The sequence below is a fragment of the Hyla sarda genome (assembly GCF_029499605.1).
Source record: "Hyla sarda isolate aHylSar1 chromosome 1 unlocalized genomic scaffold, aHylSar1.hap1 SUPER_1_unloc_13, whole genome shotgun sequence".
NCBI lineage: Eukaryota > Metazoa > Chordata > Amphibia > Anura > Hylidae > Hyla > Hyla sarda.
The window spans coordinates 172,914-430,000 of record NW_026607574.1 but is presented as its reverse complement, the minus strand read 5'-3'; the positions used below and the strand labels follow the sequence as shown (position 1 = coordinate 430,000).

The 257,087-nt window shown below is 44.2% G+C and overlaps 7 protein-coding genes and 1 pseudogene across 9 annotated transcripts in view; 3 read left to right on the top strand and 5 right to left on the bottom strand.

The window, feature by feature from the left end:
- Positions 1-9,263, bottom strand: part of LOC130297981 (uncharacterized) — a 19,605-nt gene extending 10,342 nt beyond the window's left edge. Inside the window, 2 exon segments of the mRNA XM_056550855.1 lie at positions 8,276-9,127; positions 9,211-9,263. Of these exon segments, the coding sequence (XP_056406830.1) occupies positions 8,276-9,127; positions 9,211-9,244 (886 nt within the window). The 5' untranslated portion in view covers positions 9,245-9,263.
- Positions 9,264-15,212: 5,949 nt separating this feature from the next.
- On the top strand, positions 15,213-152,263 carry LOC130297979 (oocyte zinc finger protein XlCOF7.1-like). Its single transcript, XM_056550854.1, is given in 11 exon segments — positions 15,213-15,300; positions 15,994-16,120; positions 16,204-16,584; positions 80,909-81,844; positions 81,927-82,124; positions 132,255-133,066; positions 143,542-143,700; positions 145,853-145,979; positions 146,063-146,127; positions 146,294-146,573; positions 149,738-152,263. Coding segments are annotated over 11 exon segments (4,167 nt in total). The 5' UTR covers positions 15,213-15,225; the 3' UTR covers positions 150,745-152,263.
- LOC130297970 (oocyte zinc finger protein XlCOF8.4-like) lies at positions 37,518-50,287 on the bottom strand. 2 transcript variants are annotated; one of them, XM_056550843.1, is made up of 4 exons: positions 50,144-50,287; positions 49,396-49,575; positions 48,110-48,236; positions 37,518-38,123 (listed from the first exon to the last, which is right to left on the bottom strand). In XM_056550843.1, the coding sequence occupies exons 1-4, from the start codon at positions 50,219-50,221 to the stop codon at positions 37,537-37,539; spliced, it is 972 nt and encodes a 323-aa protein (XP_056406818.1). In that variant the 5' UTR covers positions 50,222-50,287; the 3' UTR covers positions 37,518-37,536. The 2 variants fall into 2 exon arrangements, with proteins under 2 accessions (XP_056406818.1, XP_056406819.1); XM_056550844.1 differs by lacking the exons at positions 49,396-49,575; positions 50,144-50,287 and adding an exon at positions 47,742-48,026 and having other exon boundaries at positions 48,110-48,168.
- On the bottom strand, positions 101,736-115,201 carry LOC130297969 (oocyte zinc finger protein XlCOF7.1-like). 2 transcript variants are annotated; one of them, XM_056550842.1, is made up of 7 exons: positions 114,726-115,201; positions 113,035-113,182; positions 112,227-112,385; positions 111,102-111,228; positions 110,954-111,018; positions 110,427-110,787; positions 101,736-102,700 (listed from the first exon to the last, which is right to left on the bottom strand). In XM_056550842.1, exons 2-7 carry the CDS (start codon positions 113,110-113,112, stop codon positions 101,847-101,849), a joined length of 1,644 nt encoding a protein of 547 aa, XP_056406817.1. In that variant the 5' UTR covers positions 113,113-113,182; positions 114,726-115,201; the 3' UTR covers positions 101,736-101,846. The 2 variants fall into 2 exon arrangements, with proteins under 2 accessions (XP_056406817.1, XP_056406816.1); XM_056550841.1 differs by having other exon boundaries at positions 110,415-110,787; positions 114,726-115,200.
- Positions 152,264-168,643: 16,380 nt separating the features above from the next.
- LOC130297978 (gastrula zinc finger protein XlCGF71.1-like) lies at positions 168,644-172,397 on the bottom strand. The gene is made up of 2 exons (XM_056550853.1): positions 172,388-172,397; positions 168,644-169,641 (listed from the first exon to the last, which is right to left on the bottom strand). The coding sequence occupies exons 1-2, from the start codon at positions 172,395-172,397 to the stop codon at positions 168,812-168,814; spliced, it is 840 nt and encodes a 279-aa protein (XP_056406828.1). The 3' UTR covers positions 168,644-168,811.
- Positions 172,398-188,908: 16,511 nt separating this feature from the next.
- Positions 188,909-195,964, top strand: LOC130297966 (gastrula zinc finger protein XlCGF57.1-like). Its single transcript, XM_056550839.1, has 3 exons — positions 188,909-189,375; positions 189,459-189,830; positions 194,184-195,964. The coding sequence occupies exons 1-3, from the start codon at positions 189,192-189,194 to the stop codon at positions 195,446-195,448; spliced, it is 1,821 nt and encodes a 606-aa protein (XP_056406814.1). The 5' UTR covers positions 188,909-189,191; the 3' UTR covers positions 195,449-195,964.
- A 14,201-nt stretch (positions 195,965-210,165) lies between these two features.
- On the bottom strand, positions 210,166-212,878 carry LOC130297977 (oocyte zinc finger protein XlCOF7.1-like; annotated as a pseudogene).
- A 13,498-nt stretch (positions 212,879-226,376) lies between these two features.
- On the top strand, positions 226,377-241,510 carry LOC130297965 (zinc finger protein 436-like). Its single transcript, XM_056550838.1, has 5 exons — positions 226,377-226,424; positions 227,548-227,695; positions 228,120-228,299; positions 234,036-234,609; positions 240,141-241,510. Exons 2-5 carry the CDS (start codon positions 227,618-227,620, stop codon positions 241,325-241,327), a joined length of 2,019 nt encoding a protein of 672 aa, XP_056406813.1. The 5' UTR covers positions 226,377-226,424; positions 227,548-227,617; the 3' UTR covers positions 241,328-241,510.
- Positions 241,511-257,087: the final 15,577 nt, after the last annotated feature.

The window sequence follows — 257,087 nt, the reverse complement described above, 5'->3', positions numbered from 1 at the left end:
GATATGTATGTATGTGTGTATGTATATATGTGTATTTATATATGTAGGTATGTATATATGTGTGTATATATGTATATGTGTATTTATATATGTAGGTATGTATATATGTGTGTATATATGTATATGTGTATTTATATATGTAGGTATGTATATATGTGTATGTATATATAGATATGTATGTGTGTATGTATATATGTAGGTATGTATATATAGATATGTATGTGTGTATTTATATATGTAGGTATGTATATATGTGTATGTATATATAGATATGTATGTATGTGTGTATGTATATATGTAGGTATGTATATATGTGTATGTATATATAGATATGTATGTATGTGTGTATGTATATATGTGTATTTATATATGTAGGTATGTATATATGTGTGTATATATGTATATGTGTATTTATATATGTAGGTATGTATATATGTGTGTATATATGTATATGTGTATTTATATATGTAGGTATGTATATATGTGTATGTATATATAGATATGTATGTGTGTATGTATATATGTAGGTATGTATATATAGATATGTATGTGTGTATTTATATATGTAGGTATGTATATATGTGTATGTATATATAGATATGTATGTATGTGTGTATGTATATATGTAGGTATGTATATATGTGTATGTATATATAGATATGTATGTATGTGTGTATGTATATATGTGTGTATATATGTATATGTGTATTTATATATGTAGGTATGTATATATGTGTATGTATATATAGATATGTATGTATGTGTGTATGTATATATGTGTGTATATATGTATATGTGTATTTATATATGTAGGTATGTATATATGTGTGTATATATGTATATGTGTATTTATATATGTAGGTATGTATATATGTGTATGTATATATAGATATGTATGTATGTGTGTATGTATATATGTAGGTATGTATATATGTGTATGTATATATAGATATGTATGTATGTGTGTATTTATATATGTAGGTATGTATATATGTGTGTATATATAGATATGTGTATGTATGTATATATATGTGTGTATGTGTGTGTGTATGTATGTATGTGTGTGTATGTATGTATATATGTGTGTATGTATGTATGTGTGTATATATGTATGTATGTATATATGTGTGTATGTATATATGTATGTGTATGTATGTATATATGTATGTGTGTATATATGTATCTATGTATATATATGTGTGTGTGTATGTATGTATATATGTAGGTATGTATATATGTGTGTGTGTATGTATGTATATATGTATGTGTGTATGTATGTATGTATATATGTATGTATATATGTGTGTATGTATATATGTGTATGTATGTATATATGTATATGTATATATGTATCTATGTATATATGTATGTGTGTATATATGTATGTGTGTGTATGTATGTATATATGTGTGTGTGTATGTATGTATATATGTAGGTATGTATATATGTGTATGTATGTATATATATGTGTGTATATGTGTATGTATGTATATATGTGTATGTATATATGTGTATGTATGTATATATATGTGTGTATGTATATATGTGTATGTATGTATATATGTGTATGTATATATATATATATGTGTGTATGTATGTATATATGTGTATGTATATATATATGTGTGTGTGTATGTATGTAGGTATGTATATATGTGTATGTATGTATATATATGTATGTATATATGTGTATGTATATATGTGTATGTATGTATATATATATGTGTGTGTATGTATATATGTGTATGTATATATGTGTGTGTATGTATGTATATATATATGTGTGTGTATGTATATATATATGTGTATGTATGTATATATGTGTATGTATATGTGTATGTATGTATATATGTGTATTTATATATGTAGGTATGTATATATATATGTGTATGTATGTGTGAATGTTTCAGCATCACTTCCAAATGGCTGGAGATATTTGAATGAAACTTAGTCACATGTTACTTTTATGTCAAATAAAAATATATGATATCTAAATTAACCCTTACCTACCCTCCTATGTGAAGGATGGGGTTTTTGTCATAAGTCCCATGCAAGTCTATAGGACTTTTGTTACCCTACTACAAGCTCTGCATCTCCTGGTGAGCGCGACAGCCTGGCCACACCCCTCCCACATGCCACGCCTCATCTCACAAAGCCACACCCCATTTATTTTTCTACGCTTTTTGTGAATCGGTCTGGCTTGCAAGCCCTGCCCACTTCCACAAAACCACGCCTCCTATTTTTGGCCTACAATCTCTTCATCATAACTCAGCCCCACCTAAGAGATATGAGGATGAGATATAAGATCGGGATATCAGTGAGGATGGGATATAAGGGCTGGATATAAGGTCAGGATATGAGGACGGGATATGAGGACTGTATATAAGGTCAGGATATAAGATCGGGATATCAGTGAGGATGGGATATAAGGGCTGGATATAAGGTCAGGATATGAGGACGGGATATGAGGACTGGATATAAGGTCAGGATATAAGATCGGGATATCAGTGAGGATGGGATATAAGGGCTGGATATAAGGTCAGGATATGAGGACGGGATATGAGGACTGGATATAAGGTCAGGATATGAGGACGGGATATGAGGTCGGGATATCAGTGAGGATGGGATATAAGGGCTGGATATAAGGTCAGTATATGAGGACGGGATATGAGGACGGGATATGAGTGAGGATGGGATATAAGGGCTGGATATAAGGTCAGGATATGAAAACGGGATATGAGGACTGGATATAAGGTCAGGATATGAGGACGGGATATGAGGACTGGATATAAGGTCAGGATATGAGGTCGGGATATGAGGTCGGGTGATGAGGACGGGATATGAGGACGGGATATGAGGTCGGGATATCAGTGAGGATGGGATATAAGGGCTGGATATAAGGTCAGGATATGAGGACGGGATATGAGGACTGGATATAAGGTCAGGATATAAGATCGGGATATCAGTGAGGATGGGATATAAGGGCTGGATATAAGGTCAGGATATGAGGACGGGATATGAGGACGGGATATAAGGTCAGGATATGAGGACGGGATATGAGGTCGGGATATCAGTGAGGATGGGATATAAGGGCTGGATATAAGGACAGGATATGAGGATGGGATATAAGGGCTGGATATGAGGATGAGATATAAGATCGGGATATCAGTGAGGATGGGATATAAGGGCTGGATATAAGGTCAGGATATGAGGATGGGATATGAGGACTGGATATAAGGTCAGGATATGAGGACGGGATATGAGGTCGGGATATCAGTGAGGATGGGATATAAGGGCTGGATATAAGGTCAGGATATGAGGACGGGATATGAGGACGGGATATGAGGACGGGATATGAGGACGGGATATGAGTGAGGATGGGATATAAGAGCTGGATATAAGGTCAGGATATGAAAACGGGATATGAGGACTGGATATAAGGTCAGGATATGAGGATGGGATATGAGGACTGGATATAAGGTCAGGATATGAGGTCGGGATATGAGGACGGGATATGAGGACGGGATATGAGGTCGGGATATCAGTGAGGATGGGATATAAGGGCTGGATATAAGGTCAGGATATGAGGACGGGATATGAGGACTGGATATAAGGTCAGGATATAAGATCGGGATATCTGTGAGGATGGGATATAAGGGCTGGATATAAGGTCAGGATATGAGGACGGGATATGAGGACTGGATATAAGGTCAGGATATGAGGACGGGATATGAGGTCGGGATATCAGTGAGGATGGGATATAAGGGCTGGATATAAGGGCAGGATATGAGGATGGGATAGGAGGACTGGATATAAGGTCAGGATATGAGGACGGGATATGAGGTCGGGATATGAGTGAGGATGGGATATAAGGGCTGGATATAAGGGCTGGATATGAGGACAGAATGAGGTCAGGATATGAGTGAGGATGGGATATGAGGACTGGATATAAGGTCAGGATATGAGGACGGGATGAGGACAGGATATGAGGAAGGGATATGAGGACGGGATATAAGGTCAAGATATGAGGACAGGATGAGGACAGGATATGAGGAAGGGATATGAGGACTGGATATAAGGTCAAGATATGAGGTTGAGATATGAGGACGGGATACGAGGAAGGGATATGAGTACAGGATATAAGGTCAAGATATGAGGTCGAGATATGAGGACAGGATACGAGGATGGGATATGAGGACAGGATATGAGGACAGGATATGAGGACAGGATATGAGATCGGGATATAAGGTCACGATATGAGGACGGGATATGAGGACGGGATATGAGGACAGGATATGAGGTGTGTGATCATCGTGATTCTGCTACTGGGACCCCCTGATCTCCGTGCAGCAACCGGCATTCTGAAAGTTTTTTTCAGAATGCTTGGTTTAGGCAGCAGTGGTTGTGACGTCACACCACACCCCCTCATGATGTCACCTCACGCCCCCTCCTATAGACATGAATGGAGGGGGCGTGACGTGACATTGCAAGGGGGCTTGGTGTGACGTCACATCTCCGGACGCCCAAATCCAGCGTTCTAAACATACTGTAGAATGCAGAGTGCTGCTCAGAGATTGCAGGGGGTCCCAGCGGCGGGAGCCCCTCGATCAGACATCTTATTCCCCCGCAATCACACATCTTATCCCCCCGCGATCACACATCTTATCCCCCGCGATCACACATCTTATCCCCCCGCAATCACACATCTTATCCCCCCGCGATCACACATCTTATCCCCGTGATCACACATCTTATCCCTCGCGATCACACATCTTATCCCCCCCGTGATCACACATCTTATCCCCCCCGTGATCACACATCTTATCCCCCTCGATCAGACATCTTATCCCCCGCGATCACACATCTTATCCCCCTCCCGCGATCACACATCTTATCCCCCTCCCGCGATCACACATCTTATCCCCCGCGATCACACATCTTATCCCCCTCCCGCGGTCACACATCTTATCCCCCTCCCGCGATCACACATCTTATCCCCCCCTGCGATCACACATCTTATCCCCCGCGATCACACATCTTATCCCCCCGCGATCACACATCTTATCCCTCCGCGATCACACATCTTATCCCTCCGCGATCACACATCTTATCCCCCGCGATCACACATCTTATCCCCCGCGATCACACATCTTATCCTCCTCGATCAGACATCTTATCCCCTGCGATCACACATCTTATCCCCCGTGATCACACATCTTATCCCCCGTGAGCACACATCTTATCCCTCCGTGATCACACATCTTATCCCCCTCCCGTGATCACACATCTTATCCCCCTCCCGTGATCACACATCTTATCCTCCTCGATCAGACATCTTATCCCCCGCGATCACACATCTTATCCTCCTCGATCAGACATCTTATCCCCCGCGATCACACATCTTATCCCCCGCGATCACACATCTTATCCCTCCGTGATCACACATCTTATCCCCCGCGATCACACATCTTATCCCATATCCTTTACATAGGGGATAAGATGTCTGCGGGCGGAGTAACACTTTAACCCCTTAAGGACAAAGGACACAATGCTGCTTCTTGGTCACATCTCATTCCCAAAAAAGTTAAAAAGCGACTTAAAAGTCATATACACACAAAAGTGGTACTAAAATATATACAATTCATAGCGCAAAAGAATTATACCTCATACAGCCCATATACGGAAAAATGAGAAAGTTATAGGTGGTCAAAATAGGGCGACTTAAAAAAAAAAGTTAGAGATTTTTTTAAGCAGTACAATAAGTCCGATAAGTAAATATTCATGGGGATCACTGTAATCATATTGTCCCATAGAATAAAGAAAATGTCATTTTACAGTAAAGTCTACAGCGCGAGAACAAAACCCTCCAAAATCTGCTAAATTTTGGTTTTCTTTTAAGTTTCCTGCCACAAATAATAATTTTTGGGGTTCGCCGCACGTTTTATGGTAAAATGAGTGATGTCATTAAAAAGTACAATTGGTCGCGCAAAAAACAAGTCCTCATACGGTCTGTGGATGGAAATATAGAAGAGTTATGGATTATAGAAGGCGAGGAGGAAAAAAGGAAAACGCAAAAATAAAATTGTCCTGGTCCTTAAGAGGTTAAACTTTAGCAGGTAACGCCTCCTGAGCCACCACGGATAGGGTAGGACACTAGACTTGGGCAGAAGGACCCCCCACACTACCCACCAGAAAAGGAAGAAAGGAAGGAGAAAGACAGAAGAGGAAAGGGTTAAAAGGAGGAGCCAAGAGTGCGGAGGACAGAAGAGAGGTGAAAGCCGAGGGAGAACCACACCGGGACCCCCCCCATACCTTATGGAACTTATCAGGGCACTTTCTTATTCAAGGTGAGTGTATTTTACATAAATATTCCCAAAATGTAACCTATATTCACAATTTTTTGTTGTTTTCTGAAGATTAGTTCACATGTTTCTATGGTTACATGTGTTTTCGGCAATTTGCACAACTATGGGAATAGCATGATTTTTTAAGCAATTTTGGAAAATCAAAAACAGCCTTACGAGATAGCGGCAGTATAAAGATAGAGCTGGAGGGGAGGAGTATAACTACTATATATCCTGATCCCACAGAGATAGCGGCAGTATAAAGATAGAGCTGGAGGGGAGGAGTATAACTACTATATATCCTGATCCCACAGAGATAGCGGCAGTATAAAGATAGAGCTGGAGGGGAGGAGTATAACTACTATATATCCTGATCCCACAGAGATAGCGGCAGCAGTATATAGATAGAGCTGGAAGGGAGGAGTATAACTACTACATATAATGATCCCACAGATATAGCAGCAGTATACAGATAGAGCTGGAGGGGAGGAGTATAACTACTACATATCCTGATCCCAGATATAGCAGCAGTATACATATAGAGCTGGGATAGGAAGTGTATAACTACTATATATCCTGATCCCATAGAGATAGCAGCAGTATACATATAGAGCTGGAGGGGAGGTGTATAACTACTATATATCCTGATCCCATAGAGATAGCAGCAGTATACAGATAGAGCTGGGATAGGAAGTGTATAACTACTATATATCCTGATCCCATAGAGATAGCAGCAGTATACATATAGAGCTGGAGGGGAGGTGTATAACTACTATATATCCTTATCCCATAGAGATAGCAGAAGCAGCATACAGATAGAGCTGGAGGGGAGGAGTATAACTACTATATATACTGATCCCATAGAGGCAGCAGCAGCAGTATACAGATAGAGCTGTAGGGGAGGTGTATAACTCTATATATACTGATCCCATAGAGATAGCAGCAGTATACAGATAGAGCTTAAAGGGGAGGTTTCTGGGAGCTGCCAGGATCATCTGATATGTGATGAGATTATATAATCACATAATAATAATTATTATAATTTTATTTATATAGCAGACAGATTCCGCAGCACTTTATATTTTTGGGGTACAAATAAAGACAAGACAGAAGGCATAAAGGGCTTTATTGATACAATGGTGCGGCCATATTTCATCAATAATCAGGTGACATACAGGAGAGTGAACCGGTCACCAGATAATCTCTGAAGGTCTAAAGTGCAGAGAGAAGAGGGGGAGACGGTCTAATATGAAGCTTCTGATGTCTCCAAGACACAGAGGTCTCAAAAAGGAGAAAAGTGGTAGTAATGGAGGCAACGAGGGAACGTTATAGGCTTGAAGAGAAGTGTCTGAAGGTCACGTTTAAAACTGTGGATGTTGTGGATATTTGAAGGTGAGGAGGAAAAAACAAAAAAGGAAAAATAAAATTGGCCTGGTCCTTAAGGGGTTAAAGACAAAACACATGCTCCCAATCATTAAGGGCCACACTTTGAGACCACAGATCTAAAACATAATCCTGTCCGGCTGCAGCATCATCTTTGTCCCAGCTGAAGCACAGACCTGGCAGGACTAGTACTCCTCTGTGCTCACTCCTGTCCTATCAGACTGCACCATGAAAGCAGAGAGGAGGGGGTTACAGAGCCGCCTGCAGTGATTGGATAAAGAGACCCGGCACAGCAGACCCAGGGAGGAAGTGAATGGTGAGTGAGGGTGGGCTCAGTGCTTGCCTCAGACACTCCCTTTCCTGAACAGTGGATGCCCGAATAAGTGAGCAGCAGAACAGAGGGATCTGTGAGCCAAATACAGAAGACAAATAAAACAGATCTGTATAGCATCTGGATGACCTAGTGAGTAACATATATGAACATTATTTTTTTCTGTGATTACTGCAGTCGGTGACCGAGTAGAATCTGTGACTCATCTGTGACTCACCTGGGTGGTTACCTGTAGAAATGTCCTCCTTATACTGCTCATCACTGTTCACATCTGTCTCTTCTTTCTTTATGGCTGTAGCATTAAGACAGATCAGATCTCTCCCTGTAAAAATGTCCTCCTTATACTGCTCATCACCGCTCACTTCTGTCTCTTCTTTCTTTATGTTTGTAGCATTAATAGATATCAGATCTCTCCCTGTAGAAAGGTCCTCCTTATACTGCTCATCACTGCTTACATCTGTCTCTTCTTCCTTTATGTCTGTAGCATTAATATAGATCAGATCTTTCCCTGTAGGAATGTCCTCCTTATACTGCTCATCACTGCTCACATCTGTCTCTTGTTCTTCCTTTATGTCTGTAGCATTAATATAGATCAGATCTTTCCCTGTAGGAATGTCCTCCTTATACTGCTCATCACTGCTCACATCTGTCTCTTGTTCTTCCTTTATGTCTGTAGCATTAATATAGATCAGATCTTTCCCTGTAGGAATGTCCTCCTTATACTGCTCATCACTGCTCACATCTGTCTCTTGTTCTTCCTTTATGTCTGTAGCATTAATATAGATCAGATCTTTCTCTGTAGAAATGCCCCCCTTATACTGCTCATCACTGCTCACATCTGTCTCTTCTTCTTCTTCCTTTATGTCTGTAGTATTAACATGGATGAGATCTTTCCCTGCAGGAATGTCCTCCTTATACTGTTCATCACTGCTCACATCTGTCTCTTCTTCTTCCTTTATGTCTGTAGCATTAATATAAATGAGATCTTTCCCTGTAGTATTATCCTCCATATTCTGTTCATCAAGAGGACGGGGACACCTCTCTGGTGCTGTTCTCTTACTGGATCTGACTGTAGGGAACACATACAGAGACTGAATTCATTCTTTACATACAAATAATGAGAGGACGTGTGTATATAGTCATGTCTATTACCTGGTGATGTGAGGGGCTGCTGATCCTCCATCATGACCTGATCCTTGTACTGATCCTTGTGTCCTTCTACATACTCCCACTCCTCCATGGAGAAATAGACCGCCACGTCCTGACACCTTATAGGAACCTGTATTGTGAATAAACATTTAATTCTATACAATTCCAGGATGTTATATGGAGACATTTGAGGGGATATTCCTGCACATGATTTATCTTCTTGCTCTCGGATGATGAGGTGAATACTTGTCGGGGCAGATCCTCTATATTATGGTCACATGTCCCGAACTGACCGCAAGTCTGATGATCCAGCTGTCAGTTCAGGTCATTATACCCAAAGCGCCCGTCCCATGGAGTGTAAGGAGTTAAGTGACATTTCATAGTATCACTGCTCCCCTCCCCCGGGACTATATAGATGGCTGCTTACTGTCTGGCCCCTAAGGATAGAATTGGCAGTGCTGTGCGCCACTTAACCCTAAATAGACTGGTTGTTCTTATCCCAGCGAGTAGAAGGGACAATACGCAGCTATCTGTATAGTGTGTGGCCCCAAAAAAGTTAAGTGGCAATGCATCACCACCATTTAACTCCTTCATGGCTGACTGGGCAGGAGGTATATAATGTATAGCCATGGGCCCCGCTCCGGAGCAGGAGACGCTTCAAATCTGGCATATCTTCTGCTCTTGTGCAGGAAACCCCTTTCAGAGCAGGGACTCCTGTCATTAAAGTGATAAGATTTGGAGGGGAGGGAGGCCGCTGCCAGTCTATGAAGCACAGTCAGGAGTTCAGCACGATTCATAGTCCCTAGGTCCTACCTGCTATCAGCATCTGGGACTCATTGCTAATGCCGGACATCACCAATGCCAAAAATCTATTTCCGGTAGCTCAGTGGAGCTGATAAGGACACCCACAGTGAAATAGCGGGGACCCGGTCAGCTGAGAGAACGTGTGGAGGTCCCTAACCTCGCTCCACGCTGTCTGAACGACGCTCCAATCCTGCAGGCAGCCTCAGCATCACAGCATTGATCAGTGTATGTAATCTATAGATTCCATGTAATAGTCTACTACAGGGACTAAAAAACTGGGAATAAGGTAAAAAGAACATTAACTTAATGTGAATAAGCCCCTCCCCTAATAAACGATTGAATGTTCCCCATTTACCAATTTGTTTAATTATAAAATAATGTAAACAAAAATAAACCTAAACATATGTGTAACCGCACAGTCAATGACGTAAACGTAATAAAATACAACTTCATGGACCAGAAAAAAATTCTTAAAAAGTGATCAAAGAGTCTCATCAAAACTAAAGTGTTTCCGATAAAAATTACAGATCACAGTGCAAAAAATGACTTTCATACATCCCCGTATACGGAATAATAAGAGAGTTATAGGGGACAAGGTAGGACAATCTGATACAGACTCATTATTGTACAAAAAGTTAGAATTGTTTTATATTTTAAAAATCATTTATCATTGTAATCGTTTGGACCTACAGAATAAAGAGAATTATTACCGTAATATGCACTGGGTCTAAACAGAAGAACCCAGATTGTAAAAATTGCTTATTTTTTTTCAATTTCACCCCACAATTAATATTTTTTTCACCATTGTTGCGGTAAAATGAGTGATGTCATTACAAAGTACAAATCGGTGGTGAAAAAACAACAAGAACAAGAAGCCTCATATGGGTTTATAAAGAGGAAATCGCAATCATTATGGCTTTTAGAAGGCGAGAAGGAAAACATTAAAAAGAGAAATCACTGTGTCCTTAAGGGGTTAAAACTCAAAACTGTCGAATCCTGAAGGGGTTAATAGTACAAATACATGACAGTACTCCAGATGTGACCACACACATACCTCCACCTGCAGACTGTACAGGAGCCGTGTGCTTACAGGACCTGCATGATGTCACCATCATGTGATCAGTCACATGGAGGAGGAGTCACATGATCAGGAGCTCATCTGCTCAGTGTATGCAGGACTCTGCTGTCACATGACCATTATCACAGGTCCTTCAATCACAATATCTTCTATCCTGCGCTGCGGAGCTCCGCCCATTCCAGTCACATGATCCTCCCCACAGGTCCTTCCGCCACAGTCGCATCTTTACTGCTAAACTTTGCCCCCCCCCCCCAAATGTACTGGTCACATGATTGTGACATCATCACAGGTCCTACACCTCCAGCATATAGCGGATACAGAGCAGGTCCTGGTGGGGCAGTCACTGCTGTTGTGTTGTGTGTGGAGATCTCTCAGAGCAGCAGCCCCTGATCATGTGACTCCTCCTCCTCCATGTGACTGATCACATGACGGTGACATCATCGCAGGTCCTGTAAGCACACGGCTCCTCTACAGATACAGGTATGTGTGTGCGGTCACCATCAGATCAGGATTATTGGGGATGTTTGTTATTAACCCTTAAAGGGGTACTACGGTGCTTAGACATCTTATCCCCTATCCAAAGGATAGGGGATAAGATGCCTGATTGTGGGAGTCCGGCCGCTGGGGACCCCCGTGATCTTGCACGCGGCACCCCGTTTGTAATCAGTCCCTGGAGCGTGTCTCCTCTGGATCTGATTATAGGCGACCACAGGGCCGACGGCATGTGACGTCACACTCCACCCCTCAATTCAAGCCTATGGGAGGGGGCATGACAGCTAGCCCTGTGGTCGCCTGTAATCAGACCCGGAGCGAACACGCTCCGGGGACTGATTACAAACGGGGTGCCCCGTGCATGATCCCGGGCGTCCCCAGCGGCGGACTCCCGCGATCAGGCATCTTATATAAGATATCTAAGCACTGGAGTACCCCTTTAAGGACACGATGTATATTTACATTCTGTGCCCCATATGGGACTTTGAGGTGAGCTCAGGAGCTATAAGCAGCCAGGACTCACCACTAATGACGCTCATTGCCATTAACCCTTTAGCTTCCATGATCAAAGTCGATTGCAGGATCTAATATTAGTAAAATGCAGTTGTTGGGGGGCGGAGTCTAGATCAGCTGAGATGACGGCCGGAGGGCCCCTTACCATGCTCTGTGCTCAGATCGGTGCTCTAAGTATACAGACACCTCCACAGCCTGTATAAGCCGAGCACCGATAACACTGATCACTATGGCAGAGCGTTATTCAGGGTTTGTAATAGAAGCCCCTCCCCTAATAAGTTTATATCCCATTTTTGTAATAAAATAATGTAGGTGGGCGTGGCTTAGACATGGCGCTGTGCGGTTGTTTCTCTAGGGAGCACCGTGCTGACCAGCGGTTGTTTCCTGATTTCCTGCCTATACTGCCCCCCAGGGGATGTCTGGATGGTGAAGGTATCAGGTCACTTACCCGCCCATCCTGTCACCTGGTCAGTCTCTTTTCTCCGGGTATCAGCCACTTCTTCCATACAGGACTATGTAAGCATCAGGTTTTTTAAGTTTCTCCCGCGCCCCTATTATTACATAAGACAGTGTTTCCAAACCAGCGTGCCTCCAGCTGTTGTAAAACTACAACTCCCAGCATGCCCTGACAGCCAAATGCTGTAACAGCTGGAGGCACCCTGCTTGGTAAACACTGACTCCGGTGGTGGCCCAGACCCTGCGTGTGTAACGGTATATGATGCTCGGCCTCTGCTGCAGGTAATAGCAGGTTCTTCCGGGGGGACATATCACAATTCACATAAAATCCTGATGTAATTGTGATGTATATTGTGCCCCCTAGTGGACACATTTCAGTATTCTTCATTGGACAATGTCATATTGAATCCCTCTATTCTTCTCCCTGCTCTGATGAAGACGTTCTGAATACACCGCAGCCTCAGAGATTAGGAGAAATGGATTCACAACGTCTTCAGCAGAGCAGGGAGAGCGACCTCAGAAGACCTGGAGGACCAGAGCGCCACCACTGGACGGGAGAGGGGAGTGCGCTCTAGTCTCTTATTTTACAGCCCTCGGACAATGGATTTTGTTTTATAGAGAAATCTGAAAACTCCTATAATGTCTCCTCAGATGTTTCCCCAGATTATCTCCAGGAAATGGATTTTATTTCTCCATAGAATCTGGTGCGGTTTATCATCGTCTCCTCTTCTTCCCTTCAGGTTTCTCCAATCCAGGATCCTCTGCTGATATCTTCTATATAAGAGAATTCTCCTGGATGACCCATCAACCATGGAGAGAGACAGGAACAAGATGGCCGACAGGATCATAAACCTCACCCTACAGATACTCTTCCGGCTTACTGGAGAGGTGAGGGATTCTGGGAGTGATGTCACATGACCTCATTCTTATCTATATAATAACAGATGGATATGACTGGAGAGGTGAGGGATTCTGGGAGTGATGTCACATGACCTCATTCTTATCTATGTAATAACAGATAGATATGACTGGAGAGGTGAGGGATTCTGGGAGTGATGTCACATGACCTCATTCTTATCTATGTAATAACAGATGGATATGGCTGGAGAGGTGAGGGATTCTGGGAGTGATGTCACATGACTTCATTCTTATCTATTTAATAACAGATGGATATGACTGGAGAGGTGAGGGATTCTGGGAGTGATGTCACATGACGTCATTCTTATCTATGTAATAACATATGGATATGACTGGAGAGGTGAGGGATTCTGGGAGTGATGTCACATGACTTCATTCTTATCTATTTAATAACAGATGGATATGACTGGAGAGGTGAGGGATTCTGGGAGTGATGTCACATGACCTCATTGTTATCTATGTAATAACAGATGGATATGACTGGAGAGGTGAGGGATTCTGTGAGTGATGTCACATAACCTTATTCTTATCTATGTAATAACAGATGAATATGAATGGAGAGGTGAGGGATTCTGGGAGTGATGTCACATGACCTCATTCTTATCTATATAATAACAGATGGATATGACTGGAGAGGTGAGGGATTCTGGGAGTGATGTCACATGACCTCATTCTTATCTATGTAATAACAGATGGATATGACTGGAGAGGTGAGGGATTCTGGGAGTGATGTCACATGACCTCATTCTTATCTATGTAATAACAGATGGATATGACTGGAGAGGTGAGGGATTCTGGGAGTGATGTCACATGACCTCATTCTTATCTATGTAATAACAGATGGATATGACTGGAGAGGTGAGCGATTCTGGGAGTGATGTCACATGACTTCATTCTTATCTATGTAATAACAGATGGATATGACTGGAGAGGTGAGGGATTCTGGGAGTGATGTCACATGACCTCATTCTTATCTATGTAATAACAGATGGATATGACTGGAGAGGTGAGGGATTCTGGGAGTGATGTCACATGACCTCATTCTTATCTGTGTAATAACAGATGGATATGACTGGAGAGGTGAGGGATTCTGGGAGTGATGTCACATGACCTCATTCTTATCTATGTAATAACAGATGGATATGACTGGAGAGGTGAGGGATTCTGGGAGTGATGTCACATGACCTCATTCTTATCTATGTAATAACAGATGGATATGACTGGAGAGGTGAGGGATTCTGGGAGTGATGTCACATGACCTCATTCTTATCTATGTAATAACAGATGGATATGACTGGAGAGGTGAGGGATTCTGGGAGTGAAGTCACATGACCTCATTCTTATCTATGTAATAACAGATGGATATGACTGGAGAGGTGAGGGATTCTGGGAGTGATGTCACATGACCTCATTCTTATCTATGTAATAACAGATGGATATGACTGGAGAGGTGAGCGATTCTGGGAGTGATGTCACATGACCTCATTCTTATCTATGTAATAACAGATGGATATGACTGGAGAGGTGAGGGATTCTGGGAGTGATGTCACATGACCTCATTCTTATCTATGTAATAACAGATGGATATGACTGGAGAGGTGAGGGATTCTGGGAATGTATGTAGTGATATTAATGTGTCTCTCCATACACAGGATTACACAGTAGTGAAGAAGTCCTCTAGTGGGCGCTGTCGGGCCCCTGTGTGTGAAGAATGGGGAAGAACCCTGAGCCCAATCCCGGGGCCCCCACCTCACTCCATGATACATGAGGAAATGGATGAACAAAAGATCCGAGAACTCATCAACAAGATGATGGAGCTGCTGACTGGAGAGGTGACCCTGCTGGGACATTATACAGTAATGGAGGGGTCTGGTGATGACTGGAGAGGTGACTCTGCTGGGACATTATACAGTAATGGAGGGGTCTGGTGATGACTGGAGAGGTGACACTGCTGGGAATGCTGGGACATTATACAGTAATGGAGGGGTCTGGTGATGACTGGAGAGGTGACACTGCTGGGACATTATACAGTAATGGGGGGGTCTGGTGATGACTGGAGAGGTGACACTGCTGGGACATTATACAGTAATGGAGGGGTCTGGTGATGACTGGAGAGGTGACACTGCTGGGACATTATACAGTAATGGAGGGGTCTGGTGATGACTGGAGAGGTGACACTGCTGGGACATTATACAGTAATGGAGGGGTCTGATGATGACTGGAAAGGTGACACTGCTGGGACATTATACAGTAATGGAGGGGTCTGGTGATGACTGGAGAGGTGATACTGCTGGGACATTATACAGTAATGGAGGGGTCTGGTGATGACTGGAGAGGTGACACTGCTGGGACATACAGTAATGGAGGGGTCTGGTGATGACTGAAGAGGTGACACTGCTGGGACATTATACAGTAATGGAGGGGTCTGGTGATGACTGGAGAGGTGACACTGCTGGGAATGCTGGGACATTATACAGTAACACCACTGGAGGGGTCGGGGTGATGAATGTATCATTATGTGTCAGGTTCCTATAAGGTGTCAGGACGTGGCGGTCTATTTCTCCATGGAGGAGTGGGAGTATGTAGAAGGACACAAGGATCAGTACAAGGATCAGGTCATGATGGAGGATCAGCAGCCCCTCACATCACCAGGTAATAGACATGACTATATACACACGTCCTCTCATTATTTGTATGTAAAGAATGAATTCAGTCTCTGTATGTGTTCCCTACAGTCAGATCCAGTAAGAGAACAGCACCAGAGAGGTGTCCCCGTCCTCTTGATGAGCAGAATATGGAGGTTATTACTACAGGGAAAGATCTGATCTATATTAATACTACAGACAAAAAGGAAGAAGAAGAAGAGACAGATGTGAGCGGTGATGAGCAGTATAAGGAGGACATTCCTACAGGGATTGATCTGATCTATATTAATGCTACAGACATAAAGAAAGAAGAAGAGACAGATGTGAGCAGTGATGAGCAGTATAAGGAGCACATTCCTACAGGAAAAGATCTGATCTATATTAATGCTACAGACATAAAGGAAGAAGGAGAGACAGATGTGAGCGGTGATGAGCAGTATAAGGAGGACATTTCTACAGGTAATCGCCCAGGTGAGTAGTAACCACTAAATATAGAGAAGAGTCACAGATTCTTCTGCTGTAATAATTGTGTAGAATTATTTAATCTCTCTGTTCTGTCTCTTGCTGTATATTCTTCTATTCAGCCAAAATGCAAACTAATGTGATACTACAGCTGGAATATGGACAAGAAATATACCAATGTGTACGAGGCCGATTTCTTAAATGGGCACTGTCAGATACAATAACTTTTGAGATGTTATACAGCATGCATAAACAATGGGGAAGATTTATCAAAACCTGTCCAGAGGAAAAGTTGATGAGTTGCCCATAGCAACCAATCAGATCACTTCTTTCAGTTTAGAAAGGGCCTTTGAACAATGAAAGAAGCGATCTGATTGGTTTCTATGGGCAATCCAGCAACTTTTCCACTGGACAGGTTTTGATAAATCTCCCCCAATATGTTTTGCAATTGCTTTCATCAAAACATTTTCAGTATTTCATACTTAAAAATCCATTTAAAAAACTGTCCACTAGGGGTCCCCCTGCCTCCTGGGACACATACCAGTCCTGCAGTGTCCAGTGGTCATCGACATGTCATGGACACCATGAGTGATTGACAGGGCTGCAGTCAGGTCCAGGGCCCTCTGTGAGTCAGAGGAGAGTGAGGGAGGGGGAGGAGTCATCACAGTGAGGAGAAGAGAGGACACACACCCTGCCTCTGTATGGACAGAAACTTTACCGAGCAATGATGGAGACCTATACAAGATAACACAATACACAACATGGAGACATATACCAGATAACACAATACACAACATGGAGACATATACCAGATAACACTATACACAACATGGAGACATATACCAGATAACACAATACACAACATGGAGACATATACCGGATAACACAATACACAACATGGGGACATATACCAGATAACACAATACACAACATGGAGACATATACCAGATAACATAATACACAACATGGAGACATATACCAGATAACACAATACACAACATGGGGACATATACCAGATAACACAATACACAACATGGAGACATATATCAGATAACACAATACACAACATGGAGACATATACCAGATAACACAATACACAACATGGAGACATATACCAGATAACACAATACACAACATGGAGACATATACCAGATAACACAATACACAATATGGAGACATGTACCAGATAACACAATACACAACATGGAGACATATACCAGATAACACAATACACAACATGGAGACATATACCAGATAACACAATACACAACATGGAGACATATACCAGATAACACAATACACAACATGGAGACATATATCAGATAACACAATACATAACATGGAGACATATACCAGATAACACAATACACAACATGGAGACATATACCAGATAACACAATACACAACATGGAGACATATACCAGATAACATAATACACAACATGGAGACATATACCAGATAACAGAATACACAACATGGAGACATATACCAGATAACACAATACACAACATGGAGACAGATACCAGATAATACAATACACAACATGGAGACATATATCAGATAACACAGTACACAACATGGAGACATATACCAGATAACACGATACACAACATGGAGACATATATACCAGATAACACAATACACAACATGGAGACATATACCAGATAACACAATACACAACATGGAGACATATACCAGATAACACAATACACAACATGGAGACATATACCAGATAACACAATACTCAACATGGAGATATATACCAGATAACATGATACACAACATGGAGACATATACCAGATAACACAACACACAACATGGAGACATATACCAGATAACACAATACACAACATGGGGACATATACCAGATAACACAATACACAACATGGAGACATATACCAGATAACACAATACACAACATGGGGACATATACCAGATAAATGGAGACATATACCAGATAACAGAAGAGTCTTTGGAGGATGGATGTAGTGACATTACTAGGATTCTCTCCCTTCCCCCACTCCATTACTTGTTTCTCAGCAGACAAGAACACCTCAGCTGTTATTAACAAGCAGCACCGCATTTCCCTGTTTACCATCTAATTAACCAGCCTCTTCCCTGCTGAGCCCTGGCTATTTAGTCTCTTTCAGTTCTGTGAGGCTCGGCCCTTGTGTGGTCTCTGATCTCCTGTATGATCCTGTTGTTCCTTATTGTGATGACTCTGGTCTGTCCTACATCCACTCTGGTTCCTGATCCTGGTCCTGACTTCTGACTACACTTCTTTCCATTCTCCTGACTTGGGCTTTTCCTTATCACCTACTTTAGCTCCTGATCCCTTTCTGTGTATCTGACCAGGTCCCTGGATTCTTCTGTTGTTTGTTATTTTTGTATTTTCCGTTAGTATAATAAAGGTGATTTGTTCTGATCATCTCCATCTGGTTTTGTGGTTCCTGACATTACACAAGGGCCATGAATCCGGATGATGCAGACAATCCACCAGCACCAAACATTTTCACTATAATGGATCTGCAGGATCAGAGGATTGAGCAATTGGCACTTGTAATGCAGACGCTTTAGAATCGTACGTCTCACCTAGAGCCTCCTGTGCCTCAACCGGCAGCCACCTACCCTCCTGCTCCGGCAACTATTTCTGCTGCCATAGAAGCCATTGCCTCCTGTGGGTTTACTGGATCTGCCCCGCTTCCCCAGCATTATGGGGGCGATCCTAATGAATGTAGAGGCTCCCTGAACCAAGTGGGCATTTATCTGGAAATGGTCCCGCAGTCCTGTCCTAATGATAGAAGTAAGGTAGGATTCCTGATCTCCCTCCTTACTGATAACGCTCTATCCCAAGGGAATCCTCTTTGGAGACTGATAAACGTATTATCTACGACTACAGAGACATTTCATCTCCCTGTCCGTTCTCCCTCTGCGGCAGAGCAGCTCATGTCCATGTAACAGGGGACAAGAACTGTGGCCAAGAATTCAATTGAGTCCTGTATTCTAGCAGCAGAAGTGTGCTGAGATAAGGAAGCGCTGGTGGTCACGTTCTCTCGTGGACTCTCCGATATAAGATTGTGGTCAGAGATCTCAAGGAGGTTTTGTCTTTCACCTTCTTAATTGACAGTAGGTTCAGAACCAATTTGGGGACCGCTTGTGGAGGCCTCCTGTCAGATCGTCACCTCAATATTCATGCCCTCCCATGTCTCCCTCACCTCCCATGCCTCCCTCACCTCCCATGCCTCCTGGTTCTAAAATGTTTGAAGGCATCGAACCAATGCAACTCAGGACCACCCCCCTTCTGGCAGCAGAGAGGGTTTATAGTAGGAGGGAGGGGATGTGTCTTTATTGTGGCAAGTTGGGACCTTTGCTCGGATCATGCCAAACCTATTCAGGAAACACTTGCACCTGAGGTCCTGCCAGATCTTGGGTGGGCAGAGCGGTAGGAATACAACGAAAGTAAAAGAAAGGCATAGCACATTTACAGCAAAACCTTGGCTGATATTAATGATAGCTCCATGTTTCCCTGGCTACCTGTAATCAGCCAGCCCCTTCCATGCTGGGTCCTGGCTATTTAAGTGCAACAGAGACCACGTAAGGGCAGAGGCAGTCTGATCTCAAAGCACGTTTCTGTTGTTCCTGATTGTAACATCCACTCTGGTTGATTCTTTGCGTCAGCACAATTACTACTATACCCAATTTACATGGTTGTTTGTTTTTTGTTTGTTTTTCAATGACTTACTCTGAACTACAGGATAACATCATCAGATATCAGATTCTGAAATGTAACCCCTTCCCGCAAATAGATGTATAAATTTACATCCACTGCAGACCCAGCTGTATGAAGCTGTCAGCAACCGGGACCCATGGCTAATGCCAGACATTATGTCTGGCAATAACTCTTAAGTAGTTGATCGCCGAGTCTGAAAGCGGTAAATCCTATTCCCAGCTAGCTCAGTGGGCTGATCACGGCTGCCGCGGTGAATCCAAGGAATCCCAATCAGCTGAGACGATGACGGGAGGTCTCTTACCTTGCTACCTGCCATACGATCAGTTCTCCAATCTTGCAGTTAGCTATGCTAGGCTGAAGCAATGGAACACCCATAACACTGATAAATGTTCTCCTATGGAGAAGCATTGATCAGTGTATGCAATCTAAAGCTTACATGTTATAGTCCCCTACACCCCCTCCCATAGACTTGCATTGAGGGGGTGTGGTGTGACATCACAAGGGCGTGGTCATGAAGTTACCACCCTCGTCGTCTGCTCCAAGCATTCGGAACAAAATGTTCCAAACGCTGGGGGCAGCGGAGAACCCTTTTAAGGGTGAATGGGAAGGTCTCGGGATTCGAGCCCCCTCTATACCTGGTGGCTCTTGGCTGCATTCAGTAACTGAGGGCCGCTGCTAATAGCTGACACAGAGCAATCTCTGATGCTGGCTATTAACCACTTAGATGCTGCTGTCAAAGCCTTCGTAAGCGTCATTGGGGGAGCAATGTTCCGGATTGGCTTTTTGTGAAGCGATCACAGGGATCTGATCCATTATTATGTCGGCCCGAAGCCTTTGTCACTGCCGGGACTCTGCTATTGATACAGTCTGTCTATGGTCGGATCTAATAGGTCAGTGCAGTACTTATGTGCTGCATTAATTTGTATGAGCAATCCAATGACTAAACCCTTTCCCCAATATTTTTTATTTTATTTTTTAAAATTTTTATACTGTTTGTTATTGTTATGAAAAAGCATTAAAGGGGTACTCCAGCCCTAAGATATCTTATGATGTCACGCCCCCTCCCATAGTCTTGCATAGCGGGGGTGACGTAACACATGGGTGGAGTCGTGACATCACGATACTCAGGCCCCGTGGTCGGCACCTGGCAGTTTGTGAGCTGGCAGCGCGGCGTGCAACTGAAAGAGGTGGGTGCCGAATGCAAGATTGCGGGACCCCCATGGTCAGACATCTTATCCCCTATCCATAAGATGTCTTAGGGCCGGAGTACCCCTTTAAAGCATAAAGAAAACTATGCAATTCGGATATCGTTGTGATTACATTGACCTGAAAAATAATTTTACCACACACTGAATGAAAGATGTCATAACAAAGAAAGATCGGTCCCGCAAATAAATAAATGGCTCCTAGGAGAGGAGTAAAATGAAAACGCAAAAGCTTAAATTATCTGGGTTGTTAGGGGTTAATACTCAAAAATAAAATCTGTTTTATTCTTGACAGATTCTTGTAGCAGGAGATCAGAGGAGAATCTTATATCTTCAGATTATAAAGCAGATGATGATATCACACAAGATACATATGAAGAACATTCCATTATCCCAGATACACCCTCAGCCCTTCACAGCCAAGATCTGTCATCTCATCCTTATATACAGGTCCTGTCTTCTCAGTCATCACAGGATGTTCAGCAAAATAAAGGTCACAGAAGGGGTGTTGGACATCAACGAGCTCATTCAGGAAAGAAACCATATTCATGCTCAGAATGTGGGAAATGTTTTACTAAGAACACACATCTTGTTAAACATAAAAGAACTCACACAGGGGAGAAGCCATTTTCATGTTCAGAATGTGGAAAATGTTTTACTAAAAAATCAAGTGTTCTTAGACATCAAAGAACTCACACAGGAGAGAAGCCATTTTTATGTTCAGAATGCGGGAAATGTTTTACTGAGAAATCAATTCTTGTTCAACATCAAAGAACTCACACAGGAGAGAAGCTGCTTTCATGCTCAGAATGCGGGAAATGTTTTACTAAGAAATCGCATCTTGTTCAACATAAAATAACTCACACAGGAGAGAAGCCGTTTTCATATTCAGAATGCTTGAAATGTTTTATTAAGAAATCACATCTTGTTAAACATAAAATAGCTCACTCAGGGGAGAAGCCATTTTCATGTTCAGAATGTGGGAAATGTTTTACTTGGAAATCAACTCTTCTTTAGCATCAAAGAACTCACACATAAGAGAAGCTGCTTTCATGCTCAAAAAGCGGGAAATCCCCATAGCAAACATATGCTGCTCTGCACATTTCCTAAAATACAGAAATGTCAGCAGAGAGCACTGTGTTCCAAAAAGTAAAGAATTTCCTCTGTAGTATTCAGCAGCTAATAAGTACTGGAAGGATTAAGATTTTTTAATTACATAGTTACATAGTTACATAGTTAGTATGGTTGAAAAAAGACATACGTCCATCAAGTCCAACCAGGGGATTGAAGGGAAGGATGTAAGGGGATAAGGGAAAGGGATGTAGTTTTATAATTCTGCATAAGCATTAATGTTATTTTGTTCCAGGAATGTATCTAATCCTGCTTTAGAGCTGTTAATTGTTCCTGCTGTGACCAGTTCCTGAGGTAGACCGTTCCATAAATTCACAGTCCTCACGGTAAAGAAGGCGTGCCGCCCCTTTAGACTAAACCTTTTCTTCTCCAGACGGAGGGAGTGCCCCCTCGTCCTTTGGGGGGGTTTAACCTGGAACAGTTTTTCTCCATATTTTTTGTATGGGCCATTTATATACTTATATACGTTTATCATATCCCCCCTTATACGTCTCTTCTCAAGACTAAACAATTGTAACTCCTTTAATCGCTCCTCATAGCTAAGATGTTCCATGCCCCATATTAGTTTAGTCGCGCGTCTCTGCACCCTTTCCAACTCCGCAGTGTCCCTTTTATGGACAGGTGACCAAAACTGAACAGCATATTCCAGGTGAGGCCGTACCAATGCTTTATAAAGGGGGAGTATTATGTCCCTGCCCCTTGAGTCCATGCCTCTTTTTATACATGACAATATCCTGCCGGCTTTGGAAGCAGCAGCCTGACATTGTGCTATTCTGTAGTCTGTGATCTACAAGTACACCCAGATCCTTCTCTACCAGTGACTCTGACAGTTTAATCCCCCCTAAGACATACGACGCATGCAGGTTATTAGTACCCAGATGCATAACTTTACATTTATCCACATTGAACCTCATTTGCCAAGTGGATGCCCAGACACTTAGTCTATCCAAGTCATCTTGTAACTTATGCACATCCTCTATAGACTGTACCCCCTCTCTATATACACAGCCCCCCCACTATATGCACATCCTCTATAGACTGTACCGTGCTACAAAGCTTGGTGTCATCTGCAAAGATAGAAACAGAGCTGTTAATACCATCCTCTATATCATTGATAAATAAATTAAACAGCAGCGGGCCCAGTACTGAACCTTGGGGTCACCACTAATAACCGGGGACCAATCAGAGTACGAATCATTGACCACCACTCTCTGGGTACGATCCATGAGCCAGTGTTCACTCCAGTTACAAACTAAAGTTTCCAAGCCCAAGGACCTTAACTTACCTGTCAGATGTCTGTGAGGGACAGTATCAAACGCTTTGGCAAAATCCAGAAACACTATATCCACAGCCATTCCTCTGTCAAGGCTTCTACTCACCTCTTCATAAAAGCAGATTAGATTGGTTTGACAACTTCTATCCTTAGTAAACCCATGCTGGCTATCACTTATAATACAATTATCCCCTATGTATTCCTGTATGTAATCCCTTATAAGTCCTTCAAACAATTTACCCACAATGCACGTTAGACTTACCGGTCTATAATTGCCTGGCGAAGACCTAGAGCCCTTCTTGAAGATTGGTACCACATTAGCCTTGCGCCAGTCCCTTGGCACAATACCAGACACCAGAGAATCTCTAAATATCATGAACAAGGGTACAGATATTACTGAACTTACCTCTCTAAGAACTCTTGGGTGTAGTCCATCCGGCCCTGGAGATTTGCTTACATTTACTTTACTTAACTTACCTTGTACCATCTCTACATTAAGCCAGTTCAATACATTATATGATGTGTTACAGCACTGACCTGTACATGATGTGTTACCAGCACTGACCTGGCCAATGTCAGCTCCTTTTTCCATAGTATATACAGAACTAAAGAACCCATTCAGTAGCTCCGCCTTCTCTTGATCGCCCGTGACAACCTCCCCATTATCATTATTAAGGGGTCCTACATGCTCTGTCCTTGGTTTTTTTGTATTTATATATCTAAAAAAATATTTAGGATTAGTTTTGCTTTCTTCGGCCACCTGTCTCTCATTTTGAATTTTTGCTGTTTTTATTACATTTTTACAGATTTTATTAAGCTCCTTGTACTGTTTAAATGTTATAGCTGACCCATCAGATTTGTATTTTTTGAAGGCTATTTTTTTGTTGTTTATTGCTCTTTTAACCTCATTTGTCAGCCATGTAGGATTTAGTTTTAATCGTTTATATTTGTTCCCCCTTTGGTATATATTTAGCTGTATAGTTATTTAGAGTTGATTTAAAGATGTCCCATTTACCTTCTGCATCAGCATTTGAGAACACCTCCCCCCAGTCTATGTCCTGTAGTGCAGCCCTCAGCCCAGGGAAGTTTGCCTTTTTAAAGTTATATGTTTTTGCCTTCCCCGTCTGTCTTTGTTTTCTACATTTTAAGTCAAAAGTAACTATATTGTGGTCGCTATTCCCAAGGTTTTCCCGCACAGTTACATTACCAACCAGCTCTGCGTTGTTGGAAATGATCAGATCCCACAAGGCATCACTTCTTGTTGGGTCCTCCACAAACTGGCCCATAAAATTATCCTGCAATAAATTTAGGAATTTTCTCCCCTTTGTAGTTTTAGCCAACCCCCGGCCCCAATCTATATCTGGATAGTTAAAATCTCCCATTATTACCACTGTACCTGCCCGGGCGGCCCTCTCTATTTGTTTATACAGCCGACCTTCTATCTCTTCAGTGATATTAGGGGGTCTGTAAATTACACCAAATATTATTTTTTCAGTATTTCCCTCCTTTTGTAATTCTACCCACAGTGATTCCACCTCCTCAGAATCACACACTATGGCATCGTTCACACTGACTTTCATACCACTTCTTACATACAGACAGACTCCACCACCTTTTCTGTTCATTCTATCCTTGCAAAGTAATTGAAGTAATTTAAATCTGTTTAAAGGGGTACCCTGCCCCTAGCATCTTATCTCCAATCCCAAGGATAGGGGATAAGATGTCAGATCGCGGGGGTCCCGCTGCTGGGGACCCCTGGGATCTCCCGCTGCTGGGGACCCCTGGGATCTCCGCTGCAGCACCCCGCTTTCATTACTGCACAGAGGAAACTCGATCTGTGCGTAATGACGGGCGATACAGGGGCCGGAGCATTGTGACATCACGGCTCGCCCCCTTCAAGTCTATGGGATAGACTTCTATTGAGGGGGCGGGCTGTGACATCACGAGGGGGCGGAGCCATGACGGCAAGATGCTCCGGCCCCTGTATCGACGGTTATTACGCACAGAGCGAGTTTGCTCTGTGCAGTAATGATAGCGGGGTGCTGCAGCGGAGATACCGGCGATCCGACATCTTATCCCCTATGCTTTGGATAGGGGATAAGATGCTAGGGGCGGAGTACCCCTTTCATCATTCTACTCTCTTACTACTCGGAGGGTCATGGGGGTGGGAAACACTTGTTTGGATACCCAGGGCTTCTGTTACCTGCATCATAATTCATCCAGTAAAGTGCGACCTCCATCACTATCAATAACTTCTGGACATCGGCATTTCTCCCCGGATAGGCCTTAGGCCAACCTGAAAAGAGATCCACACACACCAAAAAGTATTCATACCCTCTTCACAAGGAGAGCTTTCTGGCACCAGTTGATTTAAAAAAAAAAGTTTTCTACCAGAGTACCCCTTTAATAAAAGTTTTCTTTCTTATATGATTTATTATTCTTATATTCATCTCCGCACACTGGACTTATAATAAATGTAATATTGTCCCTGACGTTGTATATAGGGAATGTAACGCGTCAGTGTTGTCCCCGCCCCCTTCTCATTATGATTATAGAGACTTTAATTCAAGGCATCAGACAGGATCCGCGCGTCTCCCTTGAAGATCGTCTCTTCTGAACATAAGACGCTGCAGATACTTTTATTTATCACAAACCCTAGACCAGCGTTTCCCGTCTTGACGTCTATTTTCGGTCTCAGATCATAAAATCCATTTTTCTATATGAGAAGTCGTCAATATCTCAGCGTCCCCCGGGTTCAGTAAACATCGGTGTAATTCTTTTCCTTTTCTTTGTCCTCCCCGGGGTATAAAATCCCTAGAGATCTGATCACATCTGGTACAAGATCTCTTTACTTCACACTTTGCGCCATTATTACACGGATTGAAGACCCAGTTACACGCTCGTAAATTCCCATATATGTCGTGGATTGGAAGGAAAAAGGTTCTTAAATCTTATATTTACCAATAATATTTTATATTTTTACAGTCCGTCCCTATCATAGTACGGAATTGTTATTTTTCTTCTATCCGATGGTTATTTAGTAATTTTGTTATGATTCAGAAGAGACCACGTGTCCCGTATAGACGCTCACCCTGAAGACATTAGACGGCGGTTTTGTGTTTCCGGATTTACACACTTATTATAAAGCTTTTCCTTCGTCTGGATTATTAGAGCTCGTTCGCTCTTCTTTTTCTCATCCTCCCCTTTATATTCCTCCTCATGTGGATATGGAATTCTCCTCAGTCCCTCCTTCTATAGGGCCCATTTTGTGGCCCCCGCACTCCTCCTTGGCCTCTCTAGTTCTTTCCTCTTTTATATACAGGATAAACAGGAGCAAAAATACCAATGAGGCCCAATAAGATAAAACGTGACTTTTACTGCTACATTAGAATATTACAAAAATACACAATATAGAATTTACAGTAAATGGAAATACAGATACATCAAATGTCAACAAATGTAAAATAGTAGTAACAATGAATGAAATTATGCCATCAATAAAGAATCAATAGGGGTGAGGGCAGGGGTACAGGTGACCATCCCTAATCTCCGCCCACTAGAGGCTATCCCTACCTAACCGTTACTTACCTTACCTAATATAATGTGTGGAAGGGTATAGGAAAGTTAGTATTGAGTGGTTATATGGTCTCCGAGATAACTATATGGTTCACACAAAACCGTATCACTAAATCTCTGACTCCTTCTTCCAACGTGTTTCTCTCATAATACCATTTGAGTTAATCAGGGATGGAGGAGATATGCATAGAACTGTATACAATGTGAGTGGAGAACAGACACAAAAAACATACAATAGACTATTATACAAAAACATAGGAATATTGAAGATTATTAGTAAATAACCATCATGTTAATACATTTCGTGTAATTAGATACTAATGAGGACATAAGATCGGTAACAAATGATCATTGGTGAATATTCCATCCAGTATTCATAGTATGGTCCAGTATATAAGAATTAAGAGCCAGAACAAAAAGATAGAATATATTATTCCCAAATCCTTATTAATAGAACCTTAGGGTATAGAGAGAATAATACTAAGTAGTTCTCATATATCCCAAGTAGAGGAATATTCCACAATAGGAACAATCTGCAGCCACTATTCCTGCAATTCCTAATTATGGTTCCCACATAGTGATAGAGGCTCCGCACAAACTCACAGAAGTGATGGAGTATAGAGAGGTATATGGGAAGAAAGACGCCATTAATGAGGAGACAATATATATAGAGATCCTGAAGTCACACAGGATAGTGGGAATAGATAGATGGACAAATAGTAAGAAGAAAACAACAATATCAAGGACTCAGGGGATGTTAGGGACCAAACTGCTAAATATAAGATGTACAGGAATAGTGGATGGAATAGATAGAAATGATGGGAGCGACCTGAGAAATGGGAAGGACCATAGAAAATGTCCCAAAAATACATCATGATGGACCTGAGGACACATTACACATATACAGCTCTACTGTGTACACATACAGCTCAGCTACATGTACATTACACATATACAGCTCTACTGTGTACACATACAGCTCAGCTACATGCACATTACACATATACAGCTCTACTGTGTACACATACAGCTAAGCTACATGTACATTACACATATACAGCTCTACTGTGTACACATACAGCTCAGCTACATGTACATTACACATATACAGCTCTACTGTGTACACATACAGCTCAGCTACATGTACATTACACATATACAGCTCTACTGTGTACACATACAGCTAAGCTACATGTACATTACACATATACAGCTCTACTGTGTACACATACAGCTCAGCTACATGCACATTACACATATACAGCACTACTGTGTACACATACAGCTCAGCTACATGTACATTACACATATACAGCTCTACTGTGTACACATACAGCTCAGCTACATGCACATTACACATATACAGCTCAGCTACATGCACATTACACATATACAGCTCTACTGTGTACACATACAGCTCAGCTACATGCACATTACACATATACAGCTCTACTGTGTACACATACAGCTCAGCTACATGCACATTACACATATACAGCTCTACTGTGTACACATACAGCTCAGCTACATGTACATTACACATATACAGCTCTACTGTGTACACATACAGCTCAGTTACATGTACATTACACACATACAGCTCTACTGTGTACACATACAGCTCAGCTACATGTACATTACACATACAGCTCAGCTACATGTACATTACACATATACAGCTCTACTGTGTACACATACAGCTCAGCTACATGTACATTACACATATACAGCTCTACTGTGTACACATACAGCTCAGCTACATGTACATTACACATATACAGCTCTACTGTGTACACATACAGCTCAGCTACATGTACATTACACACATACAGCTCTACTGTGTACACATACAGCTCAGCTACATGTACATTACACATATACAGCTCTACTGTGTACACATACAGCTCAGGTACATGCACATTACACATATACAGCTCTTCTGTGTACACATACAGCTCAGCTACATGTACATTACACATATACAGCTCTACTGTGTACACATACAGCTCAGCTACATGTACATTACACATATACAACTCTACTGTGTACACATACAGCTCAGCTACATGTACATTACACATATACAGCTCTACTGTGTACACATACAGCTCAGCTACATGTACATTACACATATACAGCTCTACTGTGTACACATACAGCTCAGCAACATGCACATTACACATATACAGCTCTACTGTGTACACATACAGCTCAGCTACATGTGCATTACACATATACAGCTCTACTGTGTACACATACAGCTCAGCTACATGTACATTACACATATACAGCTCTACTGTGTACACATACAGCTCAGCTACATGTACATTACACATATACAGCTCTACTGTGTACACATACAGCCCAGCTACATGTACATTACACATATACAGCTCTACTGTATACATACAGCTCAGCTACATGCACATTACACATATACAGCTCTACTGTGTACACATACAGCTCAGCTACATGCACATTACACATATACAGCTCTACTGTGTACACATACAGCTCAGCTACATGTACATTACACACATACAGCTCTACTGTGTACACATACAGCTCAGCTACATGTACATTACACATATACAGCTCTACTGTGTACACATACAGCTCAGCTACATGCACATTACACATATACAGCACTACTGTGTACACATACAGCCCAGCTACATGTACATTACACATATACAGCTCTACTGTGTACACATACAGCTCAGCTACATGTACATTACACACATACAGCTCTACTGTGTACACATACAGCTCAGCTACATGTACATTACACATATACAGCTCTACTGTGTACACATACAGCTCAGCTACATGCACATTACACATATACAGCTCTACTGTGTACACATACAGCTCAGCTACATGTACATTACACATATACAGCTCTACTGTGTACACATACAGCTCAGCTATATGTACATTACACATTGTGAGAAGGTGAAAGGGATCATAGTGGATGGACGCTATGTGTCACCAAGGCTCCTGTCCTTGGTGAAGTAAAGCCGAGTTTTTCTCTAGTGTCTGCTGATGCAGCTGGACACTAGGGCTGTCGTGTGGCTGGAAGGCCAATATGGGACGGCTTTACTGGGAATGACCAAGTGTAGGGTGGGGGTCATTCCCCACAATCCAGGCCAGCTTTTTCCTGGCTTTAAAAGGTAGCCTACCTCACCAGGTGAGGGGGATTGTCTTTTGGCAGCTGACACTGCATGGAGAGGCTGTGTGTGGAGCTCTGCTCTGGAGGTCAGGAAAAGCCCTTGCTGTGTGCCACACCGCACAAACCCCAGGTGTGAACAAACACCAAAGAGAGTGAAGGTGAACTTTGTTATGCTGTTTTCCTTTATCCTACATTAAAGACTGTGTTTGCTGTTTATTGAAGTGTCAATAAAACACTGGACTTTGATTTAAAAACGCTGTCTCCTTACCTCAATACTGCAACCGCATCTATTTGCAAGAGCGAGTCTTCACATTTGGTGGAGGATGCGGGCAATGCAGTGAGGCCAGCGTTGAAGTTGCAGTACGCTGTTGACAGGAGCTGCTGATGGTGTTGCTAGGGCCAACTGCATGATAAAGACACTGCAATTTAATTCTGTGGACATTTAGAAGGCCAGAAGCGTATGTCCTGGGTGAAAGCTGCTGCTGCACTTCAGGGCCCATCCAACACCATGGAAGAGGCGATTAGACAGCTGATACAAGCACAACAGCAGTCCATGGCACTCCAGCAGGAGACCACCAGGCAACACCAGCAGACCATGGCACAACAACAGCAGGCCATGGCACACCTGCATGAGACCAACCAGCTACTGTTGCAGCAGATGATGGCGCTGCAGACCGCAGCAACGACAAGGACCTACTATGACGCCCGGAAGTCTGTACGGATGTCGATGCCAAAGATGACAGCGGCCAATGATGTAGAGGCTTATTTGGCGGTGTTCGAGAGAGTGGGCTGAGAGGGAGAAGCTACCCCATGACCAGTGGGCTGAGGTCATCACCCCCTTCCTGACTTCTCAGTCCCAGCAGGCCTACTTTGATTTGCCAGATGACCAAGTGGCAGACTACAGCACGGTGAAGGGTGAAATACTCGCAAGACTGGGGGTTACTGTGTAGGTCTGGGCCCAGCGTGTGAGGGAGTGGGAATATAATCTGGCTGAACCTGCCCGGCCGCAATACTATGACTTGTTGTAGCGGCTCCAGAAGTGGCTACAGCAAGAGGTCCTGCTGTCCCCCTCTGCTATGCTTGACCATTTCCTGGCCAACATGTTTTATAGGACTTTGCCCACTCCCCTCCGGAGTTGGGTTGGCCAGATATCCCCTAGCAATGCCCTGGGCATGGTGGACTTGGTGGAAAGGTACAAGGCCACCACCAGACTGTGGGAGGAGGCGGTTAAACCCCGGAGGACCCCATCCTTGCCCAAGATGTCACTAGTCCCTAGGGTTCCCCGGGAGGTATTACCTAAAAACCCTGCCCCGTTGCTGTGTTGGGGCTGTCACGAACCAGGACATGTCTAGGCCAATTGTCTTAACCTGGGAGAACCTATGGACGTTAACCTTGCTCACTGCCCCTCCATGTATGCCCAGAGACTATGTGCCGCAGGAATCCCCAAGGCAGGAGAGTCGGGACACCTGTGCAGGGTGAAGTTGGGAGGGCGTGAGGTGGAGGCACAACTGGACTCGGGCAGCATGGTGACTCTGGTGAGGTCGGAGTTGGTACTCCGCATAGACTATACAGGATGTGCATACACGGGGACTTGAGAGACTACCCCACCGCCCTGGTGACTGTAGCATCCCCATCCGGCCAGTGGACCCATGAAATGGCTGTGGCTACAAAACTCCCTCACAAACTGATCATTGGGAGAGACTTTCCAGGTTATGTGTTTTTTTTGGCCCCAGATAAAAGTCCCCCAAACCTGTGAGGCAGGTGCTGTCCCCAATAGATTGGCCTTATTCAGGGGTGACCCCAGAACCTTGGGAATCTGATCCTGATGTACCCACGGTAGGGGTGACCACTCACAGAGAAGAAGACACACAAGCGTCTCCCTTGCATGTAATGGTGGGAGATGTAGAGGAGCTGCCTCCAGGGCCCGAGTTGGCAGACCTCAACGTCTCTGGGGGCAATTTTGGTACTGCCCAACACCAAGACCCAACGTTGTCTCGGGCCTGGGAAAATGTCTTGGTGGTGGAAGATGCACCCCAACAACCGGGGGCCGAGACGGTATATCCCCATTTTGTGGTTCACCAAGGGATGTTGTACCGGGTAAATCAGGTACAGGGTGAGAATGTGGAAAAAATTGGTGGTAAAACAGCTACGGACCTCGGTGTATCACCCCCAGACAGATGGCCTGGTAGAAAGATTCAACCAAACATTAAAAAATATGTTAAAGTGAGTGGTGGCTAAAGATGGGAAGAATTGGGATCTTTTGCTGCCCTATCTCATGTTCGCAGTGCGAGAAGTGCCCCGGGCCTCTACTGGGTTCTCGCACTTTGAACTGTTATACGGGAGACATCCACGTGAACTATTAGACATAGCTAAAGAAGCATGGGAACAACAGCCTACCCCGCACAAAAGTGTAGTTGAGTATGTCACTCAGTTACGGGAACGAATGGAAACAGTGTTGCCCTTAGTCAGGGTTACATATGGAGGCCGCTCAGCGAGCTCAGAGCAGGGTTTATAATCATCAGGCTAGGGTATGGAATTTTAACCCAGGAGATCGGATTCTGGTTCTCGTACCAACGGTTGATAGTAAGTTCCTGGCTAGGTGGCAGGGTCCCTACGAGGTGGTTGAAAAGGTAGGGGAAGTAACCTACAAGGTACACCAGCATGGGTGAAGAAAGCCAGAGCAGGTATACCATGTAAATCTCCTAAAACCTTGGAAAAATAGGGAGACTGGTGAGAATGACAGCTGCCGGCCAGACTTATTAGGGGTAGAGGTTCCTGTCCCTCAGTCTTGTGCAAGGGAAGCGGCGGCCACAGTAAAGATGGCTGACAGCCTTTCCACTGCACAAACTCTGGAGGTCATGGAGTTCGTCAGTAGGAACACCGATGTGTTCTCAGATCTCCCGGGATGTACTTCTGTCATCGCCATGACATTGTCACTGAACCTCAGGTGAAAATACGGTTGAAACCGTACCGGGTACCTGAGGCGCGGTGACAAGCCATCGCGGAGGAAGTACAACAAATGTTGAAGTTGGACGTTATTGAGGAATCGAAAAGTGAGTGGGTTAGCCCGATAGTCTTAATACCCAAACCAGACGGTACGTTACGGTTCTGTAACGATTTCCGGAAACTGAATGAAGTTTCCAAGTTCAATTCGTATCCCATGCCCAGAGTGGATGAGCTTATTGAGAAGCTGGGACAAGCCCGGTAAATTTCTCTTTTGGACCTCACAAAAGGGTACTGGCAGGTACCCTTGATGGAGGCTGCCAAGGAGAAAACCACATTTGTTACACCAGAGGGCCTGTTCCAATACAAGGTGTTACCCTTTGGTCTACATGGTGCTCCCCCTACGTTCCAAAGGTTAATGAACATTGTGCTCCGACCACATCGTCGGTATGCTTCAGCCTACCTGGATGATATCGTCATTTACAGCGCAGATTGGGAAAGTCATCTTCCAAAAGTGCAGGCCGTGGTAGACTCCCTCAGGAAAGCTGGGTTAACGGCTAACCCAAAAAAATGTGCCATTGGTCTGGAAGAGACCAAATACCTGGGGTACATCATTGGGCGTGGGGTTGTTAAACCTCAGGTAAACAAAGTGGAGGCCATACGGAATTGGCCACGTCCTGTCACTACCCGACAAGTGAGTTCATCCCCATTTCGCTACAGTTGCTGCGCCCTTAACGGACCTCTTGAAAGGACGCAAGTCGGTAATGGTGAGGTGGAATGAACAAGCAGAGCAGGCTTTCTCCGCTTTAAAGCCGGCCCTATGCGGGTCTCCGATTCTGGTGACACCCGATTTCAAAAAGGAGTTTATAGTGCAGTCCGATGCCTCTGAGGTAGGTCTCTGTGCTGTACTCTCACATGAAGTCAATGGGAAGAACATCCCGTTGTCTTCCTCAGTCGCAAACTTGCCCCGGCCGAGACAGGTATAGTATAGTGGAGAGTGCCTGGCCATTAAGTGTCTGGCCACAAAATTTTAAATTCACAGTTGAGCACAGGACTCGGTTGCTTGGCAATGCCGATACCATGTCCCGGGTACACTGTTGCATGAGTGTTCACCCCCTCAGGCTTGAACAAAGGGGGGTATGTGAGAAGGTGAAAGGGATGGTGATTGATGGACGCTATGTGCCACCAGGGTTCCTGGCCTTGGTGAAGTAAAGCCACATTATTTATCTAGTGTCTACTGCGGTGCAGCTAGTCGATAGTTCTGTAGTGTGGCTGGAAGTGTGGCCAACCTGGGACGGCTTCACTGGGAATGAGTAGGGTGGGGGTCATTCCCCACAATCCTGGCTTTAAAGGGGCGGGGGATTGTCCAGTTCGGCAGCTGACAGAGCAAGGAGAGGCTGTGTGAGGAGCTCTGCTCTGGAGTCCAGGAAAAGCCTTCGCTGTATATACCACACGGCACAAACCCCGGGTGTGAACAAACACCAAAGAGAGACAAGGTGGACTTTGTTATGATTTCTCTCTTTTTTCCTGCTTTAAAGACTGTGTTTGCTGAGTACTAAAGTGTGAATAAAACACTGGACTTTATTTAAAATGCTGCCTCCTTACCTCAATACTGCAACCGCACCTCACTACAACACTGAGCTGTATGTGTACACAGCAGAGCTGTATATGTGTAATGTACATGTAGCTGAGCTGTATGTGTACATAGTAGAGCTGTATATGTGTAATGTACATGTAGCTGAGCTGTATGTGTACACAGTAGTGCTGTATATGTGTAATGTGCATGTAGCTGAGCTGTATGTGTACACAGTAGAGCTGTAAATGTGTAATGTACATGTAGCTGAGCTGTATTTGTACACAGTAGAGCTGTATATGTGTAATGTACATGTAGCTGAGCTGTATGTGTACACAGAGCTGTATATGTGTAATGTACATGTAGCTGAGCTGTATGTGTACACAGTAGAGCTGTGTGTAATGTACATGTAGCTGAGCTGTATGTGTACACAGTAGAGCTGTATATGTGTAATGTACATGTAGCTGAGCTGTATGTGTACACAGTAGAGCTGTATATGTGTAATGTACATGTAGCTGAGCTGTATGTGTACACAGCAGAGCTGTATATGTGTAATGTACATGTAGCTGAGCTGTATGTGTACACAGTAGAGCTGTATGTGTAATGTGCATGTAGCTGAGCTGTATGTGTACACAGTAGAGCTGTATATGTGTAATGTGCATGTAGCTGAGCTGTATGTGTACACAGTAGAGCTGTATATGTGTAATGTACATGTAGCTGAGCTGTATGTGTACACAGTAGAGCTGTATATGTGTAATGTGCATGTAGCTGAGCTGTATGTGTACACAGTAGTGCTGTATATGTGTAATGTACATGTAGCTGAGCTGTATGTGTACACAGTAGAGCTGTGTGTAATGTACATGTAGCTGAGCAGTGTGTACACAGTAGAGCTGTATATGTGTAATGTGCATGTAGCTGAGCTGTATGTGTACACAGTAGAGCTGTATATGTGTAATGTACATGTAGCTGAGCTGTATATGTACACAGTAGAGCTGTATATGTGTAATGTGCATGTAGCTGAGCTGTATGTGTACACAGTAGAGCTGTATATGTGTAATGTACATGTAGCTGAGCTGTATGTGTACACAGTAGAGCTGTATATGTGTAATGTACATGTAGCTGAGCTGTATGTGTACACAGTAGAGCTGTATATGTGTAATGTGCATGTAGCTGAGCTGTATGTGTACACAGTAGAGCTGTATATGTGTAATGTACATGTAGCTGAGCTGTATGTGTACACAGTAGAGCTGTATGTGTAATGTGCATGTAGCTGAGCTGTATGTGTACACAGTAGAGCTGTATATGTGTAATGTGCATGTAGCTGAGCTGTATGTGTAATGTGCATGTAGCTGAGCTGTATGTGTGTAATGTACATGTAGCTGAGCTGTATGTGTACACAGTAGAGCTGTATATGTGTAATGTACATGTAGCTGAGCTGTATGTGTACACAGTAGAGCTGTATATGTGTAATGTACATGTAGCTGAGCTGTATGTGTACACAGTAGAGCTGTATATGTGTAATGTACATGTAGCTGAGCTGTATGTATACACAGTAGAGCTGTATATGTGTAATGTACATGTAGCTGAGCTGTATGTGTACACAGTAGAGCTGTATATGTGTAATGTACATGTAGCTGAGCTGTATGACATGACATAGCTGCATAAGTTTCAAAAGAAAACTTTTATTAACAATTGGGAACAAGTTTGGAGATGCAGTATATGATATATGTATAAATGTCAGATATCCTATGTACATGGATAATATATAGATGTGATATCTGCATCATTTATTGCTCTGAATTGGCTTCTCTCCTATGTTAATTCTTTGATGCTGAAGAAGAGCTGATTTCCAAGTAAAACATTTTCCACATTCTGAGCATGAAAATGGTTTCTCTCTTGTGTGAGTTCTTTGATGACTAATAAGTTTGGTTTCCAAGTATAACATTTCCCACATTCTGAACATAAAGATGGCTTCTCCACTGTGTGAGATTTTTCATGTTCAACGAGACTTGATCTGTAAGTAAAACTTTTTCCACATGCTGAGCATGAAAATGGTTTCTCCCCTGTGTGAGTTCTATGATGTTGAACAAAACTTGATTTCCCACATTCTGAACATGAAAACAGAAGAGAAGCCATTTTTAAATCAAGTCATTTTGTACATCAAAGAACTCAGAAATCAGTAAAACATTTCCCACATTCTGAGCATGTATATTGTTTCTTTCTTGTGTGAGCTTCTCAATGTCCAACAGCCCTTCAGTGACCTTATTTTTCTTAACATCCTGTGATGAATAAGAAGACAGGACCAAGGTTTAATGTATAATATTCTAGTACCTGGTGACATATATACATACAGATGTGTTATTTGGATTCTATTTGCATTTTGCGTAACAGACATTTCTGTAGGTGTATAACAAGATGTGCTTTCCGAGTAAGACATTTCCCACATTCTGAACATGGAAAGGGCTTCTCACCTGAGTGAGTTATTTGATGTGCAACAAGATGTGCTTGCTGAGTAAAACATTTTCCACATTGTGAACATACAAATGGCTTCTCTCTTGTGTGACTTCTCTTATGTCTAACAAGATCTGATTTAGCAGTAAAACATTTCTCACATTCTGAACATGAAAATGGCTTCTCTCCTGTATGAGTTCTCTGATGTACTACAAGACTTGATTTCTGAGTAAAACATTTCCCACATTCTGAGCATGAATAGGTTTTCTTTCCTGTATGAGCTCGTTGATGTCCAACACCCCTTCTGTGACCTTTCTGTGATGACTGAGAAGACAGGACCTGTATATAAGGATGAGATGACAGATCTTGGCTGTGAAGGGCTGAGGGTGTATCTGGGATAATGGAATGTTCTTCATATGTATCTTGTGTGATATCATCATCTGCTTTATAATCTGAAGATAGAAGATTCTCCTCTGATCTCCTGCTACAAGAATCTGCAGAGAATAACAGATTTTATTATCAGTATTAACCCCTTAACAACCCAGTGCATTTTTGCATTTATAAGCAATAGTACTTTGTAAATCCATCCTTCATTTTTAAGTAAGATTTACTGCAAAACTGAAGAACGATATTTGCTATGATAGCGGAGCAGCCATACAACAGTGGTGTCAAACTGTGGCCCTCCAGATGTTGCAAAACTTCAACTCCCTGCATGCCTGGACACCAAAGGTCTGTCTGCCTCCTCCAGAGGATGCACACTGTCCCTGAAATGTAAATCAAGGCTTCCCTCTCATGGTATCCCTTAGTGCAGTCATCTTCAAACCGAGGCCCTCCAAATGTTGCAAAACTTCAACTTCCAGCATGCCCTGGAGTTAAAGTTTTGGAACATCTGGAGGGCCACAGTTTGACACCACTGCCTTACAAGGAGCAGGGACACCCGTCTTTGACAATCATGTGGACACAGCCTCAGGGAAAATCACTGCTATGGGGCCCGGTCAGGGACCAAATGACCGTGTTACCCCCAATCCACCTGACCCCGCAGGTTATAATGGAGCAGTCATCCAAACCGCCCCCTTTATAATCCTCATGCCAGCCAGAGAATTCAGGCAAAGCATAGGGCAGTGGTTCTCCCCCAGGGGTACTTAGCAATTCTCCAGGGGGCACTTGAAAAAAATCAGTAATGGCAGCCACAGCCACTGGTTACTGGTCTGGACCACCTTGAAAGAAATGGTCGGCCGACGTCACTGCACCGAGGAGCAGGAGGACAGCAAAGGGGCAGCGCGGGCACTGGGTGCTGTGGGCAGGAACTACCATCAGCTTTGTTGCTCCACTGTCCCTGCAGACCGGGGACCTACTGCTCTGAGCCATAGGAATAGGTCCCCAGACCAGAGGAGCAGTGGACACCAAAGAGGGACAGTATGGTGGCCTACAGCTATATATGGGGACAGTATGGTGGCCTACAACTATGTATGGGGACAGTATAGTGGCCTACAACTATATATGGGGACAGTATGGTGGCCTACAACTATATATGGGGACAGTATGGTGGCCTACAACTATATATGGGGACAGTATGGTGGCCTACAACTATATATGGGGACAGTATGGGGGCCTACAACTATATATGGGGACAGTATGGGGGCCTACAGCTATATATGGGGACAGTATGGTGGCCTACAACTATATATGGGGGCAGTATGGTGGCCTACAGATATATATGGGGACAGTATGGGGGCCTACAGATATATATGGGGACAGTATGGGGGCCTACAACTATATATGGGGACAGTATGGGGGCCTAGAGATATATATGGGGACAGTATGGGGGCCTACAACTATATATGGGGACAGTATGGGGGCCTACAACTATATATGGGGACAGTATGGGGCCTACAACTATATATGGGGACAGTATGGTGGCCTACAGATATATATGGGGACAGTATGGGGGCCTACAACTATATATGGGAACAGTATGGGGGCCTACAGCTATATATGGGGACAGTATGGTGGCCTACAACTATATATGTGGGCAGTATGGGGACCTACAACTATATATGTGGGCAGTATGGGGGCCTACTACTATATATGGGGACAGTATGGGGGCCTACAACTATATATGGGGACAGTATGGGGGCCTACAACTATATATGTGGGCAGTATGGGGGCCTACAACTATATATGGGGCAGTCTGGGGGCCTACAACTATATATGGGGACAGTATGGTGGCCTACAACTATATATGGGGACAGTATGGTGGCCTACAACTATATATGGGGGCAGTCTGGGGGCCTACAACTATATATGGGGGCAGTTTGGGGGCCTACAGCTATATATGGGGGCAGTATGGTGGCCTACAACTATATATGGGGACAGTATGGTGGCCTACATCTATATATGGGGATAGTATGGGGGCCTACAACTATATATGGGGACAGTATGGGGGCCTACAACTATATATGGGGACAGTATGGTGGCCTACAACTATATATGGGGACAGTATGGGGGCCTACAGATATATATGGGGACAGTATGGGGGCCTACAACTATATATGGGGACAGTATGGGGGCCTACAACTATATATGTGGGCAGTATGGGGGCCTACAACTATATATGGGGGCAGTATGGGGGCCTACAACTATATATGGGGGCAGTTTGGGGGCCTACAGCTATATATGGGGGCAGTAAGGTGGCCTACAGCTATATATGGGGACAGTATGGAGGCCTACAACTATATATGGGGGCAGTCTGGGGGGCCTACAACTATATATGGGGCAGTATGGTGGCCTACAGCTATATATGGGGACAGTATGGTGGCCTACAGCTATATATGGGGACAGTATGGAGGCCTACAACTATATATGGGGGCACTATGGTGGCCTACAACTATATATGGGGACAGTATGGTGGCCTACAACTATATATGGGGACAGTATGGTGGCCTACAACTATATATGGGGGCAGTATAGTGGCCTACAACTATATATGGGGGCAGTATGGTGGCCTACAACTATATATGGGGACAGTATGGAGGCCTACAGCTATATATGGGGACAGTATGGTGGCCTACAGCTATATATGGGAACAGTATGGGGGCCTACAACTATATATGGGAACAGTATGGGGGCCTACAGCTATATATGGGGACAGTATGGAGGCCTACAACTATATATGGGGGCAGTTTGGGGGCCTACAGCTATATATGGAGGCAGTTTGGGGGCCTACAACTATATATGGGGACAGTATGGAGGCCTACAACTATATATGGGGACAGTATGGAGGCCTACAACTATATATGGGGACAGTATGGGGGCCTACAACTATATATGGGGACAGTATGGGGGCCTACAACTATATATGGGGACAGTATGGAGGCCTACAGCTATATATGGGGACAGTATGGGGGCCTACAACTATATATGGGGACAGTATGGGGGCCTACAACTATATATGGGGGCAGTATGGTGGCCTACAACTATATATGGGGACAGTATGGGGCCTACAGCTATATATGGGGACAGTATGGTGGCCTACAACTATATATGGGGACAGTATGGTGGCCTACAGCTATATATGGGGACAGTATGGTGGCCTACAGCTATATATGGGCACAGTATGGGGGCCTACAGCTATATATGGGGACAGTATGGGGGCCTACAACTATATATGGGGACAGTATGGTGGCCTACAACTATATATGGGGACAGTATGGTGGCCTACAACTATATATGGGGGCAGTATGGTGGCCTACAACTATATATGGGGACAGTATGGTGGCCTACAGCTATATATGGGGACAGTATGGTGGCCTACAGCTATATATGGGCACAGTATGGGGGCCTACAACTATATATGGGGGCAGTATGGTGGCCTACAACTATATATGGGGACAGTATGGAGGCCTACAACTATATATGGGGGCAGTATGGTGGCCTACAACTATATATGGGGACAGTATGGGGCCTACAACTATATATGGGGGCAGTATGGGGGCCTACAACTATATATGGGGGCAGTATGGGGGCCTACAACTATATATGGGGGCAGTATGGGGGCCTACAACTATATATGGGGACAGTATGGAGGCCTACAGCTATATATGGGGACAGTATGGGGGCCTACAGCTATATATGGGGACAGTATGGGGGCCTACAACTATATATGGAGACAGTATGGAGGCCTACAGCTATATATGGGGACAGTATGGTGGCCTACAGATATATAAGGGGACAGTATGGTGGCCTACAACTATATAAGGGGACAGTATGGTGGCCTACAACTATATATGGGGACAGTATGGTGGCCTACAACTATATATGGGGACAGTATGGTGGCCTACAACTATATATGGGGACAGTATGGAGGCCTACAACTATATATGGGGACAGTTTGGGGGCCTACAACTATATATGGGGACAGTATGGTGGCCTACAGCTATATATGGGGACAGTTTGGGGGCCTACAGCTATATATGGGGACAGTATGGTGGTCTACAACTATATATGGGGACAGTATGGGGGCCTACAACTATATATGGGGACAGTATGGGGGCCTACAACTATATATGGGGACAGTTTGGGGGCCTACAACTATATATGGGGACAGTATGGGGGCCTACAACTATATATGGGGACAGTATGGTGGCCTACAACTATATATGGGGGCAGTATGGTGGCCTACAGCTATATATGGGGACAGTATGGAGGCCTACAACTATATATGGGGACAGTATGGGGGCCTACAGCTATATATGGGGACAGTATGGTGGCCTACAACTATATATGGGGACAGTATGGTGGCCTACAACTATATATGGGGGCAGTATGGTGGCCTACAACTATATATGGGGGCAGTATGGAGGCCTACAGCTATATATGGGGGCAGTATGGTGGCCTACAACTATATATGGGGACAGTATGGGGGGCCTACAACTATATATGGGGGCAGTATGGTGGCCTACAACTATATATGGGGGCAGTATGGAGGCCTACAGCTATATATGGGGGCAGTATGGTGGCCTACAACTATATATGGGGACAGTATGGGGGCCTACAGCTATATATGGGGACAGTATGGTGGCCTACAACTATATATGGGGACAGTATGGGGGCCTACAACTATATATGGGGGCAGTATGGAGGCCTACAACTATATATGGGGACAGTATGGGGGCCTACAGCTATATATGGGGACAGTATGGAGGCCTACAGCTATATATGGGGGCAGTATGGTGGCCTACAACTATATATGGGGACAGTATGGTGGCCTACAGCTATATATGGGGACAGTATGGTGGCCTACAACTATATATGGGGACAGTACGGTGGCCTACAACTATATATGGGGACAGTTTGGGGGCCTAAAGCTATATATGGGGACAGTTTGGGGGCCTACAACTATATATGGGGACAGTATGATGGCCTACAGCTATATATGGGGACAGTTTGGGGGCCTAAAGCTATATATGGGGACAGTTTGGGGGCCTACAACTATATATGGGGACAGTATGATGGCCTACAGCTATATATGGGGACAGTTTGGGGGCCTACAACTATATATATGGGGACAGTTTGGGGGCCTACAACTATATATAAAGAAGAAAATGTCCAGCGCAGAAGGTGCAGTGAAAACTCGCTTTATTTTCTTTGGCAAGAAGACACAGTGCAAATCAGGAACGTCTGACGCGTTTCGCACCAGCCGGTGCTTAATCGTAGTTAAAATAACAAAATACAAGGGTCACATGTATCAATACGTCACAATTAGAGATGAGAGAATTTACAGTGATTCGATTCGTCAAGAACTTCTCGGCTCGGCGGTTGATGACTTTTCCTGCATAAATTAGTTCAGCTTTCAGGTGCTCTGGGGGCTGGAAAAGGTGGATACATTCCTAGGAGAGAGTCTAATAGGACTGTTTACACCTTTTCCAGACCACGGGAGCACCTGAAAGCTGAACTAATTTATGCAGGAAAGGTCATCAACTGCCGAGCCGAGAAGTCCGTGACGAATCGAATCACTGTAACTTCGCTCATCTCTAGTCACAATGAAATCCTTACAATAACCAGACATGGATATACGGATTGTGTCCTTCTTGTGAACCCATTCATTGGTTTTCTCTGAACAAGAAGATATTTCCATGACTTCAGACAAGCGGCTCATTAGACCTGAGAACTTCTCATTTCTTTTACCTGTAATCACCTGTATATTCATATGGAATCCTGTAGGAAATCTAGATTCATCCTGACAGATTACACACAACCCGACCATATACAGACCAGAAAAGGATCAGACAGATTTTATATATTACAGTCACTGTTTATTATTTACAATACTTCTTATCAATTACCATTGGGATTAATGTATTTATATGTAATGTAATCAGGACTGGGGTAATGTAATATATTCCAGTGTACATCAGGGTATATACCGACCTCAGCTGAATGCGGGAAACGTTCCTTATCAATTACCATTGGGGTTAATGTATTTATATGTAATGTAATCAGGACTGGGGTAATGTAATATATTCCAGTGTACATCAGGGTATATACCAACCTCAGCTGAATGCGGGAAACGTTCCTTCTTATCAATTACCATTGGGATTAATGTATTTATATGTAATGTAATCAGGACTGGGGTAATGTAATATATTCCAGTGTACATCAGGGTAGATACCGACCTCAGCTGAATGCGGGAAACGTTCCTTATCAATTACCATTGGGATTAATGTATTAATATGTAATGTAATCAGGACTGGGGTAATGTAATATATTCCAGTGTACATCAGGGTATATACCAACCTCAGCTGGATGCGGGAAACGTTCCTTATCAATTACCATTGGGATTAATGTATTTAATATGTAATGTAATCAGGACTGGGGTAATGTAATCCATTCCAGTGTACATCAGGGTATATACCAACCTCAGCTGAATGCGGGAAACGTTCCTTCTTATCAATTACCATTGGGATTAATGTATTTATATGTAATGTAATCAGGACTGGGGTAATGTAATCCATTCCAGTGTACATCAGGGTATATACCAACCTCAGCTGAATGCGGGAAACATTCAGGGATATTGTACCCGATTCTCTATGGAGATTCCCATCTGCTATGTCAGTCTGTCATAATGAGGTCTCGCCTCCTGTTCACACCTTGTAGATGTCTGGTGTGGAGGAGAAACATCCGGTAAGTCTCCCTATTGATGAGTCTCCTAACATCTCCCCCTCTTACACCTATTTTAACTGTTTCCGCACCAGACATGTGCAAAGAATCCATGATACCCACATGTACTTACCTAAAATGCCGGACAACATTGATAACATATCCACAAGGTGTGAACAGGAGGCGAGACCTCATTATGACAGACTGACATAGCAGATGGGAATCTCCATAGAGAATCGGGTACAATATCCCTGAACGTTTCCCGCATTAAGCAGAGGTTGGTATATACCCTGATGTAGACTGGAATATATTACATTACCCCAGTCCTGATTACATTACATATAAATACATTAATCCCAATGGTAATTGATAAGAAGGAACGTTTCCCGCATTCAGCTGAGGTCGGTTTATACCCTGATGTGCACTGGAATATATTACATTACCCCAGTCCTGATTACATTACATATAAATACATTAATCCCAATGGTAATTGATAAGGAACGTTTTCTGCATTCAACTGAGGTTGGTATATACCCTGATGTACACTGGAATATATTACATTACCCCAGTCCTGATTACATTACATATAAATACATTAATCCCAATGGTAATTGATAAGGAACGTTTCCCACATTCAGCTGAGGTCGGTATATACCCTGATGTACACTGGAATATATTACATTACCCCAGTCTTGATTACATTACATATAAATACATTAATCCCAATGGTAATTGATAAGAAGGAACGTTTCCCGCATTCAGCTGAGGTTGGTATATACCCTGATGTACACTGGAATATATTACATTACCCCAGTCCTGATTACATTACATATAAATACATTAATCCCAATGGTAATTGATAAGAAGGAACGTTTCCCGCATTCAGCTGAGGTCGGTTTATACCCTGATGTACACTGGAATGGATTACATCACCCCAGTCCTGATTACATTACATATAAATACATTAATCCCAATGGTAATTGATAAGAAGTATTGTAAATAATAAACAGTGACTGTAATATATAAAATCTGTCTGATCCTTTTCTGGTCTGTATATGGTCGGGTTGTGTCTAATCTGTCAGGATGAATCTAGATTTCCTACAGGATTCCATATGAATATACAGGTGATTACAGGTAAAAGAAATGAGAAGTTCCCAGGTCTAATGAGCCGCTTGTCTGAAGTCATGGAAATATCTTCTTGTTCAGAGAAAACCAATGAATGGGTTCACAAGAAGGACACAATCCGTATATCCATGTCTGGTTATTGTAAGGATTTCATTGTGACGTTTTGATACATGTGACCCTTGTATTTGGTTATTTTAACCATGTTATATCTGGAACTTAGTCTACGATTAAGCACCGGCTGGTGTGAAACGCGTCAGACGTTCCTGATTTGCACTGTGTCTTCTTGTCAAAGAAAATAAAGTTTTAGCTGCACCTTCTGCGCTGGACATTTTCTTCTTTGGACTTTGTCTATGAAACCGGGGCGGGGCCGACAGGTCCGATGGCGCAGGTATCAGCTTAAGGTTGGTCCAGGTGAGTGGACAAAAACAATTTCTCTGTCTACAACTATATATGGGGACAGTATGGGGGCCTACAGCTATATTTGGGGCACAGAGGGGGCCTACAGCTATATTTGGGGCACAGAGGGGGCCTAACAACTTTATGGGGACACAAAGCGGGTCCTATTACTGTGTGTGACAATAAACATGGGGAGTTAGTAAATAGGTGGGTATTGTACTGCAGAAAGGAGCCTAAAATGTCTGCTTGTCTGGTTCTGTGGAGACGTCATGTACGGGAGAAATCTTCATGGCGGTCTAGGCCAGATAGTGAAGATAAGAAAACAACTCTGGTTAGAGAAGACGTCACCTGTAAATCAGAGGACTGGGGGGATCGGGAGAGGAACAGGGGCCTGTTATAGAGGAAAGTGAAGCATATGAATTATACTATAATCATTACAAAATGTCTCTAATATGGGGGGACAATTTTTTGGGAATGGGCTGTCAAGGGGAACTCATGCAAAAAAAGTTGAGAACCACTAGGATAGGGGATACATTATAGATCACGGGGGTCCGACCCTTGGGACTCCTTGCGATCTCTTGAACGGGGCCCTGGCAGTCTACATGAAGGGGGCGGACCAACCCCTGCATGGAGCGGCGGCTGACACTCCCCCTCCATGTATCCCATAGAAATACATGGAAGCAGTGTTTCGGTCCGCTTCCGGCAGACTGCTGGGGCCCCATTCAGGAGATCACGGGGAGTCCTAAGGGTCGGACCCCTGTGATCTATAACCTATCCCCTATCCTGTCTAGACAGACAGTTTCACATTTTTTGTCTTTTGTCTATTAATGTGTATAGAAAGACTTATGTCCTAATAAAAGTTATTGACATTTTCCTGGATCCAAGTTAAAAGGGGAACCTTTATTTTTAATGATTTTGGCTCACGGCTCGCCAGCCGTACCTATACCTCCATTTGGACCCACACAGGTGACCCGAACCGGAACATTTCCGTATCAGAGGGAAAGAATGAAGGGATTTAAAGGGATACTCCACTGCTAGACATCTTATCCATTATCCAAAGGATGGGGGGATAAGATGTCTGATCGCGGGGGTCCGACTGCTGGGGCCCCCCAGGATCTCCCGAAGCACCCCGCATTCTAAACAAAAGCCAGATTCCAGATCACTGCTGGTATCTACTGCTATATGGTCTCTATATGGAGTAATATTAGTCTGTATATAATGTGTTTGATTCATAAACAGTATGGCGGTATTATTCAGTCACTATGTAGTGGTGATGGTATCAAGTCGACTGCTATAGAGTCAATATAGAGGGGGAGGGGGATAGTATTTGCCCTGGAGATTCTAGTTACACCAATACTTCCCGAAAATATTATTGTAGCCGGTGACTGAATAGAATCTGTGACTATTCTCTATATTAAGTTGTTACTACTCACCTGGGCGGATACCTATAGGAATGTCCTCCTTATACTGCTCATCACCGCTCACATCTGTCTCTTCTTCTACTTTTACTATTATGTCTGGAGCATTAATATAGATCAGATCTTCCCCTGTAGGAATGTCCTCCTTATACTTATCATCACTGCTCAAATCTGTCTCTTCTTTCTTTATGTCTGTAGCATTAATATAGTCCAGATCTTTCCATGTAGTAATGTCCTCCATATTCTGTTCTACAAGAGGACGGGGACACCTCTCTGGTGCTGTTCTCTTCCTGGATCTGACTGTAGGGAACACATACAGAGACTGAATTCATTCTTTACTTACAAATAATGAGAGGACGTGTGTATATAGTCATGTCTATTACCTGGTGATGTGAGGGGCTGCTGATCCTCCATCATGACCTGATCCTTATACTGATCCTTGTGTCCTTCTGCATACTCCCACTCCTCCATGGAGAAATAGTCCGCCACGTCCCGACACCTTATAGGAACCTGACACATAATGATACAGTCATCACCCGACCCCTCCAGTGGTGTTACTGTATAATGTCCCAGCATTCCCAGCAGTGTCATCACCAGACGCCTCCATTACTGTATAATGTCCCAGCAGTGTCACCTCTCCAGTCATCACCAGACCCCTCCATTACTGTATAATGTCCCAGCATTCCCACCTCTCCAGTCATCACCAGACCCCTCCATTACTGTATAATGTCCCAGCATTCCCACCTCTCCAGTCATCACCAGACCCCTCCATTACTGTATAATGTCCCAGCATTCCCACCTCTCCAGTCATCACCAGACCCCTCCATTACTGTATAATGTCCCAGCAGTGTCACCTCTCCAGTCATCACCAGACCCCTCCATTACTGTATAATGTCCCAGCAGTGTCACCTCTCCAGTCATCACCAGACCCCTCCATTACTGTATAATGTCCCAGCATTCCCAGCAGTGTCACCTCTCCAGTCATCACCAGACCCCTCCATTACTGTATAATGTCCCAGCAGTGTCACCTCTCCAGTCATCACCAGATCCCTCCATTACTGTATAATGTCCCAGCAGTGTCACCTCTCCAGTCATTACCAGACCCCTCCATTACTCTATAATGTCCCAGCAGTGTCACCTCTCCAGTCATCACCAGACCCCTCCATTACTGTATAATGTCCCAGTAGTGTCACCTCTCCAGTCATCACCAGACCTCTCCATTACTGTATAATGTCCCAGTATTCCCAGCAGGGTCACCTCTCCAGTCATCACCAGACCCCTCCATTACTGTATAATGTCCCAGCTGTGTCACCTCTCCAGTCATCACCAGACCCCTCCATTACTGTATAATGTCCCAGCAGTGTCACCTCTCCAGTCATCACCAGACCCCTCCATTACTGTATAATGTCCCAGCAGTGTCACCTCTCCAGTCATCCCCAGACCCCTCCATTACTGTATAATGTCCCAGCATTCCCAGCATGGTCACCTCTCCAGTCATCACCAGACCCCTCCATTACTGTATAATGTCCCAGCATTCCCAGCAGTGTCACCTCTCCAGTCATCACCAGACACCTCCATTACTGTATAATGTCCCAGCATTCCCAGCAGTGTCACCTCTCCAGTCATCACCAGACCCCTCCATTACTGTATAATGTCCCAGCAGAGTCACCTCTCCAGTCAGCAGCTCCATCATCTTGTTGATGAGTTCTCGGATCTTCTGTTCATCCATTTCCTCATGTATCAGGGAGTGAGGTGGGGGCCTCGGGATTGGGCTCAGGGTTCTACCCCATTCTTCACACACAGGGGCCCGACAGCGCCCACTAGAGGACTTCTTCACTACTGTGTAATCCTGTGTATGGAGAGACACATTAATATCACTACATACATTCCCAGAATCCCTCACCTCTCCAGTCATATCCATCTGTTATTACATAGATAAGAAGGAGGTCATGTGACATCACTCCCAGAATCCCTCACCTCTCCAGTCATATCCATCTGCTATTACATAGATAAGAATGAGGTCATGTGACATCACTCCCAGAATCCCTCACCTCTCCAGTCATATCCATCTGTTATTACATAGATAAGAATGAGGTCATGTGACATCACTCCCAGAATCCCTCACCTCTCCATTCATATCCACCTGTTATTATAGATAAGAATGAGGTCATGTGACATCACTCCTAGAATCCCTCACCTCTCCAGTCATATCCATGTTATTACATAGATAAGAATGAGGTCATGTGACATCACTCCCAGAATCCCTCACCTCTCCAGTCATATCCATCTGTTATTACATAGATAAGAATGAGGTCATGTGACATCACTCCCAGAATCCCTCACCTCTCCAGTCATATCCATCTGTTATTACATAGATAAGAATGAGGTCATGTGACATCACTCCCAGAATCCCTCACCTCTCCAGTAAGCCGGAAGAGTATCTGTATGGTAAGGTTTATGATCCTGTCGGCCATCTTGTTCCTGTCTCTCTCCATGGTTGATGGGTCATCCAGGAGAATTCTCTTATATAGAAGATATCAGCAGAGGATCCTGGATTGGAGAAACCTGAAGGGAAGAAGAGGAGATGATGATAAACCGCACCAGATTCTATGAAGAAATAAAATCCATTTCCTGGAGATAATCTGGGGAAACATCTGAGGAGACATTATAGTCACAATCATGGAGGCTGTAAACCTAGTCAGGGGATCCATCATAGTCTGGGGCGGAGTCATGGAGGATGGGTAGAATATGGAGACAGGAATCCAATGCTGTTTAGTTCTTACTGACGTGTCTATTTGGGGGGGGAGGGGGGTTAGGTTTTTGGCTTTTTAACTATATTTTTTCCTGGCAACAGGAACTTTCGCTTTCTCTTTCCTGCATTCTACACAGGATCCGGCCCGTTGTCTTCTCCGAGCTCCAGGAACACGACCTCACTTTCTCTGTTGGACGGTGATCACATGGGGGATGAGAAGGGATTAATGGACGTTTTTGATTAAAATCACTATTGGTAATCGCTGTTATCCATTTCCTTTACCAATAAATTGTGCACCAATTAGTTGTTTCAGAAATCCTCAAAAGTAGAGCGCAGCATACCACGGTGACATCATCATTACGGATGACCATTTGGGCCGTACGGCTGGGCTTATGATCTAGAAGAAATGCCAAGTCAGGGTTAATGACTATTTCCCGGTTTCGGAAGGCGTCTCCACTCCCCCTCAATGTCCTCTATCTCCCAGGATACAGAGCACGATGATAATCCTGGAGTTACGGGAGACGGTCGGGCGATGACTTTCATCAGGACTTGATCACTGGATATAACGGTCATATTGGGTAAACGGCGCTGACATCTGTCCTGTATTATAACAGCGTTTACCACATTGTCCTCAGTTACTGACGCGATCACATGACACATTTCTGTGCTTTTCGTACTCGGATTCACATAAAGCGTTAGTGGGATCATAGTTTAATGGATCCGCGTCACACTGGGAATTATTGTCCCGGAATGTTATGGAATTGTCCAGAATACAGGCAGAAAGCCAATCTGGTCTCCAGGGTTGGTACGACACTATGTCGGGAGTTTGAATCCTGACGTGGATGTTGTCCCTCCAGGAATCCACATTATGGACCCTTTTCATCTAGAACACATTGGCCCTCATTTACTATTCTAAACCCGACTTCTTTTGTCGGGTTTTTTTGGCGCATCTTTGTCTGCGCCATGTCGCAGACATCGTGCGCCAGTCTGCGACACGATGCAACATTTTTTCCTGACGGACCCGATGTGGATTCTCCCAAACCCAAAAAAGGGGCGTAACCCGACAATTCTGAGATTTCCCACGTATTTATAAAGGTTTCCAACCCGTATTTGTTGAATTGTTGTGGATTTTTTCCCAAGAACTCAGAGGAGTTGGAAACCAAAACCTACAAAACCCACGTGCGACAAACAGGATGCGACATAATAATAAATACCAGGGGAAAAATGCAGTCGGGTAAGAAAGCAACATAGACTTACAACCCGATTTTCTAAGTAAATGAGGGCCATTGTTTTTGGTAACGAAGGGAGGTGGGGAGATCCACCAGGACCATAGTGGCGGCCATCTTAGATTAATATCTGGAGGCTGCTCAGGATCGTAACCTCCAAATGAAGTGTCCGATACCGGAGGAAGAAGACTGATCAGGTGACAGGATGGGCGGGGAGGTGACCTGCAGCCCTTCACCATCCAGACATCCCCTGGGGGGCAGTATAGGCAGGAGATCAGGTAAATGAGTGCTGGCCGGCACAGAGCTTTGATTGTGAGATCTAAAGGGTTAATGATGGTGACCAAAACTAGCGGTGAGTGCTGGCTGCTTATAGCTCCTGAGCTCACCTCAAAGTCCTATAGATGGTGCAGAGTGTTATTATATACTGTGTCCTTAAGGGGTTAATAATAAACATCCCCAATAATCCTGATCTGATGGTGACCGAACACACATACCTGTATCTGTAGAGGAGCCGTGTGCTTACAGGACCTGCGATGATGTCACCGTCATGTGATCAGTCACATGGAGCAGAAGGAGTCACATGATCAGGGGCTGCCGCTCTAGGCTCATCTGCTATGTTACTATGTTACATTCTCTTCTCTCCTGCACTGTTGAGCTCCGCCCACTCCTGTCACATGATCCTTCCCGCAGGTCCTTCAGCCGCAGTCACATCTATACTGCTAAACTTTACCCCCAAATGTACTGGTCACATGATTATGACATCATCACAGGTCCTACACCTCCAGCATGTAGCAGATACAGAGCAGGTCCTGGTGGGGCAGTCACTGCTGTTGTGTTGTGTGTGGAGATCTCTCAGAGAAGCAGCCCCTGATCATGTGACTCCTCCTCCTCCATGTGACTGATCACATGACGGTGACATCATCGCAGGTCCTGTAAGCACACGGCTCCTCTACAGATACAGGTATGTGTGTGCGGTCACCATCAGATCAGGATTATTGGGGATGTTTATTATTAACCCTTAAGGACACGGTGTATATTTACATTCTGTGCCCCATATGGGACTTTGAGGTGAGCTCAGGAGCTATAAGCAGCCAGGACTCACCACTAATGACGCTCATCGCCATTAACCCTTTAGATTCCATGATCAAAGTCGATTGCAGGATCTAAAATGAGTAAAATGCAGTTGTTGGGGGGCGGAGTCTAGATCAACTGAGATGACGGCCGGAGGGCGCCTTACCATGCTCTGTGCTCAGATCGGTGCTCTAAGTATACAGACACCTCCACAGCCTGTATAAGCCGAGCACCGATAACACTGATCACTATGGCAGAGCGTTATTCAGGGTTTGTAATAGAAGCCCCTCCCCTAAGAAGTTTATATCCCATTTCTGTAATAAAATAATGTAGGTGGGCGTGGCTTAGACATGGCTCTGTACGGTTGTTTTTCTAGGGAGCGCCGTGCCGACCAGCGGTTGTTTCCTGATTTCCTGCCTATACTGCCCCCCAGGGGATGTCTGGATGGTGAAGGTATCAGGTCACTTACCCGCCCATCCTGTCACCTGGTCAGTCTCTTTTCTCCGGGTATCAGCCACTTCTTCCATACAGAACTATGTAAGCATCAGGTTTTTTAAGTTTCTCCCGCGCCCCTATTATTACTTAAGACAGTGTTTCCAAACCAGCGTGCCTCCAGCTGTTGTGAAACTACAACTCCCAGCATGCCCTGACAGCCAAATGCTGTAACAGCTGGAGGCACCCTGCTTGGTAAACACTGACTCCGGTGGTGGCCCAGACCCTGCGTGTGTAACGGTATATGATGCTCGGCCTCTGCTGCAGGTAATAGCAGGTTCTTCCGGGGGGGGGGACATATCACAATTCACATAAAATCCTGATGTAATTGTGATGTATATTGTGCCCCCTAGTGGACACATTTCAGTATTCTTCATTGGACAATGTCATATTGAATCCCTCTATTCTTCTCCCTGCTCTGATGAAGACGTTCTGAATACACCGCAGCCTCAGAGATTAGGAGAAATGGATTCACAACGTCTTCACTAGAGCAGGGAGAGCGACCTCAGAAGACCTGAAGGACCAGAGCGCCACCACTGGACGGGAGAGGGGAGTGCGCTCTAGTCTCTTATTTTACAGCCCTCGGACAATGGATTTTGTTTTATAGAGAAATCTGAAAACTCCTATAATGTCTCCTCAGATGTTTCCTCAGATTATCTCCAGGAAATGGATTTTATTTCTCCATAGAATCTGGTGCAGTTTATCATCATCTCCTCTTCTTCCCTTCAGGTTTCTCCAATCCAGGATCCTCTGCTGATATCTTCTATATAAGAGAATTCTCCTGGATGACCCATCAACCATGGAGAGAGACAGGAACAAGATGGCCGACAGGATCATAAACCTCACCCTACAGATACTCTTCCGGCTTACTGGAGAGGTGAGGGATTCTGGGAGTGATGTCACATGACCTCATTCTTATCTATGTAATAACAGATGGATATGACTGGAGAGGTGAGGGATTCTGGGAGTGATGTCACATGACCTCATTCTTATCTATGTAATAACAGATGGATATGACTGGAGAGGTGAGGGATTCTGGGAGTGATGTCACATGACCTCATTCTTATCTATGTAATAACAGATGGATATGACTGGAGAGGTGAGGGATTCTGGGAGTGATGTCACATGACCTCATTCTTATCTGTGTAATAACAGATGGATATGACTGGAGAGGTGAGGGATTCTGGGAGTGATGTCACATGACCTCATTCTTATCTATGGAATAACAGATGGATATGACTGGAGAGGTGAGGGATTCTGGAAGTGATGTCACATGACCTCATTCTTATCTATGGAATAACAGATGGATATGACTGGAGAGGTGAGGGATTCTGGGAGTGATGTCACATGACCTCATTCTTATATATGGAATAACAGATGGATATGACTGGAGAGGTGAGGGATTCTGGGAATGATGTCACATGACCTCATTCTTATCTATGGAATAACAGATGGATATGACTGGAGAGGTGAGGGATTCTGGGAGTGATGTCACATGACCTCATTCTTATCTATGGAATAACAGATGGATATGACTGGAGAGGTAAGGAATTCTGGGAATGTATGTAGTGATATTAATGTGTCTCTCCATACACAGGATTACACAGTAGTGAAGAAGTCCTCTAGTGGGCGCTGTCAGGCCCCTATGTGTGAAGGATGGGGAAGAACCCTGAGCCCAATCCCGGGGACCCCACCTCACTCCCTGATACATGAGGAAATGGATGAACAGAAGATCCGAGAACTCATCAACAAGATGATGGAGCTGCTGACTGGAGAGGTGACCCTGCTGGGACATTATACAGTAATGGAGGGGTCTGGTGATGACTGGAGAGGTGACCCTGCTGGGACATTATACAGTAATGGAGGGTTCGGGTGATGACTGGAGAGGTGACCCTGCTGGGACATTATACAGTAATGGAGGGGTCTGGTGATGACTGGAGAGGTGACACTGCTGGGACATTATACAGTAATGGAGGGGTCTGGTGATGACTGGAGAGGTGACACTGCTGGAACATTATACAGTAATGGAGGGGTCTGGTGATGACTGGAGAGGTGACACTGCTGGGAATGCTGGGACATTATACAGTAATGGAGGGGTCTGGTGATGACTGGAGAGGTGACACTGCTGGGACATTATACAGTAATGGAGGGGTCTGGTGATGACTGGAGAGGTGACACTGCTGGGACATTATACAGTAATGGAGGGGTCTGGTGATGACTGGAGAGGTGACACTGCTGAGAATGCTGGGACATTATACAGTAATGGAGGGGTCTGGTGATGACTGGAGAGGTGACACTGCTGGGACATTATACAGTAATGGAGGGGTCTGGTGATGACTGGAGAGGTGACCATGCTGGGAATGCTGGGACATTATAAAGTAATGGAGGGGTCTGGTGATGACTGGAGAGGTGACACTGCTGGGACATTATACAGTAGTGGAGGGGTCTGGTGGTGACTGGAGAGGTGACACTGCTGGGACATTATACAGTAATGGAAGGGTCTGGTGATGACTGGAGAGGTGACACTGCTGGGACATTATACAGTAGTGGAGGGGTCTGGTGAGGACTGGAGAGGTGACACTGCTGGGACATTTAGAGTAATGGAGGGGTCTGGTGATGACTGAAGAGGTGACACTGCTGGGACATTATGCAGTAATGGAGGGGTCTGGTGATGACTGGAGAGGTGACACTGCTGGGACATTATACAGTAATGGAGGGGTCTGGTGATGACTGGAGAGGTGACACTGCTTGGAATGCTGGGACATTATACAGTAATGGAGGGGTCTGGTGATGACTGGAGAGGTGACACTGCTGGGACATTATACAGTAACACCACTGGAGGGGTCGGGGTGATGACTGTATCATTGTGTGTCAGGTTCCTATAAGGTGTCAGGACGTGGTGGTCTATTTCTCCATGGAGGAGTGGGAGTATGTAGAAGGACACAAGGATCAGTACAAGGATCAGGTCATGATGGAGGATCAGCAGCCTCTCACGTCACCAGGTAATAGACATGGCTATATACACACGTCCTCTCATTATTTGTATGTAAAGAATGAAATCAGTCTCTGTATGTGTTCCCTACAGTCAGATCCAGTAAGAGAACAGCACCAGAGAGGTGTCCCCGTCCTCTTCTTCCACTGGATGATCAGGTAGATGGAGATATTCCCTATGATCTGTAGAAGTGCTGTGAAGCTCTTGTGGTCAGTCCCCTCACCCTCCATGACTCCTCATCTCCTGCTCATCTATAACATCCCACGTGACTTCTCCTACTGTCTGATGACTTTTACTATATTTCTTCCACATCTTATGAATCAGGGTGAAGATCCGAACAATATTAATGCTCCAGAGACAGATGTGAGCGGTGATGAACAGTATAAGGAGGACATTCCTACAGGGAAAGATCTGAACAATATTAATGCTACAGATATGAAGGAAGAAGAAGAGACAGATGTGAGCAGTGATGAGCAGTATAAGGAGGACATTCCAACAGGAAAAGATTTGAGCAATATTAATGCTACAGATATGAAGGAAGAAGAAGAGACAGATGTGAGCAGTGATGAGCAGTATAAGGAGGACATTCCAACAGGAAAAGATCTGAACAATATTAATGCTACAGATATGAAGGAAGAAGAAGAGACAGATGTAAGCGGTGATGAGCATTATAATGAGGACATTCCTACAGGGAAAGATCTGAACAATGTTAATGCTACAGACATAAGGGAAGAAGAAGAGACAGATGTGAGCGGTGATGAGCAGTATAAGGAGGACATTCCTACAGAGAAAGATTTGATCCATATTAATGCTACAGACATAAAGGAAGAAGAAGAGACAGATGTGAGCGGTGATGAGCAGTATAAGGAGGACATTCCTACAGAGAAAGATTTGATCCATATTAATGCTACAGACATAAAGGAAGAAGAAGAGACGGATGTGAGCAGTGATGAGCAGTATAAGGAGGACATTCCTACAGGTAACCGCCCAGGTGAGTAGTAACCACTAAATGCAGAGAACAGTCACAGATTCTGCTCAGTCACCGACTGTAATAATTTTTTATGGAATTTTTTTAAGTGGTACTCTGATGGAAAACTATTTTTTTTAATCAACTGGTGCTAGAAAGTTATTCAGAATTGTATATTACTTCTATTTAAAAATCTTTAGCCCTCCAGTACTTATCAGCTCTTATCCACCTCTGTCCGTGTCAGGAACTGTCCAGAGCAGGAGAGGTTCGCTATGAGGATTTTCTCCTACTCTGGACAGTTCCTGACATGGACAGAGGTGTCAGCAGAGAGCACATCCTGTGAAACACAGCTGTTCAGTGTGAGAAGTGTGCGGGTGTGTCCCTGTTTGAGCTCTCCAGGACTTCCAAGAGAACTACAGAGGCAGGTGTTCTAACTGCTTTTCCTAGGAGGGTGGCAGACTCCTGGGGAGAGCCTCCCCTGCATGGAGCCCCGGAAATCTCGAGCCTCCACTTCCCGTTCTTCCAGGCTGGCGGGGGGTGGAGAGAAAACTGCAACAGCCATTGTTCCGGCCGGAGGAAGAAAATCTGGCAGAGTCTGCAGCAATGCAGGCTCTGCTTCCACGGCGACGGGTGCCAACCAGAGATCTGGAGGAAGCAAGGCGAGGAGGAAAAAAGTGGAGATGTGGGCAGAGAGAGGGCCCAAGGAGTCGAGCGATACATACTGCTCCCACATGGCCGCACGCTTTGCGGAATATGACCAGTGCGGTAAGGAGCTGAGGATGGCCAGGGAGGATCTACGTGTGGCTCAGAATCTGGTGAGCACGGGGTCCAAAAAGAACAGGCCAGAGCTAAGAAAGAGGATCACAGCGCTGAAAAGCAAGATTGTGAAGCTGGAGGAGAGGAGAGACGAGATCCTGGAGGGAAGCGGTCTTTTCCAGGAAAAGCTGATTAATGAAGACCGGTTTGCCGCCACGAAATCCCCAGGTAAGGTGGAGGTGGATGATGGGGAGAGTAGTGGCGGTGAAGAAAGTGAGGATGGTGGTGATGAGGAAAAGGATGAGAATGTGGAGGAAGACGCTGTGCCTGTGGCTGCTCCCTGTGACACCCAGGCCACCCAGGACAGCTATATTGAACCGGCCCAGGTGGCTCTTCCTTCAAGTGAGAGCGAGGAGGATGATGTGGAGCGTGAGGCTGGGGGATTGCTAAGGGCGATAGTCATGCAGGAGTCCCCAGCCCACCTCCAGCATTTCACCTTTGGTGATGATCTCTGTGATGATGTGGCAGTTAAGAGGAAAAAGCAAAAGACACAAGAATCAGTGAAGTACGTGTTTGTTCCTTTCCAGCAGTCTGGGCCAGCTGCAAAGCTGGTTCAGGCTGCTGGGCCCCCCAGACTGCCAGACTCCGTTTCTGTGGTGGAACGGAGCCAGCATGGGGGGTACAGCATGGCGTCAGTAAAAGCTGCAGACGCAATAGATGTGAAGCCCACCCATCCTGCCGGTAGGGAGGGGCAGGATGGGCTCATGGTGGGCAGCGCGAGTTATGCCCCTGGGTGCTCGGGGGGCGGTTCCCCGAGTACTGTGGGCATTACCGGCACTGCGGGGCACTCCCCTGTGAGGGGGGGGAGTGTCCGGGCGCCGGGATTATCCACAGAGCCTGTGAAGTTGGGTGAAGCAGGTGCTGGCGCTGTGGGAGGAGCTGGGGTGCGCCCGGTGGGGCAGCCCCAGAATCAAGATATGATATCAGCCATGAAGGAGAAACCATCGGCGTTGACCCCAGCAGCGGCTAAGCCAGCACAAAGGACTTTACTAAAGCCAGCCATACTACAAGTCCCAGCCAGCCCAGAATTTGTTAGTCAGGACAAGAATGTAGGATGTGATATTGATGGGTGTAGTAGTGTTGTGGGTGAGAGGAGTGTATGTGGGAGTGTCAGTGGATTGAATGTTGATGGGAGTGGTAGTAGTATGGCTGGAAATAAAGAGGTTGAGAGTTGTGGTGTGAATGGTGTTGTAAGTGGTTCTGGCTCTGGGTCTGGTCCAGCTGCCCCCCCGGCAGTGACTGCTCCTAGGAGCTATGCTAATGTCGCTGCCGGGGGTTCAGGGGGGTCCCCGTCTCCGTCCGGCCCTGGGGGCCATTTGCAACAGCGCCTCCTGGAGGCTCTACGCAGGGGTGACAGGTCGATCCAGGTAGAGGGAAGGGGTGAGGTCGACCTGTCTTTCTGGATAGAGAGGCACGGTTTGGGGGCTTTCCGAGAGCGGAATGGGGAGGTGGTCTGGTCCCTCCCGACAACCGGGCAGGACAATAACCGTAGGAATGTGGTCCGTCTGATTTGGAGGGGCGAGGATGCGTGCCCACCTCGCGCTAAAGTGGTTGAGCTCCTCCTTCAGATGGAATTCAGGGCGAGTGACATCTTTGCCCTGATTCACCCCTACGGATCGTCTGAGTTTGACGTCAGTTTCGTTCGGCCAGAGGGTCTCGAACTCTTCTGGTCGAATTACGAAGTGGCAAAAAACGAGCCCGGCTGGCGGGATTTCGCCGTAAAGGCGATTTCCCGTCAGAATGCTGTCAAGAAGGTGACCGTTTTGACCCGTAACGAGTCACTTTCTTGTTATGACATCATGACCTGGCTCGGACGGTATGGGGATGTGACGGACATGCCCAAGAAAAACTTGGATGAGCACGGGATCTGGTCCGGGGCCTGGACGTTTTCCATCAAACTCAAGCGTTCAGGGAGTACGGTTGCCCACATTCCGTCAGCCGCCTTCCTTGGACGTGATAGGATCCAGGTCTTCTACCAGGGGCAGCCTAAGGTCTGTCACAGGTGTGGCAGCCCCACCCACTTTAGCGCAGCCTGTACTGTACAGGTCTGCGCTTTGTGTGGTGGGGTGGGACATCTGGCCGCATCCTGTAGGCAGATCCGGTGCCACCTGTGTGGTGTCCTTGGGCACCCATTTAGCCGTTGTCCTAGCGCCTTCGCCCGTGCAGCGGCCGCTCCGGCTGAGGAGAGCTGTGAAGTTGCCTCGGCCGGGGAGGGTATGGGCAGGGATGGGGGTGCAACAGGGCTCGTGAGGAGGAAAAAGGGCCCCGCCAAACTAAGGCGGGAGGAAAATCGTAGAAGGAGTAGGGAGCTGGAGAGTGCCCAGGTGACGGGGGTAGCTCCGGCCTCTGCTCCTGAAGCTGGCCCTGTAACCGCTGAAGCCCTGGAGGAGGATGTGCTGGATGGGGAGATCAGGAGGCTTCACAGAGAGGAAGGCAATATGGCCGACCCTTCCGATTCCTCCCACTATGAAAGTGTGGATGAGGAGAGTGGGGAGAGGCCTAAAAAGAAAGACAAGGGCAAAAGGAAAGGGAGAAAGAAGAGGTCAGAGCCCTCTGTTCCTTGTACTACGGGCCAGGTTCAAAACGGAAGCCTGAGTGCCCCCCCTCTGGTTGACCTGTCAAACCGGTACCTCGTCCTCGATACCATCTCCTCCCCCTCCTTGGCTGGGGAGGGTGAGGGCGAGGTGCCTAGGGAGAAAGAGCCTCTGGGAGGAACTGGGCCCTGTCCTATTGAGGCACCTTCCTCAGAGGGCAGGGCTAGACCGGGGCCGGACGGAGACGGGGATAATATGGATCTATCTGAATCGAAAAAAAGATCCAAGAGTGGTCCTGCCCTCTCGTCTTCTTCGGGGGATGAGGGGGCAAAAAAGAAGGGAAAACAAAAGTAAAGGGTGTGGCCGTCTAATTTAATCACCCTGTATGGCGGCACTCACCCCATTGACGCTGGCATCTATTAATTGTGCCAGCATAAAGTCGGATACGGCTAGATTCGCAGCCTTTGATTTTCTCGGCCGCGTTGAAGCCGACATTTTCTTTTTACAGGAGACCAGGTTGTCAGATCTAGCCTCTCTGGTAAAAGCCAGAAGAGAGTGGAGGCGCGGTCCCTCCCACTGGTCTCTTGCGGCTGAGCCGTATAGTGGGGTGGCGGTCCTTTTTACCGCTCCTGTTGAATGCCGACGGGTTATTGAATTAGAAATGGGGAGGTGCCTGATCTTAGATGTCTTCATGAAGGGACAAGAGCTCCTGCTCATTAACATCTACGCCCCGCAAAGTAAGCGGGGCCGTAAAGATCTCTTTATGAGGATTAAGCCCTTTCTTTTTACGAGTCGGCAGGTGATCTTTGGAGGGGACTTCAATAATGTCACAAGGTCCCAAGATAGGAGAGGCTCCAATAGTCCGCTGACTTGCGATAGTGTGGCGCTGATTAGCATAGCTAGAGAAGCTCGCCTAGAGGATGCCCACATCCGGAGCCCCTCGGGCCACGCGGGTTTCACCTATCATCAAGGTAGTCGCAGGTCTAGGATAGATAGGTTTTATTTAAAGGAGGAAGCCGTCTCTTCTGCAGTGTCCGTGGTTGAGGTGGAGTTCTCCGATCACTGTATGATTTTGTTTTCCCTGAATGTTTCAGAAACCCCCCGGATGGGAAAAGGTTATTGGAAGCTGAATTCGTCCCTCCTGGAGGAAGCGGAGATAAGACAGTCCTTTGAGGATTTTCTTCAGAGTCAGGTACCTTTACTGGGCCTATGTAGTAGTAAGTCAGAGTGGTGGGAGATATTCAAGAAGCGGGTTGCGGGGTTCTTCCGCCAGCTCTCGAGCCTCAGGTCCCTGAACAGGTATCGCCTGTATCAGGGTCTGAGGAGGAAACTCGAGCTTCTTGTCTCGACTGGAGGTAGCCAAGAGGATATCTCCAGAGTGAAGTCCTTGCTGATGAGGTGTCAGTATGATAGGCACGCATCTTTGGTTTTTGAGAGGGATTTCGGGAAGTACCGCTCGCCCGACCCTTACAGAAACTGTAAGATGTCAGTGAGTAGTAAAGTCATTTCAGGACTGATTGATAGTACGAGATCTCTGAATCGGTCCAGATCAGGGATCTTGGAGATCGTCAGATCCTTCTACTCTCACCTCTTGGGAAGGAAGGATCTGGATCGGGATGTGATGTCGGGTTTCCTGGCTGAAACCATTCCTGAGCCAGGGGTAGACCCCTCTCTTGGCGTTTTGGCAGAAGAGATCAGGGAAGAGGAAGTGAGACTGGCGATCGAGGGGCTTGCCCCCAAGAAGTCGCCAGGTCCGGATGGCTTAACATCTGAGTGGTACAGGACCTTTAAGGAGTCTTTAGCTCCCCTCTTGACTGAGGTATTCAATGAGTGTCTCTCCTCGGGCACTCTGCCAAAGTCAATGAGGAGGTCAGCCCTGATTCTTCTCTCAAAGGGTAAAGATCCCAGCCGTATTGAGAATTGGAGACCCATAGCTCTTCTCAATACGGACAGGAAGCTTCTGGCCAAGATACTGTTTAATCGGCTGGTGAAGTTTGCACCCCGGCTCCTTTCGGAGGCCCAGCACTGCACTGTTCCAGGCCGAAGCACCTTAAGTGCTGTCCTTAGTGTCAGGGAGGCAGTGGAGCGGAGTAGTGCGGGTTTCTGGAAGGGGTACTTGCTGTCCTTGGATCAGGCCAAAGCATTTGATCGGGTGAACCACGAGTACCTCTGGTCCGTCCTCCTGAGATATGGCTTACCGAGTACTTTTGTTAATTGGCTTAAGATCTTGTATGCAGGGGCAGAGAGTTTCCCACTGGTGAACGGGTGGTCTGGCCACTCTTTTGGAGTGGGGTCTGGAGTCCGTCAGGGTTGTCCTTTGAGCCCGCTGTTATATGTGTTCGCGATCGATCCCTTCCTTAGGAGGGTGAGTTGCGGACCGTTGGTGGGAGTCGGGATGAGTTTGGCGGAGCCGGGGGCCATCCAGGGGGTAGTGGCGTACGCCGACGATGTCACTATTTTCGTCTCCTCAAGAGAGGGGGTTGATGTGGTGATGTCGGAGGTGGAACGCTACTCGGAGGCATCCGAGTCTAAGATCAACCGGGATAAGTGTGAGAGTCTCTGGCTGGGAGGGGGGGATCCCATGTTTGATCTCCCAGACACCCTTCCAGGGCCCCAAGAATCAGCAAAAGTCTTAGGCATCACATTTGGCCAGGATGATTATCCCACCAAAAACTGGGATGGTAAGCTCCAGGATGCCACTCAGAGGGTGAACCAGTGGAAGGGTTGGTCTTTGACCCTCAGGGAAAGGGTACACCTGATCAAATCGTACCTGCTCCCCTTGTTTATCTATCTGGGCAGCGTATGTATCTTGCCAGAGGCTTACTACACTAGGATCTACAGCCTGTTTTTTCAACTGTTATGGGGGAACAGGATGAACCTAGTCAAGAGGGAGGTTACGTACCGCACGAGGAGACTAGGGGGTTTATCTATGGTAAACCCTGTGGTGTTCTTAACAAACACCTTTTTAAAAGCTAACATCTCAAACCTCTGGTCAGAGAGGGCTCCTCCGTGGGTACTCTCCTGCAGGGAATGGTTTCGGCCTTTCTTCCAGGAATGGGAGACAGGAGGGCAAGTGAAGGACCTCCGTACGCCCCATGGATATCTTCCGGCTTACGCTACCCCGACTCTGAAGGCGATACGTCGGTGGGGTCTGGGAGTGTGGGAGATCAGGACCCAGTCAAGGCAGTTCCTTGACAAACGGGTTCTGTTGACCCACTTCCAGAAGCCTCTGGCACTCAGGGACTGCCCAGGTCGGGATCTGAGGGTGGGGTTGTACCTTTTAAACATGAAAAGGATCCCCCAGAAGTTTTGGGACTTGGCCTGGCGCTGCTTTCAGGGGAAGCTATATGTAAGGGACAACCTGAAGTGCAGGAACTCTGATGACCGGGGATGTCCCCGAGAAGAGTGTGGGGACACGCTGGAAAGCATGGACCATTTCCTGCTTCATTGTCCCTTTAATATAGGGGTTTACAACCGGGTGGGCGCTTCCATCGGCTGGAGTCAACTTGCCGGCCTTACCTATCCGGAGTGGGCTTATGGGGCATTCAGGACACTGGGTGGCCGAGACCGGGGCACTTTATTCTTAGTTAGTTTAGTGGTTAGGTACTACACGTGGAATGCCAGGTGTTTAGTGTCGACCCAGCAGAAAATCCTCTCCGAGGTGGAGGTCTGTAGGAATATCACCGGTGACCTCGGGAAGATCAGGTCTTTGGAGTATGGCAGTCTTGGTACCAGTAGGGCTTCTCTCCTGTGGAGAGGGTTTTCTTTTGATGTGCCCTAGGTACTAGATCTTTTGGGTAGAGTACCTTTATTTTGGATAGGGGAAGTGTGATAGGGATAGAGATAGGGTGAGAGTAGGGTTAGCTTTAATGGAGGGATAGAATTAGGGAGAATTGTAGGGGGAGTTAGGAAAAGAGTTAAAAATTATTTTGGTGTATCAAGTCTGCCATCCTTCTTTCTGGTGGTGGGCTAATGCATGTGCACGCTAGCTTTTTTGTTTTGTTTTAAGCTGATATGGCATGAAGGGCTTACAGGCGACCAAACTTGGGCCTAAAGTGGGTTGTGGTTCAGTGTCTGTTAGTTAGTATGTATAAGTTTGTGTATAAGTTGGTTGGGTGGAGTGCTAGGTGGGGAGGGTGTATTTGTGGGTGGTGGTGTGTTTTCGTGTTTTTGGGGGACCTGACATGGGTCAGTTAAGGACAGAACTTTGTAAACTGTAGAGGAACGGTATGGACTCTGACCCATGTGCAGGAGGGGTGGTGTGGGTGAGGGCACAGTTCTAGTGTAGGGATTTCCTGTATTTTTTTTTTTTTTTTTTTTTTTTTTTTTTGTAGGTTTCTGTAAATAGGGTGCATATATTTATGTTTATATACTATAATTTATTAATTTCTATTAGTGATTTTGTATCTATTTGGTTTTGTATCTACATCGTTTTATATTGTCTCATATTATAGTTATGGCAGTCGGACCAGTTGTTGTGTTATGTGTTTTTGTTTATTTATTTATATTTTTAATTTTTATATTTTTTATTTATTTATTTTCCCCTTTTGTTTTGTTTCCCGAGTATGGATGGTTTTGAGTCACAGCCGGGTAGTGCTAATTTTATGTTTATGTTTAAGCCAAGTTGTGCTGTTTATTTTTATTTATTTATTTCTTTATTTTTATAATTATTATTTATTTATTTATTTTTTATTTTTTACCCCCCCCCCCCCCGAATATGGATGGTTTGAGTTACAGCCAGGTAGTGCTAATTTTATGTTTATGTTTAAGCCAAGTTGTGCTGTTTTTATGTTCATTTTTGGTATGTGTGTCAGTGTGTTTTTGTTTGTTTGTTTTCTTTTTGCTTTGTAAAGCTGGGCTGGCCGGTTAGGCAGGGTTTTGTTTTTGATTTATATTATAGCTGGTTAAGCTTGTTTTTTGTTGTATTGGATAAGTTTTGTATTTTTATAATAAAAAGAGTGTCAGCAGAGAGCACTGTGGTCAGACAGAAAACAACTTCACATCTTCCTGTGAAGCATACAGCAGCTGATAAGTTCTGGAAGAATTAAGATTTTTAAATAAAAGTAATTAAGAAACCTGTTAAACTTTTGGGGACCAGGTGATTTAAAATAAATTGTGTTCCACCGGAGTACCCCTTTAAGCCCTGTGTCCTGTCAGTCTTTTCTGCTGTATATTCCTTTATTCAGTCAGAATATAAACTATAAATGATGAGAATGTGAGACGGTTGAGAATATAATAAAGGTGATTTGTTCTGATCATCTCCATCTGGTTTTGTGGTTCCTGACATTACACAAGGGCCATGAATCCGGATGATGCAGACAATCCACCAGCACCAAACATTTTCACTATAATGGATCTGCAGGATCAGAGGATTGAACAATTGGCACTTGTAATGCAGACGCTTTAGAATCGTACGTCTCACCTAGAGCCTCCTGTGCCTCAACCGGCAGCCACCTACGCTCCTGCTCCGGCAACTATTTCTGCTGCCATAGAAGCCATTGCCTCCTGTGGGTTTACTGGATCTGCCCCGCTTCCCCAGCATTATGGGGGCGATCCTAATGAATGTAGAGGCTCCCTGAACCAAGTGGGCATTTATCTGGAAATGGTCCCGCAGTCCTGTCCTAATGATAGAAGTAAGGTAGGATTCCTGATCTCCCTCCTTACTGATAACGCTCTATCCCGGGTGAATCCTCTTTGGAGACTGATAAACGTATTATCTACGACTACAGAGACATTTCATCTCCCTGTCCGTTCTTCCTCTGCGGCAGAGCAGCTCATGTCCATGTAACAGGGGACGAGAACTGTGGCCAAGAATTCAATAGAGTTGTGTATTGTAGCAGCAGAAGTGTGCTGGGATAAGGAAGCGCTGGTGGACACGTGCTCTAGTGGACTCTCCGATATTATACAAGATGAGATTGTGGCCTCCTGGATCATCTGAAAGGGTGAAACCAATGCAGCTCAGGGCCACCCCCCTTTCCGTGGAGGAGAAGGAATATATTAGGGGGGAGGGGATGTGTCTTTATTGTGGCCCTTTGCTCAGATCATGCCAAACCTGGTGAGGAAACACTTGGGGTCCTGCTAGAGACAGATATTGGGTGGGCTTTCTTCATCCCCAGAGTTCCACAAAGACAAAGCTATGATTAGGATTATCCTATCATGGTATATTTCCTCTGTGGTCACGCAGGTCCCCGTGGTCTCCAGTGCTGATGGGTATTTTGATGATGTGTTTGTAGCCAAAAACTCTATTCCACTCTATTCTTTGGGTCCTCTGGCCATGGAAGTGATTTATAGAAGACCCTTACAGCCCCCTCACCTTATCCATGAGACAGTTCCCTTGTCTGTGGTGTTGGGGGCACTTTACCAGGAGACCCTCTAGTCCCAGGTGATTATCTCTCGGCATTATCCTGTTGTGCTGGGTTCTCTTTGTTTCCAGAGACATAATCTCCGTTTGGACTGGGTCACAGCTGAGGTTTGTCTTGGTCCCCTCAGTTTGCTTCTACCTGTATATATAGATCGGTTTGGTTGGTTTGTATCTCCTCGGTCTGTCGTATAATTGTACACGACAAAGATCTTCTCTTCCTAAAGTATACCAGGAGTACAGCAATGTGTTTGATAAGATGTAGGCGGGGGGCACTACCTCCCCACAGACCCCATGATTGTACCATTGAGCCTCAACCAGGTGCTATACCCCCAAAGGGCCGAGTCTACCCTCTGTTTGTGGCAGAGAACCAAGCCATAGAGGAGGATGTTATAGATGGACTGTCCCAGGAGTTCATCCAGAAATCTAGTTGAGGCCCCTGGGATTGGTGAGTTGAGGCCCCTGGGACTGGTGAGTTGGGGCCCCTGGGATTGGTGAGTTGAGGCCCCTGGGATTGGTGAGTTGAGGCCCCTGGGATTGGTGAGTTGGGGCCCCTGGGATTGGTGAGTTGAGGCCCTGTATCAATCGCAGGGGCCTCAATCACATTACAGTCTTATCCAAAGTAACTTATAGAGAATCTGACCCCTTGTTCTCCACACTAAAGCCAATATACGGGGTTATAGTGGGGTAAACAGCTTTACAAAGAGGGGTCACTTACTCACATCCGTGTAGTATATGCAGAGTTCCGGCGCTGTAATCTTTAGCTGCATTGCTACGTTGTGAGAGATTGTTCTGTATTACAAACTGGAGAAATGTGGATTCCACGAAGGTCACAAACGTTTTCCACCCTGAAAGCTGCCGTCACCACAGCTCCCATCCTGGGTCACCACAACCCAGCTTTCCCGTTCATACGATGCGTCTGAGACAGAATAGGTGTCTCACCTTCCTACCCCAGAGAGACCATTTTATCCTTATAGCTTTATTACCAGGAAACTTTCCTCAGTGGCCATCATTTGTCCCTCAAGGAGTGGCCGCACTTGTCTGTGGGTACTACCGGACCTATTCTAATTCTTATGGATCACAAACACTTCATTTACCTCCCTGCGGCCAAATGTTTATCTCTGGGACAGGCTAGGTGGGCTCTCTTCTTCTTCTCCCCATTTTATTATGTGTCTCCTTTCTTCTTGGCACTAAGAACACTAAGGCCGGGTTCAAATGGCTGAAAATGTGCGGAATGAACACCCAGAAATCATGGACGACATTCCGCAGATTTGAATGATCCGATGGTCGTCTCATTTCCGGACAGAATCTGCAGAAAGAATAAACAAGTCTAATCTGGAAATTCCATCCATAGAGATCAGACAGAAAGTTTTCAGTTCCATAAAGGAACAAGACAGGGACGTCCTCTCTCCCCTTCGCTCTTCTTATTATTTGTGGAACCTCTAGTATTTTTGGTGAAAGATATCGTTCCCTATGAGGGATTTGGACTGAAAGACACGTCTCAAAAAAATCTTGCTTATGCAGATGACATTTAACTTTTTGTAAAAAAAATCTGCCCCATGATCTCATATCAATCATGGCAGCAATTGAAGGGTTTGGCGGTTTTGGGAATCGAAATCAACTGGAATAAATGAAATTTCCTCCCTCTTGATAATGAGATAAGGGAAAGCTTTGTCCTTCTTAAGATACTTAAAAAGATCGATAGTATAGAGAACCTGGGTGTGAAGATTACGCCTTTAACCCCTTAAGGACCCAGGGCATATGGGTACGCCCTGACTTCCTTGTAGTTAAGGACCCAGCGCGTACCTGTACGCCCGTGGGAATTTCGGTCCCTGCCAGGCACCCCCCCCCCCCATGTCGGCGATCACACCGGCGATTTGCGGCTATTCCGGGTTATGCGGATCTACAGTGACCCGGAAAATAAGGGGGGATCAGGGTTGTCCAAGACACCCACGATCCCCCTGAAGGGATAGGAGTGAGATGGCAGAGGTACCACCCCTCCTATCCCCGCTATTGGTCGTCTAGACGCGACCACCAATAGCTGATCGGGGGCGGGGGGGTTAACTTTCGGTTTCCCCGTTCTGCACACCCACAATAGGCGGGGCAGAACGGGGAAACTGGCGCCGAAGGTCCACTTACCCATTGGCGGCGATGATCGGCGGGCGGCAATGACTTGCGGCTGACTCCCTGGATCCTATGGAAGGCGGTGAGTTGCCTAGCAACATCTGGAGGGCTACAGTTTGAGACCACTATACAATGGTCTCTAAACTGTAGCCCTCCAGATCTTGCAAAACTACAACTCCCAGCATGCCCAAACAGCAAACAGCTGTCTCGGCATTCTTGGAGTTGGAGTTGCGTACCTCCAGTTGTTGCATAACTACATCTCCCAGCATGCCCTTCGGCGAACAGTACATGATGGGAGTTGTAGTTTTGCAACAGCTGGAGGCACACTGATTGGAAAATACTGAGTTAGGTAACAGAACCTAACTGAAGGTTTGCCAACCAGTGTGCCTCCAGCTGTTGCAAAAGTACAACTCCCAGCATGCACGGTCTGTCAGTACATGCTGGGAGTTGCAGTTTTGAAACAGTTTTGCCCCCCCAATGTGAATGTACAGGGTACACATGGGCAAGTTTACAGTGAGTTTCCTGCTTCAAGTTTGAGCTGCGGCAAATTTTTCGCCGCAACGCAAACTCCTAGTGGGAAACTCAGTCACCCGCCAGTGCAAATGTACCCTAAAAACACTACACTAACACATAATAAAGAGTAAAACACTACATATACACCCCCTTACATTGTCCCCCCCAATAAAAATGAAAAACGTCTTTTACGGCAGTGTTTCCAAAACGGAGCCTCCAGCTGTTGCAAAACAACAACTCCCAGCATTTCAGGACAGCCACTGACTGTCCAGGCATGCAGGGAGTTTAGCAACAGCTGGAGGCACCCTGTTTGGGAATCACTGGCGTAGAATACCCCTATGTCCACCCCTATGCAATCCCTAATTTAGTCCTCAAATGCGCATGCTGCTCTCACTTTGGAGCCCTGTCATATTTCAAGGAAACAGTTTAGGGCCACACTGCAAATTTTGGGGGGCTTTTTCTCATTTTACCCCTTATGAAAAGGAAAAGTTGGGGGCTCCACCAGCATGTTAGTGTAAAAAAATAAAAAAAAATGTACACTAACATGCTGGTGTTGCCCTATACTTTTTATTTTCACAAGAGGTAAAAGGAAAAAAAGACCCCCAAAATTTTTAACAAAATTTCTCCTGAGTACAGAAATACCCCATATGTGGGCGTAAAATGCTCTGCGGGCGCACAGCAAGGCTCAGGAGTGAGAGCGCACTATGTACATTTGAGGCCTAAATTGGTAATTTGCACAGGGGTGGCTGATTTTACAGCGGTTCTGACATGTGACCCCATTTTGGAAACTACATCTGTCACCAAATGTAATAAGGGGTATAGTGAGCCTTAACACCCCACAGGTGTTTGACGAATTTTTGTTAAATTTGGATGGGAAAATGAAAAAAAAAATTTCTGGTGTTACCCAAAATTTTTAATTTTCACAAGGGAAAATAGGAAAAAGCCCCCACCAAAATTTGTAACCCCATTTCTTCTGAGTAAAAACATACCCCATATGTGGATTAAAGTGCTCTGCGGGCGAACTACAATGCTCAGAAGAGAAGGTGCGCCATTGGGCTTTGAAGAGAAAATTTGTCCGGAATTGAAGGCCACGTGTGTTTGCAAAGCCCCCATAGTGCCAGAACAATGGACCCCCCCCACACACACACACACGTTACCCCATTTTGAAAACTACACCCCTCATGTAATGTAATAAGGGGTACAGTGAGCATTTATGCCCCACAGGTGTCTGACAGATTTTTGGAACAGTGGTCCGTGAAATTGAAAAATGTAACTTTTCATTTGCACAGCCCACTGGTCCATCTGTCAAACGCCAGTGGGGTGTAGATACTCACTTCACCACTTATTAAATTCTGTGAGGGGTGTAGTTTCCAAAATGGGGTCACATGTGGGAGGGTCAACAGTTCTGGCACCATGGGGGGCTTTGTAAATGCACATGGCCCCTGACTTCCATTCCAAACAAATTCTCTCTCCCAAAAGCTCAATGACGCTCCTCCTCTTCTGAGCATTGTAGTTTGCCAGCAGAGCACTTGACGTCCACACATGGGTTATTTCCATACTCAGAAGAAATTGGGTTACAATTTTTGGGGGTCATTTTCTCCTATTTCCCCTTGTGAAAATGTAAAATATGTGGAAAAAACTACATTTTTGTGAAAAACCAGCTTTAATTTTTTTTCATTTACACATCCAACTTTAACAAAAAGTCATCAAACATCTGTGAGGTGTTAAGGCTTAATGTACCCCTTGTTACGTTCCTTGAGGGGTGCAGTTTCCAAAACAGTATGCCATGTGTTTTGTTTTTTTTTGCTTCCTAAATGCGACATGCCCCCCAAAAAAACATTTCAGCTCAATTTGGTTTCCAAAAGCCAAATGTGACTCCTTCTCTTCTGAGCATTGTAGTTCGCCCGCAGAGCATTTTATGTCCTAACATGGGGTATTTCCATACTCAGAAGAGATGGGGTTACAAATTTTGGGGGGCATTTTCTCCCATTACCCTTTGTAAAAATGGTAAATTTGGGGGGGAAAACTGCACTTTAGTGAAATGTTTTTTTTTTTTCATTTATACATCCGACTTTAATGAAAAGTCGTCAAACACCTGTGGGGTGTTAATGCTCACTGGACCCCTTGTTACATTCCTTGAGGGGTGTAGTTTCCAAAATAGTATGCCATGTGGGCTTTTTTGTTGTTCTGGCACCATAGGGGCTTCCCAAATGCGACATGACCCCCAAAAATAATTTCAGCAAAATTCATTCTCCAAAATTGTCGCTCCTTCCCTTCTGAGCCTTCTACTGCGCCTGCTGAAAACTTTACACATATGAGGTATTTCCTTACTTGAGAGAAATTTGGTTACAAATTTTGGGGGACTTTTTCTCCTATTACTCGTTGTAAAAATTAAAAAACTGGGTCTACAAGAACATGCGAGTGTAAAAAATGAAGATTGTGAATTTTCTCCTTCACTTTGCTGCTATTCCTGTGAAACACCTAAAGGGTTAACACACTTACTGAATGTCATTTTGAATACTTTGAGGGGTGCAGTTTTTATAATGGGGTCATTTATGGGGTATTTCTAATATGAAGGCCCTTCAAAACCACTTCAAAACTGAACGGTCCCTGAAAAATTCCGATTTTCAAAATTTTTAGAAAATTGAAAATTGCTGCTGAACTTTGAAGCCCTCTGATGTCTTCCAAAAGTAAAAACATCTCAACTTTATGATGCAAATATAAAGTAGACATATTGTATTTGTGAATCATTATATCATTTATTTAGAATGGTTATTTTCCTTATAAGCAGAGAGCTTCAAAGTTAGAAAAATGCAAAAAATTTTATTTTTTCATCACATTTTGGAATTTTTCACCAAGAAATGATGCAAGTATCAACAAAATTTTACCACGAACATAAAGTAGAATATGTCACGAAATAACTGTCTCGAAATCAGAATGAAAGGTAAAAGCATCCCAGAGTTATTAATGCTTAAAGTGACAGTGGTCAGATGTGCAAAATATGGCCGGGTCCTACAGTGAAAATTGGCTGGGTCTTTAAGGGTTTAGAAAGGTACTCGGTGCAAAACATCTTATCCCCTGTGAAAAGGATAAGATGTTACATCGTGGGGGTCCCACCGGGGATCCTCGCAATCTAACATCTTATCCCCTATCCTTTTGATAAGGGATAATATGTCTAGGGGCGGAGTACCCCTTTAATTTAAAACCAACTATTAAAAAGATGGAGAAAAAAATGGAGGTATGGTTAAAACTTCCACTTTCTATGGCTGATAAATAGTATTATCCAAGATGATTCTTCTTCCTACTATTTTATATGTTATTAACGCATTTCCAATTCCTATTAAGGAAATCTGATTTAAAAAGAATCGACAGGATTCTTAATTCCCTTCTATGGGAAAGAAAGAGAGTCCGTATTAAACTTAAAGGGGTACTCCGGTGAAACCTTTTTTTCTTTTAAATCAACTGGCTACGGAAAGTTAAACAGATTTTTACATTACTTCTATTAAAAAATCTTAATCCTTCCTGTACTTATTAGCTGCTGAATACTACAGAGGAAATTCTTTTCTTTTTGGAATGCTCTCTGATGACATCACGAGGACAGTGCTCTCTGCTGATGTTATTATAATAATAATAATAAGTCTTTATTTATTTTATTGTTGTCCTTAGTGGGATTTGAACCCAAGGCCCCAGCACTGCAAGGCAGCAGTGTTAACCACTGAGTCACCATGCTGCCCTTAGCATACATCTCCTATGCACGGTTGCTAAAATGGACAGAGATGTCAGCAGAGAGCACTGTGGTCGTGATGTCATCAGTGTTCCAAAAAGAAAGGAATTTCCTCTGTAGCATTCAGCAGCTAATAAGTACTGGAAGGATTAAGATTTTTTAATAGAATTAATTTACAAATATAGAATGCAAAGAGAGACTTGGCACCACCTCTGTGAGCACTAAGGATACAACAATATACTCGGCTTCCCTATGTCTTCCCTTGCAACAGCTGGAGGGACTTCGGTGGTGCTCAACGTGCAAAGCAAGTCCATACAATATACATGCAGTAGAAAAGGAGCAAAACGGAGCAACTCACCACACCGACCCAGGTATTCTATGCAAGTGGTACTTTATTCCAAAGTTTCAACCATGGAAGACAGGCAGGGGAGAGTGAAGGTAGGACGCGGGGGTATTCTCTCTCCCCTGCTTGTCTTCCATGGTTGAAGCTTTGGAATAAAGTACCACTTACATAGAATACCTGGGTCGTGTGGTGAGTTGCTCGTTTTGTTCCTTTTCTACTGCATGTCATTTACAAATACGTTTAACTTTCTGGCACCAGTTGATTTAAAAGAAAAAAGGTTTTCACCGGAGTACCCCTTTAAAGGGGTACTCCACTGGAAAACTTTTTTTTTTTTTAAATAAACCGGTATCAGAAAGTTATACAGATTGAAAATTTCTTGTATTAAAAAAATCTTAATCCTTCCAGTACGTACCAGCTGCTTTTATGATCCACAGAAAGTTATTTTGTTTTTGAATTTCCTTTCTGCCTGACCACAGTGCTCTCTGCTGACACCACTGTCCATTTTAGGAACTGTCCGGAGCAGAAGCAAATCCCTATAGAAAACCTCTCCTGCTCTGGACAATTCCTAAAAGGGACAGAGGTGTCAGCAGAGAGCACTGTGGCCAGACAGAAAGGAATTTCAAAAAGAAAAGAACTTCCTGTGGATCATGACAGTAGCTGATAATTACTGGAAGGATTAAGATTTTTTTAATAGAAGTAATTTACAAATCTGTTTAACTTTCTGGCACCAGTTGATAAAAAAAATGTTTTCCAGTGGAGTACCCCTTTAAATACTTGATGATTCCAGGGAGGTTAGGAGGGCTCTCAATTCCAAATTTCAGAATGTATCTTTAGCGTCACATCTGAGATTTATAGTCAATGAGGTTGGACAGGGCTGGATTCAATACCTAAGGGGTAAACACAATTTATATGGGGAAAATCTATTAGAATTATTAGAGACTAATTTGAGTGCACTAGAGGTAGGTCGTAAATATCCCACATTAATTAGTATTCATAAGTCTTGGGGTAAAATTAAGATTTTGTTAGAGGTAAAGAGAAGTCTTCCTTCCACGACACTGATGAACAATAATTACTTGGTGGAATTTTTAAAAATTGGTGGATATTTGACATGGAAAAAATGGGGGTTGATACAAGTGGCACAATTTATTGAAGATGGATACAGCTCGTCCAATTTGATACATTTAAGAGAATGTAGGGGTTAAAGGAAAGCTTTCAATTTTATCAAAATCAACAGCATTTATTGCTGCTATTAATAAAGATAGGTTAAAGATAAAGATCGTCTAGGGAATATAATTAGAAGTCAATCTTTTTTTAATAAAATTAAATAAAATGATCAATGATTGTTACGCCTAGCGCTCCGGGTCCCCGCTCCTCCCCGGAGCGCTCACGGCGTCTTTCTCCCTGCAGCGCCCCGGTCAGTCCCGCTGACCGGGAGCGCTGCACTGTTCTGGCCGTTGGGGATGCGATTCGCACAGCGGGACGCGCCCGCTCGCGAATCGCATCCCAGGTCACTTACCCGTCCCGGTCCCCTGCTGTCATGTGCTGGCGCGCGCGGCTCCGCTCTCTAGGGCGCGCGCGCGCCAGCTCTCTGAGACTTAAAGGGCCAGTGCACCAATGATTGGTGCCTGGCCCAATTAGCTTAATTGGCTCCCACCTGCTCCCTGCCTTTATCTAGTCTCCTCCCTTGCACTCCCTTGCCGGATCTTGTTGCCTTGTGCCAGTGAAAGCGTTTAGTGTGTCCAAAGCCTGTGTACCTGAACTTCTGCTACCCATCCTGACTACGAACCTTGCCGCCTGCCCCCGACCTTCTGCTACGTCTGACCTTGCTTCTGCCTACTCCCTTGTACCGCGCCTATCTTCAGCAGCCAGAGAGGTGAGCCGTTGCTAGTGGATACGACCTGGTCACTACCGCCGCAGCAAGACCATCCCGCTTTGCGGCGGGCTCTGGTGAAAACCAGTAGTGGCTTAGAACCGGTCCACTAGCACGGTCCACGCCAATCCCTCTCTGGCACAGAGGATCCACTACCTGGAAGCCGAATCGTGACAGTAGATCCGGCCATGGATCCCGCTGAGGTGCCGCTGCCAAGTCTCGCTGATCTTCCCACGGTGGTCGCTCAGCAATCGCAGCAGATTGCCCAACAAGGACAGCAGCTGTCGCAGTTGACCGCCATGTTACAGCAAATTCTGCCTCTGCTACAGCAGCAACCATCTCCTCCGCCAGCTCCTGCACCTCCTCCGCAGCGAGTGGCCGCTCCTAACCTCCGCTTGTCCCTGCCGGACAAATTTGATGGGGACTCCAGACTCTGCCGTGGATTTTTGTCTCAGTGTTCCCTGCATATGGAGATGTTGTCAGACTTGTTTCCTACAGAACGGTCTAAGGTGGCGTTCGTAGTAAGCCTTCTTTCAGGAAAGGCCTTGTCTTGGGCCACACCGCTCTGGGACCGCAATGATCCTGCCACAGCCACAGTCCAGTCCTTCTTTGCTGAAGTCCGAAGTGTCTTTGAGGAACCTGCCCGAGCCTCTTCTGCTGAGACTGCCTTGCTGAACCTGGTCCAGGGTAATTCTTCCGTTGGCGAGTACGCCATACAATTCCGTACTTTTGCTTCTGAACTATCCTGGAATAATGAGGCTCTCTGCGCGACCTTTAAAAAAGGCCTATCCAGTCGCATCAAGGATGTGCTGGCCGCACGAGAGATTCCTGCCAACCTCCAAGAACTCATCCATTTGGCTACCCGCATTGACATGCGTTTTTCTGAGCGACACCAAGAGCTCCGCCAGGAAAAAGACTTAGATCTCTGGGCACCTCTCCCACAGCATCCTTTGCAGTCTTCGCCTGGGCCTCCCGCCGAGGAGGCCATGCAAGTGGATCGGTCTCGCCTGACCCAGGAAGAGAGGAATCGCCGTAGAGAAGAAAATCTCTGTCTGTACTGTGCCAGTACTGAGCATTTCTTGGTGGATTGCCCTATCCGTCCTCCACGCCTGGGAAACGCACGCACGCACCCAGCTCACGTGGGTGTGGCATCTTTTGCTTCTAAGTCTTCTTCTCCACGTCTCACGGTGCCTGTGCGGATTTCCCCTACAGCCAACTCCTCCATCTCAGCCGTGGCCTGCTTGGACTCTGGTGCCTCCGGGAATTTTATGTTGGAGTCCTTTGTTAATAGATTCAGCATCCCGGTGACCCGTCTCGTCAAACCGCTCTACATTTCCGCGGTCAACGGAGCCAGATTGGACTGCACCGTGCGTTACCGCACAGAACCCCTCCTGATGTCTATCGGACCCCACCACGAAAGGATTGAGTTCTTCATTCTCCCCAACTGTACCTCTGAGGTCCTCCTCGGTCTGCCTTGGCTCCGGCTTCATTCCCCCACCATTGATTGGACCACCGGGGAGATCAGGAACTGGGACTCTGCCTGCCACAGGAAGTGCCTCTCCCCCCCTCCCAGTCCCATCAGGCAAGCCTCTGTGCCTCCCCATGGCCCCCGTCCTGGTGTCACACTGCCCCGTGCCAGGCCTCGCCCTCTGCCCTCCCTCCCCATTCCCACTCCTGCTGTACTGCCTGCCGTTGAGGAAACCCTCCATTCTTTCCCGGTGTCCTCATCCCAGGGGAGGCAGTTACCGGACAAAGAGAAGGGGAGACCTAAGGGGGGGGGTACTGTTACGCCTAGCGCTCCGGGTCCCCGCTCCTCCCCGGAGCGCTCACGGCGTCTTTCTCCCTGCAGCGCCCCGGTCAGTCCCGCTGACCGGGAGCGCTGCACTGTTCTGGCCGTTGGGGATGCGATTCGCACAGCGGGACGCGCCCGCTCGCGAATCGCATCCCAGGTCACTTACCCGTCCCGGTCCCCTGCTGTCATGTGCTGGCGCGCGCGGCTCCGCTCTCTAGGGCGCGCGCGCGCCAGCTCTCTGAGACTTAAAGGGCCAGTGCACCAATGATTGGTGCCTGGCCCAATTAGCTTAATTGGCTCCCACCTGCTCCCTGCCTTTATCTAGTCTCCTCCCTTGCACTCCCTTGCCGGATCTTGTTGCCTTGTGCCAGTGAAAGCGTTTAGTGTGTCCAAAGCCTGTGTACCTGAACTTCTGCTACCCATCCTGACTACGAACCTTGCCGCCTGCCCCCGACCTTCTGCTACGTCTGACCTTGCTTCTGCCTACTCCCTTGTACCGCGCCTATCTTCAGCAGCCAGAGAGGTGAGCCGTTGCTAGTGGATACGACCTGGTCACTACCGCCGCAGCAAGACCATCCCGCTTTGCGGCGGGCTCTGGTGAAAACCAGTAGTGGCTTAGAACCGGTCCACTAGCACGGTCCACGCCAATCCCTCTCTGGCACAGAGGATCCACTACCTGGAAGCCGAATCGTGACAATGATACTGTCTCACGAAGAATTGAGTTTCTTAGCAAGAAGAATTGGGAAAGGGAAATGGGTGAAATATCTAAACTTAAATGGAGCTCTATAGTAAAAAGTCAGAAAATTGTTTTGAGATTCAAATTATAATGAGAATCATAAAATAATTAAATCTAAAACTATTCATAGGTTATGTTATACACCGGAGATGTGGTGTGAGAGCCTCTGCTGAATGTCCTTGTTATATTATACACTGGAGAGTCTATATAATGTGGTGTGAGAGCCTCTGCTGAATGTCCTCGTTATATTATACACCGGAGAGTCTATATAATATGGTGTGAGAGCCTCTGCTGAATGTCCTTGTTATATTGTACACCAGAGAGTCTATATAATGTGGTGTGAGAGCCTCTGCTGAATGTCCTCGTTATATTATACACCGGAGAGTCTATATAATGTGGTGTGAGGGCCTCTGCTGAATGTCCTTGTTATATTATACACCAGAGAGTCTATATAATGTGGTGTGAGAGCCTCTGCTGAATGTCCTCATTATATTATACACCGGGGAGTCTATATCATATGGTGTGAGAGCCTCTGCTGAATGTCCTCGTTATATTATACACCGGAGAGTCTATATAATGTGGTGTGAGAGCCTCTGCTGAATGTCCTTGTTATATTATACACCGGAGAGTCTATATAATATGGTGTGAGAGCCTCTGCTGAATGTCCTTGTTATATTGTACACCAGAGAGTCTATATAATGTGGTGTGAGAGCCTCTGCTGAATGTCCTCGTTATATTATACACCGGAGAGTCTATATAATGTGGTGTGAGGGCCTCTGCTGAATGTCCTTGTTATATTATACACCAGAGAGTCTATATAATGTGGTGTGAGAGCCTCTGCTGAATGTCCTCATTATATTATACACCGGGGAGTCTATATCATATGGTGTGAGAGCCTCTGCTGAATGTCCTCGTTATATTATACACCGGAGAGTCTATATAATGTGGTGTGAGAGCCTCTGCTGAATGTCCTTGTTATATTATACACCGGAGAGTCTATATAATATGGTGTGAGAGCCTCTGCTGAATGTCCTCGTTATATTATACACAGGAGAGTCTATATAATGTGGTGTGAGAGCCTCTGCTGAATGTCCTCATTATATTATACACCGGAGAGTCTATATAATGTGGTGTGAGAGCCTCTGCTCAATGTCCTTGTTATATTATACACCAGAGAGTCTATATAATGTGGTGTGAGAGCCTCTGCTGAATGTCCTTGTTATATTATACACCGGAGAGTCTATATAATGTGGTGTGAGAGCCTCTGCTGAATGTCCTTGTTATATTATACACCGGAGACTCTATATAATGTGGTGTGAGAGCCTCTGCTGAATGTCCTTGTTATATTATACACCGGAGAGTCTATATAATGTGGTGTGAGAGCCTCTGCTGAATGTCCTCATTATATTATACACCGGAGAGTCTATATAATGTGGTGTGAGAGCCTCTGCTGAATGTCCTTGTTATATTATACACTGGAGAGTCTATATAATGTGGTGTGAGAGCCTCTGCTGAATGTCCTTGTTATATTATACACCGGAGAGTCTATATAATGTGGTGTGAGAGCCTCTGCTGAATGTCCTTGTTATATTATACACTGGAGAGTCTATATAATGTGGTGTGAGAGCCTCTGCTGAATGTCCTTGTTATATTATACACTGGAGAGTCTATATAATGTGGTGTGAGAGCCTCTGCTGAATGTCCTTGTTATATTATACACCAGAGAGTCTATATAATGTGGTGTGAGAGTCTCTGCTGAATGTCCTTGTTATATTATACACCAGAGAGTCTATATAATGTGGTGTGAGAGCCTCTGCTGAATGTCCTTGTTATATTATACACCAGAGAGTCTATATAATGTGGTGTGAGAGTCTCTGCTGAATGTCCTTGTTATATTATACACCAGAGAGTCTATATAATGTGGTGTGAGAGCCTCTGCTGAATGTCCTTGTTATATTATACACCAGAGAGTCTATATACTGTGGTGTGAGAGCCTCTGCTGAATGTCCTTGTTTTATTATACACCAGAGAGTCTATATAATGTGGTGTGAGAGCCTCTGCTGAATGTCCTCGTTATATTATACACCGGAGAGTCTATATAATGTAGTGTGAGAGCCTCTGCTGAATGTCCTTGTTATATTATACACCAGAGAGTCTATATACTGTGGTGTGAGAGCCTCTGCTGAATGTCCTTGTTATATTATACACCGGAGAGTCTATATAATGTAGTGTGAGAGCCTCTGCTGAATGTCCTTGTTATATTAGACACCAGAGAGTCTATATACTGTGGTGTGAGAGCCTCTGCTGAATGTCCTTGTTATATTATACACCGGAGAGTCTATATAATGTGGTGTGAGAGCCTCTGCTGAATGTCCTCGTTATATATTATACACCAGAGAGTCTATATACTGTGGTGTGAGAGCCTCTGCTGAATGTCCTCATAAAAAATGAAAATATACGTATTAGGCATATGTGTTTTATGTTTGCTGATTATTTACCCAGGGTCTATGGAAGTGTTGCATATGTTTTTTCATACAAGAATGCTTTTTTTATATTTACATATGTATGAAATGTAACAATTGGATGTATTTATGTTTAATATTTTTATGAATGCAATTAAAAAAGTTATGGTAATAATAAAAAAGATATCATTGTGATTGTATTGACCTTATATTTTAATGCACAGTGAATGAAGTGTTTATAAAATGTACGATTGGTGCCGCAAAAAACAAGCTCTCAAACTGCTCTGTAGATGGAAAAATAAAAGAATTATGGGAATGTGGAGAGGAGGAAAAAAGGAAACACAAAAGCTTAAATTTCCTGGGTTGTTAAGGGTTAATACTGATAATAAAATCTGTGTTATTCTCTGCAGATTCTTGTACCAGGAGATCAGAGGAGAATCTTATATCTTCAGATTATAAAGCAGATGATGATATCACACAAGATACATATGAAGAACATTCCATTATCCCAGATACACCCTCAGCCCTTCACAGCCAAGATCTGTCATCTCATCCTTATATACAGGTCCTGTCTTCTCATTCATCACAGGATGTTAAGAGAAAAAAAGGTCACAGAAGGGGTGTTGGACATCACCGAGCTCATACAGTAAAGAAACCATATTCATGCTCAGAATGTGGGAAATGTTTTACTCACAAATCACATCTTGTTCGACATCAAAGAACTCACACAGGAGAGAAGCCATTTTCATGTTCAGAATGTGCGAAATGTTTTACTCAGAAATCAAGTTTTGTTGTACATAAAAAAACTCACACAGAGGAGAAGCCATTTTGCTGTGCAGAGTGTGGGAAATGTTTTATTGTGAAATCACAACTTGTTCAACATCAAAGAACTCACACAGGGGAGAAGCCGTTTTCATGTTCAGAATGTGGAAAATATTTTTCTCAGAGATCAAATCTTGTTAAACATAAAAGAATTCACACAGGGAAGATACCGTTTTCATGTTCGGAATGTGGGAAATGGTTTGCTCAGAAATCAGATCTTGTTAGACATCAAAGAACTCACACAGGGAAGAAGCCATTTTCATGTTCAGAATGTGTGAAATGGTTTGCTCAGAAATCAGATCTTGTTAGACATCAAATAACTCACACAGGAGAGAAGCCATTTTCATGTTCAGAATGTGGGAAATGGTTTTCTCAGAAATCAGATCTTGTTAGACATCATAGAACTCACACAGGTGAGAAGCCATTTTCATGCTCAGAATGTGGAAAATGTTTTACTGAGAAATCAAGTCTTGTTAAACATAAACGAACTCACACAGGGGAGAAACCATATTCATGTTCAGAATGTAGGAAATGTTTTTCTAACAAATCAAGTTTTGTTGTACATAAAAAAAACTCACATGGAGGAGAAGCCATTTTGCTGTGCAGAGTGCGGGAAATGTTTTAGTGTGAAATCACAACTTGTTCAACATCAAAGAACTCACACAGGGGAGAAGCCATTTTCATGCGCAGAATGTGGGAGATGTTTTACTCAGAAATCACATCTTGTTAAACATAAAAGAACTCACACAGGAGAGAAGCCATTTTCATGTTCAAAATGTGGGAAATGTTTTAATTGGAAATCAGGTCTTCTTCAGCATCAAAGAACTCACACAGGGGAGAAGTCAAGTCAGAGCAATAAATGATGCAGATAACACATCTATATATTATCCATGTACATAGGATATCTGACATTTATACATATATCATATACTGCATCTCCAAACTTGTTACCAATTGTTAATAAAAGTTTTCTTTCTTATATGATTTATTCTTTATATTCGTATACAGGAGAGTTCATATAAGTTATATTGTCGGGGGTATGGGACTCCTCCTCTCCTTTTGTCACATGGTATTCCAGAATCTTCTCAATATTGGAGTTGTGGGATTGAGTCGTGGACTCTTTTACATATACAGGGGTCTTGCTTGAAAATGTAATCATTCTGGCGGGAAGATATTTTGATTACCGTATATACTTGTGTATAAGCACATTTTTTCATTGTGAAAATTCCCCCCTCGGCTTAAACTCGAGTGAAAAAAAAATTAGTACTGACATCAGTCCAGGCATACAGATGGTGGTGGTCTGGGTTGTCCATCTTCACCGGGAAGCCCCCCTTCTCCACTCCGGGCCGGCCCCGGACTCATCCATGGTAGGGACTGTCTGCACAGGGACCATCTGCATACTGGCGGGAAAAGTGAGCTGATCTGGTCCGTCCATCCGGCCCCTGACTAGTGATGCTGGGGTAGGGTTCGCCACCACGCAGGGATTCCGCTGAGGTCACGGACCTGTCCCTTTCCCGGCTCCCAGGCAACAGGAAAAGACCTGCCGCCGCCGAGAGCTACAACTGGGGAGATGATTAGATGATAAGAGAGGGGGATGGGTAATGACAGGAAGGGGGATGGGTGTTTGTTGCAGTGGGTGATGATAGGCTTATACTTTAGTCAAGAGGTTTCCCCCCCCCCCCCAGGTTTTTGTGGTAAAATGAGGGGCTTCGGCTTATACTCCAGTATCTCTGATTCGGATTTCTGTCCTATGTCGACTTGCTGAATCACACACCTACTATTGGTGACTAGACGGCTTATTCCGATATACTAGAGATCTTCTACCCCCCTCCAACCATTTTGTAGCGGTGCCAAAAAAAGTTCCCAGTTCAAAATTTGAAAAACCTGTTTCATAGCAAAATTTCTTGAGTAATTCCTTGGAGACTTGTTCTCCTTAGATTACTTCTAGAACCTTTTCATTAATAATTGATTATTACGTTTTATGCGAGAAGTCAGGTTTATCTATTTCTCTTCTTATCTATTTCTTATATATTGCTAACCTAATGTGGGGGAACTACAACCTAATGTGGGGGGAACTATACTGCCAACCTAATGTGGGGGAACTATACTGCCAACCTTATGTTGGGGAACTATACTGCCAACTAAATGTGGGGGAACTACAACCTAATGTGGGGAGAACTATACTGCCAACTAAATGTGGGGGAACTACAACCTAATGTGGGGGGAACTATACTGCCAACTAAATGTGGGGTAACTATACTGCCAACCTAATGTGGGGGTAACTATAGTGCACCTAATGTGGGGGGAACTATACTGCACCTAATGTGGGGAACTATACTGTCAACCTATTGTGGGGGAACTTTACTGCCAACCTAATGTGGGGGAACTACAATCTAATGTGGGGGGAACTATACTGCACCTAGTGTGGGGGAACTATACTGCACACCTAATGTGCGGGGAACTATACTGCTAACCTAATGTGGGGGAATATACTGCCAACCTAATGTGGGGGAACTATACTGCCAACCTAATGTGGGGGGAACTATACTGCCAACCTAATGTGGGGGAATATACTGCCAACCTAATGTGGGGGGAACTATACTGCACACCTAATGTGGGGGAACTATACTGCCATCCTAATGTGGGGGAATATACTGCCAACCTAATGTGGGGGGAACTATACTGCACACCTAATGTGGGGGGAACTATACTGCACACCTAATGTGGGGGAATATACTGCCAACCTAATGTGGGGGAACTATACTGCCAACCTAATGTGGGGGGAACTATACTGCCAACCTAATGTGGGGGAATATACTGCCAACCTAATGTGGGGGGAACTATACTGCACACCTAATGTGGGGGGAACTATACTGCACACCTAATGTGGGGGAATATACTGCCAACCTAATGTGGGGGAACTATACTGCACACCTAATGTGCGGGGAACTATACTGCCCACCTAATGTGGGGGGAACTGTGCTGCATACTTAAAGGGGTAGTCCACTAATAAGATATATAAGTGGGCATAGGAATTTGTTCATAGTTTTTTTTTGTTCATAGTTTTTTTTGTCTGAGGGACAGTAAACTGGCCCCCCTGTTTAAAAAGTTTGAGGACCCCTGCTATAGGTGTTAGATTAGTGGGGTCTCCTACTCTACACAGGGTCCTTCCTTAGGTTATAGAAGGAAGAACAAGTTGTATTCGGATGAAGTGCGGAGAAGAATTAACCAGGTGACTCTATGGTTGGTTCCCAGCTCTCTGAGGGGCTGAAGCCAGCTGTGCGCTCTCCGTTCAAGGAAAGGACTTGTTAGACGGAATTTGTTAATTTAAAGGGGTATTCCAGGAAAAAAAAATTTTTTATATCAACTGGCTCCAGAAAGTTAACAGATTTGTAAATTACTTCTATTAAAAAATCTTAATCGTTCCAATAATTATCAGCTGCTGAAGTTGAGTTGTTCTTTTCTGCTGACATCTCTGCTTGTCTCGGGAACTGCACAGAGTAGAAGAGGTTTGCTATGGGCATTTGCTTCTACTCTGGACAGTTCCCGAGACAGGTGTCATCAGAGAGCACTTAGACAGAAAAGAACAACTTAACTTCAGCAGCTCATAAGTACTGAAAGGATTAAGATTTTTTAATAGAAGTAATTTACAAATCTGTTTAACTTTCTGGAGCCAGTTAATATATAAAAATGTTTTTTCCTGGATAACCCCTTTAAAGATCATGGCATCTGGAACAACATAACTGGATAAGACATATTCTCTCACATTTCCATCCATAGGTCATGCTCCTCCCAGTTCCCCATTAAAGGGGTATTCTAGTGCTCCAGCGTTCTGAACATTTTGTTTGTGATCGTGACGTTACAGCAACTCCCCTCGTGATGTCCTGCCACGCCACTTCCATTCATGTCTATGGGAGGGGGCGTGTCAGCATACATGCCCCTCCCATAGATATGAATGGAGGGGGCGTGGCATGACCTCATGACCACTGCTGCAGGAACCAGGAGTTTGTTTAGAACACCCGATGCTGTGGGAGATCGCAGAGGGCCCCAGAAGCTGGACTCGTGATCAGACATCTTATCCCCTATCCTTTGTATAGGGGATAAGATGTCTAGCTGCAGAGTGTCTCTTTAATGTTCTCACTTTAGGTAAATTCCCACAGTATAACTTCTAACAAACCGAATCGGTGAGCAGGAAAACCACTATTCCCTAAGTTAGTGAAGACAATGTCCTTCTCTTAGTGCATACAGGAATACTTAGGGGATAATAGTATTATACGTGATAGCCAGCATGGGTTTACTAAGGATAGTCAAACACTCACGGCAGTAGTGGATCTGCAGGGCCTGTGTGGAACATGATGTGGGCTGTGCCAGGGAGCGGAGTCTTAGGTGCAGAGTTACCCCTGGCACGACTTGTCCATATAGGTTGCTGAGATGTAATGTGGTACAGGAGGCATACGGCAACTCGTGGTCAGGATAGCAGAAGGTCAGGGCTGGCAGCACAGGTAAGTGGTCATGAATGTGGCAAGAGGTCAATAGGTAGGCGGCACTGGAGCAAAGTATGGTATGGTATGGCAAAGAAAGAACACTTTCTTTAAGGCACAATGGCAAACAAAGATCCGGCAATGAGTGCCGTCCTGTTTTAGTAGCTTAAATGCTTTATTTTTGTCATTTATTGCCCCCTTAACATTTTTATTCATCCATATTGGTTTTCTTTTATTTGTGACCCTTTTATTCCCATAAGGTAGATACATCTTACAGTGAGAGTTTAAGATATTTTTAAAAGTGTCCCATTTAGTGTCAGTATTCATGTTTTTGAGGACATTATCCCAATTTATATTGTTAAAGGGGTACTCCGGTGAAAACTTTTTTTTCTTTTAAATCAACTGGTGCCAGAAAGTTAAACATATTTGTAAATTACTTCTATTAAAAAATCTTAATCCTTCCAGTACTTATTAGCTGCTGAATGCTACAGAGGAAATTCCTTTCTTTTTGGAACACTGATGACATCACAACCACAGTGTTCTCTGCTGACATCTCTGTCCATTTTAGCAACTGTGCATAGCAGATGTATGCTTAGGGCAGCATGGTGGCTTAGTGGTTAGCACTGCTGCCTTGCAGTGCTGGGGCCTTGGGTTCAAATCCCACTGAGGACAACACTAAATAAATAAAGACTTATTATTATAATAACATCAGCAGTGCTCGTGATGTCATCAGAGAGCATTCCAAAAAGAAAAGAATTTCCTCTGTAGTATTCAGCAGCTAATAAGTACAGGAAGGATTAAGATATTTTAATAGAAGTAATTTACAAATATGTTTAACTTTCCTTTCATTTTTTCCTCCTTGCCTTCTAAAAATCATAACTCTTTTATATTTTCATCCACAGACTAGTATGAGGGCTTGTTTTTTGCGCGACCAGTTGTCCTTTGTAATGAAATCACTCATTATATCATAAAATGTATGGCGCAACCAAAAAACACTATTTTTGTGGGGAAATTAAAACGAAAAACGCAATTTTGCTAATTTTGGAAGGTTTCGTTTTCACGTCGTACAATTTATGGTAAAAATGATGTGTGTTCTTTATTCTGAGGGTCAATACGATTAAAATGATACCCATTATTACTTATTTTTATATTATTGTTGGGCTTAAAAAAAATCACAAACTTTTTAACCAAATTAGTACGTTTATAATCCCTTCATTTTGATGACCTATAACTTTTTTATTTTTCCGTATAAGTGGCGGTATGGGGGCTCATTTTTTGCGCCATGATCTGTACTTTTTTTTGATACCACATTTGCATATAAAAAACTTTTAATACATTTTTTATAATTTTTTTAAATAAAATGTATTAAAAAAGTAGGAATTTGGGACTTTTTTTTTTTCGTTCACGCCGTTAAGCGTATGGGATCATTAACATTTTATTTAAATAGTTCGGACATTTACGCACGCGGCAATACCGAATATATGTCTATAAAAAAAAAATTTACGCTTTTTGGGGGTAAAATAGAAAAAAACGGACGTTTTACTTTTTTATTGGGGGAGGGGATTTTTCACTTTTTTTTTACTTTTACTTTTACATTTTTTTACATTTTTTTTTACACTTGAATAGTCCCCATAGGGGACTATTCATAGCAATACCATGATTGCTAATACTGATCTGTTCTATGTATAGGACATAGAACAGATCAGTATTATCGGTCATCTTCTGCTCTGGTCTGCTCGATCACAGACCAGAGCAGGAGACGCCGGGAGCCGCACGGAGGAAGGTGAGGGGACCTCCGTGCGGCGTTATGAATGATCGGATCCCCGCAGCAGCGCTGCGGGCGATCCGATCATTCATTCAAATCGCACACTGCCGCAGATGCCGGGATCTGTATTGATCCCGGCACCTGAGGGGTTAATGGCGGACGCCCGCGAGATCGCGGGCGTCGGCCATTGCCGGCGGGTCCCTGGCTGCGATCAGCAGCCGGGATCAGCCGCTCATGACACGGGCATCGCTCCGATGCCCGCGGTTATGCTTAGGACGTAAATGTACGTCCTGGTGCGTTAAGTACCACCGCACCAGGACGTACATTTACGTCCTGCGTCCTTAAGGGGTTAAAGACACAGCTCATTTTCACCTTAAGGATGCAAGCCTTTTTTGCAAATCTGACCACTGTCACTTTAAGCATTAATGACTCTGGAATGCTTTTAGTTATCATTCTGATTCCGAGATTGTTTTTTCGTGACATTTTCTACTTTATGTTAGTGGTAAAATTTTGTCGATACTTGCATCATTTCTTGGTGAAAAATTCGAAAATTTCATGAAAAATTTGAAAATTTTGCATTTTTTTTTACTTTGAAACTCTCTGCTTATAAGGAAAATGGAAATCCCAAATAAATTATATATTGATTCACATATACAATATGTCTACTTTATGTTTGCATCATTAACTTGACATGTTTTTACTTTTGGAAGACATCAGAGGCTTCAAAGTTCAGCAGCAATTTTCCAATTTTTCACATTTTCAAAATCAGAATTTTTTAGGGACCAGTTCAGTTTTGAAGTGGATTTGAGGGGTCTTCATATTAGAAATATCCCACAAATGACCCAATTATAAAAACTGCACCCCTCAAAGTATTCAAAATGACATTCAGTGTGTGTTTTAACCCTTTAAGTGTTTCACAGGAATAGCAGCAAAGTAAAGGAGAAATTTCAAAATCTTCATTTTTTCCACTCGCATGTTCTTGTAGACCCAGTTTTTTTATTTTTACAAGGGGTAAAAGGAGAAAAATCTTCCTAAAATTTGTAACCCAATTTCTCTCGAGTAAGGAAATACCTCATATGTATACGTGAAGTGTTCTGTGGGTGCACTAGAGGGCTCAGAAGGGAAGGAGCGACAATTAGTATTTTGGAGAGTGAATTCTTCTGAAATGGTTTTGGGGGGGGGGCATGTCACATTTAGGAAGCCCCTATGCAGTGGCGTTGCTAGGGTTGGTGTCACCCGGTGCGGTAGAAAATGGTGTCACCCCCATACCTCCCCCCCCCCCCTCAGTAAGTTTTTAGCCTGTTGTGACAGACACCACTGGTGTAGCGCATTGTGAGAAATTCCAGTATAATAATCAGATATACCAGTTGCCACAGAATGGGAAAGTGTTAAAGAAGTTTTCACCATTGAAATATACAGCTCCCAGAATTACTTAAAGGGGTACTCCACTGGAAAACATTTACTTTTATATCAACTGGTGCCAGAAAGTTAAACAGATTTTTAAATTACTTCTATTTAAAATCTTAATACTTACAGTACTTATAAGCTGGTGTATGCTCCACAGGAAGTTGTGTAGTTCTTTCCAGTCTGACCACAGTGCTATTTGCTGACACCTCTGTCCATGTCAGGAACTGTCCAGAGCAGGATAGGTTTGATATGGGGATTTGCTCCTACTATGGACAGTTCTTGACATGGACAGAGGTGTCAGCACAGAGCACTGTGGTCAGACAGAAAATAAATTAAAAAGGAAAATAACTTCCTGTGAATCGCTTATACAGCAGCTAATAAGTACTGGAAGGATTAAGATTTTTAAATAGAAGTAATTTACAAATCTGTTTAACTTTGTAGCACCAGCTGATTAAAAAAAAAATGTTTTCCAGTAGAGTACCCCTTTGAGCAGTGGTGAGGTTATGCTGGGAGTTGTAGTTTCACTGACCTAACTGTAGAACTGACAAGTGACTACAGCTCTGATGTAGAGAGGAGAATGTACAATGGTATCAGTGACTACAGGTGACATCTTCTCTATAGTGAGGAGAATACACAATATCTGACTACAGGTGACGTCTTCTCTATAGTGAGGAGAATACACAATGATATCAGTGACTACAGGTGACGTCTTCTCTATAGTGAGGAGAATACACAATGATATCAGTGATTACAGGTGACGTCTTCTTTATAGTGAAGAGAATGTACAATGATATCAGTGACTACAGGTGACGTCTTCTCTATAGTGAGGAGAATACACAATATCAGTGATTACAGGTGACGTCTTCTCTATAGTGAGGCGAATACACAATGATATCAATGACTACAGGTGACGTCTTCTCTATAGTGAGGAGAATGTACAATGATATCAGTGACTACAGGTGACGTCTTCTCTATAGTCTTTCCTTATCTAATTCGGATGGTACATACCGCCAGGACTTGTTCCAGCTAAAACTTCTCTCTGCAGAATGTGATGCCCACACGTCTCCTCACTATGTCAGCGCATTCTCATCCTCTATATGAAAACAATTATTATTATAAACCTGAGAGACACTGTATCTTCTAAATATAATACTACTATACTCTTTGATTATAAACCTTCCATACACTGTACCCTCTGAATATAATACTACCACACACTGTACATTCTGAATACCAACACATACTGTACCCTCTGAATATAAATCTGCCACATACTGTACCCCTGAATATAATACCGCCACACACTGTACCCACTGAATATAATACTACCACATACTGTACCCTCTGAATATAAATCTGCCACATACTGTGCCCTCTGAATATAAATCTGCCACATACTGTACCCTCTGAATATAAATCTGCCACATACTGTACCCTCTGAATATAAATCTGCCACATACTGTACCCCTGAATATAAATCTGCCACATACTGTACCCCTGAATATAAATCTGTCACATACTGTACCCCTGAATATAAATTTGCCACATATTGTACCCCTGAATATAATACCGCCACATCCTGTACCCTCTGAATATAATACTACCACCCACTGCGCCCTCTGAATATAATAATTAGAGATGAGCAAACTACAGTAAATTCAACTCGTCACAAACTTCTCTGCTCGGCAGTTGATAACTTTTCCTGCATAAATTAGTTCAGCTTTCAGGTGCTCCCGTGGGCTGGAAAAGGTGGATACAGTCCTAGGAGACTCTTTCCTAGGAATGTATCCACCTTTCCGAGCCCACCGGAGCACCTGAAGGCTGAACTAATTTACGCAGGATAAGTCATCAACTGCCGAGCCGAGAAGTTTGTGACGAATCGAATTTACTGCAAGTTCGCTCATCTCTAATAATACTACCACAAACTGCGCCCTCTGAATATAATACTACCACAAACTGCGCCCTCTGAATATAACGTTGCCATACAGTGCACCCTCTGAATATAATACCACAACCGCAGTAACACCCCTCAACATCCGTTAGCTGATGCTATTACCACGGGAGGGGGGTATTGGTGGTGTTGCTGGTGGATGATGGGGGTGCTACTACTCAGGGGGTGTTGCTGGAGGATGATGAGGGTGCTACTAGCCATCCCCCCTGGCAGTATCATCCCCATCATCCATCGGCAGGATCCTCCTCCTGGCAGGAGCACCGCCATCATCCACCATCAGGATCTGCTGATGGAGGTGCTGCTGGGGGGGGGGTGTTGCTGGTGGATGATGAGGGTGCTACTGCCAGGGGGGGGAGCATTAGGTAGGCAGCAGTTCCCCCACATTAGGTAGGTCGCAGTTTCCCCACATTAGGTAGCATCTATTCCCCACATTAGGCAGCATAGATTCCCCACATTTGGTACCAGTTCCCCCACATTAGGTAGGTACCAGTTACCCTACATTAGGTAGCAATTTCCCCACATTGGGTAGCACAGATTCCCCACATTAGGTAGCACAGATTCCCCACATTAGGTAGCACAGATTCCCCACATTAGGTAGCACAGATTCCCCACATTAGGTAGCACAGATTCCCCACATAAGGTAGCATACACTCCCCACATAAGGTAGCATACACTCCCCACACTTGGTAGTAGTTTCCCCACATTAGGCCGCAGGTTCCCCACAATAGATTGCTGGTTATACCACCCCCCCCCCCCCACCCCACACACACACACACACACACAAAAAAAAACACATACAACACAGAGAGACTCACACACAAATACACACACACAGTCAGAGAGACACACACTCACAGTCACACACACATGCACACAGTCACACACACACACACACACACACACACAGAGTCACACAGTCACACACACACAGAGTCTCATACACACACAGAGTCTCACACACACAAACATAGATAGAGACAGACACACACACTCACCCATCCAGTGCAGCGCTCCTTCTCACCGGGCGCCGTGCGAGTGACGTAACTGACGTCCTCCTGCGCGGCCATACGGTGTGACGTCAGGCCGGCGCAGACGTGGGAGCGGAGGCCGGGCACAATGCTGGTGAAGGTGAGGGGGTGTGTGATGATGGACGGGCGCACAGTGCAGGAGAAAGAGGGGAGTTGCTGATGGACGGGCACACACAGCGCGGGGGGGGGGGTTGTGCTGACGGATGGGAGGCCGGTCGGGCACCGATGGGGGAGGTAGTGTCTGTGTAGCTGGGGGGGTGCGGCTACGGAGCGTCTTGGTGTCACCCCATTAGGTTGGTGTCACCCGGTGCGGGCCGCACCCCCCGCACCCGGGTCGCAACGCCACTGCCCCTATGGTGCCAGAACAGCAAGAAAACCCACACATGGCATACTATTTTGGAAACTACACCCCTCAGGGAACATAACAAGGGGTCCAGTGAGCCTTAACACCCTACAGGTGTTTGACGACTTTTCGTTAAAGTTGGACGTGTACATGAATTTATTTATTTTTCTAACTAAAATGCAGTTTTTTCCCGAAATTTTACATTTCTACAAGGGGTAATAGGAGAAATGCCCCCCCAAAATTTGTAACCCCATTTCTTCTGAGTATGGAAATACCCCATGTGTGGACTAAAAGTGCTCTGCTGGCGCATTACAATGCACAGAAGAGAAGAGAAGCGCCATTGAGCTTATGGAGAGAGAATTTGGTTGGAATATTAGTCGGGGGCCTTGTGCATTTACACAGCCCCCCGTGGTGCCAGAACAGTGTTCCAAAAATCTGTCAGACACCTGTGGGGCGTAAATGCTCACTGTACACCTTATTACATTCCGTGAGGGGCGTAGTTTCCAAAATGGGGTCACATGTGGAGGGGTCCATTGTTCTGGCACTATGGGATGGGGTGGGGGGTTTTGTAAACACACGTGGCCTTGAATTCCGGACAAGTTTTCTCTCCAAAATCCCAATGGCGCTGCTATTCTTCTGAGCATTGTAGTTCGCCCGCAGAACACTTTCCATCCACATATGGGGTATGTTCTTACTCAGAAGAAATGGGATTACAAATTTTGGGGGGCTTTTTTTCTATTTTCCCTTGTTAAAATGAAAAATTTAGGGTAACACCAGCAAAGTTTTTTCTTCATTTTCCCATCAAACTTTAACGTAAATTCTTCAAACACCTGTGGGGTGTTAAAGCTCACTATACCCCTTGTTACGTTCCGTGAGGGGTGTAGTTTGCAAAATGGGGTCACATGTGGGTATTTATTTTATTGCATTTATGTCAGAACCGCTGTAAAATCAGCCACCGCTGTAAAATCAGCCACCACTGTGCAAATCACCAATTTAGGCCTCAAATTTTCATAGTGCGCTCTCACTCCTGAGCCTTGTTGTGCGCCCGCAGAGCATTTTACGCCCACATATGGGGTATTTCCGTATTCAGGAGAAATTGTGTTACAAATTTTGGGGGTCTTTTTTTTCCTTTTAATGTTAGTGTAAAAATGTTTTATTTTTTTTTACACTAACAAGCTGGTGTAGCCCCCAACTTTTCCTTTTCATAAGGGGTAAAAGGAGAAAAAGACCCCCACAATTTGTAGTGCAATTTCTCCCGAGTACGGAAATACCCCATATGTGGCCCTAAATTGTTTCCTTGAAATACGACAGGGCTCCGAAGTGAGAGAGCGCCATGCGCATTTGAGGACTAAATTAGGGATTGCATATGGGTGGACATAGGGGTATTCTATGCCAGTGATTCCCAAACAGGTTGCCTCCAGCTGTTGCTAAACTCCCAGCATGCCTGAACAGTCAGTGACTGTCTGGAAATGCTGGGCGTTGTTGTTTTGCAACAGCTGGAGGCTCTGTTTTAGAAACACTGCCGTACGATATGTTTTTTTTTTTTTATTGGGGGGACAGTGTAAGGGGGTGTATATGTTGTGTTTTACCCTTTATTATGTGTAAGTGTAGTGTTGTGTTGTGTTTTTAGGGTACATTCGCACTGACAGGTTTACAGTGTGTTTCCCGCTAGGAGTTTGCGCCGCGGCAGAAAATTTGCCACAGCTCAAACTTGAAGCAGGAAACTTACTGTAAACCTGCCCGTGTGAATGTACCCTGTACAATCACATGGGGGGGGGGGCGCAAACCTCCAGCTGTTTCAAAACTACTTTTGCAACAGCTGGAGGCACACTGGTTGGAAAACCTTCAGTTAGGTTCTGTTACCTAATTCAGTATTTTTCAACCAGGGTGCCTCCAACTGTTGCAAAACTACAACTCCCAGCATGTACTGATTGCCGAAGGGCATGCTGGGAGATGTAGTTATGCAACAGGTGGAGGTGCGCAACTACGACTCCCAGCATGCAGAGACAGCTGTTTGGGCACGCAGGAATTTGCAGTTTTGCAACATCTGGAGGGCTACAGTTTTGACTCCTGCACACTGATCTCCAAACTGTGGCCCTCCAGATGTTGCAAAACTACAAATCCCAGCATGCCCAGACAGCAATTGGCTGTCTGGGCATGCTGGGAGATGTAGTTTTGCAACAGCTGGAGGCAAACAACTACAATTCCTAGCATGCCCAGACAGCCGTTTGCAGCCGGGCATGCTGGGAGTTGTAGTTTTGCAACATCTGGAGAACCACTGTTTGGAGACCACTGGGTAGTGGTCTCCAAACTGTGATCCTCCAGATCTTGCAAATCTACAACTCTGGGCATGCCCAGATAGGCATTGGCTGTCTGAGCATGCTGGGAGTTGTAGTTTTGCAACATCTGAAGGATCACAGTTTGGCGACCACTACACAGTGGTAACCAAACAGTGGTCCTCCAGATGTTGCTAAACTACAACTCCCAGCATGCCCAGACAGCCAATGCCTGTCTGGGCATGCCGGGAGTTGTAGTTTTGCAGCATCTGGAGCATCACTCACTGGCCAGTCAGATCCCGCCGCAGCCTGCAGGATCCGCCACCGGGTAAGAAGGATTTATTCCCTCTGTGCCCCGCTTTCCCCGGACTAACACATGTGGGCGGAGGTCTGGCAGTGGCAATGGCGGGTGCGTGGCGGGGGCACTTACCCCCGCCATCGCCGCTGCCAGACCTCCGGATTGCCGCTGCCGAACACCCGGATCGCCGGTCATCAAACGCCCACCCCCTGCCGACCACCTCCCACCGCCCCCTACACACCCGATCGCTGATTGGGTTAATCAAATGGGGTGTCGGGCGGGAGTGGTCTCCTGCCGGACACCCGGGACTTTAGCTAATTAACCCGATCAGCGCCGCGGGAGCGCGCACAATGAACGCGGAATGCGCAATGGTATCACGTTATCCGCCGTATAAATGCGGCACCAGCCCGACGGGGGTTAAGCTGAACTTCTCACCTGCCGGAGACAACCGGAGGTGAAAAGTTCAGCCCCCGGGATGCAGCAGCAACTGCAATTATGTGAATGACGGGTATACCCGTCACTCTGCACGAATGCACTTCAGCAGCTGACGGGTATACCCGTCATTCTGCGTTAAGGGGTTAAAGGGGTATTCCAGGCAAAATTTTTTTTTATATATATCAACTGGAAAGTTAAACAGATTTGTAAATTACTTCTATTAAAAAATCTTAATCCTTTCAATAGTTATTAGCTTCTGAAGTTTTCTGTCTAACTGCTCAATGATGATGTCACTTCCCGGGAGCTGTGCATGATGGGAGAATATCCCCATAGGAACTGCACAGCTCCCGGGACGTGAGTCATCAGACAGCAGTTAGACAGAAAACAGCAACTCAACTTCAGAAGCTAATAACTATTGAAGGATTAAGATTTTTTAATCGAAGTAATTTACAAATCTGTTTCACTTTCCGGAGCCAGTTGATATATAAAAAAAAGTTTTGGCCTGGAATACCCCTTTAATCCTTTGCAGTACTTATTAGCTGCTGAATACTACTGAGGAAATTCTTTTCTTTTTGGAATGCTCTCTGATGACATCACGAGCACAGTTCTCTCTGCTGACGTTATAATAATAATAATAAGTCTTTATTTATTGTTGTCCTTAGTGGGATTTGAACCCAAGTCCCCAGCACTGCAAGGCAGCAGTGCTAACCACTGAGCCACCATGCTGCCCTTAGCATACATCTGCTATGCACAGTTGCTAAAACGGACAGAGATGTCAGCAGAGAGCACTGTGCTCGTGATGTCATCAGTGTTCCAAAAAGAAAGGAATTTCCTCTGTAGCATTCAGCAGCTAATAAGTACTGGAAGGATTAAGATTTTTTAATAGAAGTAATTTACAAATATGTTTAACTTTCGTGCACCAGTTGATTTAAAAGAAAAAAGGTTTTCACCGGAGTACCCCTTTAAGATTTTTTAATAGAAGTAATTTACAAATATGTTTAACTTTCCGGAGCCAGTTGATTTAAAAGAAAAAAAGATTTCACCGGAGTACCCCTTTAAAGTCCCCCATTATTATCACCTCATTCTGATTTGCTGCCATGTTTATTTGCCTCAGTAATTGTTCTTCTGCCTCTTCCATTATATTTGTGGTTTATAACAAACCCCTATCAGAATTTATTATTTTTATCTCCATATATTTCTACCCATAATGACTCCACATTATCGTTTCCCTCCCATATATATCCTCCCGCAGTGCGGCCCTCAGACTGGACTTTACATAAAGACAGACTCCTCCCCCTTTCCATTTTGTCCGATCCTTCCTGAATAGACTATAACCCTGTATGTTACCGCCCAGTCACAGCCATCGTCCAACCAAGTCCCTGTTATACCCACTATGTCATCATTTTCCTCAGACATAGTTACATAGTTAGTACGGTCGAAAAAAGACATATGTCCATCAAGTTCAACCAGGGAATTAAGGGGTAGGGTGTGGTGGGATATTGGGGAAGGGAGGGGATTTTATATTTCTTCATAAGCATTAATGTTATTTTGTTCCAGGAATGTATCTAATCCTGTTTTAAAGCTGTTAATTGTTCCTGCTGTGACCAGTTCCTGAGGTAGACCGTTCCATAAATTCACAGTCCTCACGGTAAAGAAGGCGTGTCGCCCCTTTAGACTAAACCTTTTCTTCTCCAGACGGAGGGAGTGCCCCCTCGTCCTTTGGGGGGGTTTAACCTGGAACAGTTTTTCTCCATATTTTTTGTATGGGCCATTTATATACTCACATACATTGATCATATCCCCCCTTAAATGTCTCTTCTCAAGACTAAACAAATGTAAGTCTTTTAGCCGTTCCTCATAGCTGAGACGTTCCATGCCCCATATTAGTTTAGTCGCACGTCTCTGTACCCTTTCCAGCTCCGCAGTGTCCCTTTTATGGACCGGTGACTAAAACTGAACAGCATATTCCAGGTGAGGCCGTACCAATGCTTTATAAAGGGGGAGTATTATGTCCCTGTCCCTTTAGTCCAGGCCTCTTTTGATACATGACAATATCCTGCCGGCTTTGGAAGCAGCAGCCTGACATTGTGCTATTCTGTAGTCTGTGATCTACAAGTCACCCAGATCCTTCTCTACCAGTGACTCTGCCAGTTTAATCCCCCCTAAAACATACGATGCTGCAGGTTATTAGTATACACAGCCCCCCTCTATATATACAGCCCCCCCTCTATATACACAGCCCCCCTCTATATACACAGCCCCCCGAAGACATACGATGCTGCAGGTTATTAGTACCCAGATGCATAACTTTACATTTATCCACATTGAACCTCATATGCCAAGTGGATGCCCAGACACAGTCTATCCAAGTCATCTTGTAACCTATACACATCCTCTATATACACAGCCCCCCCTCTATATACACAGCCCCCCCCTATATACACATCCTCTATAGACTGTACTGTGCTACAAAGCTCGGTGTCATCTGCAAAGATAGAAACAGAGCTGTTATTACCATCCTCTATATACACAGCCCCCCCTCTATATACACAGCCCCCCTCTATATACACATCCTCTATAGACTGTACCATGCTACAAAGCTTGGTGTCATCTGCAAAGATAGAAACAGAGCTGTTAATACCATCCTCTATATCATTGATAAATAAATTAAACAACAGCGGGCCCAGTACTGAACCTTGGGGTACACCACTAATTACCGGGGACCAATCAGAGTACGAATCATTGACCACCACTCTCTGGGTACAATCCATGAGCCAGTGTTCCATCCAGTTACAAACTAAAATTTCCAACCCAAAGACCTTAACTTATCTGTCAGACGTCTATGTTCCACTGGATAAAACTGTGATCCCTATTAATTGAAACCCTATTAACATTCTTAAACACTAAAAATCTTCATTTTTACAGTGAAATTGTTTTATCCACCTCCCTTCTACTCTATGTAAATTCTCTTTGTTTATTTCCACCAATAATTTTTTGTATATTTGGGTCATATCTTTTTTATTATAGAACCCATTCCCCAAAAATTCAATAATATTATGTGAATCAACCTGAAATAGTGTTTTATCTACAGTGCATTTATACACGTGATATATTTGATAATATCTGAATCTATAGGATTCACCGATATTACATCTTACTTTTAATTGTACAAAAGTGCACGTTTTCCCTTTCACAAAAATGTGTTCAATTAATCTTACCCCAAACTTAATCCAAGAACCAGTATCTTGAAATTCATTAAATTCCTTCAACCTAGGGTTAAACCACACCGGTGTAAACCTAACATTACTTTTTATATGACAAATTCTTTTAAGATTAACCCATATTTTCCTAAATAATTTGCATTGCGTGATAGTAACAAATCATCGTTACACCACAATAATATTCATATTGCTGCAATAATACAGAAATTACAGACTCTAAATAATAAACTCTTTAGAAAAAAAAAGAAGGAAAGATAGAAATAGATAGGAAAAGAAACAGATAAACCTGACGTCTAGCATAAAACGTAATAATCAATTAGTTAATGAAAAGGTTCTCAAGGAATTGCTCAAGAAATTTTGCCATGAAACAGGTTTCTCAAATTTTGAACTGGGAACTTTTTTTGCGCCGATGGTTGGAGGGGGTAGACGATCTCTAGTATATCGGAATAAGCCGTCTAGTCACCAATAGTAGGTGTGTGATTCAGCAAGTTGAGATAGAACAGAAATCTCAAGAAGTAACCGCAAGTTGAACCATTTCCAGAGTAAAATTAATCTCTTTTTGTTGTAACCAAGAAAATACCGTATATATACAGGAGTATAAGCCAAAGCCCCTAATTTTACAACAAAAACCAGGGGAAAAAACAATTAATTCAAGTATAAGCCTATCATCACCCACTGCAACAAACACCCATCCCCCTTCCTGTCATCATCCATCCCTCTCTTATCGTCTAATCACCTCCCCAGTTGTAGCTCTCGGTGGCGGCAGGTCTTTTCTTGTTGCCTGGAAAGGGACAGGTCCGTGACGTCAGGGGAATCCCTGCATGGCGGCGACCCTACCCCAGCATCACTAGTCAGGGGCCGGATAGATGGACCAGATCAGCTCACTTTTCCCACTGGTATGTGGACGGTCCCTGTGAAGACAGTCCCTATCATGGATGAGTCCGAGGCTGGACCGAAGAAGGGGGGCCTCCCAGTGAAGATGGACGACCCAGACCACCACCATCTGTATGCCTGGACTGATGTCAGTACTAATTTTTTTTTTCCACTCAAGTTTAAGCCAAGGGGGGGAATTGTCACCATGAAAAAATGTGCTTATACTCGAGTATATACAGTAATAGAAATATCTTCCCACCAGAAAGATAAAATTTTCAAGCAAGACCCCTGTATATGTAAAAGAGTCCACAACTTACTCCCACACCTCCAACATTGAGAAGATTCTGGAATACCATGTGGCAAAAGGAGAGGAGGAGTACCAAACCCCCGACAATATAACTTATGTAACGGAGCTGGATGTGGATCCTCTAACCTTTGTGGCTGATGACTCTGACCGTAACGGAAGTGGAGTCTAAGGTGCTCCTGGTCTTCACCAGAGCCCGTCGCAAGGCAGGATGGGCTTGCTGGTCGCTACCCATGACACGGCTTGACCACACAGGTAGCTGGGCAAGGCGAGGTACAGGAGGATAAGGCAGTAGCGTAGTCAACATAGCAGAAGGTCAAGGCAGGTGGCAAAGTTGCGGAGTCAAATAATGTAGTGGAAGGTCTGGATGCACGGGCAAGGCAAACAGGCTATAGGGAACGCTTAATCTCAGGCCAGGGGCACTGAAGATCCGGCAGGGAAGTGTGGGAGGTGCAGGGACTTTATAAGATAGTGTCAGGTGCAAACAGTAATTATGAGCCTACTGGCCTTTTAAATTTCAGAGCTCCAGCGCACGCGTGCCCTAGGAGACGGGGATGCATGTGTCAGAGCTGAAACACAGCAGAGGAGGCGGCAGTTGTACAGAGTAAGTGACGGGCTGGGACTCGCATGCGGGCGCGTCCCGCAATGCGAATCCCAGCCCCGCCGACAGCCGGGGACAAGTGAACACTGCGCTGGCGGCTGGTGCAGGCGGCTGGGCGCGGGACTTAACTTATATAAACTCTCCTGTATACGAATACAGGGGGAGAAGCCACGTGAGCGCTAGAGATAAATCCGCACTGTTCTTCAGAGTTGGATATTCAGCTCCTCTTCTCATATAAGATGCATTTTGGTTACTATTAGGAGCAGAAGAAATCAGATAAGAATAAAGCTTAGATAGTATTATTATATAGGAAATAAATACAATCTCTCTAACCAATTTCAGGGACGTATGTTAGTATAACGCTTAAAACATTGGAGAGTAAAGATAAATTTACTTATAAAACCCCAGAAAGCCTGAGATTCCTCTATGGCCAAAGTCTTAGTAGAAGAATATAAATCTCGTAACGTAAAATAATGTAAACGTTCCCACAAAGGGGAGTAGAGCAGAGCAGTCTCGTAATACCGACAAAGTTATATATAAAAGAGGAAAGAACTAGAGAGGCCAAGGAGGAGTGCGGGGGCCACAAAATGGGCCCTATAGAAGGAGGGACTGAGGAGAATTCCATATCCACATGAGGAGGAATATAAAGGGGAGGATGAGAAAAAGAAGAGCGAACGAGCTCTAATAATCCAGACGGAGGAAAAGCTTTATAATAAGTGTGTAAATCCGGAAACACAAAACCGCCGTCTAATGTCTTCAGGGTGAGCGTCTATACGGGACACGTGGTCTCTTCTGAATCATAACAAAATTACTAAATAACCATCGGATAGAAGAAAAATAACAATTCCGTACTATGATAGGGACGGACTGTAAAAATATAAAATATTATTGGTAAATATAAGATTTAAGAACCTTTTTCCTTCCAATCCACGACATATATGGGAATTTACGAGCGTGTAACTGGGTCTTCAATCCGTGTAATAATGGCGCAAAGTGTGAAGTAAAGAGATCTTGTACCAGATGTGATCAGATCTCTAGGGATTTTATACCCCGGGGAGGACAAAGAAAAGGAAAAGAATTACACCGATGTTTACTGAACCCGGGGGACGCTGAGATATCGACGACTTCTCATATAGAAAAATGGATTTTAAGATCTGAGACCGAAAATAGACGTCAAGGCGGGAAACGCTGGTCTAGGGTTTGTGATAAATAAAAGTATCTGCAGCGTCTTATGTTCAGAAGAGACGATCTTCAAGGGAGACGCGCGGATCCTGTCTGATGCCTTGAATTAAAGTCTCTATAATCATAATGAGAAGGGGGCGGGGACAACACTGACGCGTTACATTCCCTATATACAACCTCAGGGACAATATTACATTTATTATAAGTCCAGTGTGCGGAGATGAATATAAGAATAATAAATAATATAAGAAAGAAAACTTTTATTAACAATTGGGAACAAGTTTGGAGATGCAGTATATGATATATGTATAAATGTCAGATATCCTATGTACATGGATAATATATAGATGTGTTATCTGCATCATTTACTGCTCTGAATTGGCTTCTCTCCTGTGTGAGTTCTTTTATGATTAACAAGACTTGATTGCTGAGTAAAACATTTCCCACATTCTGCACATGGAAATGGCTTCTCCCCTGTGTGAGTTCGTTTATGTTCATCAAGAATTGATTTCTTAGCAAAACATTTTCCACACTCTGCACATGAGAATGGCTTCTCCCCTGTGTGAGTTCTTTGATGATAAACAAGATTTGCTTTCTCAGTATAACATTTACCACATTCTGTACATGAAAATGGCTTCTCTCCTGTGTGAGTTATTTGATGTTTATAAAGAGTTGATTTGTGAGTAAAACATTTCCCACATTCTGAACATGAAAATGGCTTCTCTCCTGTGTGAGTTATTTGATGTCTAACAAGACTTGATTTAAAAGTAAAACATTTCCCACATTCTGAACATGAAAACGGCTTCTCTTCTGTGTGAGTTCTTTGATGTTGAACAAGACCTGAATTAGAAGTAAAACATTTTGCACATTCTGAGCATGAAAATGGCTTCTCTCCTGTGTGAGTTCTTTGATGTACAACAAGATCAAATTTAGAAGTATAACATTTCCAACATTCTGAACATGAATATGGTTTATATACTGTATGAGCTTGCTGATGTCCAACACCCCTTCTATGACTTTTATTTTGCTGAACCTCCTGTGATGACTGAGAAGACAGGACCTGTATATAAGGATGAGATGACAGATCTTGGCTGTGAAGGGCTGAGGGTGTATCTGGGATAATGGAATGTTCTTCATATGTATCTTGTGTGATATCATCATCTGCTTTATAATCTGAAGATAGAAGATTCTCCTCTGATCTCCTGGTACAAGAATCTGCAGAGAATAACACAGATTTTATTATTAGTATTAACCCCTTAACAACCCTTAAGGACAACCCTTATTAACCCCTTAACAATCCTTAAGCTTCTGTGTTTTCATTTTTTCCTCCTCTCCTCATAGCCATAACTCTTTTATTTTTCCATCTACACTGTGTTTGAGAGCAGTTTTTTAGTGGGACCGATCTTACACTGTATTAACACCCTTCATTAACTGTGCATTAAAATATAAGTCCATTCAATCACAGTGATATCTAATTTGCATAGTTTTTGTTACACTTTACTACTTTTTAAAAACAATTACAAAAAAAACAAAAAACGTATTTTGAAAAATGTACATTTTTAAAAACATCTTTAGATTTTTTTTTTTATACACTTTTTGGTCCCTCTGTAGGACTTGTATGAGCAGTCATTAGATTGCTCATACAGATCAGTACAGTATTTACTGCATTGATCCATTAGAGCCGACCATAGACAGGCTGTATCAATAGCAGAGTCCCGGCAGTGACAGAGTCCTAGCAATCATGTTATGTGCAGTAAAATTGACTTGTTCTCCTCATAGATCAGGTTGGTACGATCGGTATGTATAACATAGTGTTATCTTTTACTCCGTTTTTTTAATTTAAACTTATTTTAGTAAAAAGTGAGTAAAGAGACGTACAGTGTACAGACCATGACGTACAGACGTACAAGTACAGACCATGGAAGTCTATGACAAAATCCCATTCAGCACAGCATGATGTATACAGAGTGAGGACAGCTGCATAACACAGTCAGTGACTACAGACACAATACAACCTAAACCGGGAACTAGAGGCTGCGCAGAACTGGTTGTTCAATCCCACTCCCGTCCGCTCCCGATGATTTTTTTGACCAATCCACCCACGCCTGTAGGGTGTTTGCTCCACTCCTGCTAAAATGCCTGTCCAATCCAGCCCGCTAACATAGGAATGTACAGACACTAGGGTGCAATGCTCTGCACATACTCCCCATGTAAACTTTCCATTTCTATGCAGAGCACTTTTCAGTAAAAATGACACCTTAGCCGGTGGCAGGGGGAGGAGACTATTGGGAGGGGCACTCTGAGTGTGAGACCATCAGCCATAGTGCCTGACTGCCCGCCCGCAGCAGCCTCCTGACCGTCTGCGTATTTGGAGTTGGGTCCCGTGGGATCCCAATCCCAGTGTATCCCTCTACCAGGAACTTTAAAGGTGTGCTCCGCCCACAGGATACAAAGGATAGGGGATAAGATGTCTGATGGTGGGGGTCCTACCACTGGGGACCGCCGCGATCTCTGTGCAGCACCCGACGTTCTAAAAGTCTTTTTAGAATGCTTGGTTTGGGCGGCCGGAGATGTGACATCATGCCACGCCCCCTCCCATAGACATGAATGGAGGGGGCGTGACATAACATCACATCCCGGCCGCCCAAACTCGGCGTTGTTAACATACTGTTTAGAATGCCGGGTGTTGCACGGAGATCACAGCTGCAGGACCCCCGTGATCAGACATCTTATCTCCTATCCTATGGGTAGGGGATAAGGTGTCTGTGGGCGGAGTAACATGTGGTGGCGCAGTATGGGAGTTATTACCAAGTACCCTTCCTGCCCTGTCAGGCAACCTCCCCTCAGTGTCCCCTGGGCCCCCCCTTGCACCTGCCCCCCTCCCCCCCCCCCCAATGAACATATGTTTACCATGTATTATACTGTGTAATGTGTGAAGAAAGCATTGTCACTTTAGGAAAGGTTAAAAGGGGTTATCCAGGAAAAAACTTTTATATATATATCAACTGGCTCCAGAAAGTTAAACAGATTTATAAATTACTTCTATTAATAAATCTTTTTTTTTTTTTAGTAGTTTTATATTATGTATACAAACACAGAGAAACAAACATAAAAATGCTATTATAATACAAGTCTTCCTTAGTTAAAGGAAGCAACCAGTATACCTCACTATAAATATAATATGTAAAGAAGAAGAAAAGAGGAAAAAAAAAATCTATTAAAAAATCTTAATCCTTTCAGTACTAATGAGCTTCTGAAGTTAAGGTTGTTCTTTTCTGTCTAAGAGCTCTCTAATGACACTTGTCTCGGGAACCGCCCAGTTTAGAAGCAAATCCCCATAGCAAACCTCTTCTTAACTGAGCGTTTCCCGAGACACGTGTCATCAGAGAGCACTTAGACAGAAAAGAACAACCTTAACTTCAGAAGCTCATAAGTACTGAAAGGATTAAGATTTTTTAATAGAAGTAATTTACAAATCTGTTTAACTTTCTGGAGCCAGTTGATATATATATATAAAAAAAAGTTTTTTTCCTTGAATACCCCTTTAACATGTGAGTTATCATTTGATTGTTACCCAGGAGGTATCAGTGACCATGTGACCAATGGGACCTCCCCTATAAAAGCCCTGGGAGGAGCTAGCTCCCTCTCTCTCTCTTCCTGCTAAGCTGAGGTCCAGTGAAGTGGAGCCTAGGAGGGTGTTCAGAGTCATAGGAGCCTCAAGTCCAGTCTGCAGCCACAAGATACAAACCTGCAAGTAACCACAGTCACAGTATTGTCAGTCACCAGTCAAGTCTGTCACAGTCATCATTTGTCTAGTCAAAGTGGCCTGCACTAAAATGTCCACAGCTACTACAAGTCCCAGCAAGCCCTTCAGGTCTCTGAAATCCCTGGTCACCTCCTCTGGCCCTGGCTGAACTGTATAGACTTTTCCACCTGTCTAACCTCAGTAAAGCTACTGTTGTCCGTATCTTGGCGTCAGATTCCTTATTTCCCCCGTGCCTCGCCCAGGATCCAGCGACATACCTTCGGGTGGTATTGAGGATAAACCATACCCTGGCGTCACAAACACAAGGGGTTAATGCCATCTGCCCCTAGGATAGTTCCATCTGCCCTATATCACACCCCCATACCACAAACACTTTAAACTTGAGCAGGTAACGCCTCCTGAGCCACCACGGATAGGGAAGGACCCTAGACTGAGCTGGAAAGAATTCCCTCCCTTGGGCAGAGGGACCCCCCACACTACCCACCAGAAAAGGAAGAAAGGAGAAAGACAGAAGAGGAAAGGGTTAAAGAGAGGAGCCAACTACTATATATACTGATCCTATAGAGATGATAACAGTATATAGATAGAGCTGGAGGGGAGGTGTATAACTATGATATATACTGATCCCTTAGAGATAGCAGCAGCAGTATACAGATATAACTAGAGGGCAGGTGTATAACTACAATATATCTTGATCCCATAGAGAAAGCAGCAGTATACAGATAGAGCAGGGAGAGGAGGTGTCTGGGAGCTTCCAGGATAATCTGATATGTGATGATGTCATCCTGTAGTTCATAGGGAGTCAGCTGACCTAGGACTGACCACTTACCCTGACACATTAAACTCTGATTTTCTGTGGGTCAGACTTATCATCACATGACCCAGTTACAGTAATTAAAGGGGTTCTCCGGTGCTTAGACATCTTATACCCTATCCAAACGATAGGGGATAAGATGCCTGATTGCGGGGGTCCCGTCGCTGGGGACCCCTGTGATCTTGCACGCCACAACCCAGTTAAAATCAGTCCCCGGAGCGTGTTCGCTCCGGGTCTGATTACTGGCGACCACAGGGCCGACGGCGTGTGACGTCACGCCTGCGCCCCCGTGTGACATCATGCTCTGCCCCTCAATGCAAGCCTATGGGAGGGGGCGTGATAGAGAACACGCTCCGGGGACTGATTTTAACTGGGGTGCGGCGTGCAAGATCACGGGGGTCCCCAGCGACGGGACCCCCGCGCGATCAGGCATCTTATCCCCTATCCTTTGGATAGGGGATAAGATGTCTAAGCGCCGGAGAACCCCTTTAACTAACAAAAAAGTTAAAGGAGTAAGCTCAGGGCATATTTAAGAATATATATATATTTTAAAAAGAATAAAACATTTTTTTAAACTAGTCATAAAAAAATATGTAAATTGGGAATCGTTTAAATCGTACTGACCTAAGGATCAAATTAGCAAAAGTGCATTTTCTTTTCAGTTTCACCTCACAGATAATTATTTTTTCCAGTTTTATAGAAGATTTTATGGAAATGAAGGAATGAAGGATTTCATTATCACGTACAGTGGATCCTGCTAAATACATGTCTGTGTCTATTAACGGGGGAGGAAAAAATTAAAGATGCAAAAATTATAACTGGCTACATCATTAACCTGCTAAGTACCAAGGGCGTACCTGTATGCCCCGAGTCTGCTCCCTTTCTATAATGCGGGGCCACAGCCGGGACCAGTAACTAATAGCGCGCGGCACTGATCGTGGTGCCACGCACTATTAACCCTTTAGACGAGGCGTTCAAAGTTGATTGCCACATCTGAAGTGAAACTAAACTACCACCGGCTAGCTCAGTGAGCTGTTCGGGACCGCCGTAGTGAAATCGCGGCATCCCGAACAGCTGTAGGACACGAGGAGGGTCCCCCTACCTGCCTCCTGGTGTCCGATCGCTGAATGACTGCTCAGTGCCTGAGATCCGGGCATGAGCAGTCAAGCAGCAGAATCATTGATCAATGTTATCCTATGGGATAACAAAGATCAATGTAAAAGATCAGTGTGTGCAGTCTTATAGTCTCCTATGGGATAACAATGATCAATGTAAAAGATCAGTGTGTGCAGTCTTATAGTCTCCTATGGGATAACAATGATCAGTATAAGAGATCAGTGTGTGCAGTGTTATAGTCTCCTATGGGATAACAATGATCAGTATAAGAGATCAGTGTGTGCAGTGTTATAGTCTCCTATGGGATAACAGTGATCAATGTAAAAGATCAATGTGTGCAGTGTTATAGTCCCCTATGGGATAACAATGATCAGTGTAAAAGATCAGTGTGTGCAGTGTTATAGTCTCCTATGGGAGCTATAACATTGCAAAAAAAAGTGGGAAAAAAAAGTAAATAAAGGTCATTTAACCCCTTCCATAATAAAAATTTGAATCGCCCCTTTTCCCATAAAAAAAAGTGTAAATAAAAACAAACATATGTGATATCGCCGTGTGCGGAAACATCCAAATTATAAAAATATATCATTAATTAAACCGCACGGTCAATGGCGTAAGCGCAAGAAAATTCTAAAGTCAAAAATAGCGTATTTTTGTTCACTTTTTATATCATGAAGAAATTTATAAAAAGCGAACAAAAAGTCCAATCAATACAAATGGTACCGCTAAAAACTTCAGATCACGGCGCAAAAGATAAGCCATCATACCGCCCTGTACGCGGAAAAATAAAAATGTTATAGGGGTCAGAAGATGACAATTTTAAACGTATAAATTTTCCTGCATGTAGTTATGATTTTTTCCAGAAGTACGACAAAATCAAATTGGGTGGTCTTTGAACTGTTGCCTTTAAATAGCCAGGACCCAGCAGGGAAGGGGCTGGCTGACTGAAAGGTAGCCAGGGGAATAAGTAGCTGCTCATTAATATCAGCTGAGGTTTTGCTGTTTGAGAAACCAGCAGTGGAGCAAAGGCAAGAGCCCTCACAGTACCCACCTGTAAACAAACCCTCCACATACGGGAGCAACATAATTGTGAAGGGATTAAGCATGAAGGGCAGGAGCGCGTACATCTATAGCTGGAACCCAGGACCGTTCCTCTGGTCCATAGCCTTTCCAGTGGATTAGATACTGGAGGCCGCCCCTGGACACATGGGAGTCAAGGATACTGCAGACCTCATAATCCCACCCCGGCAAGGAGGTAGTGAGGTGTAGAGAACAACAACTTTAACCCCTTAAAAATTTTCATTTTTGCTATTTAAATTTTCTTCCTTATTGTTATTGATTTAAAATAAGTAATGTCATTACAAAGTACAATTGGTGACGCAAAAAACAAGTCATATGTGTCTATAGGGGGGAAATTACGTGTTATGATTTTTAGAAGATAAAAATCATAAGTTTAATTTCCCCCCTATAGACCCATATAAGGGCTTGTTTTTTGCATCACCAATTGTACTTTGTAATGACATTACTTATTTTAAAACATAATTGGCTGCAAAACAAAAAAATAATAATTTGTGGGGTGAAAATAAAAAAAATGCAAATTAGCAAATTTTTAGGGCTTCCGTTTCTACGCATTGCAATTTTCGGTAAAAATGGCACCTTATCTTTATTCTGTAGGTCCATACAGTTACATGGATACACAATTTATGTAGGTTTTATTTATTTTACTACTTTAAAAAAAAATTATAACTACATGCACCATGTAAAATTGTCATCTTTTGACCCCTATAGCTTTTATTTTTCCGTGTTCGGGGCGGTTTTTGCGCCGTGGTCTGTAGTTTTTATCGGTACCATTTTTGTTTTGATGGGACTTTTTGATGGCTTTTTGTTAATATTTTTATGGTATATGAACTTTTTTTTTAGCCCTCACAGGGAGCTACAACATGCAATCTTTTGATTGCATACACTGATCAATGCTATGCCATAGCAGGCTAAGCAGGCATGAAGCAGTAGATCGCCAATCGGACGACAAGGAGGTAGGTGAGGACCCTCCCGCCGTCCAGTAAGCTGATCGGGACATCACAATTTTGTCGCAATAGTCCAGATCAGCTCAGCTGATCTGCAGCGGAACTTTTGGTTTCGTTTTAGACGCTGTTATCAACTTTGATCGTGGCATCTAAAGTGTTAATGCCGGGCATCGGCACAATTGGCCGTGCCCTGGCATTAACCTGGGGTCCCGACTGCTGATAGCAGTCGGGACCCATGGGGTTTGAAGCGTTCAATGCTCGGGAGAACGGTTTAGACCCTGGTAATGGGACTCAGGACATACAGGTACGCCCTGAGTCCTTTAGTGGTTAAGAATAAAATGTGGAAGACCTTGGAAGTCCGCATGGAGGGCACGAGGTAAGTCCATAGGAAACCGGGTTAACCTGTCAAAGTACGTGGTAGGGCAAAATATACAGGGGAGCCATTTTTTTGGGTAGAAGTGCAGGGAATCAAGTTGTGGGGGAACAACCATACCCTCTCCCCGATCTTCAAGGAGGGTGTCACTAATTGCCTTACAGTCAGTCTGGAGCTTCTGCTACATGGACCTCTAGAGCGATCCTTGGATTTTAGTATATGTGCTGTCGAGGCGACTTCAATAAGATTCTGCTGCACTGTGCACACGACGGAATTTACAGATTAGACTTGTCCAGATAGACTTGTGTATTCTTTCTGCAGATTCCGCTCGGAAATGCATTACAGTATACGAGACGCCGCATTTCTGAGCGGTCCTATCGGCTATCGGAGCATTCTAATCTGCGGAATGTCGCCCGTGTTTTCTGGGAGTTTTTTCTGCACTTTTTCAGCCATTTGAACTCGGCCTTAGTGTTCTTAGTGCCAAGAAGAAAGGAGACCACATAATAAAATGGGGAGAAGAAGAAGAGAGCTCACCTAGCCTGTCCTAGAGATAAACATTTGTTTATTTGTTTGTTTTTAACCTCTCTTGCTCTGGACAGTTCCTGACACGGACAGAGGTGTCAGCAGAGAGCACTGTGGTCAGACTGAAAAGAACTAGACAACTTTCTCTGCAGCATACAGCAGCTGATAAGTACTGGAAGGCTAAAGATGATTTTGAATAACTTTTTAGCACCAGTTGATTAAAAAAATGTTTCCATCGGAGTCCATAAAAAAGTTATTACAACCGGTAACTGAGCAGAAACTGTTACTGCTCTCTGCATTAAGTGGTTACTACTCACCTAGGCGGTTACCTGTAGGAATGTCCTCCATATACTGCTCATCACCGCTCACATCTGTCTCTTCTTTTATGTCTGTAGTATTAATATAGATCAGATCTATCCCTGTAGGAATGTCCTCCTTATACTGCTCATCACTGCTCACATCTGTCTCTTCTTCTTCCTTTATGTATGTAGCATTAAAATAGATTAGATCTTTCTCTGTTTGAATGTTCACCTTATACTGTTCATCACCACTCAAATCTGTCTTTTCTTCTTCCCTTATGTCTGTAGCATTAATATAGATGATCTCTTTCCCTGTAGGAATGTCCTCCTTATACTGCTCATCACCGCTCACATGTGTCTCTGGAGCATTAATATTGTTCGGATCTTCTGGCTAAATCATAACATGTGGAAGAAATATAGTAAAAGTCATCAGACAGTAGTAGAAGTCACGTGGGATGTTATAGATGAGCAGGAGATGAGGAGTCATGGAGGGTGAGGGGACTGACCACAAGAGCTTCACAGCCCTTCTACAGATCATAGGGAATATCTCCATCTACCTGATCATCCTGTGGAAGAAGAGGACGGGGACACCTCTCTGGTGCTGATCTCTTACTGGATCTGACTGTAGGGAACACATACAGAGACTGAATTCATTCTTTACATACAAATAATGAGAGGACGTGAGTATATAGTCATGTCTATTACCTGGTGATGTGAGGGGCTGCTGATCCTCCATCATGACCTGATCCTTGTACTGATCCTTGTGTCCATCTACATACTCCCACTCCTCCATGGAGAAAAAGACCGCTACGTCCTGACACCTTATAGGAACCTGACACATAATGATACAGTCATCACCCCGACCCCTCCAGTGGTGTTACTGTATAATGTCCCAGCATTCCCAGCAGTGTCACCTCTCTAATCATCACCAGACCCCTCCATTACTGTATAATGTCCCAGCATTCCCAGCAGTGTCACCTCTCCAGTCATCACCAGACCCCTCCATTACTGTATAATGTCCCAGCAGTGTCACCTCTCCAGTCATCACCAGACCCCTCCATTACTGTATTTTGTCCCAGCAGTGTCACCTCTCCAGTCATCACCAGACCCCTCCATTACTGTATAATGTCCCAGCATTCCCAGCAGTGTCACCTCTCCAGTCATCACCAGACCCCTCCATTACTGTATAATGTCCCAGCAGTGTCACCTCTCCAGTCATCACCAGACCCCTCCATTACTGTATAATGTCCCAGCAGTGTCACCTCTCCAGTCATCACCAGACCCCTCCATTACTGTATAATGTCCCAGCAGTATCACCTCTCCAGTCATCACCAGACCCCTCCATTACTGTATAATGTCCTAGCATTCCCAGCAGTGTCACCTCTCCAGTCATCACCAGACTCCTCCATTACTGTATAATGTCCCAGCAGTGTCACCTCTCCAGTCATCACCAGACCCCTCCATTACTGTATAATGTCCCAGCAGTGTCACCTCTCCAGTCATCACCAGACCCCTCCATTACTGTACAATGTCCCAGCAGTGTCACCTCTCCAGTCATCACCAGACCCCTCCATTACTGTATAATGTCCCAGCAGTGTCACCTCTCCAGTCATCACCAGACCCCTCCATTACTGTATAATGTCCCAGCAGTGTCACCTCTCCAGTCATCACCAGACCCCTCCATTACTGTATAATGTCCCAGCAGTGTCACCTCTCCAGTCATCACCAGACCCCTCCATTACTGTATAATGTCCCAGCATTCCCAGCAGTGTCACCTCTCCAGTCATCACCAGACCCCTCCATTACTGTATAATGTCTCAGCAGGGTCACCTCTCCAGTCAGCAGCTCCATCATCTTGTTGATGAGTTCTAGAATCTTCTGTTCATCCATTTCCTCATGTATCAGGGAGTGAGGTGGGAGCCCTGGGATTGGGCTCAGGGTTCTTCCCCGACAGCACCCACTAGAGGACTTCTTCACTACTATGTAATTCTGAGTACGAAGAGACACATTAATATCACATTCCCATACATTCCCAGAATCCCTCACCTCTCCAGTCATATCCATCTGTTATTACATAGATAAGAATGAGGTCATGTGACATCACTCCCAGAATCCCTCACCTCTCCAGTCATATCCATCTGTTATTACATAGATAAGAATGAGGTCATGTGACATCACTCCCAGAATCCCTCACCTCTCCAGTCATATCCATCTGTGATTACATAGATAAGAATGAGGTCATGTGACATCACTCCCAGAATCCCTCACTTCTCCAGTCATATCCATCTGTTATTACATAGATAAGAATGAGGTCATGTGACATCACTCCCAGAATCCCTCACCTCTCCAGTCATATCCATCTGTTATTACACACATAAGAATGAGGTCATGTGACATCACTACCAGAATCCCCCACCTCTCCAGTCATATCCATCTGTTATTACATAGATAAGAATGAGGTAATGTGACATCACTCCCAGAATCCCTCACCTCTACGGTCATATCCATCTGTTATTGCATAGATAAGAATGAGGTCATGTGACATCACTCCCAGAATCCCTCACCTCTCCAGTCATATCCATCTGTAATTACATAGATAAGAATGAGGTCATGTGACATCACTCCCAGAATCCCTCACCTCTCCAGTAAGCCGGAAGAGTATCTGTAGGGTGAGGTTTATGATCCTGTCGGCCATCTTGTTCCTGTCTCTCTCCATGGTTGATGGGTCATCCAGGAGAATTCTCTTATATAGAAGATATCAGCAGAGGATCCTGGATTGGAGAAACCTGAAGGGAAGAAGAGGAGACGATGATAAACCGCACCAGATTCTATGGAGAAATAAAATCCATTTCCTGGAGATAATCTGGGGAAACATCTGAGGAGACATTATAGTCACAATCATGGAGGATGTAAACCTAGTCAGGGATCCATCATAGTCTGGGGCGGAGTCATGGGGGATGGATAGAATATGGAGACAGGAATCCAATGCTGTCTAGTTCTTACTGACGTGTCTATTGGGGGGGGGGTTAGGTTTTTTGGCTTTTTAACTATATTTTTTCCTGGGAGCTTTCGCTTTCTATTTCCTGCATTCTACACAGGATCCGGCCCGTTGTCTTCTCCGAGCTCCAGGAACAGGACCTCACTTTCTCTGTTGGACGGTGATCACATGGGGGATGAGTAGGGATTAATGGACATTTTCGATTAAAATCACTATTGGTAATCGCTGTCGACTATTTCCTTTACTGATAAATCGCGCACTGATTAGTTGTTTCAGAAATCCTCAAAGTAGAGCGCAGCATACCACAGTGACATCATCATTACGGATTACCATTCGGGCCGTACGGCTGGGCTTATGATCTAGAAGAAATGCCAAGTCAGGGTTAATGACTATTTCCCGGTTTCGGAAGGCGTCTCCACTTCCCCTCAATGTCCTCTATCTCACCAGGATACAGAGCACGATCATAATCCTGGAGTTACGGGAGACGGTCGGGCGATGACTTTCATCAGGACTTGATCATTGGATATAACGGTCATATTGGGTAAACGTCGCTGACATCTGTCCTGTATTATAACAGCGTTTACCACATTGTCCTCCTCAGTTATTGACGCGGTCACATGACATTTCTCTGTGCTTTTCGTACTTGGATTCACATAAAGTGTTGGAGGGATCATAGGTGAATGGATCCGCGTCACACTGGGAATTATTGTACCGGAATGTTACATAATTGTCCTGAAATGGGGCAGAAAGCCAATCTGGTCTCCAGGGTTGGTACGACACTATGTCGGGAGTTTGAATCCTGACGTGGATGTTGTCCCTCCAGGTGCCCACGTTATGGACCCTTTTCATCGTTGTTTGTGGTAACAAAGGGGAAGGAACAGAGGGGCCCGAGCAGAGAAGGCTGAGGGAGAATCCTGAGGAGAGACCATATGTTACCACTGTGCCTCGGGGGCAGGCTGTGCGGCTGTAAATAAGGAGCTAGAAGCAGCCACAGGGACCACAGTGGCGGCCATCTTAGATTGCTGTATGGAAGAAATGGCTAATACCCAGAGAAGAAATTAACCAGATGACAGGATGGGCGGGGAGGTGACCTGCAGCCCTTCACTATACAAACACGCCTCCTTCCATAGACCTGAACAGATCGCCCACTTGCTGCAAACTGCTGGGCCCCCATACAGGAGATTGCAGGGGATCCCAGCAGTTGGACCCCCGCAATCTATATCTTATCCCCTATACTTTGGATAGGGGATGTTATTTTTCACTGCACTAGTCCTTTATGGGTTAATAGTATCCCCAATAATCCTGATCTGATGGTGACCGCACACACATACCTGTATCTGTAGAGGAGCTGTGTGCTTATAGGACCTGCGATGATGTCACCGTCATGTGATCAGTCACAAGGAGGAGGAGTCACATGATCAGGGGCTGCTGCTCTGAGAGATCTCCACACGCAACACAACAGCAGTGACTGCTCCACCAGGACCTGATCTGTATCTGCTACATGCTGGAGGTGTAGGACCTGTGATGATGTCACAATCATGTGACCAGTAACATTTTGAGGCAAAGATTAGCAGTAAATAAGTGACTGTGGATGAAGGACCTGTGGGGAGGATCATGTGACAGTAGTGGGCGGGGCTGAACAGTGCAGGGTAGAAGAGATTGTAGTTGAAGAACCTGTGATGATGGTCATGTGACAGTAGAGTCCTGCATACCCTGAGCAGATGAGCCTAGAGCAGCAGCCCCTGATCATGTGACTCCTCCTCCATGTGACTGATCACATGACGGTGACATCATCGCAGGTCCTGTAAGTACACGGCTCCTCTACAGATACAGGTATGTGTGTTCTCTCCCTGTCAGGATTCTCTTACGTCCCTCCAGCAGCACAGATGGTATATTCCTCCCCCCGCACCCTGGTATGACCCATGCATTGTACTGACAATAAAACCTTACAAGGGTTAATCGCACCCCCTCCCCTATATAGAGGCCGATCCCCTCATCCTGTGATTTCTCCTTTGGGGATTATTTTTATGTATTTTTGTGTTTTTTTTACTATAATATTATTTTATCTTTGCTCCTGGTGAGAGAAGGGTTAATATATTGTCTTGTTTCTGCTGCTGTTTGTGTTATTCCGCCATCTTTACTCATTTCCTATATCTCCGCCCAGTTGGCCCCCAGCTAGAAGCCCCGCCCTCCTGTCCTTGTGGCCCTATTCCTGTTATGTCTTTACCTCTAATATGTCAGGTTCTTCTTCTCCTTCTGGTTCTCTCCCCGCGGTGTCCACATGTCTCCCCGGCCGCCGCCATCTTGTAGAAGGAGGTTTATGGAGAACTGGGCCAACTCCTCTGTGGATCCAGGCTCTGCCGACACGCCCCCTCCCATAGACATGAATGGAGGGGGTGTGGCTGTGACATCATGAGGGGGCGTGACTGTGACATCACGAGGGTGTGTGACTGTGACATCACGAGGGGGTGTGGCTGTGATATCACGAAGGGGTGTGGCTGTGATATGAGGGGTGTGGCTGTGACATCAGGAGAGGGTGTGGCTGTGATGTGACACAATGGACCCCTATAAAGGTGACTCCGCCCCCAGACATATTCTCCTCTCTCTGGGGGAGGGGACAGACATTGATCTATAGATAAAATATAGTAAAATGATACATTAACCCTTCATCTCCCACATCCTATAAATCTTCCCATCTCCTCCGGCTCTGGTGTCCAAGGTGATAGATTAGTCGCCATCCATGAGTCTCATGATAGATTCTACCAGACGTGGCCCCCGTGGATGTGATTCCAGGATCCTGTGGAGTCGCCGTCCTGTTGTGTCCTCCAGCGTGTTCTCTGCTATATTGCTGGGTCATGTGATTGGTCGTCCATTCCCGCCTTATGCTCCTCCCCCCCCCTTGTTTCCCTTCACCCTCTATCCTCCCTCTTCCTTCTCTTTTCTTTACGTTTACCTTCTTGTCTTTCTTTTCGTGTTCTCGGTGTTTGTTCTTCTGTATTTGATTTTTTGCCGCCAAAGATTCTGAAAGATTTTCTGGTAAATTTCCGAGGACGTCATCATAGAGGAGAACTCATCCGAAATCATTGTGACTATAATGTCTCCTCAGATGTTTCCCCAGATTATCTCCAGGAAATGGATTTTATTTCTCCATAGAATCTGGTGCGGTTTATCATCGTCTCCTCTTCTTCCCTTCAGGTTTCTCCAATCCAGGATCCTCTGCTGATATCTTCTATATAAGAGAATTCTCCTGGATGACCCATCAACCATGGAGAGAGACAGGAACAAGATGGCAGACAGGATCATAAACCTCACCCTACAGATACTCTTCTGGCTTACTGGAGAGGTGAGGGATTCTGGGAGTGATGTCACATGACCTCATTCTTATCTATGTAATAACAGATGGATATGACTGGAGAGGTGAGGGATTCTGGGAGTGATGTCACATGACCTCATTCTTATCTATGTAATAACAGATGGATATGACTGGAGAGGTGAGGGATTCTGGGAGTGATGTCACATGACCTCATTCTTATCTATGTAATAACAGATGGATATGACTGGAGAGGTGAGGGATTCTGGGAGTGATGTCACATGACCTCATTCTTATCTATGTAATAACAGATGGATATGACTGGAGAGGTGAGGGATTCTGGGAGTGATGTCACATGACCTCATTCTTATCTATGTAATAACAGATGGATATGACTGGAGAGGTGAGGGATTCTGGGAGTGATGTCACATGACCTCATTCTTATCTATGTAATAACAGATGATATGACTGGAGAGGTGAGGGATTCTGGGAGTGATGTCACATGACCTCATTCTTATCTATGGAATAACAGATAGATATGACTGGAGAGGTGAGGGATTCTGGGAGTGATGTCACATGACCTCATTCTTATCTATGTAATAACAGATGGATATGACTGGAGAGGTGAGGGATTCTGGGAGTGATGTCACATGACCTCATTCTTATCTATGTAATAACAGATGATATGACTGGAGAGGTGAGGGATTCTGGGAGTAATGTCACATGACCTCATTCTTATCTATGGAATAACAGATGGATATGACTGGAGAGGTGAGGGATTCTGGGAGTGTATGTAGTGATATTAATGTGTCTCTCCATACACAGGATTACACAGTAGTGAAGAAGTCCTCTAGTGGGCGCTGTCGGGCCCCTGTGTGTGAAGGATGGGGAAGAACCCTGAGCCCAATCCCGGGGCCTCCACCTCACTCCCTGATACATGAGGAAATGGATGAACAGAAGATCCGAGAACTGATCAACAAGATGATGGAGCTGCTGACTGGAGAGGTGACACTGCTGGGACATTATACAGTAATGGAGGGGTCTGGTGATGACTGGAGAGGTGACACTGCTGGGACATTATACAGTAATGGAGGGGTCTGGTGATGACTGGAGAGGTGACACTGCTGGGACATTATACAGTAATGGAGGGGTCTGGTGATGACTGGAGAGGTGACACTGCTGGGAATGCTGGGACATTATACAGTAATGGAGGGGTCTGATGATGACTGAAGAGGTGACACTGCTGGGACATTATACAGTAATGGAGGGGTCTGGTGATGACTGGAGAGGTGACACTGCTGGGACATTATACAGTAATGGAGGGGTCTGGTGATGACTGGAGAGGTGACACTGCTGGGACATTATACAGTAATGGAGAGGTCTGATGATGACTGGAGAGGTGACACTGCTGGGACATTATACAGTAATGGAGAGGTCTGATGATGACTGGAGAGGTGACACTGCTGGGACATTATACAGTAATGGAGGGGTCTGGTGATGACTGGAGAGGTGACACTGCTGGGACATTATACAGTAATGGAGGGGTCTGGTGATGACTGGAGAGGTGACACTGCTGGGACATTATACAGTAATGGAGGGGTCTGGTGATGACTGGAGAGATGACACTGCTGGGACATTATACAGTAATGGAGGGGTCTGGTGATGACTGGAGAGGTGACCCTGCTGGGACATTATACAGTAATGGAAGGGTCTGGTGATGACTGGAGAGGTGACACTGCTGGGACATTATACAGTAATGGAGGGGTCTGATGATGACTGGAGAGGTGACACTGCTGGGACATTATACAGTAATGGAGGGGTCTGGTGATGACTGGAGAGGTGACACTGCTGGGACATTATACAGTAATGGAGGGGTCTGGTGATGACTGGAGAGGTGACACTGCTGGGACATTATACAGTAATGGAGGGGTCTGGTGATGACTGGAGAGGTGACACTGCTGGGAATGCTGGGACATTATACAGTAATGGAGGGGTCTGGTGATGACTGGAGAGGTGACACTGCTGGGACATTATACAGTAATGGAGAGGTCTGGTGATGACTGGAGAGGTGACACTGCTGGGACATTATACAGTAATGGAGGGGTCTGGTGATGACTGGAGAGGTGACACTGCTGGGACATTATACAGTAATGGAGGGGTCTGGTGATGACTGGAGAGGTGACACTGCTGGGACATTATACAGTAATGGAGGGGTCTGGTGATGACTGGAGAGGTGACACTGCTGGGAATGCTGGGACATTATACAGTAATGGAGGGGTCTGGTGATGACTAGAGAGGTGACACTGCTGGGACATTATACAGTAATGGAGGGGTCTGGTGATGACTGGAGAGGTGACACTGCTGGGACATTATACAGTAATGGAGGGGTCTGGTGATGACTGGAGAGGTGACACTGCTGGGACATTATACAGTAATGGAGGGGTCTGGTGATGACTGGAGAGGTGACACTGCTGGGACATTATACAGTAATGGAGGGGTCTGGTGATGACTGGAGAGGTGACACTGCTGGGAATGCTGGGACATTATACAGTAACACCACTGGAGGGGTCGGGGTGATGACTGTATCATTATGTGTCAGGTTCCTATAAGGTGTCAGGACGTGGCGGTCTATTTCTCCATGGAGGAGTGGGAGTATGTAGAAGGACACAAGGATCAGTACAAGGATCAGGTCATGATGGAGGATCAGCAGCCCCTCACATCACCAGGTAATAGACATGACTATATACACACGTCCTCTCATTATTTGTATGTAAAGAATGAATTCAGTCTCTGTATGTGTTCCCTACAGTCAGATCCAGTAAGAGAACAGCACCAGAGAGGTGTCCCCGTCCTCTTCTTCCACAGGATGATCAGGTAGATGGAGATATTCCCTATGATCTGTAGAAGGGCTGTGAAGCTCTTGTGGTCAGTCCCCTCACCCTCCATGACTCCTCATCTCCTGCTCATCTATAATATCCCACATGACTTCTCCTACTGTCTGATGACTTTTACAATATTCCTTCCACATCTTATGCATCAGGAAGAAGAGACAGATGTGGGCAGTTATGAGCAGTATAAGAAGGACATTCCTACAGGAAAAGATTTAATTTATAATAATACTACAGATGTAAAGGAAGAAGAGGAGACAGATGTGAGCGGTGATGAGCAGTATAAGGAGGACATTCCTACAGGGGAAGATCTGATCTATACTAATGCTCCAGACACAATAGTAAAAGTAGAAGAAGAGACAGATGTGAGCGGTATTGAGCAGTATGAGGACATTTCTACAGGTAATCGCTCGTGTGTATCCTACATTATAGTTCTTCTCCACCAATCCTTAGTATAAACACTTCTGCGGCCTCCTCCTCATCTGCTCTGTAGGTGCAGCCTATGTATCCTTATGTCCTGTACAATTTTTAGGGACTTTCATCCTTCTTCTGATGACTGGGTTATGCTGATCCATCACTTGGGTGTTCATAGATACGTTTTACTTTAAAGTTTTTATCTGCTAAAGTTTTTTGATTAAAGACATCTAAACAGTATAGAGCACCATGGAAATAAGGGAGCAGAGACACTTGTCAAAAACTGGGAACAAGGAGGCGCTATACACAGAAAAGAGGAAGGGGAAACATGATAGAGAAGGCAGAGGATGGAGAAGACAGGCGGTAGAAAGGTATATACGATAGGGTAGGAGGAGGATGGGGAAGACAGGCGGTAGAAAGGTATATACGATAGGATAGGAGGAGGATGGAGATGACGGGCGGTAGAAAGGTATATACGATAGGGTAGGAGGAGGATGGAGAAGACTGGCGGTAGAAAGGTATATACGATAGGGAGGGCAGAGGATGGAGAAGACAGGCGGTAGAAATGTATATACGATCGGGTAGGAGGAGGATGGAGAAGACAGACGGTAGAAAGGTATATACGATAGGGTAGGCGGAGGATGGGGAAGACAGGCGGTAGAAAGGTGTATACGATAGGGTAGGAGGAGGATGGGGAAGACAGGAGGTAGAAAGGTATATACAATAGGGTAGGAGGAGGATAGAGAAGACAGGAGGTAGAAAGGTATATACGATAGGGTAGGAGGAGGATAGAGAAGACAGGAGGTAGAAAGGTATATACCATAGGGTAGGAGGAGGATGGAGAAGACAGGAGGTAGAAAGGTATATACGATAGGGTAGGCGGAGGATGGGGAAGACAGGCGGTAGAAAGGTATATACCATAGGGTAGGAGGAGGATGGGGAAGACAGGCGGTAGAAAGGTATATACGATAGGGTAGGAGGAGGATGGAGAAGACAGGCGGTAGAAAGGTATATACAATAGGGTAGGCAGAGGATAGAGAAGACAGGTGGTAGAAAGGTATATACTATAGGGTAGGCGGAGGATGGAGAAGACAGGAGGTAGAAAGGTATATACGATAGGGAGGGCAGAGGATGGAGAAGACAGGCGGTAGAAATGTATATACGATCGGGTAGGAGGAGGATGGAGAAGACAGGCGGTAGAAAGGTGTATACGATCGGGTAGGAGGAGGATGGAGAAGACAGGCGGTAGAAAGGTATAACAATAGGTAAAAAGAATCAGCTCACCAAGTCGTCTCCAAGGTATATAGAAGATAGCACAATACACCTGCACCAGCGGGAGCTCCGGATAATCTCTGAGGCCAAGTCCTCAGGTGAATCAATCAGAAGGAGTAAAGGAAGTTCCGGCTCCCAAGGCTGGATAAAACATTCAAGTTTATTTCTTCATATAAAAAATCCAGTGCATGAGCAAACAATAAAAGCAATGTAGAAAGAACAACACCGAACGCACCGACGCGTTTCGACTTAACGACTAAGACTTAGCGTTAAGTCGAAACGCGTCGGTGCGTTCGGTGTTGTTCTTTCTACATTGCTTTTATTGTTTGCTCATGCACTGGATTTTTTATATGAAGAAATAAACTTGAATGTTTTATCCAGCCTTGGGAGCCGGAACTTCCTTTACTCCTTCTGGTAGAAAGGTATATACGATAGAGTAGGCAGAGGGAGGGGAAGACAGGTGGTAGAAAGGTATATACGATAGGGTAGGAGGAGGATGGGGAAGACAGGAGGTAGAAAGGTATATACGATAGGGTAGGAGAAGGATGGAGAAGACAGGCGGTAGAAAGGTATATACGATAGGGTAGGAGGAGGATGGAGAAGACAGGAGGTAGAAAGGTATATACGATAGGGTAGGAGGAGGATGGAGAAGACAGACGGTAGAAAGGTATATACGATAGGGTAGGCGGAGGATGGGGAAGACAGGAGGTATAAAGGTATATACGATAGGGTAGGAGAAGGATGGAGAAGACAGGCGGTAGAAAGGTATATACGATAGGATAGGAGGAGGATGGAGAAGACAGGAGGTAGAAAGGTATATACGATAGGATAGGAGGAGGATGGAGAAGACAGGAGGTAGAAAGGTATATACGATAGGGTAGGAGGAGGATGGAGAAGACAGGAGGTAGAAAGGTATATACGATAGGGTAGGAGGAGGATGGAGAAGACAGGCGGTAGAAAGGTATATACGATAGGGTAGGCGGAGGATGGGGAAGACAGGCGGTAGAAAGGTATATACGATAGGGTAGGAGGAGGATGGAGAAGACAGGCGGTAGAAAGGTATATACGATAGGGTAGGAGGAGGATGGAGAAGACAGGAGGTAGAAAGGTATATACGATAGGGTAGGAGGAGGATGGAGAGGACAGGCGGTAGAAAGGTATATACGATAGGGTAGGCGGAGGATGGAGAAGACAGGAGGTAGAAAGGTATATACGATAGGGTAGGCGGAGGATGGAGAAGACAGGAGGTAGAAAGGTATATACGATAGGGTAGGCGGAGGATGGAGAAGACAAGCGGTAGAAAGGTATATACGATAGAGTAGGCGGAGGATGGAGAAGACAGGCGGTAGAAAGGTATACATGATAGGGTAGGCAGAGGATGGAGAAGACGGGCGGTAGAAAGGTATATACGATAGGGTAGGAGGAGGATGGGGAAGACAGGCGGTAGAAAGGTATATACGATAGGGTAGGAGGAGGATGGAGAAGACAGGCGGTAGAAAGGTATATACGATAGGGTAGGAGGAGGATGGGGAAGACGGGCGGTAGAAAGGTATATACGATAGGGTAGTCAGAGGGAGGGGAAGACAGGTGGTAGAAAGGTATATACGATAGGATAGGCAGAGGATGGGGAAGACAGGTGGTAGAAAGGTATATACGATAGGATAGGAGGAGGATGGAGAAGACAGGAGGTAGAAAGGTATATACGATAGGATAGGAGGAGGATGGAGAAGACAGGAGGTAGAAAGGTATATACGATAGGATAGGAGGAGGATGGAGAAGACAGGAGGTAGAAAGGTATATACGATAGAGTAGGCGGAGGATGGGGAAGACAGGCGGTAGAAAGGTATATACGATAGGGTAGGAGGAGGATGGAGAAGACAGGAGGTAGAAAGGTATATACGATAGGGTAGGCGGAGGATGGGGAAGACGGGCGATAGAAAGGTATATACGATAGGGTAGGAGGAGGATGGGGAAGACAGGCGGTAGAAAGGTATATACGATAGGGTAGGAGGAGGATGGGGAAGACAGGCGGTAGAAAGGTATATACGATAGGGTAGGAGGAGGATGGAGAAGACAGGCGGTAGAAAGGTATATACATAGTTAGTATGGTTGAAAAAAGACATACATCCATCAAGTCCAACCAGGGGATTGAAGGGAAGGATGTAAGGGGATAAGGGAAAGGGATGTAGTTTTATAATTCTGCATAAGCATTAATGTTATTTTGTTCCAGGAATGTGTCTAACCCTGTTTTAAAGCGGTTAATTGTTTCTGCTGTGACCAGTTCCTGAGGTAGACCGTTCCATAAATTCACAGTCCTCACGGTAAAGAAGGCGTGTCGCCCCTTTAGACTAAACCTTTTCTTCTCCAGACGGAGGGAGTGCCCCCTCGTCCTTTGGTGGGGTTTAACCTGGAACAGTTTTTCTCCATATTTTTTGTATCGGCCATTTATATACTTATATACGTTTATCATATCCCCCCTTAAACGTCTCTCCTCAAGACTAAACAATTGTAACTCCTTTAATCGCTCCTCATAGCTAAGATGTTCCATGCCCCATATTAGTTTAGTCGCGCGTCTCTGCACCCTTTCCAACTCCGCAGTGTCCCTTTTATGGACAGGTGCCCAAAACTGAACAGCATATTCCAGGTGAGGCCGTACCAATGCTTTATAAAGGGGGAGTATTATGTCCCTGCCCCTCGAGTCCATGCCTCTTTTGATACATGACAATATCCTGCCGGCTTTGGAAGCAGCAGCCTGACATTGTGCTATTCTGTAGTCTGTGATCTACAAGTCACCCAGATCCTTCTCTACCAGTGACTCTGCCAGTTTAATCCCTACGATAGGGTAGGAGGAGGAGGATGGAGAAGACGGGTGGTAGAAAGGTATACATGATAGGGTAGGAGGAGGATGGGGAAGACAGGCGGTAGAAAGGTATATACGATAGGGTAGGAGGAGGATGGAGAAGACAGATGGTAGAAAGGTATATACGATAGGGTAGGCAGAGGATGGAGAAGACCGGCGGTAGAAAGGTATATACGATAGGGTAGGAGGAGGATGGAGAAGACAGACGGTAGAAAGGTATATACGATAGGGTAGGAGGAGGGAGGAGAAGACAGGCGGTAGAAAGGTATATACGATAGGGTAGGCAGAGGATGGGGAAGACAGGCGGTAGAAAGGTATATACAATAGAGTAGGCGGAGGATGGAGAAGACAGGCGGTAGAAAGGTATATACGATAGGGTAGGCGGAGGATGGAGAAGACAGGCGGTAGAAAGGTATATACGATAGGGTAGGCAGAGGATGGAGAAGACAGGCGGTAGAAAGGTATATACGATAGGGTAGGCGGAGGATGGAGAAGACAGGCGGTAGAAAGGTATATACGATAGGGTAGGAGGAGGATGGAGAAGACAGGCGGTAGAAAGGTATATACGATAGGGTAGGAGAAGGATGGGGAAGACAGGCGGTAGAAAGGTATATACGATAGGGTAGGAGGAGGATGGAGAAGACAGGCGGTAGAAAGGTATATACGATCGGGTAGACAGAGGATGGAGAAGACAGGCGGTAGAAAGGTATATACGATAGGGTAGGCAGAGGATGGGGAAGACAGGCGGTAGAAAGGTATATACGATAGGGTAGGCAGAGGATGGGGAAGACAGGCGGTAGAAAGGTATATACAATAGAGTAGGCGGAGGATGGAGAAGACAGGCGGTAGAAAGGTATATACGATAGGGTAGGCGGAGGATGGAGAAGACAGGCGGTAGAAAGGTATATACGATAGGGTAGGCAGAGGATGGAGAAGACAGGCGGTAGAAAGGTATATACGATAGGGTAGGCGGAGGATGGAGAAGACAGGCGGTAGAAAGGTATATACGATAGGGTAGGAGGAGGATGGAGAAGACAGGCGGTAGAAAGGTATATACGATAGGGTAGGAGAAGGATGGGGAAGACAGGCGGTAGAAAGGTATATACGATAGGGTAGGAGGAGGATGGAGAAGACAGGCGGTAGAAAGGTATATACGATCGGGTAGACAGAGGATGGAGAAGACAGGCGGTAGAAAGGTATATACGATAGGGTAAGAGGAGGATGGAGAAGACAGGCGGTAGAAAGGTATACATGATAGGGTAGGAGGAGGATGGGGAAGACAGGCGGTAGAAAGGTATATACGATAGGGTAGGAGGAGGATGGAGAAGACAGGCGGTAGAAAGGTATATACGATAGGGTAGGAGGAGGATGGGGAAGACAGGCGGTAGAAAGGTATATACGATAGGGTAGGAGGAGGATGGAGAAGACAGGCGGTAGAAAGGTATATACGATCGGGTAGACAGAGGATGGAGAAGACAGGCGGTAGAAAGGTATATACGATAGGGTAAGAGGAGGATGGAGAAGACAGGCGGTAGAAAGGTATACATGATAGGGTAGGAGGAGGATGGGGAAGACAGGCGGTAGAAAGGTATATACGATAGGGTAGGAGGAGGATGGGGAAGACAGGAGGTAGAAAGGTATATACGATAGGGTAGGCGGAGGATGTAGAATACAGACGGTAGAAAGGTATATACGATAGGGTAGGAGGAGGATGGAGAAGACAGGCGGTAGAAAGGTATATACGATAGGGTAGGCGGAGGATGGAGAAGACAGGCGGTAGAAAGGTATATACGATAGGGTAGGCAGAGGATGGAGAAGACAGGCGGTAGAAAGGTATATACGATAGGGTAGGCGGAGGATGGAGAAGACAGGCGGTAGAAAGGTATATACGATAGGGTAGGAGGAGGATGGGGAAGACAGGCGGTAGAAAGGTATATACGATAGGGTAGGCAGAGGATGGAGAAGACAGGAGGTAGAAAGGTATATACGATAGGGTAGGAGGAGGATGGAGAAGACAGGCGGTAGAAAGGTATATACGATAGGGTAGGAGGAGGATGGGGAAGACAGGCGGTAGAAAGGTATATACGATAGGGTAGACAGAGGATGGAGAAGACAGGCGGTAGAAAGGTATATACGATAGGGTAAGAGGAGGATGGAGAAGACAGGCGGTAGAAAGGTATATACGATAGGGTAAGAGGAGGATGGAGAAGACAGGCGGTAGAAAGGTATACATGATAGGGTAGGAGGAGGATGGGGAAGACAGGCGGTAGAAAGGTATATACGATAGGGTAGGAGGAGGATGGGGAAGACAGGCGGTAGAAAGGTATATACGATAGGGTAGGAGGAGGATGGAGAAGACAGGCGGTAGAAAGGTATATACGATAGGGTAGGAGGAGGATGGGGAAGACAGGCGGTAGAAAGGTATATACGATAGGGTAAGAGGAGGATGGAGAAGACAGGCGGTAGAAAGGTATATACGATAGGGTAGGAGGAGGATGGAGAAGACAGGCGGTAGAAAGGTATATACGATAGGGTAGGAGGAGGATGGAGAAGACAGGCGGTAGAAAGGTATATACGATAGGGTAGGAGGAGGATGGAGAAGACAGGCGGTAGAAAGGTATATACGATAGGGTAGGAGGAGGGAGGAGAAGACAGACGGTAGAAAGGTATATATACGATAGGGTAGGAGGAGGATTGAGAAGACAGACGGTAGAAAGGTATATATACGATAGGGTAGGAGGAGGGAGGAGAAGACAGACGGTAGAAAGGTATATACGATAGGGTAGGCAGAGGATGGAGAAGACAGGCGGTAGAAAGGTATATACGATAGGGTAGGCGGAGGATGGGGAAGACAGGCGGTAGAAAGGTATATACGATAGGGTAGGAGGAGGATGGAGAAGACAGGAGGTAGAAAGGTATATACGATAGGGTAGGAGGAGGATGGAGAAGACAGGCGGTAGAAAGGTATATACGATAGGGTAGGAGGAGGATGGAGAAGACAGGCGGTAGAAAGGTATATACGATAGGGTAGGAGGAGGATGGAGAAGACAGGCGGTAGAAAGGTATATACGATAGGGTAGGAGGAGGATGGAGAAGACAGACGGTAGAAAGGTATATACGATAGGGTAGGAGGAGGATGGAGAAGACAGGCGGTAGAAAGGTATATACGATAGGATAGGAGGAGGATGGAGAAGACAGACGGTAGAAAGGTATATACGATAGGGTAGGAGGAGGATGGAGAAGACAGGAGGTAGAAAGGTATATACCATAGGGTAGGAGGAGGATGGAGAAGACAGGAGGTAGAAAGGTATATACGATAGGGTAGGCGGAGGATGGAGAAGACTGGAGGTAGAAAGGTATATACGATAGGGTAGGAGGAGGATGGGGAAGACAGGCGGTAGAAAGGTATATACGATAGGGTAGGAGGAGGATGGGGAAGACAGGCGGTAGAAAGGTATATACGATAGGGTAGGAGGAGGATGGAGAAGACAGGCGGTAGAAAGGTATATACATAGTTAGTATGGTTGAAAAAAGACATACATCCATCAAGTCCAACCAGGGGATTGAAGGGAAGGATGTAAGGGGATAAGGGAAAGGGATGTAGTTTTATAATTCTGCATAAGCATTAATGTTATTTTGTTCCAGGAATGTGTCTAACCCTGTTTTAAAGCGGTTAATTGTTTCTGCTGTGACCAGTTCCTGAGGTAGACCGTTCCATAAATTCACAGTCCTCACGGTAAAGAAGGCGTGTCGCCCCTTTAGACTAAACCTTTTCTTCTCCAGACGGAGGGAGTGCCCCCTCGTCCTTTGGTGGGGTTTAACCTGGAACAGTTTTTCTCCATATTTTTTGTATCGGCCATTTATATACTTATATACGTTTATCATATCCCCCCTTAAACGTCTCTCCTCAAGACTAAACAATTGTAACTCCTTTAATCGCTCCTCATAGCTAAGATGTTCCATGCCCCATATTAGTTTAGTCGCGCGTCTCTGCACCCTTTCCAACTCCGCAGTGTCCCTTTTATGGACAGGTGACCAAAACTGAACAGCATATTCCAGGTGAGGCCGTACCAATGCTTTATAAAGGGGGAGTATTATGTCCCTGCCCCTCGAGTCCATGCCTCTTTTGATACATGACAATATCCTGCCGGCTTTGGAAGCAGCAGCCTGACATTGTGCTATTCTGTAGTCTGTGATCTACAAGTCACCCAGATCCTTCTCTACCAGTGACTCTGCCAGTTTAATCCCTACGATAGGGTAGGAGGAGGAGGATGGAGAAGACGGGTGGTAGAAAGGTATACATGATAGGGTAGGAGGAGGATGGGGAAGACAGGCGGTAGAAAGGTATATACGATAGGGTAGGAGGAGGATGGAGAAGACAGATGGTAGAAAGGTATATACGATAGGGTAGGCAGAGGATGGAGAAGACCGGCGGTAGAAAGGTATATACGATAGGGTAGGAGGAGGATGGAGAAGACAGACGGTAGAAAGGTATATACGATAGGGTAGGAGGAGGGAGGAGAAGACAGGCGGTAGAAAGGTATATACGATAGGGTAGGCAGAGGATGGGGAAGACAGGCGGTAGAAAGGTATATACAATAGAGTAGGCGGAGGATGGAGAAGACAGGCGGTAGAAAGGTATATACGATAGGGTAGGCGGAGGATGGAGAAGACAGGCGGTAGAAAGGTATATACGATAGGGTAGGCAGAGGATGGAGAAGACAGGCGGTAGAAAGGTATATACGATAGGGTAGGCGGAGGATGGAGAAGACAGGCGGTAGAAAGGTATATACGATAGGGTAGGAGGAGGATGGAGAAGACAGGCGGTAGAAAGGTATATACGATAGGGTAGGAGAAGGATGGGGAAGACAGGCGGTAGAAAGGTATATACGATAGGGTAGGAGGAGGATGGAGAAGACAGGCGGTAGAAAGGTATATACGATCGGGTAGACAGAGGATGGAGAAGACAGGCGGTAGAAAGGTATATACGATAGGGTAGGCAGAGGATGGGGAAGACAGGCGGTAGAAAGGTATATACGATAGGGTAGGCAGAGGATGGGGAAGACAGGCGGTAGAAAGGTATATACAATAGAGTAGGCGGAGGATGGAGAAGACAGGCGGTAGAAAGGTATATACGATAGGGTAGGCGGAGGATGGAGAAGACAGGCGGTAGAAAGGTATATACGATAGGGTAGGCAGAGGATGGAGAAGACAGGCGGTAGAAAGGTATATACGATAGGGTAGGCGGAGGATGGAGAAGACAGGCGGTAGAAAGGTATATACGATAGGGTAGGAGGAGGATGGAGAAGACAGGCGGTAGAAAGGTATATACGATAGGGTAGGAGAAGGATGGGGAAGACAGGCGGTAGAAAGGTATATACGATAGGGTAGGAGGAGGATGGAGAAGACAGGCGGTAGAAAGGTATATACGATCGGGTAGACAGAGGATGGAGAAGACAGGCGGTAGAAAGGTATATACGATAGGGTAAGAGGAGGATGGAGAAGACAGGCGGTAGAAAGGTATACATGATAGGGTAGGAGGAGGATGGGGAAGACAGGCGGTAGAAAGGTATATACGATAGGGTAGGAGGAGGATGGAGAAGACAGGCGGTAGAAAGGTATATACGATAGGGTAGGAGGAGGATGGGGAAGACAGGCGGTAGAAAGGTATATACGATAGGGTAGGAGGAGGATGGAGAAGACAGGCGGTAGAAAGGTATATACGATCGGGTAGACAGAGGATGGAGAAGACAGGCGGTAGAAAGGTATATACGATAGGGTAAGAGGAGGATGGAGAAGACAGGCGGTAGAAAGGTATACATGATAGGGTAGGAGGAGGATGGGGAAGACAGGCGGTAGAAAGGTATATACGATAGGGTAGGAGGAGGATGGGGAAGACAGGAGGTAGAAAGGTATATACGATAGGGTAGGCGGAGGATGTAGAATACAGACGGTAGAAAGGTATATACGATAGGGTAGGAGGAGGATGGAGAAGACAGGCGGTAGAAAGGTATATACGATAGGGTAGGCGGAGGATGGAGAAGACAGGCGGTAGAAAGGTATATACGATAGGGTAGGCAGAGGATGGAGAAGACAGGCGGTAGAAAGGTATATACGATAGGGTAGGCGGAGGATGGAGAAGACAGGCGGTAGAAAGGTATATACGATAGGGTAGGAGGAGGATGGGGAAGACAGGCGGTAGAAAGGTATATACGATAGGGTAGGCAGAGGATGGAGAAGACAGGAGGTAGAAAGGTATATACGATAGGGTAGGAGGAGGATGGAGAAGACAGGCGGTAGAAAGGTATATACGATAGGGTAGGAGGAGGATGGGGAAGACAGGCGGTAGAAAGGTATATACGATAGGGTAGGAGGAGGATGGAGAAGACAGGCGGTAGAAAGGTATATACGATCGGGTAGACAGAGGATGGAGAAGACAGGCGGTAGAAAGGTATATACGATAGGGTAAGAGGAGGATGGAGAAGACAGGCGGTAGAAAGGTATACATGATAGGGTAGGAGGAGGATGGGGAAGACAGGCGGTAGAAAGGTATATACGATAGGGTAGGAGGAGGATGGGGAAGACAGGCGGTAGAAAGGTATATACGATAGGGTAGGAGGAGGATGGAGAAGACAGGCGGTAGAAAGGTATATACGATAGGGTAGGAGGAGGATGGGGAAGACAGGCGGTAGAAAGGTATATACGATAGGGTAAGAGGAGGATGGAGAAGACAGGCGGTAGAAAGGTATATACGATAGGGTAGGAGGAGGATGGAGAAGACAGGCGGTAGAAAGGTATATACGATAGGGTAGGAGGAGGATGGAGAAGACAGGCGGTAGAAAGGTATATACGATAGGGTAGGAGGAGGATGGAGAAGACAGGCGGTAGAAAGGTATATACGATAGGGTAGGAGGAGGGAGGAGAAGACAGACGGTAGAAAGGTATATATACGATAGGGTAGGAGGAGGATTGAGAAGACAGACGGTAGAAAGGTATATATACGATAGGGTAGGAGGAGGGAGGAGAAGACAGACGGTAGAAAGGTATATACGATAGGGTAGGCAGAGGATGGAGAAGACAGGCGGTAGAAAGGTATATACGATAGGGTAGGCGGAGGATGGGGAAGACAGGCGGTAGAAAGGTATATACGATAGGGTAGGAGGAGGATGGAGAAGACAGGAGGTAGAAAGGTATATACGATAGGGTAGGAGGAGGATGGAGAAGACAGGCGGTAGAAAGGTATATACGATAGGGTAGGAGGAGGATGGAGAAGACAGGCGGTAGAAAGGTATATACGATAGGGTAGGAGGAGGATGGAGAAGACAGGCGGTAGAAAGGTATATACGATAGGATAGGCAGAGGATGGAGAAGACAGGCGGTAGAAAGGTATATACGATAGGGTAGGAGGAGGATGGAGAAGACAGACGGTAGAAAGGTATATACGATAGGGTAGGAGGAGGATGGAGAAGACAGGCGGTAGAAAGGTATATACGATAGGATAGGAGGAGGATGGAGAAGACAGACGGTAGAAAGGTATATACGATAGGGTAGGAGGAGGATGGAGAAGACAGGAGGTAGAAAGGTATATACCATAGGGTAGGAGGAGGATGGAGAAGACAGGAGGTAGAAAGGTATATACGATAGGGTAGGCGGAGGATGGAGAAGACTGGAGGTAGAAAGGTATATACGATAGGGTAGGAGGAGGATGGGGAAGATGGGCAAATCATTGGATTTGTAGTGTAGTGTTTCGAATGTGCTGGACCTTGTAGTGCCACCAATGTTGTTGACACAATGCACAATCAGAACAAATCACAATGATCGTTGGATGGTGAGAATGTTCCATTATGTCAAATTTGGCCATTTTCGTCTGTTTTATTCTCTGCAGATTCTTGTAGCAGGAGATCAGAGGAGAATCTTATATCTTCAGATTATAAAGCAGATGATGATATCACACAAGATACATATGAAGAACATTCCATTATCCCAGATACACCCTCAGCCCTTCACAGCCAAGATCTCTCATCTCATCCTTATATACAGGTCCTGTCTTCTCAGTCATCACAGGATGTTCAGCAAAATAAGGAGATGTTATTATCATGTTTTACTCAGAAAACAGATGTTGTCCAACATCAGAGAAGTCACACAGGAGAGAAGCCAGTTTCATGTTCAGAATGTGGAAAATGTTTTACTCGGAAATCCTATCTTACTGAACATGCAAGAATTCATACTGGAGAGAAGCCATTTTCATGTTCAGAATGTGGGAAATGTTTTACTCGGAAATCATATCTTACTGAACATGGAAGATTTCATACCGGAGAGAAGTTATTTTCATGTTCACAATGTGAAAAGTGTTTTACTCAGAACTCAGATCTTGTTAGACATCAAAGAACTCACACAGGGGAGAAGCCATTTTCATGTTCAGACTGTGGGAAATGTTTTACTCACAAATCAAATCTTGTAAAACATCAAAAAACTCACTCAGCACTGAAGCGGTTTCCATGTTCAGAATGTGGGAAAAGTTTTTCAGAGAAAACAGATCTTGTTCAGCATCAAAGAAATCACACAGGGGAAAAGCCATTTTCATGTTTAGAATGCGGGAAATGTTTTACTCGAAAACCATATCTCACTGAACATGAAAGAACTCACACAGGGGAGAAGCTTTTTTCTTGTTCAGAATGTGGGAAACATTTTACTCAGAAATCAAGTCTTGGTCGACATAAAATAACTCACACAGGAGAGAAGCCATTTTCATGCTCAGAATGTGGAAATTGTTTTACTAAGAAATCCAGTCTTGTTTATCATAAAAGATCTCACACAGGGGAGAAACTATTTTCATGTTCAGAGTGTGGGAAATGTTTTACCCGGAAAACACAGCTTATCAAACATCTAAGAATTAATGCAGGTGAGGAGACAATTCAGAGCAATAAATGATGCAGATAACATCTATATATTAACCATGTACATAGGATATCTGACATTTATACATATATCATATACTGCATCTCCAAACTTCTTACCAATTGTTAATAAAAGTTTTCTTTTAGAACGTAGTCACCGATCCAGCGATGTCATCACTATAGTTTACATGGTAGTAAAAGAGTGTGATATATGGTTGTGATTAGAGATGAGCGAGCTGAATCCGGCAACACTGAACCAGCTCTAGTAGCATATGCCGTAATCTGTATCTAGCCTGTCGTTCTGTAGCATTTCATATATTTCCGCAAACACAGTCAGTACTCATTGTGCTGTCATCTCTGCCAGTCAAAAAGTGTGTTGAAGTTACACGTATCTAGCCTGTAGTGTAAATTCAAGTCTGTTGCATTTCATATTGTTCCACAAACACCTTCAGTCCTCATAATAGGAGAAGAGTGTGATATATGGTTGTGATATTCACTGCTCCTCATGGAGAAGTCCCAATGGACATACTCCATAACCCATCCAAACAGTGGTCTGTCCATTGGCAGTCAAGTTTCACCCTCTAAGCCAGTGTTTCCCAACCAGGGTGCCTCTAGATGTTGCAAAACTACAACTCCCAGCATGCCTGGACAGCCTTTGGCTGCCTTTGTGTAAGCTCTGCTGAGACAGTCTTAAAGGGATACTCCGATAGAAAAAAAATTCAAATCAACTGGTGCCAAAAAGTTAAACAGGTTTGTAAATTACTTCTGTATGCTCCAGAGGAAGTTCTTTTCTTTTTGAATTACTTTTCTGCCTGATCACAGTACTCTCTACTGACACCTCTGTCCATGTCAGGAACTGTCCAGAGTAGGAGCAAGTCCACACAGTGAACCTCTCTTGTTTCGGACAGTTCCTGTCATGGACAGAGGTGTTAGCAGAGAGCACTGTGTTCAGACAGAAAGGAACTACACAACTTTCTTTGCAATATACAGCAGCTCTGATAAGTACTGGAAGGATTAAGATTTTTTTAATAGAAGTAATTTAGAAATCTGTTGAACTTTCTTGAGCCAGTTGATATGAAAAAGAAAAAAATTTAGGCGGCGTTCATTAAATGTGTGCTCCCACGGCACTGATCAGGTTAATTAGCTAAAGTCCCGGGGTGTCCGGTGGGAGATCACTCCCGCCCGACACCCCGGGACCCCATTTGATTAACCCAATCAGTGATCGGGTGTGCAGTGGCGACATGTGCGCGACGGGATCGCTACAGGAGCAGCAGGTGTCTGGAGGCGTCCACGATGACGGGGGTAAGTGCCCTCCCCCTTACAAGTTGCAAAACTACAACTCCCAGCCTGTCCAGACAGCCATTTGCTGTCTGGGCATGCTGGGATTTGTAGTTTTGCAAGATCTGGAGGACAACAGTTTGGAAATCACTGTGCATCTTGCAAAACTCCAAACTGTGCCCTCCAGATCTTGCACAACTACCAGCATGCCCGGCAACAAGCAGCTGTCAGTATATGCTGGGAGTTGTAGCTTTGCAACAGCTGGAGGCACATTGGTGGGTAAACACTGAGTTAGTCTGTTACCTAATTCAGTGTTTTCCCACCAGTGTGCCTCCAGCTGTAGCAAAACTACAACTTCCAGCATGCACAGTCTGTCAGTTCATGTTTAGAGTTGTAGTTTTGCAACAGCTGGAGGTTTGCGCCCGTAAACACCCCCTCCCCCCCCACAATGTGAATGTACAGGGTACATTCACACGGGCGGGGGTTTACAGTGAGTTTCCCAATGAAAGTTTGAGCTGTGGCAAATTTTCCAACGCAGCTCAAACTCAAAAACCAGCGGGAGACTCACTGTAAGCCCCGGTCTGTGTGAATGTACCATAAAAACACTACACTACCACAAAATAAAAAGTAAAACACTACATATACACCCTTACACAATTACACCCACCCCCTTCCCCCCCCCCCCCCCCAAAAAAAAATGCATTTCCAAAACAGAGCCTCCAGCTGTTGCAAAACAACAACTCCCGGCATTGCCGGACAGCCATTGACTGTCCAGGCATGCTGGGAGTTTTGCAACATCTGGAGGCACCTTGTTTGAGAAACACTGGAATAGGTATTTTTTGGCGGCGGAGGCAAGAGTAACACTTGCATTCGCGTCCGCCCCTATGCAAATCCCTAATTTAGGCCTCAAATGTGCACTCTCACTTTGGAGCCCTGTCGTATTTCACGGCAACAGTTTAGAGCCACACATGGGGTATTTCCGTACTCGGCAGAAATGGCGTTACTAATTTTGTGGGGCTTTTCCTCCTTTTACCCCTTATGAAAATGAAAAATTGGGGTCTACACCAGCCTGTTATTGTATATTTTTATTTTATTTTTTACACTAACATGCTGGTGTTGCCCCATACTTTTCATTTTCACAAGAGGAAAAAGGAAAACAAGACCCCAAAAATTTGTAACGCAATACCCCATATGTGGACGTAAATGCTCTGCAGGTGCACAACAAGGCTCAGGAGTGAGAGCGCACTATGTACATTTGAGGCCTAAATTGGTGATTTGCACAGGGGTGGCTGATAGTTACAGCGGTTCTGACATAAACGCAAAAAAAAAACAAAAAAAAAAAAAAAACACACGTGACCTGATTTTAGAAACTACACCCCTCAGGGAACGTAATAAGAGGTATAGTGAGACTTAACACCCCACAGGTGTTTGACGAATTTTTGTAAAAGTTGGACATGAAAATTAAAAATTACCGTAGATTTTTTTTCCCCACTAAAATGCTGGTGTTACCCCCAAATTTTTCATTTTCACAAGGGGTAATATTCAAAAAAAGCCGCCAAAAATTTGTAACCCCAATTCTTCTGAGTACATAAATACCCCACATGTGGATGTAAAGTGCTCTGCTGGCGAACTATAATGCTCAGAAGAGAAGGAGCGCCATTGGGCTTTCGGAGAGAGAATTTGGCTGGAATTGAAGGCTGTGTGTGTTTACAAAGCCCCCGTGGTGCCAGAATGGTGCCCCCCCCACGTGACCCCCATTTTAGAAAATACACTCCTCACATAATATAATAAGGAGTACATTGAGCATGTACGCCCCACAGGTGTCTTGGCAGATTTTTGAAACAGTGGTCCATGAAAATGAATTTTTTTTTTCCATTTGCACAGCCCACTGTTCCAAAGATATGTCAAACGCCAGTGGGGTGTAAATGCTCACTGCACCCCTTATTAAATTCTGTGAGGGGTGTAGTTTCCAAAATGGGGTCAGATGTGGGGGGGGGGTGTTCCATTATTCTGGCCCCCAGGGGGGCTTTTTAAATGCACATGGCCCCCCGACTTCTATTCCAACCAAATTCTCTCTCCAAAAGCCCAATGTCGCTCCTTCTCTTCTGAGCATTGTAGTTCGCCTGCAGAGCACTTTACATCCACATATGGGGTATTTCCATCAGAAGAAACAGGGTTAAAATTTTGGGAGGCTTTTTCTCCTATTACCCCTTGTGAATATAAAAAAATTGAGGTAACACCAGCATTTTATTGAAAAAAATCTAATTTTTCATTTTCATGTCCAACTTTAGTGGAAATTTGTCAAACACCTGTGGGTTGTTAATGCTCAATGTACCCCTTGTTACGTTCCTTGAGGGCTGTAGTTTCCAAAATAGTAAAACATTTTTGCTGTTCTGGCAGCATAGAGGCTTCCTAAATGCGACATGCCCCCCAAAAACCATTTCAGCTAAATTTGCTTTCCAAAATCCAAATGTGACTCCTTCTCTTCTGAGCATTGTAGTGCGCCCGCAGTGCACTTGACATCCACACATGGGGTTACAAATTTTGTGGGGCATTATCTCCTTTTACCCCTTTTAAAAATAAAAAAACTGGGTCTACAAGAAATGTTAGTGTAAAATTTTAAGATTTTAAATTTTCTCCTTCAATTTGCTGCTATTCCTGTGAAACACCTAAAGGGTTAACAAACTTTCTGAATATCATTTTGAATACTTTTAGGAGTGTAGTTTATATAATGGGGTCAATTATGAGGTATTTCTCACAGAAAGGTCTTTCAAATACACTTCAAACTGAACTGGTCCCTGAAAAATTCTTATTTTATAATTTTCGTTAACAATTGGAAAATTGCTGATGAACTTTGAAGCCTCTAATGTCTTCAAAAAGTCCGGCAGACTAATGGTGTAATAGGAAGATTCAATCAGTTGCCCATAGCAACCAATCACATCTCAACCAATGACTCATCACTATGGTAAAATAAAACCTGAACTGTGATTGGTTAATATGGGTAATAGCAATACATATCCACTATTATATGTGTGTGTGTGTGTGTGTGTATATATGTATATATATATATATATATATATATATATATATATATATATATTAAGGATTCCATCTTGGGGATTAGCTCTAGGATCGTCCTGGTCACTTGCCACGGGACACGTTATCTCACAATAACTCGCCAGACAACCGTTCTGCATACAAGTCGGGCTCCTCGCCAGCTTTATTTACACAGGTTGCAGGTAAAACATAACAAAAATAAAGCCCTAGACCGTCTGGTCACTGACTACACATATCAGCATGCCCTGACTACTATCTGGTGAGCTACCATCAGCCAGCATAAAACATGTGCCCCTGCAACCTGTTACTCACAGTTCACACTGTCACTTGGGGCCACTCACAGATTCCAGCTGTGTGCTTCCTCAACAGGGTCCGTGTGTCTCCCCCTACAGCGACATGCTGTTTCCCAGGGAGAGCCCCAACTATTCTGTTTCCTTTCCTTTTAAATACTTTCCCTTCCTGATACCTCATTAATCAGGCAACAGGTGGAGCATTCAGCAGAGTTAGCAAGGGAAATACACCCTTTCCTTGCCACAATATATATATATATATATATATACACCCGTATTTATTGGGGCATACCACGCACCCGCCTATAACACGCACCCTCATTTTTCCAAGGAACTTTTGGTAAAAATGAGGGTGCGTGTGTGTGCAGGTGTACCTCGATAAACTGTTTCTGGCAGCTTCTGCAGTTCAATGATTTAAAGCAAGCGCTTTAAATCATTTAGGTGCAGAGGCTTCTGTGGGGCCAGAGTGCCGCTGCTCTATTCCCTCCCCGTCCCCGGTTTTATAGTTAAATATCCCGCCGCCACCGCCCCGGACCAATTCCCTCCCCGTCCCCGGTTTTATAGTTACATGTGCCCTGGGGGCTGCGGCCCTTCATGCTCCGGCGGTCTCCTGATCTGTCACTGTGCGCCGCGTAATGACGAGTGACGTTGTGTAGAGGACGGTGGCAGGATATTTAACTATAAAACCGGCGACGGGGGGGATATTGGGCAGTGGGACTCTGGCCAGGCAGAAGCTGCTGCAGTTCAATGATTTAAAGCACCCGCGGGGTCACAAACAGTCTTTCAGCCTATAACACGCAGATAGACTTTAGGCTAAAAAATTTTACATAAAAAATGTATGTTATACGCCGATAAATACAGTATAGAAATTTATATATATATATGAATACACAGGAAATTTATGTTCAGAAGTAAAAAGGGTATATTCTACCGAACATGTCACTATTACTAAGAGCCTAAATTGTATACACATACAGCTCAGCTACATGTACATTACACATATACAGCTCTACTGTGTACACATACAGCTCAGCTACATGTACATTACACATATACAGCTCTACTGTACACATACAGCTCAGCTACATGCACATTACACATATACAGCTCTACTGTGTACACATACAGCTCAGCTACATGTACATTACACATATACAGCTCTACTGTACACATACAGCTCAGCTACATGCACATTACACATATACAGCTCTACTGTCTACACATACAGCTCAGCTACATGCACATTACACACATACAGCTCAGCTACATGTACATTACACATATACAGCTCTACTGTGTACACATACAGCTCAGCTACATGCACATTACACATATACAGCTCTACTGTGTACACATACAGCTCAGCTACATGTACATTACACATATACAGCTCTACTGTGTACACATACAGCTCAGCTACATGCACATTACACATATACAGCTCTACTGTGTACACATACAGCTCAGCTACATGCACATTACACATATACAGCTCTACTGTGTACACATACAGCTCAGCTACATGCACATTACACATATACAGCTCTACTGTGTACACATACAGCTCAGCTACATGTACATTACACATATACAGCTCTACTGTGTACACATACAGCTCAGCTACATGTACATTACACATATACAGCTCTACTGTGTACACATACAGCCCAGCTACATGTACATTACACATATACAGCTCTACTGTGTACACATACAGCCCAGCTACATGTACATTACACATATACAGCTCTACTGTGTACACATACAGCTCAGCTACATGCACATTACACATATACAGCTCTACTGTGTACACATACAGCTCAGCTACATGTACATTACACATATACAGCTCTACTGTGTACACATACAGCTCAGCTACATGTACATTACACATATACAGCTCTACTGTGTACACATACAGCTCAGCTACATGTACATTACACATATACAGCTCTACTGTGTACACATACAGCTCAGCTACATTGGATTTGGTTCATCACAAAGAATTTGACTGAAAGTTCTGAACATTATAAATGGAGTCCGGACCCCCCAGTGCTGCGTTCTACCATAATCCATTTATATAACTAATAGATTAATTGTAATGAGGGGGGGGGGGGGATTTGTGGGGCTAATTGTATGGATATAAAATAATGACGTGATATCATTGAGTCCTCCATGTTGGATTCCATTAGACTGTCTGTCACACGTTCCTGTAGGACTTGTAGTCTCTTGTTTGTGTCTCGTTGTTGTAATGTTTCTGCCATGTTTGCTCTGAGTGAAGGTCTTTACACCCCTGAGGGGAGGCACAATGGTTTGTTTGTGTCTCGTTGTTGTAATGTTTCCGCCATGTTTGCTCTGAGTGAAGGTCTTTACACCCCCTGAGGGGAGGCACAATGGTTTGTTTGTGTCTCGTTGTTGTAATGTCTCCGCCATGTTTGCTCTGAGTGAAGGTCTTTACACCCCCTGAGGGGAGGCACAATGGTTTGTTTGTGTCTCGTTGTTGTAATGTTTCCTCCATGTTTGCTCTGAGTGAAGATCTTTACACCCCTGAGGGGAGGCACAATGGTTTGTGTCTCGTTGTTGTAATGTTTCCGCCATGTTTGTTCTGAGTGAAGGTCTTTACACCCCTGAGGGGAGGCACAATGGTTTGTTTGTGTCTCGTTGTTGTAATGTTTCCGCCATGTTTGCTCTGAGTGAAGATCTTTACACCCCTGAGGGGAGGCACAATGGTTTGTTTGTGTCTCGTTGTTGTAATGTTTCCGCCATGTTTGCTCTGAGTGAAGATCTTTACACCCCTGAGGGGAGGCACAATGGTTTGTTTGTGTCTCGTTGTTGTAATGTTTCCGCCATGTTTGCTCTGAGTGAAGATCTTTACACCCCTGAGGGGAGGCACAATGGTTTGTTTGTGTCTTGTTGTTGTAATGTTTCCGCCATGTTTGCTCTGAGTGAAGGTCTTTACACCCCTGAGGGGAGGCACAATGGTTTGTTTGTGTCTCGTTGTTGTAATGTTTCCGCCATGTTTGCTCTGAGTGAAGGTCTTTACACCCCCTGAGGGGAGGCACAATGGTTTGTTTGTGTCTCGTTGTTGTAATGTTTCCGCCATGTTTGTTCTGAGTGAAGATCTTTACACCCCTGAGGGGAGGCACAATGGTTTGTTTGTGTCTCGTTGTTGTAATGTTTCTGCCATGTTTGCTCTGAGTGAAGGTCTTTACACCCCTGAGGGGAGGCACAATGGTTTGTTTGTGTCTCGTTGTTGTAATGTTTCCGCCATGTTTGCTCTGAGTGAAGGTCTTTACACCCCATGAGGGGAGGCACAATGGTTTGTTTGTGTCTTGTTGTAATGTTTCCGCCATGTTTGCTCTGAGTGAAGGTCTTTACACCCCTGAGGGGGGGCACAATGGTTTGTTTGTGTCTCGTTGTTGTAATGTTTCCGCCATGTTTGTTCTGAGTGAAGGTCTTTACACCCCTGAGGGGAGGCACAATGGTTTGTTTGTGTCTCGTTGTTGTAATGTTTCCGCCATGTTTGCTCTGAGTGAAGGTCTTTACACCCCTGAGGGGAGGCACAATGGTTTGTTTGTGTCTCGTTGTTGTAATGTTTCCGCCATGTTTGCTCTGAGTGAAGGTCTTTACACCCCATGAGGGGAGGCACAATGGTTTGTTTGTGTCTCGTTGTTGTAATGTTTCCGCCATGTTTGCTCTGAGTGAAGGTCTTTACACCCCTGAGGGGAGGCACAATGGTTTGTTTGTGTCTCGTTGTTGTAATGTTTCCGCCATGTTTGCTCTGAGTGAAGGTCTTTACACCCCTGAGGGGAGGCACAATGGTTTGTTTGTGTCTCGTTGTTGTAATGTTTCCGCCATGTTTGGTCTGAGTGAAGGTCTTTACACCCCCTGAGGGGAGGCACAATGGTTTGTTTGTGTCTTGTTGTTGTAATGTTTCCGCCATGTTTGGTCTGAGTGAAGGTCTTTACACCCCTGAGGGGGGGCACAATGGTTTGTTTGCAGTGGGATACATACAATGAAGGAATATCAGGTCTAGATGTCCTCAGTCCACTATGAGAGAATGTGAGATGAGGTAAAGCCGCTCACAATAAGCGTATACGTATGTATATAATAGAAGGTGATGTGAGGAAATCCTTGGGATTAGTAGGACGCAGAAGTTCTCGATCCTGTGTGGAAATATCCCAGATGGATGATCCCTTTATCAATGATTCCAGTGCGGTGTCACCAAATCCCTTATATGTGTAACTGTTTATTGTCTGGAGTCCTGATATTTGGCGCCCTTCAGTGGTCGGGGTAAACACCTAGTTGGCATCAGAATAACTGACTATAGTTAAAATAGGATGGTAAGAGAAGGTGTGTGACATAGGACAGTGACCTCCTGACCTCCGACCATGACAGGTCACATCTACTGGATGATGAAGAGTCCTCAGACACTTTGTCCACCATTTCCCTCTTCTCACCACTCGTGGCTTCTGGTATTACCTGGATAACATGGACGGTGGATTCCTGTCTCCATATTCTACCCATCCCCATTACTCCGCCCCAGACTATGATGGATCCCGACTAGGTTTATAGCCTCCATGATTGTGACTATAACGTCTCCTCAGATGTTTCCCCAGATTATCTCCAGGAAATGGATTTTATTTCTCCATAGAATCTGGTGCGGTTTATCATCGTCTCCTCTTCTTCCCTTCAGGTTTCTCCAATCCAGGATCCTCTGCTGATATCTTCTATATAAGAGAATTCTCCTGGATGACCCATCAACCATGGAGAGAGACAGGAACAAGATGGCCGACAGGATCATAAACCTCACTCTACAGATACTTTTCCGGCTTACTGGAGAGGTGAGGGATTCTGGGAGTGATGTCACATGACCTCATTCTTATCTATGTAATAACAGATGGATATGACTGGAGAGGTGAGGGATTCTGGGAGTGATGTCACATGACCTCATTCTTATCTATGTAATAACAGATGGATATGACCGGAGAGGTGAGGGATTCTGGGAGTGATGTCACATGACCTCATTCTTATCTATGTAGTAACAGATGGATATGACTGGAGAGGTGAGGGATTCTGGGAGTGATGTCACATGACCTCATTCTTATTTATGTAATAACAGATGGATATGACTGGAGAGGTGAGGGATTCTGGGAGTGATGTCACATGACCTCATTCTTATCTATGTAATAACAGATGGATATGACTGGAGAGGTGAGGGATTCTGGGAGTGATGTCACATGACCTCATTCTTATCTATGTAATAACAGATGGATATGACTGGAGAGGTGAGGGATTCTGGGAGTGATGTCACATGACCTCATTCTTATCTATGTAATAACAGATGGATATGACCGGAGAGGTGAGGGATTCTGGGAGTGATGTCACATGACCTCATTCTTATCTATGTAGTAACAGATGGATATGACTGGAGAGGTGAGGGATTCTGGGAGTGATGTCACATGACCTCATTCTTATCTATGTAATAACAGATGGATATGACTGGAGAGGTGAGGGATTCTGGGAGTGATGTCACATGACCTCATTCTTATCTATGTAATAACAGATGGATATGACTGGAGAGGTGAGGGATTCTGGGAGTGATGTCACATAACCTCATTCTTATCTATGTAATAACAGATGGATATGACTGGAGAGGTGAGGGGTTCTGGGAGTGATGTCACATGACCTCATTCTTATCTATGTAATAACAGATGGATATGACTGGAGAGGTGAGGGATTCTGGGAGTGATGTCACATGACCTCATTCTTATCTATGGAATAACAGATGGATATGACTGGAGAGGTGAGGGATTCTGGGAATGTATGTAGTGATATTAATGTGTCTCTCCATACACAGGATTACACAGTAGTGAAGAAGTCCTCTAGTGGGCGCTGTCGGGCCCCTGTGTGTGAAGGATGGGGAAGAACCCTTAACCCAATCCCAGGGCCCCCACCTCACTCCCTGATACATGAGGAAATGGATGGAGAGAAGATCCGAGAACTCATCAACAAGATGATGGAGCTGCTGACTGGAGAGGTGACACTGCTGGGACATTATACAGTAATGGAGGGGTCTGGTGATGACTGGAGAGGTGACCCTGCTGGGACATTATACAGTAATGGAGGGGTCTGGTGATGACTGGAGAGGTGACACTGCTGAGACATTATACAGTAATGGAGGGGTCTGGTGATGACTGGAGCGGTGACACTGCTGGGACATTATACAGTAATGGAGGGGTCTGGTGATGACTGGAGAGGTGACACTGCTGGGACATTATACAGTAATGGAGGGGTCTGGTGATGACTGGAGAGGTGACACTGCTGGGACATTATACAGTAATGGAGGGGTCTGGTGATGACTGGAGCGGTGACACTGCTGGGAATGCTGGGACCTTATACAGTAATGGAGGGGTCTGGTGTTGACTAGAGAGGTGACACTGCTGGGACATTATACAGTAATGGAGGGGTCTGGTGATGACTGGAGAGGTGACCCTGCTGGGACATTATACAGTAATGGAGGGGTCTGGTGATGACTGGAGAGGTGACACTGCTGGGAATGCTGGGACGTTATACAGTAATGGAGGGGTCTGGTGATGACTGGAGAGGTGACACTGCTGGGACATTATACAGTAATGGAGGGGTCTGGTGATGACTGGAGAGGTGACACTGCTGGGACATTATACAGTAATGGAGGGGTCTGGTGATGACTGGAGAGGTGACACTGCTGGGACATTATACAGTAATGGAGGGGTCTGGTGATGACTGGAGAGGTGACACTGCTGGGAATGCTGGGACATTATACAGTAATGGAGGGGTCTGGTGATGACTGGAGAGGTGACACTGCTGGGAATGCTGGGACATTATACAGTAATGGAGGGGTCTGGTGATGACTGGAGAGGTGACACTGCTGGGACATTATACAGTAATGGAGGGGTCTGGTGATGACTGGAGAGGTGACACTGCTGGGACATTATACAGTAATGGAAGGATCTGGTGATGACTGGAGAGGTGACCCTGCTGGGACATTATACAGTAATGGAGGGGTCTGATGATGACTGGAGAGGTGACACTGCTGAGACATTATACAGTAATGGAGGGGTCTGGTGATGACTGGAGAGGTGACCCTGCTGGGACATTATACAGTAATGGAGGGGTCTGGTGATGACTGGAGAGGTGACACTGCTGGGACATTATACAGTAATGGAGGGGTCTGGTGATGACTGGAGAGGTGACACTGCTGGGACATTATACAGTAATGGAGGGGTCTGGTGATGACTGGAGAGGTGACACTGCTGGGAATGCTGGGACATTATACAGTAATGGAGGGGTCTGGTGATGACTGGAGAGGTGACACTGCTGGGACATTATACAGTAATGGAGGGGTCTGATGATGACTGGAGAGGTGACACTGCTGGGAATGCTGGGACATTATACAGTAATGGAGGGGTCTGGTGATGACTGGAGAGGTGACACTGCTGGGACATTATACAGTAATGGAGGGGTCTGGTGATGACTGGAGAGGTGACACTGCCGGGACATTATACAGTAATGGAGGGGTCTGATGATGACTGGAGAGGTGACACTGCTGGGAATGCTGGGACATTATACAGTAATGGAGGGGTCTGGTGATGACTGGAGAGGTGACACTGCTGGGACATTATACAGTAATGGAGGGGTCTGGTGATGATTGGAGAGGTGAAACTGCTGACACATTATACAGTAATGGAGGGGTCTGGTGATGACTGGAGAGGTGACACTGCTGGGAATGCTGGGACATTATACAGTAATGGAGGGGTCTGGTGATGACTGGAGAGGTGACACTGCTGGGACATTATACAGTAATGGAGGGGTCTGGTGACGACTGGAGAGGTGACACTGCTGGGACATTATACAGTAATGGAGGGGTCTGGTGATGACTGGAGAGGTGACACTGCTGGGAATGCTGGGACATTATACAGTAATGGAGGGGTCTGGTGATGACTGGAGAGGTGACACTGCTGGGAATGCTGGGACATTATACAGTAATGGAGGGGTCTGGTGATGACTGGAGAGGTGACACTGCTGGGACATTATACAGTAATGGAGGAGTCTGGTGATGACTGGAGAGGTGACACTGCTGGGAATGCTGGGGCATTATACAGTAACACCACTGGAGGGGTCGGGGTGATGACTGTATCATTGTGTGTCAGGTTCCTATAAGGTGTCAGGACGTGGCGGTCTATTTCTCCATGGAGGAGTGGGAGTATGTAGAAGGACACAAGGATCAGTACAAGGATCAGGTCATGATGGAGGATCAGCAGCCCCTCACATCACCAGGTAATAGACATGACTATATACACACGTCCTCTCATTATTTGTATGTAAAGAATGAATTCAGTCTCTGTATGTGTTCCCTACAGTCAGATCCAGTAAGAGAACAGCACCAGAGAGGTGTCCCCGTCCTCTTCTTCCACAGGATGATCAGGTAGATAGAGATATTCCCTATGATCTGTAGAAGGGCTGTGAAGCTCTTGTGGTCAGTCCCCTCACCCTCCATGTCTCCTCATCTCCTGCTCATCTATAACATCCCACGTGACTTCTCCTACTGTCTGATGACTTTGACTATATTTCTTCTATATCTTATGAATCAGGGAGAAGATCTGAACAATATTAATGCTCCAGAGACAGATGTGAGCGGTGATGAGCAGTATAAGGAGAACATTCCTACAGAAAAAGATCTGATCTATAATAATGCTACAGACATAAAGGAAGAAGAGACAGATATGAGCGGTGATGAGCAGTATAAGGAGGACATTCCTACAGACAAAGTTCTGATCTATATTAATGCTATAGATATAAAGAAAGAAGAAGAGACAGATGTGAGCGGTGATGAGCAGTATAAGGAGGACATTCCTACAGGTGACCGCTCAGGTGAGTAGTAACTACTTAATACAGAGAAAAGTCACAGATTCTACTCAGTCACCAGCTTCAGTAATCAGAGAAAAATGAATGCCCATATATGTTACTCACTAGGTCATCCAGATTCTATACAGGTCTTTTTTATTTGGCTTCTGTATTTGCCTCACAATTCCCTCTGTTCTGCTGCTCACTTATTCTGACATGCACTATTCAGAAAGATCAACCGAGATGGCGGACAAGGATCCCTTCACCTGCCTCCGCCGCTCTCCCGGTGTCTTCTGCTCTGGTCTGACATGGAGCAGAGCAGAAGATGACCGGAAATACTGATCAGTGCTATGACCTATGCAACAGTATTAGCAATCTAATAATTGCTATAGATATTCCCCTATGGAGATTAAAAAAAGGGTAAAATAAATGTAAAAAAAAAGTTTTAAAAAAGTGTGAAAACATTTTTGAAAAAGCCCCTCCCCCAATAAAGATTTAAATCACCCCTTTTCCCCATTATAATTAAAAAAAGCTTAAAAAATGATAAATGCTAAACATATTTGGTATCACCACATGCGTAAATGTCTGAACTATAAAATATAGTGTCAATGATCCCCTACGGTGAACAGCATAAACATAAAAACAAAAGTCCAAAATTTCTGAAAAATTAGAAAGTTAGAGGTGGTCAACAAGAGTCAATTTTAAATAAACTGATAATGTAAAAAAAAAAAAAAAGCAGTACAATGATAGAAAGGTATGTAACCATGTGGATCATCTTAATCATATTGACCCAGAGAATAAAGAAAACGTCATTTTTACCATAAATTGTACAGTGTGAGAACAACCCCCCCCCCCCCCACAAATTTGCTAAATTGTTATTTTTGTTTAAATTTCCTTACACAAAAAACCCATACACCATACATTTTAGGATAACATGATTGATGTCATTGTAAAGTACAACTAGTCACACAAAAAACAAGCCTCATGTGGGTCTGTGGATGTAAATATAGAAGAGATATGGAGGGAGATTTATCAAGGGATTTAAGCAGCTTTTTCTTGCTTACAAAAGTTGTGCGTGCGCCTAAACAATTTTTGTTGCGACTTTTGTGGGTAAGCAGAAATATACCAGTCTGCCCTACTAAAGCAATTTTCAGTTTTTACTTTGCAGTGGTCCAGGATTTATCATTGCGAAAGTCGCACGTAAGCAAATAAAAGTCGCAAACCCCCTTCAAAAGGTCACAAGTGTAAGCAAGGTCAGACCAGGCTTACAAACTTGTCTATGACAGCATTTTCAAAAAGTCGCGGGACGAGCGTGTAGGAGATGTACAGGAGGGTGACAAGCTGTGACGCAACACTACTACAACTGTAAAGACATGTTGGGAATTGTAGTTGTGCGGCACTTGGGGAGTGTGTTAGATTGGCGGACAGATGGCAAGCTTGTCACCCGCCCGTGCCACATGACTACAACTCCCAGCATGTCCTTACTGTCAGGGCATGCTGGGAGTTGTAGTCATGCGGTGCGGGCGGGAAATGTGCAGGTGGGTTACATTAAATGTACTAACCTATTTTCCTTGTTTTTTTTTTCACTGTCATTTCAGATCCGTGTATCCTATGGACTACGGCGATGACCAGTGTGTTTTTTGTTTTTTTGTTTAATGTAATAAAATGGTTAAAGAGGGCTTGTGAGGGAGTGTTTTTTGGAATAAAAGTTTTTTAAACATGTTATGTTTTTTTTTATTAATTTACTTGGCAGGCTTAGTAGTGGAAGCTGTCTTATAGACGGAGTCCATTACTAATCCGGGGCTTAGCGCCCCACAGGGGTGTTGGGGAGAGCCGTTACCAACAGGCCCTGAGCATCAAAAATGGTGCTCCTGGGCCTAGGCAGTAACAGGCTGTTGTTATTTAGGCTGGGGAGGGCCAGTAACAATGGTCCTCGCCCACCCTGGTAACGTCATGCTGTTTCTGCTTGGTTGGTATCCGGCTGTGAATAAAAATATTGCGTTTCCCTTTTTTTATTTAATTATTTATGGGGAAAAAACGCATAGGTTTTCCAATATTTTTATTCACAGCCGGATACCAACCAAGCAGAAACAGCCTGACGTTACCAGGGTGGGCGAGGACCATTGTTACTGGCCCTCCTCAGCCTAAATAACGACAGCCTGTTACTGCCTAGGCCCAGGAGCACCATTTTTGATGCTCCGGGGCCTGTTGGTACCGGCTCTTCCCAGCACCCCTGTGGTGGTGGGTACCGGGGTAATAATTGGAGTATGTGATAGATGTTTTTGGGGCTAATGCTAAGCCCCGACATAGTAATGGACTCCGTATAAGACGGCTTCCACTACTAAGCCTGTAAAGTAAATAAAATAAAAACACATTAAAAAATACTTTTATTTAAAAAACCCTCCCCACAAGCTCACTTTACAAACTGCTAATATTAAACAAAAAAAAGCTGGTCATCAAATCTGAAGTAGCCCACAGGATAGACGAATTTGAAATGAAAAGAAAAAATAAACAAACAAATAATGGGTTGGTATATTTAGGGGGATGGGGGGGAGTGTTAACATTTTTTTTTTATAAACACAAATTTTTTTGCTTATGTGCTAAGAAAATGGTATTCCAAAGTAATTCTATTGTTTTTTGCTTATGTGAGCCAAATGTATCAACCCCCTGTGATAGTATAATAAATATGTCCCACATAAGCCAAACCAATGCAAAAAATAAAATGCCAACAGAACTCGCTTACCAAAGCAACGATGATAAATGTCCCCTATGGAAACGCAAACAATAATGGGCCTGGTTCCTAAGGTGTTAAATTCCTTGTTTGCGCTGTTGTTTTTATTGTCCCTGTTGTCTCCATCTTATATAGTCAGCAGGATTTCCATGTAGACGACTAGAGGAATAATTTGGGATATTTCCCAGCACTTCTGTATTGCTGGGGGCTCTGAACCGCCTCGGCTGTCGTCTGATTTGTGCCCTATGGATTGTTCATTGCTGCTGGATGGGAGTGTGATGGGGTCCAGGAGTGGGGTGTATGTGACCTGAAGACCCTATATTATGTCTACATTAACTATTTATTATCCGGAGGACGGGGAGAAGGTTCCATGATGTCACATGCTGCACTTATAATGTTCTACTAAAAAGACTATAAATATGGGCGCAGTTATTAATAAAATATGTTTTATTCTCTGCAGATTCTTGTACCAGGAGATCAGAGGAGAATGTTATATCTTCAGATTATAAAGCAGATGATGATATCACACAAGATACATATGAAGAACATTCCATTATCCCAGATACACCCTCAGCCCTTCACAGCCAAGATCTGTCATCTCATCCTTATATACAGGTCCTGTCTTCTCAGTCATCACAGAAAGGTCACAGAAGGGGTGTTGGACATCACCGAGCTCATACAGGAAAGAAACCATATTCATGTTTAGAATGTGGGAAATGTTTTACTGAGAAATCAAGTCTTGTTAGACATAAAAGAACTCACACAGGAGAGAAACCATTTTCATGCTCAGAATGTGGGAAATGTTTTACTCAGAAATCACAGCTTGTTCAACATAAAAGAACTCACACAGGAGAGAAGCCATTTTCATGCTCAGAATGTGGGAAATGTTATACTAAGAAATCACAGCTTGTTCAACATAAAAGAACTCACACAGGGGAGAAGCCATATTCATGTTCAGAATGTGGAAAATGTTTTCTTGGGAAAAAAAATCTTGTTCAACATCAAAGAACTCACACAGGAGAGAAGCCATTTTCATGCTCAGAATGTGGAAAATGTTTTACTCAGCAAACAAGTCTTCTTAGACATCAAATTACTCACACAGGGGATAACTCATTTTCATGCTCAGAATGTGGAAAATGTTTTCCTTGGAAAACATATCTTGTTCAACATCAAAGAACTCACACAGGGGAGAAGCCATTTTCATGTTCAGAATGTGAGAAATGTTTTACTATTAAATCAAATCTTGCTGTACATCAAAGAACTCACACAGGGGAGAAACCATTTTCATGTTCAGAATGTAGAAAGTGTTTTACTGACACATCAGGTCTTCTTAAACATCAAAGAACTCACACAGGGGAGAAGCCATTTTCATGTTTAGTATGTGGGAAATGTTTTACTCGGAAATCAGCTCTTCTTCAGCATCAAAGAATTCACACAGTAAAGAAGCCAATTCAGAGCTGTAAATGATGTAGATAACACATCTATATATTAACCCCTTAACAACGCAGGACATAAATGTACGTCCTGGTGAGGTGGTACTTAACGCACCAGGACGTACATTTATGTCCTATACATAACCGCAACGTAAATGTAAGACGTTCATGCGCGGCTGGTCCCGGCTGCTGATAGCATCCAGGGACCCGCCTGTAATGGCCAACATCCTCGATTGTGCGGATGTTCGCCATTAACCCTTCAAATTGCGGTCACTAAAATGGATGATCGGATTGTCCGCAGCGCTGCTGCGGCGATCTGATCATTCAGAATGGCTGACGGAGGTCCCCTGACCTGTCTCCGCTGCATTTCACAGGTCTTCTGCTCTGGTCTGCGATTGAGCAGACAATACAAGAAGATCACCGATAACACTGATCAGTGCAATGCCCTATGCATAACACTGAACAGTATTAGCAATCGTATGATTGCTATGAATAGTATGGGGACTATTAAAGTGTAAAAATAAAAGTTAAAAAAAAGGGGAAAATCCCCCTCCCCAATAAAAATGTAAATTGTCCCATTTTCCCTTTTTCACCCCCCCAAAAAGTAAAATAAATAAATAATTTATATACATATTTGGTATCGCTGCGTGCGTAAATATCCGAACTATTAAAATAAAATGTTAATGATACCGTACGGTAAAAAAAAAAGTACAAAATTGCTGCTTTTTTTTCTAACATTTTATTTTAAAAAAATGTAAAAAAAAAAGTATTAAGTCTTATATAAGCAAATATGGTATCAATAAAAAGTGCAGATCACGGCGCAAAAAATGAGACCACATACCGCCACTTATACGGAAAAATGAAAAAGTTATAGGTCTTCAAAATAGGGGGATTTAAACGTACTAATTTAGTTAAACAGTTTGCTTATTTTTTTTTTTTAAGCGCAACAGTTATAGAAAAGTACGTTATCATGGGTATAATTTTAATCGTATTGACCCAAAGAATAAAGAACACAGGTCATTTTTACCGTAAATTGTACGGCGTGAAAACAAAACATTCCGAAATTAGCAAAATTGCTGTGTTCTTTTCAATTTCCCCACACAAACAATAATTTTTTGGTTGCGCCATACATTTTATGGTAAAGTGAGTGATGACATTACAACGGACAACTGGTCGCGCAAAAAACAAGTCCTCATACTAGTCTGTGGATGAAAATATAAAAAAGAGTTATGATTCTGTGAAGGCGAGGAGGAAAAAACAAAAAGGTAAAAATAAAATTGTCTGAGTCCTTAAGGGGTTAACCATGTACATAGGATATCTGACATTTATACATATATCATATTCTGCATCTCCAAACTTGTTACCAATAAAAGTTTTCTTTCTTATATTATTTATTATTCTTATATTCATCTCCGCACACTGGACTTATAATAAATGTAATATTGTCCCTGACGTTGTATATAGGGAATGTAACGCGTCAGTGTTGTCCCCGCCCCCTTCTCATTATGATTATAGAGACTTTAATTCAAGGCATCAGACAGGATCCGCGCGTCTCCCTTGAAGATCGTCTCTTCTGAACATAAGACGCTGCAGATACTTTTATTTATCACAAACCCTAGACCAGCGTTTCCCGTCTTGACGTCTATTTTTGATCTCAGATCTTAAAGGGGAACTCTAGTGGAATTTTTTTTTTTCAAATCAACTGGTGCAAGAAAGTTATACAGATTTGTAAATCACTTCTATTTAAAAATCATAACCCTTCAATTACTTATCAGCTGCTGTATACTACAGAGAAATTAGTGAAGTTCTTTTCTGTCTGACCACACTGCTCTCTTCTGACACCTCTGTCCGTGTCAGGAACTATCCAGAGCAGGAGAGGTTTTCTATGGGGATATGATTCTAATCTGGACAGTTCCTGATATGGACAGGGGTGTCAGCAGAGAGCACTGTGGTCAGACAGAAAAGAAATTCACAAATTTCTCTGTTTTATACAGCAGCTAATAAGTACTGGAAGGATTAAGATTTTTTTTTAATAGAAGTAATTTACAAATCTGTTTAACTTTCAGGCACCAGTTGATTTGAAAATATTTGTTTTCTACTTATTTCCACCGGAGTTCCCCTTTAAAATCCATTTTTCTATATGAGAAGTCGTCAATATGTCAGCGTCCCCCGGGTTCAGTAAACATCGGTGTAATTCTTTTCCTTTTCTTTGTCCTCCCCGGGGTATAAAATCCCTAGAGATCTGATCACATCTGGTACAAGATCTCTTTACTTCACACTTTGCGCCATTATTACACGGATTGAAGACCCAGTTACACGCTCGTAAATTCCCATATATGTCGTGGATTGGAAGGAAAAAGGTTCTTAAATCTTTATATTTACCAATAATATTTTATATTTTTCCAGTCCGTCCCTATCATAGTACGGAATTGTTATTTTTCTTCTATCCGATGGTTATTTAGTAATTTTGTTATGATTCAGAAGAGACCACGTGTCCCGTATAGACGCTCACCCTGAAGACATTAGACGGCGGTTTTGTGTTTCCGGATTTACACACTTATTATAAAGCTTTTCCTTCGTCTGGATTATTAGAGCTCGTTCGCTCTTCTTTTTCTCATCCTCCCCTTTATATTCCTCCTCATGTGGATATGGAATTCTCCTCAGTCCCTCCTTCTATAGGGCCCATTTTGTGGCCCCCGCACTCCTCCTTGGCCTCTCTAGTTCTTTCCTCTTTTATATATAACTTTGTCGGTATTACGAGACTGCTCTACGACTGATTCTGATTTCCCTTCCCCCCTAACCCCACTTTCTTTACTCCCTATGGTTATTACTAAACACATTTTCCCTCTTCCCCTTTGTGGGAACGTTTACATTCTTTTACGTTACGAGATTTATATTCTTCTACTAAGACTTTGGCCATAGAGGAATCTCAGGCTTTCTGGGGTTTTATAAGTAAATTTATCTTTACTCTCCAATGTTTTAAGCGTTATACTAACATACGTCCCTGAAATTGGTTAGAGAGATTGTATTTATTCCCTAAATAATAATAATATCTAAGCTTTATTCTTATCTGATTTCTTCTGCTCCTAATAGTAACCAAAATGCATCTTATATGAGAAGAGGAGCTGAATATCCAACTCTCTGAAGAACAGTGCGGATTTATCTCTAGCGCTCACGTGGCTCCTCCCCCTGTATTCTTATACAGGAGAGTTCATATAAGTTATATTGTCAGGGGTATGGGACTCCTCCTCTCCTTTTGTCACATGGTATTCCAGAATCTTCTCAATGTTGGAGGTGTGTGATTGAGTCATGGACTCTTTTACATATATAGGGGTCCTGCTTGAAAATTCAATCTTTCTGGCAGGTTATTTCGATTGCCATATATACTCGAGTATAAGCACCTTTTTTTTGTGCAGAATATGTCCCCCTCGGCTTAAACTCAAGTGAAAAAAAAATAGCAGTGACATCAGTCCAGGCATTCAGGTTGGGGGGGGGGGGAGCCATCCATCTTTACCGGGACGGCCCCGGACTCATCCAGGGTAGGGACGCTGAAGGGACTGTCTGCGCAGGGACTGTCCGCATACCAGTGGGAAAAGTGAGCTGGTCTGGTCCATCCACCTTCTCCACTCTGGGCTGGCCCCGAAATAGTGATTCTGGGGTAGGGTCGCTGCTGCGCATTGAGGCCGCCATGCAAGGACACCCCTGATATCACAGAGTGTACCTTTCTCTACTGCCAGGCAACAGGAAAAGGTGATTAGACGATAAGCGAGGGGGATGATGAAAGGAGAGGATGGATGATGTTGCGGGGATGGATGATGACAGGAGGGGGATGGATGATGACGGGAATGGGTGTTTGTGTCAGTGAATGATGACAGGGAGGATGGTTGATGACGGGGGGTGGGTGTGTGTGGCAGTGGATGAGGACAGGAGGGGGATGAATGATGACAGAGGATGGAATGATGATGGGGGGATGGGTGTTTGTTGCAGTTGGTGATGATAGGCTTATACTCAAATGAATAGATTTTTCTGAGGTTTTTGTGAAATTAGGGGCCTCGGCTTATACTCCAGTATATACGGTATTTTGTTGGTTACAGCAAAGAAGATTAATTATACTCTGGAAATTGTTCTTCTTGCGGTTACTTCTTCGGATTTCTGACTTGCTGAATCACACACCTACTATTGGTGACTAGACGTCTTATTCCGATATACTAGAGATCTTCTACCTCCTCGAACCATTTCGCAGCTGTGCAAAAAAAGTTCCCAGTTGTTCAAACTTGAGGAACCTGTTTCATGGCAAAATTTCTTGAGCAATTCCCTGGAGACTTGTTCTCCTTAGATTACTTTTAGAACCTTTTCATTAAGTACCAGTAGAATCTCCCAATAGCGGACACTCACAGGGAATAAAAGTGTCCATTATTGGGTGATGTCCCCTATTGGGAAAAAGGCTCCAAATTCTTCCTAAATGACGGAATACTGTCCTGTGCTAACTCCAGAGTTTAATTACCTATAAAACACAATGAAAAACAATATTACAGTAGAATCTCCCAATAGCGGACACTCACAGGGAATAAAAGGGTCCATTATTGAGAGATGTCCCCTATTGGGAAAAAGGCTCCAAATTCTTCCTAAATGACTGAATACTGTCCTGTGCTAACTCCAGAGTTTATTTACCTATAAAACACAATGAAAAACAATATTACAGTAGAATCTCCCAGTGTCATTTAATCACCCCCTGTATCATTTATCACCCCCTCCCTTTTTTTACCCTGTGCCATCTTATTCCCCTGTGCAGTGGGCCTAATTATCCCCCCCCCCCCCCTTACCCCCTGTGCCACATAATTTCCCCTTGATCCCCCTGAGCCATTTCATTCTCCCATTTGTACCTTCTGTATAAATTCATCTTTATAAAGTGGCAGAGGGGGTGATGAATATGCACAAAGGGTAATAAAGGGGTAATGAAATAGCACAGAGGGGGATCAAGAGGAAAGGATGGGGCACAGGGGGTAATAAAGGGAGGGGTGATTTGTCACAGGGGAAATAAAGTGGCACAGGGGGCCAGTCATCTTATTTGGATATGGGATGAGATGTCTAGGGGCGGAGTACCCCTAAGTAAGTCCATTCTTTATTCATTCTTTGACCATCCTTCATGATCAGTTATGTCCCCTTATGACTAACGTCCGTTATTATTGACGCGGGGCAAATAACGGTGCATGCACTCATTTTTGTCCCGTCAAAAATAACGATGGATTAACAGACGTTAACATTTTAACATTGAAGTCTATGGATGATGAATGTTAGCACCCAGTATTTTTATATTCCGTTATGATCCGTTATTGCTACTGAGCATGCTCCATACAGCATCACAACCAGAAGGGGTTAAAACGGACATAAAATAACGGACTATAACGGTGCATGACGGATGAAATAACGGGTAGTAACGGATGGAATATGTCTGTTATTTTGATAGAATTCCCATTATAATAATGTACATTGGGCATCAGTTATCACCCGATATGTTCAGTTATTGTATCTATTTTTTAATGATCTGTTTTTGCTGAATAACGAGTGTCAGAAGGCAGGAAGATGGCGGTAGTGTGAAAGAAACCTAATGTGTCATGTGACTAGGCGGCACCATAATAACATCACATCCATCTCATTATCTTTTTGTAATTTGTAATTTATCACCTTGTTCTATAATTTTCCATTACTTGCCTCTAGGTATATTATCTGGGTCACATGACATTTCACTTCTCTTTATCATGTCCAGAGTCCTGATGTGGAGTCAACACAGTTTGTAGGGTTTGTGGTATAATGATTCCTATACGGAGAATTATAGGGTTTGTGGTATAATGATTCCTATACGGAGAATTATAGGGTTTGTAGTGTAATGATTCCTATACGGAGAATTATAGGGTTTGTGGTATAATGATTCCTATACGGAGAATTATAGGGTTTGTGGTATAATGATTCCTATACGGAGAATTATAGGGTTTGTGGTATAATGATTCCTATACGGAGAATTATAGGGTTTGTGGTATAATGATTCCTATACGGAGAATTATAGGGTTTGTGGTATAATGATTCCTATATGGAGAATTATAGGGTTTGTGGTATAATGATTCCTATACGGAGAATTATAGGGTTTGTGGTATAATGATTCCTATACGGAGAATTATAGGGTTTGTGGTATAATGATTCCTATACGGAGAATATGTTGTGATACATGGTGGTTTTCCACACTTTGGTCCTTGTATATTAGACTGAAAATAGTTCTTAGTGTCGGCACCGCAGTGGGCGCAGCTATAAGGCAGGTGGATATAGGATTATCCGCACTCAGCACATTCTTCACACAAAAGTGCCAAACGTTCAGAATTTGTCCACATGTGTCCATAGTTCTCAGGATACACCAGTAATTGTCAGCAGGACTTGGAAAGGCCGGTCACATGGAGATCAGGACTCTTTGTGTCTCTTTATCACCACCCGATCTCCAGGATCTAGATCAGGAGTTTTACCATCTGGAATAGAATAAAGACTTGTGTATGCGCTTGTTGTACGCGCTTGTGTACGGCCGCACATAGCTAGATAGGTGACTGTGTTACATCTGCAGTAGCTGTGGACAGTACAACCCTGTTCTAGGAGCAGGAAACCAGAATAAGATCTCTCCGTCTTTTATTTTAATGACATCACTCATTTTACCATATAATGTACGGCAATCCTAAAAAATAAATAATTTTTTTTAGTGATAACATTTTAATGAAAACAACAATATTGTAAATTTTGGAGGGTTTTGTTTTCACGCTGTAGACTTTACAGTAAAAATTACATGTTTTCCATATTCTGTTGGTCAATACAATAAAAATGATCCCCATGTTATATACTTTTCTATTATTGTACTGCTTTTGACAAAAGAGACAAAAAAACAGCAATTTTTGATTTTTTTCTTTTAACGTTTACGCCGTTCCTTTTACGCTTTTTGGGGGTAAAATGGGAAAAAGGTATTTACATTTTATTGGGGGAGGGGATTTTTCACATTTAATTGTTATTTTTTTACTTTTTTTTAAAACTTTTTTTAATACCCTTTTTATGTCCCCATAGGGGACTATTTATAGCAATAATTAGATTGCTAATACTGTTCAGTGTTATACATAGGACATAGCACTGATCAGTATTATTGGCAATCTTCCGCTCTGGTCTGCTTGATCTCAGACCAGAGCAGAAGTTTAGTGAACCTCTGTCGGCCATTTTAGATGACCGGATCCCTGCGGAAGCGCCATGGGCAATCCGATCTTCAATAAAAAAATGCGCATTGCTGCAGATGCTGTGATCTGTATTGATCAAGGCATCTGAGGGGTTAATGGTGGTATCAGTGTGATTGCTGATGTCCACCATTACCGGCGGGTCCTTGGCTGCTGATAGCAGGCGGGTCCTGCAGTGCATGATGTGAGCATTGCTCCGATCCTCGCGGTCATGTACAGGATGTAAATGTACGTCCTTGGTGTGTGAAGTACCTCTATAATGATTCTGATTGTTAATCAATATATTAATACTTAAATGCTATTGCTAATGCTGCAGAAATATATTTGTTACCCTTACACTACATATCAGTTTGCTATTTGCTTGAAGACCTTGGGACGACGCCAAAAGATGCAAGATAAAGAAGAAGCTGGAAGTTGGAGACAAAACATTTGAGAAAATATACAGACTGTGCAGAATGACGGATACATGTGGAATTTTCTGTTAGAATAGAGAAATTGCAACATAAGTGACCAATTATCAGGAAGCAAATGAATGCTTAAAATGTTAATATATACATACACAATACTCAAATAACCAATCAACATATAACACGATGACTTGATGTGATAACTAACCTCCCCTTTTTGTCAACTGTAAAAAACAATGTACTACCGTATAATAAACAGAACTCCTTGGGACAGCTCCTTAGCCGGTGCTTCTGCTGAGAAGGAGATTTATACCAACTTTTTGTCTGGTGTTTATTTCTTGTGTCGGCCCTCAGCAGTATACAGCGGCCGTCACTCACAATTTAAGGCCTAACCAGAAGAAAACATCGACACCTCAGCACCAGGACAAACATTTATGTCCGTGGTCCTTAAGGGGTTAAATATGGATTTAAAAATACACACTAAAATTCTAGCAGGCCGTCTTTCCATGTTGATGCCTCAGTTGGTTTATTAAAGGTCGCTAAACATGTGACAACACCGGGAGAATCTTGAACCTATTCCATGATGTGGCGCTGGAGGAGGAGTCTACTGTTTCGGTCGCTGGATGCTGAGAAGGGATTGGACCGTATAAACCGGTGGTTTACCTTCTCACCATCCAGCAGAGGGGGATGGGGGGGGGACTTTTTGGATGCAGTAAAAGCTCTATATACAGCCCCATATGCTGGGGTCTTTACATACAGAGAATTATCACAAGAATTTATGATTAGTAACAGGACCCGACAAGGTGAACCGTCCCCCTTTTTATCCTCTGCATAGAACCTATAGCTCAAGCAGTTCCACAAGATCCTGGTATTTCTGGGGTCTCAATAGGAGAAGGAACCAGACAATCTCCCTCTATGCAGATGACATAATATTCACCCGACAACAAGAGTCATTGCCTAAGTTTCTATCACTGAAGGATTTCAGCAGGATCTCTTATTACAAGCTTAAAGGGGCATTCCAGTTAAAAACTATTTTTTCATATCAGCTGCTAAAGTTGAGTTGTTCTTTTTGTCTGAGCACAGTGCTCTCTGCTGACACCTCTGTCTATGTCAGGAACTGTCCAGAGCAGGAGAGGTTTGCTATGGGGATTTGCTCCTACTCTGGACAGTGCCTGAGACAGACAGAGGTGTCAGCAGAGAGCACTGTGGTCAGACAGAAAAGAACAACTCAACTTCAGCAGCTGATAAGTACTGGAAGGCTTAAGATTTTTTTTTTAATAGAAGTAATTTACAAATCTGTTTAACTTTCTGGAGCCAGTTGATGTGAAAAAAGAGTTTTTAACTGGAATACTCCTTTAACTCCTTGAGGACTTAGGGGTTTTTCCATTTTTGCACTTTCGTTTTTCCTACTCACTTTTTAAAAATCATAACCCTTTCAATTTTGCACCTACAGATCCATATGATGGCTTTTTTTTTTTTTTTTGCACCACCAATTCTATTTTGTAATGACATCAGTCATTTTACCCAGAAATCTACAGCGAAACAAAAAAAAAAAAAATAATAATCATTGTGCGACAAAATTAAAAATAAAATTTTCAAACTTTTTATGGGCTTCCATTTCTACACAGTACATTTTCCGGTAAAAATGACACCTTCTCTTTATTCTGTAGGTCCATACGATTAAAATGATCCCCTACTTATATAGGTTTGATTTTGTCGCACTTCTGGAAAAAATCATAACTACATGCAGGAAAATGTATACCGTATATACTCGAGTATAGGCCGAGTTTTTCAGCACGATTTTTCGTGCTGAAAACACCCCCCTCGGCTTATACTCGAGTGAACTCCCCCACCCGCAGTGGTCTTCAACCTGCGGACCTCCAGAGGTTTCAAAACTACAACTCCCAGCAAGCCCGGGCAGCCATCGGCTGTCCGGGCTTGCTGGGAGTTGTAGTTTTGAAACCTCCGGAGGTCCGCAGGTTGAAGACCACTGCGGCCTTCAACATCATCCAGCCCCCTCTCACCCCCTTTAGTTCTGAGTACTCACCTCCGCTCGGCGCTGGTCCGGTCCTGCAGGACTGTCCGGAGAGGAGGTGGTCCGGTGGGATAGTGTTCCGGGCTGCTATCTTCACCGGGGAGGCCTCTTCTAAGCGCTTCGGGCCCGGCCTCAGAATAGTCACGTTGCCGTGACAACGACGCAGAGGTGCGTTCATTGCCAACGTAATTCTGCGTCATTGTCAAGGCAACGCCTCTATTCCGGGCCGGAAGCGCGGAGAAGAGGCGCCCCCGGTGAAGATAGCAGCCCGGACCACCTCCCCACCGGACCACCTCCTCTCCGGACAGCCCTGCAGGACCGGACCAGCGCCGAGCGGAGGTGAGTACTCAGAACTAAAGGGGGTGAGAGGGGACTGGATGATGTTGAAGGCCGCAGTGGTCTTCAACCTGCGGACCTCCGGAGGTTTCAAAACTACAACTCCCAGCAAGCCCGGACAGCCGATGGCTGCCCGAGCTTGCTGGGAGTTGTAGTTTTGAAACCTCTGGAGGTCCGCAGGTTGAAGACCACTGAGGGCGAATGATGAGAAGAGGATGATGAAGGGGGGGTGTGGGGATGATGAAGGGGGGTGGGGATGATGAAGGGGGGGTGTGGGATGATAAGGGGATGATGAAGGGGGGATGTGTGGGATGATGACAAGGGGATGATGAAGGGGGGATGTGTGGGATGATAAGGGGATGATGAAGGGGGGATGTGTGGGATGATGACAAGGGGATGATGATGAGGATGTTAATGACGGGTCTGGATGATGACAGGGGGGGATGAGGTATTTCCCACCCTAGGCTTATACTCGAGTCAATAACTTTTTCCTGGGATTTTGGGTTGAAATTAGGGGTCTCGGCTTATACTCGGGTCGGCTTATACTCGAGTATATACGGTATGTTTAAAATTCTCATCTTCTGACCCCTATAACTGTAATTTTCCACGTACAGGGCGGTATGAGGGCTAATTTTTTGCGCCGTGATCTGAAGTTTTTAGCGGTACCATTTTTGTTTTGATCTGACTTTTTGATCGATTTTTAATATTTTTTTTATGGTATAAAAAGTGACCAAAAATACACTATTTTGGACTTTGGAATTTTTTTACGTGTTCGCCATTGACAGAGCTGTTTAATTAACGATATATTTTTATAGTTCAGACATTTACGCACGATACCACATATGTTTATATTTATTTATTTTATTTTTTTAAATGGGAAAAAGGGGTGATTTGAACTTTTATTAGGGAAGGGGTTAAATCACATTTATTAACACTTTTTTTTTGCAATGTTATTGCCCCCATTAGGAGACTATAATATACAGTACATTGATTGCCAGCACTGATCAATGCTATGCCTTAGCATTGCATTGATCAGTGTTATCGGTGGTCGATTGCTCAAGCCTGGATCTCAGGCTTGGAGCAATCAATCATCGATCGGATGCACCGGAGGCAGGTGAGGGACCCTCCTCTTGTGTCCTTGGTACCCCGCAGTTTTGTTGTGACGGTCCTGATCAGCGCCCTCAGCCAGCTGGAAATGCTATTTTCCTATTTTAAACGCTGCAATCAATTTTTTTTCTTTAAATCAACTGGTGCCAGAAAGTTAAACAGATTTGTAAATTGAAAATCTTAATCCTTCCAGTACTTATCAGCTGCTGTATGCTCCACAGGAAGTTCTTTTCTGTCTGACCACAGTGCTCTCTGCTGACACCTCTGTCCGTTTTAGGAACTGTCTAGTGCAGGATATGTTCGCTATGGGGATTTGCTCCTGCTCTGGACAGTTCCTGACATGTACAGAGGTGTCAGCAGAGAGCACTGTGGTCAGACAGAAAGGAAATTAAACAAGAAAAGAACTTCCTGTGGAGCATACAGCAGCTGATAAGTACTGGAAGGATTAAGATTATTTTTTTGTTTAACTTTCTGGCACAAAAATGTTCATGGGTATGTCTATTATATTTGGGGGGGGGGGGGGTGTCTATGATAATTGAGGATATGTCTATTATAATTGAGGGTGTGTATTATTTTTTTGGGTCTGTCTATTATAATTTAGGGTGTCTCCGTTATAAATGGGGATGTGTCTATTATAATTGAGGGGGCGTCTATTATAAATGGGGATGTGTCTATTATAATTTAGGGTGTCTCCTTTATAAATGGGGATGTGTCTATTATAATTGAGGGGGCGTCTATTATAATTCAGGGTGTATCTATTATAATTGAGGATGTGTCTATTATAATTGGGGGGGTGTCTAATATAATTGGGGTTGTCTATTATAATTGAGGGTGACTCCTTTATAATAATTCCTTATTTATATAGCGCCCACAGATTCTGCAGCACTGTACACTCATATTGGTCCCTGTCCCCATTGGGGTCACATGTTTTTGAAGTGTGGGAGGAAACCGGAGGAAACCCACACAAACATGGAAGAACATACAAACTCTTTGCAGATGTTGTCTTCTGTGCTACAAGGTAACAGTGCAAACCACTGAGCCCCCGTGCTGCCCCATGAGGGGGGTTTATCCTAATATATATCTGGTTCATTACGAGTCCAATCCTCCTCCCTTGTGGGCCGGTGCAGTGCTGTAGATTGTGATTTGCCATAGATTGTGATGGAGTGATTCAGCAGTTTTCCCTGCTCGAGCGCTCCGCCTCCATCACATTCTATAGGCTGACACTCGCACACCCCCCAACCATTGGTTACTGCGGGGGCTGGGGGGGGGTGTGCGAGTGTCACATGACATATTTAATCATCAGGCATCGCAGCTCACAGCAGCCTCACTTGGGCTATCACAGGGACAGGATCTCTCCCTGTAATAGCCCGAAGCTGTACGGAGCTCTCATGGCCTTTGTGGCCCGATTCCGAGAAGCTAATACTTTTACTGTTTTATTGTCACCCGCCAGTGCGCTCGCTCGACACCGCTATCGGGATCCCTATGCCTGATAGCGGCGTTATCAGCTTGTCACCCACCAGCGCGATCGCTCGACAGTGCTATCAGGATCCCTATGCCCGATAGCGCTGACAACCGCTTGCCTCCCCCCCCGCTGCTCTGCTCCCCGTCCCCTGTTAACTCTCAGGGAACGGGGAACAGAAAGTAGAGCAGCGGGCGCTGCTAAAGTAGTGCTGCGCATGCGCAGCACTACACAAATGCTAAAGTAGTACTGCGCATGCGAAGCACTACGCAAATAGCGTAGGTAGCATAGCTGTACATTAGTGTAGGTTGTAATTTAGCATAGTTTAGCATTAATAGTGAAAGGGGGTTAGGCACCACAACTCCCAGCATGGGAGTTGTAGTTTAGGACTACAACTCCCAGCATGCCTAGATAGCTAAAGGCTGCCCAGGCATGCTGGGCTTGTAGTTTAGCTTAGATTAAACAGCAAAGGGACCACAACTCCCAGCATGCCCAGACAGCTGAAGGCTGCCTGGGCATGCTGGGAGTTGTAGTGCAGTGAAAGGACCAGAACTCCCAGCATGCCCAGACAGCTGAAGGCTGCCTGGGCATGCTAGGAGTTGTAGTGCAATGAAGTCACCACAACTTCCAGCATGCGTAGACAGCTAAAGGATGCCCAGGCATGCTGGGAGTTGTAGTTTTACACAGGTATAAAGTAGTTAGCGTAGTGTTAGCGCGATTTTAGAGTAGTTAGCGTAGCGTTAGCTCAATTTTATTGTAGCTTTAGTTTAGTGTTAGCGCAGTTTTACAGTTTTTAGCGTAGCATAGTGTTAGCGCAGTTGTAACGTAGCTTAGTGCTAGCGTACTTTTAGCATAGTGTAGTGTTAGTGCACTTTTAGTGTAGTGTAGTATTAGCACAGTTTAAGCGTATTTAGCGTAGCGTATTGTTAGCGTAGTCTTAGAGTAGTGAGCGCAGCGTAGTCTTAGAGTAGTGAGCGCAGCGTAGTCTTAGAGTAGTGAGCGCAGCGTAGTCTTAGAGTAGTGAGCGCGGTGTAGTCTTAGATTAGTTAGCGTAGTGCAGTGTTAGTCCAGTTCTAGCATAGTTGGTGTAGTTGTACACGGGTGTAGTGTAGCTAACTTAGTTTTACAGGCAGATGAAGTGTAGTTTAGAGAGTTTAGCGTGGGGTGTAGCTTAGCTTAGTCATAAAGTGAAGGGGCTACAACTCCCAGCATGCCCAGAGAGCCAAAGGCCGTCCGGGCAGGATGGAAGTTGTAGTTTTGCAAAAGTAGCAGAGGCAGTTGCGCTCTGTTTCGTTAATGCAGTATACAGTCACATGTATAGATGGCTGGATACGATGATCACAAGGCCACTTACCCACCTCCGTTTCCTGCTCCGTCACTGGACATGTAGCAATGCAGGAAGATGACGGAGCTGGAACGGGGGTGGTAAGTTAGGCTCTCCAGGTAATAACCCATTTTTTTTGTGTTTTTCTTCTTGTTTCAGATACGTGAATGCGGAGGACTATATCGGAATCGGTGGACTACGATGATGACCTGCATTTTTTTCTTTTATTTTAATAAAATGGTTAACGAGGGCTGTGGGGGAGTGTTTTTCCTAATAAAAATGTTTTAACTTGTGTGTGCTTTTTTTCTTTGTTATTACTTTACAGGCTTAGTAGTGGAAGCCCTCTTGTAGACAGAGTCCATTACTAAGTCGGGGCTTAGCGTTAGCCCGAAAAACAGCTAGCACTAACCCCCAATTATTACTCCGGTACCCACCGCCACAGGGGTACCGGGAAGAGCCGATACCAACAGGCTTGGAGCGTCAAATATGGCGCTCTTGGGCCTGGCCGGTAACGGGCTGCCGTTATTTAGGCTGGGGAGGGCTAGTAACGGTGGTCCTCGCCCACCCTGGTAACGTCAGGCTGTTGCTGTTTGGTTGGTATTTGGCTGAAAATGAAAAGACGGGGAACCACAGACGTTTTTTTTTTTATAAAAAAAAAAAAAAAAAAAAACGTGTGGTTCCCAGTCTTCATTTCCAGCCAAATACCAACTAAACAGCAACAGCCTGATGTTACCAGGGTGGGCGGGGACCATCATTACTGGCCCTCCCCAGCCTAAATAACACCAGCCTGTTACCGCCTAGGCCCAAGAGCGCCATATTTGGCGCTCTAGGCCTGTTGGTATCGGCTCTTCCTGGTACCCCTGTGGCGTTGGGTACCGGGGTACTAATTGGGGGTTAGCGCTAGCTGTTTTTGGGGCTAACGCTAAGCCCCGACTTAGTAATGGACTCCGTCTACAAGAGGGCTTCCACTACTAAGCCTGTAAAGTAATAACAAAGAAAAAAAGCACACACAAGTTAAAACATTTTTATTAGGAAAAACACTCCCCCACAGCCCTCGTTAACCCTTTTATTAAAAGAAAAGAAAAAAATGCAGGTCATCATCGTAGTCCACCGATTCCGATATAGTCCTCCGCATTCACGTATCTGAAACAAGAAGAAAAACACAAAAAAAATGGGTTATTACCTGGAGAGCCTAACTTACCACCCCCGTTCCAGCTCCGTCATCTTCCTGCATTGCTACATGTCCAGTGACGGAGCAGGAACGGAGGTGGGTAAGTGGCCTTGTGATCACCGTATCCAGCCATCTATACAGGTGGCTGTATACTGCATTAACGAAACAGAGCGCAACTGCCTCTGCTACTTTTGCAAAACTACAACTTCCATCCTGCCTGGACGGCCTTTGGCTCTCTGGGCATGCTGGGAGTTGTAGCCCCTTCACTTTATGACTAAGCTAAGCTACACCCCACACTAAACTCTCTAAACTACACTTCATCTGCCCGTAAAACTAAGTTAGCTACACTACACCCGTGTACAACTACGCCAACTATGCTAGAACTGGACTAACACTACACTACGCTAACTACTCTAAGACTACGCTGCGCTCACTACTCTAAGACTACGCTGCGCTCACTACTCTAAGACTACGCTGCGCTCACTACTCTAACACTACACTACGACGCTAAAACTGTGCTAATACTACACTACACTAAAAGAGCACTAACACTACACTATGCTAAATACGCTAAAAGTACGCTAGCACTAAGCTACAACTGCGCTAACACTATGCTACGCTAAAAACTGTAAAACTGCGCTAACACTAAACTAAAGCTACGCTAAAATTGAGCTAACGCTACGCTAACTACTTTATACCTGTGTAAAACTACATCTCCCAGCATGCCTGGGCAGCCTTCAGCTGTCTGGGCTTGCTGGGAGTTCTGGTCCCTTCACTGCACTACAACTCCCAGCATGCCCGGGCAGCCTTCAGCTGTCTGGGCATGCTGGGAGTTGTGGTCCCTTTGCTGTCTAATCTAAGCTAAACTACAACTCCCAGCATGCCTGGGCAGCCTTTAGCTGTCTGGGCATGCTGGGAGTTGTGGTCCCTTCGCTGTCTAATCTAAGCTAAACTACAACTCCCAGCATGCCTGGGCAGCCTTTAGCTGTCTGGGCATGCTGGGAGTTGTAGTCCTAAACTACAACTCCCAGCATGCTTGGGCAGCCTTCAGCTGTCTGGGCATGCTGGGAGTTCTGGTCCCTTCACTGCACTACAACTCCCAGCATGCCCGGGCAGCCTTCAGCTGTCTGGGCATGCTGGGAGTTGTGGTCCCTTTGCTGTCTAATCTAAGCTAAACTACAACTCCCAGCATGCCTGGGCAGCCTTTAGCTGTCTGGGCATGCTGGGAGTTGTGGTCCCATCATTGTCTAATCTAAGCTAAACCACAACTTCCAGCATGCTTGGGCAGCCTTTAGCTGTCTGGGCATGCTGGGAGTTGTGGTGCCTAACCCCCTTTCACTATTAATACTAAACTATGCTAAATTACAACCTACACTAATGTACGGCTACGCTACCTACCTATGCCATTTGCGTAGTGCTACTTTAGCGGCGCCCGCTGCTCTACTTTCTGTTCCCCGTTCCCTGAGAGGTAACAGGGGACGGGGAGCAGAGCAGCGGGCGGGGAGGAAAGCGGATGTCAGCGCTATCGGGCATAGGGATCCTGATAGCACTGTCGAGCGATCGCGCTGGCGGGTGACAAGCTGATAACGCCGCTATCAGGCATAGGCATACCGATAGCGGTGTCGAGCGAGCGCACTGGCGGGTGACAATAAAAGTATTAGCTTCTGTGGCCCAATACAGCTCTCGGAATCGGGCCACAGACGCCATGAGAGCTCCGTGCAGCTTCGTGCTATTACAGGGAGAGATCCTGTCCCTGTGATAGCCCAAGTGAGACTGCCGTGAGCTGCGATGCCTGATGGTTAAATATGTCACGTGACACTCGCCCCCCCAGCCCCCGCAGTAACCAATGGTTGGGGGGGGGGGGGGTGCGAGTGTCAGCCTATAGAATGTAATGGAGGCGGAGCGCTCGAGCAGGGAAAACTGCTGAGTCACTCCATCACAATCTATGGCAAATCACAATCTACGGCACTGCACCGGCATGGTATACATTAGGTGGTGGGTGTTTTCTTATTGGATACTTCATGTGTATATATGGTATATCCTCCCACTGTACTGAAATAGTATTGTACTATGTCATTAGATTCTATATATATACATCCAGCACTGTACAGTGTATCTCAGTGATAACCTGTAACCTTGATAATGAGAACATGTATTGAGAAATATCCCATAATATGTAACATATGTGAACAAAGAGCGATCTGTCAATCATGGCCGGTGGGGAATATCCAGTCCCAGCAGCTCCCCATGGATTATACCTGTTGGGTCTTCACCATGAGGAGCAGCGGACACATCATATCTCTACATTGTTATGGGGGATTATTTCCCAGCAGACAAAATTATAGAGATAAATGGATAAGAAACTTTATGTCTGAAAAGTAAATCTTTATTAATCACTCGTAACAATGAGAAGTTTTCAGCGGGCACTACCGTGGATTCACAGGGAGGGATACAAATCCCTTCTCCGATGGCAATAATACGGCCGCTCATAAATGCCTCTATCTGGTGGTGCTCAGCAATAAAGTCCTTAGACTAATGCAACTCCAAACAAATAAGAGAAAGAATGCGACAGCGCAACAAAATCCTTCAGGCTTTATATCATGCGGGTGTACAGACAGGTGCAAATCACAGAGCAACGTCCGGTTCACACTGACTTGTGCTTCTTCCTGCTCCCGGAGCCGGAAGAAGCACAAGTCAGTGTGAAAGGGACGTTTCTCTGTGATTTGCACCTGTCTGTACACCCGCATGATATAAAGCCTGAAGGATTTTGGTGAGCTGCCGCATTCTTTCTCTTATTTGTTTGGAGATTATTTATATATATATAATATTCTAGTACCTAGGGACATATATACAGATGTGTTATTTGGATTCTATTTGCATTTTGTATATCAGACATTTTCTGGAATACTAATACTTTTCCCATGTAAATTTATTGCTCTAAAGTGATCTCTCTTGTGACTTTGACTGCAATGTTGTAGTTTTTGTACAATTTGACAAGTTAGAAGGCTACTTTGTGTGCGTTCTTTGGTGTATAAGAAGACTTGCTTTTCGAGTAAAACATTTTCCACATTCTGCACATGAATATGGCTTCTCTCCTGTGTGGGTTCTCTGATGTTGAACAAGCCATGATTTGGAAGTTAAACATTTTCCACATTCTGAGCATAAAAATGGCTTCTCTCCAATATGAATTTTTTGATGTTCAGACAGATGTGATCTCTGAGTAAAACATTTTTCACATTCTGAACATGAAAATGGCTTCTCTCCAATATGAATTTTTTGATGTTCAGACAGATGTGATCTCTGAGTAAAACATTTTCCACATTCTGAACATGAAAATGGCTTCTCTCCAATATGAATTTTTTGATGTTCAGACAGATGTGATTTCTGAGTAAAATATTTTCCACATTCTGAACATACAAATGGCTTCTCTCCTGTGTGAATTCTCTGATGTCTAACAAGCCGTGATTTAAAAGTAAAACATTTTCCACATTCTGAACATAAAAATGGTTTATCCCCTGTGTGAGTTCTCTGATGTTCAACAAGACTTGATTTAGAAGTAAAACATTTTCCACATACTGAACATGAATATTGCTTCTTCCCTGCACAATGTCTTTGATGTCCAGCACCCCTTCTGTGACCTTTATTTTGCTGAACATCCTGTGATGACTGAGAAGACAGGACCTGTATATAAGGATGAGATGACAGATCTTGGCTGTGAAGGGCTGAGGGTGTATCTGGGATAATGGAATGTTCTTCATATGTATCTTGTGTGATATCATCATCTGCTTTATAATCTGAAGATATAAGATTCTCCTCTGATCTCCTGGTACAATTATCTGCCAAGAATAACACAGATTTTAATTTTAAGTAAAAAAAGAAAAAAAACAACAATAAAAACTTTAACCTCTTAAGGACCCAGGGCGTACCTGTACGCCCGACTATCGCGATAGTCTCGATCAGCTAGGACGTGAGCGGAGACCCCCTTACCTTGCTCCTACAGGCTTGAGCAAGCAACCCCCTATTATGCTGATCCATGCAAAGCTATGGCTTTGCAGGGATCAGGGTAAAAGATCAGTGTGTGCAGTGCTATAGCCCCCTATGGGATAATAATGATCAGTGTAAGAGATCAGAGTGTGCAGTGTTATAGTCTCCTATGGGATAACAATGATCAGTATAAGAGATCAGTGTGTGCAGTGTTATAGCCCCTTATGGAATAACAATAATCAGTATAAGAGATCAGTGTGTGCAGTGTTATAGCCCCTTATGGAATAACAATGATCAGTATAAGAGATCAGTGTGTGCAGTGTTATAGTCTCCTATGGGATAATAATGATCAGTATAAGAGATCAGTGTGTGCAGTGTTATAGTCTCCTATGGGATAACAATGATCAGTATAAGAGATCAGTGTGTGCAGTGTTATAGTCTCCTATGGGATAACAATAATCAGTATAAGAGATCAGTGTGTGCAGTGTTATAGTCTCCTATGGGATAACAATTATCAGTATAAGAGATCAGTGTGTGCAGTGTTATAGTCTCCTATGGGATAACAATGATCAGTATAAGACATCAGTGTGTGCAGTGTTATAGTCTCCTATGGGATAACAATGATCAGTATAAGAGATCAGTGTGTGCAGTGTTATAGCCCCCTATGGAATAACAATGATCAGTATAAGAGATCAGCGTGTTGCAGTGTTATAGTCTCCTATGGTATAATAATGATCAGTATAAGAGATCAGTGTGTGCAGTGTTATAGGTCCCTATGGGATAACAATGATCAGTATAAGAGATCAGTGTGTGCAGTGTTATAGTCTCCTATGGGATAATAAAGATCAGTATAAGAGATCAGTGTGTGCAGTGTTATAGTCTCCTATGGGATAATAATGATCAGTATAAGAGATCAGTGTGTGCAGTGTTATAGCCTCCTATGGGATAACAATGATCAATGTAAAAGATCAGTGTGTGCAGTGTTATAGTCTCCTATGGGATAACAATGATCAGTATAAGAGATCAGTGTGTGCAGTGTTATAGTCCCCTATGGGATAACAATGATCAGTATAAGAGATCAGTGTGTGCAGTGTTATAGTCTCCTATGGGATAACAATGATCAGTATAAGAGATCAGTGTGTGCAGTGTTATAGTCTCCTATGGGATAACAATGATCAGTATAAGAGATCAGTGTGTGCAGTGTTATAGTCCCCTATGGGACCTACAACACTGCAAAAAAAGTGGGAAAAAAAGTTAATAAAGGTCATTTAACCCCTTCCCTAATAAAAGTTTGAATCACCCCCCTTTTTCCATTAAAAAAAATAAAACTGTGTAAATAAAAATAAACATATGTGGTATGGCCGCGTGCCGAAATGTCCGAATTATAAAAATATATCGTCAATGGCGTACGCGCAAAAAAATTCAAAAAAGACCAAAATAGCGTATTTTTGGTCACTTTTTATATCATAAAAAAAGGAATAAAAAGCGATCAAAATGTCAGATCAATGCAAAAATGGAACCGCTAAAAACTTCAGATGACGGCGCAAAAAATGAGCCCTCACACCGTCCCGTACGCGGAAAAATAAAAAAGTTATAGGGGTCAGAAGATGACAATTTTAAACGTATACATTTTCCTGCATGTAGTTATGATTTTTTCCAGAAGTGCGACAAAATCACCTATATAAGTAGGGGATCATTATAATCGTATGGACCTACAGAATAATGATAAGGGGTCATTTTTACCAAAAAGTGCAGTGCGTTGAAACGGAAGGCCCCAAAATTTATAAAATGAAATATTTTCTTCAATTTTGTCGCACAATTAATTGTTTTTTCCGTTACGTCTTGGATTTTTTGATAAAATGACTAATGTCACTGCAAAGTAGAATTGGTGGCGCAAAAAATAAGCCATAATATGGAATAGAAAGCGTTATGATTTTTAGAAAATGATGAGGGAAAAAATGAAAATGCAAAAACAGAAAAACGCTGAGTCCTTAAGGGGTTAAACACTGCGCCCATATTTATAGTCTTTTTAGTAGAACATTATAAGTGCAGCATGTGACATCATGGAACCTTCTCCCCGTCCTCCGGATAATAAATAGTTAATGTAGACATAATATAGGGTCTTCAGGTCACATACACCCCACTCCTGGACCCCATCACACTCCCATCCAGCAGCAATGAACAATCCATAGGGCACAAATCAGACGACAGCCGAGGCGGTTCAGAGCCCCCAGCAATACAGAAGTGCTGGGAAATATCCCAAATTATTCCTCTAGTCGTCTACATGGAAATCCTGCTGACTATATAAGATGGAGACAACAGGGACAATAAAAACAACAGCGCAAGGACTTTAACCCTTTAACGACACATGACTTAAATGCACATGACTTTGCGCACCAGATCATTGTTATCCCATAGGAGACTATAACACTGAACACACTGATCTCTTATACTGATCATTGTTATCCCATAGAGGGCTACTTTGGGGGCAACTTTGAACGCCGCGTCTACAGGGTTAATAGTGCGTTGCACCGCGATCAGTCCCACGCGCTACTAGCCACGGGTTCTGGCCGTTGTTAGAGGCTGGGCCCGACCCACTAGGACGCATGGCCCCCCATTATGGAAAGGAAGTTGTCGAAGGGCGTACAGGTATGCCCTCCGTCCCCAACAGGTTAACATAATGTTAATGATGCCGTACGGTGAATGACATGGTGCCATCACATTCACCAAAAATGTTTTCAAATTTATAAAAAGTGACTAAAAAGTCAAATATATACAAAAGTGGAACTAAAAAAAACTACAGGTCATGGTGCAAGAAATGAGCCCTCATACCGTCTCGAATACAAAAAAAAAAGAGAAAGGTAGAGATGGTAAAAATAGGGCGATTTTAAACATACTGATTTTGTAAAAAAAAAAAGTTTGAGATAAGTATTTAATCGAATTGACCCACAGAATAAAGAAAACTTAATTTTTATCGTAAAGTGTACAGCGTGAAAACAAAACCTGACAAAATTAGCAAAATTGTGTTTTTTATAAAAAATGTCTTTTGTTTTGTGTTTGCCGTACATTTTATGGTAAAATGATTGATGTAATTACAAAGTACAATTGGTCGCGCCTCATATGGGTCTGTGAATGTAAATTGTAAAGAGAGCTGTCTGTAAACTAACTGCACTTCTTCTCCTGCCTCAGAGCGCATATTTTTTCATGATATTAAAAATGACCTAAAATACGCTATTTTGGACTTTGTAATTTTTTTGTGCGTACGCCATTGACCGTGCAGTTTATTTAACTATATCCTTTTATAATTCGGAAATTTCTGCATCACATATGTTTATTTTTATTTACACTGGATTTTTCAAACTTGATTCAAACTTTTATTAGGAAAGTGGTTAAATGATCTTTATTAACTTTTTTTTCACTTTTTTTTTGCAACGTTAAAGCTCCCATAGGAGACTATAACACTGCACACACTGATCTCTTATACTGATCATTGTTATCCCATAGGAGACTAAAACACTGCACACACTGATCTCTTATACTGATCATTATTATCCCATAGGGACCTATAACACTGCACGCACTGATCTCTTATACTGATCATTGTTATCCCATAGGAGACTATAACACTGCACACACTGATCTCTTATACTGATCATTGTTATACCATAGGAGACTATAACACTGCACACACTGATCTCATATACTGATCATTATTATCCCATAGGGACCTATAACACTGCACGCACTGATCTCTTATACTGATCATTGTTATCCCATAGGAGACTATAACACTGCACACACTGATCTCTTATACTGATCATTGTTATCCCATAGGAGACTATAACACTGCACACACTGATCTCTTATACTGATCATTGTTATTCCATAGGAGACTATAACACTGCACACACTGATCTCTTATACTGATCATTGTTATCCCATAGGAGACTATAACACTGCACACACTGATCTCTTATACTGATCATTGTTATCCCATAGGAGACTATAACACTGCACACACTGATCTCTTATACTGATCATTGTTATCCCATAGGAGACTATAACACTGCACACACTGATCTCTTATACTGATCATTGTTATCCCATAGGAGACTATAACACTTCACACACTGATCTCTTATACTGATCATTGTTATCCCATAGGAGACTCTAACACTGCACACACTGATCTCTTATACTGATCATTGTTATCCCATAGGAGACTCTAACACTGCACACACTGATCTCTTATACTGATCATTGTTATCCCATAGGAGACTATAACACTGCACACACTGATCTCTTATACTGATCATTGTTATCCCATAGGAGACTATAACACTGCACACACTGATCTCTTATACTGATCATTGTTATCCCATAGGGGACTATAACACTGCACACACTGATCTCTTATACTGATCATTGTTATCCCATAGGAGACTATAACACTGCACACACTGATCTCTTATACTGATCATTGTTATCCCATAGGAGACTAAAACACTGCACACACTGATCTCTTATACTGATCATTATTATCCCATAGGGACCTATAACACTGCACGCACTGATCTCTTATACTGATCATTGTTATCCCATAGGAGACTATAACACTGCACACACTGATCTCTTATACTGATCATTGTTATACCATAGGAGACTATAACACTGCACACACTGATCTCATATACTGATCATTATTATCCCATAGGGACCTATAACACTGCACGCACTGATCTCTTATACTGATCATTGTTATCCCATAGGAGACTATAACACTGCACACACTGATCTCTTATACTGATCATTGTTATCCCATAGGAGACTATAACACTGCACACACTGATCTCTTATACTGATCATTGTTATTCCATAGGAGACTATAACACTGCACACACTGATCTCTTATACTGATCATTGTTATCCCATAGGAGACTATAACACTGCACACACTGATCTCTTATACTGATCATTGTTATCCCATAGGAGACTATAACACTGCACACACTGATCTCTTATACTGATCATTGTTATCCCATAGGAGACTATAACACTGCACACACTGATCTCTTATACTGATCATTGTTATCCCATAGGAGACTATAACACTTCACACACTGATCTCTTATACTGATCATTGTTATCCCATAGGAGACTCTAACACTGCACACACTGATCTCTTATACTGATCATTGTTATCCCATAGGAGACTCTAACACTGCACACACTGATCTCTTATACTGATCATTGTTATCCCATAGGAGACTATAACACTGCACACACTGATCTCTTATACTGATCATTGTTATCCCATAGGAGACTATAACACTGCACACACTGATCTCTTATACTGATCATTGTTATCCCATAGGGGACTATAACACTGCACACACTGATCTCTTATACTGATCATTGTTATCCCATAGGAGACTATAACACTACACACTGATCTTTTACATTGATCATTGTTATTCCGTAGGAAACTTTAACACTGCTCACACTGATCTCTTATAACGATTATTGTTATCTCATAGGAGACTATAATACTGCACACACTGATCTCTTATACTGATCATTGTTATCCCATAGGAGACTCTAACAATGCACACACTGATCTCTTATACTGATCATTGTTATCCCATAGGAGACTATAACACTGCACACACTGATCTTTTATACTGATCATTGCTATCCCATAGGGGACTATAACACTGAACACACTGATCTCTTACACTGATCATTGTTATCCCATAGGAGACTATAACACTGAACACACTGATCTCTTATACTGATCATTGTTATCCCATAGAGGGCTACTTTGGGGGCAACTTTGAACGCCGCGTCTACAGGGTTAATAGTGCGTTGCACCGCGATCAGTCCCACGCGCTACTAGCCACGGGTTCTGGCCGTTGTTAGAGGCTGGGCCCGACCCACTAGGACGCGTGGCCCCGCATTATAGAAAGGGAGTTGGCGAAGGGCGTACAGGTATGCCCTCCATCCCCAACAGGTTAACATAATGTTAATGATGCCGTACGGTGAATGACATGGTGCCATCACATTCACCAAAAATGTTTTCAAATTTATAAAAAGTGAGTAAAAAGTCAAATATATACAAAAGTGGAACTAAAAAAACTACAGGTCATGGTGCAAGAAATGAGCCCTCATACCGTCTCGAATACAAAAAAAAAGAAAAAGGTAGAGATGGTAAAAATAGGGCGATTTTAAACATACTGATTTTGTAAAAAAAAAAAGTTTGAGATAAGTATTTAATCGAATTGACCCACAGAATAAAGAAAACTTAATTTTTATCGTAAAGTGTACAGCGTGAAAACAAAACCTGACAAAATTAGCAAAATTGTGTTTTTTATAAAAAATGTCTTTTGTTTTGTGTTTGCCGTACATTTTATGGTAAAATGATTGATGTAATTACAAAGTACAATTGGTCGCGCCTCATATGGGTCTGTGAATGTAAATTGTAAAGAGTTACGGATTTTAGATGGCGAGGAGGAAAAAACTAAAACACAAAAATAAAATTGGCCTGGTCCTTAAGGGGTTAAAAACAAAACGCATGCTCAGTATCAGTAAGGGCCACACTTTGAGACCACAGATCTAAAACATAATCCTGTCCGGCTGCAGCATCATCTCTGTCCCAGCTGAAGCACAGACCTGGCAGGACTAGTACTCCTCTGTGCTCACTCCAGTCCTATCAGACTGCAGCATGAAAGCAGAGAGGAGGGGGTTACAGAGCAGACTGCAGTGATTGGATAAAAAGAATGAATGAATGAATGAATGAATGGTGAGTGAGGGCGGGCTCAGTGCTTGCCTTGGACACTCCCCTTCCTGAGCAGTTTATGTCAGAATAAGTGAGCAGCAGAACAGAGGGATTTGTGAGCCAAATACAGAAGACAAATAAAACAGATCTGTATAGCATCTGGATGACCTAGTGAGTAACATATATGAACATTATTTTTTTCTGTGATTACTGCAGCTGGTGACCGAGCAGAATCTGTGACCCTTCTCTGTATTTAGTGGTTACTACTCACCTGGGTGGTTACCTGTATGAATGTCCTCCTTATACTGCTCATCACCGCTCACATCTGTCTCTTCTTCTTCTTCCTTTATGTCTGTAGCATTTATATGGATGAGATCTTTCGCTGTAGTAATATCCTCCATATTCTGCTCATCAAGAGGACGGGGACACCTCTCTGGTGCTGTTCTCTTACTGGATGTGACTGTAGGGAACACATACAGAGACTGAATTCATTCTTTATATACAAATAATGAGAGGACGTGTGTATATAGTCATGTCTATTACCTGGTGATGTGAGGGGCTGCTGATCCTCCATCATGACCTGATCCTTGTACTGATCCTTGTGTCCTTCTACATACTCCCACTCCTCCATGGAGAAATAGACCGCCACGTCCTGACACCTTATAGGAACCTGACACATAATGATACAGTCATCACCCCGACCCCTCCAGTGGTGTTACTGTATAATGTCCCAGCATTCCCAGCAGTGTCACCTCTCCAGTCATCACCAGACCCCTCCATTACTGTATAATGTCCCAGCAGTGTCACCTCTCCAGTCATCACCAGACCCCTCCATTACTGTATAATGTCCCAGCAGTGTCACCTCTCCAGTCATCACCAGACCCCTCCATTACTGTATAATGTCCCAGCAGTGTCACCTCTCCAGACATCACCAGACCCCTCCATTACTGTATAATGTCCCAGCAGTGTCACCTCTCCAGTCATCACCAGACCCCTCCATTACTGTATAATGTCCCAGCAGTGTCACCTCTCCAGTCATCACCAGACCCCTCCATTACTGTATAATGTCCCAGCAGTGTCACCTCTTCAGTCATCACCAGACCCCTCCATTACTATATAATGTCCCAGCATTCCCAGCAGTGTCACCTCTCCAGTCATCACCAGACCCCTCCATTACTGTATAATGTCCCAGCATTCTCAGCAGTGTCACCTCTCCAGTCATCACCAGACCCCTCCATTACTGTATAATGTCCCAGCAGTGTCATCTCTCCAGTCATCACCAGACCCCTCCATTACTGTATAATGTCCCAGCAGTGTCACCTCTCCAGTCATCACCAGACCCCTCCATTACTGTATAATGTCCCAGCAGTGTCACCTCTCCAGTCATCACCAGACCCCTCCATTACTGTATAATGTCCCAGCAGTGTCACCTCTCCAGTCATCACCAGACCCCTCCATTACTGTATAATTTCCCAGCAGTGTCACCTCTCCAGTCATCACCAGACCCCTCCATTACTGTATAATGTCCCAGCAGGGTCACCTCTCCAGTCAGCAGCTCCATCATCTTGTTGATGAGTTCTAGGATCTTCTGTTCATCCATTTCCTCATGTATCAGGGAGTGAGGTGGGGGCCCCGGGATTGGGCTCAGGGTTCTTCCCCATCCTTCACACACAGGGGCCCGACAGCGCCCACTAGAGGACTTCTTCACTACTGTGTAATCCTGTGTATGGAGAGACACATTAATATCACTAGATACATTCCCAGAATCCCTCACCTCTCCAGTCATATCCATCTGTTATTACATAGATAAGAATGAGGTCATGTGACATCACTCCCAGAATCCCTCACCTCTCCAGTCATATCCATCTGTTATTACATAGATAATAATGAGGTCATGTGACATCACTCCCAGAATCCCTCACCTCTCCAGTCATATCCATCTGTTATTACATAGATAAGAATGAGGTCATGTGACATCACTCCCAGAATCCCTCACCTCTCCAGTCATATCCATCTGTTATTACATAGATAAGAATGAGGTCATGTGACATTACTCCCAGAATCCCTCACCTCTCCAGTCATATCCATCTGTTATTACATAGATAAGAATGAGGTCATGTGACATCACTCCCAGAATCCCTCACCTCTCCAGTCATATCCATCTGTTATTACATAGATAAGAATGAGGTCATGTGACATCACTCCCAGAATCCCTCACCTCTCCAGTAAGCCGGAAGAGTATCTGTAGGGTGAGGTTTATGATCCTGTCGGCCATCTTGTTCCTCTCTCTCTCCATGGTTGATGGGTCATCCAGGAGAATTCTCTTATATAGAAGATATCAGCAGAGGATCCTGGATTGGAGAAACCTGAAGGGAAGAAGAGGAGATGATGATAAACCGCACCAGATTCTATGGAGAAATAAAATCCATTTCCTGGAGATAATCTGGGGAAACATCTGAGGAGACATTATAGGAGTTTTCAGATTTCTCTATAAAACAAAATCCATTGTCCGAGGGCTGTAAAATAAGAGACTAGAGCGCACTCCCCTCTCCCGTCCAGTGGTGGCGCTCTGGTCCTCCAGGTCTTCTGAGGTCGCTCTCCCTGCTCTGCTGAAGACGTTGTGAATCCATTTCTTCTAATCTCTGAGGCTGCGGTGTATTCAGAACGTCTTCATCAGAGCAGGGAGAAGAATAGAGGTATCAATATGACATTGTCCAATGAAGAATACTGAAATGTGTCCACTAGGGGGCACAATATACATCACAATTACATCAGGATTTTATGTGAATTGTGATATGTCCCCCGGAAGAACCTGCTATTACCTGCAGCAGAGGCCGAGCATCATATACCGTTACACACGCAGGGTCTGGGCAACCACCGGAGTCAGTGTTTCCCAAGCAGGGTGCCTCCAGCTGTTACAACATTTAGCTGTCAGGGCATGCTGGGAGTTGTAGTTTTACAACAGCTGGAGGCACGCTGGTTTGGAAACACTGTCTATAGTAATAATAGGGGCACGGGAGAAACTTAAAAAACCTGATGCTTACATAGTCCTGTATGGAAGAAGTGGCTGATACCCGGAGAAAAGAGACTGACCAGGTGACAGGATGGGCGGGTAAGTGACCTGATACCTTCACCATCCAGACATCCCCTGGGGGGCAGTATAGGCAGGAAATCAGGGAAACAACCGCTGGTCGGCACGGTGCTCCCTAGAGAAACAACCGTACAGCGCCATGTCTAAGCCACGCCCACCTACATTATTTTATTACAAAAATGGGATATAAACTTATTAGGGGAGGGGCTTCTATTACAAACCCTGAATAACGCTCTGCCATAGTGATCAGTGTTATCGGTGCTCGGCTTATACAGGCTGTGGAGGTGTCTGTATACTTAGAGCACTGATCTGAGCACAGAGCATGGTAAGGGGCCCTCCGGCCGTCATCTCAGCTGATCTAGACTCCGCCCCCCAACAACTCATTTTAGATCCTGCAATCGACTTTGATCATGGAATCTAAAGGGTTAATAGCGATGAGCGTCATTAGTGGTGAGACCTGGCTGCTTATAGCTCCTGAGCTCACCTCAAAGTCCCATATGGGGCGGAGAATGTAAGTATAAAGCCTGATGGGCTGTGTTTGTGCGAGGGGCGGAAGTAATTATCGCTCCCTGCACTTCCAGGTGGGGCTTATTGGGAACAGGTGGGGGCGTGTGTATATAACTTCCCCCTCTCCTACAGGGGCGGAGCACGTGTCGTTTGTGGAATCTCTGCTTCCTGTGGCAGGCTGGTGTTTGAATCTCCCACAAAAATCTTCAGAGCTGCTGCTCACGGTGCGGAGGCCTCGCTGATCATGGGTCTGGGGTGGTGCAGGCGCGGCATCCTGGCAGCTCCGCTGGCTGTCTTATCTGGGGATGCTGTCTCACTCTGATTATAAGGTAATATTGGGCAGGTATGGTGCTGGCTGTCTTATCTGGGGATGCTGTGTCTCACTCGGATTATAAGGTAATATTGGGCAGGTATGGTTCTGGCTGGCTCTGCCCGCAGCGGTAGTGGAGTCCAGGAGCGGCAAGCAGGTGAGTTAAATCGTTGCTGGGGGTGGTGCGGCCTCAGCATTTTGCGCAGCCCGCTAGCTGCCTCATGGCGACATGTGGACCGCCCGCCACCCGCACAGCTACAATTGTCTATGCCCTTGGGACAGGTTGCGGCAGCTGCCCAGTCCTCGTTAGGCGGTCCTGTCAGCTTGTCTGCTATCGTTAATATAAAGTATAGTGTAATGCTCTGCGGAGGGTTGTTTCAATATAAAGTTTGCTGTATACAGTGTGGTGCAATGCTCTGCAAAGAGTCGTTTCAATATAACTTTTGCTGTGTGGTGCGGTGCTCTGCGGGGTATACGGTGCCCTTGCAGTATACGGTACAGTGTAATGCTCTGCAAAGGGTCTCGTTACAATATAACATGTACTGTATAACGGTATAGTGCAGTGCTCTGCAGATGGTCTCGTTACAATATAGTATACATGATATACAGTTAAGGTGCAATGCTCTGCAGATGGTCTCATTACAATATAGTATTCATAATATACAGCTATGGTGCTATGCTCTGCAGATGGTCTCATTACAATATAGTATACATGATATATAGTTAAGGTGCAATGCTCTGCAGATGGTCTCATTACAATATAGTATACATGATATACAGCTATGGTGCTATGCTCTGCAGATGGTCTTGTTACAATATAATATATACTATATACAGTATAGTGCTATACTCTGCAGATGGTCTCATTATAAACAAACTTTATACAGTTAGTGCAATGCTCTGCAGATGGGATGGTTTCAATACAACATATTATATAGGGCATAGTGCAATGCTCTGCAGAGGGTCGTTACAGTTAGCATGTCCAGTGTGGTGCAGTGCTCTGCGAAGGGTCTCGTTGCAACACAGGGTGGCATTTACTGTTTGATGTGGTGCAATACTCTGCAGAGGATCACGTTGCAGGGTAGTATATGCTGTGTGTGGTGATACAGTGCTCTGTAGACTGTCTTGTTTCAATATAGTATATAGTAGGGTGCAATGCTCTGTAGAGATATAACATAGGCTACATCCAATTAAATCATAGTATACACAGTGTAATACTCGTTGTTTGCACGATCATGGTATCCATACGGTTCATACGCTTGGTTTATTATGGGCATACACGCATTACTGGTACAAGGTGCACACGAGTAGAGCATCTTCACGGTTGATAACTCCATGAGTTTCTTATTGTCCGTACTCTCATGGTTAATTCATACGCTTATGGCACACTGCTCGTACGCGCTTAGTATGTATACAGTTTCATGTGCTAATATCATTATATACGGTACATATACTCACTGACGATACATTCACAGCATTTATACTGGGCAAACTCGTTTATGCTGTTCACCTCATGGTTATTCTCTCACTCACTGGTGTTTTACACGGTCCACAAACTTGGCATTAATGCTGTTCACATATTCTTGGCATGTTCACGGTCTTACGTTCTTTCTACCATGTTACGTTCATGGCAATCAAACACCTCGTAATTATCACTGGTTCATACGCTCAAAGTATCATTCGGTTCATATGTTAATGGTATTTCATACTGGTTACGGCAGTATACTGCCTATAGCAATTATATGGTTCATACACTCATGGCAGTTATAGTGGTCACACTCTCACGGTTCTTAAGTTGTTCACATGTTCACCGCAGGGTTCATACGGTTCATACGCTCATGGCGGTTGTATTGGTTGCACGGTCATGGTTTTGTTGTTCACGTGTTCACCGCATTCATACACGCAGGTTTTATACGCTCATGGCAGTTACATTGGTCACATGGTTATGGTTTTGTTGTTCATCGCATTCATACATGCAGGGTTCATACCCTCATGGCAGTTATATGGGTCACACGGTTATGGTTTAGTTGTTCACACGTTCACCGCATTCATACACGCAGGTTTCATACGCTCATGGCAGTTATATTGGTTACACGGTCATGGTTTTGTTGTTCACACGTTCATCGCATTCATACACGCAGGGTTCATACGCTCATGGCAGTTATATTGGTTACACGGTCATTGTTTTGTTGTTCACACGTTCACCGCATTCATACATGCAGGGTTCATACACTCATGGCAGTTATATTGGTTACACGGTCATGGTTTTGTTGTTCACATGTTCACCGCATTCATACATGCAGGTTTCATACGGTTCTCACACATAGTGACATGCTGTTTCGTGCAGTTGTGGCCACGCGCTCATAGCATGTTCACAGCATTATACTGCTCATAGTACTCATACCTCATAGCGTCATACCACATATTAATTCGTAGCACATATGCTCGACGCTTATACTGCACATGTACTTGTAGCGTTTATACTGCACATACACATGGCCTACATCAGGCACATACGCTCTTAGCATTGATATCGCAAGTATACTCATAGCATTATACTGCTCATAGTATCATATCACTATACGCTCATAGCATTTATACCACATACACGCTCGTTGTATTCATACCACAGACATGTTCACGTCATGTATATTGCACATAGAATTGTAGCAATACACTACACGGACATTCGTAGCATTCATTCTGTACATACGATGGTAGTAATTATTATGCTGACACGTTGTAGTACTTATTCTGCGTACATGTAGCATTCATTCTGTTATGTTATCTTCACTAACATCCATAGCGTTTACTGTACATGGGTAATGGTATTTATTCTGCATGTTCATCCATAGCGTCTACACTACACACATGCTCCCGTAGCTTTTACTGTACGTATGTTTATAGCATTCATTCTGTGTATTCGTGCATAGTCTTTTATACGGAAAGTTCACTCAGGTTTGTCAGGATGTTGCCCTATTGCCTGACTCCTCTTCAGGTTAAGGGGTCAATGTTGGTTGCTACTGACTTGTTCAGAGCAATCGCATTGTTGTTTATTGTCATGTCCTGCAAGTTCTCAGGTCAGATACAACCTCCTCTGTTGTATTTCACGACTAAGTTATCAGTTAGTTATAGAACACATATTCAACTATCCGGCACAGGTACTCGTTCAAGGGTGGTCATCATTTTAGTGGCACTAATCGGCTGTTCAATACCCGGTCACCTGACTCGTTCCTTCAGGGGTTGAATCGCGGTTGTTACTGACTCACATTCAGAGCAACCAATTTCAGGAATAGTCACAATGTTAACCTGTTGCCTGACTCCTCTTCAGGTTAAGGGGTAATGTCGGTTGCTACTGACTCGTATTCAGAGCAATTTTGTCGTTGGTGTATTTGTTATGACCTGACACGTTTTCAGGTCAGATACAATCTCGTCTGTTGTATTTCTCGATTATGTTATTTCGTTATAGTACACAGATTCAACTCTCTGGCATAGTTGCACGTTACGCTCATAGTCTGGTTACGTTCATAGCTTTATTTTGTTGTACTGCACATGGGTAATAGTTTTTCTACATTTCCATCCTTAGAGTCTACACTATACATATGCTCCCGTAGCTTTACTGTACTCATGCTCATAGCTTTCATACTGCATATTCGTGCATAGTGTTTATACGGAAAGCTTATACAGCTTTGTTAGGATGTTGCCCTATTTGCCTGACTCCTTCAGCTTAAGGAGTTAATGTCGGTTGCTACCGACAAATTTTCAGAGCAATTACATTGTGGTTCATTGTCACGACCTGAGACGTTCTCAGGACAGATACAGCCTCCTCCGTGGTATTTCATGACCACGTTATCAGTTACTTATAGTAGACATATTCAACTATCCGGCATAGTTGCACGTTGTCTATCTTTTTAGATATATGTTTACACTTTATTTTCTAGGCATGTATGAGGTACTCATAATGATGTTAGAGCATAAATTCATAACGTTCCTTACGTTTTCACGGTACTTACGCTCCCAGCTTGTGTATGATACATGCACCAGTACACAGTACCATAGTTGTATGCGGGTAGGTTATGTGCATTCGTTCCTAGTGTTGAATAGCAGTTGCACCTCTGGCTGTACATATATTTACAAGACACGATTACAGTATTCATATGGTGCTTACATTCATTGCAGATATATCGAGCACATATTCTTAAACCTCCTACGTCTGCAGGGGGGGATGCACCACATAGGTTATTGTTAGACATGTCTCAGAGCAATAACATATTGAGTAGCGACTTGTAGTTGGGTATACTGTTAGCAGGTTATGCCGCACATACGGTTAACATGTTTCATGTGGTGCACACAGGGAGGTAGATCCTTTGCTTAGGGTATTGGACACAATTGGTCATTGGTCATGGATTTTTGTTACTGACACGCCTTCAGAACAACACGCCAGCTTCATACAGGTATCTTGTCATGAATACTCATGATGTTACCCTGTTGCCTGACTCCTCTTCAGGTTAAAAGGGGTAATGCCAGTTGCTACTGACTCGTTTTCAGAGCAATTTTGTCGTGTGTTATATTTGTTATGACCTGACACGTTTTCAGGTCAGATACAACCTCGTCTGTTGTATTTCTCGATGACGTTATAATTTCGTTATAGTACACAGATTCAACTATCTGGCATAATTGCACGTTCTCTTTTAAGGAGGGCCAGCATTTAGTTGCAGATATATTCTGCATTTAATACACAGTTTCATGACTCATTTCTTTAGGATCGGGGATTGAATCATGGTTGCTGCTGTCTCATTTCAGAGCAATTGATTTGACATGGTTATGTAGGTAATATGACACGTTTCAGATAGTATACAATCTCAATATGGCATTTCACACTTACGTATTTGAGAAAAAAAAAGTGGTTTACAAAGACCTGTGACGTTTACAGGCACAATGATTTCACAAAGACCTGTCATGTCTACAGGCTCGATGGTTCCACGGGGACCTGTGACGGGTTCAGGCACTACGGTGTCACAAAGACCTGTCAGGTCTACAGACATGATGGTTCACCTAAACACTGGTCACGTCTACAGATACGTTGCTCTCGCAGGGAGCTGTCATCTGCAATGGGTCATCACTTCAAAGTCCAGTTGGGTCAGTACAGTGGCTAGTTAGGTATGTCTGTTACAGTCTCAATCAGGTAAGGTGCCTTTCGTGAACCTTGTCATGCGACATGACCCACACGATCTATCAGGTAGATAGGTATTTCTTGTCATTTACCTGTCAGTTTAGTTTTTGCCTCTTAAATAGCAGGGGATTGGTGCTTGTCAGACCTGCCATGAAGTTAGCCTCTCCGTGTCCATTTGAAGTAATGTCACAAGTAGGGATGGTGATAGGTATAGTTCAGTTGGTATTTGGCAGGGAAGGTTATTCTCAGGTTGATTCTTTACAGATGGACGTTACTACCACGATTTCAAAGGTATGGTTACCACCTCTAGTAGTCACTAATTGGTTAGGGCTACTCTTTCAGCACATTAGGTATAGTCTACTTCGGGTATGTGAAGATTGATGCTGGATGTAAGATGTTTTATTTCAGGAATTGTATTCATCCTAGCATGGTTGCTTTTTGCCCTCTATAGGCGTGCCCTCATTGCGCGGTTATGGCACAACTCAGACCGCTATGCTAGGGTAAGATCTTGTATAGGTATGTAGGCAATCTTTCCTGTCACTAGTACACGTATGGAGCCCCGATCACAAGTATAAAGCCTGATGGGCTGTGTTTGTGCGAGGGGCGGAAGTAATTATCGCTCCCTGCACTTCCAGGTGGGGCTCATTGGGAACAGGTGGGGGCGTGTGTATATAACTTCCCCCTCTCCTACAGGGGCGGAGCACGTGTCGTTTGTGGAACCCTCCCAACCCTCCCTTATCTTATTCCTTCACTATAGTGCATGCCCTCTATAGGCGTGCCCTCATTGCGCGGTTATGGCACAACTCAGACCGCTATGCTAGGGTAAGATCTTGTATAGGTATGTAGGCAATCTTTCCTGTCACTAGTACACGTATGGAGCCCCGATCACAAATATATATCGTGTCCTTAAGGGTTAATAATAAACATCCCCAATAATCCTGATCTGATGGTGACCGCACACACATACCTGTATCTGTAGAGGAGCCGTGTGCTTACAGGACCTGCGATGATGTCACCGTCATGTGATCAGTCACATGGAGGAGGAGGAGTCACATGATCAGGGGCTGCTGCTCTGAGAGATCTCCACACACAACACAACAGCAGTGACTGCCCCACTAGGACCTGCTCTGTATCTGCTACATGCTGGAGGTGTAGGACCTGTGATGATGTCACAATCATGTGACCAGTACATTTGGGGGTAAAGTTTAGCAGTATAGATGTGACTGTGGCTTAAGGACCTGTAGGGAGAAACATGTGACAGGAGTGGGCGGAGCTCAGCAGTGCAGAATAGAGTTTTTGTGATTTGAATAGAGAATTGTGATTGAAGGACCTGTGATGATGGTCATGTGACAGCAGAGTCCTGCATACACTGAGCAGATGAGCCTAGAGCAGCAGCCCTTGATCATGTGACTCCTCCTCCTCCATGTGACTGATCACATGACGGTGACATCATGCAGGTCCTGTAAGTACACGGCTCCTGTATAGCTCTGCAGGTGGAGGTATGTGTGCGGTCACATGAGGTGTTTTAGATGTTGTTTGTACTATTAACCCCTTCAGGAAGCGGCAGTTTTAGCTAAACAAAGCTTTAGATTTCCCGGGACGCAGCTCAGGCGTTATCAATGTAATAGTAATGAAGGAACATAAACAAGTGAACATGGGTATGCCAAGACATCAGGTATAAGGGCACATAGGAAAACAGCAGGGGGTGAGCCAGGGAGGCTAATACAGTGAGAATGGAAATCTGACGTCCGGGGAGGAAGAGATCCCGGGGACCATACAGACTCCAACCTATCCACCGCATCCTCTGTAATAGCATTGAGCTTCTCCGCCAACATAATAACATTAACCCGATCCACCACCCTTTGTAAGGACAAAGACGGTTGTTTCCAATGGACCCGGCAGTTTTGAGTTTTAACCCCTGAAGGACACAGCGATTTCTCATTTTTGTGTTATTTTATTTTTTCCTTCTCGCCTTCTAATAGACATAATGATTGTAATTTCCTCTTTACAAACCCATATGAGGCTTCTTGTTGTTGTCGTTTATTTATCATCACCGGTTTGTACTTTGTAATGACATCACTCATTTTACTGCAAAATCTACAACAAGGGACAAACATTTTTTATTTGTGGGGTGAAATAGAATTTTTTATTTTTTTTTTATTTGGGGTCTTCTGTTTCTACGCAGTGCACTTTATGGTAATAATTCTCTTTATTCTGTAGGTCCAAACGATTACAATGATAAATTATTTATATAGGTTTTATTTTAATACTTTTAAAATATAAAACAATTCTAACTTTTTGTACAATAATGAGTCTGTATCAGATTGTCCTACCTTGTCCCCTATAACTCTCTTATTATTCCGTATACCGGGATGTATGAAAGTCAGTTTTTGCGCCGTGATCTGTAATTTTTATCGGAAACACTTTAGTTTTGATGAGACTCTTTGATCACTTTTTAAGAATTGTTTTTTTGGACCATGAAGTTGTATTTTTTTATGTTTACGCCATTGACCGTGCGGTTACACATATGTTTAGGTTTATTTTTGTTTACATTATTTTATTTTAAAACAAATTGGTAAATGGGGAAGATTAATCGTTTATTAGGGGAGGGGCTTATTCACATTAAGTTAATGTTCTTTTTACCTTATTCCCAGTTTTTTAGTCCCTGTAGTAGACTATTACATGGAATCTATAGATTACATACACTGATCAATGCTGTGATGCTGAGGCTGCCTGCAGGATTGGAGCGTCGTTCAGACAGCGTGGAGCGAGGTTAGGGACCTCCACCCGTTCTCTCAGCTGACCAGGACCCCGCTATTTCACTGTGGGTGTCCTTATCAGCTCCACTGAGCTACCGGAAATAGATTTTTGGCATTGGTGATGTCCGGCATTAGCAATGACTCCCAGATGCTGATAGCAGGTAGGACCTAGGGGCTATGAATCGTGCTGAACTCCTGACTGTGCTTCATAGACTGGCAGCGGCCTCCCTCCCCTCCAAATCTTATCACTTTAATGACAGGAGTCCCTGCTCTGAAAGGGGTTTCCTACACAAGAGCAGAAGATATGCCAGATTTGATGCGTCTCCTGCTCCGGAGCTGGGCCCATGGCTATACATTATATACCTCCTGCCCAGTCAGCCATGAAGGAGTTAAATGGTGGTGATGCATTGACACTTACCTTTTCTGGGGCCACACACTATACAGATAGCTGCTTATTGTCCCTTCTACTCGCTGGGATAAGAACAACCAGTCTAGCTAGGGTTAAGTGGCGCACAGCACTGCCAATTCTATCCTTAGGGGCCAGACAGTAAGCAGCCATCTATATAGTCCCGGGGGAGGGGAGCAGTGATACTATGAAATATCACTTAACTCCTTACACTCCATGGGACGGGCACTTTGGGTATAATGACCTGAACTGACAGCTGGATCATCAGACTTGCGGTCAGTTCGGGACATGTGACCATAATATAGAGGATCTGCCCCGACAAGTATTCACCTCATCATCCGAGAGCAAGAAGATAAATCATGTGCAGGAATATCCCCTCAAATGTCTCCATATAACATCCTGGAATTGTATAGAATTAAATGTTTATTCACAATACAGGTTCCTATAAGGTGTCAGGACGTGGCGGTCTATTTCTCCATGGAGGAGTGGGAGTATGTAGAAGGACACAAGGATCAGTACAAGGATCAGGTCATGATGGAGGATCAGCAGCCCCTCACATCATCAGGTAATAGACATGACTATATACACACGTCCTCTCATTATTTGTATGTAAAGAATGAATTCAGTCTCTGTATGTGTTCCCTACAGTCAGATCCAGTAAGAGAACAGCACCAGAGAGGTGTCCCTGTCCTCTAAATGAGCAGAATATAGAGGATATTACTACAGGGAAAGATCTGATCTATATTAATGCTACAAACATAAAGGAAGAAGAAGAAGAGACAGAAGTGAGCGGTGATGAGCAGTATAAGGAGGACATTCCTACAGGGAAAGATCTGACCTATATTAAAGCTACGAACATAAAGGAAGAACAAGAGACAGATGTAAGCAGTGATGAGCAGTATAAGGAGAACATTCCGACAGGGAAAGATCTGATGTATTTTAATGCTACAGACATAAAGGAAGAAGAGAAAGATGTGAGCGGTGATGAGCAGTATAAGGAGGACATTGACATTCCTAAAGGTAAATGCCAAGGGGAGAATTAACCACTAAATACAGAGAACAGTCTCAGATTCTGCTTAGTCACTGATTGTAATAATTTTTATGGAATTTTTTTAAGGGGTACTCTGATGGAATAGGTTTGTTTTTTGTTTTTTTATCAACTGGAGCCAGAAAGTTTACTTCTATTTAAAAATCTTAATCATTCCAGTACTTATCAGCTGCTTTATTCTCCACAGAAAGTTGTGTAGTTCTTTTCAGTCTGACCACAGTGCTCGCTACTGACACCTCTGTCCGTGACTAGAACTGTCCAGAGCAGGAGAAATTTCCTTCCTCTGTATTAGACAGCAGCTGATAAGTACAGGAAGGATTAAGATTTTTAAATATAAGTAATTTACAATTCTGTATAACTTTCTGGCACCAATAGATTTGAATAAAAATAGTTCCACCATAATTCCCTTGTACGCCCTGTGCCCGCTCCTGCAATATAACTCAGGGTCAAGTGGTGACCCTGCATCATATCGGGTTGGTCCCGGCGGCTAACGATAGCTGGGACCCGTAGCTAATTCTGGACATCACCGATTGCGGTGATGCTTGGTATTAACCCTTTAGAAGCAGCTATCAAAGTTAAAAATAAGCATTCCCGGCAGCTCAGTCGGACTGATCGGGACCACCGCAGTGACCACCGCCATCAGCTGTTAGGACACGAGGAGGATCCCTACCTGCCTCCTCATTGTCCGATCGCCCATTCACTGCTCCGTGCCTGAGATCCAGGCAGGAGCAGTCGAGAGCCGAAAACACTGATCAATGCTATGGTATGGCATAGCAACATGGAGACATATACCAGATAACACAATACACAACATGGAGACATATACCAGATAACACAATACACAACATGGAGACATATACCAGATAACACAACATGGAGACATATACCAGATAACACAATACACAACATGGAGACATATACCAGATAACACAACATGGAGACATATACCAGATAACACGATACACAACATGGAGATATATACCAGATAACACAATACACAACATGGAGACATATACCAGATAACACAATACACAACATGGAGACATATACCAGATAACACAATACACAACATGGAGACATATACCAGATAACACAATACACAACATGGAGACATATACCAGATAACACAATACACAACATGGAGACATCTACCAGATAACACAATACACAACATGGAGACATATATACCAGATAACACAATGCACAACATGGAGACATATACCAGATAACACAATACACAACATGGAGATATATACCAGATAACACTATACACAACATGGAGACATATACCAGATACCACAATACACAACATGGAGACATATACCAGATAACACAATACACAACATGGAGACATATACCAGATAACACAATACACAACATGGAGACATATACCAGATAACACAATACACAACATGGAGACATATACCAGATAACACAATACACAACATGGAGACATATACCAGATAACACAATACACAACATGGAGACATATACCAGATAACACAATACACAACATGGAGACATATACCAGATAACACAATACACAACATGGAGATATATACCAGATAACACAATACACAACATGGAGACATATACCAGATAACATTATACACAACATGGAGACATATACCAGATAACACAATACACAACATGGAGACATATACCAGATAACACGATACACAACATGGAGACATATACCAGATAACACAGTACACAACATGGAGACATATACCAGATAACACAATACACAACATGGAGACATATATACCAGATAACACAATACACAACATGGAGACATATATACCAGATAACACAATACACAACATGGAGACATATACCAGATAACAGGATGCACAACATGGAGACATATACCAGATAATACAATACACAACATGGAGACATGTACCAGATAACACAATACACAACATGGAGATATATACCAGATAACACAATACACAACATGGAGACATATACCAGATAACACAATACACAACATGGAGACATGTACCAGATAACACAATACACAACATGGAGATATATACCAGATAACACAATACACAACATGGAGACATATACCAGATAACACTATACACAACATGGAGACATATATACCAGATAACACAATACACAACATGGAGACATATATACCAGATAACACAATACACAACATGGAGACATATACCAGATAACACAATACCCAACATGGAGACATATACCAGATAACACAATACACAACATGGAGACATATACCAGATAACACATTACACAACATGGAGACATATACCAGATAACACAATACACAACATGGAGACATATATACCAGATAACACAATACACAACATGGAGACATATACCAGATAACACAATACACAACATGGAGACATATATACCAGATAACACAATACACAACATGGAGACATATATACCAGATAACACAATACACAACATGGAGACATATACCAGATAATACAATACACAACATGGAGACATATACCAGATACCACAATACACAACATGGAGACATATACCAGATAACACAATACACAACATGGAGACATATACCAGATAACACGATACACAACATGGAGACATATATACCAGATAACACGATACACAACATGGAGACATATACCAGATAACACGATACACAACATGGAGACATATACCAGATAACACAATACACAACATGGAGACATATACCAGATAACACGATACACAACATGGAGACATATACCAGATAACACAATACACAACATGGAGACATATACCAGATAACACAATACACAACATGGAGACATATACCAGATAACACAATACACAACATGGAGACATATACCAGATAACACAATACACAACATGGAGACATGTACCAGATAACACAATACACAACATGGAGACATGTACCAGATAACACAATACACAACATGGAGACATGTACCAGATAACACAATACACAACATGGAGACATATATCAGATAACACAATACACAACATGGAGACATATACCAGATAACACAATACACAACATGGAGACATATACCAGATAACACTATACACAACATGGAGACTTATACCAGATAACACTATACACAACATGGAGACTTATACCAGATAACACAATACACAACATGGAGATATATATATACCAGATAACACAAGGTTTGCCTCTTGAAAACGCCGTGGAGACGGCGAAACATGTAGAGGCGGCAATCTAGCGTTTTTAGTTGATGTTAGAGTAGGCGCACAGGGCTACTGCAGAACCCTTTATAGTGGAGCAATGATGCTCAGATCTTACAAGCACTAACCTACCTGACATCCCATTTTTAACATTTATCTCACTGGGTTTATATTATTTTATTTTAATTGGATATACAATAAAAGTTATGTTTTAGGGGGTACTATTTAGAGGTGTATTGCACCCCAGGCTACGGCCTTGGGGTTAGGTAATTAGTTGTGTTTCTTGGCCTCTTTAGTCCCCTTTTGGTCTAATTTGATTTTTGTCGAACTATAAAAATATATCATTAATTAAACAGCTCTGTCAGTGGCGTACACGTAAACAAATTACAAAGTCCAAAAAAGCGTATTTTGGTCACTTTTTATACCATTAAAAAATGAATAAAAAGTGATGAAAAAGTCCGATCAAAACAAAAATCATACCGATAAAAACGTCAGATCATGGCGCAAAAAATGAGTCCTCATACCGCCCTGTACGTGGAAAAATAAAAAAGTTATAGGGGTCAGAAGATGACATTTTTAAACGTATAAATTTTCCTGCATGTAGTTATGATTTTTTCCAGAAGTGCGACAAAATCAAACCTATATAAGTAGGGGATCATTATAACCGTATGGACCTACAGAATAATAAGGTGTAATTTTTACCGAAATATGCACTGCGTAGAAACGGAAGCCCCCAAAAGTTACAAAATGGCGTTTTTTCTCCGATTTTGTCGCACAATGATTTTTTTCCCGTTTCGCCGTGCATTTTTGGGTAAAATGACTAATGTCACTGCAAAGTAGAATTGGTGACGCAAAAAATAAGCCATAATATGGATTTTTAGGGGGAAAATTGAAAGGGTTATGATTTTTAAAAGGTAAGGAGGAAAAAACGAAAGTGCAAAAACGGAAAAACCCTGAGTCCTTAAGGGGTTAATGTAGGGTGTCATTACAATGCAAGATCTGTCCTACAAAAACAAGCTCCCAAACGGCTCTGTACATGGGAAAATAAGAGTTATGGTTATGAGGAGGAAAAAAGAAAATTCAAGTTTCAATTTCCTAGGTTATTAAAGGGTTAATACTGATAATAAAATCTGTGTTATTCTCTGCAGATTCTTGTAGCAGGAGATCAGAGGAGAATCTTCTATCTTCAGATTATAAAGCAGATGATGATATCACACAAGATACATATGAAGAACATTCCATTATCCCAGATACACCCTCAGCCCTTCACAGCCAAGATCTGTCATCTCATCCTTATATACAGGTCCTGTCTTCTCAGTCATCACAGGATGTTCAGCAAAATAAAAGCCACAGAAGGGGTGTTACACATAAAAGAGCTCAAAGAGGAAAGCCATGTTCATGTTCAGAATGTGGGAAATGTTTTACATTTAAATCAGTTCTTGTACATCAAAGAACTCAGACAGGAGAGAAGCCATTTTCGTGTTCAGAATGTGAAAAAATTTTTAAGCGGAAATCACATCTTGTTCAACATGAAAGAACTCACACAGGGGAAAAAACATTTTCATGTTCAGAATGTGGGAAATGTTTTGCTCAGAAATCAATTCTTGTTCAACATCAAAGAACTCACACAGGGGAGAAGCCATTTTCATGTTCAGAATGTGGGAAATGTTTTACTCAGCAATCAAGTCTTGTTTATCATGAACAAATTCACACAAGAAAGAAGCCATTTTTATGTGTAGAATGTGAGAAATGTTTTACTAAGAAATCATATCTTGTTGTACATCAAAGAACTCACACAGGAGAGAAGCCATTTTCATGTTCAGAATGTAAAAAATGTTTTAATCGGAAATCACATCTTGTTCAACATCAAAGAACTCACACAGGGGAAAAAACATTTTCATGTTCAGAATGTGGAAAATGTTGTACAAAAAAATCAGATCTTATAACACATCAAAGAACTCACACAGGGGAGAAGCCATTTTCATGTTCGGAATGTGGTAAATGTTTTACTCAGCAATCAAGTCTTGTTAATCATGAACGAATTCACACAGGAGAGAAGCCATATTCATGTGTAGAATGTGAGAAATGTTTTACTAAGAAATCATATCTTGTTGTACATCAAAGAACTCACACAGGAGTGAAGCCATTTTCCTGTTCAGAATGTGGAAAATGTTTTGCTCAGAAATCAGATCTGGTTAAACATCAAAGAACTCACACAGGGGTGAAGCCCTTTTCATGTGCAGAATGTGGGAAATGTTTTACTGATCAAACAAGTCTTATTCAACATCAAAGAAATCACACAGGAGAGAAGCCATTTTCATGTGTAGAATGTGAGAAATGTTTTATTTGTATTTCAAATCTTCGTAAACATCAGAAAACTCACACAGGGGAGAAGCCATTTTCATGTTCATAATGTGGGAAATGTTTTAATTGTCAATCAAATCTTCTTAAACATCAGAAAACACACACAGGGGAGAAGCCATATTCATAATGTGGGAAATGTTTTATTGAGAAATCAACACATTAGACATTTAAGAATTCCTACAGGAGAGAAGCCAATTGAGAGCAATAAATGATGCAGATAACACATCTATATATTCACCATGTACATAGGATATCTGACATTTATACATATATCATATACTGCATCTCCAAACTTGTTACCAATTGTTAATAAAAGTTTTCTTTTCGGACGTAGTCACCGATCCAGCGATGTCATCACTATAGTTTACATGGTAGGAGAAGAGTGTGATATATGGTCAGGGGTGAGGAAATTTAATTAAAAAAACTACTTGTCCATGGGACTAAAATGGAGCAAAATCTACTTGTCCCTCCTGAGGATCCACTTGTCCTCTTTTACACTCTTGTTCTTTCCTCCTCACCCGATAATAACCATAACTACCTACTATAATGATATCTTTTAATTTTGGGGTAATGTTAAATTTTGGGTAACTTGGATCTACTTTTTACGATCCTATAGTAATGAGGCCGCTCTGGGTAAAGTCTACGGGCGTCCGAACAACCCGAATTCTACCAAACATTACATCTGCTGTTCCATGGAATTGAAGATCGACATCCTTCAAGGACTTCTACCGAGTCTGCGCGCAGGGGAACCCGCCTTCTCACGCTGCTTATATACTGTCCGGGTGCAGCGCGTGCATGGCACATTCAACCTAATCTTAATTCATACAAACTTTTAACCCCCGATTCACCCCTTCAGGGGTAGAATTTTAGAAAACGTTAAAACACGTGTTTCTTTATCTCTAATTGTTAGCCCAAAAACAAAGTTTCATGCTCCAAAAATGACGGACTTCCATACAAACTTTCAACCCCTTAAAGGGGTACTCCTGTGGAAAACTTTCTTTTTTTTTTTTTTAAATCAACTGGTGCCAGAAAGTTAAACAGATTTGTAAATCACTTCTATTAAAAAAATCTTAATCCTTCCAGTACTTTTTAGGGGCTGTATACTAAAGAGAAATCCAAAAAAGAAATGCATTTCCTCTGATGTCATGAGCACAGTGCTCTCTGCTGACCTCTGCTGTCCAGAGCAGCATATGTTTGCTATGGGGATTTTCTCCTGCTCTTGAGAGTTCCTAAAATGGACAGCAGAGGTCAGCAGAGAGCACTGTGGTCATGACATCAGAGCAAATGCATTTCTTTTGTGGATTTATCTTTAGTATACAGCCCCTAAAAGGTACTGGAAGGATTAAGATTTTTTAATAGAAGTGATTTACAAATCTGTCTAACTTTCTAGCACCGGTTGATTTAAAAAAAATTCTGCGGGAGTACCCCTTTAACCCCTTAACCCCTTAAGGACCAGGCCATTTTACACCTTAAGGACCAGAGCGTTTTTTGCAAATCTGACCACTGTCACTTTAAACATTAATAACTCTGGGATGCTTTTAGTTATCATTCTGATTCCGAGATTGTTTTTTCGTGACATATTCTACTTTAACTTAGTGGTAAAATTTTATGGTAACTTGCATCCTTTCTTGGTGAAAAATCCCCAAATTTGATGAAAAAAATGAAAATTTTGCATTTTTCTAACTTTGAAGCTCTCTGCTTGTAAGGAAAATGGATATTCAAAATAAAACATTTTTGGGTTCACATATACAATATGTCTACTTTATGTTTGCATCATAAAATTTATGAGTTTTTACTTTTGGAAGACACCAGAGGGCTTCAAAGTTCAGCAGCAATTTGGAAATTTTTCACAAAATTTTCAAACTCGCTATTTTTCATGGACCAGTTCAGGTTTGAAGTGGATTTGAAGGGTCTTCATATTAGAAATACCCCATAAATGACCCCATTATAAAAACTACACCCCCCAAAGTATTCAAAATGACATTCAATAAGTGTATTAACCCTTTAGGTGTTTCACAGGAATAGCAGAAAAGTGAAGGAGAAAATTCACAATCTTCATTTTTTACACTCGCATGTTCTTGTAGACCCAATTTTTGAATTTTTGCAAGGGGTAAAAAGGAGAAAAATTTTACTTGTATTTGAAACCCAATTTCTCTCGAGTAAGCACATACCTCATATGTCTATGTAAAGTGTTCAGCGGGCGCAGTAGAGGGCTCAGAAGGGAAGGAGCGTCAAATGGTTTTTGGGGGGCATGTCACCTTTAGGAAGCCCCTATGGTGCCAGGACAGCAAAAAAAAACCCACATGGCATACCATTTTGGAAACTAGACCCCTTGGGGAATGTAACAAGGGGTAAAGTGAACCTTAATACCCCACAGGTGATTCACGACTTTTGCATATGTAAAAAAAAAAAAAAAAAATTTTTTACCTAAAATGCTTGGTTTCCCAAAAATGTTACATTTTTAAAAAGGATAATAGCAGAAAATACCCCCCAAAATTGGAAGCCCAATTTCTCCCGATTCAGAAACACCCCATATGGGGGTGAAAAGTGCTCTGCTGGCGCACTACAGGTCTCAGAAGAGAAGGAGTCACATTTGGCTTTTTGAAAGCAAATTTTGCTCTGGGGGCATGCCACATTTAGGAAGCCCCTATGGTGCCAGAACCGCCAAAAAAAACCACATGGCATACCATTTTGGAAACCAGACCCCTCGGGGAACGTAAAAAGGGGTAAAGTGAACCTTAATACCCTACAGGTGTTTCACGACTTTTGCATACGTAAAAAAAAACAACATTTTTTTTTACCTAAAATGCTTGGTTTCCCAAAATTTTTACATTTTTTAAAAGGGTAATAGCAGAAAATACCCCCCAAAATTTGAAGCTCAATTTCTTGCGATTCAGAAAATACCCCAAATGGGGGTGAGAAGTGCTCTGCTGGCGCACTACAGGTCTCAGAAGAGGAGGAGTCACATTTGGCTTTTTGAAAGCAAATTTTGCTCTGGGGGCATGCCGCATTTAGGAAGCCCTTATGGTGCCAGGACAGCAAAAAAAAAACACATGGCATACCATTTTGGAAACTAGACCCCTCGGGGAACGTAACAAGGGGTAATGTGAACCTTAATACCCCACAGGTGATTCACAACTTTTGCATATGTAAAAAAAAAAAAAAAATTTTTTTACCTAAAATGTTGGTTTCCCAAAAATTTTAGATTTTTAAAAAGGGTAATAGCAGAAAATACCCCCCCATAATTTGTAACACAATTTCTCCCGAGTACGGCGATACCCCATATGTGACCCTAAACTGTTGCCTTGAAATACGACAGGGCTCCAAAGTGAGAGCGCCATGCGCATTTGAGGCCTGAATTAGGGACTTGCATAGGGGTGGACATAGGGGTATTCTACGCCAGTGATTCCCAAATAGGGTGCCTCCAGCTGTTGTAAAAGTCTCAGCATGCCTGGACAGTCAGTGGCTGTCTGGTAATACTGGGAGTAGTTGTTTTGCAACAGCTGGAGGCTCCGTTTTGGAAACAGTGGCGTACCAGACGTTTTTCACTTTTATTGGGGAGGGGAGGGGGGCTGTGTAGGGGTATGTGTATATGTAGTGTTTTTTACTTTTTATTTTATTTTGTGTTAGTGTAGTGTAGTGTTTTTAGGCTACAGTCGCACAGGCGGGGGTTCACAGTAGTTTCTAGCTGGCAGTTTGAGCAGCGGCAGAAAATTTGCCTCAGCTCAAACTTGCAGCCGGATACTTACTGTAATCCTCCGCCCATGTGAGTGTACCCTGTACATTCACATTGGGGGGGACATCCAGCTGTTGCAAAACTACAACTCCCAGCATGTAGGGTCTGTAAGTGCATGCTGGGAGTTGTAGTTTTGCAACAGCTGGAGGCTCCGTTTTGGAAACGGTGGCGTACCAGACGTTTTTCATTTTTATTGTAGGGGTATGTGTATATGTAGTGTTTTTTTACTTTTTATTTTATTTTGTGTTAGTGTAGTGTTTTTAGGGTACAATCACATGGGCACATCCAGCTGTTGCAAAACTACAACTCCCAGCATGTACGGTCTATCAGTGCATGCTGGGAGTTGGAGTTTTGCAACAGCTGGAGACACACAGGTTGTGAAACACCGAGTTTGGCAACAAACTCAGTGTTTTGCAACCAGTGTGCCTTCAGCTGTTGCAAAAGCTACAACCCCCAGCATGTACGGACAGCGGAAGGGCATGCTGGGTGTTGTAGTTATGCAACAGCGGGAGGCATACTACTTTGGCTGGGGATGCTGGGGATTGTAGTTATGCAACAGCTGGAGACACACTGGTTTGCTACTTAACTCAGTGTGCCTTCAGCTGTTGCAAAACTACAACTCTCAGCAGTCACCGACAGCCAACGGGCATGCTGGGAGTTGTAGTTATGCAACCAGCAGATGCACCACTACAACTCCCAGCATGCACTTAAGCTGTTTGTGCAAGCTGGAAGTTGTAGTTACACAACAGCTGAAGGTACACTTTTCCATAGAAAGAATGTGCCTCCAGCTGTTGCAAAACCATAAGTCCCAGCATGCCCATAAGTGCATGCTGGGAGTTGTGGTGGTCTGCCTCCTCCTGTTGCATAACTACAGCTCCCAGCATGCCCTTTTTGCATGCTGGGAGCTGATGCTAAGCAACAGCAGGAGGTTGTCACTCACCTCCTGCTGCTGCTTCGGGACACAGGTCAGTCCCGCCGCCGCCGCCGTCGTCGCTCCTGGGGCCCCGATCCCAACATTAACGCCGGGGATCGGGGTCCCCAGCACCAGGGGTGCACGTCCCGCACCCGCTCACGTCCTCCGGAAGAGGGGCGGAGCGGGTGCGGGAGTGACACCCGCAGCAGGCGCCCTGATTGGTCGGCCGGTAATCCGGCCGACGAATCAGGGCGATCGTGAGGTGGCACCAGTGCCACCTCACCCCTGCAGGCTCTGGCTGTTCGGGGCCGTCTCTGACGGCCCCGATCAGCCAGTAATTCCGGGTCACCGGGTCACTGGAGACCCGATTGACCCGTAATCCGGCGCAGATCGCTGGACTGAATTGTCCAGCGATCTGCGGCCATCGCCGACATGGGGGGTCATAATGACCCCCCTGGGCGATATGCCGGGATGCCTGCTGAACGATTTCAGCAGGCATCAGGCACCGGCTCCCCTCCGGCTAGCGGCGGGGGGCCGGGAAAGGACAGGACGTAGTCCTACGTCCTCGGTCCTTAAGGACTCGGAAACGGGGGCGTAGGAGTATGTCCATTGTCCTTAAGGGGTTAAGGACCCAGCCAATTTTCACTGTAGGACCCGTCCATTTTTTGAACATCTGACCACTTTCACTTTAAGCATTAATAACTCTGGAATGCTTTTACCTTTCATTCTGATTCCGAGATTGTTTTTTCGTGACATATTCTACTTTATGTTAGTGGTAAAATGTTGTCGATTCTTGCATCGTTTCTTGGTGAAAAATTCCAAAATTTGATGAAAAAATTTTAAATTTTGCATTTTTTTAACTTTGAAGCTCTCTGCTTATAAGTAAAATGAATATTCCAAATAAATTATATAATGATTCACATATACAACATGTCTACTTTATGATTGCATCATAAAGTTGAAATGTTTTTGCTTTTGGAAGACACCAGAGGGCTTCAAATTATAGCAGCAATTTTCCAATTTTTCACAACATTTTCAAAATCAAAATTTTTCAGGGACCAGTTCTGTTTTGAAGTGGATTTGAAGGGCCTTCTTATTAGAAATACCCCACAAATGACCCCATTATAAAAACTGCACCCCTCAAAGTATTCAAAATGACATTCAAATGGTTTGTTAACCCTTTGGGTGTTTCACAGGAATAGCAGCAAATTGAAGGAGAAAATTCAAAATCTTCATTTTTTACATTCGCATGTTCTTGTAGACCCTGTTTTTGAATTTTTACAAGGGGTAAAAGGAGAGAAATCTTCCTAAAATGTGTAACCCAATTTCTCTCGAGTAAGGAAATACCTCATATATGGATGTGAAGTGTTCTGTGGGTGCACTAGAGGGCTCAGAAGGGAAGGAGCGACAATGGGATTTTGGAGAGTGAGTTTTTCTGAAATGGTTTTTGGGGGGCATGTCGCATTTAGGAAGCCCCTATGGTGCCAGGACAGCAAAAAAAAAAAAAACACATGGCATACTATTTTGGAAACTACACCCCTCAAGGAACGTAACAAGGGGTACAGTGAGCCTTAGCACCCCACAGGTGTTTGACGACTTTTTGTTAAAAGTTGGATGTGTAAATCATTTTTTCTTTTTTTTCACTAAAATGCTAGTTTTCCCCCAAATTTTCAATTTTTGCAAGGGGTAATAGGAGAAAATGCCCCACAAAATTTGTAACCCCATCTCTTCTGCGTATGGAAACACCCCATATGTGGACGTCAAGTGCACTGCGGGCGCACTACAATGCTCAGAAGAGAAGGAGTGACATCTGGCTTTTGCAAAGCAATTTTTCCTGAAATGGTTTTTGGGGGGCATGTCCCATTTAGGAAGCCCCTATAGTGCCAGGACAGCAAAAAAAACACATGGAATACTATTTTGGAAACTACACCCCTCAAGGAACATAACAAGGGGTACAGTGAGCCTTAACACCCCACAGGTGTTTGACGACTTTTCGTTAAAAGTTGGATGTGTAAATTATTTTTTCTTTTTTTTCACTAAAATGCTAGTTTTCCTCCAAATTTAAAATTTTTGCAAGGGGTAATAGGAGAAAATGCCCCCCAAAATGTGTGACCCCATCGCTTCTGAGTATGGAAACACCCCATTTGTGGACATCAAGTGCACTGCAGGCGCACTACAATGTTTAGAAGAGGAGTCACATTTGCAAATTTTGCTGAAATGGGGGGGGGGGGGGGCATGTCGCATTTAGGAAGCCCCTATGGTGCCAGGACAGCAAAAAAAAAAAGCACATGGCATACTATTTTGGAAACTACACCCCGCAAGGAACGTAACAAGGGGTACAGTGAGCCTTAACCCTCCACAGGTGTTTGATAAATCTTCATTAAGTGGGATGTGAAAAGGAAAAATTTGATTTTTTTACACTAAAATGCTGGGGTTACCCCAAATTTTTCATTTTCACAAGTGGTAAAAGGAGAAAATGTCATTGTAAATTTGTAAGTACATTTTTTTGGAGTAAGGACATACCTCATGTCTGGGCGTAAACAGCATGCACACCGGTCTCAGAGGTGCCGGAGATCAGTCAGGGTCCTTGAGCTTTGGCTTTCTCCTATGGAGCCAGAACAGTGGGACCCCCCCTCAAGGGGCATTACATGGGGTAAATAACTGGGGTACACTAAATAACTAAAATGGGGTACAGTGGGAGATAAAATTATAAAACAGGTTATGTTCCCAGAATGATGATCCAGAGCATAGCCAAAACTAAAAAATATGCCCACCCCAAACCCTATGCTCTGAATCATAATTCTGGGAATGTGATGTGTGTGGCCGTCCCTAACCTGTTGCCTCAAATGCGCACCCCGCTCAGGTGGAGAGAGCGCTGCGCATTTGAGGCAACGTAAAAAGTCCCCGATGATAGTGACTCAGTGACCCATGACCCATTTTAAAAAAAAAATACCACCAGAGGTCGTATCTTTTTTTTTTTTTTTTTATTAAAACATTTTTTTGGGCAATTTAGTGGTTTTATGGGGTTAAAACTTGGAATGTACTCTGGACTTGGTACACTGGGGTCAAATTAAAATGAAGAGGGAAAAAATTTTGCACTCCATGGAAGTGTGATACTCCCTGAAGCAATCCTTAATGCAGAGGCCCGGCTGATCGGGGCAAGTGTCACATTGAGTGATGGTATCCTTCCGAATCCCCCTCTTGTAACACACTCTGTATCTTTTCTGGGCTAGTCCCTTCTTTCCAGTGTGGGGGACCTCACCTGGAAAGTTTTGGCATGGGATGATCCTGGCACCTATATTTCCAGTTCCTTGGGAAGTCCGGCCTGCTCTTTCCCGGTCGCCAAAGATCAGGACCTTTAGGACTTCTTCTTGGAACTGGAGCAATGTCCCTGTGTTGCCAGTGTACTGGGATAGTACAAAAGAGTTGTACAAGGTAACCTGTACCATGTAGACCGCAACTTTCTTGTACCATACCCGTGTTTTCCGCATGGCGTTATATGGCTTGAGGACTTGATCAGAAAGATCAACTCCCCCCATATACCGATTGTAGTCCAGAATACAATCGGGTTTGAGGACCGGTGCTGTGGTACCTCACACAGGGACGGGTGAGCTGCCGTTACCATGAATTGTGGTGAGTATAAGGACATCCCTCTTATCCTTATTCTTGACCAGCAACAGGTTTTCATGGGTAAGGGCACGGGACTCACCCTTGGGAATAGGTGTCTTAACAAAATTTAGAGGGAGGCCTCTCTGGTTTTTCCGCACGATCCCACAAGCGGACGTGGATCTGGCGGCAAGGGATGTGAAGAGAGGGATGCTGGTACAAAAGTTGTCCACGTACACATGGTAACCCTTATCCAGCAATGGGTGCACAAGCTCCCAAACGATTTTCCCGCTAACACCCAGAGTGGGGGAACAATCTGGGGGTTCAATACGGGAATCTCGTCCCTCATACACTCTAAACTTGAGAGTGTACCCGGAGATACTCTCACAAAGTTTATATAGCTTCACGCCATACCGCGCCCGCATCGAGGGAATATACTGGCGGAAGATGAGTCTCCCCTTAAAACTGATAAGAGACTCATCAACCGAGAACTCCCTAAGCGGTACGTAGGCCTCCAAAAATTTGGCCCCAAAGTGATCGATGACCGATCTCACTTTGTAAAGCCGGTCATGGGTGGGATCACTTCGGGGTGGACATGCCGCATTATCTGCATAATGCAGGCATTTCCAAATGGCCTCGAACCGCTTCCGTGCCATGACCATACTGTACAGCGGGGTCTGGTATAGGACGTCACCGCTCCAGTACTGTCTGACACTTGGCTTTTTGACCAGGCCCATATGCAGCAAGAGGCCCCAAAATGTCCTCATTTCTGCTGCACTGACGGCGTACTATTCATTGGACCTGGCTAAAAAAGAATCCGGGTGATGGGCGATGAACTGCCTGGCGTACAGATTCGTCTGCTCCACCATGTGATTGACAAAACTGTCACTGAAGAAATAACTAAAATAGTCAATTTCAGTGAATCCAGAATTGTCAATCCGGATTCTGGAGTCGCCAACAAACCCAGGAACCCGTGGCTGATAACCCTCCGGGGGTCTCCAGACAGGTTCACCGGAAGGGGGCTCCGTTAAACTTGTCTGGGGGGTCTGACTCCTAGTACGAGCGGCATCACCACTCGCACTAGTGCCGGCCACTGGGCCACTATCATGGGGGGTGCGTGGCCTCACCTGGCGGCGTCTCCGCCGCTGTGCAGGGGGCTCATCATCAGTACTAGATGATGAGGAGGACGATGAAGAACACAGGAATATTGGATCTTCATCGTCCTCACTGACAGATTCGGAGTCGGAGGCAAGAAAAGCGTATGCCTCCGCTACCGAAAATGCCCGGCGAGCCATCGCCTTTTTTCTACGGTGGCGGGGGGGGGGGGGGGAGGGTAGTGTGTGTGTGGGGGGGTTATGTACTGTGTGTGTGCTTGGTGTATACTATATATAACGGTGTGTGATTAGAAATCACACACCGTTATATGGGGGGGAAAAATGCTGCAGCCCCCAAAAAAATGGGGGGGGGGGGGGGCTAATGCAGCGCTCTGAAGCCCTAATAGGACCCGGGTCACACTGAAAAACTGCAGAAGACCTTTGGGGACCTATTAGGGGGTCAGGGGGGGGGGAATTTTTTTAAAAACTTTTTTTTATTTTTTACTATTTACCCTACCTTTCCCTGGGCTGTATGCTTTCCCTGATCTATGGGGGGCTTCTTTTCTTCTCTGGGGGATCCGATCTTGGCAGAGGGGGGTCCCGGTCTTCCTCCAGCAGCTCTGACCGCTGACTGAACTCAGCCAGCGGCGGGAGCTGCGGGAAGATGCTGTTAACCCCTCCCCTGCCGGCTGCTATTAGCTGGACGATCGTCCAGCCAATAGCAGTGATCCTGGGGGGGTGGCGAAATCGCCACCTCCCCATAGATACAGTATGTTATAGGGGGTGTATCATACACCCCCGATCACCTTGTATCTCCGGGTCAGCGGGTTGCACGGGACCCGCATCGCCGGAATAGCCGCAAATCGCATGTGTGAATTCACATTCGATTTGCGGCGATCGCCGACATGGGGGGGGTCTAATAACCCCCCTGGGCATTTGCACGGGATGCCTGATGAATGATTTCAGCAGGCATCCCGGTCCGATCCCTGCCCGGGGCACGGCGGGGACCAGAACTGCCCATGACGTAAATGTACGTCCTTGGTCCTTAAGACCCAGGGTGTCGGGACGTAACGTTACATCATGGGTCCTGTAGGGGTTAAACCTACGGGAAGACCTCAATGTGTTTCCATAGCGTAAGCATAGGTTATTAATATTAGGTATATATCCACACCTAGTGTTATTACTAACTAGCGTCTGAGCTGCATTATGATGAATTCTGCATAAATACACTATTAAGTAGGAATAATAATCTCCTCTTATTGTATACAATAATGTGCTTTTAACCCTTGAATTGTAAATGTTATTTTTCGTAATTTATAGTATTTTATATGTCACTACCTGTTTTGTATTTAAGGAGGGAGGGGTTTGTAGTAATCAGAGGTCTGTGAAGCGCGAAACCGGTCGACTTATCTGATGTTCTTGTTGCGTGTACCAGCGTTCCCGAATAAAACTTCTTGCTGGGCCGTGAGTGCCGTCTGTGATTCCTTCTTTTTACTGATGATGATGCTTGTGCTACAAGCGGACTGAGCACCGGGAGTTTTCAGCATAGGACCTGGCTGTGTGGTGAACCAGTATATTCCTATCTCGAGTGCAGCAGTGCCGGTGTCAGGTGTTTTTTTGCGCCCCCGTAGATCCATGCGTCCGCTCCTACCCCATTTCCGAAGCTAGAACTGGGGCAAGGGGAGGAAGGAGGTACACGCCCCCTCCCTGAGCTCGGCTGGACGCAGATCTCCACGGCACGCCCCCTCCCTGAGGACATAAATCTCCACGAAAGGTCCCCTCCCTCATCTCCCCTCCCTGAGGACGTAAATCTCCACGGCAGGTCTCCTCCCTCATCTCCCCTCCCTGAGGACATAGATCTCCACGGCACGCCCCCTCCCTCATCTCCCCTCCCTGAGGACATAGATCTCTACGGCACGCCCCCTCCCTGAGGACATAGATCTCCACGGCAGGTCCCCTCCGTCATCTCTCCTCCCTGAGGACGTAAATCTCCACGGCAGGTCCCCTCCCTCATCTCCCCGAGCTGAGGACGTAGAGCAGTGATCCCAATGAGCTCTATGTGTAAAGGGGGACATACTGCACGGGCTCTTTAGCCCGTACAGTATGTCCCCCTTTAGCCTGTACAGTATGTCCCCCTTTAGCCCGTGCAGTATGTCCCCCTTTAGCCTGTACAGTATGTCCCCCTTTACACATAGAGCTCATTGGGATCACTGCTCTATGTCCTCAGCTCGGGGAGATGAGGGAGGGGACCTGCCGTGGAGATTTACGTCCTCAGGGAGGAGAGATGACGGAGGGGACCTGCCGTGGAGATCTATGTCCTCAGGGAGGGGGCGTGTCGTAGAGATCTATGTCCTCAGGGAGGGGAGATGAGGGAGGGGGCGTGCCGTGGAGATCTATGTCCTCAGGGAGGGGAGATGAGGGAGGGGGCGTGCCGTGGAGATCTATGTCCTCAGGGAGGGGAGATGAGGGAGGAGACCTGCCGTGGAGATCTATGTCCTCAGCTCGGGGAGATGAGGGAGGGGACCTGCCGTGGAGATCTATGTCCTCAGCTCGGAGAGATGAGGGAGGGGACCTGCCGTGGAGATCTATGTCCTCAGGGAGGGGAGATGAGGGAGCGGACCTGCCGTGGAGATCTATGTCCTCAGGGAGGGGAGATGAGGGAGGAGACCTGCTGTGGAGATCTATGTCCTCAGTGAGGGGAGATGAGGGAGGGGACCTGCTGTGGAGATCTATGTCCTCAGCTTGGGGAGATGAGGGAGGGGACCTGCCGTGAAGATCTATGTCCTCAGGGAGGGGAGATGAGGGAGGGGACCTGCCGTGAAGATCTATGTCCTCAGGGAGGAGAGATGAAGGAGGGGACCTGCCGTGGAGATTTATGTCCTCAGGGAGGGGAGATGAGGGAGGGGACCTGCCGTGGAGATCTATGTCCTCAGGGAGGGGGCGTGCCATAGAGATCTGCGTCCAGCCGGAATCAGGGAGGGGGCGTGTACCTCCTTCCTCCCCTTGCCCCAGCTCTAGCTTCGGAAATGTTCGGAGAGCTGGGGGAGGAGCGGGCGCATGGATTTACGGGGGCGCAAAAAACCACCTCACACCGGCTTTTCTTTTCTGACAAATGTGTGAACTGCTCTATAGACGATAATAGAAAGCGATTAACACACAGATGGATTTGGCGCAATTCTACTGTTAGACATGAATAAGTTCCCCTGACTTCTGTAGGTAATAATAAAGAAACCCTTAGGCCACAGCTAGATTTACCACCGTTCTGCTGTCAGTAGTAGTAAGCACAGTCCTGTAGTTAGTAGTGGGAAGCAGATTGGGAAGTACAGTTCTGCTGTTAGTGATAACACACACTTATCCCACCTCAGTTCATACAAAGCACCTTAAAGGGGTACTCCGGTGAAAACCTTTTTTCTTTTAAATCAACTGGTGGCAGAAAGTTAAACATATTTGTAAATTACTTCTATTAAAAAATCTTAATCCTACCAGTACTTATTAGCTGCTGAATGCTACAGAGGAAATTCCTTTCTTTTTGGAACACTGATTACATCACGAGCACAATGCTCTCTGCTGACATCTCTGTCCATTTTAGCAAACCATGCATAGCAGATGTATGCTGAGGGCAGCATGGTGACTTAGTGGTTAGCACTGCTGCCTTGCAGTGCTGGGGACTTGGGTTCAAATCCCACTAAGGACAACAATAAATAAAGCATTATTATTATTATAACATCAGCAGAGAGAACTGTGCTCGTGATGTCATCAGAGAGCATTCCAAAAAGAAAAGAATTTCCTCTGTAGTATTCAGCAGCTAATAAGTACGGGAAGGATTAAGATTTTTTAATAGAAGTAATTTACAAATATGTTTAACTTTCTGCCACCAGTTGATTTAAAAGAAAAAAGGCTTTCACCGGAGTACCCCTTTAAAGGGGTAAATTACTGTAATTTGTAAATTACTTCTATTAAAAAATCTTAATCCTTCCAGTTAGGGATCGACCAATATCGTTTTTTTGGGCCGATACCGATAATCGGTGGAGGTTAGGGCCGATAGCCGATAACTTATACCGATATTCCGGTATAAGTTATCGGCTATTTATCCCCCCGCGACACCGCTGCAGATCATTGATTGATTTAAAGCGGGCGCTCTAAATCAATGCACTGCAGTGGCTTTTGCGGGGCCATAGGCCGCCGCCGCCACCCGCTTCTCTCCCCCTACCTGTCAGGGTGGTCCGGGCCATCGATCCTTCCTGTAGGGTCCGGCGGCATTCCGGGTGGAGGGTGCACCGGTCCGGGCTGTCCTTCTCCGGGGGTTCTCTTCTCCACTCCGGGCAGGCTCCGGCCTAGTAACGCAGCATAGACGCCGCTGCGCAGTGACGCCCGTGCAAACCGACGCACCTGACGTCACGGCGTAGCGACGTCTATGCAGCGTACTAGGCCGGAGCCTGCCCGGAGTGGAGAAGATGACCCCCGGAGAAGGACAGCCCAGACCGGTTCACCCTCCACCCGGAATGCCGCCGGACACTACAGGAAGGATTGATGGCCCGGACCACCCCCATTACGGGTAAGTTTAATTTTTTTAATTGACTTGGAGGGTGGGGGAGGGGCCCGACCGGTATAGCGGTATGGGCAAAAATCCATACCGTGAGAGAAAAAAAACGGTATCCGGTTGATACCGGTATACCGCCCAGCACTATGGTGGGGGGTGCGACGCGGTGTGGTGGGTCGGGGGGGGGCGGTCGCGGTGCGGCGGGTCGGGGGGGGGCCATCACGGTGCGGGGGGCTGGGCATTATCGGCAAGGTAATTGCCGATACCGATAATGCCCCAAATCGTGATTATCGGCCGATAATATCGGCCATACCGATAATCGGTCGATCCCTACTTCCAGTACTTATTAGCTGCTGAATGCTACAGAGGAAATTCCTTTCTTTTTGGAACACTGATGACATCACGAGCACAGTGCTCTCTGCTGACATCTCTGTCCATTTTAGCAACCGTGCATAGCAGATGTTTGCTAAGGGCAGCATGGTGGCTTAGTGGTTAGCACTGCTGCCTTGCAGTGCTGGGGCCTTGGGTTCAAATCCCACTAAGGACAACAAAAAATAAAGAGTTATTATTATTATAATAACGTCAGCAGAGAGCACTGTGCTCGTGATGTCATCAGAGAGCATTCCAAAAAGAAAAGAATTTCCTCTGTAGCATTCAGCAGCTAATAAGTGCAGGAAGGATTAAGATTTTTTAATAGAAGTAATTTACAAATATGTTTAACTTTCTGCCACCAGTTGATTTATAAGAGAAAAGGTTTTCACCGGAGTACCCCTTTAAACTAGATCTCAGCCCCGAGGATTCAGGATCAGGAGGAGGAGCTAGCTCTCACTTCCTCCCATCATGCTCTCACACCATATCTTTATTCTGTGATGCTACAATCATTTTTATATATATTTCCATATTACAGAAAAAGTTCTTTATATAATGCCCGGTCTATTCCCACAATGACAGCCATTGGTTTTATATACTGTATATTTATGATACGTATTTTCTATATAGGTGATTGGATATGTTCTTTATATTTCACATTATATGTGGTTGTGATAGATACATTGAATATGTTCCTATAGTCAGATATCACCCCTGGTCATGTAGAGGTGGTACGATCCACCTGTATGATGGGGGGTGGAGAAGATGGGACATCTAAGAAGCGCCCCATTAAGGAGGAGCTGATGTCTCACGTCCTCTATAAATGGCTGACAGGTAATTCTACAACTTGTATGACTAAGGTCCAGATGTAGGACAGAAACCCGTCATGTGTGTCTACATTGTCTGTGCACCGAGGTGAAAGTCTGCAAATAAAAGCTCCGTTCTGCAAGAATCTGTGCTGGACATCCTTTCTTCTATAGTATGAATTAGTGTATTGTATTATTTAAAGGGGTCCTCCGGGGATCACACATCTTATCCCCTATCCAAAGCCTTGGAGTTTTCTGTACGCTCAGCAGTTGTGGTTCTTGTTTACAAGTTTCCTGGTTATAATTCTGGTAAAGTTCACATTCAGTTCATAATGAAGGAACATAGACAAGATGGTGGACTATAGACAACATGGCTGATGATATACAAAATGGCATATAATCATATAAAGGATTATTATAAAAGGTTATATAAAAACCTATAACAAGCTGACTCCCCTCACAGGCATGCTGGGAGTTGAAGTTTTGCAACATCTGGAGGGCCGCCAGTTTGAGACCCCTGCAGTATATGATATATATATAAATGTCAGATATCCTATGTACATGGTTAATATATAGATGTGATATCTGCGTCATTTATTGCTCGGAATTGGCTTCTCCCCTGTGTGAGTTCTTTCATGTTTAACAAGATCTGATTTCTGAATAAAATATTTTCCACATTCTAAACACGGAAATGGCTTCACCCCTGTGTGAGTTTTTTGATGATGAACAAGACATGATTTGTCAGTAAAACATTTTCCACATTCTGAACATAAAAATGGCTTCTCTCCTGTGTGAATTTTTTGATGATAAACAAGACTTGATCTCCCAGTGAAACATTTTCCACATGCTGAACATAAAAATGGCTTCTCACCTGTGTGAGTTCTTTGATGATTAACAAGACTTGATTTCATAGAATAACATTTTCCACATTCTGAACATGGAAATGACTTCTCTCCAGTGTGAGTTATCTGATGTCTAACAAGATTTGATTTACAAGTAAAGCATTTTCCACATACTGAACATGAAAATGGCTTCTCCCCTGTGTGAGTTCTCTGATGTTCAACACGATATGATTTTTTAGTAAAACATTTTCCACATTCTGAACATGAAAATGGCTTCTCTCCTGTGTGAGTTCTTTGATGTGTAACAAGACTTGATTTCTCAGTAAAACATTTTCCACATTCTGAACATGAAAATAGCTTCTCTCCTTTGTGAGTTTTTTGATGATAAACAAGACTTGATTTCTCAGTAATTTGTGAACATGGAAATAGCTTCTCCCCTGTGTGAGTTTTTTGATGTTGAACAAGATTTGATTTGTCAGTAAAACACTTTCTACATTCTGAACATGAAAATGGTTTCACCCCTGTGTGAGTTCTTTGATGTACAGCAAGATGCGATTGCTGAGTAAAACATTTTCCACATTCTGAGCATGAAAATTGTTTCTCCCCTGTGTGAGTTCTTTGATGTACAACAAGATATGATTTATTAGTAAAACATTTCTCACATTCTGAACATGAAAATAGCTTCTCCCCTGTGTGAGTTCTTTGATGTTGAACAAGATTTGTTTTCGCAAAAAAAACATTTCCCACATTCTGAACATGAAAATGGCTTCTCTCCTGTGTGAGTTCTTTGATGCTGAATAAGATTTGATTTCTGTGTAAAACATTTCCCACATTCTGAGCATGAATATGGTTTCTTTCCTGTATGAGCTCGGTGATGTCCATCATTCCTTCTGTGGCTTTTATTTTGCTGAACATCCTGTGATGACTGAGAAGACAGGACCTGTATATAAGGATGAGATGACAGATCTTGGCTGTGAAGGGCTGAGGGTGTATCTGGGATAATGGAATGTTCTTCATATGTATCTTGTGTGATATCATCATCTGCTTTATAATCTGAAGATATAAGATTCTCCTCTGATCTCCTGCTACAAGAATCTGCAGAGAATAACACAGATTTTATGATCAGTATTAACCCCGTAACAACCCAGATAATTTAAGCTTTCCTCTGAGAGCCAAAACTCTTATTTTGCCATAATATTTTTTCCTTCATTCACTGTGCAGTACAATTATTTCTCAGGTGAATACGATCACAATACTCAGTTTGCATAGTTTTTGTTACGCTTTACTACTTTGTAACCCCTTAAAGGGGCACTCCACTGCTCCAGCGTTTAAAACATTTTGTTACGAACGCTGGGCTCGGGCTGCTGGGGTCGTGATGTCACAGTAACACCCCTAGTAACGTCAAGCCACGCCCTATCAATGTAAGTCTATTGGAGGGGGCAGGCTGCAGGGGGGGGGGGGGAAAGTGGGCGGGGGCGGTGATGTGTTACCAACTACAACACCCAGCATGCCCTCATACAGCCTATACCTCTGCAGCAGACCCAAAACTGCGACTACCAGCATGTTGCACCATTACTTTTACTATAATAGTATATGGTGAAACATGCTGGGAGTAGTTTTGGGTTGGGTCAGCTGCAGAGCCATAGGCCGTATCAAGGCATGGTGGGTGATGTAGTAAAAACTTCATCTCCCAGCATTCCTTGACACAGCTTCTGCCTTTGCAGTCGACCCGAAACTACAACTCCCAGCATGTTGTACCAGGACCTATACTACTATATAGTGCAACATGCTGGGAGTTGTAGTTTTGCAACAGGCAGAGAGCCTTAGGTTTGGGATCACTGATTTATAACATAAAAAGTAGTAAATAAAATATTTAAAAAAAAATTGAAACAAATGTGAAAAATCCCCTCCCCTAATAAAAGCTTGATTACACCCCCCCCCCTTCCTTTTTCTATTTCTGGAATAAAATTATGTAAACAAAAATAATCAAACATATTTGGTGTAAATATCTGAACTATTATAATATAATGTTGTTAATTAAACCGCACAGTGAATGGCGCAAATGTAAAAAATAGCAGAAAGTATAAAAAGCGAAACAAAAACTACAAATCACGGTGCAAATAATAACGATCCCTCATACAGGAAAATAAAGTGTTATGGGGGCAGAAAAATTACAGAAATATTACAAAAAAAAGTTATAATGCAATTTAATACAATAATAATATAATCCAATAATACAAAACTGATGTCATTGTTTGGACACAATATAGATGGCGTCATTTGTACCGAAAAGTGCGCTGCATAAGAATGGAAGCCACAAATGATGTATTATTTTTGTGGTAAAATGATCTATCTACTTACCACCAGTACCTACCTACACCGTCTACTTATCAACGCTATCTATCTACTGCCAATATCATACTGGCTTTGTCTACACTATTTAGGGCACTGAGGAAAGAATTGGGAAACGTGCTGGAAACGTGCGGCGCCTAACGTGTTTCTCCGGCAGATTCTGTGGGGACAAAGAGGAAAGAGAACGACTTCAGGAAGACGCTCCCTGTGATTCACTACATGTAACTGCACTGTAATCACTTATATGGTCTGCAGCACCTGTGTAGAGCCGGGGGCACTGTATGGGGGGATATTAGTCTGTGTACAGGGGTATTATTCAGCATCAGTATGGCAGTATTATCCCGTCACTATATGGTGGTAATGGTGGTGGTCATGATGTGGTGCAATTATTCATCCCTTTTATTCCTTTATCACCACAAAATCCTGATGTCCCGATCAGCTGAGAGGACGGTGGGAGGGCCCTTACCTGCCTCCTCGCCGTCTGATCAGTGTTCTATTACTCCAAGCCTGAAGCAGCAGAGCACTGATAACAATGATCAATGTTATGGCATAGCACTGATCAGTATATACAATCAGAAGATTACAGGTAATAGTCCCCTATGGGGGCTAAAAAATAAATAAAAAAAGTAAATACATGTGAATAAGCCCCTCCCCTAATAAAAGTATGAATCCCTCCCCCCCCATTTCCATTTTTTTTAAATAAATGTAATAAAAATTATAATTTTTTTAAATAGAAAAAATAATTCCCATGTGGTACCGCCGTGTGCATAAATGTCCGAACTATTAAAATATAAGATTAGCCAAACAGCACGGTTGATGGCGTACACGTGAAAAAATACCAAAGTCCAAAATTTTGCATTTTTGGTCACTTCATATACCATAAAAATATTAATGAAATGCGATAAAAAAAAACAGAAATAGTACAGATATAGTACAGATATAGTACAGAAATAGTACAGATAAAAACTACAGACCACGGCACAAAAAATTACCCTCATACAGACGCGTATACGGAAGAGAAAAAAGTTATGGAGCTCAGAAGAGGAGAATTTTAAACATATTAATGTTGGTGCATGAATTTTTTTAAAGTAGTAAAATTAAATAAAACCTATATAACTTGTGTATCCTTGTAACCGTCTGGACCTACAGAATAAAGATAAGGTGTTATTTTTACCAAAAAGTGCACTGCGTAAAAACGGAAGCCCTACAAAGTGGCAAATTGGCAAATTTTTTTATTTTATTTCACCTAACAAACAATTTTTTTGGTTTCGCCGCAGATTATGTTATAAAATAATTGATGTCATTAAAAAGTACGATTGACACAAAAAACAACAAGCCTCATATGGGTCTGTAGGTGCAAAATTGAACGCATTATGATTTTTAGAAGGTGATAAGGGAAAAAACGAAAGTGCAAAAACAAAAACTTCCTGTGGAGCATACAGCAGCTGATAAGTACTGGAAGGAATAGGATTTTATAATAGAAATAATTTACAAATCTGTATAATTTTATGGCACCAGATGATTTTTTCTAAATATTTTTCCACTGGAGAACCCTTTTAAGGTGGAAATGGGTTTAACCCCTTAAGGACTCAACGTTTTTCCATATTTGCACAGTTTTTTTGTGCCACCAGTTGTACTTTGTAATTTTACATCAATCATTTTACCCAAAAATCTATGGTGAAAAGATATTTGTGGGACAAAATAAAAAAAAAACACCATTTTGTAAAATTTGGGGGCTTCCGTTTCTACGCAGTACATTTTTGGGTAAAAATGACACATTATCTTTATTCTGTAGGTCCATATGACTAAAATGATCCCCTACTTATATAGGTTTGATTTTGTCGCACTTCTGGAAAAAATAACTACGTGCACGAAAATTAATAGGTTTAAAAATTGTCATCTTCTGACCCCTATAACTTTTTTTTTTCTGCGTATGGGCTGGTATGAGGGCTCTTTTTTTGCGCCCTGATCTGAAGTTTTTATCGGTACTATTGTTGTTTTAATCTGACTTTTTGATCGCTTTTTACACATTTTTTTATGGTATAAAAAGCGACAGAAAATATGCTATTTTGGACTTTGGAATTTTTTTTTTTTACGTGTTCGCTATTGTCGATATATTTTTATAGTTCGGACATTTACCCACGCGGCGATAGCACACGTTTATATTTATTTTTCTTTAAAAAATTTTTTTATGGGAAAAGGGGGCGATTCAAACTTTCATTAGGGAAGGGGTTAAATCAAATTTATTAACTATATTTTTTTACACATTTATATCCCCCATAGGAGACTATTACATACAATGCTTTGATTGCAGACACTGTTCTGTGCCATAGAATAGCATTGATCAGTGTTATCGGCGCTCCACTGTCTGGATCTCAGGCATGGAGCAATAGAGCGACGACGATCGGACGCCGAGGAGGCAGGTGGGGACCCTCCACGTCCTCACAGCTGATCGGGACATCACGGATTCACCACGGTGTCCCCAATCAGCCTGACTGAGCTGCCAGGAAGCATTTATTTTTTATTTTAGATGCGGCAATCAACTTTAATCGCCGCGTCTAAAGGGTTAATACTAGGCATCAGCGCAATCAGTGATGTCCGGTATTAGCCACTGGTCCCGGTCATTGCTAGGTGCCGGGCCCGACCCTGTGTTACAGCACGGGAGCGGGTGCACCCTGCGTCCTTAAGAGGATAGGGTGATAGTGGTCTGCGTACAGGGGTTTTATTCAGTATCAGTACGGTAGTATTATCCCATCACTATATGATCAAGGAAGGCATAAGAGGTGAGGGAGGCATGGGAGGCGAGGGAGGCATAAGAGGCGAGGGAGGCATGGGAGGTGAGGGGAGCATGGGAGGTGAGGGAGGCATAAGAGGCGAGGGAGGCATAAGAGGCGAGGGAGGCATGGGAGGTGAGGGGGACATGGGAGGTGAGGGGGACATGGGAGGTGAGGGGGACATGGGAGGCGAGGGAGGCATGGGACGCGAGGGAGGCATAAGAGGTGAGGGAGGCATAAGAGGCGAGGGAGGCATGGGAGAAGAGGGAGGCATAAGAGGTGAGGGAGGCATGGGAGGTGAGGGGAGACATGGGAGGTGAGGGAGGCATGGGAGGCGTGAGGGGGGAATGAAAGGCAAGGCGACAATCTGTCAGAAGGCCTCCTCAAAGTGTCCCAAAATAGTGATCTATCTGAATGGTGTCAACTAGAATAGTGAAAGACAAGAGCTCTTCGAGATCTCTGATACATGGACATGAGCTGTTCTGCCGCAGAGGGAGAACGGACAGGGAGATTAAAGGGGTACTCCACTGCCCCAGCGGTCAGAACATTTAGTTCCAAACGCTGGGTGTGGGCTGCGGGGGTCATGATGTCACACCATGCCCCCTCAGTGCAAGTATATGGGAGCGGGTGTGATGGCCTCGTACACATAGGGATATTTCTTGTCCATATTCCAGCTGTAGTTTCACATTAGTTTGCATTTTGGCTGAATAGAAGAATATACAGCAAGAGACAGGACAGAGAGATTAAAGAATTCTACACAATTATTACAGCAGAAGAATCTGTGACTCTTCTCTATATTAAGTTGTTACTACTCACCTGGGCGGTTACCTATAGGAACGTCCTCCTTATACTGCTCATCACTGCTCACATCTGTCTCTTCTTCTTCCTTCATATCTGTAGCATTAATATGGTTCAGATCTTTTCCTGTCGGAATGTCCTCCTTATACTGCTCATCACTGCTCACATGTGTCTCTGGAGCATTAATATTGTTCAGATCTTCTCCCTGATTCATAAGATGTGAAAGAAATATAGTAAAAGTCATCAGACAGTAGGAGAAGTCACGTGGGATGTTATAGATGAGCAGGAGATGAGGAGTCATGGAGGATGAGGGGACTGACCACAAGAGCTTCACAGCCCTTCTACAGATCATAGGGAATATCTCCATCTACCTGATCATCCTGTGGAAGAAGAGGACGGGGACACCTCTCTGGTGCTGTTCTCTTACTGGGTCTGACTGTAGGGAACACATACAGAGACTGAATTCATTCTTTACATACAAATAATGAGAGGACGTGTGTATATAGTCATGTCTATTACCTCTTGATGTGAGGGGCTGCTGATCCTCCATCATGACCTGATCCTTGTACTGATCCTTGTGTCCTTCTACATACTCCCACTCCTCCATGGAGAAATAGACCGCCACGTCCTGACACCTTATAGGAACCTGACACATAATGATACAATCATCACCCCGACCCCTCCAGTGGTGTTACTGTATAATGTCCCAGCATTCCCAGCAGTGTCACCTCTCCAGTCATCACCAGACCCCTCCATTACTGTATAATGTCCCAGCAGTGTCACCTCTCCAGTCATCACCAGACCCCCCCCCATTACTATATAATGTCCCAACATTCCCAGCGGTGTCACCTCTCCAGTCATCACCAGACCCCTCCATTACTGTATAATGTCCCAGCATTCCCAGCAGTGTCACCTCTCCAGTCATCACCAGACCCCTCCATTACTGTATAATGTCCCAGCATTACCAGCAGTGTCACCTCTCCAGTCATCACCAGACCCCTCCATTACTGTATAATGTCCCAGCAGTGTCACCTCTCCAGTCATCACCAGACCCCTCCATTACTGTATAATGTCCCAGCAGTGTCACCTCTCCAGTCATCACCAGACCCCTCCATTACTGTATAATGTCCCAGCATTCCCAGCAGTGTCACCTCTCCAGTCATCACCAGACCCCTCCATTACTGTATAATGTCCCAGCATTCCCAGCAGTGTCACCTCTCCAGTCATCACCAGACCCCTCCATTACTGTATAATGTCCCAGCATTCCCAGCAGTGTCACCTCTCCAGTCATCACCAGACCCCTCCATTACTGTATAATGTCCCAGCAGTGTCACCTCTCCAGTCATCACCAGACCCCTCCATTACTGTATAATGTCCCAGCAGTGTCACCTCTCCAGTCATCACCAGACCCCTCCATTACTGTATAATGTCCCAGCAGTGTCACCTCTCCAGTCATCACCAGACCCCTCCATTACTGTATAATGTCCCAGCATTCCCAGCAGTGTCACCTCTCCAGTCATCACCAGACCCCTCCATTACTGTATAATGTACCAGCAGGGTCACCTCTCCAGTCATCGCCAGACCCCTCCATTACTGTATAATGTCCCAGCAGTGTCACCTCTCCAGTCATCACCAGACCCCTCCATTACTGTATAATGTCCCAGCAGTGTCACCTCTCCAGTCATCACCAGACCCCTCCATTACTGTATAATGTCCCAGCAGTGTCACCTCTCCAGTCATCACCAGACCCCTCCATTACTGTATAATGTCCCAGCAGTGTCACCTCTCCAGTCATCACCAGACCCCTCCATTACTGTATAATGTCCCAGCAGTGTCACCTCTCCAGTCATCACCAGACCCCTCCATTACTGTATAATGTCCCAGCAGGGTCACCTCTCCAGTCATCACCAGACCCCTCCATTACTGTATAATGTCCCAGCAGTGTCACCTCTCCAGTCATCACCAGACCCCTCCATTACTGTATAATGTCCCAGCAGTGTCACCTCTCCAGTCATCACCAGACCCCTCCATTACTGTATAATGTCCCAGCAGTGTGACCTCTCCAGTCATCACCAGACCCCTCAATTACTGTATAATGTCCCAGCAGTGTCACCTCTCCAGTCATCACCAGACCCCTCCATTACTGTATAATGTCCCAGCAGGGTCACCTCTCCAATCAACACCAGACCCCTCCATTACTGTATAATGTCCCAGCAGTGTCACCTCTCCAGCCATCACCAGACCCCTCCATTACTGTATAATGTCCCAGCAGTGTCACCTCTCCAGTCATCACCAGACCCCTCCATTACTGTATAATGTCCCAGCAGTGTCACCTCTCCAGTCATCAGACCCCTCCATTACTGTATAATGTCCCAGCAGGGTCACCTCTCCAGTCATCACCAGACCCCTCCATTACTGTATAATGTCCCAGCAGTGTCACCTCTCCAGTCATCACTAGACCCCTCCATTACTGTATAATGTCCCAGCAATGTCACCTCTCCAGTCATCACCAGACCCCTCCATTACTGTATAATGTCCCAGCAGTGTCACCTCTCCGGTCATCACCAGACCCCCCCATTACTGTATAATGTCCCAGCATTCCCAGCAGTGTCACCTCTCCAGTCATCACCAGACCCCTCCATTACTGTATAATGTCCCAGCAGTGTCACCTCTCCAGTCATCACCAGACCCCTCCATTACTGTATAATGTCCCAGCAGTGTCACCTCTCCAGTCATCACCAGACCCCTCCATTACTGTATAATGTCCCAGCAGTGTCACCTCTCCAGTCATCACCAGACCCCTCCATTACTGTATAATGTCCCAGCAGTGTCACCTCTCCAGTCATCACCAGACCCCTCCATTACTGAATAATGTCCCAGCATTCCCAGCAGTGTCACCTCTCCAGTCATCACCAGACCCCTCCATTACTGTATAATGTCCCAGCAGGGTCACCTCTCCAGTCATCACCAGACCCCTCCATTACTGTATAATGTCCCAGCAGTGCCACCTCTCCAGTCATCACCAGACCCCTCCATTACTGTATAATGTCCCAGCAGTGTCACCTCTCCAGTCATCACCAGACCCCTCCATTACTGTATAATGTCCCAGCAGTGTCACCTCTCCAGTCATCACCAGACTCCTCCATTACTGTATAATGTCCCAGCAGTGTCACCTCTCCAGTCATCACCAGACCCCTCCATTACTGTATAATGTCCCAGCAGGGTCACCTCTCCAGTCATCACCAGACCCCTCCATTACTGTATAATGTCCCAGCAGTGTCACCTCTCCAGTCATCACCAGACCCCTCCATTACTGTATAATGTCACAGCAGTGTCACCTCTCCAGTCATCACCAGACCCCTCCATTACTGTATAATGTCCCAGCAGTGTGACCTCTCCAGTCATCACCAGACCCCTCAATTACTGTATAATGTCCCAGCAGTGTCACCTCTCCAGTCATCACCAGACCCCTCCATTACTGTATAATGTCCCAGCAGGGTCACCTCTCCAATCAACACCAGACCCCTCCATTACTGTATAATGTCCCAGCAGTGTCACCTCTCCAGCCATCACCAGACCCCTCCATTACTGTATAATGTCCCAGCAGTGTCACCTCTCCAGTCATCACCAGACCCCTCCATTACTGTATAATGTCCCAGCAGTGTCACCTCTCCAGTCATCACCAGACCCCTCCATTACTGTATAATGTCCTAGCAGTGTCACCTCTCCAGTCATCACCAGACCCCTCCATTACTGTATAATGTCCCAGCAGTGTCACCTCTCCAGTCATCACCAGACCCCTCCATTACTGTATAATGTCCCAGCATTCCCAGCAGTGTCACCTCTCCAGTCATCACCTGACCCCTCCATTACTGTATAATGTCCCAGCAGTGTCACCTCTCCAGTCATCACCAGACCCCTCCATTACTGTATAATGTCCCAGCAGTGTCACCTCTCCAGTCAGCAGCTCCATCATCTTGTTGATGAGTTCTAGGATCTTCTGTTCATCCATTTCCTCATGTATCAGGGAGTGAGGTGGGGGCCCCGGGATTGGGCTCAGGGTTCTTCTCCATCCTTCACACACAGGGGCCCGACAGCGCCCACTAGAGGACTTCTTCACTACTTTGTAATCCTGTGTATGGAGAGACACATTAATATCACTACATACATTCCCAGAATCCCTCACCTCTCCAGTCATATCCATCTGTTATTACATAGATAAGAATGAGGTCATGTGACATCACTCCCAGAATCCCTCACCTCTCCAGTCATATCCATCTGTTATTACATAGATAAGAATGAGGTCATGTGACATCACTCCCAGAATCCCTCACCTCTCCAGTCATATCCATCTGTTATTACATAGATAAGAATGAGGTCATGTGACATCACTCCTAGAATCCCTCACCTCTCCAGTCATATCCATTTGTTATTATATAGATAAGAATGAGGTCATGTGACATCACTCTCAGAATCCCTCACCTCTCCAGTCATATCCATCTGTTATTACATAGATAAGAATGAGGTCATGTGACATCACTCCCAGAATCCCTCACCTCTCCAGTCATATCCATCTGTTATTACATAGATACGAATGAGGTCATGTGACATCACTCAAAGAATCCCTCACCTCTACAGTCATATCCATCTGTTATTACATAGATAAGAATGAGGTCATGTGACATCACTCCCAGAATCCCTCACCTCTCCAGTAAGCCGGAAGAGTATCTGTAGGGTGAGGTTTATGATCCTGTCGGCCATCTTGTTCCTGTCTCTCTCCATGGTTGATGGGTCATCCAGGAGAATTCTCTTATATAAAAGATATCAGCAGAGGATCCTGAATTGGAGAAACCTGAAGGGAAGAAGAGAAGACGATGATAAACCGCACCAGATTCTATGGAGAAATAAAATCCATTTCCTGGAGATAATCTGGGGAAACATCTGAGGAGACATTATGGTCACAATGATTTCGGATGAGTTCTCCTCTATGATGACGTCCTCGGAAATTTACCAGAAAATCTTTCAGAATCAAATACAGAAGAACAAACACCGAGAACACGAAAAGAAAGACAAGAAGGTAAACGTAAAGAAAAGAGAAGGAAAAGGGAGGATAGAGGGTGAAGGGAAACAAGGGGGGAGGAGCATAAGGCGGGAATGGACGACCAATCACATGACCCAGCAATATAGCAGAGAACGCGCTGGAGGACACAACAGGACGGCGACTCCACAGGATCCTGGAATCACATCCACGGGGGCCACGTCTGGTAGAATCTATCATGAGACTCATGGATGGCGACTAATCTATCACCTTGGACACCAGAGCCGGAGGAGATGGGAAGATTTATAGGATGTGGGAGATGAAGGGTTAATGTATCATTTTACTATATTTTATCTATAGATCAATGTCTGTCCCCTCCCCCAGAGAGAGGAGAAGATGTCTGGGGGCGGAGTCACCTTTATAGGGGTTCATTGTGTCACATAACAGCCACACCCCCTCGTTATGTCACAGCCACACCCCCTCGTGATGTCACAGCCACACCCCCTCATGATGTCACAGCCACACACCCCTCGTGATGTCACAGCCACACACCCTCGTGATGTCACAGTCACACCCCTTCGTGATGTCACAGCCGCACCCCCTCGTGATGTCACAGCCACACACCCTCATGATATCACAGCCACACCCCCTCGTGAAGTCACAGCCACACCCCCTCATGAAGTCACAGCCACACCCCCTTGTGATGTCACAGCCAAACCCCCTCATGATGTCACAGCCACACACCCTCATGATATCACAGCCACACCCCCTCGTGAAGTCACAGCCACACCCCCTCGTGAAGTCACAGCCACACCCCCTTGTGATGTCACAGCCAAACCCCCTCGTGATGTCACAGCCACACACCCTCATGATATCACAGCCACACCCCCTCGTGAAGTCACAGCCACACCCCCTTGTGAAGTCACAGCCAAACCCCCTCTTGATGACACAGCCACACCCCCTCATGATGGCACAGCCACACCCCCTCGTGACGTCACAGCCACACACCCTCGTGATGTCACAGCCACACCCCCTCGTGATGCCACAGCCACACACCCTCGTGATGTCACAGCCACGCCCCCTCGCGACATCACAGCCACACCCCCTCCATTCATGTCTATGGGAGGGGGCGTGTCGGCAGAGCCTGGATCCACAGAGGAGTCGGCCCAGTTCTCCATAAACCTCCTTCTACAAGATGGCGGCGGCCGGGGAGACATGTGGACACCGCGGGGAGAGAACCAGAAGGAGAAGAAGAACCTGACATATTAGAGGTAAAGACATAACAGGAATAGGGCCACAAGGACAGGAGGGCGGGGCTTCTAGCTGGGGGCCAACTGGGCGGAGATATAGGAAATAAGTAAAGATGGCGGAATAACACAAACAGCAGCAGAAACAAGACAATATATTAACCCTTCTCTCACCAGGAGCAAAGATAAAATAATATTAAAGTAAAAAACACAAAAATACATAAAAATAATCCCCAAAGGAGAAATCACAGGATGAGGGGATCGGCCTCTATATAGGGGAGGGGGTGCGATTAACCCTTGTAAGGTTTTATTGTCAGTACAATGCATGGGTCATACCAGGGTGCGGGGGGAGGAATATACCATCTGTGCTGCTGGGGGGATGTAAGAGAATCCTGACAGGGAGAGAACACACATACCTGTATCTGTAGAGGAGCCGTGTACTTACAGGACCTGCGATGATGTCACCGTCATGTGATCAGTCACATGGAGGAGGAGGAGTCACATGATCAGGGGCTGCTGCTCTAGGCTCATCTGCTCAGTGTATGCAGGACTCTGCTGTCACATGACCATCATCACAGGTCCTTCAACTACAATCTCTTATGTCCTGAATTGCTCAACCCCGCCCACTAATGTCACATGATCCTCCCTACAGGTCCTTCACCCACAGTCACTTCTATACTGCTAAACTTTGCCCCCAAATGTACTGGTCACATGATTGTGACATCATCACAGGTCCTACACCTCTAGCATGTAGCAGATACAGAGCAGGTCCTGGTAAGGCAGTCACTGCTGTTGTGTTGTGTGTGAAGATCTCTCAGAGCAGCAGCCCCTGATCATGTGACTCCTCCTCCTCCATGTGAATGATCACATGACGGTGACATCATCGCAGGTCCTGTAAGCACACGGCTCCTCTACAGATACAGGTATGTGTGTGCGGTCACCATCAGATCAGGATTATTGGGGATGTTATTAACCCTTAAAGGACTAGGGCAGTGAAAAATAACATTAGTTATAGATTGCGGGTGTCCAACTGCTGGGATCCCCCGCGATCTCCTGTACGGGTCCCCATCAGTTCGCAGGAAGCCGCTGCCGAAGCACTTCCTCCATGTATTTCTATGGGATACATGGTTGGGGCGTTTTGGCCGCCACTCCGTGCAGGGGTTGGCTCGCCCCCTTCCTGTGGACTGTCGCGGCCCCGTACAAGAGATCGCAGGGGGTCCCTACAGAACTCCTTTATGAACATGCGGTACATTTACGCTAGAGCTGGGCGGTATGACCAAATGTGCGTATCACGGTATTTTTGTAACTTTCGGCGGTTCCACGGTATGTAACGGTATTTCCTCCCCCCCCAAATTAATTATCAGCCCAGCGCTACGCTATTCTGCCCCTCCCCCAACAAAAATTAATTAGCCCAGCACTGCGCTATTCTGCCCCCCCCCCCAACATAAATTATCAGCCCAGTGCTGCCCCCATCACATGTCACCCGCTGCCCTCCTCGTGCTGTTTGTTGCGGCCGCCGGCGCTGACACAAGGTAAACAAAATAAACTCACGCATGTTCCAACGTTGGCCTTACGCTAGGGACGGGAATGTCGGACAGCCGTCAGCCTATCACCGGCCGCAGCGATGTTCCGCCTTGGCCCCTGATAGGCTGAGCCCACTGTCATGTAAGAAGCTCTGGGCGGCTTCTTACATGACAGTGGGCTCAGCATATAAGCGGCCTGTGATAGGCTGACGGCTGTCCGATGTTCCATTCACTAGGAAGCAGATGAGGCCGGTACCGGACCAACGGGAGGTGAGTTAAAGATTATTTTGTTTACTTTTTGCATCCCGGACATAGGGATACCACACAGTATAGAGCAGTGGTCTTCAACCTGCCGACCTCCAGATGTTGCAAAACTACAACTCCCAGCATGCCCGGACAGCCGTCGGCAGGTTGAAGACCACTGGTATAGAATGTCAACGCCGGCGGCTGCAACAAACAGGAGGATGAGGAGGGCAGCGCATGTGGGTGACATATCAGTATTTACCCCGATGGGGACAGCGCTGGGCTGATAATTAATTGGGGGGCAGAATAGCGCTCGCGGGTGACTGTTGATTAGTTCCCCGATGTGGGGACAGCGCTGCGCTGGGCTGATTCATTCATTACTCTCCCGAGGGGAAGGGGCCCAACCGGTATTGCGGAATGGGTTAAAATTCATATCGTGCAGCACAAAAATGACGGTATTCGGTATGAACCGGTGTAACGCCCAGCCCTAATTTACGCCCTGCACCCCATATGGGATTTAGAGCTTAGGAGCTATAAGCAGCTAGGACTCGCCGCTAATGATTAACACAATAAAGGGGTACTCTGCTGCCCCAGTGTTCAGAACGATTGGAGCGTGGGTTGTGCTGGCAAAGCCCCGCCCCTCGTTCTGTCACGCCCTCTCAATGCAGGTCTATGGAATGAGGCGTGTTTGTATAGTGAAGGGCTGCAGGTCACCTCCCCGCCCATCCTGTCATCTGGTTAATTTCTTCTCTGGGTATTAGTCATTTCTTCCATACAGCAATCTAAGATGGCCGCCTCTGTGGTCCCGGTGGCTGCTTCTACCTCCTTCCTTACGGCCGCACAGACTGCACACGAGGCACAGTGGTAACATATGGTCTCTCCTCAGAGACTTCTCCCTCAGCCTTCTCTGCTCGGGGCCCCTCTGTTCATTCCCCTTTACCACAAACAACGTGTTCCAGATTAAAAGGATCCATAATGTGGGCACCTGGAGGGACAACATCCACGTCAGGATTCAAACTCCCGACATAGTGTTGTCCCAACCCTGGAGACCAGATTGGCTTTCTGCCCGGATTCTGGACAATAATTCCCATTGTGACGCGGATCCATTCAACTATGATCCCACCGACGCTTTATGTGAACTAAAGTACGAAAAGCACAGAGAAGTGTCATGTGACCATGTCAGAAAAAGTCTTTACACCCCCTGAGGGGAGGCACAATGGTTTGTTTGTGTCTCGTTGTTGTAATGTTTCCGCCATGTTTGCTCTGAGTGAAGGTCTTTACACCCCTGAGGGGAGGCACAATGGTTTGTTTGTGTCTCGTTGTTGTAATGTTTCCGCCATGTTTGTTCTGAGTGAAGGTCTTTACACCCCTGAGGGGAGGCACAATGGTTTGTTTGTGTCTCGTTGTTGTAATGTTTCCGCCATGTTTGCTCTGAGTGAAGGTCTTTACACCCCTGAGGGGAGGCACAATGGTTTGTTTGTGTCTCGTTGTTGTAATGTTTCCGCCATGTTTGCTCTGAGTGAAGGTCTTTACACCCCTGAGGGGAGGCACAATGGTTTGTCTGCAGTGGGATACATACAATGAAGGAATATCAGGTGTAGATGTCCTCAGTCCACTATGAGAGAAGGTGAGATGAGGTAAAGCCGCTCACAATAAGCGTATACGTATGTATATAATAGAAGGTGATAATGTGAGGAAATCCTTGGGATTAGTAGGACGCAGAAGGTCTCGATCCTGAGTGGAAATATCCCAGATGGATGATCCCTTTATCAATGATTCCAGTGCGGTGTCACCAAATCCCTTATACGTGTAACTGTTTATTGTCTGGACTCCTGATATTTGGCGCCCTCCAGTGGTCGGGGTAAACACCTAGTTGGCATCAGGATAACTGACTATAGTTAAAATAGGATGGTAAGAGAAGGTGTGTGACATAGGACAGTGACCTCCTGACCTCCGACCATGACAGGTCACATCTACTGGATGATCAAGAGTCCTCAGACACTTTGTCCACCATTTCCCTCTTCTCACCACTCGTGGCTTCTGGTATTACCTGGATAACATGGACGGTGGATTCCTGTCTCCATATTCTGCCCATCCCCCATGACACCGCTCCAGACTATGATGGATCCCCTGACTAGATTTACAGCCTCCATGATTGTGACTATAATGTCTCCTCAGATGTTTCCTCAGATTATCTCCAGGAAATGGATTTTATTTCTCCATAGAATCTGGTGCGGTTTATCATCGTCTCCTCTTCTTCCCTTCAGGTTTCTCCAATCCAGAATCCTCTGCTGATATCTTCTATATAAGAGAATTCTCCTGGATGACCCAACAACCATGGAGAGAGACAGGAACAAGATGGCCGACAGGATCATAAACCTCACCCTACAGATACTCTTCCGGCTTACTGGAGAGGTGAGGGATTCTGGGAGTGATGTCACATGACCTCATTCTTATCTATGTAATAACAGATGGATATGACTGGAGAGGTGAGGGATTCTGGGAGTGATGTCACATGACCTCATTCTCATCTATGTAATAACAGATGGATATGACTGGAGAGGTGAGGGATTCTGGGAGTGATGTCACATGACCTCATTCTTATCTATGTAATAACAGATGGATATGACTGGAGAGGTGAGGGATTCTGGGAGTGATGTCACATGACCTCATTCTTAAATATGTAATAACAGATGGATATGACTGGAGAGGTGAGGGATTCTGGGAGTGATGTCACATGACCTCATTCTTATCTATGTAATAACAGATGGATATGACTGGAGAGGTGAGGGATTCTGGGAATGTATGTAGTGATATTAATGTGTCTCTCCATACACAGGATTACACAGTAGTGAAGAAGTCCTCTAGTGGGCGCTGTGGGGCCCCTGTGTGTGAAGGATGGGGAGGAACCCTGAGCCCAATCCCGGGGCCCCCACCTCACTCCCTGATACATGAGGAAATGGATGAACAGAAGATCCGAGAACTCATCAACAAGATGATGGAGCTGCTGACTGGAGAGGTGACCCTGCTGGGACATTATACAGTAATGGAGGAGTCTGGTGATGACTGGAGAGGTGACCCTGCTGGGACATTATACAGTAATGGAGGGGTCTGGTGATGACTGGAGAGGTGACCCTGCTGGGACATTATACAGTAATGGAGGGGTCTGGTGATGATTGGAGAGGTGACACTGCTGGGAAATTATACAGTAATGGAGGGATCTGGTGATGACTGGAGAGGTGACACTGCTGGGACATTATACAGTAATGGAGGGGTCTGGTGATGATTAGAGAGGTGACACTGCTGGGACATTATACAGTAATGGAGGGGTCTGGTGATGATTAGAGAGGTGACACTGCTGGGACATTATACAGTAATGGAGGGGTCTGGTGATGACTGGAGAGGTGACACTGCTGGGACATTATATAGTAATGGAGGGGTCTGGTGATGACTGGAGAGGTGACCCTGCTGGGACATTATACAGTAATGGATGGGTCTGGTGATGACTGGAGAGGTGACACTGCTGGGACATTATACAGTAATGGAGGGGACTGGTGATGACTGGAGAGGTGACACTGCTGGGACATTATACAGTAATGGAGGGGTCTGGTGATGACTGGAGAGGTGACACTCCTGGGACATTATACAGTAATGGAGGGGTCTGGTGATGACTGGAGAGGTGACACTGCTGGGAATGCTGGGACATTATACAGTAATGGAGGGGTCTGGTAATGACTGGAGAGGTGACTCTGCTGGGACATTATACAGTAATGGAGGGGTCTGGTGATGAGAGGTGACCCTGCTGGGAATGGTGGAACATTATACAGTAATGGAGGGGTCTGGTGATGACTGGAGAGGTGACACTGCTGGGACATTATACAGTAATGGAGGGGTCTGGTGATGAGAGGTGACCCTGCTGGGAATGGTGGAACATTATACAGTAATGGAGGGGTCTGGTGATGACTGGAGAGGTGACACTGCTGGGACATTATACAGTAATGGAGGGGTCTGGTGATGACTGGAGAGGTGACACTGCTGTGACATTATACAGTAATGGAAGGGTCTGGTGATGACTGGAGAGGTGACACTGCTGGGACATTATACAGTAATGGAGAGGTCTGGTGATGAGTGGAGAGGTGACACTGCTGGGAATGCTGGGACATTATACAGTAATGGAGGGGTCTGGTGATGACTGGAGAGGTGACACTGCTGGGACATTATACAGTAATGGAGGGGTCTGGTGATGACTGGAGAGGTGACACTGCTGGGACATTATACAGTAATGGAGGGGTCTGGTGATGACTGGAGAGGTGACACTGCTGGGACATTATACAGTAATGGAGGGGTCTGGTGATGACTGGAGAGGTGACACTGCTGGGACATTATACAGTAATGGAGGGGTCTGGTGATGACTGGAGAGGTGACACTGCTGGGACATTATACAGTAATGGAGGGGTCTGGTGATGACTGGAGAGGTGACCCTGCTGGGACATTATACAGTAATGGAGGGGTCTGGTGATGACTGGAGAGGTGACACTGCTGGGACATTATACAGTAATGGAGGGGTCTGGTGATGACTGAAGAGGTGACACTGCTGGTACATTATACAGTAATGGAGGGGTCTTGTGATGACTGGAGAGGTGACACTGCTGGGACATTATACAGTAATGGAGGGGTCTGGTGATGACTGGAGAGGTGACACTGCTGGGACATTATACAGTAATGGAGGGGTCTGGTGATAACTGGAGAGGTGACACTGCTGGGACATTATACAGTAATGGAGGGGTCTGGTGATGACTGGAAAGGTGACACTGCTGGGACATTATACAGTAATGGAGGGGTCTGGTGATGACTGGAAAGGTGACACTGCTGGGACATTATACAGTAATGGAGGGGTCTGGTGATGACTGGAAAGGTGACACTGCTGGGACATTATACAGTAATGGAGGGGTCTGGTGATGACTGGAGAGGTGACACTGCTGGGACATTATACAGTAATGGAGGGGTCTGGTGATGACTGGAGAGGTGACACTGCTGGGAATGCTGGGATATTATACAGTAATGGAGGGGTCTGGTGATGACTGGAGAGGTGACACTGCTGGGACATTATACAGTAATGGGGGGGTCTGGTGATGACTGGAGAGGTGACACTGCTGGGACATTATACAGTAATGGAGGGGTCTGGTGATGACTGGAGAGGTGACACTGCTGGGACATTATACAGTAATGGAGGGGTCTGGTGATGACTGGAGAGGTGACACTGCTGGGACATTATACAGTAATGGAGGGGTCTGGTGATGACTGGAGAGGTGACACTGCTGTGACATTATACAGTAATGGAGGGGTCTGGTGATGACTGGAGAGGTGACACTCCTGGGACATTATACAGTAATGGAGGGGTCTGGTGATGACTGGAGAGGTGACACTGCTGGGAATGCTGGGACATTATACAGTAATGGAGGGGTCTGGTAATGACTGGAGAGGTGACTCTGCTGGGACATTATACAGTAATGGAGGGGTCTGGTGATGACTGGAGAGGTGACACTGCTGGGACATTATACAGTAATGGAGGGGTCTGGTGATGACTGGAGAGGTGACACTGCTGGGACATTATACAGTAATGGAGGGGTCTGGTGATGACTGGAGAGGTGACACTGCGGGGACATTATACAGTAATGGAGGGGTCTGGTGATGACTGGAGAGGTGACCCTGCTGAGACATTATACAGTAATGGAGGGGTCTGGTGATGACTGGAGAGGTGACACTGCTGGGACATTATACAGTAATGGAGGGGTCTGGTGATGACTGGAGAGGTGACACTGCTGGGACATTATACAGTAATGGAGGGGTCTGGTGATGACTGGAGAGGTGACACTGCTGGGACATTATACAGTAATGGAGGGGTCTGGTGATGACTGGAGAGGTGACACTGCTGGGAATGCTGGGACATTATACAGTAATGGAGGGGTCTGGTGATGACTGGAGAGGTGACACTGCTGGGACATTATACAGTAATGGAGGGGTCTGATGATGACTGGAGAGGTGACACTGCTGGGACATTATACAGTAATGGAGGGGTCTGGTGATGAGTGGAGAGGTGACACTGCTGGGAATGCTGGGACATTATACAGTAATGGAGGGGTCTGGTGATGACTGGAGAGGTGACACTGCTGGGACATTATACAGTAATGGAGGGGTCTGGTGATGACTGGAGAGGTGACACTGCTGGGAATGCTGGGACATTATACAGTAATGGAGGGGTCTGGTGATGACTGGAGAGGTGACACTGCTGGGACATTATACAGTAATGGAGGGGTCTGGTGATGACTGGAGAGGTGACCCTGCTGGGACATTATACAGTAATGGAGGGGTCTGGTGATGACTGGAGAGGTGACACTGCTGGGAATGCTGGGACATTATACAGTAATGGAGGGGTCTGGTGATAACTGGAGAGGTGACACTGCTGGGACATTATACAGTTATGGAGGGGTCTGGTGATGACTGGAGAGGTGAAACTGCTGGGACATTATAGAGTAATGGAGGGGTCTGGTGATGACTGGAGAGGTGACACTGCTGGGACATTATACAGTAATGGAGGGGTCTGGTGATGACTGGAAAGGTGACACTGCTGGGACATTATACAGTAATGGAGGGGTCTGGTGATGACTGGAGAGGTGACACTGCTGGGACATTATACAGTAATGGAGGGGTCTGGTGATGACTGGAGAGGTGACCCTGCTGGGACATTATACAGTAATGGAGGGGTCTGGTGATGACTGGAGAGGTGACACTGCTGGGACATTATACAGTAATGGAGGGGTCTGGTGATGACTGGAGAGGTGACACTGCTGGTACATTATACAGTAATGGAGGGGTCTGGTGATGACTGGAGAGGTGACCCTGCTGGGAAATTATACAGTAATGGAGGGGTCTGGTGATGACTGGAGAGGTGACACTGCTGGGAATGCTGGGACATTATACAGTAATGGAGGGGTCTGGTGATGACTGGAGAGGTGACACTGCTGGGACATTATACAGTAATGGAGGGGTCTGGTGATGACTGGAGAGGTGACACTGCTGGGACATTATACAGTAATGGAGGGGTCTGGTGATGACTGGAGAGGTGACATTGCTGGGACATTATACAGTAATGGAGGGGTCTGGTGATGACTGGAGAGGTGACCCTGCTGGGACATTATACAGTAATGGAGGGGTCTGGTGATGACTGGAGAGGTGACATTGCTGGGACATTATACAGTAATGGAGGGGTCTGGTGATGACTGGAGAGGTGACCCTGCTGGGACATTATACAGTAATGGAGGGGTCTGGTGATGACTGGAGAGGTGACATTGCTGGGACATTATACAGTAATGGAGGGGTCTGGTGATGACTGGAGAGGTGACCCTGCTGGGACATTATACAGTAATGGAGGGGTCTGGTGATGACTGGAGAGGTGACACTGCTGGGACATTATACAGTAATGGAGGGGTCTGGTGATGACTGGAGAGGTGACACTGCTGGGACATTATACAGTAATGGAGGGGTCTGGTGATGTCTGGAGAGGTGACACTGCTGGGACATTATACAGTAATGGAGGTGTCTGGTGATGACTGGAGAGGTGACACTGCTGGTACATTATACAGTAATGGAGGGGTCTGGTGATGACTGGAGAGGTGACACTGCTGGGACATTATACAGTAATGGAGGGGTCTGGTGATGACTGGAGAGGTGACACTGCTGGGACATTATACAGTAATGGAGGGGTCTGGTGATGACTGGAGAGGTGACATTGCTGGGACATTATACAGTAATGGAGGGGTCTGGTGATGACTGGAGAGGTGACACTGCTGGGACATTATACAGTAATGGAGGGGTCTGGTGATGACTGGAGAGGTGACATTGCTGGGACATTATACAGTAATGGAGGGGTCTGGTGATGACTGGAGAGGTGACACTGCTGGGAATGCTGGGACATTATACAGTAATGGAGGGGTCTGGTGATGACTGGAGAGGTGACATTGCTGGGACATTATACAGTAATGGAGGGGTCTGGTGATGACTGGAGAGGTGACACTGCTGGGAATGCTGGGACATTATACAGTAATGGGGGGGGGGTCTGGTGATGACTGGAGAGGTGACACTGCTGGGACATTATACAGTAATGGAGGGGTCTGGGGATGACTGGAGAGGTGACACTGCTGGGACATTATACAGTAATGGAGGGGTCTGGTGATGACTGGAGAGGTGACACTGCTGGGAATGCTGGGACATTATACAGTAACACCACTGGAGGGGTCTGGTGATGACGGTATCATTGTGTGTCAGGTTCCTATAAGGTGTCAGGACGTGGCGGTCTATTTCTCCATGGAGGAGTGGGAGTATGTAGAAGGACACAAGGATCAGTACAAGGATCAGGTCATGGTGGAGGATCAGCAGCCCCTCACATCACCAGGTAATAGACATGACTATATACACAAGTCCTCTCATTATTTGTATGTAAAGAATGAATTCAGTCTCTGTATGTGTTCCCTACAGTCAAATCCAGTAAGAGAACAGCACCAGAGAGGTGTCCCCGTCCTCTTCTTCCACAGGATGATCAGGTAGATGGAGATATTCCCTATGATCTGTAGAAGGGCTGTGAAGCTCTTGTGGTCAGTCCCCTCACCCTCCATGTCTCCTCATCTATAACATCCCACGTGACTTTTTCTATTGTCTGATGACTTTTATAATATTTGTTATACATTTTATGAATTAGGGAGAAGATCGGAAGAATATTAATGCTCTAGAGGCATATGTGAGCGGTGATGAGCAGTATAAGGAGGACATTCTTACAGAGAAAGATCTGATCTATAATAATGCTACAGACATAAAGGAAGAAGATGAGACAGATGTGAGCGGTGATGTGCAGTATAAGGAAAATATTCCTAAAGAGAAAGATCTGATCCACATTAATGCTACAGAGATAAAAGAAGAAGAGACAGATTTGGGTGGTGATGAGCAGTATAAGGAGGACATTTCCACAGAGAAAGATCTGATCTATATTAATGCTCCAGGCATAAAGAAAGAAAAGACAAATGTGAGTGGTGATGAGCAGTATAAGGAGGACATTCCTACAGGGAAAGATCTGATCTATATTAATGCTACAGATATAAAGGAAGAAGAAGCAGAGACAGATGTTAGCGGTGATGAGCAGTATAAGGAGGACATTCCTACAAGGAAAGATCTGATCTATATTAACGCTCCAGACATAATAGTAAAAGTAGAAGAAGAGACAGATGTGAGCGGTGAAGAGCAGTATAAGGAGGACATTTCTACAAGTAACCACCCAGGTAAGTAGTGACCACTAAATATAGAGAAGAGTCACAGATTCTATTCAGTCACCGGCCAAAATAATTGTTTGTGTATTCTTTAAGCTCTGTGTCCTGTTAGTCTTTCCTACATTTAGCTAAAATGCAAACTAATATGAATCTAGAGAATAGTATAGAAAACAATGAGACATATACTAGATAACACAATACACAACATGTGAGACATATACCAGATAACACTATACACAACATGTGAGACATATACCAGATAACACTATACACAACATGGAGACATATATACCAGATAACACAATACACAACATGGAGATATATACCAGATAACACAATACACAACATGGAGACATATACCAGATAACACAATACACAACATGGAGACATATACCAGATAACACTATACACAACATGGAGACATATACCAGATAACACAATACACAACATGGAGACATATACCAGATAACACAATACACAACATGGAGACATATACCAGATAACATAATACACAACATGGAGACATATACCAGATAACACAGTACACAACATGGAGACATATACCAGATAACACAATACACAACATGGAGACATATACCAGATAACACAATACACAACATGGAGACATATACCATATAACACAATACACAACATGGAGACATATACCAGATAACAGAATACACAACATGGAGACATATACCAGATAACACAATACACAACATGGAGACATATACCAGATAACACAATACACAACATGGAGACATATACCATATAACACAATACACAACATGGAGACATATACCGGATAACACAATACACAACATGGAGACATATACCGGATAACACAATACACAACATGGAGACATATACCGGATAACACAATACACAACATGGAGACATATACCGGATAACACAATACACAACATGGAGACATATACCAGATAACACAATACACAACATGGAGACATATACCAGATAACACAATACACAACATGGAGACATATACCAGATAACACAATACACAACATGGAGACATATATACCAGATAACACAATACACAACATGGAGACATATATACCAGATAACACAATACACAACATGGAGACATATACCAGATAACACAATACACAACATGGAGACATATACCAGATAACACAATACACAACATGGAGACATATACCAGATAACACAATACACAACATGGAGACATATACCAGATAACAGAATACACAACATGGAGACATATACCAGATAACAATACACAACATGGAGTCATATACCAGATAACACAATACACAACATGGAGACATATACCAGATAACACAATACACAACATGGAGACATATACCAGATAACACAATACACAACATGGAGACATATATACCAGATAACACAATACACAACATGGAGACATATATACCAGATAACACAATACACAACATGGAGACATATACCAGATAACACAATACACAACATGGAGACATATACCAGATAACACTATACACAACATGGAGACATATACCAGATAACACAATACACAACATGGAGACATATACCAGATAACACAGTACACAACATGGAGACATATACCAGATAACACAATACACAACATGGAGACATATACCAGATAACACAATACACAACATGGAGATATATACCAGATAACACAATACACAACATGGAGACATATACCCAGATAACACAATACACAACATGGAGACATATACCAGATAACACAATACACAACATGGAGACATATACCAGATAACACAATACACAACATGGAGACATATACCAGATAACACTATACACAACATGGAGACATATACCAGATAACACAATACACAACATGGAGACATATACCAGATAACACAATACACAACATGGAGACATATACCAGATAACACAATACACAACATGGAGACATATACCAGATAACACAATACACAACATGGAGACATATACCAGATAACACAATACACAACATGGAGACATATACCCAGATAACACAATACACAACATGGAGACATATACCAGATAACACAATATGGAGACATATACCAGATAACACAACATGGAGACATATACCAGATAACACAATACACAACATGGAGACATATACCAGATAACACAATATGGAGACATATACCAGATAACACAACATGGAGACATATACCAGATAACACAATACACAACATGGAGACATATACCAGATAACACAATATGGAGACATATACCAGATAACACAACATGGAGACATATATACCAGATAACACAATACACAACATGGAGACATATACCAGATAACACAATACACAACATGGAGACATATACCCAGATAACACAATACACAACATGGAGACATATACCAGATAACACAATACACAACATGGAGACATATACCAGATAACACAATACACAACATGGAGACATATACCAGATAACACAATACACAACATGGAGACATATACCAGATAATACAATACACAACATGGGGATATGTACCAGATAACAGAAGGAGTCTTTGAAGGATGGGTTCTCACTCTTCCATTATTAACAAGCAGCAACACATTTCCCTGCTGGGCCCTGGCTATTTAATATGCTACAGTTCTGTCTGCCTCCTGTTGAGCTTCTTGTGTCTCAACCACCAACCATCTACACTCCAGGAAGAAAAGAAAGGCGACAGACATGTCATTACCACAGGACTCCTGGCTGGGAAGCCAACAGTCTACTGTATTGAACAGTTTAAGCAAAAGACAAACACAATGAAAACAACAAAGTTTTTATTTTTTTATTTTTTTTATTAATGTAATTAATCAAGTGGCTGGATAGTAGCAGTCGGCATAAACATCAGGAACAAGAACTTTACTAGTTCAAAAATACAAACCTCATTATTTGGTTGTTTTAGAACAAAATCAAAGCTTCTCTATATGAACCAAAAACAAGATCTGTAAAACCTAGAAATGGTTTATATTAATCTTGAAATGTAGTTATAGGTTTAAATGCAAATCAATTCAATGTATAGTTCTAAGGAAGAGAATTGCCTCTGCCGGATCCTCTTTCATAGTTAGTAGTAGGTGCATTGTTTGTCGACTCCAGGTAACCAAAATTTCGTCTCACTCTGACTCCTCTATGCCGACTCCTCAGCACTGCTGCTCAGACAAAGATTTCTGCAGACCCATCACCACCTGTAGGTTTATTGGATTTGCCCCTCTTCCCCTGGTGACTGAATCCATCACACTGCGCACATCTGACCACCGGCCGAGGTCGGACATCACTGAGGGGGACGATTAGCTGAGCTTTAATTTGGTGGATTAACCACAAGAGGGAGGAATAAGGACACTGCGGAGGGTGGGAGCGGGATACTGGAGGCATCGGGGAGCAGCGGAGGAAAGTCTTGTTGCTGTATAATGCTGTGTAATAGGTATGATATTCTACAGTGAATACAACCTAAGGATTATGTATAAAAGTCCTCTACGAGGAATAAAAAACAAAAAATGTATTTACTATTGTGTAAAAGCCCCTCCCCTAATAAAAAATAATATCACCCTTCTTTTTCCATTTTACAAAAAAAACTATAAATAATAATAATAATAATAAACATATGTGTTATTCCCAAATAAGGAATTGTCCAAACTATTAAAATATAATGTTTTGATGCCCTAGGATCAACAGCCTAATCATAAAAAAAGCCAAATGGCAAAAATGCTGATTTTTGCTCACATCATATATTAAAAAAAAAGGAAAATACATTTGAAACTCCTATCAATAGAGCACAGATGTAATGAATCAATACAGTACACATTTACTGCATTCATCTGTATGAGCAATAGAATGATTGCTTATACAAGTCCCATACGAGGACTAAAATGTAAATAAACCCCCTCGAATAATAAAAATGTAAATTTTTTTGGTGTAAAAATGTAAAGTTGTAATTAAAAAAATTGTTGTAATTGTTGTTAGGACTAAAGTGTAATGAAATATATCATTGTGATCGTACTGAGCTGATGAATAATTTTACCACACAGTTAATGTAGGTGTCATTACAATGCAAGATCGGTCCTACAAAAACAAGCTCCCAAACGGCTCTGTACATGGGAAAATAAGAGTTATGGCTCTTAGAAGAGGAGGAAAAAAGAAAATTCAAAAGTTAAAATTTCCTGTGTTATTAACCCCTTAACGATGCAGGACGTAAATGTACGTCCTGGTGATGCGGTACTTAACGCACCAGGACGTACATTTACGTCCTGAGCATAACCCCGGGCATCAGAGCGATGCCGGCATCATGCGCGGCAGGTCCCGGCTGTGGATCGCAGCCAGGGACCCGCCGGTAATAGCAGACACCCGCGATCCAGCGGATGTCCGCCATTAACCCCTCAGATGCCGTGATCAATACAGATCACGGCATCTGCAGCATCGTGATCACTTAACAGGATGATCGGATCGCCTGCAGCGCTGCCGCGGCGATCCGATCATCCTACACGGCAGACGGAGGTCCCCTCACCTGCCTCCGCTGTCTTTCGGGAGTCTTCTGCTCTGATCTGCCTTCCCGCAGACCAGAAGATGACCGATTACCCTGATCAGTGCTGTGTCCTATACAGAGCACTGAACAGGATTAGCAATCGAATGGTTGCTATAAATAGTCCCCTATGGGGACTATAAGAGTGTAAAAATAAAAGTAAAAAAAATAAAGTATAAAAAATTTGAAAACCCCCTCCCCCAATAAAAACGTAAATTGTCCCATTTTCCCTATTTTACCCCCAAAAAGTGTAAAAAAAATTTATATACATATTTGGTATCGCCGCGTGCGTAAATATCCGTACTATTAAAATAAAATGTAAATGATCCCGTACGGGGAACGGCATGAACATAAAAAAAAAAAAAAAAGTCCAAAATACCTGCTTTTTTTATAACATTTTATTCCAAAAACAATTAATAAAAAATGTAATAACATTTTTATATAAGCAAATATGGTATCAATAAAAAGTACAGATCATGGCGCAAAAAATGAGCCCTCATACCGCCGCTTATACGGAAAAATGAAAAAGTTATAGGTCTTCAAAATGGGGGGATTTTAAACGTACTAATTTGGTTAAAAAGTTTGCGATTTTTTTTTTTTTTAAGCGCAACAGTAATAGAAAAGTATATAATCATGGGTATCATTTTAATCGTATTGACCCAGAGAATAAAGAACACACGTCATTTTTAACATAAATTGTACGGCGTGAAAACAAAACCTTCCAAAATTAGCAAAACTGCGGTTTTCTTTTAAATTTCCCCACACAAATAGTATTTTTTTGGTTGCGCCATACATTTTATGGTAAAGCGAGTGATGGCATTACAACGGACAACTGGTCCCGCAAAAAACAAGTCCTCATACTAGTCTGTGGATGAAAATATAAAAGAGTTATGATTTTTTGAACGGGAGGAGGAAAAAACGAAAGTATAAAAATAAAATTGTCTGAGTCCTTAAGGTCCAAATGGGCTGAGTCCTTAAGGGGTTAAAGGGTTAATACTGATAAAATCTGTTTTATTCTTGGCAGATAATTGTACCTGGAGATCAGAGGAGAATCTTCTATCTTCAGATTATAAAGCAGATGATGATATCACACAAGATACATATGAAGAACATTCCATTATCCCAGATACACCCTCAGCCCTTCACAGCCAAGATCTGTCATCTCATCCTTATATACAGGTCCTGTCTTCTCAGTCATCACAGGATGTTCAGCAAAATAAAAGCCACAGAAGGAATGATGGACATCAACGAGCTCATACAGGAAAGAAACCATATTCATGCTCAGAATGTGGGAAATGTTTTACATTTAAATCAGTTCTTGTTGTACATCTAAGAACTCACACAGGAGAGAAGCCATTTTCATGTTCAGAATGTGAAAAATGTTTTAATCGGAAATCACATCTTGTTCAACATCAAAGAACTCACACAGGGGAGAAAACATTTTCATGTTCAGAATGTGGGAAATGTTTTACTCAGAAATCAGATCTTATAAAACATCAAAGAACTCACACAGGGGAGAAGCCATTTTCATGTGTAGAATGTGATAAATGTTTTATTAAGAAATCATATCTTTTTGTACATCAAAGAACTCATACAGGAGAGAAGCCATTTTCATGTTCAGAATGTGAAAAAATTTTTAATCGGAAATCACACCTTGTTCAACATCAAAGAACTCACACAGGGGAACAAACCTTTTCATGTTCAGAATGTGAAAAATGTTATACTCAGAAATCAGCTCTTATAAAACATCAAAGAACTCACACAGGGGAGAAGCCATTTTCATGTTCAGAATGTGGGAAATGTTTTACTCAGCAATCAAATCTTGTTAATCATGAACGAATTCACACAGGAGAGAAGCCATTTTCATGTGTAGAATGTGAGAAATGTTTTACTAAGAAATCATATCTTGTTGTACATCAAAGAACTCACACAGGAGTGAAGCCATTTTCCTGTTCAGAATGTGGAAAATGTTTTGCTCAGAAATCAGATCTTGTTAAACATCAAAGAACTCACACAGGGGTGAAGCCCTTTTCATGTGCAGAATGTGGGAAATGTTTTACTGATCAAACAAGTCTTATTCAACATCAAAGAACTCACACAGGAGAGAAGCCATTTGTATGTGTAGAATGTGAGAAATGTTTTACTTGTCAATCAAATCTTCTTAAACATCAGAAAACTCACACAGGGGAGAAGCCATATTCATGCTCATAATGTGGGAAATGTTTTATTGAGAAATCAACACCTTAGACATCTAAGAATTCACACATGAGAGAAGCCAATTCAGAGCTGTAAATGATGCAGATAACACCTCTATATATTCACCATGTACATAGGATATCTGACATTTATACATATATCATATACTGCATCTCCAAACTTGTTACCAATTGTTAATAAAAGTTTTCTTAGGACGTAGTCACCGATCCAGCGATGTCATCACTATAGTTTACATGGTAGGAGAAGAGTATTATATATGGTCAGGGGTGTGGAAATTTAATGAAAAAACTACTTGTCCACAGGACTAAAACGGAGCAAAATCTACTTGTCCCTCCTGAGGATCCACTTGTCCGGCCAATTTTCGCTTTTACCCTCTCGTTCTTTCCTCCTCACCCGATAATAACCATAACTACCTACTATAATGATACCTTTTAATTTTTCAAGAACATATTCTCCGAACCAAAGATATATATATATATATAAATATACTAGCGGCTTCGCTCTCGTTAAATTTGGGGTAACATGGATCTACTTTTTACGATCCTATAGCAATGAGGCCGCTCTGGGTAAAGTCTACGGGCATCCAAACAACCCGAATTCTACCAAACATTACATCTGCTGTTCCATGGAATTGAAGATCAACATCCTTCGAGGACTTCTACCGAGTCTGCGCACAGGGGAGCCCGCCTTCTCCCGCTGCTTATATACTGTCTGGGTGCAGCGCGTGCATGGTGCATTCAACCTAATCTTAATTCATACAAACTTTGAACCCCCGTTTCACCCCTTCAGGGGTGGAATATTAGAAAACGTTTTAACACTTGCTTCTTTATCTCTAATTGTTAGCCCAAAAACAAAGTTTCATGCTTCTAGCTTCAAAAATGACGGACTTCCATACAAACTTTCACCCCCTTAAGGGTTGAATTTCAAAAAATCCTTTCTTATTCCTCGTCTACGTCTTAAATACAACACCTGTGAAAAAATTCAGCTTTCTAGGTCCAAGGGTTTAGGCTGGGCGTTGAGCAGTCAGTGAGTCAGGTCTTCTCTTTTTGTGTATATATATATATATATATATATATATAGATAGATAATCGGTGAAGTGAAATTGAAATAGTAAAAGATAATTTAGCAGATTTGGTGTTTTCCTTTTCGACACCATTCACCTTGTGGTTGAGGTAACATGTTATTTTGATACTTTAGTCGCCTGATTACACCAATACCAGATCTGTAGAGCTTCCGTCATGTTTTATTAATTTAAAAAAAAATTCAGAACTTTTTTTCGATTTCTTTTAATTGCCATTTCTTGACCCCTGTAGCTTTCTTTTTCGCATACCAGGCTGTATGAGGGCAAATGTTTTGCTCAATAATCAGTTTTTTGTACCATTTTGGTATGGATCTGACTTTTTAATCGCATTTCAACTTTTTTTTCTGGGATATTATAAAAATTGTAATTTTGTGGTTTGGTATTTTGTTTACATTTATGTCATTTACCGTATGGGATACTGGGATACATAATGTTATATTTTAATAGCTCATACAATTACGCATGCTGTGATACTAAATATGTTTATTTTTATTATGTTTACATGTTTTTTATGTAGGAAAAGGGGGATGATTTGAACTTTTAATATGGAAGGGGTTAATGTCTTTTAAACTTTTATTAAAACTTTTTTTTTTTTTTTTTTACACTTTATTAGACTTTTAGGAGGAATCATTAGATTCCTCATACAGATCAATAGAGTTCTACTGAACCCTATTGATCTGTGTGCTCTGTGATCCATTGATAGAGCCTGGTCCAGCCAGGATCTGTCAATGACAGAGCCACAGACACCAGGGAAGTAGAGGTAAGCCCTCCGGCTACCTCTACAGTGGATCGTGCTGTGGGTGGCGATTCACCCCACTAGCCCACCAGGGAGCATTCACATGTCCCTTTGGATGCCGCTGTCAGCTTTGACAGCGGCAATGTAAATGGTTAATAGCAATAGCCAGCCACGGCGATCGCCACATGCTCGCTATTAGCAGTGGCCCCCAGCTACTGAAATCAGTCGGGGGCTGAGGGCTGAAGAGTATGGAACAGGCACCAGTCCGGATCCTGCTCTATACAGACTGCTGAGCGCCGCCGCGCTTGTCAGGTCTGGCCCTGCTTGCCTGAAGCTGGGCTAAGGGCCTGAAAATTTCACCTTCCCGGCATCCGGAACTGCATGTCCCAGGCTTCAGGCGATGGGAATTCCACATCCCTGTATGGTTGTGATATTCACTGCTCCTCATGGAGAAGACCCAACAGGCATAATCCATGGGGAGCTGCTACTGGAGACCCAAACACCTCACAGAGAAGGGACTTATTCCAGTGATGAAGAATTCCAGGACATGACCAGATTAGAGACAGAAAATCACTTCTATCTTCTTGCTTCTAGGACATTCTGATCATATAGGTGTTAGATTAGTCGGGTCTCCTACTCTACACAGGGTCCTTCCTTAGGTTATAGAGGGAAGAACAAGTTGTATTCGGCCGAAGTGCGGAGAAGAATTAACCAGGTGGCTCTATGGTTGGTTCCCAGATCTCTGAGGGGCTGAAGCCTCTGACATTTATCAGTAGCTGAGCACCGGGTGTTGTCCTGTTTTCCCTACCTAATCCTTGTGGGGGAGGAAAAGCAAAATAGGAGGAAGCTCTTATCCTCATATCCCATCTCAATATACTCTCCTCATATCACAAACTCATATCCTTATCCATCCCCTCATATTCCGTCCTCATATCCTGACCCCATATCCTGACCTCGAATCCCGTCCTCATATTCCGTCCTCATATCCTGACCTCATATCCCGTCCTCATATCTCGTCCTCATATCTCGTCACCATATCCCGACCTCATATACAGCCCTCAGGTGGGGCTTAGTTGTGATGAAGAGATTGGGGGTGTGGCTTTGTGGAAATGGGCGTGACTTGCAAGCTCATATCCCATCCTAATATCCCGTCCCCGTATCTTGACCTTGTATGCTGTTCTCATATCCCGCCCTCAGGTGGGGCTAAGTTGTGATGAAGAGATGGGGGCCGTGGCTTTGTGGGAATGAACGTGACTTGCAAGCTGGGCTGATGCACAAAAAAGGGTAGAAAATAAAAGGGGTGTGGCTTACATTGTGGGTGTGGCTTTGTTAGATGTGGTGGGGAATGCTGGAGGGGTGTGGCTTGTAAGCTGGACTGACGCACTCACCAGGAGATGCAGGGCGCAGAGGAGATACTTGCATGGGACTTGAGACTAAAAACCCATTGAGATATATATGATGGGAATATTCCACCCGATACTCGTCCAAGACAGTGGTCTCAAAGTGTGGCCCTCCAGATGTTGCTAAACTTCAACTCCGGGCATGCTGGGAGTTATAGTTTTGCAGTAGCTAGAGGCACCCTGGTTGGGAAACAATAGTCTAAACTGTGACACAAAAAAAACAAAATAGTATTCAAATCCTGAAGGTTCCGTGGGCCTCTTCTATGAATCATGATCTTCAGTTCTTTCCTGTAGATTTTCAATGGAACATAAGTCAGGTGATTGGCTGGTGGTTGAAGTTTTAAAACATCTGGAGGGCCACACTTTGAGACCACTGCTGTAAGAAGACGGCAAAGAGACCAAAGAACAAAGAGACGACACATCGCGGTTATAGTGAGAACGATCTGTTTATTATAAAGAAGTTGGATCTTCTATAGGAAGAACTTTGCAGAGGCCTTGTTAAAAATAAAACAAACAATCTGGTTGCTATGGGCAACTGGCCGACTTTTCCTTTGGACAGGTCATGATAAATCTCCCCCTATAGCGGATAATCCTCAGTTCATGGAAAGGACTTGTTGTACGTCATTTGTTCACCTGAAGCTCATGGCGCCTCATGGCTCCTGGAACAACATAGCCGACTTTTCATTCTGAATCCGATATTGTTTTTTCGTGACATATTCTACTTTATATTAGTGGTACAATTTTGTCGATACTTGCATCATTTCTTTGTGAAAAATTCCAAAATTTGATGAAAACATTGAAAATTTAGCATTTTTTTATTTTGAAGCTCTCTGCCTATAAGTAAAATGGATATTCCAAATAAATTATATATTGATTCACATATACAATATGTCTACTATATGTTTGCATCATAAAGTTTACATGTTTTTACTTTTGGAAGACATCAGAGGGCTTCAAAGTGCAGCATTAATTTTCCAATTTTTCACAACATTTTCTAAATCTGAATTTTTCATGGACCAGTTCAGTTTTGAAGTGGATTTGAAGGGCCTTCATATTAGAAATACCCCATAAATTACCCCATTATAAAAACTGCACCCCTCAAAGTATCCAAAATGACATTCAGTAAGTGTGTTAACCCTTTAGGTGAATTTTTTCAAGGAGTAATAGGAGAAAAAGCCCCCCAAAATTTGTAACCCAATTTCTCTCGAGTAAGGAAATACCTCATTTGTGGATGTCAAGTGTTTGGCGGGCGCAGTAGAGGGCTCAGAAGCGAAGGAGCAACAATGGGATTTTGGAGAGTGAATTTTTTCGGGGGCATGTCGCATTTAGGAAGCCCCTATAGTGCCAGAACAGCAAAAAAAAAACACATGGCATACCATTTTGGAACCTACACCCCTCAAGGCACGTAACAAGGAGTATAGTGAGCCTTAACACCCCACAGGTGTTTGACGACTTTTCGTTAAAGTCGGATGTGTAAATGAAAAAAAAAACATTTTCACTAAAGTGCATTTTTCCCCCCAAATTTACCATTTTTACAAAGGGTAATGGGAGAAAATGCCCCCCAAAATTTGTAACCCCATCTTTTTTATGGAAATACCCCATGGAAATACCCCATGTTAGGACGTAAAATGCTCTGAGGGCGAACTACAATGCTCATAAGAGAAGGAGTCACATTTGGCTTATGGAAAGCAAATTTTGCTGAAATGGTTTTGGGGGGCCATGTCGCATTTAGGAAGCCCCTATGGTGCCAGAACAGCAAAAAGAAAAAAAAAAACACATGGCATACTGTTTTGGAAACTACACCCCTTAACTCCTTGGGGACGAAGGGCGTATCCATACGCCCTCGCGTCCCGTCACTTAAGGACGGAGGGCGTATCCATACGCCCTCCGTATTACCGTTCACCGCAGCTCGCCGGCCGGTGATCGGACCGGGATGACTGCTGATATCTATCAGCAGGCATCCCATGGCAATGCCTAGGGAGGTCCTGAGACCCCCCAATGTCGGCGATCGCGGCAAATCGCTGGTCAATTCGATAAATAAGAATGATCGGAGCTGTCAGAGACAGCGCCGACCATCCTAAAGGATAGGAGCGAGGTGGCAGTGTTGCCACCCCCTCCTATCCCCTGCCATTGGTTGAGTTAGAGTTCATTTCCTCCACTCTGCCCACCGATCAGAAGTCGGGGCAGAGCAGGGGGAAAATGGGCGGCGAGGGGGGAGCGTGGCCCGACTTACCCAAACCGGCGGAGTCGGCATCCCGGAGCAGCGGCGGCAGCAGGAGGAGCGGCGGCTGGAAAGTACGGTGTGGAGAAGGCTGCAGTGAAGATCGCGGTAAGTGAACTTCTCTGTGGCCTTCTAAAAGCTGCAAAACTACAACTCCCAGCATGCCCAGACAGCCAAAGGCTGTCTGGGCATGCTGGGAGTTGTAGTTTTGCAACATCTGGAGGGTCACAGTTTGGAGACCACTGTGCAGTGGTCTCTAAACTGTGGTCCTCCAGATGTTGCAAATCTACAACTTTCAGCATGCACTGACTGTCTGGGCATGCTGGGAGTTGTAGTTTTGCAACATCTGAAGTGGCACACGGTGGTCTCTAAACTGTAGCCCTCCAGATGTTGCAAAACTACAATTCCCAGCATGGCCAGACAGTCAGGGATGCTGGGCATGTAGTTCTGCAATATCTGGCCTTTCATATCTTGCAGAACTACAACTCCCAGCATGCCTGGACAGTCTGGTCATGCTTGGAGTTGTAGTTTTGCAACATCTGGAGGGCTACAGTTTGGAGACCACTACTTAGCGGTCTCCAAACTGTTCTTCCCCAGTTGTTGCATACCTACAACTCCTATCATGCCCAGACTGTCCAGGCATGCTGGGAGTTGTAGTTCTGCAACATCTGAAGGGCCAGATATTGCAGAGCTACATGCCCAGCATCCCTGACTGTCTGGCCATGCTGGGAATTGTAGTTTTGCAACAGCTGTAGGCACACTGGTTGCGAAACACTGAGTTAGAGTCTGTTCCCTAACTCAGTGATTCCAACCCGTGTGCCTCCAGCTGTTGCAAAACTACAACTCCCAGAATGCACTGACAGACCGTACATGCTGGGAGTTGTAGTTTTGCAACAGCTGGAGGCACATTGGTTGGAATCACTGAGCTAGAGTCTGTTTTTTTACTCAGTGGTTCCCCACCAGTGTGCCTACAGCTGTTGTAAAACTACAACTCCCAGCATGTACGGTCTGTAAGTGCATTCTGTGAGTTTTCATTTTGCCACAGCTGAAGGTTTGGGGTGCCCCCCCCCTCCCCCATGTGAATGTACAGGGTACAGGGTACATTCACACGGACTGGTTTACAGTAGGTTTCCTTCTACAAGTTTGAGCTGCGGCAAATTTTCCGCCGCAGCTCAAACTCCCCCGCGGAAAACGTACTTTGAATCCCCGCCTGTGTGAATGTACCTTAAAATCACTAAACTACACTAACAAATAATAAAAAGTAAAACACTACATATACATACACCCTTACACGTCCCCCCCCCCCCAATAAAAACTAAAAACGTCTCATACGGCAGTGTTTCCTAAACAGAGCCTCCAGCTGTTGCAAAACCACAACTCCCAGTATTGCCGGACAGCCATAGACTGTGCTGGCAGGCTGGGAATCTTGCAACAGCTGGAGGCACCCTGTTTGGGAAACACTGCTGTAGGGTTTTACTGTAGGTAACCGGGTCCGCCCCTATTGCAAATTCCTTATTCAGGCCTCAAATGCGCATGGCGCTCCAGCGGTCACGGAGTTTAAGTACTTGGGGATCTTTATCCATAGAGACCCAGCTAATGACCTATCGTCTAACATCCTCTCATTGATCCCATATGTCAAATCCAAATTTGGAGTTTGGGCTACGCTTCCGCTATCTGTTACTGGGCGTGTTAATCTTATTAAACTCATTATCCTCCCTAAGTGCCTGTATATGTTGGAACACGCTTCTGGGCCTGTCCCTAAATATTTTTTTGACTCCCTTCTCTCTCTCCTGTCCCCTTTTATTTGGGGCCCGAATAGACGCAAAATTTGACTTTCTACTTTGCAATGCCCTAAATTAGCGGCAGGTATGTCATTACCCGACTTCTACCTTTACTATTTGGCGGGCCAGCTACGATACCTCAGGCAATGGGTGGGAGTGGATGTTGGAACGGGCCGGAGCGATCCTTGACTAGCTTTGTCCCGTTCTTGACCCCGAGACTTCTACTGGAGAGTCCCAACCTTGGCGGGCGTGCTTACCTACCCCTCCATAAACTGGCAATCAAGGTTTGGCATTCTGCTAAGGTGCTCTATGGTTATACTGGTGTGCCATTGGATCTCCTGATGTGGGACAACCCCTTCCTCCCACACATTACTGTCTCTCTGGACCCACCCTTTTGGAGGGGACTCGGGATTCTTACTTTAGACCATGTATACCGTGACAATGTACTGTGTTCCTTTGATCAGTTACAATCCACCTATGCTTTGCCCAGGCATTGTTTTTTTAGGTATTTACAGTTGCGCCATGCGCTTAATGCTCAATTCCCTGTAGGTAGCGCCCCTATCTCAGCCTTCCCTCTAATAGGTGTGCTGCGATCTCAGGGTCCTAGGGGGCTGGTGTCCATCCTGTACACACACCTTATCCAGGCCAAGATTTCCGGATCCCAGTTGCCGGCAGTCCGGCATTGGAAGTCTCCCATCCCCAATTTGTCTACAGAGGTCTGGGAGGAAATATTTTATACGCATATGCTGGTGTCCCCAGCGGCTAATAATAAATTGATTCAATTGAATGTCATTCATTACAGCTATGTTACCCCTCTCAGACTGTTTAGAATGGGTCGTTCAGACTCTGATACCTCCCCCCAAAATGCCTCAATATAGGGGCAAGCCCAAATGCCAAAAGTCCGCTCCGGCATCACCACAGCGGTGATGCCGGAGCGGACTTTTGGCATTTGGGCTTGCCCCTATATTGAGGCATTTTGGGGGGAGGTTATTCGTTTTCTCAACACACTTGCTCAGCCTCCCTTATCTGCTGACCCCTTAATCTGTCTTTTCGGTGTTTTAGATGAGGAGATGTGGACTCATCATGTCTGCGTCTTCTTGAGGGAAACATTATTCATGGCCAGGAAGGCTATTGCACTTAAGTGGATGGACCCCAGCCCTCCTACTTTATCTCAATGGAAGGCTTTGGTGAATGCTGTGATACCCTTCTCCCATTTGGTATATAAGCATAGGAAATGTCCAGGTAAATTTCTTTCAGTGTGGGGTGAGTGGTGCTCCTCTCCGTCTACACAATGCTCATACTCTATGTCTCCTCGTGGGCCTCCATCTCCGATTCCTGGAGATCGTGTGTGATTGCGTTGTGCACTTGTCGTCTTCTCTCTTTTCTGTGTCATGTTAGCTGGTCTTCTCTGTTCTCTTCTCTTGCACGGGTCTACTTTCTTTCATTTCTCTTCCTTCCCACCCTCCCCCTTCTCTCTTTCCATCCCTTACCTTTTCACTCAACTATGGTGGTACATATCTTTGCCCAGGGTGTGCTCCGTGGGGGTGCTCCAATTACTAGTTTCTCGAGTATCCCGGGTTCTCCCGGTTTGAGGTTGCCTACTTAGTGTTCTTTATATTGCATTCTAAGATAAGTAACCCTGTCGTTTACATTCTGTCAGATTGTACTGTTGCTCAGGAGCCCTTGCGTTACTGTAACGTGTACTACTATGTTGTCACTTTATTGGGCCTGCGAGCTGATTGTACCTTACTTTTCAATAAAACGTGTTTAAAAAAAAATGCGCATGGCGCTCTCTCACTTCAGAGCCCTGTCGTATTTCAAGGCAACAGTTTAGGGCCAAATATGGGGTATCTCCGTACTCGGGAGAAATTGCACTACAAATTTTGGGGGGATTTTTCGCCTTTTACCCCTTATGAAAAAGTAAAGTTGGGGGCTACACCAGCATGTTAGTGTAAAAAAATTTAAAAATTTTACACTAACATGCTGGTGTTGCCCCATACTTTACATTTTCACAAGAGGTAAAAGGAGAAAATGACCCCCAAAATTTGTAACACAATTTCTTCTGAGTACGGAAATACCCCATATGTGTACGTAAAATGCTCTGCGAATTAACTACATGGCTCAGGAGTGAGAGAGCGCCATGTACATTTGAGGCCTAAATTGGTGATTTGCACAGGGGTGGCTGATCGTTACAGCGATTCTGACTTGAACGCAAAAAAAAAAACACCCACATGTGACCCCAATTTGGAAACTACACCCCTCACGGAACGTAACAAGGGGTATAGTGAGCCTTAACACCCTTCAGGTCCTTGACAAATTTTCATTAAAGTTGGACATGAAAATGTAAAAAAAAAAAATTTCCCCTGAAATGCTGGTGTTACCCCAAATTTTTCATTTTCACAAGGGGTAATAGGAAAAAAGCCCCCAAAAATTTGTAACCCCATTTCTTCTGAGTATATAAATACCCCATATGTGGAAGTAATGTGCTCTGCGGGCGCACTACAATGCCCAGAAGAGAAGAAGCGCCATTGGGCTTTTTGAGAGAATTAGGCTGGAATTGAAGGCTATGTGTGTTTACAAAGCCCCCATGGTGCCAGAACAGTGGACCCCCTCCACAGGTGACCCCATTTTGGAAACTACACCCCTCACGGAATGTAACAAGGGGTACAGTGAGCATTTACGCCCCACAGGTGTAAAATGCCAGTGGGTGTAAATGCTCACTGCACCCCTTATTAAGTTCTGTGAGGGGTGTAGTTTCCAAAATAGTATGCCATGTGTTTTTTTTTTTTTTTACTGTTCTGGCATCATGGTGGCTTCCTAAATGTGACATGCCCCCAAATACCATTTCAGCAAAATTCGCTCTCCAAAAGCCCAATGTTGTTCCTTCCCTTCTGAGCCCTCTACTGCACCCACAGAGCACTTTACATACACATATGAGGTATTTCCTTACTCGAGAGAAATGGGGTTAGAAATTTTGTGGGGCATTTTCTCCTATTACTCCTTGTGAAAATGAAAAGTTTGGGGTAACACCAGCATTTCAGTGTTAAAAATAAAATTTTTCATTACACGTCCAACTTTAACGAAAGTTCGTCAATCACTGGTGGGGTGTTAAGGCTCACTGTACCCCTTGTTACGTGCCTTGAGGGGTGTAGTTTCCAAAATAGTATGCCATGTGGGTGTTTTTGTGCTGTTCTGGCACCATAGGGGCTTCCTAAATGTGACATGCCCCCCCCCCAAAAACCATTTCAGCAAAATTTGCTTTCCTAAAGCCAAATGTGACTCCTTCTCTTCTGAGCATTGTAGTTTGCCTGCAGAGCATTTTACGCCCTAACATGGGGTATTTTCATACTCAGAAGAGATGGGGTTACAAATTTTGGGGGGCATTTTCTCCCATTACCCTTTGTAAAAATGGTAAATTTGGGAAAAAAAACTGCACACATCCGACTTTAACGAAAAGTCGTCAAACACCTGTGGGGTATTAAGGCTCACTGGACCCCTTGTTATGTGCTTTGAGGGGTGTAGTTTCCAAAATAGTATGCCATGTGGGGGGGGGGGGGGTTCTGCTGTTCTGGCACCATAGGGGCTTCCTAAATGTGACATGCCCCCCAAAAACCATTTCAGAAAAATTCACTCTCCAAAATCCCACTGTCGCTCATTCCCTTCTGAGCCCTCTACTGCGCCCACCGAACATTTTACGTACACATATGAGGTATTTCCTTACTCGAGAGAAATTAGGTTACAAATTTAGATTTTTGTTTTTCTCCTATTACCCCTTGTAAAAATGTAAAAACTGGGTCTACAAGAACATGCGAGTGTAAAAAAATGAAGATTTTGAATTTTCTCCTTTACTTTGTTGCTATTCCTGTGAAACACCTAAAGGGTTAACAAACTTTCTGAATGTAATTTTGAATACTTTGAGGGGTGCGTTTTTATAATGGGGTCATTTATGGGGTATTTCTAATATGAAGGCCCTTCAAATCCACTTCAAAACTGAACTGGTCCCTTAAAAATTCTGATTTTGAAAATTTTGAAGAAAAATTAGAAAATTTTGAACTTTGAAGCCTCTGATGTCTTCCAAAAGTAAAAACATCTCAACTTTATGATGCAAATATAAAGTAGACATATTGTATTTGTAAATCAATATATCATTTATTTGGAATATCTCTTTCCTTACAAGCAGAGAGCTTCAAAGTTATAAAAATGCAAAATTTTCAATTTTTGCATGAAATTTTGGAATTTTTCACCAAGAAATGATGCAGGTATCGATGAAATTTTACCACTAACATGAAGTAGAATATGTCACGAAAAAACAATGTCAGAATCAGAATAAAAAGTAAAAGCATTCCAGAGTTATTAATACTTATAGTGACAGTGGTCGGATGTGCAAAAAATGCTCCCGTCCTTAGGGTTATAATGGGCTCTGTCCCCAAGGGGTTAAAGAATTCTGGATGAAGGTGGTTAGGATGATAGAAGGAAGGCGAGAATGGAAGGAAGGAGATAAACTGATATCTTGGTTATTAGGGGGAGAAAGAACGGAAGGAAGAAAGATGGACAAGATTCTAAGAGGGAAAGTGCAATTTGCAACAAGATTATTGGTGGCAGGAAAATGGATCTAAAGAAGAACCAAATATTGATGAACTTAAAGCTACAGTATGTAAGATGGTGAATTCTGAGTTCTCCTTTAAGGCTACAGTATGTAAGATGGTGAATTCTGAGTTCTCCTTTAAGGCTACAGTATGTAAGATGGTGGATTCTGAGTTCTCCTTTAAGGCTACAGTATGTAAGATGGTGGATTCTGAGTTCTCCTTTAAGGCTACAGTATGTAAGATGGTGGATTCTGAGTTCTCCTTTAAGGCTACAGTATGTAAGATGGTGGATTCTGAGTTCTCCTTTAAGGCTACAGTATGTAAGATGGTGGATTCTGAGTTCTCCTTTAAGGCTACAGTATGTAAGATGGTGAATTCTGAGTTCTCCTTTAAGGCTACAGTATGTAAGATGGTGAATTCTGAGTTCTTCTTTAAGGCTACAGTATGTAAGATGATGGGTTCTGAGTTCTCCTTTAAGGCTACAGTATGTAAGATGGTGAATTCTGAGTTCTCCTTTAAGGCTACAGTATGTAAGATGGTGGATTCTGTGTTCTCCTTTAAGGCTACAGTATGTAAGATGGTGGATTCTGAGTTCTCCTTTAAGGCTACAGTATGTAAGATGGTGGATTCTGAGTTCTCCTTTAAGGCTACAGTATGTAAGATGGTGGATTCTGAGTTCTCCTTTAAGGCTACAGTATGTAAGATGGTGGATTCTGAGTTCTCCTTTAAGGCTACAGTATGTAAGATGGTGAATTCTGAGTTCTCCTTTAAGGCTACAGTATGTAAGATGGTGAATTCTGAGTTCTCCTTTAAGGCTACAGTATGTAAGATGATGGATTCTGAGTTCTCCTTTAAAGCTACAGTATGTAAGATGGTGAATTCTGAGTTCTCCTTTAAGGCTACAGTATGTAAGATGGTGGATTCTGAGTTCTCCTTTAAGGCTACAGTATGTAAGATGGTGGATTCTGAGTTCTCCTTTAAGGCTACAGTATGTAAGATGATGGATTCTGAGTTCTCCTTTAAGGCTACAGTATGTAAGATGGTGGATTCTGAGTTCTCCTTTAAGGCTACAGTATGTAAGATGGTGAATTCTGAGTTCTCCTTTAAGGCTACAGTATGTAAGATGGTGGATTCTGAGTTCTCCTTTAAGGCTACAGTATGTAAGATTGTGGATTCTGAGTTCTCCTTTAAGGCTACAGTATGTAAGATGATGGATTCTGAGTTCTCCTTTAAGGCTACAGTATGTAATATGGTGGATTCTGAGTTCTCCTTTAAGGCTACAGTATGTAAGATTGTGAATTCTGAGTTCTCCTTTAAGGCTACAGTATGTAAGATGGTGGATTCTGAGTTCTCCTTTAAGGCTACAGTATGTAAGATGGTGAATTCTGAGTTCTCCTTTAAGGCTACAGTATGTAAGATTGTGAATTCTGAGTTCTCCTTTAAGGCTACAGTATGTAAGATGGTGAATTCTGAGTTCTCCTTTAAGGCTACAGTATGTAAGATGGTGGATTCTGAGTTCTCCTTTAAGGCTACAGTATGTAAGATGGTGGATTCTGAGTTCTCCTTTAAGGCTACAGTATGTAAGATGGTGGATTCTGAGTTCTCCTTTAAGGCTACAGTATGTAAGATGGTGGATTCTGAGTTCTCCTTTAAGGCTACAGTATGTAAGATGATGGATTCTGAGTTCTCCTTTAAGGCTACAGTATGTAAGATGGTGAATTCTGAGTTCTCCTTTAAGGCTACAGTATGTAAGATGGTGAATTCTGAGTTCTCCTTTAAGGCTACAGTATGTAAGATGGTGAATTCTGAGTTCTCCTTTAAGGCTACAGTATGTAAGATGGTGAATTCTGAGTTCTCCTTTAAGGCTACAGTATGTAAGATGGTGGATTCTGAGTTCTCCTTTAAGGCTACAGTATGTAAGATGATGGATTCTGAGTTCTCCTTTAAGGCTACAGTATGTAAGATTATGGATTCTGAGTTCTCCTTTAAGGCTACAGTATGTAAGATGATGGATTCTGAGTTCTCCTTTAAGGCTACAGTATGTAAGATGGTGAATTCTGAGTTCTCCTTTAAGGCTACAGTATGTAAGATGGTGAATTCTGAGTTCTCCTTTAAGGCTACAGTATGTAAGATGGTGAATTCTGAGTTCTCCTTTAAGGCTACAGTATGTAAGATGGTGAATTCTGAGTTCTCCTTTAAGGCTACAGTATGTAAGATGGTGGATTCTGAGTTCTCCTTTAAGGCTACAGTATGTAAGATGATGGATTCTGAGTTCTCCTTTAAGGCTACAGTATGTAAGATTATGGATTCTGAGTTCTCCTTTAAGGCTACAGTATGTAAGATGGTGAATTCTGAGTTCTCCTTTCAGGCTACAGTATGTAAGATGGTGGATTCTGAGTTCTCCTTTAAGGCTACAGTATGTAAGATGGTGAATTCTGAGTTCTCCTTTAAGGCTACAGTATGTAAGATGGTGGATTCTGAGTTCTCCTTTAAGGCTACAGTATGTAAGATGATGGATTCTGAGTTCTCCTTTAAGGCTACAGTATGTAAGATGGTGGATTCTGAGTTCTCCTTTAAGGCTACAGTATGTAAGATAGGGGTGGTGTGGAGGGGGTGGGGTAGGGGTGGTGTGGAGGGGGTGGGGTAGGGGTGGGGTGGAGGGGGTGGGGTAGGGGTGGTGTGGAGGGGGTGGGGTAGGGGTGGGGTGGAGGGGGTGGGGTAGGGGTGGTGTGGAGGGGGTGGGGTAGGGGTGGTGTGGAGGGGGTGGGGTAGGGGTGGGGTGGAGGGGGTGGGGTAGGGGTGGTGTGGAGGGGGTGGGGTAGGGGTGATGTGGAGGGGGTGGGGTAGGGGTGGGGTGGAGGGGGTGGGGTAGGGGTGGGGTGGAGGGGGTGGGGTAGGGGCGGTGTGGAGGGGGTGGGGTAGGGGCGGTGTGGAGGGGGTGGGGTAGGGGCGGTGTGGAGGGGGTGGGGTAGGGGCGGTGTGGAGGGGGTGGGGTAGGGGTGGTGTGGAGGGGGTGGGGTGGTGTGGAGGGGGTGGGGTAGGGGTGGTGTGGAGGGGGTGGGGTGGTGTGGAGGGGGTGGGGTGAGCACATATATCTATGTAAGGAGAGGTGCTCTGTCCGACCATTTGTAGTATATACAGAATACATAGGTGCGGTGTCCTTTTCCTTTCCTCTCTTCTCCCTTGTTTGTTTGTTTGTTTGTTTTCCTTCAGGTTTTTTCTGCTTCTTTTTTTTGTCTCTCCTCCCTTGTTTTTGTTTTTTTTTTGGAATGAAAATTGAGTAATTGAGAGTTTTAGTGCCGGTTTAAGTGAAGGAGCTGGATGTAAGTCGTTTCCCCTAAAATATTAATAATAAAAAGAAAAAAGGTAAAATGCTCTTTCAAAGATCCTCCCTGAAAATGTTGATCCTGGGGGGTGATTAATAAACACATCGGCGGGGGGAGCACAAGTAGTCAGGGAGGAGGGGGGCGTGAAGACGTAGCGCTATTCACTGGCAAGGGGAGGAAATTTGTAAATAATTATAAAAAATAAATAAAAGGAAAAGAAAAAAAATGTATAAAAAAAAAGAAAGAGAGAAAAAAGGAAATGATAATAAGGGGAGTGAAGGACGAGAGATTGAGAGAGTGAGGAAGGAGGAGAGAGGGAGGAGATGAATAGCGCCATTGGGGTTTAAGTAGAAGGTGGAGAGGGGGTGGAGCCAAGTGTTATTTTATTTATGTATTTTGTCTTAGGGATAGGAAGGTCTATTAAGGGGGGTGGAGAGGTAGTAGTAGATAAGGAAAAAGGAATATTTGGATGGCGAGGGTCTGACAGGGCACTGGAACCGGATTGAAGAAATGTATAGGGGGGGGGGGGAGGGGAAAAAAGGGAAAATTTTGTTGAAGTGTTGATAATAGACAAAGAAAAATAGAAATGTGATTTTAAATAAAATGTATAATTGTTGTGGAAA

Excerpts from the sequence above, each read along its gene's own strand:
- LOC130297965 (XM_056550838.1), top strand. The coding sequence starts at position 227,618 with ATGGAGAGAGACAGGAACAAGATGGCCGACAGGATCATAAACCTCACC. Across the intron at positions 227,696-228,119 it reads TCTTCCGGCTTACTGGAGAG|GATTACACAGTAGTGAAGAA; the intron begins GTGAGGGATTCT and ends CTCCATACACAG. Across the intron at positions 228,300-234,035 it reads TGGAGCTGCTGACTGGAGAG|GGAGAAGATCGGAAGAATAT; the intron begins GTGACCCTGCTG and ends TTTATGAATTAG.
- LOC130297970 (XM_056550843.1), bottom strand. The coding sequence starts at position 50,221 with ATGGAGAGAGACAGGAACAAGATGGCCGACAGGATCATAAACCTTACC. Across the intron at positions 49,576-50,143 it reads TCTTCCGGCTTACTGGAGAG|GATTACACAGTAGTGAAGAA; the intron begins GTGAGGGATTCT and ends CTCCATACACAG. Across the intron at positions 38,124-48,109 it reads GCAGCCCCTCACATCACCAG|ATTCTTGTAGCAGGAGATCA; the intron begins GTAATAGACATG and ends TATTCTCTGCAG.
- LOC130297966 (XM_056550839.1), top strand. The coding sequence starts at position 189,192 with ATGTCTCCATATAACATCCTGGAATTGTATAGAATTAAATGTTTATTC. Across the intron at positions 189,376-189,458 it reads GCAGCCCCTCACATCATCAG|TCAGATCCAGTAAGAGAACA; the intron begins GTAATAGACATG and ends TGTTCCCTACAG. Across the intron at positions 189,831-194,183 it reads GGACATTGACATTCCTAAAG|ATTCTTGTAGCAGGAGATCA; the intron begins GTAAATGCCAAG and ends TATTCTCTGCAG.
- LOC130297969 (XM_056550841.1), bottom strand. The coding sequence starts at position 113,112 with ATGGAGAGAGACAGGAACAAGATGGCCGACAGGATCATAAACCTCACC. Across the intron at positions 111,229-112,226 it reads TGGAGCTGCTGACTGGAGAG|GTTCCTATAAGGTGTCAGGA; the intron begins GTGACCCTGCTG and ends ATTATGTGTCAG. Across the intron at positions 111,019-111,101 it reads GCAGCCCCTCACATCACCAG|TCAGATCCAGTAAGAGATCA; the intron begins GTAATAGACATG and ends TGTTCCCTACAG.